Source organism: Vidua chalybeata, chromosome 6 (assembly GCF_026979565.1).
Source record: "Vidua chalybeata isolate OUT-0048 chromosome 6, bVidCha1 merged haplotype, whole genome shotgun sequence".
Taxonomy (NCBI): domain Eukaryota; kingdom Metazoa; phylum Chordata; class Aves; order Passeriformes; family Viduidae; genus Vidua; species Vidua chalybeata.
Window position 1 is genome coordinate 15,784,000 of NC_071535.1, and position 277,349 is coordinate 16,061,348.

The following is a 277,349-nucleotide window of genomic DNA, read 5'->3' on the forward strand; positions in this document are numbered from 1 at the left end:
TACACAGATGACATGGGGGACCAACACCACAGATTGGAGGCAGGAAGTACATCTTAGTTTTCAACTCAAAATGTGACATTTATCCTCAGAGAGACTCCAACATATTGTCTTGCATGTTCTTGCACTGCATCTGTGCAGGCAATGAACTGTGGGACAGAAATTCCAGAGTGTTTGAACAAAGCTTTGTGAAGTTATTTCTAGTCTAGCTCTGAAACTGTTTAGCACTGTCCACAACACAGGGCTGATGCTATTCAAGTGCCTCATATCAAAGATGATATCCTCATCACAGGGTCAAGACGACAAAAGCCCAAACAGATACTGGAATACAAGAGCTCAGTTCAATAGGCAAAAGTCAGCAAAAATCTTCTAGTGCTTACCCCTGTGAAACTTCTACCATAAAGTCTGGAATACTGAAGAAAAGAATACTAATCCATGATGGTTTTGTAATAGCTTCACTAAGTTTGACCAAAAAAAGAAAGAGTCTGTGCACTCCAAGTTGTCTAAACAACAACAACAAAAAGTACCCCCCAAAAAAAAACCCCAAAAAAATCACCCAAAAACCACCACCAACAAAAAAACCAACCAAAAAAAACCCCAAAACCAAATTTTAAAAATCCCAAACAAAAAGCCACCAACCCCGCCAAAACCAAACCAAACAACCCCATAAACAAACAAACCAACCAAATACACACATGCACACACACACACACAAAGGGAAACCAAAAGAGAAAAGGAAGTAAGAATAGATACAAAGCTCTAAGGCATTTATACCATTAATAATGTTCCCCCAAAATATCACAATATACTGAAATATCCAAAGATTCAGCGTTTTAGAAGTGTTTAAATGAAAAAACTGGATGTGTGTAGAAAATGAGTGTGCAAAGGTCCTTCACTTGATCTCCATCCATACCAATCAGCTCCCTCTGGGGTTCAAAAGTGGCTTTAGTACCAGAACTGAAAAGAATTAGACAAAACGCAACAAATGTGAAAGAGGGCAGACACAACTTAGAATAAATGCTTTCTTTTATTATTCAGTTTATCCAAACATTTCAGTTTTCTCTGCAAAATATGAATCAGAGCAGCGATAGGGTCATTTGTCCACTGTAACATTTCCATAGGAGCCAGCGTGACAGACTTCATGCACGGGACCTAATGCTGTGTGTTCAAGCCACATGAAAACTGAACCACATCCTTGAGAGCAAGGGTAACAAATTGCTTGCACTCATCTTTGCATTACTCAGCTGCGAGCACCACAAAAACCCCAAGAAATTTCTTAAGGAAAGAAAGTGACCTCGTGTGATTGTCTATTGATAATTCATGATCACAGAATGCCACAATCCAACAACAGAACTTCTACAGTAGGTTTGGTATTTTGGGTTTTACTATAAATATTTGATGAGGTTTGTTTATTAGTATATTTGGTGAGTGTTTAGACATGAGACATTTTTAATGTTTTGATAGATTTCATATAGAAATAGTTTTAATTAAGTACCCAAAGCTTTAGAAAATAAATGTTTCAGTAAGATCTGATTAAGACATGTACTAATGAGAGAGGTATAAGAAAATGCAGTTAAAACATACAAATTTCAAGTGCAAAAAGAAATACCATTACTTCTCAACAGTTTAAACCTTCCTTCTCAAAAACCATCTCTCTTTCTCTAATAAAGCTAAAATTCCAGCCTTTAAATAGGCAGCCCCACTATTCAGTTGGTAGGAAAGATACATCTATTGCACTAGAAGTACAAAGCTAAGAAGGATGCATAATATTTTATTCTTAAACTTATTTACAAAAATATATTGCACCAATCCATTTTCCTTTTTCCAGTTAATGTTAAGGAAAAGCCTATTATGTACAAAGTTAAAAACAGAAGTGCAAAACCAGACTGAAAGAAACCAGAAAGTTGTTTATTTAAAATGCTAAATATAGTTCATTACCTGACCATAGCCCACATCCAGTATGACCTACAAGAATTTGTACAGGATATATCTGCAATTTCAGAATTCCTTGCATTTCTCTGCAGAACAGGCCTTATCTTTCACAGAGGGTCTACATAAAATGAAAAGGCTAATCAGAGCTTAGCTTAACAGCTTCATTTCTCCAGACAAGTGATGCTCTTTTAGGTAAATTGAAAAAGCTACATAGTATTACACATTTACTTGAAAGGTAGTGATAAATCAGGCATGATGGTTTTCTTCCTTCTGAAACACCACGAGGAAAAGTTTGCTGATGTTCCAAGACTGATAATTCAAAGGCATTGAATTAGTAGTCCACACTACATTAGCACAGCATATGGCCCTGTCTCAGTCTACCTGCCACTGGGACTGTCATGATGCATTTCTGGGGTGTAGGTAAGGAGAACAATCATAACCCAGAGATGAAGCAAGGCCTGGGAAAAGAAAAGAAATAAATTTAGCACTGACAATCAACATCCAAAGCAGCAGTAAACAGGAAAGCTCTCAATGAGAGCTGATAGAACTTGCTTTGTAGAAATATTTTGATTAAAATATTTTTCTATTAATCAGATATTTCTAAAAAAATAATTGGCATTTGAACATTGAAATGCTACATCAGATTCTGAAGAAGGTATTTACAGAAAATTGAAGACTTGACACAAACAACAAAATAAAGCAGCCTGCTTTCCTACAGATTTATGTTGTCTGGTTTCTCTTTTCCTCCATGCCACAGTGACTTCAGCTGTTCCCTCTGATATCCAGTCCCCAGCCAGCACTCTGTGTGACATGCCTCAAGTGACTGGTAAGCCACTACTCCTGTGCCAACTGGCTGACACCAGACTGTAAACCAGCCAAGCTCTGATTTCCTTCTCCTTAACACAGTCACTGATTTCAGGCACTTTTATGAATTCTGTAGGAATGTTAATTCCCATTCAAATTTGGCTGAAATTATCCAATTAAAATAGAAGCTGCCTGGAGTGCAAAAAGGAATATATAACCCACATTTATTTTTAAAATATCTTTAAAAACTCAGGTTATAGTAGTCATGGTCAAGGTTTGAGCTGAAAAGGGGTAACTGCCACTGACTGCCCAGATCTTATACAGCCACCATCAAGTTTCCCTTCAGACTGCAGCCTAGGCAGCAGAAGTCTTCGGTGTTTTTTACAAAGCCTGCTTTTCTACAGGACCCTGCAGCTGACAGGCACCTGCCCTCCAGTGGATAAACGGAGATATTTCACTTCTAGCAACTGCCAGCCTGACAGTTTTGCCCGATGTGGGTGAGCAATTTTCTACTATTTGTTTAAGTCTACCAAGAAAAACTTGTCTTGCTACTTTTTCAGCTACTAGAGAAGAGTGATCATTAGCCACTGAAAAAACACCAAAGTGAACAGTCAAATATTAAAAAACCTCTAAAAAATGTCATCTTCCTAAATGCAATGCACACAGGTGTGACAGGTTAACCTTGGCAACTGGTCACTATTATTCCATATTTTACTACTAGAATCTACTTTCACAGGCCTTTAAATGGTAGTTGCATAAGTGTCTTTAAGACTGCTATACTAAGAATTTCTGGGAAAAAACTGAAAACTGCCAAGCAACATGACTCCAAAATGCTGTTATAAAAGTATTATTTGGTCCAAAACCCAAAAACTTTCCAAAAACCCACATTGAGTTGTTAATTATAGCCTTTTGAGCATCAATCTTGCCATTTATGACATACTGGTATATAAACTGGCTACAGAAATCTTGCATTGCAGAAAGCTGACTCACCATGTAAATGATTACAAAGACTCTTGCTATGGGATATCGCCTCAGAAAGATTCCCAGCCGAATGCTACACAGGTAGCAAGAGAAAACAAAACACACAATTTAACACTGAGTAATAAATTCCTGTTCCTCTCTTCCCAGTCACCACAAACTCAAACATCATGGCTTTGTTTCTGTCTTGAATTTTCTCAAATACACACAAGGCTTTGTTGTCTTGAATTTTACTTCATGAACTCAAAACATTAAGTGGGGTGAGAAAATTCAGACCATAAAATGTACCCTCCTAATTTTTTCCCAATCACAGAAATCCTGTCACACTGAAATTCAAGTACCATGGAAGCACAAAGGACTTTCTATCAAGGTATCTTGCTTTCTAAGGACTAAGAAGTATTACCAAATTTTATTTTCTGTTGGTGTTTGTTTCAGGTTTTGTAGCAGAACTTTGCTGTGAATACTGTTAATTCACCTAACTCCTGAGAAAGGGACCAAAGCAAATTTATTGCTGGATCCAGAATGATTTTAATTTATTAATTCCTCAAACAGATTATCTTCCAAGGTAATCTGCTGCATTGGTTTAGAAGGCAGAATCTTGCCTTCATCAGGACTGAAAGAGTACAGATGATACTCCCCCATTAATACACTCTTACAGTTTATCACAGACACAGTCAAAACCTCTGAAAGTAAAAAATGTAGAAGATGGTAATGAATTTGATTAGGTATTTTTTCATAACTCATCTTGCACCAAAATATGTAAGAGTTTTGTTTAAATAATTGACAATAATTTGCAAAAGCTTAAGAATATTAATGCCATAGGAAAGCACAAGTGAAGTGAGTCAATACTCAGTAAATCATACCATACTTTAGCTACATTATTTTAAAATTTTCCCTTCATAGAAAGGAGCAATATGCACCAAAGTGTGTCACTCTACCACTGTGAAAGGATGACAGTGATTACAGACGTGTTCCCTGGGACACTCTTACCTGAACTGATCTATAGTACTGGCAGCCTTGCGCACTCTCCCGTACATTCCTGCCACGCTGGTATCCGCGTCACCGAACAGGACAGGGACACTACGCAGACGAGCCCCTGGTCGATGGGAAAAAGTGCAAAACAAATTGATAGTATCTAACAAATAAATATATACATAATATACAAATAGTGATCAATATGATTATAGTGTCATCACTTCTTGATGAATTTGATGAAACTATTGATTCAAAACTTGCAGTCAAGTCAAACTTTTCTACAACCTAGTATATTTTTTAAATTTATTAGTTTACTAAATGGGTATCTCAATATTCAATTCCCTCATGTCACAATAACTATTATTAGGTGTATAAAAAAGATGGGCTTGATACTGGCACAGTTTCTCAAATATTTTTTACTCTCAGTGAAACTGCGATTAGCATTTCTGACACTAACTTGTACATTCAACAATTTTTTACTTTATTTACATTTTTACTATGTATCAACTTCATTAAAAAAAGATTTTATAAAGTTACTTTTGTGTAACTAAACTTCAGCTTTCTGAAGTTACTTACAAACAACTCTTTGCTTTGATAAGCAGAGAAAAAGTCTGGACTGTTATTTCATACCTCTTGGTGACTGTCCCTTGCTTTTAAAGTTACTGAACACATATACAAAATTACAAACTTTGACTCTGAAAAGTAACATCTCAACACATTGGATCAACTGCTTGGGGTGTCCCAGAAATACAGAGGGACAAATGAACCTCATCAGAACCATCATATTTTAACCTGCTTTTCAAGAAAAACAGAAAGCAATGAAGGAAGAAATTCATTTCAACTGGATCAATTCTCAAAAGGAAGTATTCCATTCTTACTCTTCTCCCAAACCCTTTTTGCAAGAAAATACTTAAATTCTGTTTCTAATATTCAGTTTAAACCCCAAAATACAAGTTTATTTGCACTTGTGACAGAAGTATTCCAACAGTGCCATAGTATTGAGAATTGAAGACTAAATTTGCTTTATTAAATTTACTGAAGTAATCTGCTCACAAAAAGGAGCTTCTAGTTAAATATTTTTATGATAGTGGCTGCTGTAGAGAAGGGGTCTAGAATAAGTGACCTATTTTCAGCATTTATTTTTCCTTAGAAGCTCAGACTTTCAGGGAAAGGCATTAGGAAACAAAAAAGCCTGGACTGCAGAAAGACAAGAGTTTTAAGTATTGTATTTCCTTATTTACCTTCAGCACCATCAATGCCTGCCATATTAATGGAAGGTCCATTAGCACTTGTGCCTTGGATAGCCTTCAGCTGTTGCTCGAGCCGTTCCAGTTGGTACACAAGTGAATTTTTCTCTGTGCTCAGGCTCTCTAACATGGTTTGCTTCTGAATTAGTGTTTCTGTCAGCTGATGAAGCCGATTTTCTAATTCTGTCTGACTACTACTGCTTAGAGTCTTGTTTGTGAGCTAAAAAAGCAAAGAAAAAAATCATTCTAAATTCAAACTCTGACCAACTGACACATTACAGAGCTCTGTAATAACCTAAGCTTTCAAGAACCAAGTTACTCCACAGCAGAATTTTTACAGGATAATGCCATCAAAACAATCACTGATGGGTGCAATCAAGAGGAAACCTATTCAACAGTTGTTAACTGTTTACATTACATAAGAAACTCTTTGTAAAAATGTATCTATCTGTTTTCCTCCTAGAATCATATGAAAGTTTCTGTACAAGTCTAAATTTGATCACAACTTCGATGCTATGCCTCAGAGAGAAGTTTAAACAGCAATCAATAGCAAGTTAATCCAGCCTAGCTACCATACTTTCAACCTAGTGAGTATGTAAAAATGTTTTCACACAAGGAAGGAAAAACTCAGTACAAATGGGGAGAATCTGATGCCATTTTACAGGAAAACATGAATGAAATTGTGAGAATGCAGGATATGTTGCACAAGAACTGAGAAGCACCAAGGCAGAAAACATGATTGTACAAGCAAATAGAAACTGCAAGGCCAGCAAATGGCTCATGCATTTGACATGGACAATGTCACTTAATTTGCAGAAAGTATTTAAAGCAAATGGGAATCACCAGATCTGCCATATAGGTCATGTATTCATTCACTACAGTCTTGGACCTCAGCCACCTTGTGGCATCATATTCCACAAAGATGTAGCTTCATTAAGGAAAAAAACAGAGTCAACAGGAATTACAGATATGCAAAATACAAACTAGGTGCCTGCAACCAGGCAGAGGCAGGTGCAGGTAGTCCTGAAGTTCAGCACTACCAGAAAATTCATCTGCCAACATGCCCAAGAAATCTTAATCACATCACAACCATTTCCAAATCCTGACATTGTAACTGCTCAGCTGACCACACCTGACTCCAGACTACCAATTTCTCCATAAACAGCTTACTTTTCACTATGCTAAGGTAACTTAACAGAACAAGGACTATGCCTTCAGGCTGCCCAAGGAGACTGTAGGGGCTCACAAGTATCTGGAGGCTCCACAAGGGATTAGATTGATACAAGGGAAACAGGTCCATCAACACAGCAGAAGAACTTAGTAAAGACTTAAACACTAACAACCCTGATTCAGCTGCTGGTGTTGAGCAGGTACACAGGAGTGAAGGAAGTGGCCAAGCTCACACGGTGGCCCCTACTGCCACTGGCCAAGATAGAACAGTGGGCCAGATGGATCACTGAGTCTGCAGGATATAACTTAGGTTCTTTGAACAGTTACAAGGATCTTGGCAGAATTCATAATGACCTAATCAAACTCCAATGAGTGTTTTTAGTCTGCAAAGAGAAGAACATTGATCCAACACCCCCACCAGGTCTAGTTGGACAGTGGTTGATTTTCCCCCCTTTATATAAAAGCACATACAACTATAAAATAGGCTATTTACATGGTTTCCTTCTTGTATTCCCTACTCTCAAAACTCTACTCTTTATTGAAAACAAGTAGCTCACTAACAGAATGCTTACAGGACTTTTCAGGATAGTTTAGTCAAACGAGTAATTTGTATCACTGTTTTCATAACTGAAGGGGATAAAATTATTTTCTATACACACCTGATTTCTGAGCTTCTGAATTTCTTCCTCTCTGTCTTTTATTCTGCTTTGCAAAGTATTCTTTGTTCTATACAGTTCTTCTTCAGTATAATGGAGTTCCTATAAAATTAATCACAATTACACATAAAAGATTTTATACATATGTATTGAGACAAACTCTAGTTATCTAGAGTTTAACAACAGAACACAAGAAAGTAATATGCTGCAATCAAATACAAACTGAAATATTATCTTAGTTACATGTCTGTCTAGGACTGAGGGTATGGGGATAGAGAGAGTTGAGTATCAAGACACAACCTACAAGGCTAATTAAATTCTTTTGTGGAGACTGCCCTAATATCAATATATCAATATCAATATATATAAATATCAATATAAATATCAATCCAGACTCATTTACTCAATTACACACAATTTCATTGGGACCAAGATTTTATCTTCCTTATTACACTTTTCACCATTTGTTGTAGCGCTATCTTACAACTATGTCAATAATGTAACAATTACAAAATACTTAGAGGGTATCTGTATTCCTAAAATAAACTCATTAATTCAAAATTAATTCACCATTCTTTAAACACGTTTGAAAACCCTTTGCATAGCTATCTATAATTCTGTATGACAAACATCTTCTTCTAAAATTTAGGATAAATTAACATAGTAGAGGTGAAAGGAGAAGGAGTATTAGTAAAAAAACAATTACTGAAGAGCAAATCTAACTGTAAGTTTTGTTACTCTCATGATTTAGTAGCTATTTTAGCTCCCACTTACAGACCTGTCAAGCTTATCTTTTCAATTAAGACAAGCTTCAAATCACTATGAGTTCAGCTGTCAGTTGCTACAGAAAACAGATAAACCTGTTCTCCCTTTGAAGCATCTGATGTACAAAAAAAATAACACCTCTACTGATTTTTCCATCTTCAATTTCAGAAACCTTATGACAATAGTTAAAGCAATGCCCAGACAGAACTGACCATGATTATATTAAGTATCAACACAAGCAATTATGTTAAAAGCACATGTAAATGGGTGTCATCAAAAGGAAGACTTCAGTTTCTGCAATAACTGATTTTTTTTTAATTCACCTCATTCTTTCTATTGACTTAAAGCATATTCCTCAGAAGGGCAGGAGTAACAAAATACAATCTACCATCTGCTTTGACACAATAAACATCAGCTACCCATCAAGAGCAGACCTCGACTTCTTCCTTTTGATTAGTTCAAGCTGTGAGCATCCCATTAAAATGTAATTTCTGAAAGGATAGATAATCCTATAAGATAAATTGCTCCTAGCAGATACAGAGAACTCGTGCTTTCTTCGTTATTAATTCTCTTTACATGAGCTTTTTCTTACAAGGAAAATTTTTAATATGCAAAGTATTTGTCCAATTCCTACTGCATAATAAGTTTGTTCACATGAAATACAAGTTTGCCTTTTTTCCCCCACTCTTTATAGCACAAAACTGCTTAAATCAAGGCGGAATTTGCTCAAAAAGATGACACAATCTGACAGAATTCATTAACATAATTTTATCAGCAATTTGTCTACTAGAGCAGTTTAGAAGTAATGACAATTAGATTCAGAACTGAGTAACAAATGGATTAAATAAATTACCTCTAAATTGGTACTACAATGACATTTTACAAGCTACAACTTATGTATTAACTGAGCACAGCAAGTTTCACAATAGCCACTTTCAGTATTAGGGTTTTTTGATATAAAAAAAATGTTACACTTGTTACTATATCCCTGTTGTTTGATTGTTTCCTTGCTGAATAAAACTCAAGATCCTGATCAATTCTGTGCACTCCCTTAGGGTCCAGGATCTCTGTTCATCAGCAGTATCCAGAAGGCCCTAACCATTGCTTAGTCTTGGTTGCACTTCCCTTGACCTCATCGAGTACTAGACAAAAAATTAATCAAACACTGCCCAAGTATCCAAATATTCTCTTATTAAGCCAAATGCTTTGCTGGTGACACTGCATGGGGCCTAAAAAGAGATCCAGCTTTCAAGAATTCCTTACCTGTTTTTGCCGTTCTAGTTCAGCTTCTGCCTCTTGCTTGGCCATTTTATGTGCTGATATCTGCTCTTGCAGGTCTTGAATCTGCTCTCTCACTGACTCAGCTTCGCTCACCTGCTGTGTCTCCATATCCTGAAATGAACACAAATATAACCATTTCACTAACATTCAGATGTTTCTGCACATCTGTCCTAGGTAACAGCAAAAAAGTAGTATATACAGTATTTCTTCACAGGAAAAGGAAAGTGTGGGTGTATTGGATAAATTACACTTGGTCATTTTATATGGAATATTTTTAGTAACACAGTAATAAAATAAATGCATTTTGTGAACAGGAAAAGCCTCTACTTCTTCCTTTCTATTGTGTACAGGCTAAAACTGTGTAAAATGGGCTTGCATGCAGCTGCTGTGTTGAACCCATTATGCCAGCAGATTAGCATGGATGACTTGGATTGCAGTGCTTCAAGCATTAGTAGCTCATGCAGAAAAGAATATAGGTGATGGCTAGAGAATTCACTATGATTGTAAGGAAAGAAATGCTTCCCTCAAAAGGAGTACACAGTAGTGAGGGAAGAGAGAAGTAAGGTAATAAATAATAGAAACAACAGACCCATAGCATACAAGAGAACAGTCCTTTGTTGTAGCTAACTGCAAATATAGGTGTACATAGGCACAGCTACCTGCAGCTCTGTTCTCATCTGTTGTATTTGCCCCATTAGTTTTTGTATTTCTTCTCTCTGAGTGTCTCGCTCATGTCTCAGTTCCTCCAGTTCCACTGTGCTTGCTGTATTGCTATCCAGGCCTTCAATACCAGAGCCTTCTTTTAAGCTGTTTATCAACTTTTCCTTAGACTGAAAAAAAGGTCAATATATTATTTATAGCAGTATTGAACAAGTCCTCAACTAAAATATGTTATAATGACTGGTTTCTCTGTTCTTTTATCCAGTAATGACCCTACACATTTGAAAATGAAAATGCTTCCATATTGATAATTTTTCTGATTTTCTGTATGCCATAAGACTAATTTAACTGAAAGCCTGTGTTATGTGTGGAAGAGTACAGCTTTGTTCTTTACAAGTGCCTGGAATGTTAAACTTGTCATGGATAACAATTTTGGCCCTCTTGGTACTGATATAGACAAGATGCACACCAACAAACACTATAGACAAAACTGACCCCCTTTTTCTCCTGCCAACAAAATCAAGAACCAAATGCGGTGATAACTCTTCCAGGAAAGAGGATAAATCATTTTATTCAGAGTCAGCCTAGTGTTACCTTGGCATTGACTTGTGATTTTCGTATTTACCAAGATGATTTAAAACCTGTCCTTGAACATTTGGCTAAATTAACTGTTTTAAAGAGATCTCCATCTTCAACATCATGCTAACATTTAGAAACAAGACTCAAACCAACCACATCTGGACATTTACATAGTACAGAACTCAGCACAAAATACTTGATTTTGCCACTGTTCATACCATGTCAATCATAAGCAACCTTTCAGGACATGGAAAAATATTCTCTGGTTACATGTTAAGTATCCATTCTATGCTATGCTTCAGCCCCGAGCAGAACAGAGCAATATTCTTGGATCAAGAATACTGGATATGGAACAAATTGTAGGTTTCATCTGTTGTAGTTTCATCTAACTATCTGGACTCTTGGATGCAAAACATGCCGACAGATGATGCACAATAAGTACAATGGTTCCCTTGGATTTTTTTTTCATGTTCAGGACCTGAACTACCATTTCAATTCCATAACTTCATCTATAAACTTAAGTTTACAAAAGGCAGACTGGTAGCTGTTCTATATATGTATCATTATAGATCTGTCCCAGAACACATTACAGGTCACATGAAAAAAAATACCAAAAGTTAGATTATTTGAAGCCTAACACCTTAAAACAGTTAAAGCATACAAATCACACTGTATTTCTTCACAACAGTGCTTACTTGGAGAATGCGAGTAGCTTTCTGTTTATAGTCTGTCAGTTCCTGTTTTGCAGATTCTAGGTGGCTTTTAGTTATTTTGACTTGCTGCTGAAGCTCATCAGCTCGCCTCTTTTCATCTAAATACTTCCTCTCTGCTACAGTTATCCCTTCTGCCAGGTTCTGACGTTCTGCTTCCACTTTACTTAGACGAGCCGCAAACTCATTCTATTAGTAATAAAGAAACAATACTTTGTGTTTAAACACAGTCTCAACTTTAACCTAGGAAGGAAAAGAGAAAGTTTAAAAGCAACTACACAGAGCACACCACTTCTAACTTAAAGACTCATTACTGCTACGTGTAAAGAAACTCTGCTTGCTTAAGCAAGTGGTAAATAATCCAAGTAAGAATAGGCTTTTCTTTCCCTCACCACAAACAGTGAGGGAATAACAATCTTCCTATTATTCTAATTTATTTAGCAAACAAAAAGCAAGCTTGCCCCTCAAAAATTATCAATTGTAATATGACATATTTTGAAGTACTGTAAAAAAAATCAAAACAGACTCTTAAAGATTTTCAGAGATGTTATTCTACATAGCAAAGGCCAAATTAAGTATAGAACACATTCTTTATCAATAATGTACTCGCACCTTTACCACAGAAGCGATCCTTCATCTTAAGATCTCACAGAAAAATTGTGTAACAATATGTTGTGTAACAACATACTAAAGAAAACAAAACTGATTACCAATTTACTTTTCAAACGTGTATTAACATTAAAGTTAGCATTAAAAAAAAACCAGTAAAATTTATCAACATTAATCCTCAAAAACTTTTACTCATGAAGCTTTCAAAATAACATATAAGAAATAAATTAGCATCTCAAGGGTATTTAGTGCAGCAGACAGCACACCCTTCCAAGCAATTAGTACCCTGAACAGGAACTGAAGTCAAAGGGAGGAGAGAGCACATGGAACCTCATGGATCTGATCTCAAAAGCAGACTCTTGAAGTCTTCCTTACTCTTCATGTCTAACCTGCATTTGTTTGTAACTTTCTTGCTCTCGCTTGAGTGCAGAGTCTGCGTCACGCAGCCTCTCCTGAAGAGTTTGAAGGGCTTGATTTTGTAAACTGCTTCCTTCACTGTGGTCTTGTATTATCCTGAAATAGAGACATACATTTATTGCAAAAGAAGCAAGCTAGTGTGATTTTTCGTGTAGAAATAAAACCTCCCAGCTTCCAGACCAGCTTTGAAAATTTGCCCAGTAGATTACTGCATATAGATTACAGGTGTGAGGACTGGAGTTAATGACTCACACTTCTCCTCCCTGGCCTATATTCTAGAGTATCCATATCCCAGCAGTGAGATAAGTTCAGGAAAATCTGTATATTTGTGGATAAGCAAGTCTATTTTTCAAGAAAAAAAATTCTTGGGACCTTCAGCTTCACGCCTCTGACACAAACAAGTACTTTACATAAAATGGATTTCAATCAGATGCCAACAGATGCCCTATTTAATTGTCCTGTTCCCACTGCCAACTATGATAGAGCAGTTTCATTGCAAACTTTAATCCTTGTATTTCAAATCTTTCCTCATTAGTTTATTTTTTATTCTTGAAGACACTAAATTATCTACCTTGATTTTTTCAAACTTATTACTATTTTCATAATTCCAAAGTATGAAATTAAGAAGTACCGTGATTTTTCACTCTGCAGTGCTTCCAAAGCTTCTGTCCGAGCACTTAAGAGCTGATCAGCTTCTTGCAACCGTACTTTCAGCACAGCTAGCTGTGAATCTTTGGCACCAACAGCTTCTGTCAGATCATCCACCCGAGCCTGAAGGTCTCTAACCATCCTGTCACTCTTGGAATGGTCAACATTCCACTTCTCCACCTTCTCCCGGGATTTGTTCAGTTCTACAAAATAAGAAGTTGCTTTGAAATTTACAGAAGTAGATATTGCAAGGTCTTGTAAGCAGACAGGATGCAACTATCTAAATTCTTAAATAAAAAAAGATTAAATACAACCAAGCTGAACTAAAACTGAAAATGTATAAGCTACCAGGAAGTAACAAATGCCAGATTGGCTGTCAAAGCGCAACCCAGAAAATTTTGGAGGTGATCTCAAAATAGACATTTCCTTCTGAGTCACACTGTAGATGACAGATTTCACCTGCCCCATCCCCTGCAATGGCATACTGTCAAATATCCCTGTGTCAAGAGAAATGTTTGCATAAAGCATCTAGTTTAATTCCAGTTTGAGTTTATTGTCACATAAAAAACAATAGAAAAATACAACAGTTGTGAATAATGCCTGAATACTTAGAAGCTTCTGTTTTAAATCTAACATCACACATTAAACTTCACTGGATATTAAAATTATCTGGCTTATGCAGTTAGTGAAAAAAAATGTGGCACCTCAATTTTATGCCTAACAGCAGGAGTTTGCCTTCTGTTTTATTGTTTAATTTGTACTCACATTTTTTACATTTGTCATTTCACTTGGCTTTGAAAAAGCCAGTGATGTCATATTAAAAACACTAATTTTATATTTTTACTGTCAGTTTCTAGGCATCAGAGACTACAGTCTACCACAGCCAGAAAGCAGTCAGTTTGAAGTATTCAAAAGAAATTTGCTCATTTAAATATACGTATTTTGCAAAAGCCATTAAAATACAGGAAAAGTATTTTAAACATAGTATTTCCTGCCAGTGTTTTATTAAGATGTAAGCTTTGTAACTAACTTGAACACATCGCTTTAATCAACGTTGGTTGTATCTTTGTAGTTGAACAAGCCTTTTAATTTCTCCCATCTCATTACATGGAAAGTCATACATGCAAATGTACCTGGAGAGTTTTTATTATAAATACACAGAGCATTGTTTCCTAGTTCACTAGTGCTTTAGTAATGTTATCGCTGAAGTACCTTCTTGTGTTTCTTTGGATCTCTGTATTAATGAAGCCACTTCTTGATTTAAAGATTGAACTTCATTTCGCAGCAGCTGGTTCTCCAGGCGAAGATTGGACAGCTCATGTGACTTGGAATCATCATTAGCTGAAAGGCTGGGGTTGGTTACTGCACTTAGTGATGAATCCTTCAGGCCATTCCCTTGTGCTCCCAGGCCGGAGTCTGAACTGTCTGGAGTTTCTGCGCAGAGAGACACAACTTAGAACAAATGCCTATGTTTGTAAACTACCTTTCTATAAACAGTAGTTCCATGTTCTGCATCAATGGTTAAGGAAAAACAATGACAATAAAACAAAATAGTTCATGCTGTAATGGAATATGGAGCTGCTTCTCAAAAGTGATTGTACAAAACAGGCCTATTTACATGCATCATGCAGTGTTTCTGTTAATACTGCAAGACAAGACATAATAGAAGCTATAAAATTTCCCATTACATAAATGGCAACTTTAGGATTTCAAACATTAACACTCTGTTTATGACTTTGCTGCTCAGAGAAGTCCTCAGAAGCTGAAGAGTAACAGAAAACACTAAATATACATGGCAACTAACTGCAGGAGCTTTTAGTACAAACTCATTCTGGTTTCCATTCAGATTTTGCCAATGCCAAATTTGTTTTAAAAGAGAGAACAATAAAGGAACTCCTACTGGTATTCTGAACAAGTCCCCTGGAGGGAAGGAAGAACCAACAGCCTTTTCCCATCATGCACACACACATCTTTGATTAATGCTGAGAAAGCTACAAATCCACTGTAAGAGTCTTGATTCCAGCATGCAGGTAGTTGGAAGCTTTGCAGCAATGTTAAGATAAAATGACATAGCAAGCAATGAACAAACAAACAGGCAATCCAAACACGTTACTGCTGAATATTTACTTCCCCTTGTGATCATTAACCAAGCTGCTTCACTTTTCTTACCGCTGCAACAGCCCCTAACACCCCAAGCCCAGGGAATTAATTCTGAGCAACACCACACCCACAAGTAGCAGCAGTGACAGAAGATTTCTTCCACATTTTCTCAAGCTTTTTTCCAATTAAAGGGACCCTAAGAAGTGTCATTATCTTTCCTTTGATTTACTTACACAGTTTCCAACTTATGAAATAATTTAGGCTCATTTCTCTGTCTGGAAAACTCAATAGATTAATTAAGCTAATGAAGCAAGAAATGAGCCACTTACAGCACAGATTAAATTATAACCATGGCAATATACAAAGTATAATGTTAATTGGTTTTGTCTATAGCTAATACATCATAAGCTACTTCAACAGATTCTGTGCTGAATATTTAAATGACACAGACATATCTGTACAATGAACTTTTGAAAACAGTGTGTTCACGTCCTGTATTGTAACTCTTCCTTATTTAGCAGCTCCACAATGCAAACTCTGCTCAAAAATCCTCAGAAGAAAATTCAACAAGCCACACAGAAACAAATGTTTCTTAAGTACCAATCAGCAAGGCTGCAGAGTCAGGTCTAACATATCTGTATTACTTATTATTAGTAGTAAATCTTACTGAAAAGTCATGGACTCAGAAATAGAAAAATATTCAGGTGTTTGGAAATTATCCCTTTTTATGTCTAAAGCTTTTTCAGCATACTTAATGTAGTAAGTAAAAAACTGGCATTTACAATACTTCACATGCTTAAAGTACTAAACAAATAAAGTATTCTAACTACATTATTAATAACAGAACCACTTGCTTCAATTTTCTAAAATAAACAACAGCAAAGTAGCACAGCAACAAGGATGGAGTACAGACTGGACAGTCTGGTAGAGAACAGAAGTCCTTGACACTTCCCAGCCACATTTTCCTTTGTGTGTTTGACTTGAGCCCAGCCCCAGCTTTTGACTGTCTGGCCTGGAGGCTCACTCAGGCCTCTGGATTAAGCAGTCATGATGTCATGAACTACTTCTGGCAAAACCAGAGGCTTTATCTCTCTGGCTCTCTCATGCCTGTGGCTCTACACCAGCTTGTCTGCATCCAGCTTCCTGCAGGACAAGCATGTCTGCCAGCTCACCCATCCTGCATGGTGGAACAGGGAACACCTCACCCCACCCCAGGTGCTGCACTGGGCAACAGCCAGCACCATTTCTGCGTGGGTGAAAGTCACTCCCCCTCCCACGTGGCAACAGCAGCCACGGGCCCCAGTGAGCAAACAAAAACAGCAGCACCTGTGCTTCTACATGGGGACACAGGGGGCTGATGCAAGGTTAGAGCACAGCTCAGAGGGGTCAGGCTGAGCAGTAGCAACAAGGCAGGTCCAGAGCACAAAGGATTTAGGTATTCACTATGTTGTCTGTCAAACCAGCATAATATCTAGTATTGCCCCAGCGATGCAAAAACCTGCAAGGCCCTGCTGCACCTCACCCATCTGACATGCTACCACCATTAAGCGTTTCATGAAGCGACATGAAGTTTCATGTGTTACCTAGCCTTACCCTAGACATACTTGGGTTTTAAATATCTCTAGGTTCAATACTATTTAACTACCATTGCCTTGGCTCCTGATGGAATTATCTTCGGAAGTTTTTGCACTCTGTGTACTGGTAGACACAGAACTAATGCTTGAAGTCCGAGAGTGATTCTGAAGAACAGGTGCCTTGCTCTTCTCCTTTTTAGAATCTATCCTTCCATTAGGTTCTTTCTCTGAACTGTTGAGAAAATCAAACAGCAACTCATCATCAGGTTCTGACTTTTTTCTTCTCACAAAATGCGAGGCAGCTCTGGATGTGGAAGCATTTTCTATTGGAGAAGCTGCCTCTGAGGACGTCCTACGTGCTGTTTTGACATTTGCTGTTCCTGCCAGGATTGTGGCCTTTTGGTGTTTAATATTTTCAGCTGCTGAGGAGATGTAGGCTGCTTTAGATGAGGTCTGGTATTTCAGTTCTCCAGTATGCTGGTGCATTTCAGAATACTCATTGGCAGAGTCCAAGTTCTTATTATCATAAACTGCACTGCTTGATGTGTCTTTTTTGCTCAGAGCTGATGCAGCTCCTTGATCAACTCTGTTGAGTAGATCCTCTGCCTTTCCAGCGAGATCAGCAAGCCAAGACATGATGAGTGTCTGTTGATGAACTCTGTACAATTAGAATTTCAGGACCATATACTGTGAAAGACAGAAGGATTACAAATTAGATTGCTGCTGCTAAGGCAAGATGTATTGTTTATCTAAACTGGTGTGTTAAGCTATTAGTGCTGTAGTTATTGTAATAGTTTTCTTCTGCTTATTGGGTATTTTGCTGTTTTGGTAACTAAGGGAAATAAACCAAACCAGTTTCTGAAGAAAACAGACAAAACCTCGGTTTTTAAATCAAGGTTATTAAAATCAGACCACTGCATCAGTTTCTCGTATCTCCAGCTGATACAGAGCATCACAAAGAGAAAACAACTGTGCCTTAGACGTTTAGCCTGCAAATTCTCAACCCGGCTCAGGCCAGGATCTTCTCCCCCACAAACTCTGCAGCCCGCTGCGTCTCCCGTGACAGCAACACGGCGGACAGGTGCGTGCCTTCACCTGCACCGCGGGCCTGCGACACCACAGCGGCGGCGTGTGCCTCTACCCCAGCTCCGGGATGGCAACGTTCAGAGTGGCCTCTGCCCCCCACCCCCAGCACCGCATGCCCGCCGCCCTCTCCAGGCCCGGCCCCACTCAGGAGCGGCGGGGGCCTCAGCACGGCCCGGCACGGCCTCACCTCCTGCAAGCGCGGGGGACGCCCCGGCCCGGGGGAGCCGTGAGGGGCTGGCGGTCAGCGCAGGCCGGGCCGGGCCGGGAACCTCAGCCCCAGCGCTTCCGGCAGACGTGGCCGCCTTTCCGGGGGCGCCGTGCGCAGGCGCAGGGGAGCCGCCCCGCCCCCGGCGCGCTCGGGCTCCGCCCCCGGCGCGTTCGGGCCCCGCCCCCGGCGCGTTCGGGCCCCGCCCCCGGCGCGCTCGGGCCCCGCCCCCGGCGCGTTCGGGCCCCGCCCCCGGCGCGCTCGGGCCCCGCCCCCGGCGCGCTCGGGCCCCGCCCCCGGCGCGCTCGGGCCCCGCCCCTCCCGCCGGGCGCCCCCTGGCGGTGCTTTCAGTAACGTTGAGGTGAGACTCGCCCGGAACTGGGAATGCCGCAGGATCGCAGGATTAGCTGTGTCGGAAACGAGCTCAAAGATCAGCGAGCCCAGCTGTTGGCCCAGCACTGCCAAACCCACCAATAAAACCACATTCCCAAGTGCTGCGCACTTCTGACTGTCACGTCCTTCCCTGTCATCTGTGACTCAGTGTCTGCGACCTGCAGTACTTGAACCATTTCAAGATTTATGGCTATTATCCCTCTTCTTCAAATGCTTATTCTTAGGAAGGATAGCTGTTAAAGTATACATAAACTACACTTAAGATACACTTAAAGCACTACATAAGGTTTTGTTATTGTTCATCCTCTCATCTCCCTTTATTTATTTCCTCAACCTTCCATACCAACATATTACAACTAACCACTACAATTCACAGAGTTTCTACTCATGCCTGAAGTATCAGCAAGAATGTGAATGAGGACAACACTTACACCTCCTGTCACTTCAGATTCTCCTCTGTCGAGGATCTGTTGTCCTCCTGATTATAATGCTGAATGCACGGCTGGTGACTTACATCCATGTTTCCCAGAGCCCCAGTCGTTATCTTGTCAGATCACATCTTACAAGTATTCTCTGGTTAAATTCACTGCTAGGCTGTTATCAAGTTATATGAATGTTGTTAACTGGTTTACAGAAGTTTCCTTACATCTTATCATGGTAATCCTCTTCCAATGGGGAACGCACAGTGTTTGGAAAGATTATGAAGAGTTCCTCTGTAGGTCAAAGGCTTCAAAATGTTTGTCTACAGATATGAATTATCAATTATCATTGGGCATCCTTAGGACTTAAGCCCAAGCAGGAGACATCAGCCCTGCTGCCTATTCAGAACATACTCATGGCACTAGTACTGGCACGAGTTAATAGAAAATCTATCCTGCCTCATTGCAGATTAAGCAACACATTGGAAATAATAGTAATAAACCAAATGAATTCACAACCTTCAACTTTTACATCACGTCAATCAGCTGCACATAAGCATCATTTTAATTAATGTGAATGTATCACCTTCTCAGGCACTTAGAAAAGGAGAGTTTTTTAAGAGATTTTATTAATTACAAGTGTATACTTGCTTTACTTAACTTGTTCAGCCCTCAAAACACATTACCAATCCCTTCAATGGAAAATTCACATATGATTGTGGATGTTTGAATAGAAACATTGGATAGAAACAAAGCATATTTAAATCCAGAAAATGACCTGTTGCATGACTGCATCTAGCAAGCCCTTCTCTGCATTAGACTCTGAAAACCTGTTTAGGAAATACACACACAGCAGAAATGCAAAACCAGCAAGAGGAATTCAATTCACATTTTAACATGTCCCATTCCACTCTAGAGCCATTGCATGGTCTTAATTTGACTGAATCATCTTACAGATGTAAACTAGTTTAGCTAAGTAAATGGTTGGACAGAAGTGCCTTTTATTCAAGATTACATAGGCAGACTCCTAGGATCACATCTGAACTGCCCACAGCCTAAGAATTTCCAGTTCTTGCAGAGGACATCATTATATACCTTGAAGTAAATTGCATGGCAACTCTCTTTCCCTGTTCACACAAAATCTTTAAAACAGGGATCCTCTATTGATAAAGGGATTGGCTAAGAGTGGGGGAAAACAAATCCTTTAAGTCCTGTATAGATTTTATATTGAATTGTTCAGTTATAGAATCATTGCATAGAACAAATCATACTTTATGTGTAACCCGGGAAACATTTATTCCCTCTGAATGCTCTGATAAAACGTGGTAACTCCACTACATTTCCCCCCCTATTTAGTGTCTCACATGTGGTGAGTAATCTCTGCAACTGCCTGATTTCTAGAAGACATAAAGGTTACAGCAACACTATTAAAATTTTTTCTATTTACATTTTCACAATCACTGGTAGTCTCCAAAATTAATGTTTCCATTTATAAAATTAGGAAAAAAATTAGCAGAAAGTTTTCTGGCTGAGGCCCTGAATAAATAGAGATATCTCTTTCCTTGGTGCTTCTTTAAGATCTGTATTTTTATTCCCATAACTGATGTTCTCAAGTTTTGCAAGGTAGGGAGGAAGATAGAAGAAGGAAAGAGAACTTGCTGCTTGTTCCACTGACCTATTTATAAAGTCCCTTAGGTCTGCTGTATCAACAGTTACTTCTAAGAGTGCTGTGGCTGCCAGGCTGTGTGGTGAGAATATTTAATTCTGTCACAAGGGGCATATAATTTCATTAACTACCACTGAAAACTTTACAGGTGTCTTTTCAGTTTGCAGGTGCCCTCCCCAGGGTCCAGGCCCTGATCTGAGATGCTACACATCTTGCTGCATAGTTTGACAAGTTCTGCCTGCAATTCCCTGTCTGCAAGCACAAAAAGGGAAAGACTCACATCTAGCTGCAAAAAATTAGACTTTCTGTACAAAGCCTTTAGATCCCTGTTCAGACTCAAAGTAGAAGTAATTTTAAGCTATAATTTACAGACATTATTTTTGCCTATTATAGCTCTCATTGTAAGGAAATTCAAATAACAAAGCTGGAAAATATCTGCCCAAATAACTATAACACAGCAAGATTAACTTACTCCCTCAAAACTCATTACAAGAAAACATTTGGGGCTTTAGGTTTGATTTTTTTTAATTCAAAAAAGAGGCAGGCTCTGCAGTTGAAAAAAAAATTTAATTACTATTTCCCACTTTGAGCTGATTCACAGGTTCTTCATTGTTCATTAAGGTAAATTTTTAGGTAGAAGAGGCAAAACAGATACATAATCACATGACTTGTACTAGGTTAATCTCTTCTCTAAGTATACTGAAATAGAACATTAGTGGTTAACTTCTGTAAAAGACTGCTGAAAACCATAAAAATTGCAAAAAATACAGCAACAAAAATAAATAAATAAATAAAGATAGGTCATGTAATCCTCAATCAGCCTTCTTTTTCACGTGCCATGATATATTAATACACAACTACATATCTGCTCTAAGGGCTTTGATTCATGCAGTATATTGGAGGCACGCCAAATATCAAGGATTGCAAAATAAGGTGATGGTCACTGGATGAGCTGCAACTTAAGCTTTTATTTTGTTCTCTGTGGATGTGACAGCCTGGTCAGAGAGCAAGAAAACTAGATAATTTTTTCCAGAATCGGTTTGTGAGACTTTAGGGAGTTGAAGATAAACAATGATACCTTATTATCATAATATCATTATCAATGATACCTTATTATCATAAACAACCTGCAGGTGTTGTTTTCTTACTTTCTGCTTTCCTGATTTTCTCAAAGATTGTTTATAAGAAAGATGTTTTGTTAATTAACCAATCAGGTGAAATGTACTGATTAATTGACCAACCAGGTCTATCTGTATCAGAACAATGCATAAAAAGAGAATTGAAAGTAAAGCTGCTGTGCTGTGCAAACCAACCTTCTGGTGAGCCTGTGTTGTTTCTTACCCAACAGTGACAATTCCCAGCATCCACTGTGTGGCCTCGTGCCATTTGTCACTTGAGTGCACCCCTGAATAGAATGGTATGAACTCGCCTGCAAGTTCATGCTGCTGTCTATGACCTTGCCTGACTGTGTGTGAGCACAGAAATCAGGTCCTGGCCAAAAAGCTCCTGTGAAACTGCTCTGTGCTGGCTGCTGTCCCTACGTGCACCCCGAGGTAAAGGAGGGTCCCCAGCCTCCTCCTTCAGCTGCCTGGCACAGCCTCACCCACACTCCCAGGGCAGCCTACCTCTGCCCATGCAGCTCACACACCCTGAGGCAGCTGCTGTTACTATTTCCACATTCCAGGGGGGAATTGAGGTATAGTGAGGAGGAACTAAAGGTGAAATCCTCCTCTGTGCCTGAACAGAGCAGAGCAGGTTTGGTCTGGTCAAAATGTACAAACTCTGGGGATGGATCGTGCTCAGTGCTAATGAATGGGTAAGAATTTTAATCACCAGCCTCCAATGCACTTCTGGGATCTGAAGGTATGGAACTTGTCCAGATGGGACTGGCCTCTCACAAACAAGGCGAAAAGTCACAGCCCTGATTTGAACATAATAATTTTCTTGGTTAGAAAGGCCAGTCAAAGCACAAATCCCGCTCTTAAAGTGGTCAGCTGCAACTAGTGAGGGAAGGTACACTAACAGGAGAGAAGGTCTTTCTCAGCTCACACTCTCCTTAGAATTTTTACTCAGGGACTTCCAAAGCCAAAGGGAATATCTGCAGGCCTAAAAAGCCTTCAAAGATATTTTTTCTTTTTAATTATTTAACAATTAATAGAACTTTTCAAAGCATACAGGTGCAAAAGCATCTCAGATAGAGAATTTGTAAACAGAGGCACAATTCTGTTTTCTTTTGCTGGACCCTTCACACACATATGCATTCTTTCAATCTTTCTGTTGTAACTGCTTGTATTTTCTTTTGTTGCTCCCATTTCTTTATTTTCCTGTAATAAATCACAGTGACACTTTTTCTGCAGTGTCCTCACTACCTTATTTTCTTCCTCTATAGAAAAAATTACAGAATTAGCATATTACACTTCCAAGGAAACAAAACCAGCCCTCCTAGACACTGCCAGAATTATCAAAATTAGGACATCAAAAGTGTCTAGTGAGTTAAAAAAATAGCAACTTAAGGAATACTAAGTCCAGAGAGTAAAATACCATTTAATGATTCAGGTTTTTTGTTTTTTGTTTTGTTTTTATTCTGTCATATGCCTTTCTTCATGCATTCTCATGACCTCAAGGTACTCAGAATAAGTCTTTGAAAGGGTAGAGGTTTACCTCTAACAAGAAGATGCAATCTGATACAAAGAATGGAAGACCAGCTCATGGTGTGAGTGCTAGGTGAAAGACACTGGGCCAGTTTGGCAACTTCCTGGCTTAATTGTGAATTACATGGATTAATCCTGGGGTTGCAAATGTATAGATTGCCAGGGCAAGCTTGACCATAAAATGAAGGAAGAGTATTTTAACCAACAGAGAGAGAAAAGAGCTTTATTCCTGATAGTGGCAATGGGTAATAAAACTGTTTAGAATCCAAGTGCAGATATCCACAGTGATACTGCAAACTTATCATATATTTAGACATTAATTACATGCAGGAAAAAAATCATAATCAAGAGGATGCATGCAGTGAAATTTAGGAAATATGCCAGTCAGTTATGAGGATACCCACAACTGTCTGCAATGAACTAAATAGACAGTAGAACTCAACTTCAGAGAATCCTGTTCTGGCTGTCCTGTTTATAATTGGCTTTTTCTCCTCTACAGTTTTCAGTGGATATTCTGCAGGTATGAAAATGCTGATGAACAAGATTTGCAATAAATAACACCATTAAGCCTACTGCTGCCCATTATCTTATTTCACAATTTTTAAAATACATCCCCCATTGCATAGTCACACAGGTTATTTGGAAGCCACTCCCAGTAAGAATGTGTTTGTACTATTTTAACCTTTAGATTCTTCCCCTTTTCCTCCTCCCTGCTTGTTTTCTCTAGTACACACTGTCATTCCTCTTGAATTTCCTGATTAGAGTGATATTTGAGGACATCACCTCACACCTAATTTATCCTACACCAAACTTTTGTTTTTTCCATGCAACTTCCTTGACTACACTTCACTACAAACATAAGAGAGTGTCATCTGCAGAGAAGGTGCACAAGGTTAGAAGTTACTTTCATTTTTTTCTGTAGGTTGAAAATAGAAACCTAACCTAAGTGCATTCAGCTTTTCTGATGAGTCTTTTCTCAGCTCTCCACGCAAGCTTGTGTTCAAGGAAGCATTTCTTCATTTGCAACTAACACTGTTTTGCATGTAGTGACCACACAGTCTTGCATTTAAACTTTCTGGAATACTTACTCAGACTTCCCCAGATAGAAATATAAAACTGTTACATGCAGACAGTTCCTGGATGAGGATGTCTCTAAACTCTGTCCTCAGTGTATGTGTCTGTATAGGTTCCTACTCCCCCGTTCACAGAGTAAATCTCAGCTTCTCCTTCCCCAGCAGAGTTCTGCCTGGAGAAACAAACTAATAGAAATATTACATTTCCTGAGACGTTGTTGTCTTTTCCCATAAAGCCCATAGGAGAAAGAAAAAACAAAAAAAATAACTTATTTTGAAAGAAACAATGTTTTCTCTGGTGCTGTCTCAAGTCTTCCCTTCTACTTGTCCACCTGCTTTCAAGAAAAATGTAGGAACCCACTACAATGAACATGGTCAAATATAGTTAAAACTGTCAGAACAGTTGAAGAAATCATGTACAAAACTGTAAGGATAAGATTTTCCCTCATTCATTATCAAAATGTATGTCTATTTATTCCCCAAGTGAAGTAAGTGAACTAAATTTCTAAATCCCTCTTCTTTCCAGACTTGTTGAACCTTAGTTTATCTTCATGATGACATGCCTGATATTATCTTTTTCTTTCTTTTCTTTCTTTCTTTCTTTCTTCTTTCTTTTCTTTCTTTCCTTTCTTTCTTTCTTTCTTTCTTTCTTTCTTTCTTTCTTTCTTTCTTTCTTTCTTTCTTTCTTTCTTTCTTTCTTTCTTCTTTCTTTCTTTCTTTCTTTCTTTCTTTCTTTCTTTCTTTCTTTCTTTCTTTCTTTCTTTCTTTTCTTTCTTTTCTTTCTTTTCTTTCTTTTCTTTCTTTTCTTTCTTTTCTTTTCTTTCTTTCTTTCTTTCTTTCTTTCTTTCTTTCTTTCTTTCTTTCTTTCTTTCTTTCTTCTTTCTTTCTTTCTTTCTTTCTTTCTTTCTTTCTTTCTTTTTCTTTTTCTGTCACTCTAAGTAAGTCTCTTCTGATTTTCGCCCCAAAATAAAGATGAACATTGCTTTTTCCTTTAATAATTTGATAGCTAAGATCACTCCATTGTTAGTCTATTAATTTTGCTGTAATGAGAATCTTCCCTAGTTTCAAACACACAGAATAACCATGTCTGATGTTTGCCTTACAAGGTAGTTAGTCATGCATCAGTGCTAAACTGACAAATCTAATCTCATTGCTTGTGAAGATGTGGAAAGACCAGGCTCAGCACACTTTTTCATTTATCATAAACTCTTCCACTCTTCACCTTAAATATTAGCTTTTTCTTCCTAGCATTTCTTATTTTGTTTTGCTATTAATTATCAAGTTAGTGCAACTACAAAGAATAAGCATTTGTTAAAATGTTTAAAATAGACTAAGGAAGCTTAAAAGGTACATGCCCTAAATATGATCAATTTATGATGCCAGCCCATTCTCTCCCAGATAAAATATGTCCTTGACTCATTTAAAAAAAAGCTTGATCTATTCAGCTGCTCTTAAAGGAAAGTGTAGGTGCAGTCCAGAATGGCTTCCTGTACATTTTCTGAAGTATCTGTTCTGCTAAATTAAAAGCAAAATCAACTTTGCAGTTCAAATTTTGTCAGCTATTAAGTTAGTGGCATGGAACCATAAATATCTGTGTTAAGACACCTCCAGAGCTGTGCCAAAAACCTGGAAAATCACTTTTAGGGAAACCTGTGTGTTACCAGAACTATTACTGCAATGCCAGCACTGCCAGTCCAGCCTGGTGTTAGCAATGCTGGATGTAGGAGTTATAATCCTCTCAGAGTGCTCTTAGCAAAACAGAATCAGGGCTAAACTACCCACCCTTACTGCATGGCAGCCTTCTGGTTTGTAGGGAAGCTATTAAGAAAGAAACTATGTTATCTGCAGTTTTGAAGTTTCACATTCACATTGGGTCTTCTTTTTTTGGTTTTTTTGATACTTATTTAGTAAACATGTTCAGAATTTGGTTAGCATCTTAGGTACTATTTGTAGTGTGTGGCTTTGGTGGGTTGCTGGAACTGCCTTCCACAGAGTTAAAGTTTTGTTATGAGACATAAGGGTGGTGGTTACTTTTGCTTTTCAGCACTGTCAGAGCCAGAGCAAATTGTTTCATAGCATCATAGAATGGTTCAGGCTGGAAGGGAACAAAGATTATCTTGTTCCAGTCCCCCTGCTGTGCTAGACCAGGTTACTCAAAGTCCCATCCAACCAGCCTTGAACATTTCCAGGGATCCAAAACTTCTCTCGACTGTCTGTTCCAGGGCTTCCCCACCCTCACAGCAAAGCATTTCTTTCTAATACCTAACCTAAACCTTCCCTCTTTCAGTTTAAAGCCATTTTCCCTTGTCCTATCACTACACATCCTTGTAAAAAGTCTGTCTCCCTGCTCTCTTGCAGCCCCATTTAAGTACTGGAAGGCTGCTATAAGCTCTGCAAAGAACCTTCTCTTCTGCAGGCTGAATAGCATTTCATTTCAATTTCATAAATCCATCACGGTCTTACCTACTTACATGCTCTTCTCTTTTGAAAAAGATGATATGTACATTTGTTTGCACAGTCATAGTCCATTTCCTCTCTTCCATGATAGCAGCAGTTACAAGGATCATGCTGGATTCCTGTTGCAGGTGATGTAGCTGCTTCTGGTTGAGCCTCACAAGTGTACCTTAGCAACCGCTCTGCTTACATCAGCCCATATACCCAGCTACACCTTTCATATTCTTCCCTTAGACAAACTTCCCTCTCAATCCAGGACAGCTTCCTAAATTTCTACCACAATCAAAGAAATAATTGAATTCAGTAGTAAAAATCTGTGTATTACTCAAGTGTCTTTAGTACCTGCCCGGTGCATTTCAACTGAGATTTAGGATTCTTGTAGCAGTCTGCCCATCTATCTCACAAAAAGGAACATCCTGCTGGTGTTTATTAATGCAGAAGTTATAGATAAGTTATTTGGCAATGTATTAGGTTTCTCAGAAGTGACAGCTGACACAAGGTGTACTTACCTCATGTAGCCTGGCTATGAGAAACACCTTTGGACTTGGATGATGGGTCAGCAATGCTTTTAAGTGATACTAGATACCTTTTAGAGCAGGAAGAAAATAAAACATAAGCATAACCCACTTGGCCACTAGGTTGGAATTACATGAGGTGAAACTAAGATTCCTGGCTTGTTTTTTTTTTCTTGCTGGATCATCAGCATGATGATCCTTGTCAGTTCAAAAAGGTGACTCCTGAATGACCCGAATTCTAAAGCTAGACTGTGTCAGGAGCCATGTCAGGTCACTGGGCACGCCAGCTCCAGAGAAGTATTGATGATTAACCTGAAATGTCCTTTTACATTTATGATCATAAGCAAAGCTGAGTCGGTGCAGACAGTGCAAATGGCAGAGTCAGAGCAAAACTATGACTTTCTGCAGACATTAAAAAACAGTCAGTTGGCCACAAAATGCAAAGTTAGTTGTTGGGTTTTTTTTTTACAGATATGCAAGTGTTTTTTATAGCACGCAATGAGGAAGCTGGTGTGCTTCTTTGTACATGATTTACTAGGCGAAGAAACATGCGCCTCTACTTTTCACAAAGGATCTTCGCATCTCCTTCTCTCATTAAAAGCGGAGAGGGAGGTCAGTGCGCAGCCCCCGCCCCTCTGCACCGCGCCTGCCCACGCCCGGCAGCCGGCAGCGGGCAGCCAGCGCTGCCGGCCATCCTTGGACCATGTGAGCCCGTTCGTCTTCTTCCGTCGTTTCACGGATTCCCTCTGGCACATTGCTCTGCCTTCCCGGTCTGGGACTCCTGCCTCCATCCTGCCCCGAAGGCACGGGACAGTTCCAGCGGGAAGGCGCAGCCGGCGCGGCCCCGCTCGTGTCCTGTGGACAACCCGCGCAAACGTCACGGCCCCGGCGGCTCCCGGCGGCTCCCGGCGGCTCCCAGCGGCTCCCGGCGGCTCCCGCCGCGCGGCCCCGGCCAACGCGAGAGGAGCTTCCCGGGACTCCTGGGACACGCGGGACCGCGCGACTCATCCCGCAGCCGCGGAACTACAAGTCCCAAAAAGCTTTGCGCGCAGGGCCCGCGCCCGCCTGAGCCAGCGGGACGGCGGGCTTGCTGGGGCTCGTAGTGTGGCCGGGGGGATGTCCGGCCCCGCCCCCGCCCGGCCGCGATTGGCCGGGCCCGGGCCCGCCCCCCGCGCGCCGCGGTCGCCTGGCTCCGCACGGCGCTCGCCGCAATCGCAGCGGCCGCGGCGGCGACTCCGCTCCACGACGTGGTGAGCGCGGCGGGGCTGCGCTGTCCGGGGGCTCCGGCCGGGGGGGAGGACGCGGGGTACGCCTGAGCGAAGGGGGCCGTGAGCAGGAGACGGCCCGCTCCGCTCCGCTGCTCGGCCGCTGAGGCAGAGGCGGGGGAGCGGCCCCGCCGCCTCCCAGGGGATCGGCAGAGGGTGCCGGCTTCCTTCCCGGGCTCCGGGCGCTGCCGAGCCCCCGGCGCTTCGCCCGGCGCCCCGTCTGGCCCTGGGAATGGCACGCCTGGCCTGGGAACTGTGTTTGATCCCTCCGTGCTGGAAGAGAGACAGGAATCAGAGCGGCTCCCTCCGAGGGGCACTGCCCAGGGCTGGCAGAGGAGGGAGATGGGGGAGGAAGCAGCGGCAGCAGCTTAGATTTGATCACCAGTAATACATTTTTAACGGGAGAAAAGGATGGAGTAACTATTGACGGGATTTCTGCCGAGAGCTGGGGATGCCTGAAAGGCGCTGCGCTGTGGCTGGTTATTTATAGCTGCTAGACAGCCGTGCCGTAGCATGAGGTTCTGCTTGGAGGTAGTAGCACCACTACTTCCCAGGTAGGATGGAACAACACTGTGTTGGATGTCTGTATTTGGGAGTTAACATAAATATTGTAGCCAAGATCCGAAATGCTAAGATAAATCATAATAGAAGATATGTGGAGTGCAGGAATCTGGTAATACCACACTGGAATTTCTGCGTAATAACTTCTCCAGAATTTCATTCTCTCTGTGGTCCCATTTCCATGTTTGCTGAGCAGGCATTCTTACCCTTACCTGACTTACTCTTTCACCCTTCTACCCCCTATAACAAAATTGTTACTCATGCAGCGTTGCAGTATCTGTGTTTTCTTTTCAGAATGTGATGGCAGAGGCTTTGTACATCTGCAGACAGATAAGAAAGTAAATAGCAGAAGCAGTTTTATTGAAGCCTTAAGGTTTGCCAGTTTTGAATCTGGGTTTTTTGAAATGTGTAGAGAAAAAAAAATCTCCTAAACCAGGTGTATTAGCTTATCACCATTCTAGGAATGATTTTGGGTTTTTTTTACCCTCAGGTAAATTGTACCATCTGTGCTGCCGAGAAAAGTAAACCTACAAACAGGAGAATGAACTTTATTTGTAATTAATTACTTTTAAATACATTTATTTAACATCAAGACTCATTGTGAGTTAACTAAAAAATCATGGGCTTTTACAGTAAAAGTGGCTTACACATCTTCAGCAACTAAACAGAAATATTTTACTACAAGTTTTAATCATACTAAGCCAGTTTGTAGAATGGTTGCTAACAGACTTTGTAAGGAAATGTTTTGCAAGAGGGGCAATAATCTCCTTCAAAATGTACCGTATTAGAATTTATAGTGATAAAGATTTTTTTCTTTTCTTTCACAAGTGCAGAAAGAAAATCAGATTAATTGTGCAGGGGCCTAATCACAGGTTTAGGTGCTTCTGTTTATGTAGCAGCCAGCACAGCATGTGGGTGGAACATTGCTGACAGAACTGTGGACATCAGTTTCCTGTGAGGAAGAATGTCACATATTTTCTGGAAATCAGCATGTAAGTGGCAGGCAATATGCAAGCACTCTGTGGAGAAAGGAACTGTGGCTTGATTTGGGAATCTGAAAGGCTAGTAGTTATGAGAAGTAAGCTGTTAAGAAAGACTTCATAGAAGAGCTTTAATGGTCATCTGATCAGGCTAAGGCTGTTATTTTTCAGCAAGGTTACTGTTAGTGTACTTCTCATGCAAGTATATAGAGATATGCTTTCTGTTTATATAGCTCTTGGAGACTGTGCTTAAGGTATGTGGAGTGCAAGCTACTGAAGTGTCAATATTACTTTAAAATCTAGTGGAAAATACTTTGATCAACTCAAAGCCCTTTCTTTAGAGTGCTATCCTGTTCTAAGAGTACTGATCTTAAAGGACTGTTTCCAAAAGGAAAGTTGTGAGCTCAGGGAACAGGCAGTTGACTGGAAAAATTGTTCCAGCAGCAGCCAGCCATTTCCATATGTGGTCTTTCTTAAGCATCCCTCTCATATCAAGTCAGAGATAGATGCTAGCTATCTAGTGGGAAGTGGTCAAAGAACCTCTGTCAGGACAGACTGGTTTTAAGAGTGATTTGTTCTGCAAGAGCCACCCAATTCTGGATGTGCTTCTTCCACAGATTGTGCAAACTGTGCAGCAGCCTTACCTGCATGTATACGTGGTGGTCTGATGCTGAACCCACTGCATTGATGGGCTTTATCCTGGCATGGTCTCCAGGCAAAGTTAATTAACTCTTCTGTCAGAAAGGCTAGGCAGAGCTGATCAAATCTTATGAGATTTTTGGATCAACCAAAGCTCCAAGATGATCTTGTAGCGAGTTTTTAGTTTTTCCACACAGTGTTCATCTGCATGTGATGTAGGATTGATTGCATGTGACAGATCTTCAGAGAAAGGCTTTTTCTGTACCTGTGATAAGCTGGTCAGCTGAGCTACTTTCTCTTAATATGACTTGAAGACAAAGCATGTGATGGGGAGCTTTCTCTTCTCAACTGTAGGTCAAGAACTCATACAACACAACCCTGAACACAGCCTTTTAAATTTCCCACTTGCACTCAGAGGCTTTCTTTAAAACAAGTAGAAATATGTGTGTGCTGTGAGTGTATTTGTTTGATCATTATTTGTTTGTACTTTGTTGGGTTTGGTTTGGGTTTTTTGTTAAGCAGTACTTTGAAACAGATGGTGAAGACCCATTCCCACTGCACATGTTTAAACCTATTTTAAGTGCTGCTTAGAGAACTTCAGGGAGCTGAGCATTTACTAGTTATGGTATACTGGTCCATTGTGGTATGTCTGGGTTTTTTTTATTTCTCCCTTCTTTCTGGTGTTAATTTCATTTAATTATAGTATAGGAAAAGACAGATAAGAGAGATTATATGTCATTAATTTGTGTCAAAGAGGAGGTTCTTTTCTATTCTACATAGTCCATGACAAAATATGTATGATTTGCTAGTACAGTGCAATGTTTCTTGGTGTTCATATTTTTTCCTGGGTGTTCTGCATCAGTCACAACATCTGTCTCAGCAGAGAAGAGAAATGTGAAGACCTAGGTACCCTTGTACTATGTGGAATCCCTCATGGAGGGACTGCCTGAGGGGCTGGTAGCTGAAGTCTTCTGATCTGGCACGGGGATTTTCTGTGCTGGGGCTGTTTGCAGGCAGAGTGCAGTGCTGGTGTGTGCTACATCTGTGGTGTGTGTGTGTGGCACAGCACAGGCCTGCTCACAGGTTCTGGCTGGGGTCCTGAGAACTGTGGTTGATCCTTAGTGTAGTCAGGAGTGTGAACTCACCAGGAAAGACAATCCCAACAAACTGTGTCCAGTTGCCTCGTATATCAGTAACTGATAGTGGCAGGAACTGTTTCCATGTGATGGATGTCTGTGTGCCAGGACCTCCCTTCAAATTAGCCATCATGTTACAAGACCCGGTGAACAGGTGGCACCAATACAGTTTCTGTTGATATGCCCTGGATTCTGATGATTGCTATCTCAAAGAGCTAAGCATCATGTGAAAGGATCTCCAGCAATTGTTTAGACCATTAACTTACTTTTTTTTCCTTTTTTTTTTTCATGTAAATATAATACATGTTATAGTTAATGTTATGAGACAGACACTGAGCTCTGAGGGATCTGTGTGCAGAAAATTTAACTCAATATTCTAGTAAGTCAAACTCAGTTAAGATTTATAAGCAGATTGTCTAAACAATCCTGATTTTCTTTTCTTGCCTAATATTTCAGGAGTTAGATATACCTGAGATTGAATATTAGAAATGAACAGGCTCATTGGCCTATGGCCTATGGTGGCACCTTACAAAAGTTCTGTACAGGTTGGTTTGAATCTTAGCCAGGCTGTAGGCAATGTAATAGGCAGGTTTTATGGATGTTGTACACACAGTGCATCTTCAGCACAGTATGTTATTTGTCTTATCATCTGAAGAAGTGACAAGATAGATCAGGCAGAGTTGCCATACAAAGCCACATTCCTTGGCAATAATGACAAAACTTTACAATTCCAGCTCAACATGGGAGAGTATAACCATCTAATAAAAAATCTGCTTATTCCTTCATATCTGCTTGAGTGCTGAAGAAGCTAATAAGTCAACAAACCCTAAATTGTTAAGTTACTGTGTATTATTCTTGGTCCAAGTGTTACAGGCAGTGACAGGAGTGGCTTCTTCCTGAAAGATAAGTTTTTGGAAGAAGCAGTTTCGTAACAGTTAGTGTTTGGTTCTGTTTAGACTGTCAAGACTTCCTTACTTTGTGCTAACACCACTAAAAAGGATAAAAAAACCCCAACATTTCAATATATATATAAAGTATAATATATGCATATATATTTTTTTCATACTACGGCCTGCAAGACTAAATCTTAGTGACCAGTGAACCCATGCTATGGGTTAGGTTAGTAGTCTTCTCTGAGCACAGCTGCTTTGGAGAGAATCTGGCTGCTTCTCTGTTCCAGCCTCATTTGAGTGGCTGCAGATGCGTGGTTTTGACTGGGGTACTGAGGCTGACTTAGATAGTTTACTTGGTTTAGTGGTAGTTTTGACATTTTGCCTTGTGACTGTGTTGAATGGCTTGGGGGTTTCCAGCTTTTATTCCACAGAAAGCCATGATAAAGTAGACTACTCTGCCTCTTACTACAACACCTCTTCCATACCTAGCAGCAATGATTAACTTCCAGGATCTAATTTTTTGTGAGTAGGCAGATGTAAAATCCCATCTCCCAGTGCATGAGGAAATGTGTAATCTTTATGCATGTGCCAGGAGCATGCAATTCTTCAGGGGAGTTTGCTTTTAGAGTTCACATCAGATGCAGCAGACCTGAAACTATGACCAATAAATGGAACTTGCCTGTCCCCCCAACCCCAATTCAAAAAGCAGACCTTAAACCTGTGATTGGATATGGCCAGATAGTTTGCTTGTAAAGTAAATGCTTTATCAGACATTCAGGGTGTTCAGGACATTCACTAGCAAGGACCCTACTTCTAGTCCTCTCAAGAAAGTAGAAAGAGCCATTTCTGCATGGGCTACAACCTCCCCTCTGCTCTGCTTTTTTAAATTTGTCATTCACAGGCTCAGATGCATTTTTTCTCACTGTGCACCTTGTGCAAACACTTAACCATTGAGGAAAGGGGGCAAAAATGCTGCTCTTTCATGTGGTGCTGGTTCACATTTGCTCTCCACTAGCGTAAAAGGTTGCACAAATAGTATGAGGCTCTCACAGCCTGCACTTCCCCCCAGCCCCAGCCCCCCATCCTGTGCAGAACAGTGGCACGGCCTCTTTCCACCCTCTTTGGTATTGTGGGCAGAGAGAGCTTTTGTGACACTCTGACCTTCCAACTCTCCAGCACTTTTCCATGTCTTAAGTGTCCTACATCACCTGGGATTTGACTCAGTAATAATGGGCTAATTGCCAGTGAGTGGAAACCAGGGAATGACATAAGCAGAGACCAAAAGAATTGTTTTAATCTTTCTGAAAGAGTTTTGTCTGTGAAGTACTCGATAGTGAAGCTTGCTTTGTATTTGAGACTTACTCATTGCCAGCTATTATAGAGCAAAACAACCAGAGGGAGCTGAACAACTTGGTTGTCCTATTCAGAATTGCTTTCAGTCAGATTTAAAGCTGACAAAAAGCTATTGTAACTAATAGCAGCTTGGTGCTAAAGGAAGATATGACCAGAAATTGTACTGTGGGTTAAATGGTCTGTAAAACAAACAGAAAAACCCCACAAGCAAGAAAAGCTTCTAGTTGGGATACTGCTGATGTGTGTTCTGCATTTTTTTATTGGCTGATGTCCTCTCATTTACTTGTCTCAAAATTCTTCATTAGGAGAATTTTCTCCCATTTGTGGAGAAATAAAGAAGAGAGATGATACTGAAAACAGTTTTGCTGCTAGGCTGTGCTCTGGGCATCAGCACATTCCCCATGGAAGAACCTGAAGATGGAGGCAAGCACTGGGTGGTGATTGTTGCAGGTTCGAATGGCTGGTACAACTATCGCCACCAGGTAAGGACCACTGTTCCACATGTTGATGCTGTCCATGCTCTAGAAAATGCCAGCTCCCAGACTTGCAGGAAGGTGATAGCTGCCTATCTATCATCTAGATTAGTTTAGACCTCTCTCATTTGAGCAAGTGCTTCTAGAGTCCCAGGTGTGTGTGAAGTTTTCAAACAAACAGCAGCAAGATTCACTCAGAACCTGCTCTTAGTTATTTTTGTTACCACCCCAAGAATTCCCTTCCACTGCTCCACTGCTCCTTTTTACTATGTGATTTTTTTTTTTTTTTTTTTTTTTTTTTTTTTTTTGCATACAACTTTTTCCAGCCTCTAACCTCTTGAAAAAGCTGTCGTTACAGGAGGAGAAGTATTCTTCCTCTAATCACACTTCTGCATCCTGGGAGACCTGTGCCTTTTAGGGTAAATACTTTATTACTAACTAGGCTAGAGGATCTAACCCCAACTTGCAGTTGATATCTAAAGGTAAACCTCATTTTAAGACACGTGTGTGTTTCTTTCCATTTCTTCCCTCTTTTCATTATGCTCTGAGAAGCTTCCTTTTTTTTGAGTTAAAAAATCTCAGAAGTCTGCAAATGCATTATTATGTTTTGAGGAGTGGAGGACATGTGGAAGGGTGTTTTTTTGTTTTTTTTTTTTTTAACCTGAACCAGTTTGCTGACTGTGTTCAACAGCAAGGCCTCAGAATTATGTTGGCACAACAAAGATATGGTGCACCAGGGTGCAGGGAGCAAAGTGGATGGCAGAAACAGGAGGAAAGGGAACTGGAACTCCTGAGTCTAACACTGCTGGGAAAGTCAGTGTGTTGTGAAATTGTGGGCTGAGTGTGGGTGTCACTATGGACAGGATTAAATCCAAGTGACTTAACTCTGATTAAATTCAAGATTTATAATCAGCAGTCAGGAAACTTATGCAGCACTTTTCCCTTGGGGAATTGCTGGACAATCCCTTAAACAGATTAATCTATGTAAATACTATCTTTGCTCTAAATTTGCAGCTTGGGTTTTCCTGGAGAACAGGATTAATTTAATTCTGATTTGTGTGTACATTTATATATTTCTAAATGCTAGAAAAATAGTTTATAATACTATTGTTGTTTAAATACTAGTGTACAAAATCAACATTTTTAAAACTGAGTTGTATGAAATGTACTGGTTGAATTGCTGAATGCTGGAACTTGTAAAGTATATATTATTTTTAATGTTACTGCCTGTAAAATGTAGAGATGCTTCATCCTCTTGGTTGATTGAGGAACAAATGAGCCTTCTGTGTGTTGGGCACCCTGGGTTTTGTGTATGCTTCTTCTCCTTCTCAGCTCACAATCAGTTTGTAACTTCCATCACAGTGATGAGCGTAAAACTAAATGAATCAGACTGACAATCTTGTTGCATCTGAAGAACAACCTTTCACTGGCAAGTGGTAGCTCAACACTTTGACAAACAGGTTTTAGGGACTTTCCTTACACTGTAGATATCACCTGATAATCATAGTTGGAATATTACGGCCTTAATATAAACAATTTCTATTTTAAATTAAATATTAAAGAAGAGTTTTAAAGTTGAAATTGGGAAACAGTGATGAAAATACTACTGCTGTACTTGATTACTGCCTGTCTTGGAGTGTCTAAATTTAATTACTGAGTTGTGCTCTTTTTGTTGCTATTGCTGTATAACCAGTCTAGCTGGCTCCCTTCCATTCTAGGAGGAGTTAATACCACAACATTAATTCTTTAAATAAAACTACAGTTTTGAATCTGTGGCTCATGAGAATTCCTTTTCTCAATTGCCTGGGCACAGTTTTTAATCTGTCTGTCAATGAGCCTGCAATAGCAAGTGTATCTGCCAGGTAAAATAAGGTTATGAAGAACACAAGATCCACACTTACATATTTGTGTCCAACAGTGAGTGAATCTTTGGAACATGCCAGTTTCACAGAAGCCTATTAACTTTTGAGTGTGGTCATCCTTTGCAGATAGTTACGAAATAATTCCTTTTCAATGTTAGAAAAATGAGAACAGGATTTCTTCAAACACCTTAATTTTGAAGATAATGTCAACTAGCAATGCGCAGTATCTGCCATGTGGGATTGTTCTGAATTTAAATACTAGGAATCTCTGTATTTTAAACTGCAACTTGCTTCAGGTATTAACATTTGGAAATAAGAAAATTAGAACACCAGTAAGTATCCTATTAAAGTTACAAAAGCAGCATTGTACAAGGGTCTGTATGAAGGATCCTTCAGAATGAGGCGGGGTTCTTACTTCCCTGTCCTGAGCAAGATGCTGTGCATCTTAACTTGTTATGAACAAGCTCAATTCCTGCAAGATGCAGCACAGTAGCAACTTGTGCTGTTCTGCCTAGTGGCCTTTTATGGCCAATCTTAAGGGCCTGGTGGGAGTGAGCATGCATGGTAGCAGTGACATGTGGTGAGACAGACCCAGCAGTTAGTCATGGGAAATCCTCTCATTTGTGCCATCAAGTGTCATCCACACAAGGGTGCCTAGGGTATTAAAAAATTGGAGAAATTTGTTCCCAGTAAAACAAGCAGAAGGATAGACTTTTAGGAGAGTTATTCAGAGAAGGAAAGAAGCTACAGAAGTCTGAGGAGTTCTAACAGATTTTTGAAAATATTATGCAGACTGATCACCATGTCTTTGTGTTTTAGTGTTCCCTACCTTCCAGAGGTGGAAGCAAAAACATTTTAAGTAATTAAATTATTTGCCCAAGTCACTTACAGTGGAACCAGGAATAGGACTTGGTCTTTGACGTCTATGCTTCAGAACACATAGTGAACACACATGGAAACTCATGGTATTGTTCAGTAGAATCATGCCTGTACTATAAGAAATCAAAGCAGCGCTCCAGAATTGCACGTTTGTGTAATTTTTTGCTTTCCAAGGGAGAAACTGCAGAGGAAAAGACATTGTACTCTAATTCAGTTCACTTCTGCCATCAACCTTCTTCCCCAGAACTTCTCTAATCTAGCCTGTGTACAAGTGGATTTGTAGATGTGTTCCAGTAAGTAGTTATTCAATGTGGCTTTTTTTATTACCGGACTCGTTGCTATTCCCTACATGCAACTAAGCACTCATAATGTCCCTTTGTAATTTGAGAAGTCAGCAGACACATCTCTGGGTTTCAGTTGCTCAGTTCAGCTGTCCAGAGTACAGTTAATACATGATGTTGCATGTTTATATTACATTTTTATTTTGTGAGCTCCAGTTGTTTTGCATGCTGCCTGCTTCAACAGGGTCCAAACATACTGTATTGTCTGCCACTGTAATTATCTGGTGGTAATGCGTTCATCTAACTGAGCAACCACAAAAGCAGAAGAAATAGATTACATATTCAAAAATATCTCATTTCATTCATGAAATGCTGTACAGACCCGAGGAATAATAAGTTTGTGAAGACTTTGCAGACCCAGGAAACACTGAGTTTGCACCTGTAATGTCAAGGAATCTGAAACTCTGCCTAAGACTGGTTATTAAGATGTCAGTGGACAGGATCCACTATCAGTACAAATCAAGGATAGAAAAGATAAGGAATAAAACCACCATTTGCACTTAATATGAGCAAGAGTCACACCTTGCAGGCAGTTGCTTCCACTGTGATGGCTGAACTGGGACTTCTTCCTAATCAGGATGACCTAAACTTGTCTTACACATTTATCTCATCCAGTTCCTAAAATAAAATCTAAGTGTTTTGTGTAGTATAGAGCCCAGTTTGATAGGCTTACTGTCATTGCAGGGCAAGCTTGTATATTGCTTTATGCTTGTGGCTTCTCAGTTCTTTGGTGTTTTTATTCTTATTTTAGTGGTTTTGATTAGAGTTGCTTGGGCTGTGGAAGGGCTATCAATATGCTCCTCTCTGCTCCTCAGCAGTTATTCTGGCTTCTCTGTAGCAGCTTTTCTATTATGAGACAGGCTGCTGTTCAAGAGTACTCCCCCTGTTTCTAGGGAAAGTGGCTCAGCTCTCTGCTGCACAAAAAGCTGGATAAAATACCTCTGGAAAGCTTAGTGGCATATGTGAGCAATATACAGTACTAAATGCTTTTGACAGATTTAGAGAATGACTCAACAAACTAGTTCTCATTAGAAGAAGTAGTCTGGCTCTTCTGTGAGATGAACATACCAGCTAACTCAAATCTAAAGCTGACTTTACGTCAGATCAGAAAGAGACAGACTCATGCTTCCTGGATACTAAACCCCACATAGTCTGTGGAAAAGCCTGATGTGAAACAAGAGTCTTACTAAAGATGGAGTGCATCCTCAAGGGAAATGCCAGACTGAAAAAGTGTGGCAAAATTAAAATAATCTGAATTTGTATACATGGGTCTCTTTTCAGTTGTTGTTTTTAGTCTTACGCTTACTGAGCTTTGTGGGTCAGAGACTGTATTTATTCAGGGTTCTAGACACTACCAGCCAGAGCAGTATCTTATTCCAGGACAATCTTAAATTCTCCTGTCTTGTAGGTAACAGACACTAAGGTTGCCTTGGCCATGTGGCTTCAATTAATGTTTCCTCACTGAGCTTACAACATTTAAACTGAACTCTCAGGAAACCTTTCCTAAATTCTTGATAGAGTTATATCTTTGGGCAGATTCACTGATGTATATTTAAGCAAAGGAGTAAGACATGGCTGACATTTCTGACATATTCTTCTACTTTGTTTATATATTAGAGTTCATTCTTGTTTTGGCTGTGACATTTCAGCACAGCTGTAGTGGGAATTGTGCTGCTTTAAGGTAAAGCTGACAGTTCCTTTCAGCCACGAACCTAGCAGTCATAAGACAAGAAGTAACCAATTTCATACATGTCCAAGCTTTCCCTTTAGGAGCTATTTATGCAAGCTTGTGTCATAAACAACTTGATTTTTCCAAAAATCCCCCCAGGCAGTTGCTTAAAAGCTGTGTTGTTCAAATGTGTAAACAGCTGTATGGCAGAGGAAAATAGGGGTGCCAGGAAAACAGGGTAGTTCACTCTCTGCCCCCCCTTTCAAAATCTAGGAGTTAATTATTTTAGCAGTTCTTCCATCAGAATTTGCTGATGTAGTGAAGGGTTTAGACTAACCAGGGGGTGAAAGGTCTAAACCATGCCCTTAACAGTGTCCATTTTGGAGCTACCCTTAAGGCCAGTTGTGCAGCAGAAGCTGTACAGCTGCACCTTTTCCTGTGCTGTGTGGGGCAGCTGCTGCCCAAATCACAGTCACAGAAACATGATTTAGTGACAATTTATCCAGTAAATGTTTGTAGCACACATTTCACATGTTAAACCATCAAGAATAATACAAATAAGAGATCTGAAACAAGTGAACAGCTGTCTCTTCTAGAGTGGTTTACAGGTGCAGATATGCCAAAAATATTTCAGAGGGTCAAATAGCAGTATTTGAGAGGCAGTTACACATCAACAGGAAATATTCTAGATTCACATACACCTCCCTACTTTAACTGCAAACATTTTACTCTGGTTTTGTAGAGATTTATGGGGTTTTTATGTATACACAGGAACCAATCATGAGCAATATCAAAGGTGACTAATTAGGTCAGCTAAGTCTATGCAATAAACCCTAACTGTTTACTCATAAGTGTCCTACTTTAGTCAACAGAGTTTTAGCAGGAAAACATGTTTTTGCTGCTCTAGTCTTTGCTGGTGATATCAGTATGCTACCAGCAGGTACAGTTCCCTTAGCAAAAGCCTTAAAAGGCTGGGACAACCCCCACAACAGGCATAAGTTGAGATTGAAGGGAATTGACTACATTGATCTGTCTTCCTTTACAGTAGGGATTTTGCTAATGACTACTGTTTGCTAAGACAGGACATACTGAGCAAACAGTGAATGAACCAGAAGGAAGGAGAGGCAACCAAAAAAAAGCTGATAATATGCATTTACAAAGTTTAACCTATTTTGGGTACTTGGCATCATTTGAAGGACCTCCAAAGTCCCTACTGGCCAGCCACATGTCTGTGGGAGCACAGACGCTTGCTGATTGAATATGGTGGTACTGTATCACTGCATGCCTGAGCATTTCCCTATGTTGCCAGCCTGTAAAGGTTCCTGTCAGCATCATAGAGCTGTGTGATATTTTGGGAGTGAGAAGGGATCTATGATCTACTCATCAATCAGTGTAGAGAAGCTGTGATTAGTGCTTTCTTCTACTTCTGCTTGGGTTGCTTGTGAAAATCAAATATGTTCTTGGTCAAACCTGTGCTCTTCTGTTTCATATTATATGCAATATCTTCCTAACTCTGTCTAACCTCAATGTTTTGACTTGTTGAGGCAGCAGCTGGTACAATGACATACAAGGAAATGGAAAACTAACTGGGAGATTGTCTGGGATAGGTGGAAGAGAACCTAGGCTGCTGACCTGTGAAGTAGGAAATAGAACTGCTTTAGTAAGAACAGTTTAGCATTTAGGGTTAGTCACATAAAGAGATTTTATTGTTGGAGAGTTCATTAGCATTGAATGTACCTCACTCTTCACGGAAACTTGTACAACTATCTTCTCTTTTCAGTTATATTTGCACTTAGAAGACGAAGGATTGTAAAGTTACAGTATTTTACAGTGTCCTTTTGGTTAAACTAATGAAAATCACTAGTACTCCTAAGTAATCTGAACAGACGTTGGTCCACTTAAACAACATCAATTTGGTTTCCAAATTAGCAAATTAGATTAGTTCAACACAAGTAAGCTTTAAAGCTTGCTTCTTGCCTGCATTTGGAGTCTGCATTTTTTAGATGAGATCTCTTCCATTAATCCTGCACAACTTTTCCTAACATGTGGTGGGTTCTAGTTCTCAAGTTTAGGAATGATTGTTAATGTCTCATTAGGGTACTCAGGGACTGTAAGTTTTAAAGAAGATAATAATTTGGGCTGGGATTACTAAGAAATTAGCATTCTGATAGAGGTCTGCATTTACTTACATATCACTTTAATGGGTGTTGTTATTTCTGCATCATGGGAAGATGGTTCTGTAAAGAAAATGTGCTTATTCATATCCTGTACACATCAGCAAAAGAGCCTGAATAGAAATTCTGCAATTCTGTTTTCCACTGAAATCTGATGTGCCCTGAATTAGTTGCTCTGCAGAGTAAGAAATACATAATTAAAATATTCCATAAACCAAATTCTCATCTCATAGTAAAGTAAGATTTAATAAAATCTTTGCATAGATGAGATTAGTAAACAATACTTGCTTAAGTGAAGGACAGCCTTCAATGCTTAGTCATGCAGGCTTGGTACAGAACTAAGGGAAATTGGTGGAAATCCAGCTCTTTTTGTCCGCTTGGCACACTTTGGATTTATCTGTCATTGCATAAGGTTTTTATTTTGATTTTCTCACACAATGCAGAATATTGCTGAGAGCTTCATGTTAAATTTGTTACCTGTACCAAGTCTGAAGTAACTTCTGGTTTCTGTTTAAATAAGAAATCAAAATAGGTAATGAGGGAGAGGTATTAATCATAGTCTCTACTATTAATGCAACTGCTTCTAATTAGAGAAGGGCAATGAGCTCTGGTTTAACCTGTGCATTTCAGCTCTCTAGCAACCCTCAGTCTCTTATATTGGAATGAAGTTTGTTTTGGTCAATAGCCTGCTCTTAGGTCTCAAAAGCTATTTTGCTCCTGGTATCAAAGGTAAAATTTCTGTTAAAACTAGTAATGAAAATTTGCTTAATTTCAGGCAGATGTGTGCCATGCGTACCAGATTGTACACCGAAATGGAATTCCAGATGAGCAGATCATTGTCATGATGTATGATGACATTGCTGATAATGAGGAGTAAGTGATGAATGTACACTGGTCACAAACTATATGGTTACTACAAACATGCCATGGTCACCAGTGTGTTTTGAGTTTGTAGTAGTTTTGAAAGAAAAGCCCTTAAAACCACCTGTGATATTCATAGAGACATCAGCCATTAGCACAAGAATTCTCCTTTGAAATGTGCTCATGAGCTTTCTAAGCCTTATTCCACAGCTCAGCATCAGCTGTGGCACTGAGGACTGCAGAGCTCTGTTATGAGATTAAGGGATCTTAACTCCCAGGCATAACAGTGTGCAGCAGATAAATAACCTAAACTCATGAGGGGAGGTCTGTGTATGAATTCCAGGGCTTTTTTGGGAGGATATTATCAGATTGATTCCCAGCATGTACATTCAATGAATATGAGTACAGGTCCCATTCTGTGTGACTGTCTAGAGCATATAATTTCTTTGTGCATGGCACAGTTGATTTATACAGCCTCCAATTCTGAAAAAATTTCCCCCAAAATCAGCAGACATTAGAGGCACAGCAGCACTGGGAGCAAAGTGTTAAGGGGAATAAAGGCAAGACTGCAACGAGAGAGATGATAGAGACCATCCACCTACATCCTCAGGTTAATTTACATGAGCTGAGGTAGAATACTTGGATGTACTCTGAGGGTAAGGACACCTGAGACAAACATATGTAACTGACTGAAGTGCAAAGCCCTTTATATTCTGAAATCACTTAATGACATATGGTGCAAGTTCCTGTACTCTCAGGCGAGCTGGCTCCTTGTTCTATGGTCATTGCATGGCATGTGGCTAATTATTCCTATTTATGTTCCATTAACCTTTCAGAAATCCAACTAAAGGCATTGTCATCAATAGACCTAATGGCTCAGATGTGTATGCTGGAGTGCCCAAGGACTATACAAAGGAGGTAGGAACAAAACCCCTTTCCCTGGGGAAGGTTCAGCATTATCCAATGTCTGAATAAATTCTTTCACCCTGTAGCTTACACTCCATAATGCACATCATATAAAGCATCAAGTTTATTCACCTGCATGGTTTGGCATGAAGTTTGGTGTTCATAAGATGAATATAGACAATAGATTCTTTGAAGTGAAGCACTGGTCATGAAAGTGAGCCTTTACATTGTTTCCATGCTGACACATGAAATAAAAGAAAGAAGGGTCTTGGATTGTAAATGTTGTAACTCCATCTGAGAAACAGCTATGCAAAACTAATTGTTTCATTAAATCAGTACAGTAATCCAGTCACTCAGTGATTTCATGATTCAGCAGCCAAGTGAGTCATTAGATAAAGATGTATTGAAAAGGATGGCCAGCTAAATTTGTCATCCATGCATGGATTCTAACTTTAAAAAGCTATCTTTCTAAATGAAGGTTTTGTTGGTTTTATGATCCGATCTAACTTTAATCTTCTCAAATCCTTAGGACGTTACTCCTAAGAATTTTCTTGCGGTTCTCAGAGGAGATGAGGAAGCTGTGAAGGGGGTGGGATCAGGAAAAGTATTGAAAAGGTAAGAGAAGTTTAATTTAGAAAATAATTGCATATGTAGTTGTAAATTGTCACTGATTTGAACAAAAGAGTAGGGTAAATTAGAGCAACTTGAGAATCCAGCAAAATTATTGATGGCAATTCCAGGTCCTTCACATTACAAATATAGTGGTTCTAGTTTCTTAAACTATGCATCACAAGAAAGCAACTGCTGATATTTGACTGGTTAAGGTATAAAAGTTCTAGAGGGTAGTATTAACTGTATTAAGTGTTATTTAGACTACTTCTTTTGCAAGAACAGCAATTCTAAGAGAGTGTGGCTAAACTTTGGAAACCTCTGGAAAGGGTTTTCTAAAACTTGTTTTAATGTACAAGAACAGTTTTATTGATCAGCTGAAGACTTATGTCAGACTCAGGCCAGACTTAGCAGTGAGTGGCAGAGGGACAGAGAGAGCCTAACCAGCTCATCAGCTGGAAGAATTGCATGTCTAATCCCAGCCTTGGTCTTTGTAGCACATGTACAGTTATACATAATTCTGTTCCTAATGAAGTGGAATTATGGTTTATAATTAATGAATAAAAATCTTTGTGACTGAAAAAGTAATACGAGCAATTAAACCTGTAAGTGATGTATTATGCTTAAATTATTTGTAAACTAAGCTACACAAATGATTTTAAGTTTGGCAGTACTCTAATATATGAAGAATAATAATGATAGATTGCCTAAGTGGAATGTAAGATTTAAAATTAATGTCAGGTTATAAAGGCTTATATAATTTAGATGATTCAAGAATGTAGTTAATATATTTCAGGGCCAAATAAGAAGTCTTCTTGGAAGGATACCTGATGTCAGTTATTGATCTTGCTTCTACAGAGTTTGAAATACGAAAGTATGATGCCTCCTTACTAAGTTGTACTATATTTCTGACTATTGGTTAAGAGCTATATAATACTATGTTTTTCTACATACAGGAATTACTGTAAAACCTTTAAGAATTTAAATTAGATCATTTGGAAGGACTAGCCTTGTTAAAGAAAAACTGTGAAGTCTTTCTTCATCTGACAGTTGATTTTAGAGGCATAGTAATGAAACAGAAGTGAAGAATCCCACCCTGGCACTGAAGAGAACAATAAAAAAGAAGGAGCAGGACAACAGTCAAATAAGTTACTGCTCTGAATTGTTTAAACTTCATCCTTAAAAGCTGAGGTTGAAAATGATATGTACAGTACATATAGGCAAAACATTAATAAATTACTGCACATTACCAGATTGTACTCTTCTAGTATCTGGAATGAGTCTAGAGGTGACTATGAAGCAATTTTTGTTTAAAAAAATGTACGTCTGAACACACCCACCTGTGAAAACTTGATGTTCCCATTCAAATAAGGGAGTAGCTATGCAGAGGGCCAAAGTCTCTTAATGTACTCAGGAAGACAACTTGAAACTACAAATAAAAGTCTTAATTGTTTGCATTCCACCTTGTTCAAATTTTTTGCATTTAGGATCAAGAGCAGGAAGCCAAAAAGTAACGCCAACCCTTCTTTATTAGGCTCTGTTTGATTTTTCAAGTGGCTTGACTTTTGGTATTGGGTGGGACAAGAACTCAATTATCCTTTCCCTGAGAGGCTTCCAGATGGGCTTTCAGGTGGTCCCCCTAACCAGTAGGTTACTGGCCAAACAGAAGGCTGGACAATGTTCCCTTGAGCTGCTGCAGTTGCCCCTGTTTGCTGTGAGGAAAGAACAAAAGCAAGTAAAGATTTCTAGACTCCGGAACAGAGGAGGGGCTGGACACTCCTTCTGATCTTTTTACACACTTTCTATTTAATTGTCCCTGAATACAGTTTAAAAGGAAAATTCCTTTGCAGATCTGGCTGTTAGGCCAAGACCTTTCTGTCACCCAAACATGATGTGTTTGATTTAGAGGGGAATCAGACTGTACAGCAAACTGTTCTACACAGATGTGAGGGTGTCAAAGCCTGTGAGTGCTCAGTGCTCAACTGATTGCAGAGCCATGGATGCAAATGCCAGTCTGGCCTCATGGGTGCCTGTGTACATGCCTCAGTTCTTCATGGAGCTGTAGGCTGACACTGCTTGGTGAGCTGTGTGGCTGATTATGGCCATAGTAATCCTTACACATACCTAAGGGTCTTAGAAAAGGGGTTTTTATGATTTATCCCTGTGTTACTGGTGCCTTGGTATAATTTAGTTATTAAAGCATTCCTTTTTTACCAGACTTCTACAAATGCCTACAGTATAACCAATTCTTCACACAGCCATTAAAAACCAATTGTGTTTCCACCATACCCTACACAACAGGCCCTGTCTCACAATCAGTTTACAGTTTGGAACATGAAGTGTGATTGCCATATTCTCCATGTTTGAGGGACTAGTGTATATCTTTGTTTTTGTTCCTTTTGTGGACACTCATCTCCTCTAATAAGGATCCAAACTAATATGCTTGGGAGAAAAAAATACTACCAAGAGGAGGAGGTGCTTCAGCTCTATTATTTTCAGATATTGACATGTCTTGACACTGAGAAGCAGATGATTGTTGCTGTATTGAAGATTAGGTTGGAGTAGTTAAAAAGACTTAGTTTGCAATTTTTTCATTACAGTGGTCCCAAGGATCATGTGTTTGTTTATTTCACTGACCATGGAGCTCCAGGACTTCTGGCTTTTCCTGATGATGATGTAAGTATTTTGGGAATAACACAAACCCCATCATTTTAGTGACATACTAAAATAATAACTAATAAATGTAAAACATGAGACTATTTAGTGCACTGCTCTATTGAGGGAAGAGGCCAAGAAAGAGCATTATTCTTCTCATGAATGTATTTTGGATTTTTTCCAGTTAGAATCTCTTAACATTCAGTTTGAAACTTAAGTTCTGTCTGTTTCACACAGGTGTGACTTGGCTTTCTGGTGCACTATACTTATCCTCTGGAACCATTATTCATCTTTTCCAGAGTGCTAAGTGCTAGAATGTTATATTTCAGAAGGGCAAAGGCATGGATAAATTTATTGGGAAAATAGTGTACATATTCACAACACTTAGTATTTATTCTTAAGTGAATTGTGTGTCTGTTGAACATAAGTGGTTTTAATACAAGCCTTCTTATTTTACAGCTTCATGTGAAAGACTTGAATAAGACTATTTGGTACATGTATCATCACAAGAAATACCGGAAGGTAAACAAGCATACCAGAAATTCTGAAATTAAAAGAGCAGCTGGCATGGAAGAAATATGTTTTTATTTTGAGAGTTGGCTCAAAATAGGAAGAATCCGTTACATGCAGTTAAATTTGCATTAGGATTTTGTAGTTAAAAGGATTGATCTGCTCCAAATTTTCTGTAAATGGTTTACTTGTTTTTGCAGTCAATGTTCATATGTAGTGTAACTGCTGTTTGCTAAAGCTGCATATTCTGGCTAGAAAAGCAACATCTGTAACTGCTGCACCCCCATAATTTATACCTGACTCTTTCTTCCTGTGCTTTGTTCACTTCAGACTTCACTATTATTACAGGAAGTTTGTATATACCTCATGTTTTTATTACAGTTACTTATTTAGTTTAAAAGACTGTACTTCTTGTCAGAAAATTCTGTGAATTTATTTCATCACATATGCTAACAGCAGAAAACTTACTGTTTTTGAACATTTTACTGGTGCTTTTTTAAAGCAGCTCTTTGTGGCAATGTCTGCTATGGCTGGCTGTGTTTAGGAACACACAGCTGGCATCAGTTCCAGAGGTACTACATTCAGTACTAACATGTTGCTGTGCCTATAGAGTGACTGTGTATTTGATCTGTGCTTGTACAATAGCCAGTAGATCCCTGTGGATTCTGTAGAAATGAATAACACCTTTTCATTATTATTCTTTCCTCTTTCTACAGAGTTTAATTCCTGAAAATAAAAAAATATCTTTTGTTTTGTAGCATTATGCATAGCTTTTGTTCCAGGAATAGCAGTACAGGCCAACTAGCTACAGCTAAAAAGTGCCAAACAAGTTTTCTCCATTTCCTCATGGAATTTCTTAAGGTATCTGATTTCTTTTTTTTTTATTTTATAGATGGTGTTCTACATTGAAGCATGTGAGTCTGGATCTATGATGAATCATTTGGCTGATAATATTAATGGTGAGCAATCAGTTAACTTACTGGACTTAAATATCACAACTTGTCACAGACCTAAGCAAGTACTGACTGTGACAAGAACAGGTTCAAGGCATGTTTATGTAGAATTTTAGTGGGCACAGGAAAGTGATACTTTCCATTTACAGGAAGTTCCTTTTAGCAGAGTCTTACAAAAGACTGAAAAGGCTTTCAGTTTCTTGGAAATGAGAAGTTGAAAAAGTATTTCTTTTCAGGAACCAGGTGGCTGCCCTGGTTATACAGACATTTCTCAGCCTCAGCACTGCTAATAGATGTGAAGTTCCTGCTCTCAGTTTCAATGAGTAGCAAAGCAGTTGTGTGACACCACTGCCATGTGCTTTTGCTGCACATTTGCACAACAGCCCAGGACATAAAACTCAGATTTTTCAGGGCTTCCAGGATCTGTGCTGCAGAGCTGGAAGCTCAGCCTTGATTGGGGTGAGGAATCACAACCTTTTGAAACAGCTGTTCCATATCAGGGAGAGAAGTGCTTGCTGCTGTGGTTTTGAAAATGTGATTGCAGAGAAGACCAGCCATGTTCCTGTCCATGCCATCCTGGGTGTTTGGCCCTGGGTATGCTGCCTGACACCTACCAAGATTTCTTACAAACAGTTTTTCTTTTTTACAGGAAGTTTCATGTTGACGATTGTCCCAGACAAATGCTTAGTATTTTTTGTAGTTTATTTTATCAGAAATTTCCAGTCTGAGGACTCTGGTTTTACAAACGGCTCTGCCACAGAACTTGAAATGTATTAGAGTACAAAGTTGTCTTTGGCAGCTTTCACTGATACGCTAAGAAGTTTAACTGGTTACTTAGTAAGCATTTTGAAGGATGCTAAGAGGAGCATTTTACTGCACAGATAAGATTCAAGATTTTTTTACTTTTGAGCTTTAGGTACATTCTGATTAGAAACAACACGATAGCTCTATAAAATCATGTGGAACACTTTCACTTTAAAATATGGATTTTCCTTCAGTTACACAACTATGCTATGTATTAACTTTGGCAAAAAGCCAAAATTGCTTTTGCCTTAATACCTGTCAAATTGTGTTTACAGTATCTGTTGTCTTAGAGGTGACTTACTGGGAACACTGTACTTGGGACAGATGTAGGTTTACTTTACTTTTGTCTCAGTGTAGAGCATTATCCAACAAAATATATTACTTAGAAGGTGACATTATGTGGATATAAAGATGATTTTTATGGGAGTCACTTCAAGTTTGGAGAAAAGTTCTCATTATTGTAATATAGAAAATGCATGTATAGATAATTGTTAGTGCACAATGCTCTCAGGCAGTTCTTGAATAGTAGATTTTTCCTTCAGGTATTTTTCCTTCAGGCACCCCAGACCACATTTGGCAATAAAGAAGAAGCACAGAGGGTGACTGAACAGAATGACTGAACTTCCTGCTATTTAGAAGTAAATGATTGAAAGGCAAAATACTTAGACAAATATATTGTGTGCAGCTAAGTATTAAATCATGGAGGGGCGAGGGGAGATTAAAAAAAAAAAAAAAGATAAAAATCCCCTTACTGTTTGTTTTACAGTTTATGCAACAACAGCTGCTAATCCCAAGGAGTCATCTTATGCATGTTACTATGATGATGAAAGACAGACTTATCTTGGGGACTGGTACAGTGTGAATTGGATGGAAGATTCAGATATGGTCAGTTACTTAAACAAATTTTCTTCATTTCATGTATGAAAAAGATCACTAGGATATTTAAACATAGCTCTTTTACAAGGTCTGTGAAAATATTTGGCTTTATGTGAAAATAAAATCAACAAATTAAGTTGGTAAAAAATATATACTACTCAGAACCATATGTGTAATCTTGTTTAGGCCACTGAATTTATTTCCAATACCAACTTTCAGAAATATTATTGTCTTTTGTTATTTATAAGATAAAAAATATCTAACTTCTAGTTCCAAATTCACATAATCTTTATTTGCTAATCTGAGACCGCATCTCCAAACATGTTAAACGAATTGGGCAGTTCAGTAAGTTGTAGGGCTGCTTAAATATGGAGCTGTGGCTAACCCACTTGTTAGTATAATGGAAAATAGTTTTAATGAAACAAATATGGGATTTGTATGCTAGTCCACTCCCTTCTTGCCCATTTGCTGGGAGATGAGATTACTAAAAGCAATATGGGAAAATGCTGTCAAATCTTCTTTTCAGTTTTTACTTCTATGTCTTTCAAAGGTTGTATAGCTCTTACCCTATACATCCTTCTACTCACTGGCAGCTAAGACCCTTTGCAGCTTCCCTTGCATTTTTAGAATAGCCGAGTTTAACTATCTTTGACCTCATGGAACTTCCTTCATGCAGGAGGATCTAAGAAAAGAAACACTCCACAAGCAGTTTCAGCTGGTGAAGAAACGCACCAACACCAGCCATGTGATGCAGTATGGAAACAGAGTATGTATTTGACAGGGCTTTCTGCTCAAATATATCTTCCAGCCTTTCTTACCCTATACTTTCATGCCTTAAACCAAACAAATCCAAGTAAAAAACAGCTGTAAACTGGAAGGGTTGATTTAGTCGTTTTTAGACATGAGCTATTTCTCTTAGAAGACCTCTTAGCATTTAAGAGGTGATGATCCTGATACTGGTTTTGCATATGCTTTAATCCAAGAAATCAGGATACAAGTTGTCCTCCAAGCTCTGCCAGTGATTTGACACTCAGTAAAGTATAAGAAAGGTATTTACCACTTCCCAGCATATTATGAACATTAGTGAAATGTTAAAAAATACAATGGTCCCTCAAATGGGAAGAGCTAAGAGGTGATACAGCATTTACAATAGTACCATTATGCAACAGATTAAATACTTGTTAAAAAAATGTGCAGTTATGTAACCTGGTAGCCTTTTTCCCCCCAGTGAGTTTTGGAAATAAAAGTTCCCTGATTTTTGGCAGCGTTTACCTCACTGTATTAAAAACTCAACATATGCATACACACAGACACACACACCTACAACCCTGTGATCTCCTTTATTTTCTCTAATAAAACAAGTTTAGAGAGTTAGGTTTGCATGGCAAAGACAGAACTACTATTGAGGGTTATTGACAGTTCCCATCTGCTTACTTTTTATCCTTCAGAGCATCTCCTCCATGAAGGTGATGCAGTTTCAGGGCATGGGGAAGAAAGCTATGCCCATTTTTCTGCCACCTGTGGAAAACTATGACCTGACACCTAGTCCTGATGTGCCCTTTGCAATCATGAAACGAAAGCTGATGGCTACCAATGACATTTCTGAGGCTAAGAAGATTGCTGCACAGATGAAAGCGTACCTGGAGGTAAGAAAATCTCATCAGGCCAGATTAATTTCTATCCTAAGCAATGGCAGGGGGAAAATCCCTGAAAGTCAAAAAAATTACTCTTTGGACTGGTAACCTCTAGCTGATGGTTTATTCTTCCTTTAAAATTCAGTAGTGATTATCTAGCCAAAAGGTAAGCAAATGCAAAAGTCAATCTCAGCCTTTTTTGACAGGAAATTCCTCATCTGCATCCATGGGGATTCTTGTGGGGAAGACTTAATCTTTGCTGTTAGAGAAACTCAGGTGTCAGTAGAACTGAAACATCCCAAACCAAATAGCTCCTGCAGAATGGAAGTCAGGATTGGTGTAGGTGGTGCCTTCTTTCCCTGGTAAACAGTGGAAGGACAGTAAGTAATTTTGGGTTCCAGGAATCTTGATTTTCTGTCAGTTTTCATTTGAGTGTGAAGAGACAAGTGCAAGAGACTATGCTAAAAATAAATGGCAAAATTTGGTTCCCTAAAGAGCCTAAAAGTTAAAGGAGGATTAAAGAAAGGGAAATTTCATTCAAAGTCTTTAAATTAGATTTAGAAAAAGCATGTTTTAAGTTCCTTTTGGTTTATATACAGGTGAAAGAATTCATCCAAGAATCCATGCAGAAGATAGTCACCATAGTAACAGGATCAACAGAACAGACCAAGCAGATTCTGTCAGACAGACTGACCATCAGCAATTATGACTGTTACCAGTCAGCAGTGAACCACTTCAAAGCTCATTGCTTCAACTGGCACTTACCTGTGGTAAGTCACTCATTGGATATAACCTGATAAACAGGCCACAAAAACTAGCACAGTCATAGGCACATCTGCAAAAATCAGCTTTTATTTAAAAGCTACCTTGGGGCAGTCATACAGATGAGATTTGGAGGAAGGGTAAGTAATGCTTTTGGAAACAATTTTTACTACACCTTAAGTAAGCAAGAAGTTTACTAAAAAAAACCCAAAAATAATATGTAATTTTTACTAGTTAGTGCTGTTGCTTCCATCGGTTCCCTCTCCAGAAATCCCAATGTTAAAAAAGTCATGTTGTATTTCTGCTTGAAACATCTCTGCTGACAAAACAGAAACACAACCACCACCACTATGAATTCATAATCTTGGTGCATTCAGATTTCTGTATTATGATGTAGTATTATGCATAATTTCTTGCAGTAGCCTCACTGCTATTTCCATCATCTTACTGAATTCTTGAGAACCACTTTTTAGTTTAGGGGCTTTGTTACTGTTTGCTCTTCCTGGGATGCCAGTTGAGGATTCAAGTCCTGTTGTCAGACTTCAGGTTAGAATAAGAAAGTCCTGATGTCAGGCAATATCTTGCTTCTTCAGTGGATTTTTTGGTTTTGTTCTGTGGGATTTTATGTAATGGATTAGTCTTGAGTACGAGGTCAATGTGCAGCACAGCTGAATTTGCCTAAGTTCAAAGAAGTTGAATTACTGAATTGCCTGAAGTTCAAAGAGCAAAGTGTGGAAAAAAAAAGATCCATTTAGCCCAGTACTAGATCATCAGTTGAACACCTTGGATATTATAGCATCTCTAAATTATTTCCACCATTTAGTCTGGATAAACAATACCTGCTTTTCATCACAGAAATGGTTAACAGCGTTTGTTTATTTCAGTATGAGTATGCACTGAGACAGCTGTATGCCTTGGTCAACCTGTGTGAAGGAGGATACCCCATTGACAGGTAATGAGGTTCCCAGATATGCCCTGTAGTTTTAACTGTGGCTAGAAGAACAAAAGCTAATAGGCAGATAAAGCTTAATCCTAAAAGCTTCTTGCTTGTTCTGTTCTTGCTATCATTTTGTCAGTAAATTACTCTAAATTTAGAAATGTTTATTTTGACAAACATCATTATTTGTTCCCTCCCACTCATAATGATCCATGTCCCCACAATCCTTTAATTTCCATACTGAGCCTCAGGGAAAATGACAGCCAGTCAGAGGATCCCACTGCACCACATCAAACAAAACAGCATGACTGGTGCAAGGGCGTTGCCCTGTAGCTGCTGCATGAGCTTACACTGAAGCCAGGTAGGGAACTGCTGTGTTTTCTGTGCCACCCCCTCAGCTGCTGGCTCAAAACACCACAGCACTGCTGGGTTCTGGTGATGAAAGGGAATATGGTGCTATGTCCTTCATGTGTGGGGTAGGAAAGCAGGGAAGTAATGGTCCAGGCTGACTCCTGTGGTGGTGCAGTAGAGCCAAGGGCAGCATGGTGTTGGAATTCTGTCTTAGGAATTTGTGGTAGAGGTTGGGATCCCAGCTTGTGAGTCATGCAAGAGAAAAGGGAGAGAAGAAAGCAGAAGGGTAGGGAATGTGAGGATGGTCTGGTAGTTCAGAGAATGTGTACATGCAACTCAGGAGGTGAAGAACTGCTGCCCCCACTCCTGGTGGTAGCCCACTGCAGTCAGTTTGGGAAATAGTTTGAGAGCAGAGTACCTGAAAAGTTACTCATCATTATTGTTCTCTGTTGCAGAATATTCCTGGCCATGAATCGGGTGTGCCTTGGGTACTGATGGAAACAACAGTCCTGAATGTAACCCTTACTACAAGTGATAACTTTTCATAGCTGTCATAATCCAGACTTTATGTGCATGCAACCTGGAGAGAGTCAGACACTGTACTGGAACTGTGCTGAAAGCTGAGGCACCAGACCATGAGCAGTGCAGCACTTGCCAGTGCTCTCCCCTGCATCCCCACCTGCTGACAGCCTGCTGCTTTGAGAGAAGCATTTTGGCAGACCACCTGGAGCTTTCAAGATGGATAATTTTTTTCAAAGCACAATGGTCTTAGAATCTCTGGATGAACACCACAAGCCACCTGTGTGATTGCTAAATCCATCCTAAATCTAAACATTGAGTCATTAATTCTGGATTTTTTTTTAATACTCTTGCTTAATCTTAACTTTTTAAAAAAGTTAATGAATTCCATTACAGTTACTAATTTGCAGATTGGTTGAAGAGTGAAGAAACCAAAGGTTGTTCTTTAACTCCTTAAAAGTTTAAAGAAATTAGTTGCATTTGGGAGCTATTTGATGTGGACAGCACAGTTAAATGTTGAACAGTAAAAATCTTTGTGAGTAGAAAGCACTGTTTCCCAAAGAAAAACAGAAATATCTAATGCTGTAAATTTAGCACCAGTATGCTGTAATTAATTGTGTATACTCACAAACCTGTGGGAAGTCATATTGACAGGAATTGCCTGTCAATAAAAATAAAGTTGACAGTTTCATCCACCCACAGTGCAATAGTGTTGGACATGTTGTGTCTTGAAAATGGAAGAGAGCTAATTAATTCTATGACATGCATTACAACGTTAACCTGTCCCTGTAAGACTTTGATAAGGCAGGTACTCTCAAAAACAGCCGCACAAGCAAACCAACAAAACCCAAAACAAATCCCAAAACTCCAGCCTAAAAGCAACAACAAAGCATGTAAAGCTCCAGATCACACTTGAAGGTTCCTTTCCTTAGGGGTGACTCAGTAAAGGACAGGCATGGCAAAATTAGAGGTTGTGAGATGATTCACAAAAGTTTCAGGTTGTCCACACCTTGTTACACGTGGAGACTGGATACAGAAATATTTCAGAGTTATTTTCAGTGTGCTAAAATACGCAAAATCACCTCATCTCCATGTGAAAAGAATGAAGTCTGGCAGAACTGAAGAGAGAGTTCTGGGTAGCTCCACACAGAGGAAAGGGGTTGTAGAGGTGTAACTGCTAGTTTTATATAAAGAAGAGCTAGGTAAAGCCAGGAGGAGCATGAACAGCTTCATGAACACTGTCTGCTGAGAGAGAGATTGATCCCAGAGCACAGCTAGTGTCAGGATGAATGGAAAAGGTGGAAGCCTGTGGAATTAGGCTTTACTGAATTAATAGATAAAAGTTTGCACCTTGGGAGTTGTTGAAAGTTTGGATATGTGCTGCTTTTGAGTTGCTGCTTGTTCCTTCTCAGCTGTAAAGCTGGGGTTTTTTTTTTAGCAGAAATCTAAAAATAAGAGTATGAAATTCATGACTGCCTGAATGTGTTGCAGTTGGCTCCCTGATGGCAGGAGGAAGGGCTGGCCCCACAGACAGCTCTTAGTCATTCTGACTGCTATCACAAAAGAAAGCATACCAAGAGCTCCCAAACACTTTGAAAGAACAGGAGAAATTACTCTTTCAAAGCCCTGTTTGAACGTATACATTCAGTTTGCTGTTTTACTCATCTTTGTTTTTAGAGTTGTTCTCTGCCCTACAAATCCAGGCTGTTTCTCAAGCACTTAGCATCATCAATTCATAGGTTTAACTTTTTTTGCACCCTTTATAGGCCTATCTTTTCTGCTGAAGTATTCAGAAGAGGCTTTTGTTCTTCTGGATTTTCACATCTAGAATGCAGAAGTTAAAAGAGGCTTCCATGTTCCTCATAGATACTGTCACTCGATGACCAAGACTCTCCAGCCATAGTACATAGACCTCAAAAAGTAATTACCAAATGAGAAATCAGCTGCTAGCACGTTTTTATTTTCACACATCACTGACACCGTGGTGGCACTTGTTATCATCATGTGCCCTGGCCCTCCTGCAGACCGTTGTATCTCTGAGGATGCAAAGCTGAAATGTGAGAGGGATTTTGTTCTCTTTTCCTCTTGCAAGTGATTTCTATTGCATCACCATCTTAAATGGCATATTCCCTCCCTCAGGTATGTGGCAAACTGAAAGACAGACAGTGAAGATGTCATGTCTGAGATGGAGCAGGTTCTCATGCATGCTCTGAATTTTCAGTTTGTATCCAGAGACCCATTTTGTTTTCAGTCACTCGGGGAACAGCCCTGCAGCAGAAAAAAACAGTAACCTTCACTGCTTCACTGATCAATACGTTTGTTTTAAGGCCTCCAAGTAGCATCACACAGACTTAGTACCTGCACGGCAGGCTGTTTATTTTGTGATGGTAATAGAATCTAATGAGAAAATAATTTTAGGATTGTGCAAGGTCAGTCTTATGCCAGAGTATCCTGTGGTGAGTTGGGCAAGTACAGACACCCTCACTCTTCCTGCAGGCATGCAGTTGCTCAGCCTATCATTCCTAGGATGTTGGGATGCTGGAATGCAAAATACGGAAAACTGTCAGGCTTCTAGCAAATTGTCACCACCAGTCAAAACAGGGCAAAGTTGAGGCTGTGTTATTTACAAAAACAGCAGAAGAGTTGTGTATATCCGTAGCCCCAGGGAAGCGTGTTGTGCACTGCAGCCAAAGTTTCCTGTCCTCCTCCTCCTTGTTGCTAGGAATGGAGTCCAAGGCCCTTTTCTGACCTGTGTGCCAAATCTGCTGTGTGTTTCTACCCAGCATCCTGCTGCACAGGAGTTCACTGCCTTTCCTTGGAGAGGACCTGGAGGGCAGGTCCATGATCAGCCTCCACAGTACACTGTGTGCCGGCTACTCCTGTATAATGCAAATTTAGATGGACCCGCTGTGTTCAGAGCACCAGTAACCACCCTCCCTTCCTTACCAGTGATAAAGCAGAAAGCAGTTCACCTGAGTTGGAGATAATGCACTTTTTTAGATATTACAGTAAGCTGTGTTATAGCTCTCTTCAAGCCAATTTGCATCTTGTCTCATCAGCAAAGTTGAAGTTAAGCGCTGAGCACCTGTGGCCATCTCAGGGCAGAAGGCTGAAGGCCTCTCATTCTTGGGCTCAGCCTCTGCCTGTGAGAACAGGGGTGGGGGGGCAGCAGAGGAAAAGGAAACTTAAGCTGAAGTGCTGACTTAAAGCAGCATTTTGTGCCAAGAGCTCAGGCAATTCTGAATCAGAAGCTGTTTCCATCCTAGAGGCACAGCACCCCAAAATATGTGGAAGACAACAAAACTTCTACAATTTTGTAAGCCTTGCACCACAGGCAGAGCTGGCCAGTATCCCACACTAGCAGCACCCATCCAAGGAGGGGTGCTGGTGGGGCAGGCAGGGCCTGCATAGCAGCTGGATAGGAGGAAAACATTTTCACAGTACAAGGTGTTAAAATGCTGGACAAGGGCCCCAGGAAAGGCTGCATGACCCTGGAGACTGCAGCACTGAAAGGATGAGGCTCTGAACAATCTTGGGAGACAGCCCTGTTTGAACAGGGATAGGACTGGTGACCTCCAGGGGTCCCTGCCAGCCTCAATCACTCCACAAGCCCATAGTAAAAAGCCAGTCTCGTGCCAGGTTTCAAAGTACAGTTGGTGATTGGAACATGAAGAGGCCCAAAAGCTCCAGAATTCAGCACAGAAACTGTCTTTGATCTCAATGGCTTTTATTTTAGGATTAACTTGACCTGCCAGGGTCATTATTTCGGTGAATTATTGACAAATTGTGTCACTGGGTGCAAACTGGTGCTAAATCAGCTCTGTGCATGTAGTGGCCACACTGGCTGGTTGTTTCCGTGCAGAAGTTGCTGGGTTCAGCCGGTCTCCCTGATCCTCTCTCTCACACTGGGATCCATTCCTTGTGAGTCAATGAGTGATCATTGCACAACATTTCTCTGCAAATGAGTGTTTGAAGAGACCTTGGCTGGATTGCACAACCCTACTTGGTCAATACCTCCTGGAACATTCCTGTCTGCTGAGAGCTCACATGAGGGCTGGCACATGAGTCACAGTGTGACCATCTTGACTAACCAGGGGAGGCCACAGATCACCAGGCTGGGCTGCTTCCTCTTCGCCTGGGCTGCAGCACGAGGAAACCCTGGAATCCAATTAACAAAATCCCATGGAACCTTTAAAAATGCCCATTTCATTCCCACATTTTACTTCTTTTTCTCACACCATCTGAAATGTCAGATACCTGTCCAAAGCAGTGCAGGATCCTGGGCACCAAGGTCCAGAGGAAGGGACATGCTGAACTGCTCCAGCAATATCCATGCTGGAGAATCAACGCTTTGCTAGGGTCACCAAAACAACAGCATGTTTGTTCCAGGCTGTTTCTTGAGACCCTGGTGCAGGCAGAGCCTGAGTGCCATCACTGAGCTGTGAGCTTGGAGGGTCATCCAAAATACCATCATATGGGTCATCTCCCAGCTTATGTTCCCTGACAAGGGACAGCTGTGGCCATGTCACCCTTGTATTTCAGAGATGTATGTTTAATGAAATGTTGCTGGTGGTTTATATGATGGGACCGAACAAGCCAGTTGCCCCACAGCCCCTGAGCACGCTCCGCTCTGCAATGAGTCCTAGCACAGGGATTTCCTTCCAGGCAGCTCACAGCCAGGCACAGTAATTTGCATTACTACCAATAATCTCTGGGTTTGGGAGAGCCATGGCAGCTCTTGCAAATCAAATCAGAGCTTTGCAGTAGTTATGCCAGAGGAAAATGTTGCATGTACAATTTGAGAAAAGCCCACATAAATTCAAAGGTTCAAGGCACTCCTTGCATTTCAAAAACTGGAATCTGCAGGTCTGATTTTGGGTCTAGACATTAACAAATTTAGGTCTGAGCCCATTCAGATTGCAATGATTTAGCACTCTTTCCACAAGCTCCACTGACCAGCTCTATCCTATACTTCTCCTTAGCCCCAAGGTCCAGCTGGTGACTCTGATGTCCCAGAACACTGTGACGTGCTGGAGTGCTTCACTTCATCAATCAGTTGCTTGACCTTGGCTGGTGCAAAGTCCAGTTGCTCTGCAGAAATATCAGTCCTAACTTCTTTCCTTCCATGTTTCTACTTCAACCTCTTACCCATCAGATTACTTTTAGGCTCATTGACTGTGAATGTTATAATATAATAATAACCTGATCAGACCAAGGATCAGGGGAGCATCAAGGGAGGTCCCAGTCCTCCTCTGGGCATCCAGCATATCCCTGGCAATGGAGATATGTTGGGGGACAAGCTGAGGGCAGGAGAGCTGGAGACCACTCCTACTCCAGCATCACTGGGGCAGGGGCTGACAGCCCTGGCAGGCTGAAGTGAGGTCCTGGACCATGGGCAGGGTGGGGGGGGCACTGGGAAGGCACTGGAGACAGCCACACCTGTGTGAATGCCCTCAGGGCCCTGAGAGCAGCATCACCTCCCAGATCTGGAAACTTGTGTCTCATCTTCAGCCCCAGCATCCCTAGTGCCACCCTGAGAGCAGCCCAGGCTCCCAGCAGGAGGGTGATGGCAGCATGAGGGAGGGCTTCAGCTCTGGCATCCTGCAGACGTGCTGCCCAGAGGCAAGGCAGAGGTGCCAACAGCTGCGCATAGCAGAAATAACCATGTCAGCTGTGCTGTCACGCACTGCAAGCTCTGCACATGATATCCTCAAAACCAAGATTGCTGTTATTCACTGTTCCTCATTCTTGGTTGTTGTCCATTCCCAACAAGATGTGCACACAGCCCATGCTGGCAGATGCACAGCACTGGTTTGCTATCTGTATGCAGATTTGGCTACAGCTGGGGCACGTAGACATGGACATTTATTTCAAGCGCCAGAGACTGAGAGAGGGACCAGCTTTATGCAATACCCTTTTATCCTTGGAGCTTCAGGAATAAGGCAGACACCTTGGGCAACTTGGCCCAAGGTGCCCTAAATCTCTTTTCAATGTTATTGGGAGGAAACAATAGCAAGTCTGAGTAAAACACCTTTTTGTAATCAGAGCTTTGCTAGGCCTGATTCCAAGTTGGTGGAGCTGCAGTGGAGGTTACTGACTTCCTGCATGCAGACAACCCAGTATTTTGTGTTTGCAGTGAGAATCTTGCCTGTGTGAAGGCACCCAGAAGACATGGACCTGTCTAGCAATTAAGGCTCCTGTTTCCATTATCTAATCCTGAAAAATTGTTTTCAAATTCAACGAAATGCACTTTTGCATTAATTCAATATATTCTGTGGGAATTTGTTTGTTCAGGGAAATTTAAATCTCCAATGACTGAATGACTAAAAGCACATGTAGAAAGGAGAATTAGAAAGTTCTGTCTGCAACAGCCTGAATTTATTAAAGTAATAACCTTGTGGGAATTACAGCTAGGATAACACTTGTGAAAATGACAGCCATGTAAAAAGGGATTGGTATTTAATTGGAACTCCTTTTGACTTTCAAATTTTAATCTGGTTTGATACACTGGGAAAATTATTAAGTTCTTTACAAAGACTTATTTAAAAATAATTGCACCATATCACACATTGTAATAAATATACAATTAACCAGACACTATCAAACAACCAACATGAATAAAACTGCTGTACATTTAAAACTGATGGAGACTTTGAATTTTTAAGAAAAATACATTGATGAAAATGCCTATGCTACCTGATTTGAGTGACAGATGGAAGGCAAAAACATATTCTTAGTGAAAGTACAGGTCATCTTGCACTGTTTGTATTATGTGGATTTCAAAGGCAAAGACTTGTTGTTGACAGCAAGACAGAGATGGAGTTCTTCTACAGGTGGCACCCCTATGCCACTGAATACATGAGACAAGACCCAGTTTATTCAAACTGGGTGAACAGATACCATAAAGCACACAGTCTTACCTCCAAACAGATTGAGGTGTGTGTAGGCCTTTCAAGGGCCTTGTGCACAGATGTGATTCACACCTGCCATTGTTTATTATAAAGTAAATGTCCCCCTTTTTGCAAGATCTCTGGATTTTCTCTACTGTTCATTTACATTCTGCAGTGTTGGCTGGTTGCAGCTGAGAGGTTCTGAGGCTTGATACTTCAAGTTTTCCAGAGGATGAACGTTCTCCTGAGTGCTCCTTTTACTTCTGCAAATGACCTCTACCGAGAAATGCCGTGTGTTCAGACACCATCTACAATTAGCCCATCTACCCTATGTTGAAGGCCACACTCCAGAGAACTTCCAAGGTCTGTGGATACCAGAGAGTCTCACAAGGTAAATTATCCAGCTCTTCCAGGATGACAGCAAAGACAGAAAAAAAACCAGCATGGCCCTTAGGAAAAGTCTGACTCTTTGACAATTGGAACTGGTGGGGTTTTATGATCAATTGGTTTATAAATAAAATGGAAATCTTTCTTGGTTTCACTCTTCAGAAGGGAGGCTTTGATATGATGTGGAAGGGCATCTTTGTCCAGCTGCAGCCACTGGTCATCAACATAAACAAAGAGTCCATAGTCCTTGGGATGGGACACTTCAAACTTGTCGGCACACTGCTGGCTCAGCTGCTCAGCTGTGGTGTCGCGACGGGAAGCAAGTGTCCTTGATTGACCACTAATTTCCAGAAAGGAGATACAAATGAAATCCTGAAGAGAAACATGAGCAGAGACATTGCAGTTAACACAGTAACCTAGGACTGAAGGAGGAAGAATTCGGTCACAAAGCTCTAGCTGCCTAGAGCTCCCAAATATCCTCCAGTCATTCTCCAATGTCCTAGTTATTCTCTCCTTTCTTTCCTCTGTCAGGCTCTGAATCAGAAAATACTTAAATAATCATTTTACCAAATAATTAGCACCATAAAGACACTAAAGTTAAAGTGGCTTTTTTTCTGATTTTATTGAATATCCTTAGAGAATGATCTGCAATGGTTCATTCTCCCATCTTTTTACAGCTCCTGCAGGAAGTTTGCAAAGAAGTGACAGACAAGAAAAACAAACCACAAATGTCAGAGATCTGGCCTGAAAACCCCCTGTTTCACAGAACTGGGATAGGGCTAGCAGTGTGGTGGCCTTGCAACTTCACAATCACCCAAACAGCATCTTGAGAGTGTGTCCTCTGAACTTCCTTCCATCACTAAGGAAATAGCAGAAGTTATGCTGAGAAGGCTGATTTACTTGTACCCTGTTTCAGGCAGTAACAGCTGTTGTGACAGCTTTCATCTTGCTAAACACATAAGGAACAGACTCTACAGAGATTTTGGTCACAGTGGAACCTGTGTGTTTGATTTGCATCTGTGAACTTCAAAATAAATCCCAACCATTTTGTTCAGAAAATAATGAGATTCCCTAGCAGAAAGGGAATTTCCAAATGCGTGGACTATAGGCTTCCAAACTACATTTAAGGAGTATCACTGCAGTGGATTAAGGCAGGCAGAAGAATGGACAGAGGCCTGCTGAACATATCAGCAAGTGGTTTAGCTCTGCCAGAATGGGCTTTCATATTTCTTATACTACCCCTCATTCAAAGGGGTGGAAAATGGCCCTTCAGCTGCTGGAGGTGGTGGGAATCTTCTGGGGAAACATGTCATTTGCTTGCTCAGCTATTATACTCCATGCTAGGTACTTCTATGAGCTACTGCCAGAGCAGCACTCAGGGCTGGATGGATATTTGCTGTATCTCATACACCATTCACAGTTTCTGAGATCATCAGGGACTGGCTTGACTGCAATATGGGAAACCTCTTCAACTCCATGCTTTCACATGGACTACTCTCCCCCACAGGAGACTTTCCCCTGGCTTTTCCCTCAGCGTGCACAGTTTTCCATTCTGCACTGTGAAAGCGCTGCAGAACGTGCTACGTGGCCTTTGCTGCCCCCCTGTGGGTGACAATTTGATCACAGCACATGGGGCTGGCAGGGTATCCTGCCTGCCTGGACCAGCCTCACCACGGCTGGAGGCCCAGAGCACTCATCTGTCCTGGGACCCTCTCCCACTGGTGCACAGGGAGATATTTGCCAGGCCATGCACAGCATGGGCTTCAAAACTAACCCAACCTTGATGGGTCTTTCCTGCTGCCAGATGGGCTCTGGAAGATGCTTGACTGACTGGCTCTTGGGATGTCTCAGACCCTCCTACAGCTTTATGCCATCTAGAAGCAGCCCTGTGTAGCCTGCTCACATCCTAGTTTAGCCCGTGACTTCCCCAGGCATTAAGGGCAAAGATTAAGAGGGGCTTCTGAGTCCCCACCACAGCTCCCATATGCAAAGGCTTCTAGCACATCTCCTTTGAGAATGAACAAAAAAATCACTTTGCAGTCATATTTAAAACTACAATATTATAAGGGTACTTCAAGATTTCAAAATTTATTTCATAAGTAATATGTGTTTCAAATGTGGTGTGTTTTTTAAGATCTGGAAACCTTGCCCCAGATGTACTCTTCTTTTTTAATAGTGATTTCAATTAATTTAATTTTAAAATAATTACCATACTAAAGATTTCTAAGTATGGAGAAAGCATGCAGGCTTTCCCCCTAGGATATAATGCTGGCTACCTGCACTGACGAGCGGGAAGCCCGGGCCTTGTTCAGCGTTCTCCGTCGCTCCCAGCGGTGGATGGAGTCCTGGACCTCCACGCTCAGCTGCCGTGTCACAGTGATTTTGTCATAGTTCTTGATATGCTCCAGAACCCCGTAGGTGGTGGTTAAATAATAGGAGCCTGCAAAAGGTGAAAGTCTTGTATGAACATCACACCTTCATGGGCCATTTTGTCCCGCTCCCAGCCTGCCTGCCAGTGCCCACAGAGGGCAGCTGTCTGACCCTTGCACTGCCTGTGCCACGCTGGAGGGAGTGCGGGGTCACTGGTGTTAACCGAGCGAAGGACACCCTGTGACCAGCATCCTCCAGCCCCTCCTGCTCCACAGCAGTGTTGCTGCCCACACTGCTGGGGCTGTAGATGTCCTGGGGGAGAACACAGGCTGAAAGGAAAGAGCTATAAAAACTGCTTTCACAAACAAGCCCTAGCCACAAACGTTTATTCTTTGGGCCACGGCCATCTTTTTGTTGTGCTTGATAGGGCCCATGCAACAGGTCTGTAACATGGGCTCCTGAGCAGACCCCACAATGCAGGGAAATAGAAATAATTGTAGATTGCTCCAGGAGAGGCACAAACCCCAGCTCCAGCTACACTACTTGCATGTTTGGATTTTGGGGCTCCTGTGGGCTCAACACTGTTGAGGGATGTATCAGACCTGCAGGAACAAGTCATCCTCTGTTCCTCCATTGTCTCTTGACTACACAGGCATTCCAGGCGTTCATCTGTAGTTCCTGGACTGTTCAGGGCTGCGGGATAAATCTCGGTAACGCAGAGAAACAGGGCGAAGTGGCAAAAGCCCCTTTCCCTCGGAACGCCGTGGCTGCTGTGGCGCTGTTTGCAGCAGGAAATAAATAACCAACTGCAGCCACAGGGCGGCAGCTGGGCCCTGACAAAACCCGGCTGCAGCCACAGAGGCGCAGGTGAGCCCTGACACGGACAGAGACGCTGCTCTGCCCGCAGGGCAGCCCCGAGGCCGGGCTGATGCAGGGCCGGTTCCCAGCTCCGCCCTCAGCTGGGAACGGAAGGCCCGGGCCCGGGCAGGGCAGGGTCAGCCCGCGGAGCTGCAGAGCAGCTCAGCAGGCAGAGTGCCCTACTCCGGCCCCGGCACCCGGTGCCTGGCAAACGGGGACAGCCAACAAGTGTTTTGGAGGAGTTTCAGCCCAATCGCAGTGACTCTAGATGGCACTCGCACATCGCCCATCCCTCCGCAGCCCGCTGGCTCCTCAGGCGCTGCTGAGCCCATGGTCGGCGCGGCTGGCTGCTCCAGGGAGGCAAAGACAGCACTTGATTTAAGAGCAGTATTTTTAGAGTACCATGAAAGCTTTCTGTAGGAGAGGAGAGACCAAGACACTGCCATTTGACTTCTGTACTCTGGTGGATCGATGAGGGGTGTCCTACAGTTTCGAAGGTTTTTGCCCAAAACACTCATTTTTCTGTACTGTCTCCCACAAAGAGTTGTTGAGAATAGACTAAGAAGCCTAAAAGTGCCACTTTTCTTCTCTTAAATACGGTTACTGCCCTCCTTTTTCTGTCATTCAATATTTCTCCTCTTCTGCTGAGTCAGAGGTAGCTGTGATGGGACTGGGAACAGGGTGTATCCCTTCCCTCAGAACCCTGGCAGGAAGAGCTCTGAGTCCCCCACAACAGGAATTAATCACTTTTTTATTTTTAATAATTAAGTTTTTGCCCACTTCCAATTTCTTTATTTCCATCCAGTTGTTCCCTACAATCTGTCCTTGACTTTGCCCCAGCATTCAGCATCACCGTTGCTATTAAATGAATTCAAAGGGTATTTTTCATTTGGAGGCAAAATGGAAGTGATTTTGTATATTGATTTATGCAATTTCACATTTTTTTTCACTTCTGCTTTACTTCTTTCCCTTTAATTTCTGTACCTGAACACCTTTTGCTATTCAACTTCGAAAGGCCTAACTCAAGTTAATGTTTGCCAGTTCTACATTTTGCAGTCTCAGAGCTGTCTTCACTGAGATGTTCTCTTTTTCCCCCCATTCCTCATATTTGCAGTTACTTCCACTGTCCTTTCTGATGTGATTATTCAGTCAGTTTGATTTGGAACTCCCTCACAAAATTTTCCCTTTTCTGGAGTGCACATTTCACAAAGTCTTTGCATTTTTGATCTAAGAGAACTTCCAGCCAGCTTTGCTTTTGATATCCTGAGCTCCCCAACCCAGATGACTTCAGTAGCCAGCCTGGCAGTGTGCCCCTTTGGAATGTAGAACCTGTGTGCAGAGTAGTCACCCAAAGCAGCTTGGTTATGTCCACAAAATGCTGTGATTCAGCTAACATTTTTTTTCTGCTAAGAATTCTTTTCAGCAGAAAAACTAACCTGTGCAGAAATACCTTACTAATGTACTGTATTGCTACTAATCATCCTATTAGTACTTACTTTTGTCCCACTCTGCACTGTGCTGGGATGACATGCTTACTTTCAGACTTATATCCTCATTTAATACAAATAAAATTAGTCTGCTGTTGTTCATCCAGGACTCCTTTCTAGAACCTCAGTACTTAGCAAAGCAAAGTCTAAAATAAACCCCATTTAATTGGTGATTTATTTAGTGACTATTTGGTGATAAATGATCTATGTTCCTAATTCAGAGTGTGTAATTTTCACTTGGGAAGCGTGTGCTTTCCAAGCTATATTTAAGAAACTAGAGGCCCACAGTTCCCTGGGGTATTTATCTTTCTGATAATAGAGGTCTTTAGTTACTTCCAAACTCAATATTTCTCTCTAACCTAACTTTATTTTCTCTGTCTCACTATGATGCTCAGTCAGAGAACATTGTCAGAAGGTTCACTCAAATTTAGGAGTAGAGTGACCACGAGAATATAGCTCTCAGGCATACAGTGCAGTTTAAAAATGTGCTCTTTTGTCACTGAAATAAATAAAAGTATCTGCGCAATTTTTTGCAGCAGCTGTTTAATTTTAGCAAAAAACTTTCCAGCTTTTCAGCCTGTGGGCCAAGGAACACAAGATGTCTCTGTTTAGGTTGCTAATCCAGCACCTCAGTTATCATTTATGATGAGTGCCTGCCTTTCTAGCTTGTGTCTTAAGGCACTGCACTGCTAAAAGGAGTTAAAGTGTTTAGCAATAATTTTAGAGGTTCAGATTTGAAGATTGGCCAAAGTGTTATCCACAAAATCTAGCCAGAGCCCTGCTGCCCTACTTTCACAAACACTGAAGTGAGACAAATGATGATTTCCAAAGTGAATATCTCATGAGCAAACACTGTACTCTTACCTTCTCCTAGCTGCAGAGCAGGGTCCATGAGCTCCATCATGTACTCCACATTCAGAAGGACTTCGGTCAAGTTGCTGCGGGCCAGCACATACATGAGCACAGGGAGGAAGTCATCTGCACCATAGGGCTTCCCTGAGCAAAGAGAAACACAGCATGGTCCCAATAACACCACAAAATCCCACACCACTGTTCCCACCACTGTGGGAACAACACTGTTCCCACAACAGTGTCAGATTCTCACACAGTGAGTCCTTTGCAGACTTCAGCTTACGTTACCTGAAGAGTTATAGCTCAAAAGCCCCAGCAAAGAAAAAATGCTGAAAACAGAAATTTAGTTCACTTAGAAAGCAAGTAAACTTGCTTTGAACCCAAAATAAGATCTTGAAAATTAACTGGAGAAAGATAAACTTAACTTAATTGATCACAAACCACTGGCAATTTTTGAAGAGTGCCAAGGCTTCCAGCTGGTCCCTCTGATTTGATACTGACATCAAGACTGCAGTTCAGGTTGGCAATATTAGTAGGGAAGTTGTCTACATTAATTAGGGGTATTTATTCTCTTAGGCTTACTCTATGTATGATACCAAAAAACAGAAAATAGAATTTGAGAGAGTGGTTTTAGGACTGGGGACTTCCGTGTTTATGTCCCTTCAGAAGGCAAAACATCACACACTACATGATCCTAATTAAAACAGTCTCCCAAGAGCTAGGATCCAAGAGGAATCATCTTTCTAACTATGCGGTCTAGCTAAGAAAACAGAAAGATTTTCACATTGGACTTTAACCTAGTTTTTTAAATTGATGTGCAGCAGATATTCAATATTTCCTGTGCTTAAAACATTCATATCAACTAAGTTTACAAAGTGAACTAACATACAGTCTGTAAGACCTCTTTGGGATCTCTGAGGACAAAAAAAAGCATGCTAACAGTCATAATTATAAATAATTATTATTTAAACTAGAATCCAATCTGAGGCTTCCCTAAGTAAACCACAAAGAACACAAGGATAACTTTTTCATTTGAAAGATACTTTCACTTTCAACCAACATGTCATAAAGTCATCATGGAAAACCCACAATAGCAAGTTTCTTACCAGACCAACATTCAGAATTGGCCATTCCTCTTAACCTACTCCACTTTCATTCTGAATGTCTTTCCTCAGACTGTGGGGAGTTTTTTCTCACCTGTGCACAACTTGGGATATGTTGATTTCATGGACTATGTGTGTCTCACCTGAGAGCTACTTGTCTCACCTCAAGGAATCAAAGCTACCCTTGATGTAGTTTTGGTGAAATACACTCAAGCCATTTTTGGCCCATAGCACACATGCTCTTCCATGGTAGGGCATACATTCCTATTTCTCAAATGTTCCCACTGACTTATTTCAAATATTTGCCATGAGTCAGATTTCTTTTTTTGTCATTCAGAGCTGACGCAGATTCTCCACTGGCAAAGAAAGATATTTTTCTGAAGCCTCAAATAAACATGAGCTTAGCCCCTGATTTAAAAAAAACCCGAAGTGTGGCTTTGAAATAAAATCAGTAATACATCTAGTGAACAGAGAGTTGATCCATTTAAAACAAAGAGTTAGAGAATGAGAGATCATCAGGGCTGTAATTCAGTCTGTTTCTAACAGAGCCCATACACGCCACAACATAGACTATTTATTTAATGAAAGCTGGATTAATGCTTTCAGTTTTGATTGCTTTGTTATGGCTGCCTTTAGTTAAAAGACACAGCCTTAGGTCTTCAACGAAACTATAAATGGACTTGATTGTTCCGTTAACATCTGGATGGACATATTTTTGTCTGTTGTTCCCTTGGCTTATGTCTCTGTGAAAGCTTTAGCTCTGTGAAGGGTCATACATTACCTTAATACAAGCAGCTTAGTATTACAGGCTGTTTAATATTTTCCAGGGTAGGGAAAAAAAAAAAAAAGATGACAAAACTGAGACATGAAAATGTAACAGAAAAACTTCACAGCAAAAAGCCCTATTCTCCTTTTGCTCCAAGTACACCAGGGGCCAACAGAGTTAGTTCTAATTCAGACTAGCATAAAGTTTGGTATACAAAATACCAAAGATTTGTTAGGCTCATTTTCCCCTTCATTAAAAACTTTTTCTTTGTGATCTAGTAGTTACAGACCAGCATGGACAGAATGATTCTAGTTTCCTGAAGGCCAAGGGATTTCCAGTACATCACCAATAGCAGAATTTCCCCTACTACTTTTCTTTCATGACTAATTCATGTCATGTCTGATAGGGCATCAAATAAAGTTGCTGCTTCACAGTATAAATTCCTATTCACTGAAAAAAAAACCCAACAAACCTGGGTTGTTTGTTTGTTTGTTGGTTGTTCGGTTGGTTGTTTGGTTGCTGTTTTTTTACATGTCACCAACACAGATCATGAACAGAGAACAGACTGACCAACTAATGCAGAATGGAAACAGCAGCTTGGAACTAAACAATTCCATGTCCCCATTCATCAACTCCTGGTGGCTACAGAAGTGAAAGTTAGAGGAAAATTCTCAAGAATGCCTACAGAATCTCTCTGTTTCTTTTTTGTTGTCTGAGCAGTGGTTGTACAATTATGCATAGAGACAATTCTTCTTCATGCTGTTTATCTCATTTCTATAAGCTGATTTAGCTGCTCTGCCCTGCAGTCCTTGGTATAAACTCTTCTCAACTTTAAGACTTCACAGAAATATTATTGAACTCACAGCTGTTTATATGCCTTAAATATGAAAGTCTGATCTACAGTTTCTTTTTGAGTAATAAATGCTGAGCAGGGATGTCTGACTGAAATAATGGAAAGAACACATGTTCCATATGCTGTATGCTCACAACCTGTGTAAATTACTAGACACCACCTTAATCCACCTGTGGCTGTATAACACCCAATTTTAAATACCCATGTCTGTAGCAAAAGCTGAAGTCAGCAGGAGCAGAATGTGTCAACAAAGGAAAAGCAAAACTAATCACCAGTGATCTAGCTCTGACTCCATTTGGTGTTATTTTGTGTTGCCACAAACCTCCAGTGTGGCCAAGGGCAGGTCAGGCATGGTCTATTGCACCTTGTAGGCATCTCAACAGCATCTCTGCACTGACTGCACACACAGCCAAGGAGAAGTGCCTGAGAGGGCAGGACTCTGATTCTCCCCTGTTCTTCTGGCCCCTCCAGGTACAGGGACTAGCTTTGACATGTGCAGCCGTCAGTCCAAGCATGGCCCTGAGGTGCTCCGTATCTCAGTCCATCCATGGGGAAGATAGGTGCTGTCAGCAACTCAAATATGACCAGAAACAGGAGTCTACAAAGATAGATGAAATAATGCCTATGAACCAAGACACTTGAGAGGTTGCTTCAGCACTGTATAACCCCCATGCTTCCTGTGCCATGAAAGGCACCAGGGCACTAACCAGTGTCCATCTGGGAGCTGCAGTAGAGGTATTCTCTGCAGGCTGCTGCCTCCTCAGCTCTACTTTCAAGCTGGGCCTGAGCCAAATCCCTAAACCTGTATGCTTGCTCCATCTGTGGTCTCTCACAGAGGGGAATTTTTGCAGCTGACAGAGTTAAATTTTGCTCTGACCCTGCCACTGCTCTCAGTGATAGTGAGACTGAGTTTGCCTATTCAAGGTGGTGGTGTCCTACTCCAGATACAACTTGCTTGCTTTATTTCCCCTTCTTCTCTGTGGGGTCAGGAAACATTTATTTCATAAATATCTCTAAGAAGCTTAAAATAAGCCTTCTCTTCTGCCACAAACTCATCCTATTATGTTTATAGCAAAGCAAATACAACGTCAGCTCCTGGCTGGGATGCAGCACTTGAATAGATGAGTATTAATTAAATACATGATTTAAAGCAACTGGAATTCTGCCCAAGCCTCCATAAAGAAATTACAGCCTATTTTAACACATTCATGCATTTCTTTTCTCTCTGTGTATATCCTGAAAACCAGCAGATAGGGGTGATGCCTTGCACCTTGCTCTAATATTTTACAAACACTAGCTGGATGTCTAGGAGCAGATCTCCACAAAATTTGAATTTTAGCCTCAAGTTGAAGGTGGGAAACCTGAGGTGCAGGAGAGCTAACTGGGATTTGTTCAAGATCATAAGAAAAGATTGTGACTTTTCCTCTATACAGTAGCATTTTGCTGTCTCTTGTCTATCCCATATTACTTTCATGAAGGTTTAATTTGTGATATAGTGAAGTAAGTGAGTTAATAGATGCAGACAGCATGAATTCACTTCAAAAATGTATGGTTTAGAGATCAGAGGAATTTGCTCCCCATGAAAAATTTGAACTGGCTCTTTGATTCAAATGTAGAAATTGTGCTAGATGGCAGAAACCCCAAAATCTGTAGTCCATCAGTCTTTGTTAAAAGTATCTTAAATACTAATATCCTCTTCCAAAAGATATCAAAGTAAACCTGTTATGTATAGGTTTATTTTCCTTCTCAGAAGTGAGATATGATAATAAGCAGTGTAATGGGATTGTTCTGACAGCTTTAGGAGCTTCTAGCATGGGCTTTTCACTGGCTGCTGAGGTATTGGAGTCCAGTTTCCTTTCTACAAGCTCAGCTATCCCACTAAAGACACAGCTTTGCTTTTGCCAACTGCAGAACCTTATAGGAGTGCATCAGGGCAGCTAATATCTGGCTGCTCAGTTCTGTAGGGGTGATAAACTTCATTCCAAAAGCTAAGGAAGAGAAATATTCCAATGGAACATGTCCTAATTATCTTCTTTTTCCAAAAGCAGACTATGCACATTATCCATGTAAAACTATGCAATAGAAATCATTAAATCAGATGTTTTGGTCACCTAGCCAATTCCATAACTAGTACAAACTATAGTTTTGAACTATATAGTCCAGCTACCTGTGCAGTTTAAAGATAGTACAAAAATGAAACTTCATAATCTTAGGTAGTTCACAAGTTAGAAATGTTGCAGTAAGAAAATTGTATCTCCATTCTTCTTGAATCTCCTCTGAAAGCATTCTGCCCATCTTTCAAACTTCTAGTCTAAACTTAGAGTTTTTCCATCCCTGAACTTCCTCACTCATAGACTGACTAAATTTGGCCTGTTTGTCTCACAGACTGTCTCCATAAATGAATGCCTATTGCTGCTTTGTTTTTCCATCAGTTGTCTTCCACAGTGGCAGCTCCCAGAGGCAGCACAAGGCTGGGTGACCCAGGCTCACCACTGCCAATACACACCACATGTATTGCAGATTTGCAGTTTCTCACTCTACAGATGTCACTTGTGTTTTTGATGAAAAACAGAGATTCTCATTCTACTCATATCACACAATATACCTTTAATCTTTTGTCTGAGTAAAGGTATTTCTGAAAGACACATAAGGATTTTTTTTCTGAATAACATTACTGTGTTTCTACATAAATTGGCTATGTGCCCAGCTGTACCTGTGCATATTGTAGCATGCCTTCCAAATATAAGAGCTGCATGATTCCTGCCTCTTACTTTTTCTAGTGCTAAAAAATTATGCCAGCCATTTTGTGGAGCGTGGGTTTCCAAAGTATATTTTTTAAATGCATTTTATTCTTACTAACCATTTCTAGTATTTTTAGCAGGCAGGTTATTACAGGTTATTACATATTTTCAGATTGTCACTTATATTCTTGGAGGCATATGTTTCAGTTATTTAAGTTTGCATAGAAGTTGGAAAAGCTCAGTGAGACACCTCAATACTGAAGTAATTGTGCCTTTGGTGAGGATTCACTTAGTAATATCACTGCCTACATAGTACATATGAGCATCTGAACCAGGGCCCCTTAATTTCTTTTATAGCCCATAATGAATTAACCAATATTGCCACTGGAGTTTGCCTTGAGTCATCTCGCTCTAAAGCAGAAACCTATATGCAGCCAGATGAATCATCTGGACTCCATGGACTGACTCCACAATGCATGTGATGGGAAGCTGGGCATGATACCCTTCTGTGGCCACCTACAGCGAGATGCAGCCAGAGATTGGTGCTACTTCAACTCTATCATGGAGCTGTACTCAGTGGTCTCTTGAGACAAAGGTGTATGACTAAGACTATGAAGTTGCCTCCCTGATTCCTTGTGATGAATCACTTCCAAAAGCTGATCGCCTTCAACTTGAGGAAGAAATGCTAGTTTAGGATCTGACCCATTCAGTTCTTAGTCTTAAGTATCAGGGATTTCAACCAGAGCCAATTTATCAGGCAGATTTTGTCATGTAATATGAATTGTAATCAAACCAAAGATCTCCTCCTTTCTTAAAATATCTTGATATACACGGAGTCAGTGAAGGCAGACTTTAAAGTTTCATGACTCTTTCAGCAGGGCAAAGATGGGTACCACCACAGGTACAGATGTTCCTGAGTATGCCTGTCCTTAGTTCTAAAGGAAATTTAGTAACTCTTGGGACATCCTGGCCAAACCTGGAGTGCTGTACCTGGGTCTCAAAATGTTAAAAAACTTGTATTTTCATATGTGTCTGAAAAGAAAAGCTGCTTGATTAGGTGATGTTTGCATTTTGCTTTGAGAAATGAAACCATATTCTTAGGTCAGCTCATCCTATGGCCAGACTAAAGTGAATAAAACCTGGTCTGAGCTGACAAATTGCAAATTAAGCCAGACACACAAGTAGTTTCCATGTTATTGAGCAGGTAATGTTTCTGACAGAGGTAGACTGATTTTGGTCCTGTAGCAGAGGGAATTATTATTTTTGTGTTTCACCTGCTCTGATCTTGGAAAAGGAGGGACCTTTCTAATTTAGCAGTTAGGAAAAGGAGCAAAAAGGAGAAGAAGCTATTGCACAGGAAGCTGAGCATGGCCTCTGCTCTTCCTGTGTGAAGAACACTGTGCTGCCTCATGGCTGGCTGAAAGCAAAAGGGGCCCTGTGCTGTTGCTCTTGAGATGGGCAGAGAGCAGAAGGAGAATTCCTACCTGCTGAAATATGCTCTGAGGACCCCACAGCATGCTCTTCTGCATGCCACCTGCTGGAATTCCCTGTCAGAAAATTGTTTCAGGTTGCTGAGAACTTGTCTTTGCCACTGGAAAATGAAAGTGATCTGGGTTCAGTTCATTTTGTGGAAGAGGTTTCACACATTTCTCTTCTAAGTGGGTCTACAGGGCACTTCACTCAATTTCTCTCTGTTTTCCTGGAGTTAGATACAGCATTCTTCTCCCTTAGCTTCTTTTTCAGGTCTGAATTCACTGGGGTACAGTTCCATAATTCCAGGCCAGTTTTCTTCAGGCCAAGCTCTGATATGCATCACTGATCATGTATAAAGGAGAGGGAACTCGATATAAGGGAGAGGGAACTGGATGCACAGGGGTGAAATCAGCTTCCAACCTACACCCTGCTGGAAGTAGCACTCAGGATGGGAAAACAGCTAAACTGGCCGAAATGCACTGCTTTGGTTAGCGTAGTGAACCACGATGAAACCATCTGATTTCATGAATGTCAATATTTTAAACATGTAGGGGTTTTTGAATTATTTCCCTGACCCCTCATTTCTGTTACAGTAAGTGACAAAACAGTATTTCCTTCAACAGAGAAATTCCAGCCCTGAGCTAAGGTGTGATGTATACATAACATACCACCAGCATCAGAAGGAGACCATGGGGGTTTTAATGAGGCTTGCAAGTCCTTGATCTAAACCAAATTTATTCTCAAACTTCACACAACTGTTTTAACAAAGTCACAGCAAATTCCCCTACATATGTCCAAATCTCATAATACCTGAAGACAGTTGAGAGGTCCTTTCCACCCTGCAGCTAAGGCTCAGCCCTAGGGTGGTTTCTTGCTCTGCTGTTAATGTGTCTAGACTGGTCGCTGAACCTTACTGCTTACTATCCAAGAGATCACCTTGAGGTGAGGCTCAGCAGGGGCATAACAATCCCTGTATGAATGCTCCAAGGCTGTTGCCAGTACAAAATAAAGCAGAACAGCTTAAAGCACCTTTGGTTACTGTGAGTTCTTGAACAACCTCAGGTTACTGCAAATTAATACCTGGCTTCTCTCCAAATTCAGGCATGGCTGGTCATCAGCTCACAGTATATAAAAAAAGCTCTTAAACTGGCAAGGCAGATTGCTGGAGGAAGGGACTTGCTGGCCTATCTGCAAAGATGCATCCTGTCTGCAGGCCAAGGGTTTAATTTCTGCATTAGTGGTTGGCCTGAGGCCCAGTGTTGTGTTTATACTCAGAGCACGTACTGCCTCGCACAGAAGTGGCTTTTAGAATTTACTGGAGCATCAGGAATTAGTAACAAACTAGCATTCTGTATCTCCTCCTCAGTTTAGGCAAAACTCTGTAAAGGCCAAATCAAGAGCCTTTTACCAAAGACCCATTCCTAGAATTTACCATTATTCTGCTGCAAGCTGGGACAGAGCCCTGAGCATATTCAGAGAGCTGTGTGAAGACCTGTGCAAAAAGGATATTATCCATAAAACACACACTTACATGTAACTTGTTTTTGAAGTTACAGAGCTTAAAGTTAACCAGGTAACATACCAGTTATTAGTGCAGAGAACATCACTAACCATTCCATTCTGAACACAACCTGTGAATGTCTGATACCAAACACATCAACCATCACTGCTACCTCCAGTGTGAATATTGCCATGCCAGCTGTATCATAAATGCTGTTCCTCTGATACATGGAGAAAGACCCATGGTGGATACCATTGCAATAGGAGTCCTGTACCTGGATTTCCCTGAGCCATGGAGTCATAGATGAGTTTGCAGGTCTTCAGCAAGATGGCAATTTTCTTTTCTGGAGAGTAGGTCTTGTGCATGGTTGTGAATTTGTGAAGGATCTTTTCCAGGACAGCAGTTTCAGGCACACTGGTCGTGACACCCAGGTCAGTGGTAGTTGTGTTTTGTATCACAAGTTGGTTCTCTTTCAGCTGCTGTAAAGATCCATCTTTGTTGTGTATTTCTTTTAAGGAAGAATTAATTGCTTCCTTTAGAGGTTTCAGGACACATTTGTACAAAGCTGTCTCAGCAATCACTTCTGCATAGAGAAGGGAGAACACAAAAACATAATACATAAGCAATACAGTACTACAGGTGCAAATAAAAGTCCTAAGGAAGCGTGTGGTTTGTTATTCAAGCACTACTACATAGCTGTGAGAAGGGAACAGAAATTACATGCCAGAAAGTAAACATTTCATTACCAACACTATCTAGAAGTCCTGGATGGGCTTGAAATGAACATCAGTGTGTGGTCTCTGTCACTGGAGTTGTAGGAGACCTCCTGCTACCAGTAGTCCCTGCTCTCTTTTCCTGACTCCTGGCTGACCAGCATGGCATTGCCAGGCAGCAGGAAAGCCATCTCTGGGGAGAGAAGAGGAATCTCACCTAACTGTAATTCTTTTTCACAGCCCTGCCCTTACAGATGACCAGATGCAATTCATCTCCTGTCCGTTCTGACTTCTCCTTCTGGCTTGTTTGAGATACTCACTTTGGGATGAAATTAATTGCACCCTCAAAGCACCCCTTTCTTTCCTCAAAGCAGCTGCAGCCACCAGCTCAGAGACGGACACCAATATCTGGTCAGAAGTTTCTCATTGTTACTGCCCAAGGGACTCTAAATTACTGATTTTTTAAGACATCTCTTATGCCACCTGTGGAGGAGGAAATAGTATGAGTGGGTTGAGAATTTGCTTAATATTTGGCTGAAGATGAAAGGAAGCTTAAGAGACGGTGAGGAAGTCTGTTGTCTGACTCCTAGAAACCAGAGGCAGAACTAGAGGGACTGCAAGAGATTTTCTTGTTGCACTGAGGCAAAAAGGTCATCAGCAAAAGAGTTCATCTGCTAAAGCAGTGAGGAATGAACCAGAGAGCAGTAATATTTATGTATTCCAAATGCAACTATTTTAAAGAATCCAGAGAATCAATCAGCCTGAAGCAGGGCAAATTCAAGTGGTAAATTCCCCAGTGGGAATCCCTTTCCTCCACAGAAGAAGACAGTCCTGTCAAGGTTGACTGGGCTACAACATCCTGTTAAAGAACTGTCAGTGAACATGGTTAGATGCAGGATCAGATCCAGGCATGTCTGTGGGAAGGTGGTGGGATCCTTGCACACATACAGCTCCACCAAGCAGAACAAGGACATTTCTTTCTTCCCCCATTAACTTTCACTGATCAAGATTCAAGACAGACTTCTCTGTGCTTCCCCCACACTCCCCACCTTGAAGAAAGAGGTTATTAGGACAAAGATTGAAGGTATTACACAAGGTGCATGAGAAGTGAAACTGCAGGTTCCCTCTCCTAGCTATGGCAGGGGCTGGCTGCAGGTCTGTTCTGCTGGGGATCTGCAGGATCATGTGAAGCCTTTGCTGAGGGAGAAGGAAATCAGCAGAACCTGCTGAGACTGACAGTGGACAGCCTTTTACTCCTGGCTCACCACTTAGCTGAGTCCCACCTAATACTGGAACTGCAGGATCTCCTGGAATCCCTGATGACTCCTGTGGTTCACTCCATATTCTGGGTCTTCCAACTCCCAGCTTGTTTTAAGCCAACTTAAGAATCCACAAATAGCTCTGCATTAGTTCTCAGGTCCTCAAGAAACAGTTTTAAGCATTCAAAGGAGCATGTGTGCATGTGCATCCATGCTTTTACTGGCTGTACAGCTTTCAGTGGGATGAAAATCCTACAGCTCTTTTTATATTCCCTCATGGATGTACATTAAACAGACCAGTCCAATCCTTAGCAAGGAGAGAAGCAGCATGTTATTCCCTCACAGGATATGAATGAGAAGCAATGAAGCACCTGTAAACAGTTTCAAATAATATTTTTTTCTCCCCAAAGGCAAATAATACCTATGGCAAAGAGGTGAACGCTTCATTTTGGAGCTCGCAGTAGTCTTGCAACAGACATTTCTTCTGTACCTCTGAGCTCTGAGGAGCACAAAGATGAATCAAGTGATGCCTCCAACCTGCCACTCAAAATCATCCTAGTCTTGTCCCTCCCTGTGAGACAGCGATTGACCTCTAAGCTGTAAGGCATATGCAGGGAGTTCTCCATCCCTGTAGCAGAGCAGTGGATGTGGAAGGCCACGGGAATGCAGCTGTGAAGGGGAAAGTTTGCCTTTTGTGTTTCCAGTGTATTCAGCTCTGTGTGTGCAAACCTACGTGTATACATAAACATACACACACACACACACATATATATATATGCACACATACATGTATGTCTCTCATACACACACTGCTTAAACTCTTCCTTTTAAAACATTCATAAAGGGATTTTTCTCCTCATTGCTCTCCAGGTTTTAGAGCTGTTCCTCCAAGTACTGGCAACCACAAAGCAGACTTCATTTCATGCTGCTCAGGTTTTAGGAGATGGTTTATAATTCTGTAAAGCAGAGCCTGTGACTGCATAATTCTTTCTCCCTCCTCACCTTCCCAAACAATGCCCAAGGGTGAATAAACCACAGTTACCTACCTAACTTTTCCTCAGTGTAGGAGGCTGGGTCTATCAGAGATTTCAACTCGGTGCTCTGTACTAAGTAACTCTTCAGCTGCGTCATCATCAGCCGGATCTCTTGTAGCATCTCTGTGCTGGAGCTCTGCTTTGCCATCATCTCTAAACTGTACACTCTGTAGTCCCGCACCAAGTTGCCAAAGTATGACTCCTTGTCCTGTGCCAGCTCCACTATCTTCTTCTGCAGCTTCCTGTCACTAGACAAAAAGACCGTGAAGACGTTGGACAGGTTCACCAAGGACAGCCTGTTTTTGGCCTTGGCCAAGATCACAGAGCGTGTCTTTTTACCAGATGAACTACTCAGCATCTCCAGGTCATCCTCTGTGCTGCTGGTGGAGTAGGAGTCTGGCTCAGATGTTGATGTCTGAGCCATGGTGCTGCCTCCCAGGTCCTCCAGGGACAAGCGTGACCCTTCCAGTTCAGCTGAGCTGATAGATTTGTGGCCATGTCCCGGTTCAGTCTTGGTGTGTGCACAAGTGGAACCACCCGTCACTGTAGCTGGGCTGCCCTTGCACACAGCCTGCCCCGTGGCCACGGCCATCTCTGCCGCTGTTCTTTGCTTCGGCTGGCAGGAGCTGGGGATCCTTGGTGCCTGGGAAAGTCTCTTCCTTCTTGGTGGTGGGATAGGAGGTGACTTTCCTTTCTCAGTGGCATTGCTTTGTATCTTAGGCATGTCCTCCTTCTTCTCTGCAGGTTCAGGCTTTGTCTCCTGAAACTGTGATACAGCCCTTTTGGGAACCTCCCCAGGCATTTCTACAGCCTTTTTGCACAGCAGTGTTTTATCTCTGCTCCCTGCACTTGTATCTTGGTTTTCTTCTGTCCCTTCCCCTTTCAGCATTTCACAATTTTCAGGATTACCCACACAGCTCTCCTCTGAGGTCCTTTCACTCAGCCGCCTCCGCGGGGGAGCAGAGGGCTGGGAGCCCTTCTTGGGGCTCACTGCCGAGGGCTCATTGGCCGAACAGCTCTGCTTCCTTTCTTCTTTATCGTCACTGCCTTCAATTTTCATTTCCTCGAAGCTCTTTCCTAGTGGCTTAATAAGAAGCTTGTTTTCTTCACAGGCAGTCATGGGGTCCTGTGGGAGCTTCAGGGAAGATTTCTGTATGAGAGCATGAGAAGGTGGAGGGGGAGGAGGCCGTCGAGGAGACCTCTTTTCAGTAATCATGGTGGCAGGGGGGAGTTCAATGCTCCCAGAGTGGCCTTCAGGAGAAGGTATATCTGGAGGACAAGGATTACTGCACTCTTCTATAAAAATAGGATTCACAAACCACAGCCTGTCATTTCCTATTGACAGCTCAATTTCACATGAGCAGTGGTTTGTGCTATTTGCAAAACACTCGGTAGGTCTTAAACTGTCTGCCGGACCAGTGCTGAAAGCAGAGTCTTTTGCAGGGTGGGATAAGTCCTGTCTTCTGTGGTTTAAATAGGAATCCCAGAAATCTGTCACAAAAAAAAAAAAAAAAAAAAAAAAGACAAAAAGAAAAATGAAAAAAAATCTGAGAGAATTTTAGCTGCTAATGTTATGTAGAAAATCTACTTATTGTTAAAAGAAATGGTACACAAATTTCAATGTCAAACTTTCAAACATCTGCCCAAAACAGTGTGAAGAAAGAGTTACCTGTTTTATGCATATAACATTATTCAAGCCAGAGGATAAGCTCAGAAGCTTCACCAGAATTCTCTCCCCTGCCAATTTTAGGACACTTACCTAGTGAAAGTTGTTAATGCTCTTCAGCATTTTCAGTACGAGCAGGAAGGTACAAGTAACAAATACAAATTATTGTGAAAAGGGATCTTTGCTTGTTCAGTGATCACTGCCCTCCAAATGCAAATAGCTGTGGATGCCCCAGGAGAGGATGCAAAGACCCCAGGCAAACTGCGTCTTGCTCACAACAGTGAGGTGCAGGTCCAACATGCACCAGGAGACAGCAGCTGAACATGACTCTACCATGCAGCAAGCTCATGTGGCAGTCTGTTCTACAGAGGGTCTGATCCTGCCTGGCAGGATTCTGTCCAGACTGGAAATACATGATTTTAAACACCTCCCCCTGATTAGTATTATCATTAAAGTCTATAGTTCTGGATGACTGTTATCTATAGCCATGGCCACTCTGCTTTGCACCTTGCCTGGAGACTGTCTGCCTGCAGGTGTCAGAGAGAAAAGATGATGCAAAAGACTCTACACAGGAAGGATGTATGATGAAGGACTAACGAATAGTTAACTACTTCAGTGCCTTCAACTATGACTGAAAAAGAAAGATGATATTTCACATACAAGCAGTCATTTCTGTCAGAAATCTCTTATTATAATTTGTCTTTTAATAACTGTTTTTAAAAAATTACAAAGCATTGGTACATTTTTTTGAACAGATTCAGTATCACATCCAACTTTTTTCCTTTTCTCTGAAGCTGGGGTTTCAAACCTGTCTTACAGGTCTGATTGCTTTCAATCAATATTAAAGCTGCTGATCCAGAATTCACTACTGGAAGCATCAGGAAACAGGATCCAGCAAACTTCATATGTTCTGACCAAGGAAAAGGGTATAAACCTCTGAGGGTATTCACTGGGTGAGAACTGTATAGATGCCCATAGATTTAGGGATAAGGGAAAGGTGGGAAATCCTGGAAACACAAGGATGCAGACAACTAAGTAACTATTTCAGTATGCTTGGTCCCTAAACACAGAGCTGACACTGATGGCACATTATTCTGTCTGGCTTTCAGGGGACACAATGGGGCTGCCACACAATGTCTGAACCCTGCCTGGTGCTTGGTGTCAGGAGTGTCTCCCTGCTAAAACCTCACATGCTGGGCCCAAGAGAGGATGAATGGGGCTGCACACATGCAGGATGATCCTTGATGCTGAGCATGGGGTACAGCTCTCAGGTCAAGACGTGATCTAAAAGACAGTCTATTCCCATCAGGATAAAATTGCCTATTTATCTTCTCACAGCCTAGGCTAGTGCCCATGGCAAATTCAACTTTGTAAGCATGTCAGCATGTTACCTTAGGGTGACGGACATTAGAACAGCTTTATTCTCTGATTTCTTGCTGTGAGAGGGAGGAGAAGAAGCTTAAAATAATAGTGTTGCTAGGAACAACTGCACTCTTAACAACAGAATTTGGGAGAAGCCATGCAGATGCAACTGCACATACTAACACCATGCTGCAAACCCCCTCACAGCTGAGACTGGCTGGGGTACCATTTTCCTTAAGCTCTCCAGATCTCAGTATCAGCAAATGCAGGGCAGAGGAAGTTGTTTTAAGTCAGAATATAATGCTGTGAAGTGTCATGGGCTGAGGAAATGGTGAGTAAACCAATCTACAGAGGGGAAGTTGATATTTTTTCTCAGTAGTGGTCAGGATAAGGCACTGTGATGAAAATGTAAAGCTCCACTCAGGCTGGGAAGGAACAGATTATGTGGTTCTACCAAGTAACACAGCTGCTTCCGAGCAGGCATTTCCCAGCACAGCCACACTGTCTCACACTGCAGAGAAGGCCATTTGATCATTTCCCATTGCTGTCCTGGATGTTCCCTTATCTTGCAGTCTGGGAGGGATAATTAAGCAGTTCTTGGAGTCCTTGGCATGTCTGTGATGCTATGTGCTCTTTGTGCAGTGCAATCATGCTAATTCTCCTCCTAAAAGATCTTCTGTACCAGTGAGGTCAGGACTAGAGGGCCTGCAGTACATCCTCTGTGACAACGTACAGAACAGCCAGAACCTTTGTGGAACAATTCAGTTTGCAGATAGACATCTTACTTCTATCCCCTTGAAACACATATTACTTTGAAATAAATACAAAGCAACTTATGAGAGTTTCAGATAATGCTTTGTTTCCTTTGGAAGTGCCACTTTGGGCAGCATGTGATAGTTTGTGTTCCCAATTTTATTCACAAAATTTTGTTCCAGGAAGCAATAAACAGCATCTGTCAGTAGCTGAGCCTGTTTGACTCCACTAAAACAGCATGGCACCCAGGAAGACTGCACACAACAGCAGGTTTTCTTCTGTTTTCAGACACTTGATTGGTATGAAATACACCATGACAAATAAATTTCCAAGCCTCACTACTTTTATGACCACCAGTACAGGAAAGAAGGAAAAAGACTACAACCACTATTGTTTTGGTGCTTGTGCTTTAACAGATCTCTTCTTTCAGAAGTTGCTGGAAACTCTTGCCTGAATCAAGATAGCCTCTGCTGGCTCAAATTAGACTGAAGGTTGCAAATTCATGATACACTTCCTTCATTTTGATCCAAATTTTTAGACTTGTTATAAAAAATTAAGTGTGTAACTTGTTATCTTAAGCTGAAAAGTACCTTTTTATCAGCAATAAGTGCTGGCTGGACTTCCATATAAACAGATGCTTTGACAAATTGGAACATAATCAAAATAGAGGATGCTGAAAGTATTAGAGGCAAATCTGTTGGTGAAATTCAGCAAAGCCACCTGAACTGAAACCAGTGGGGTTTACCCATGCCTTCTAGGAGGTATGATGCAGAAGACCCAAAAATACTGAGAATGCTCTAATAAATATCTCTAAATGAGCTAACTCTTCAATTTTCTCCATTGTTTGGTTGTTTTCAATACCTGAAGGAAAACTGGAAACCAAGAAGTATGAAAGTGGCTTACTGAAGTAGCTGTCTCAAGTGGAGTGTGTTAAATGAAAAGGAATAGAAAGGAAATCTCCTTTAGTTAACAGAATTGCTTTTCCTAGCTGTAACTTTATACATCTCATCTAAAATTTGCGTGTTTGGTGCTGTCACTAAAAATAATGTTCCTTTTGCATGTGATTTGTGTGAGGTGAGAGAACATATTGGGACGATACATATTTCTCTATCAACTAGAAATCCTGCAGGAGCAAGCAAAAATATCAAAATTCAAAAATATCACACTTTCATCATCATTGCCCCCACACATCAGAAGGAGAAGTTGCAAAGGTGTTTTCCACATAGCTCAGACACCAGCCACTTCCAGCGTGTAGAAGTTATCCCGAGAGACCGTGCTGCACTTCAGCTTTCCCAGACTGTAAGGACCACGCCCTGGACAGAAATCCAGGTGGAGATTTATGGCCAAAGGGGCAAGTGCCCTTTTTGTCAGCATCTTGCTATGAACATAAAGTTCATAAACATTTTCCTCTTGCATTCAGACCTCTTTAGCTATTCTGAAGACAATAGTACATCTGTCTTCCAGTTGCATTACGTCTGTGCAAGGCACTATTGTTCTCACAAGTCCAAGTGAAAATCTGACTGCTTTGAGGGACTTACCTATCCCCAGACTAGAGATAATTTCAAGGTCTTGAAAGCTACTGGCTTCTAATATTGCTTGTGGCAGCTTCAGGGTAAAGGGCAGCAAATCCCTGTAGAAATAAACACAATGAAAAAACAGCAAAAGGATAAACCCCACAATTGTTAGGAACTCCAGACTTCACTTGGTCTCAGTGATTGGATTGGCTCACAATTTCAGCCATGTTCAGCGAAGTCATGGCTGGTAAGGAATTATGGACATTGTGCCAGCCTGGGTTGCTCTGATTTCACAAAAGATCACCAGCTTCTGTGGTGATGCTTCATGCCATATCACTGACTTAATCACTGTGTCTTGGCTCTGTCCTCTGAAAAGAGCAGAAATGCCTCTTACTTCAGGGGAGGCCACAAAAGTTGAGAAATATCTTCCCATTAAAACTGAGGTGCTGCAAATTGTAATTATTTTTAATAGAAAAGCCAATCTTTTTCATGTGGAAATGATTTGAAGTCCTTTTTCTTTCTGTTTACCCTTCTCTCACTACTCTGCTTCCTCTTTTAAAAATCTCTGTAAGTGTAGGCATGGGTACACAGCAAGGCACAGAGGGATTGGGAAAGGAAAGCCCTGTCTGGGGAAAGGTAACCCCTGGGTGAAGGGACAGACAGTGAGGAAATGCTGCATGACACTGAGAAAACATATATCCCTTTAACTCTCTACTCTCAGACTTCTGAGTACTTGGTTTCTGGAAAGATGCTGTATTTCTATTGAAAAAAAGATAAGAGTTTCTCAGAGGAAGCTGTCTGGGTTTCACTAAAACACACCCTAAGTCTCAAGCCATTTAACAGAGCCCTTGCTCTGGCAGTGAGCTGTTCAGGTTTGCCTCTTGCCCAGTGACAATTTGCTAACCCCATTCTTGCCTCAATTCCCATTCTAACAAGGACTAGAAAAGCCAGTCCCTAAATGATAGCAAGGAATGGTGCAGGATCATCTTACACATAAAAAGCTCTACAAAATGTTCTACATTACACAAGGAATTGTTATAGAAAAACTGGCCTTGTGAGTAGGAGGTCTCTGCTAAACAAATGCACACCTCAAAAAAGCACATAACTGCAGACCTATCTGTTGACAGATGAATGCAGGGGGCCTATTTCTGACCTTTTTAACCTTACTGATGTTTTGTGTTCTCCATGGGTTCTCTGTGTACTGCTGAGCATTCTGTTGTCGCTCACGTAAACTGATGTGATCCCTGGCTTATTATTTTTTCATGGCAGATATGAGGTTTAGAAGAGGAAGAGGGTCCATGTACCTTCTGCTTTCTTTGTTATTTTATATGTATGAATAGTTCCTTTCTTTTTCTTTTTTTTTTTTTTTTTTAATATATTAAGATCAGGAAATATTAGGACATTGCCCTAATAGAAAAAAAAAATCTGATTTTATTAATGGGGCAGAAGCTTGCAGACCAGCCACCAAGTCATCTGTTACCTACAGGCAGGTAATATACCCAGGCCAAATTTTTTTTGAGATGAGCCTGTCAGCCCTGAAAAGCTGTTTCCAGCTATTCATAGACAATTTACTACATCCCTGTTCTCAGAGCTCTACATTCACCATCACAGAGAGCTCCTATGAACTGCCAGTAAATGGTAGGTCAGTGTCTTTTTATTACCCGCTTCTCTCAGAAAATTATTCCCTTTTTATCTTGTCTTTTGACAGTAGCCTGGAAAATCACATGAACCATCTGAATGTGTATTTGACACTCAGAAATAACATCTATAACAGGAGCTGAACTGATGCCTTGTGAAGGCTGACCTAGAACAGAGGCTAGACAGAGTTAAATAATAAAGTAGGGATTTATTAAAAGGCCTCAATGGATACACCTTGGGCAGCCCAAGAGCCCAACCAGGGCTATGCCCAAGATGAACCCAAAATGGTCACAAAATGGACATGGTCATAAGGCCTCTCACTTTTAAAAGTTTATTGGAGTTAATTTCCAGTTACAGCTTTAGGTTATGAAGTCCCATTCCTCTTGTTTTTCTCTCTTCAGTCCATGTTACTTATGTTCTTGGGCCTGAAATTTGGGTTGGTTGTCCATGGGTCCCCAGCTAGAGAAGGAATTATTTTGTCTCCCTACACTGAAGAGAGTTTACCATTCCTTAACATGAAGCTCAGAACTACACACTAAAGCAGTACAGAATTTAAAAAATATAAAAGCTAAAACCTAAGGCATGAAATAGAATAACTTTCTTTTCTTTCTTTCTTTCTTTTTCTTTCTTTCTTTCTTTCTTTCTTTCTTTCTTTCTTTCTTTCTTTCTTTCTTTCTTTCTTTCTTTCTTTCTTTCTTTCTTTCTTTCTTTCTTTCTTTCTTTCTTTCTTTCTTTCTTTCTTTCTTTCTTTCTTTTCTTTCTTTCTTTTCTTTTCTTTTCTTTTCTTTTCTTTTCTTTTCTTTTCTTTTCTTTTCTTTTCTTTTCTTTTCTTTTCTTTTCTTTTCTTTTCTTTTCTTTTCTTTTCTTTTCTTTTCTTTTCTTTTCTTTTCTTTTCCCATGAGCCTTTTTGCAGGAAAGCAGAAGTGAGCATATTTTCTTTGTCACCAACCACTTACTAGAAATGCCCGATTCTATTTTGCATTTGGGCTGTTCTTTGCTTTAGTGGGAAAGAAATCTTTATAAGGGTCCAGGGGTTAACTTATGTCCATTCTATAGGGTCTATAAACATCCAGGTAGCTAAATGTCTGTTAACTGATCAGGGTGAGGTGGAGCATGGTTTCCTCTGTGCAGGCAGGAGTTGTAGCTCAGTAGTGCTGAACTCAGCTGGCTGCAGGAGCAGCCCTCAGAATGGTGGGGGACTGGCTGGATAAGCTGTAGCACACTGTATCCTACCCCAGACAGACTGTTCCTACTGTGTGACCTAATCAAGTGACTGGTGTGACTGCCTTGTAAACATATCCTGAAGCTGCTTTCTCCTCTTAAAAGGAAATAACTACTTTTAAGAGTTGTGTAAGCTTATATAGAGGAAGTCAAAAGTCTACAAACAACTCACAACCAGGCCTGCTGCAGTAGGGATGGGGTAAGTAGGTGGAGGTATTGCTGCAGTGTGCTAAGCACAAGGACACAGATTAGAGAAGGCTGCAGACATCATCAGCTGCAGCTCAAACCTTGCACTAGTGAAAATGACATTACAGGTCTTTTCCATCTCTGTACCCATTATTCTTGGTTCTTCTGTGCTGAGCAAACAAACACTTCGTTTTCATTTCAAATTTTAGCTAAGAAAATATATTGCTTCAGGACTACTTTCCTTGACAGATTCCCCATAGGTGATGAAGTGCTTTGAGTCGCCAAGAGACAACAGTCCATTAGTAGGTTTGCTAAGTTGCTACCAGGTGTGTGTGGGGGTGTGTGTGTGTGTGTGCATGCTTAAAGCTTTAAATAAATATTTATCTCGGGCCCCTTCTTCCTCCCTGCCCTCCTAGCCTCAGTTCTGTGCCTCTGTTCTTTGTGGAAGCAGCCCTATGGACAAAGCTTCCAGCTGCAGAGGTAGCTGTGCTTGTGGGGTGATCTGGCCCCATTGTAGAGATAAGTATCTGAAATACCTTCAAGTCTGGCAGGCTGGAGGGTAGCAGAGGAAACAGAGGGGTCTGTGCTGGGACTGGGGACTGGGGAAGGACAGACCAGAGGGAAGGGCAAAATGACTGTGCCATGGAAGCAATGAATCCAACTCACCTGCTGACACAGTAGAAGGCAACCAATTTGAAAACATCTTCAAATACAAGGACAGATCCTTCCAGGTACAGGACTGGTGAAAAACAGAAAAGAAAATCAGCAGCTGATTTCTTTGAGCTATATGATTAAAAAAAAAAAAAAAACAACCAAACAGGTAGGTTTGGCTATCACATCTTGTGTTCTGTGACAGTCCAGTAACTGCATGGACTAATATGACAAAGTGTAAAGAACTGCCTTCAGGTGGCCAAATGCAACAAGATTCTTCATGGAGACACTAGAGAAGAAATAGCTCAGCTTGGCTTTCTGAAAAGTTAGCTCAAGATATCCAAATGTTGTGACACTAACGGAAACAATGGGTTGAAAGAAACCTCCCAGCTCACTTCCAAAGGGATCATTACAAGCCCATCTGTCTCTAAGGGTGTGCATATCTGCAATACATACAGGGTTGACCTTGCAACTCTCCATGCTGGAATCTGGTTTGGTCTGGATGGACAAAGTGCTTTGAAGAAAAAAAACCTAGGAGTTACTGTTTCATTACTGTGTGTGTGGGCTCTGACCTGGGTCACACAGGCAGTGTGAGCGCAGCCTATTTGTATCTCTTCCGTCTTCTCCCTCCCATGGTGTTATTCAGTGACTGCACTCCCCAGATACAATCCACCAAAATACAATCCACCATATTGCAGAGTTTTTAAGATGACCTTTCTTAAAGACATGCATTTGGGCATTGTGTAGCCCAAATCTCACATGTTACTACAGAGCTTTTGGCTTTTAAACTAGAAAAAATTCATTGACCAGTGGAGAAAGTTTCACCGACAGGCAGAGATAACCCAAGGCAGAGATAAAGACCTGGATCTGCAGGAGAGATGTGTCCACCTTTGCTTCAGCCTCACAGTCTCACAAACTCTATGCCTGTTTGCACACATCACAACCCCACTACATTGACAAGGGTAAGGAAATCTGCAGTGGATTCTCAGAAATGCCCATTTACTGGTGGGAAAGAACTATCTCAAAGCTGCACTCCAGAGCTGTCACAGGAGCATGCCAGGAGTCCCTGGGGAACAGCACCAGCTCCCACCCCCATGGCACTGCCCACAGACACTGTGCATCTTCCTTCACTCTGTTCTAGGCCACAGGTCAGAGCTGTGGACTCAAAGCTCAGCTACTGTGATTCAGCTTCCTCAGTCAGGCATGATTCACAGCCCTGTGAGTTGTCTCCAGCCCCTTGCCCTGCCTGCCTGGTGGTTGGTCTCCTTCAAAGAAGGGCCTCCAGCACCTGCAGGAAGGAGAGATCCTCCTGGCTCTCCTCTCCTCTCCCTCACCTCTGCCCTGGCTCTTGTTTTCCAGCCAGCAGATAATCCCCCTGCAAGGAAATGCTCAAGATTGTCTCCTGTTCAGGTTCATATCTCATTCCTCAAACCAGACATTTCCTTCTTTTACTTCTCCCTTTGTTCTAGCCCAGGCCCAGCAGGTTGTTATTTTGGGCTGAATACTCCAATGTAGGCATTTTTTATAGAGACAAAGACCATGTAATTCTCAACAGTCATTCCTAGCATCAGTTTATGTTGGATCAGCATGAACAGTTTAACCTCAGTGTATGCACCCATACCAGACTGCAATGTGGAATCTAAAACACACTTCAAGCAAAACAATCCCTTTCCCTCACTTTTTTCTCACAACTGGAAAAATCATATTTGGCAATTTATTTTTTTTTCCATAATAAGAATCATATTTCAGTCAGGGATTTTCATTGAACACCTACCATGAACAATTTCTGTAGTTTGAAATCCATCTGCTTTGCAGGTCTGACACAGGAAACAAAAATAAAGACAAAACCCAGTCCTGTTCTGGAGAATGAACCAAAACCCAAGAGTATGAATTTGCTCGAATCTCCAGCTATTAAATAAAGCCCTTTGTAGAGATGATGGCTTTAAGGGAGCTTTTTTTCTGTCAAGAGCTACATGCTCAGTTTGGCACTATGGGTTGCAGGTATCCATAACAGAGCAGGCTGCACCTGTACATGCTCACATATATGAGCAAATTGCTTGGACTGGGACTACTGATTGTTTCTGTGCCAGGAAGCTCTGCCACTTGGGAGCTTGTATGTTAGACAAAAAAATATTAGTCCAAGTGCCTCTGTGTCAGGAGTTTCCACATATAAGTGCTGTGCCACTGCATAGCTACTTCTCCTCACATACATAGTTAAATTGCATAAAACACCACATATGACCAGGAATTATACTGCTAAGGAAGACTAGGTACAAAAAGCTGCTGAAGCTCAAGGACAGATGTTTTCTGCAGGTGGTATATATAAATAGGACTGTCCCTGCTCTGGGAGGTCACAGAAGGTAACAAAACCAAGCATATTTCTCAGCAGGCTGTAATTCATCATACAGAGACCCACAGCTCTCCTGGGACATTTTTGGGCAGCCTGCAAACAAGTAAGAACAGATGGAAGAACAGTAAGAATAGTGCTTTAGATGTGTCATTACTCGAGGTACTAAGACCATCAGGACCAATACTCAGCCCAAAATTTATTCTGGGCAGTGGCCATGTCAAGCAGCCTGCACAGGGTTGCCATGGCTACTTGGATCTGCTCTCAGCACAGCACCCATGGGGAAATTCTGCCTTGCAAACTCCTGTGGGAGCATCTTCCTTGGGAGAAAATATAACACTTTTCTCTTAAACTATTTTTTTTTCTAGACACCTGCTGACACCAGCAGACATCACTGCAATGCTTTTCTTTTGGATGGCAGATGATGGGTATGATACAGGAACTTGTCTTGTGGCAATGGTTGCCATTCACCTGTGGAGACCATTATGTGCATCCTGCTGCATGTTTCTAATTCTTGGAAAGACACAGAAAATAGCAATCTTGAACAGCTAAAAGGGCTCTGCTGACTGTTTGGGACAATATTGCTGTCCCTCAAAGCCATTGCTGCCTTCAAGGCATCCTACTCTGAGAAGACAATCAGGAAGAGGTGATTTTCTCTGGCTGTGGGTGTGTTGTGGGTAGCTGGGGACATTTCATTGACATGAGAACTGCTGCTTAGGGAGGGATCGTGATGCTGCCATTTATAGGAACTCATGACTTTTGCAGAATCTACAAGCAGACATCTGCCACACTGCTGTAATCCTGATGAAAAGGGCAGAGAAAAAAATTCACCTTTCTCGGGCTTGTAAAACTAGATCCAGGACACCTTAAGAGCAAGGAAATATCTACATCTCACCATAGCAGTGCCTGAATGTCAAGAATATGATCAAAAGCAAGAGAAAAAATAGGCTGGGTTCTGTGAGCCAAACATATTGCCACTGCTTATTGAGTTTTACCTGATATTTAGAAGCCCATTGAAAAATGTCACCTTCAGGAAATAAAAGGGGAAATGTATAGATCAGTGGGCAATTTTGAGTAGTCTGAAACAAAGAGATAAGAATTAATTGAATTTTTCTTATGGGTGACAGAAGCATTTGCAACATGAATTAGTGGTTCATTGGTGACTATACTCTGCTTTTGTGTCCTTTGGAAACTCAGTAAATGAACAGAACTTGGCCAGGTTATGAACCGTTATATATATTTATGATTGTCTCATCTTCCTCTTTCAAACACCAGCATGGTCTGAAGAGTGTCATCTTTAGGCACTGACTCGAATCTGTATTCATATTCCCTTTACTCTTTGGATCTTCCCATCATTTCTCCATCCAGATGCAAATGTCTTTGAGTCACACTGTCCCTGAGCATTCTGCCTTCCTTTCCTCTCTGATTTTTTCCCCACAGAATTGTGTTTGCTAGTTCCATTGTTCTGGTTACATGGACAAACCAAGCCAATTTCCGTTTTATTGCTTACACAGGCTCATGGGACTCAATTACTTCAGCTTCTTCTCTAGTGGCACTGTTAGTGCTATCCACTTGGTTTTTCATTTGTTTTTGGTATCTGTGTAGTCCTTCAGAGACATCTGAATTCAAAGACACAAATTCCTTATTCTGCAGCAGTTATGTCGACAGAGGACTACTGAGAAAACAACCATCCTCAGAAGTCCTGCCTGGATGTGCTTAGATGTTCTCATTCTTCCAGATTCTGGGAAACTGTGAGATTTATCATTATGGCTGTGATTCCAGTTTTCTATTTCTATTTTCAGATTATAAATCCAGAGTCTCCTAACAAGAGTTGTTTTTCTCCTTTGATATAAGTCTCTGCTTTGATACCACAGTTGCCACAACCTTTGCAATAAGCAGCACAGCCAGCTTTGCTGCTGTTCTGCTACCCTCAGTGAGTAAACCTTGCTATGAGGATGGGATCACTCCAAGGCAGAGGCTACCAAAATTCTTACTCCCAGACACTGACAGTTCAGGTTAGCAGGTTAGCAGTTTCCTGCCACTGGGGAAGAAGCCCTGGGTATTTCAGTGGAGTGTTGCAGTGACTGCTATAGCCCCAAAGCTGAAGCTGTTTTGTCTCTCACAATCCACTGTGCTTGTCCTACCTGCTGTGCTTTGCAGAAATGTGTGAGAGTGTGATGTAATTCCTTCAGGTTACTGTTTCAGTTCCCCAGTTCTGACCCTTATTCATGCAATTGGCTTGTGGTGGTTTTAAGAGAAAGATCCTCAGCTGGATGGTTCTAAAGAAGGGAAATTTAGACTTCATTGGCAGAAGTCCTTAGTGTGTTTAAGGTACCTTTCTGCAACATCTCTGTTGGAAAGTTCCTAGTATCTGTCTCTAGCATTGTTTCTTATGTTATTTCTTGATGACCTTGTGGATGGCAGTATATGGCCTTCTAATGCTGTGTTTTTCTAAAACACTGACACTGTTTATCTTTTTTATTTTTTCTTCTGTTTTTCTTTTTTTCTTCTCAAGGCCTTTTTATTTATTCTGTAATCTGATGCCTCTGCTTCTTCCACATGATTTCAAAGCTGTAGTTTCAGGTTTGGTTGCACAATTCTAGACTGTCCTAGTCAATCTATGTCTGTTTTGTCTTTCTTGTCTTTTCTAGTGTGCTTTACTTAACTGCCAGTTGTTTCTGGGTTTTTTTCCTCATCAAGTAAGGGCTGAAACTTTACCCATTTGAACTTCTGCCTGAGTCTCCCGTTGTGCATCCAACTCCTCAATTTTCAAAAGATTTCAATTTTGTGGCTTCCTACAGAGTTTATTCTTTCTGGCTATGATGAAAAAAAGTCACTGCTCATGGCAGTTCCTGGGAAATTGGAACTAATGAATTATGAAAGTGATAAAGTGTTAATGAGCTTGGTTGTAGAGTATAAGAGAAATCTATTTTTAAACTATGCCCTTCACTAAATATAATTATGTTGTGCTGAACAAAGTGTTATTAAAGAAGATGTAAATCACAGGCTTTTCTACTCTTCTCAGGCTGGAGCTGAGTAGAAGGGACACTTGGTAGAGATGACAGTTCCCCTCTACCCTGTGTGCATGTTCTGCTGCTAAGATAAGGAGCTGTCCTCACACCTAACAGCCACAGGGTTCTGACCACTCACTATACTTTGGCTCATCCACATTCACCCAAGCAGATGGGCAGCACCTTGGTGTCCACTGAGATTTAATGCCTTTAGTTCAGTTTAAAATCCTGGTACTGCCTGGTCCCGTTGTCTCTGCTGCAGGGGCTCAAGCAGGAACGTGTTACAGGCATTTTGCTGCTCTGTTTCCTCCTCATTGTGATCAGTGTTTCAGCAGGGGATGAGAGGGTGCCTCTCACAGGTACTTCAAGCACAGCCAACTCAGCTAAAAAAAAATGTCACAGCTCTCAGTGCTTTCCTTAAAGGTATCCATGTGGATAACACTGCCAGCTATTTCAGGGATTAAGAGCAGAGCACATGCTGGAGAGTGGCTGTTCAGTTTCAAAGCTCTTGTCTTACTTGTTAGGTCCTCAACCCCATATCTCCTTTCCAGGGATGGAATAATGTGGAAATTCCAGTGTTTCTTCAGCCAGAGGAGATCCAGGACTTCTTCCAAGGGGAATTCCCAGGACCAGATGTCAATATGAGGTACAGCTGAAGTTCTAGATGTAGCCACAGAGGGTCTGTTTTTGCATGAATAAGAGAGGAAACATGGCCTTTCTGAAATACTGAGGGCTGAGGAGACCTCAGTAGGAGCGGGGGAGTAGGATAACATATTCAATCAATGTGGACCCTGCACTAAGCAGCTGAGCAAGAGTTGGGATCATTGCTGGAGAAGTCACATTTTTGCAGGTCATTCAGAATCCGCTCGTACATTACAATGGCAGTAAAAGATTTTTGCTGCCCAGCTGCCCATTAAAACTGTCAGGGCTGAGGCCCACAGCTGACAAGACAAACTCAATATAGATGCTTGTAAGTTACTCTCAAAAGGCAAATTTCTTTGGTAAAACTTTGTGAAGCAAACGAAGCATTCAGATATATAAAGGGTCTCCCCTGTGCCTCATGTAACAGGAAACAGTGCTATCATTTGAAATTCTGGGGATTTAGTTCTTAGCAACTAGTCATACGGATAAATCTTGAGAATCAATCCGTATGTAAAAAATGTATGCTATCATACAGATGTATTTTATTTAAAAATGTTTTTCTCCATTTACTTTGGAGAAAAGTTTCTTTCTCTGGCTCTGAGATACATTGTGAAGTACCACAGTGCTGAGGTTAATCATACAGAAAAGGGATGTTTGCCGAGTGTTTTGAGGGAAGACATTCAGTATTCAGAATCACATTCTGAAAGAGAGACTTGCAGGAGAAAAGTCTTTACAAGCAAGACAATTTCCAAGGGTGAGTGATGAAAGGGAATAACCCACTTTGAAATGGCAGAGGTCAATAGGGTGGACAAAAAAAGGGAAAAAATACACTTCTGCTTCCTAGAGCTGCAAATTCCACCTAGTTGACAACCTGGTGAAAACAGCTCTTTTGATTCCTGCTTCTGAGTGGGATAGATTGCACTGTCACTGACTGTGAGGGTCCTACTCAAGGGTCAAAGACTGAGGTCCTTGATGCCCTCATTTCACTTCAAACAGTATCTTATTTTCCTCATTTACAAATCTAAAGTCATGTTTACTAAGCTCTATAAGATCTTTAGATAGCACTGTCCAAGGATAAAAACTATCATTTGTTTCAGTTTAGCCTCTGAGACAAGGGCACTTGTATTATGGGTACTGATTTAGAGTAGCTGTTTGAGAGCCAGTAAGCTTTTTGGGTTGTGTTCAAGGAAATAAGCAGAGCAGGGTAAGACAATATTATCCCAGAACAGCACGCATAGTCTCTAGCTCTGATTACACACAGATTTTGCATTATGCGTCTCGGGACTGAAAAATAAGGGGAAAAAAAAAAGCCAAAGTAAGGATTAACAAAGCTAACAAGACCCTGAGGGCTTCTTTCCAAAAGGCTTCCTCTACAATCCCATCAGTTTAAAGCCTAGAGTAAAAATAAAAGTATTTGTGTGGAGAGATGAGAGGTAACTGTTCAGGATGAGAGTTTAAAAAAAAAATAGAATAAAACTACCCACTATAAGCAACCAGAATATTTCCAAAACAACTTGTAAATCACAGAGAAGCCTGGCACAGTTCAATCTTGAAAAAGCAGCCGCATAAGTATTTAATGTTTTAAAAAAAGCAGTGTGTCAAAGTGATGTGGGACTCAGCTGACATGAGAAGGACTTGGTGAGGCTTTCTGCTTTCCTTGTGCACGTCTGCATTTAGGAGAGAAATGATGGACTTGCACAACAGGTTACAAGTGTCCTCATGCCGTGTTTTACAATATCCCCTAGGCCTGTGGTCACTGTTCTTGCCAAACCAAAATTCTGGGCTCTTAGTTGAGAGTAGTCTCCTGAAGGGGAACTCCTTGACTCTAACCCACTTTTCAGGGTTAATAGTGGTGTGGATAATGGAGAACTCATCCTTGACAGCCAGACTGATCTTGGGAAGATGTCTAGGTTAGACAACCTTAGGGGACTAGAAATCATGCAGTGTCTTATCTCGAATCAAACCACAGACAGCAGACTAGACAAAGATAATGTCTCCTATGTCCTCATTACAGCCCACACAGAGGTGGCCTTTGGTCTGGTACTGCCTGTGGAGGCAGATGAGTTCCAGCAGAAAGCAGCAGCAGAACAGCACTCCCAGAGCTGAAGGTCAGGGCTGGGGCAGAGCTGCCCAGTTATCCCATGCCATGGAGCAGACTTGCTCAGTGGGAGGTTTTTCATGCCAAGAAGCTGTGTAGGTGATAGCAGACTTTTCTTGTTAATGAGAAACATGCATAAACAGGGGAAGTAAGCCCATGCAGAGCCCTGGGTGATGCAGGCAGATTGTTATCTGTGTCTGAGAGAGCCTAACCTGAAGATAACTAGGGTAGCTCTACATCTTATAGGCAGCAACAGGAACTCTGTTAAGCAACATTTGTCAGTCTACTCTCCTTAATGGCAAGGTGTCTGCCCAGAGGCCTTCTTAAATGCAATTAAACTCCTTAAAATGTGAACCTGAAAGTTAACTACATATTCAGCTTTTCCAGTCTCCCCTGCTAAAAATACACACGCTTTTACTCATCAGTTTGCTAATCCTTGAAAAAAAAAAGTAGTCTTGGACAAGTTTTGCTGCTGCAATGTATGATTTGCTTAATTGAGATGGAATCAGCCAATTTTGGGGAAAGAAGGGAAGAGGGATGTTCTGTCCCAGGGGTGTTGATAACTTGTTATTTTTTCCAGCACATTTCTTCTTTTTTCAGACTTGTCAGGCTCAAAGCTGACAACAGATTCTTGCTTTGCCTCAATCACACGCTCCATCATGCAACAATAAAGGAAAACATTCCTCTTAAGCAAATTGGAAAAATTGACTCTCCACACTACAGCAGCTGAACTGCCTGTCAGGCTGTACAAAAAGCATACAAAAGGAGTCTGAATAGCTGTGTTGATACCTCAGTGCTGGACACTGTCAAGAGCTCAGCAAGCAAAAGGTCTCTCTGCAGCCCAGTAAATACAATGCTGGCCAGGATGGGCTTGCTCAGGGCTGGTGATGCACAGCTGACCAAGCCCCTTCAGCAACCTGTGCTTCAGCCCTCAGCCTGTAAAATCGGTGCCTTCCTTTGGAAAAGTCAGCTGAATTCATCTTGGCAGGGAAGGGAAAGGCCAGCTCCTCCTCCTGCTGGCAGCAATGCTCTGCCTTGGGCAGGCTGGCTGCTATGGGGCAATTTGGCCACAGTTTTGCACCCACTTCCCACCCTCCCCGACAGTGCTTTTGCCCTGCCTGCAGCCTCCTCTCCTGGCACCATAAAGCAGCTCTGATGGGCTTCTGCCTCTGTGGCCAGCCTAGAGCACATTGGAGGCTCACACAATTATTCAGGACTACAGGATGTGACCCCATCCTTGGTCACCTGCTGCCCTTTTCCAACTTGTTCTCAGACCTCTCTCTCCAGTCTGTCACCAACCCTTCCCAGAGTTACCCGGAGCCCCTCAGCCCTTTACCACTTTTTTATCTCCATTCCAGACTTTATGCCACATAACCCAGCACATGGTAACACCTCTAAGGAAGCATTGCTCCACCACACTGTCCTGCTTTCACACCCCCACATCCACAGTGCTCACTCCCTCCCAGCCAGAACCTGCGTGAGGCAGAGAAAGACAGGGACCAGAGGGGCTGGAGGGCAGTGACATGAGGAATGGCAAGAGCCCTTCTTGTGGCAGCACAGAGCTACAGCCTGAACTCACATAAAACCTGACTCTTTCTCCTCAGGAGAGGGCCCTTTTCCACCTACTTAATTGTACTCATGGGCCTGCAGTACTACTTCAGTAATGTCATATTCTGTAGTGAACTTGAAGATGCTGAATGACCTTCCTGACTGGTAGACAAGTCTCCAGGGCAGTTCATGAAGCAGCTGCCAAATCAGTCCTCTCTTTGCTTTATCACTGAATGCCAGAATGGTTCATCAAAAAAACCCACACACAACCCAAAACCCAAAAAAAGCACCACCTTGATCTTTTCACTCTGTAATGTCAGGTTCAGCCTCTCATCTATTGAGAGGAAATCAAAGCTATAAATAGTCCTACCCTGCTTTTATGCCTTATTTTACAGAATTAAGAATTCTTCTTTCCAGTACTGAATGCTGCAGGGCTTCCACTGAAGGAAGCCAACTGTTTTGTTTAAAGTGACCATTTAAAAAATGGTTCCATTACAGAGATAACAGAAGTAACAAAATATACTTTCTGATGGACCCTTCTGCCTGCAGTCTGATGAGCCAGAGATTGTTTTGAGAGGTTTGACTTAGGAAGGGTGGAATGTATATTTACTCCTTGGACTGTGCCATGCCAACTGAAAATTCCCTTCAATATCTGTGCAACAACAGTCTAGGAGCATTGCAGTGCTCCTAATGGCACATGAGGAAGTCTATTTCAGCCTGCAGCAAGCTCAGCTCTCCAATATGCCTAGGGGCATATAAGTGCCTCTGTGGGGCATTACTGGGCCTTTGCAAGTACATTTAAGTACCTGAGAGGAGTTGACTGCAAATCTGCACTGATTAAATAACTGAGCACATTCTATCTTTCTCTATACACAAAGGGAGAAGGAGCTGAAGAAAGGAAGGTTATGGGTTTTGGGAGATCACAGGTGACATACTAGTACAGAAAATATTTGTTTTACTTTTTTTTCCCACCACTATCCCTCTGTGAATCTTAGCAGGATTTCTTCAAGAACCTGGGCCTTAGAGAATGGGAAGTGCTTCTGCTGCTCTACTGAGACATCTCTTCTGAGAGCTGCTGTTTGCCCTTCAGCTTGCCCACAGCCTGGCTCAGTATCACTTCTGGGATCCCTCAGGCTGGCAGGGACAGTAGGAGATCTCTAGCCCAAAATCCTGCTAAATCCAGGACCATGAGGTCAAGCCAAGTCACTCAAGGCTTCATCCAGCCCAAAACACCTCCCACAAAAATCTGCAAGTGCTACCAAAATAAATGTCTTCATCTTAGAAGTCAGGCCAGGTATACCAGCACATACACCAGTTTATTCCCTTTAGCTATGAAGTGAAGGATCCCATCTTTCTGACCTCAGTCTGTACTGCAGATTTCTATCTCCATCTTCATTCTAGTTCAGCAGGGATCCAAAATAAATGCAATTAAAATTAATTTTTTAAATAGCAGATTGTCTTCTTATAGGTTGTTTTCCTTAATCTTCTGTTTTCTGAGTATTACCAACATTGTAAGGTTTTTCTCTGCATTTGTGATGGTTATTTTTCTTTCTGGAAAAAAAAAAAATTCTGCCTATCTTCACTCTACTTCCTGATTCCAGGAGACAGAGTGTTAGCAAAAAGACTTGCAAAACCGAGGAAGCTATTGCAAGAGCTGTCAACACTTCCACAAAAATATTCATATCACAAAGTTCATCTGCACAACTGGCCCCTCGCACTGAAGGAGTTAAATTGTGTATGAATAGCTTGCAGTAACCAAGCTATCCTCCTATTTTTTCCCATGACCTCATTTGTGCAGAACTACAATGTAGTTCATGTGGGAAAATACCACCTGACCATACTGTGACATGTTAGCAGCAAGTACTTTAGTCTCTGAGTTTGTTAATCCAGCCTCAGCATTATGTATTTAAATAAACATTAACAAAATTAAACGGGGAAATCTGCCATAAATGACCATATTTGGCCATGTTAGCTGGGTGCCAGAGGAGTGCAATAGGCCAGTCTATTGTCAGCATCTGGAGGTGCTTGAGCCAACAGAGAGCATCTGCTGAGTTGCTCCTACTCTGCCTCCTGTTCCCTGCCCTGTGAGTGTGTCCTCCCACAGCACTGGGGCACGCTGACCCATGCAGGCACACGCAGGAATTTGTCTCCTTCATGCCTGAGCTCTGCCATCATGCCAGGCATGCCCACAGCCCTCACCTCAGGCTGGCTGGGATGTACAGACCAGGGCTTTCAGCAGCTTTGCTTAGAGCTAAGCCTGCAAAGATGAGCAATGTCCCTCCCCCTGTTGCTCTAATGCCCCTCTGTAAACCTGCTGCTGCCTGATTACTGTTGTTTAATTTCCATCTGTTACTGTTACAGGACAGTCAGAATGACTGCACATGTCCTTTTTATCTGTGCAAATGGCATTAGTCTATAATAAAAAACTGTGGAGTTTTTTCACAAGTGCTTGGGAAGGAGGAATGGCAGTGTTGAAGTGACTGAAGTGACTTTGTAATAATTGGCAAATTTGACTTTGAGAATCAAGCTTGCTTTCATATCTTTAGACTGCATCTATTTGGGATCACTAAGCCAAGAAAGTATATTGCAAAATCTTAGCCCTTCAGTAATCTTTTCCTGTTGGTTTCACATTTCCTAACATCCAACATGGAAAGGAACACCTTTGTTCATCTGAATTTCCATTTGGCCTCCCCAGCAAGGCCTGCCTTCCTGCTTCCTCTATATCTGGTGTAACTCTTCTTTCTGTCCTGATAGAATTTGCTGGCAGATGTTCACTGGTGGATGCACAAAGTGGTCAGAGCCTCACCAACCTTCATGGCAAGCAGGTAAAAGCAGTTAGAGAATTAACCAGGCAGGTTAAACTGCTGCTGTGTGTTTTACTTGAGTTGTAATCCTTTCCTAAATTCCTCCTGTCTCAAGCATTTCATACCAAACTCCAGTCTGCACTTCCTGAGCTCAGTCTCACTTTAAGAAATGTCAAATAAGGTGACCAGGGCAGACATTGGATTTCTTTATCAGCATCCTTTTTTGCTACCAGGCTTGCAGTTTTGCAGCAACACTCAGTGATTGCTCTTAAACTGCTTTGGAGTGCAGTAATTGCCTGCACCTTTTCTGTCAAGGTATATTGTAGGTCCTTACCACAAGCTCATACCACATAGCCTGGAGTACAGCTGCTGTCCATAAACCAGAAATTGAGCTACTGTGTCCAATGGCACCGTGTCTCATCCTTCAAAGGAGATATTAATCACGTTCTGGACATTTTTGTATTACTTGGAGATAATTTATTTCGGTTTTCCTGTTTGATTTTGCTAAGGTTATTTCAAGACCTCTGTTACATTCCAGCTTATTCAGAGCTGGTCTGCAGAGAAGCTTGGAGGGTCAGAGCACAGAGAACTTTAAGTCTCATAATTTTCCTCTAATAAATGAAATAGCTGCAATAAAGTCAAGGCTTCACTACAAACCCCTCCTTCAGCTGTGCACTCATTGATTTTTGGGGGGCTCAACCCAGCCTTGGCCCCATGTGTTGTAAAAGATGCTTCTGAACAATTGTGTCTGGTGGCAGATTGTCCCCCACAGGTACAGCTTAAAAGAGGAAGGACAGCAGCTCCACAACATGGGCTCATGTGGACTGCCTCCAAAAATACCTCACCTCCAAGTGAGCTAAGCCATTGCAGCAATGGGGGAGGCAGGAGCAGGGTTACAGGAGATGGGCAGCTGTGTCAGGATCAGACCAGCCTCAAAGCTCTTATGACATGAACTTGAGGAGTTCAAGATGGACTTAGCAAATACATTTCATTGTTATTTCTATTTTCAAAAATCTAATAATATGAGCAATATGTTCTTTATTCTGTGAAATTGCAGATACTTCTCTTTAGTGCCATTTTGCTTACTTGGAAAGAATCACATCCTTTTTTCTTGGTACAGAAGAGCTTGGAAAACAATTACTACACATCCCACACCAAAGCATATATAAAAGATTCCTGAGAAGTATGTGATCAATTCATGTGTTTTGTGAAGTCAAATTATCTTCAGATATTATTCACAAAATTTCCCAGAAAAAAAGAAACTGTTAACCTCAGTTTATGGTGATAGAGCATTCCTCTATTAAAGGACTTTACTCCTGTGCAGGTGCCTTCATGACTCTTTGTGAAAGTAAAAGCTACTGTCACTACCTGCACTACATGGTCTGTGGCACTCAGATGCTTCTTCCAAGCTCTCAGTATACAGTACTTCAGAAATGCACATGTACTTTAAACTTCTGATTCTTCCTTTTTTAATACCACTGCAATGGAGCTGAGGTCAGCAGGATGACTTCTGAAGGTATATCCATGAAAAGGAGGGGGAATTAGGGCCTGAGGTTGCCACCAGTTTGCTGAGAAGAGCCAAGGGCAGGAGTCAGCTGAGGAAGAGGTGAGGCTGGGGCTTCATCTCAGAATGAAGCAGAAGTAAGGGGTAACTCTCAGAACAGAAAGTGCAAAAAGTAGTCAAGATTTTGGCAATACTGCATCTCTAAATGGTAGAAATTTTGTAACAAGCTTTAGCTCTGGGAGATTTCCACATCTTTGAGTAAGAAGTAAGGGATCCTTCAGGCCAAGGGCAAAACCACAGAGATCCAAGGCTTTGAAACTTGACAGGTTTCTCAGCTTCTGATGAACCACATGGTACCTGGTATCAGCTGTTTGTCCTCTTCTATACCACTGATACCACTGGGATTTAGCCTTCCTGTCTCTGGAAGAATGACAACCAAAAAGAACCAGAAGAAAAATTTTCCTGTTCTCTCTAAGGGCTACTTCACAGGAGAGGTGAAAATTTCCCCCCCAAAAAAGGGAAAGAGGTTTCATTTCTTTATTCTCTTACCTTGTGGGTTCTTTGGGGGTTTCCATTTAAAAAGAGAAATCACTGTTTAAATACAGTCTTCTCATCAGAAAACTATACTTCCCTAAATCACCAAATATCAACAGAGTTTCTATGAGGAAAAGAAATAGTAAAACAATGAACCACTCTTATTTGGCGGTGCAATGCCAAGAAGATTCTGAAGGGGTTTTTTTGTACTTCATTGAATGGCCATCTCTATATGGAACACAGGGGCTGGGCAACAACCTCTGTACTGTCACCAGATGACACAAGCAAAAACGACACACCACAGCCTTGGTCACGATGAAGAGACTAATTTATTTTCTCTGACTCCAATCTTTTATAGTTCTCAAAAGATGCCAGTGGATTGGAGGGTGAACGTGCCACCTCTCCAACGACACTGGACAAACTACCTGTACATCAAATTTCTCCGCCTCTATGAAAGAATGCAAAACAATAGGTTGTTTACAGAAAGTTGTGTGAGAAAGTTATCTACAAGAATGTAAACTCAGAAGGCTTTAGAAAACTCTTGATAACCAGGGCGACACTGTACCATCATCATGATACCAGGGAAAGCCTCCTCAGATCCTGACTGAAAAGTAGGATGGAATGAGAATGGCTCTACAAACAGCCAGGGACAAGAAGCAGCTGGCAAGGTTATTCAAAATAGTAATCTGGTTGCAACTTGAATTTTGCTAGGTTGCAACTTGAATTTTAACTGAAGGAAGGCTCTCCATAAAATCAAAACTCTATATGTCAAGGCAAATTCAGATTTCAGTTTACATCTGAATGCATTAACTGTGTGGAGTCTAATGAATTGAAGTGAGATAACGAGGAGAATTTGTAGCCGCTCTTCAGACGCTTTAGGAGGAGCCAGCTCTCCAAAAGGGACAAACAGCTCTCCCTGGAGCATGTCACACAGATCACTGCTAATGTGTCAGCTCAGAAAGGAAAGAGATTTTCTGAAGTTAAAGAATAGATGTTTGGAAAAACCCTGCCAGTCCACAGTGGCCATCAGGTTATTCAGCTGGGGTGTTTTACATATTTTCAGGAGTGTAACACCCAACTTCCAACTTACTTGCATTCCTCAGCAAGAGAGTATCTCTGGGGGTGCTCAGAGGTCTCCTACCCTGACACTTACAGAATACCAGAGATGAGTGAAGGGCACATCATCAAGCTCAGGCAATCCAGATATACCAGCTTACTTGTCAAGGAAGCTCAGGTTCTAAATTCTTTTAAAGCATTTAGATATATTTTAATTTTATTATCTGAAAATAGTTTAGAAGGCAGTGTAGTAATGCAGTTCAAAAGCTAAAGAATTAATTAATTTCCTAAGGTATTAGATTACTCTGTGACACAGAAGATTTACCATCTCCCCTTGTACTAGGTACAGTCCTTTGGCTTTATTAACATGAATTCATTCAATTTCTTTTAAACTTAAAATCCAGGGTAATTACCCTAAATGAGAAAGGAAGCAAAAGAGAGACCACTTCTGTACCTAGTGTGCTCTTGTCAACACAGTGCAGGATGGAGAACTGAGAGGCTTTCTACCAATTGACATGCAACACTGACAGAACTCAAGCTAAAACTAATGTGAATATGCACCATAGGAATGCATGAGCCTCATGGCTGCTGGGATTGCTGCATGTGATGGCAGCTCTCCTGCTTTACGAATGAGAGCTGAATTCTGATTACCCTCCTCCACTTACTTTGCAACTTGTATGAAAGTGGTGAAAACTGATTTAATTCTTGCTTCTACCAGGAAGCTTTCCTCCCAATACATCCTCTGCATTAAGGTAGTGATAAATTAGGAAATGCAAGCAAGTTGGGAAAGCATGGCAGCAAAGTCTCTCTAGAGAGGTTAGCTCAGTGACATTTTTATACTACATTTTACTTTGCCTGTCCTAAAAGAAATATGATTTTATGGCACTGGACATGAGTGAAGAAGTAACACTTCTATAAATGACATATTTTAGGATGACATGATTTGATTTTTTAAATTTTTATCCAGAGGAAAGCTTGAATCATCAAAAACCGATTCCCCACCATGAAAAATCTAAGTCCTAGGTCAAGTTCAAATAGCTAAATAAAGAAAAGGTTTCTCTACCCTGCAGCTAACCTTTGCCCTTGTATTCTTAATTGAACACCTGAAGTTGTGGCAAAAGGTTTGCTGTTCCTGCCCTCACACAGGAGCACTGAACTCTGAATATTTCTGCAGCTGGGTGCTCCCACGAGCAGGGAGATGAGAGAGAAAGCTTCTCAGGGGGATGCAGCAGCCAGACAGGGAGCTGCACCCTGTGCAGGAGCAGTGCTGTGACAGATTGTGGTCTGGCCTTGAGATTAGAACGGTTTAAGAGATTCAGTTGTACCTCTGGCTTTAAAGTCTATTTACAATGCAGAGGTATGTGAAGAGATATAGGAGAAGGAAAAACTATTTGAGCAACTGTAAAAGTTCATTTGAACAAGGGGAAAGTGATGTTGCACACTGATCTGCAGAAACACAAGGTTTTTAGTAAAGAATAAAACAGTTTCACTGGGGACCTGGCTTTGGGACAGAGCTCAGTGGCAGAGGATTTAAGTGTGTTCAGATAAATAAATAGTGTGAAGTTATTTTTATGAACTCTTTTGAGTGCTTGTTTCTATGACTATCCTAAACTCACGTATTTCCAAATATTCCTTTGAAAGTGGAAATCATGTGCCTCATACATCCATTTACACAGAGGGCTGGATTCAATGTGGCTGACTTTGAACTGGGTTCATTTTCACTTGCTTGTGGCAGACTTGGCTATCCAGCTGGGAATAGCACCGATACCAGCAGCCACCTGCTTCCCTGGTTGGCTTTGAAAACAGTTTGGGAGTGACTTGTTGTTCAGTGTAAATGTACGAGGTGCATGAAAAGGCAACATAGCAGATGTCAGATGACTGGTGACCCCAAATTCAGTGCCTTAAATAGAGAGAGTCAGTGAGTTAACCAGGCTTAATCTGCCAATGCTTTTCACTTTCCTCAAGACTTCCAGCTGGTGAAAGGCAGCTCCTCTCACTTGATCAAAGCACTGGCCTCCTCATCTGGAGGTGCTTTATTTCCCTATTGTGAGTCTGTAAATGATAACAGAAGGTGCAGAACCACAGGGGAGCTGGGGTAAAGCATCTGCAGGAAATATTAACTGAATTACATCATAAAAGCAAGATCTGCTGCCAGTCACAAGAGGAACCTTTTCAGTGCAAGTGAGATTACATAAATATTGGTGATCACAAGAGGACGCAGTACCTTAACCAGAGCAAGACCAGAAAATGTAAAGACCTTACTTGATTTTTCTTCTTTAATGTTGTACTCCAGCACACCAGGAGCCTCGTTCTGCATTGGCAGGCGGACTGCAAGGACCATGTTGCTCACATTACCCTCTTTCCTAACTAAGAATATCTGAAAAAGGAGAACAGAATCAAGAGCTCAGCTACATTATGTGAGCTTCTAAACTTTATTTTAGGTCATTGTCAATGTAGATTTTATCAGTTCAATCCACCTTTAAATAGCCTTATTTTAGCTTCATTCCACTTAGCTAAGCTTTATACAACAAAAATTCAGACCTGTGAAGGGACTCACAAAGTTTCTATGCATCACTGATGTCCCACTTATGCCTAAAGCAAACTATTTCACTAACTGAAGATTTAAAACTGCACTCACAATTTGTTAAGTGATGGTCCTCACACAGTGCCCTAAATCACAGATAAGTCACCCTAGAATGTCCCAGTCCAGGTCTAAAGCAAGGGAGTCACTTGTACATTTAGTTGGTAAGGATTTGAGAGTCCATGAGAGGAACATAAGGCCAAAGGTTCTGGTGGCCACAGTGTCCATGGCAGAGCTTTTTATGGGACTATAAGATCATTCAGCCTGGCAGGTAACCTGAGTGAATCCTTCTCCAATGCCCTGGGTGAAGCCATGAGGCCAGACCAAGTTTCTCAGGGATTTGTCTGTACAAGTCTGGAGAACGTCCAAAGCTGGAGACTGCACAGCCCTCTTGGCAATCTGTCCCACCACTTACTGTCCTCACAGGGACAAAATGCTTCCCTGCACCCAATCTGGACCCCTCTGGTTTCAATGTACACTGTTGCCTCACGTCTTCCCACCCTGCAGTGCTGAGCACAGCCTGGCTTCATCTTCTCCATGACCTCCCTGCAGGTACCAGGGGTTGCTGTGTGGTCCCCTGAAGGTGTCTTCTGGCTGAACAAGCCCTGGTTCCACAGCCTCTCCTCAGTGGGTCTGTGCCCAACTCGCTGGCCACCATCCCTACAGGCCTTTTCCCACAGAGCTGCTCCACCAAGCAAAAGGAAAAATGCCTCATTCTTTGTATTGTGTGAGATCCTAAGTGTGTTTCTAATTAAAGCTCATTGTCAGGGATATTTTTAGCTTGTATTTTGAAGGTGCAGATACAAAGACAAAATAATCTTCACCTTCATCTGTTCTTTGACAGTAAGCTTAGGCAGAAAGGAGTCAAATTTTTAAAAAACTGCATTAAAAAATCAAGCTAATTTTGTAGCCTGGATATTAATATTAGAAAGAGAAGTGTGAGTTGATAAAATAATTAATCAACTGTAATGTATGGAAATCTAGCAAAAACCCATTAACTTCTTGGGCAGAGGAATTTTTAAAAAGCTTGTCTAGAAGCAGGGACCTTTCCCTGCATGAGTCCCAGCCATAAGGGCGTCTCCAGTCACTTTGAAGCACCCATGCTGAACACACAGCTTTGGGGTTGCTTCACAACAGGATGTGTGAACACAGTACTGACAACTTGGCCTCTGAGTTCATGAGAAATGGAGCCCCAGGAGCTCAGTTCCACCATCAGGGCAGAGAAAATGCAAATAACTGCACAGGTGTGTGCCCTAAACAGGCTGATTTCTAGTGCAGGGCAGTCCCCACCTTCTGTTGCAGTGTCTGCAGGTAGGGGGCAGGTAGTACCTGCAGGGACAGGCTCGCCCTTGCCCGGGTCCTACCACCCACATGGCAGTGCTGTCCCTCCAACCACGACTGCCAGACAGCACCAGCTTATATTGCTACATCTGAAATTTAATCTAAGCAACCAGGGAAATGAAACCTGGAAATGAATCACTTCTTTTTTCCTGATCGGCACGCCTGGTTGCCATGGATCCAGAGACTAAAATTGGACTCTGGCTGTTCAGAGAAGTAGGAGATGGGTTTTCTGAGCTGTACTTAGCCCTGAGTACTGTACTTCCACTGGGTCAGGGCGGTATTGAAATCAGTCTCTTCTATTTTCACCACAGGTGGGAATGGTGCTGCCCAGTTTCAGGTGGGCTCCCAGAGGGCAGGAGGAACAGAGGCAGGATGTTTCCCCAAAGCCACTCAGAGGTGGGGAACTCCCTGCCTGCAGGGAAGGGACAATGCCTGAGGAGGCCTGGGGCCATACATGGCTACATCACAGACAGTCACGCACATCTCCACTTACAGACAGGGCAGAAAAACAACGAGAATTACTTAATCTAATTGAGAAATCTGATTCAGGGTGAGGTGCACTGCACAGCCCAGGCTGCTCAGGTGAATCCCACTGGAAGGTGTCACTCAGCTGTGCCAGCATTTAGCCCTGGGATAGAGTGACTTGGCCAAGGGACAGGTCCAAACCTCCTCAGCGCAGCTGAGCCCTGACATCAGCTCAGGTCGTTTACACCTGCCCTTCCCAAAGGATTCAGCCAGGACATCTACAGCCCGCTATGCCTTCACCTCTCAGACCTCTCAGGAAAGGGGAGCAGCTCCCTTTGGCACAGAGCAGTTTTCCTAAAGCAAGCTCTAAGCTTTGCACAAGTGTATAATTCTCTAATACTCCGTTTATGCAAACCAGATATTGATTGTTGCAATAAAAATTACTCCCAGCAGCTCCCTGAATCGAAGGTCCTTTTCTTCACAGATTTTTTTTCATTGCTCCAGATCAGGATAATCACCATACTTGTAGGTATGGTGGTGGATGGGAAGCCATCTCCCTTAATCTACATGGTAAGCAAATAAAACCAGAGATAATATTCCTTGTTTTCCCAAAGCTAATATATCTGTTTTGTGCTGTTGAGAGAGGTAAAGCATCAAATGGTAATGGAAACAGAGAACAGCCTGTTAAATACTTTTGCTTCCACATAAAAAAAAAGCACTGCTCTCCTAACCAAGGACAGGAAATGTGGTTGTCTGAACTGAAATTGCTTTGGACTTACCCCTGCTGTTTCCTTGCCAAGGATCGCCCCAGCCCTTTCCTGGCTCATGTTCAGCTGAAGCCAGACAGGACATGTCTTGATGAGTTTGTCAAGGATGCTGATCCCTGGATGCTGGAGGCAATTTTGCACAGCATTGGCCTGACAAAGATGTGTCTCTTTCCTCTCTTCACTGGTATCTCCAACAGGGCTGAAACACAGCAAGGGAGTCGCTGGTAAGCAGAGCTGCAAACAGAAAACTGGGGGGAGTAAGGACTGTAAGTGCAAACACAGACATCAAAGGATGTAAGGACTGTAAGTGCAAAGACTTAGGCATCAGGAATGCTCCTTGAGGGGCATCAAAGCACAGGCACGTTGCTCTGACAGCAGGCTGGCAGGGTGCTTTGTGCTGAGCTCTGCTGGTTTCGGCTCACCCGTCGATGCTGCCGAAGTACAGGTGCCCACAGACACAGGTAAGGGAGGCACAGCGGTGGCCAGGGCCACGGAGTGTTGAGCATGCCTGTCCCCTGGATGCCACCCTCCAGCTGAAGGGTCTGAGAGATGTTTCATGGCTTCAAAAGGAGTGATGCAGAAGAGGAGTGCTCACAGTCTAATGGCAGACTGGTGTTAAATAGTGGCTTCGAGCTATGGTGCTGATTTGATGAAGTCAATTTATACATGTGCTTAGCTCTGCAGGCAGTGGAAACACTTGTGCTGAAAAGTCTGGTCACAAGAGCTCTGCTGGATAAGACCATGGACTCATGGGAATATGGGCTTGTCATTCATTTGATGAATTGATTTTACATTTTAAGAAAATGTAGGAGAACATACACAAAATGTGTTTTGCTGCTCTAATTTCCTGCTTAGAGGTCAGAACTAAAAATAGGACTCTCATTTTTTATTTGGTCTTACTTCAAATATTTTTCCTTTTCCTTTTATTTTTAAAGATACAGATCTTAAGGTACTACATTTCAAATAAGGTCAGTCTTAAACTTCTAAAAGAGAGTAATTTCAAAGGCCTACCCTAACACAGCAAGTCTGTCCCAAAAGTCAGTTTGTGTAAAAATAGCCTTTCAAATCCCAAAAGCAACACAGAGATTTTATTTTTAGCAGTTTTTTTTCTTTTTCAACCCTTCACAGACAGCTTTCTCAGAAAATACAGGTGCCTCTGTAATTCAGGTTGTAGATTAAGGGTATTATTTCACAGAATCTTGATTTTAATCAATCCTTTTTTAAGACCATAGTCAAGACAGTAGGAATGAGAGAACTGTGCTTTAAAAAAAAGCAAATTGAAATAAGTGAAACTCTCTCTTGTGATAAAAGCCCAGCTTGGCACATAGGTGAGGGAATTTCTTTTAGGTGTAACAGCATGTGATTTTAATCAATATCATCTGAACATATTGAGAAAAACAATGGAATACAGCTTTTGGAAGTTACCCTGAATCATCTTTTGGGGTTTTTAACAAAAAAAGTTTGATCTTCTTTAAAAGATGAAACAACCAAAAAAGCCTTGTAACCATGTGAACGGAAAACGTGTTGGATAGCGATATTCATACTCCATTGTGGGAAAGAAGTAATGAATTGAAGGGAAAGAAAGTTGACATATAATGAAATGTTCCATAACAGCAAAAATTACTTCCCTAATTAGTCACAAAGACATGAACCTGATCACATCTGAATGATGGGTGAAGCTTCAATCAAAAGGAGGTCAGTGCTGATAATGTCCTGCTGTGTCACCAAAAGGTGACGTGTCGGCCTTAGCTCCTGTAGTGAGGAACTTTGTTACCATTAATTATGTAAGGTGGGGCCAGCAAAGCACTGATGCTCAGGAATCCCATTGCCTGGAGGGAAATGAGGGTTATCAACAAAGTCAGGAAAGTAACACAAACCAGCTTGGACGTGCTGAGCATCAGGCACACAGTGACCCTGGCGCAGGGCTCCCCACAGGGGGTGCAGGCATCCATCCCTCTGCTCCCTCCCACAGGCACAACCTGTGAGAGCCCTGCTCACAGCACCAGCTGCAGTTTGGCAACAAGAACAGACTGCTGAGGAAAAATAACACAACTGACCTTCCAATACATGTGCCTGCATGTAAGGTCTAAATTTTGGAGAATGGATAGAAAATTGAAAATAATTCCAAACTCAGACATACAAGATGAAAAAGTAAAAGACTGAAAGTGCTTGCCCTAATAGAAAATCTCATTATTCGAATTTGTGGAGTCTTTCAGCGCAGCAAATTTAGGGAAGTGGATAAAGATTTTCTTTTTTTTTTGGCAGAACAGGCAGTCCAATATTTTGTGGGCCCTCAGGGATGAGGTATTCTCTCAAAAGCCAGACCAGCCTGGAAGGAGCTAAGCAGGCTCTTGTACCTGTAGCGAGGGAGGAAAGCACAGATGAGTGAAAGGGGAGACTGTGGCAAAAGGAGAGGCAGGAAGAGTCATTAAGGGGATCATATGGAATCAGGGGAATGTTTGGTGAGACGTTTCCTGTGAGTGAGTTATAAGAGATGGATAAATTCCCAAAAGAAGAGGAAGAGGATTGCATTGCCCAAATCGCTTAAAATGCTGGCTTTGGAGCAGTAGCACACACTTTATTGAATCAAATCTGTACTGGCTAAGGAAAGGGAGTGAATGACCTCCCAGACCTTTCTCAGCTGTCATGCTCTGACCCATGACACACCAGTTGACGCAGTTATGGCACCGTCGCTTGACTTCTGTCCTGGGCACAGCTGTCACAAAGATTTGGATGGGGCTGTGGGAATGCTTAATCCAGCAATTTAATCTGGCTCTGTGGTAGCTCTGTGGCTGCACAGAGAGGAGGGAGCCCAGGCAGCTCCTGGGTTCTTGCTGTGCTGCCAGCTGAAAGAATTTCCAGGGCCACCATGGTAAGCAGCTGGCCTTTCTGGTTTGGTCACTCAGAATTCATGCATCAGATGATTTCTAAAGCCTCACTTTTCAAAAATAACATAAAACTCTGTTCTTGTCCCACAGTCCTGCAAAACTCTTAGGCTGATAGAGGCAGGTGCTCATTTTGCTAGGTGTGACATGAAGCTGAAAAGCTGTCCTTAGAGCTGCCTGCTTTCCTTTTATTGAGTTCTTACTGCAAAATTCTTTTAAATCTTGCAGTGGTTCTAGGCTAAATTGGATTCAGTTGGGAAGCAGGGAGCTGTGTGCTGCATACTGATTGGCAGCACAGGCTAATTAATTGCACAGTGATTACATTCACACACCTGCCCCGGGCTTGCAGAAGGTATCAGGTTGCTTGTTGGAGGCAATAATAATGACAATGGTGGTTTGAATTATTGCACAGTGACTGTACACTGCAATAATGACCACCATGACTCACTGCTTTAAAATCCAGGAGCCACACTTGCCAATTGAATATTCCCAGAAGTCAGCAGACCAGCAAGGGGATATAATCCACTGAATTTTGTGCCAGTGAAAGCCTCTGCAAGGGGTTTCACAAATATTGTCACAACAAACCTGCTGATACTGAGGTCACTCTGAATTTCCCTGAGGCAGCTGGGACACACAGCAATTGTGTGAAACAGCAGCAGGGACTGCCAGATTAATTCTTCACTCCTGCACATTTGCTCTGAGAAGAGACATAATATATTTTTAAAATTAAATTTTAAATTGTAAATCAAATGCTCTGTAGTGCACTGATAAGTAATGACGTAGTGCCTTAGTATTGTTTAAACAGACCAGATTTAAGAATTAGGAGCTAGTCTTTTGTTATTATGTTTTATTGCTTTTGCTTCTCCCTCTGAAAATGAGAAGACATCAAGAAAGTGCAAGAGCAGGGGTTTGCTGTGCTGTCCTCAAGGAGAGAGTTACAATGGTATATTTATATTTTATTTTTATTTTTATTTTTTTTTTTATTTTTATTTTTATTTTTATTTTTTTTATAGCAGAGCAGGAACCACAGGTCTTAAAATGTGTGCAAGCTGGCTTGATACTGAGGGAGAAATACAGACACTCAGTCACAAACTCCATGTGCCAGGTGATAGAGCAACTTTTTGCACCAGACCTACCTGGTACCTGAAGGGATACCATTTGGGATAAGCCAGCTTGTGACTGAAGCTGACATGTGGAAACCCTTCAAGCCCAATGGTTATAAGGATCACTTGAAGCAGGAGGAAAAGATAGAATCTGCTGAAGCCAACAGAGCAGTCCTGATGGAAATTGATAGGCAGCGCTGTTAATTCCTGTGGTTAAAAGAGACAGTTGGGAGCATGGAGCTTCATGGAGATGGGTGAGATGACAGTGCTGAGATGGGTGAGACTGACAGAAGACTCACAGGGCTGGTTTACATCCTGTGTCACAACAACCCAGCTGCACTCAGCTGCAGGGCTCTGTGCCACTGGCAATAGAGGCAGAGCTCTGTATCCTTTTTTTTCATGGTCACCTTCTTTCCTTACAGGAATAAGAGTTTCATGAACAGCAACTAAAGCACAAGGTTTCAACCATTGCAAGAAACAGAGCTGCCTAGGCTTTCTTTGGTTTGGTGTCACTTCTGATTAGACAGGTGTTGAGGAATACATTGAATGGAGGGAGCTTGTTGTCCATACTGCACAGACTTACTAAAAAATCTTTGTTCAGACACATGTGAATTCATGTGCTGTTACTTTCAGTTCTCTGAGAGAAATTATGCAGTGCCACAGCTAGAGGACATCAAGCTTCATTTTGCTTCCATCCTAGAAATGGCCAATTTTTGATACTATCTACTTACTCTAAGTAAGTCCCAGCCCATCTTTGATCACTTCATCAGTTCAGATCAAATTAATCTGAGATGGAGGAGAAGGATTGATTTACCCTCTAGACTTGCCTTTGGTCACCTTGCTGGGTTCTTCTTTCTACCAACAGGTGGTGGAAGTGAGACCCTGAACCCAACCTAGCTGCAGGAAGAGCTCCAACATCTTTGAAATTCTGGCGTTGTTTCATCATAAAACAGAGTATTAGGAAGATGGGAAGGCAGCAAAGTGCTATATTGAAAAGCCCATAGCACAAAAGCTAATTTTGTACACCAAACATGAACCCCGACTTGCAGAAAATTCAGGTTTTAATAACTGCTTTTTTGTAACAGAGCCAAGGGATCTTACAAAAGTCAAACCAACAAACTGAAATAAAATACCCAACAACAAAAAACCCAAAAGTAGAAAGAGAAGTCCTTGAGATCTTCAGGGATCACACTCAGGTAATTGTCACCCTCTAGTAAGATATAAACAAATTTCTTGTTGTCTGACAGGCAGAAAGAGGGGGAAAAGAAGTAGAATGTAAAGCAAGCCATGGGATCTTCCTGCATTGCAAGGTTCTTGGATGTACAGAAAAACTGGGTCATGGAAATTATGTGAGAAGCTTGGCATGTCCCATGAGGCAGGCTTGCCTGCCCCGTGTCCTCCCTACCTTGCAGAATGCTTGTGTTACTGGTCCACCCTGGTGATAAGTTTATAGCTCAGGAAGTTGTGCTTCTCAGCCTGTGGTCTGTGGAAAGCCTGTGGTTGGCAGAGCACTTCCTCCTGCTCACTGGTCCCCTTGTTCCTCCTCTACTGAATTGTCCACCCTTCCACCCTTTGGTCTTTGGTCTACAGTTGATGCTCTGCATGTCCAGGAGTTTTGGCTCAGCCTGGGAAGGACCAAGCTTAATAGCCAATGCAGCAGCTGTTCCAGATGCCAAAAGGTAAGACAAACCAAGGGTCTCCTAAATATCCTGACACCTCACAGCTCAGCAAAACTCTCTGTCTCCCACCTACTCCACTTTCTGTTACAGACACCGTCAATTTCAGCAGTGAATTTTGCACTCTGCAATTGAAGTCTCACTTCAAGCAAGCTCTTCTGTACCTGCCAGGGATTCCCAAATGCCCACTTCTGTGAAGGCTAGCAGGTTTGCATGCATCTGGGCCCTGTTTGCTCATGTTCATCTAAGTTTGCCAAAGAGGAGCAAGCCATTGCCCTGTTCAGGAGCTCCATTAAAGGCACAGAGGAATCAGGTGATCAGGTGTGGGACAGCTCACCTACTCTTAAACCACTCACCAGTGAATCCCAGCAGAAGAAGTTACAAAAATGAACAAGTTCTATTACACTTCAAGGGCAAAAAGGTGTCATGGTCACTTGTGCAGGTAGAAGAGCTCTAAATCGTGTGTCAATTTATTAAGTAACAAGTAGCCACGGAGTTTTCTGTTCACATGTGACACCAGACTGGTGTCTTATATACTCCGTGGCTCGGCTTGAAGGTCTGATGGGTCAGGAGCACACTGGAGGAACTGTGTGGACATGCACTGCTGCCTGTAGAGCTCAGCAAGGATAGCTGGGCTGGCTTGAAGGAGCTGAGCCTCAGGAGCAGGCTCTGCACAAACACATGGAGCCCCCTGGCAGAATGACCGAGCTCTGCTAAGCCCTGGTGCCCTGGCTACTGCCATCGCCAGGTTTAAAGCTAACACATGGATTTTCCTCATTACTTCCATAATGCAGGCAAAGGACGTGACTGCAGCTTATCTGCATTTGAACTCTGCAGAGCCTTGCCCCCACTGAAATGTGAGGAGTCAGGTCAGCTCTGCAGAAGCCTTGCTGGAGCTGCTGATGTTGTGAGGGACACGTAACCACTGTCCCTCATCACAGCACCAACCTAGTGCTCAGGACCAGGTGGTTCTCAGGGCAGGAGCAGCAGGGCCAAGTAACTCAGGAACAGAGAAGTTGGGGTGCCTGCAGTGCTTCCCATGAACCCTCCAATGCTTCTTCCTCCTAAATTAATCAAGCTTAATTGTGAGTGCTTATAGAGAAGCAGCAGCAATATCCCTGTCAGACCCTCTTGTTTGACCTTGTCAACAATCTTTCAGCAAAGAGTTCTCTCAAGGGGTGGGGAGCTGTAACTAAATGTTTATTAAGTTCCCAGCGTCTCTGTGTTTCCTAGGTTCATTAGGTCTGCCCCTCTATTTAAATACACAAAGTCATGTATACTATAAAGAACTGCATAAATATGCATAAAACCCCAAACAAAGTACAAGCTAATTCTAATTACTGATAGTTCCCAGGTCAGCTCTGCAAACAAACAAGGCTTCTCACACACACTCACAGCCATGGCATGGACAAAAACAACATAAAAAAAAAAAATCCAAAAATTTCCTGAAGGAAGAGCCCTTCTTTCAAAGATTCCCCTGCTTTTTTTCCCCTTTCAGTCTAGCCATTTCCTGCATTTATTAACACCAATGGAATATGCTGCTTGTGGCCCCACACTGGGCTGGGGCTATTCTATCTTATTGGTGTAATATGTCTTGGCTGGTATTCACAAACTGTACTGCTGCCTTTATGTAACTTTGCATATTTGTTTTTTGCAAATTTATTTTGTATTTATTTTACATATATATTTTGCAGTCAACAATTTGTCTCGCAAACATCAGCTGTATTTCTCTTTTTACTCAGTCAAAACGTACTTTGTCAAGTCAAAACCACTTTGCAGGTTTTATTAGCTTACCATTAACAGTCAGTTAATGGTAAGTTGTTCTCCCCCACATTTACAATCAGAGATATTCAGGGCATTTGTCCTTTGCCTATTTCAAACCCAAATTATTCTCTTAGGAATGTCAGCGTATCAGCAAAGCTGAAGATTTTTCTTTGTGTGTGGGCAAGGAAGGATCATTTATATTTCTGCAAGGCCCTTTCAGTGCAAAGAGAAGAGAGCTGCTGAAACACCAGCCAAGGCAGGGTCAGAGTGGCTAGAGAACAGGCATTTTCCTCAACAAAAAACTGCAAACATATTTGCTGGATAATGCAACTTCTCTGGAAAGGCTTGTGCAGTGCAGAAACCAGAAGCAAATGTTGTGAAGAAGGGAAACAACTTCCTAGGCTTTAAGACCATAAGGAAACCCCAGACCTCCCTCACCCTCCCATGTCAGTGCTCGAGAGGGGCCCAGCTGAGCCATGACCTGGAGAGAAAGGCTTATTCTCTGTATTCCAAAAACACCTGAAGCGTTGGAAGCACAGAGCACCCCTGCTTTCACTGCAGGGTCAAGGTGATGGGCAGAGGTTTTGCCCCTTGCCAGCTCATCTGGACAGGAAGGAAGATGGGAATGGAAACCCAGGGAATGCTTTTCTATATTGTAATCACCTAACAAAGAGGGGAAAAGGAAACGGAAAATAAGGGGGAGGGACAAATTTCCAATTCAAACTTCATTAAGAATAGAGTGCAGTTTAGCTTTCATAAAGCCGTTCTGTTTCAAACCCTGTATATTAAAAATTATTTGAAATCTGCATAATGTCTTAGAGCCAAAAACCTGGGCAAAATATTTAGAGAAACATCAGGCTAGTGATAAAAAGCTATGGCCTTGCTCACCCTGTGAGGTGATTGAGTGTAGGTATGAGGCACACAAGATATGAGGCTAACCACACAAACTTGCATAACACTGAGCAATTTTCCTCTGCACTAAGAAATATCTGCAAATGCTTATCTCAGTCATAATTTGCAACTAGAAATGGTTGTTTTGCCAAGGGAAATAAATCCACTGGATTTTCATTCCGCACTATCTGAAGGAGCAGAGCACAGGACTTCTGAGGTCTCTCCTCTCATAAGGCACCACACAAAGTGGGTTGCTTACACACAAATATTCATGTTTTGGGTAAGATTTCCTTCCAGTGTCAGTGTGAATGGATTTCAATATGCCACTGCATTTCTTAGTGAAAAAAACAAATATCTAAATCTGTGAACCTATCCTTTCTCTGTTCTCCTTAAGCCTTACTCCAGCAATTTCATATGCCTCTTTAATTTTGATTAGGCATTAAAGAAATGGGTTTATTTCTCGCTTTATTACCTGATGGGATCCCTGCCTGCATTTACACTGTGGCAAAGTTAGAGATCTGCCTTCCTGAGGGAAGGAGAGGAAGAAGAAAAGGGCCCGTTTGGGTATTTCAGGGATATGGAAAGGTGGTGAAAGGACAAGATCTCTCACCACCTTCTAGTGGTGAACACCTCCAGAACACCTGGAAACAACTCAGAGTGGGAGAGATGTTCTAGTTTGCTAAGTTGTGCAACCTGTCTTGTGGGTGGGCATGGCCTTTGTCCTCCTGTGCTGGTGGGACAGCCTGGGACCAAAGGGCTGGTTAGTGGAGCAGTGTCAGAAACTGCTAAAATGTCCCTGCAGTGACTGGCAGCTCAGCATGTGACTACAGATTCTGCCAAGCAGCAAGACTAAACTTTCAGCTCCCCCAGACTCCACCAAACCACTGCTGGGACTTCAAGCTTGTTCATTTAATTGTGTTTATGGTCGCTGCGTCGCCAGGGCTAAAATGTAGGTAAGTCATGAGCCACAGGCTTTGTGTTCATAGACCACAAGATAGTTTAAGACAATCCACAACATGGCAGTCTTGGTCATGTCCTGCCCAAAGCTTCTGTGCTGCAGCCACCCCTACCTCCAGGCTGCTATTGCTTGTCTGACACTGGGGCACTCTGACTCAGGGGGCCCGAGGGGAAGAAAGGTTAGTGCTGGACACAGCTCTCTGGCCTGGCTCCCTGCTCAGCTTGGTGAGGCAAGAACAAATGTAAGACTTGGATTCAGCCCACTGGCACCAGTCACCCTGAATTATTCCCTGGAACTGCTGCTTCTCCAGTAAGACCAGAGATCACCACGGGTGCATGGGTTGCTAAATGGACACAACAACTAAACACCTAAAGTTAGGCAGGGTAAATCCAGACTAGATCTAGACAGCTAGCTCTAGCAGCAAAGGGAGACAGCAGAATGCCAGGCCAAGGGACTAAGCCCATCACCTATCCCTGTCTCAGGCTGCTGTTCACAGTGCCCCTCCTGCAATCTCTACTGGTTTTCCAGCACTGAGGACCCTGCTGGGAGGGTAACAGCTGTTTTCCCTTTTGGCTGGAAAAGTTATCAGTGAGATCCAGACTAAAATTAACTACTTTCTAATCCTAAGAAAGGATTAGAATGGGAGTTCAGGACACAATTACACAAAAATGTTCTGTATTATATTTTTGTCCTACAGACAGAAAGGAAAGTTGGCCAAAGCCAAGCTCTTTCCTGTCTGTTGACTCAGCAGAAGAAGCTTTGAGCTTTGCCTGGTTTCTTGTTTTGTGGAGGGTATCAGGAGTGACAAATTCCTTGAAGAGAACTTAAGGGGGGCAAAAAAGGAAAGAGAGAAGAGAAAGATTCTTGGCAGGCAAGATGAAAGGTTGGGCTGGGTCCCAGTCTGTCATTTAGCCAAATATGTGTGACAACTTTTTTTTTGCCTAGAAGTCTGCTAGCAATTTGGAGAACAGTGATGCAGGTAGCCAGCAGTGCTGTCCGTCTCCAGACTCTGCTATTTGTTGGTCTCTCTCTGTTTCCTTGGTGCATTTTTCCAAGCAGCAGAAAAATTAATCCAGTCCACAAGGGGCTGCAGCTGCTTTCTGTTCTGCCCAACAGCTGCTTTTACAAGAGAGAGACTTCAAAAGACTGGCTTTCTCTGGAGGGCCATGGGAGGGATGTACATGAGCTGTGTGGATTCCCTGTATTTGGCAATTTCCCATCCAGAAGGTTGTCTGTATTCAGTTGCTTTCAACAAAGCACTTGAAATTCCCCAACAATTCATTAGCCTTGCAAAAGCAAAGAGAACATATTAATTAACATGGTCAGGAGATAATTTCAAGCAGTAAGACAGGTCTTCCAAACCCTACCAGGAGCAGTGCTGATACACAGACCTCGAGTCACCTATAGTAAATCCCACCTAGAGTAAATCCCACCTAGAGTAAATCCCAGCAGCCACACCTCTTGCAGGATCATTCTCAGAGCCAGGATTCCAGGCCTGCCTCAGGGAACAACTCACAGGGTGGGGTTTTGTGCTCCTCCTCATCCAGGGCAATGGAGAGTGCTGCAGGAAGAGTACCACTTCCACACCCTCCCATACCCCTTTTGCTTCAGCTGTAGAGGCTGTGTAAACACTGAGGAAGCTGGTTTAGCTCCATAAGCCAGCCACCAAGGAGAAAAGGCTCTTTGAAAAATGGATTCTGCTCCTAGCATCAACCCAAACTTAAAGGATGGTCTGAGGAAGGCCAGAGTTTCACTGCTTAACAAAGATCCAGGGGATTGGGCTATGACATATGTGACTAGAATAATATCAGCTCCATGAATTCGTGCCTCATTTTCCCTTCCTATAATAACAGTATCTGTCTTTAGCTGGTTGTTGGGAGGCTTAATATCCATGAAACACCCAGAGATTCTTTCATAAAGACAAGGACTTTATATTAATCACACAATATGATTACAGTTACTGAAAGCACTTTGTTCCTTTTAAAGGTACCGGTAATTCAGAAAGCAGAAATCCTTTACACAGACACAAATACATTCTCTGTTTAGCAAAAAGCTAATAGAAAGTCTGGGAAAGGCACACACATAGGCATGCATGTATCCATCTATTTGAAAAGAGCTGCATTCCACAGGACTCCCTGGTTTGTGTGTATCTAACAGAATATCTATTTAGGAAAATGTGACTAGCACAGCCAGCTATGCAGTGCTCACATCTGCTAATCCTTTACTGCTCAAGTAATCATCTTCACTTGCAAAAAGATTTATACCACTTTGGGTGCAGGCGGAGAGGAGCTAAGCACTTCAAAACTCTTGCAACTGATTATCTTGAGAGAAGCACTGCCTTCATGGTCCCCTTCAGCAGGGTAGAGGCATCTCATTTCTGGAGGTAGGTAGGATTACTTTAGATAGTTTAGACAGGTACAGAATGGACAGAGGAAAGGCTTGTGGCTACAATATTTACCATACTGGGTGATGCTTGTAGCTCTATTTCATTTGCACAGGTTAAACAGCACTGCTCCCTCGACCACAGCTGCTTCACAGGGCCGTGTTACCAGGTATTTTCACAGACACATTTCCCCCTCCCTCCCCCACAAGCTTCACAATTAAAGGACACCAGCTGAAAGCTTGCCTTGCCTTTCCAAGATACAACCACCTGACAGCCTGGGATGGATTCTGAACTCAGCCAGCTCCAGCTCTGGAGAGTTACTCCAGACTGACACCAGAGCATGGCTCCAACTAAGCCCTGTGCATCTGTGTGGTTTAGGAATTCCCCTTGCCAGGATGGGGGGAAGGGAATGGCACTTGTGTTCCTGCATTGTATGAGCAGATCAGGGTTGCCAAACAGAGTGGTGGAGAGAGAATGGGGTGCCAAGAAAATACAGCACAGACACAAGCAACCCTGTGTAACAGCCCTGCCCTCCACAGCAGATGGGGTGCAACCACTGCACAAGGACAGCTCTCCTCTCCCTTGCGTACCACAGGCAGCCCTCTCTGGCTGGGAAGCAGAGAAATAATTTGACAGATTTTGACCCTGTGCAACTTTTTTGGTGGATAGCTCTCCGTGGATGCCTGCCTGCCTGTTCAGTTGTCTTCTCACCTTTGTGCAGTTAGGTCAGTGTCAGAGCCAGGGTGTGCCTAGCACCCTTACATCTCCCACTTTGCAGTATAGACACATCCCAGCTCATAACAATGAATTCCAAAGGACTCCACTGCTGGCTCTCCTGGAAAAGCTGTGCACCCTCATTCTAGTGGTGTGTAACCAGGACAGGACTGAGTCATATATAGGACCCTCAGGCATTTTGCTCCTCAAGTTCATGGGTGGCCCCCAGTAAGTTCACCCCACAAGTGCCATACAGTGTCCTCTGTGGCCCATGGCCAGTACTTCTGGTAACCTGACCTAGCTTTGAACAAGTTCTACAGCTCAGAGAACACAGTCAGGAACCCAGGCCATGCTTACCAGGGCTGTGTGGGCACTGCCTCCTCTCATTCAGCAAATTCTAGAGAAGAAAGCACCTTCACTAAACCTTTCATGTATCTGTGCCTACATTTTAAAAATACATTTCTTCATACAGGCAGACAGGCATGCATGATTTTGTCTAGCCCCTACCTGGCTCCAGATGAGGATTTACTCTGGAGATTCTGCTTCATTGCTCATCATGAAACACCTACCCAGCACCACAGAAAAAAACTAATCTCAAAATTTGGATTAGGAAGAAATGTAGGACATAGACTGAATTGCAGACCACTGCAGACCAATGCCTGCTTTGAGATCCAAGAATTGCAACTTCATTGCCCTTGTAGCATGATTTTGCATTAACTGCTTCCACTGGTTCTTGAAGTTCTTCTGGTTCTTCTTAAACTCTCTTCTGCATTCTCCTTCCATTCTGGTTTTCTCAGTTTTGGTCTAGAGAAATCTGAAAGTCTTCTTTGGTAGTATGAATACTTTAAAACTATTTTTTTTTAAATGATGATCAAACATTTCAGCTTTGTAACTATTTCTGCTTTTATTCCTCAGAAGGAATTAAAGGCTTCAGGTCAGCAAAATTATCTGTGATTCAGCTACTGCTCTGAACACTGGGACTGCCAAGAGCAGGTCCATCCCAGCACATCCCATCTCCTGTGACTTTAGGAGCACCCAGAACTGATGACAGTATAGCAAGAGGCATCATAGCCTCTCTTTGGTCTTCTACAGAACATGTGCTAAACATGCTTTTCACTGGTTCCTTCTAATCCTAAATCTAATTAGAAAGATAATAATTGAAGCCTCAGGTTTTAGCTTTTATATTTTTCAGATTCTGTGCTGCTTTAGTGCATGGGTCTGGGCTTCATATTAGCGGATAGTTAGCTCTCTTCACAGAGTAGGCAGACAAAACAATTCCTTCTCTAGCTGGGGACCTAAGGACAACCAATCCAGATCTCAGGCCCAAGAGCATAAATAACATGGACTGAAGAGAGAAAAACAAGAAGGATGAGACTTCATAACCTTAAGCTGTAATTGGACAATTAACTCCAATATGCAAATGGACCAAAACTTACAAAAGTGTGAGACCCTGTGACCAGTTGTCCATTTTATGACCATTTTGGGCTCACCTGGGGTGTAGCCCTGGCTGGGCTCTTGTGCTGCCTAAGGTGGATCTACTGAGGTCTCCTAATAAATACCTACTTTATTCGTAAGCTCCGTCTAGTCTCTGTTCTAGGTCAGCCTTCACAAGGCATCATAATGACATATTAAATACCTAAATTCATTTTCATTAATCTGTAATTCTTCACAAAGGGCAACTGAAACAATCACAAACATACAGACACCCTTCCCTACACAGGGGGAATGCATCTTGATATAGTTGGAAAAGTGTGATAAACTTCTGGGGCACCAAGGGCTTTTGATGACTATATCATCAGTCTACCCACAGATCCATCTGCACTAGAATTTGTCCATTCATTCCAAGCAGCTGCCTGTTCATTCTAATTACCTTCCATAATGCTATTTATTTCTATTCCCAAATGCAAAAACTTTCTCCCTTCAAAATTATAAAGGTTGAAGGTCTGTGATGGACAATATTTTGTCCAATTTTCACTAAGGCACTTTGGTTTCTGTGCTCTATATCAATTGACTCAGACAAGCATCTAAAATTCTCCAGCTTTTTTCTTCCTAATGGATTTGTTTTAGGTATTTTCTTTAATATCTATTATTCAGGTAATTTTGGAGATTTTTCTGAGTCTCACAATCCTGTCTCAGATAAACCACCTATATTTACTAAGTGAAAATATAATCCTACTCTCATTTGGAAATATGCTATAAAATAGATAATCTCTAAAGTACCTGGACTATGTACACATGGTTTGATAAGGTATGGAGCCAAACCAAATTTGTGCCAAGCAAATGGTCTCCAGGACCCACTGCTTTACATGAATACCTGTGCACACAGAGCAAGGGAGATGTGTGCACCTTACGTGCACATTTTTCATCCTGTTGCCTCTAGGTCGTAAAGCCAACAATACAAACCAGCACGTAGCCATTTAGGACAGGAAGTGAAAAACTATATTTAGCTGAACCTGCAATAGAAAGTAGATGATCAGAATATTGCTTACATTTGTGCCTCCATTCCTGTGAGGACTGGTATAAGACTCTGCAGTGCTGAGAGGTTCCTGCTCAGGGACAATACTCCCAGTGTGGTCTGTCCTCTAGGAAGCAAAGGGTTCTCTGCTACCACCAGTACCACTACACAACGTGTTCCAAGCATCCACTAAGTTTGGCAAGGACTCATGTACTGGAAGTGCTGAAAAAACCATGTAACGAGTCAGTGTGGTTGTAAACATGCTTTTCAGTTAAATGAATTTCAGGAGATTTTTGTCTCCTCCCTACCAAATTCAGGTAGCTTTGGAGAGCACTTCCTTTTTTGTATCTTTACAGTGATATCCCAGTCTTGGTGCAATGCATCTTCAGCACAGATATTTCCCTCCTGAAAGCATCATCCCCCTCAACTGGAAAGTGTATCCCTTATGAGAGCTTGACAGATAGCAGGGATTTAATAACACTGATTTGTTTCCAGTTGCCTGAACTGTCCCTTCCCCATTTTAACACCACATCTCACAGGTTCTGGTGGGAGTACTTTTCTATGAGGAGTACTTTACAAGACTTCCTGAGGCAAACAGGACCTTTTCCACTGATTCAAATAATTTGAGATTTAGTTCTTTACAAATGATGGCTCTTGAGTTTTAAATATTTTTTTTCTCAGTTCAAACCTGAACCTGGTAAAAGTTGGCGTAAGATTTATTTATTGCACTGCAGAGACGTATGTGTAGCCTGGGTAGAAGAATCCCTTGATAACAAAGCTCTTGTGACCAGCTAATAACACCAAGGTCATGGGTTTGGTCCCTGTATGGGCTATTCACTCAAGAGTTGGACTCAGTGATCCTTGTGGGATCACAGAATATTCTGTGATTCTGTGAAAACTCCCATTCCAGCAGAAGTCATGGTTTTCATAGCATGCTTCATAGGTTCTGTGGTCTGCTCTACACAGGAGATCAGACTAGACAATCAAAACATTCCCTTCTGAAGCTAAAATCTGTGAATTTATGAGAGTGGTTCAGTTTACAGATTCCTCCAGTGCTTGACCTCTTTATGTCTACATTCATCATATGAAATCTGTCAACTGTGATGTGGGTTTTGTGCCAAAAAAGACATGTCACCATAAGATGCACAATCATTACCTCATTAGGTAATCTGGTGTCCCGGAAATGAGATCCACTGTAACCCATCCCAGCTACCTGAAACAGCCATTTTCTCAAAGGTGGATTCAGTATTTGCACATCCCATCTCTGTCTCAGCTCCTGCCTGCTCTACTCATCATATCCTCCATACATTTGCCAGATGTTGGAGTGAAGGAATATATCTATACATGAAACCATGGTCACCATGGTCAAGCAGCTCACATTTCTCCAGATGTTTTGTGATCTCACCACTTATTAATGTTCCTAGGAGTTAGCCTGACTCTAGGTGAGAATTAATGGTTAAATTTCCCTGCTTCTCTCCCATAGCATTTTGGAAGAATTTGATTAGATTGATTTCTATCCAGCCCCTAGCTGCACTTCTCCCTCATTCCTCTCTGAGTGGCTACTAATTCTGGAGGCAGATTTCTCCCCAGTGTCTTTCTGACATTTGACAGATATAAATCAGCAAAACTTGTTTATGGCTTTACTATGTGCAGAATAAACCCTAGTCCTCACTAGGAATGAATGCATGGATATTTCCAAGTTGCTGGGGTACTTCCATGACAGTTTGCACTGCCAACATTTCTGTGCATGTGAGTAAGCTTTCCCTTTTAACTAATGTTAAAACTGTGGTGAACAGAGGGGCAGTCTCAGGAATTTCTCATGCAATTTTGGTGCACAGAATTTTAAAATCGGGTCTAGGTTCTCCATCAACATTTTGCCTTAGGTTACCATTTCTTTTGAAAGCTATGAACTCCAAATACTTTGTGTAATTTGTGCCTAATTCAGTGTAACCATAACAGGAAATCAGCTAAACACAACTTAGAAATGTTTCTAATTCTGTAATGTGTTGGAAGCCACAATGTATGCATGTTAAAATGTAATTTCGAGGATCTTCAGCAATATTATAGCATGTAAACAGAAAGAGTTAAAATGGATTTTAACATACCCAAGTTCCTCTTTATGAGTGGAAGATAGATTGGAAATAAAGACAATCAGTTAATAAAATAAAAGATCATTCTGTTAAATTGTTCAGATGCTCAAAAAACCTGTGAAGAATGCATGCAGCATGCCCATTGATGCTTCAGTATTCCTCCAACCACTTGATTTACAGTCCTGACCTAGGGTGTGCAGCTTGTTTACTTTGTCCTGCAACTCTAGACAGAAAACAAACCTTTGCAAGTATATGGCTCCTTTCAGACATCTCAGAAAGAGATAAACAAATATCTTCCACTCTATCATGCTTAACATCTTAACTGTCACAAATGCAGGGAATATCTGCAAAGTACAAATAGTAAGTTCCTCTTGCCAGTCTACAGGGATTGGATAATTTCATTTTTTCCTGATGGCTGTGTGATCTTTGTCCCTCAATGTTTAACATTACATGGAACTGAGGAATTATACCTTGAAACGGGAGTGGCATTGTTTCACTTAATGCAAACAATTGAACAAGGCAAAAGCAGTGACAACTGCAATGCAGGGTTCTGCCTCCATCCCCCCACTCCATGTGTGTATTTGGGAACAGTGCTACAGTAAAACCATCACACAGTGGCCTGTCAGCAGCAATTTTCCTGTTTGACTGAGTGGGCTCTAAGTAGGGCAGCACCCTCAGCAACTGGAACTGCAAGTATCCCATATCTATCCACCCATCCACAGAGCTGCTTCTACTGGATCCATCTCAGAAATATCTAAAACCTTTATTCACGAAAAATAGGCTGTGTTAGACAGATAAGGAAAAGTCTCAGTATCTGGTATTATTATGGTTTTCCAAGGGGGAAGGGGGGAGTGTGTGACTGACAGATTCAGCAGCTATGTAATTTTCCCTTGCTTGTTTAAAACAGGAAACAGAAATGCCCAGCTTCAGCATGGGCTTTGTGATACAACCAAGCCTTGGGAGCATTCCAGCCTTATCCTGGAATCCCAGTAGCTTGCTGACTGTCCTTTGTGTCAAAACCCATTTTCTCTCCCACTGTTTTCCTGGGATTTGGTCCTGCAAGGTGCAGTGTTTCAGCCAGAAGCAAGGGAAGCCTGTAGTCCTTTTCTGACAGAAAGTACACTTGAAGTCTCCTGGGAGCATGGGGACAGGGTTTGTGTACACCTCAGTGTGCAAGCACTGAAGTGACCATCAGCTCATAAGGACGAGCCCTTATCCACTTCTGCATTTGAGCAGAAACAAAGCAAGCCTCCCAGAAAAGCTTTGTCACATTTCCAAAACCAAAGAAGTCCCTTTTTCTGTCCTTTGCCCCAAACTGTAGATTTGGATTCATCCTTCTTCCTTAAGTAGTTAAGGTTCAAGCTAAATAAAGCTGTTGCAGTTTGCTTTTAGCTGGAACATGTCAGTTAAAGGAAATACTGTAAATTACAACACAGTCATGCCACACCATTGTGACTGTGTAACTAGTAACTCAGCAGTCAGCTCACAAATGCAGCTCTTTGTTAAGTAGGAAAAGGAAAGCAACAGTTATTAAAAATGAACAGTCACTAAAGATTCAGGACTTACCCTGAGTCATCCCTGGCTCCCCTCTCTCCTGCTGATGTTTTCATCATTACAGCAAACTTTAAGTCACTTTCTGTATCACAGTGGCTTGAGAGTTCCTCGGTGAGAAAAGCAATTTCTTCCCATCGCTGAGCAGAACTTCCACATCCTCAGGTTTTGTACTGAAGATGGTATTTCAAGGGCATGAGGGGGAAGATGTTTAAAACCAGCTTCGGGCTCAGTAGTATCAGAAGGCAGAGGACTAAACAAGCACTGAAATGAAAGCAAACTACCAAGAAGATCCGATTTTAGCCTCTCTTATTTCTACTTCCTGTATTTATATGAACGGGGGATTTCAGGAAGAGGCAGTCTTTGGTGGTCAAGGGTGTGTGTGTGTGAGAGAGTGTGTGTGTGTTATAAAGCCATATTTAGTAGTGCAAGCAGGTTAACCTTATTAGAAAGAAGGGTCTGAGACTTTCAACTGATTTGTTTCTCTAACCTAAGTAAGTTTCAGTGGAAAAAATTTTACAGACTACAGGTATATCAGGAGGCAACAGAGCACAGTGAACTTTGTAAAGGATTTTGTAAGGCAGCAAAGCAGTAAGTCTCCGTCTGCAAATTCCTGAAGCATGTGTATTTCTACTGCTTGAGTAACTGGAACCAGATGGAGCTTGGAAACCTTTATATTTACACAGGACCTGAGAAAACGAAATGTCTAACGCTGGCAGAGGACAGCTTCTCAAAAACATTCCCAGTTAAAGCAAAAGCTAATGATAAGGTTGTGTGACTGCTGGCAGATGAATAGCTCTCCACGCTGGGAAGCTCCCGTCGGGCTCAGTGCACGTTTGACCTGCCCTTACTGGAGTGATCGAGGGTTTGCTGTGCGGGAAACCCGACCCAACACACAGCAGCTGTGGAGGCTGGGGGCTGACAGATGTGCTGGCAGACAGGGCTGGTGGCACTCCTGTTTGGCAGCCCCGTGGCTCCAGAAATATTTGATGTTAGGAGAATACATAATGGAAAAAAATAAGGCAGAAGTAGAAAGGAGAGGTGGAGAAAAGCAATTGCACGGAATGGAGTGGGAGACAAAAGTAATTTTTTGCCCCCTTTATCTTTAGAAGGAATTTCTCAGCCTTCTGAAAATAGACAGTGCCACACAGTCCACAGCAGAAATGCAAATGCCAGGGAGCTGTCAGTGTATTGGCAAGAGGGAAACTAGACCTCAGTGTAGAACACAGAGCCAATTCTGCTGGCACCGAGCTAGAGAGTCAGGGAGACTTCTACCATCACCAAGACACACCTTCGATGTAACACAAGAAAAAAAATTTCCCTTTTTTTTTTTAAATAAAGGCTGTAACTTCAGTTCACATTAGGAAATTTATCTTCTAGCTTTTACAAGGATTTATCTTAGAAACTCTATTATCTTAGAAACAGCCTTACTGAAAGACTGCATGATGGAAAATTCACCACCGTTCCAACTAAGGCATGTTAGTGCTTAATTGCTGACATTATTTAAATTCACACCTGATTTTTTGCCTTATCTAATTTTAAATTTTCAATCATTCTTCTAATGCTCTTTTCTACTATATTAAGGAACTCCTTGCCCCAACTCCTGGAGTAATTTTCAGGCAACAACAAACTCATTAATGAAAAATTTAGTCCTCTTAGACAAACTGGTTGGCTGAGATTCACTCATCCCTTACTGCAGACTTGTCAGATCTCAGCTCTGAATCCTTCTGTGAGTTCTGGGCTCAAGAGGTCTAAGAAAAAAAATGATCTTCTAGATTTATTCACCAGCTGGGCACCTTTGAAATGCACCTCAGGTATTGGCATGAGAACAATCTCCTACATGCATCACACAAATTCAATTCCACCCCAGTTTCCACTTCCCTTCCTTGCAATTCAGCAGGGACCAGGCCCACTCAGCATTTGCCCTTGCTCTGCTGGAAAAAAAGGTTTTCTTACGCAAAAAATGCAAAGTTGTGCTGTTTGCATGGACCTGCTCACACAGAGAAAACTGTTCACACAAATAGGCAGCCACCCTAGGCAAAGACTTAAGATTTTGCAAATGCAGAACACAACAGAGATAGAAAATTCCAATTATATTTCTAGGGAAGAAGAAAAAAAATTACTAGAACAATTAAAAAGGTCCAGGAAAAACTGGCAAAAAATACAGAATACAAAATTCCAGTATTTTGGTGCTATCTCAGTTTCATGTGATTTGAGTGAAATCTTTCATGCTATTTCCAATGTAAAGAATGCAGTTTCAGAAGTTTGAAGTTTTGAAATTTGTTTTGTTAAAGATATTGACCAAATTTAAAAGTCCCATATTTTCTGCAAAATACTCAGTATTTCTGTAAAATACTTAAAATATGATAAAGACAAATTTTATTCAAGTTTTACTAGGTGTCTTTTTGAGCTAGAGATTTGACAGGTTTAGTATGTGACAATGTGTTCTAGAATCAGGCTTTGGAAGGAAACAATTACAAAAAAGCTAAATGACAAAATAACATCCAGTTACTTCAGATTTACATTCCTCTGTTATAAATCCAAGCCAAATGGGAGGAATTCATTTCTCTTCTAGGACTGATTCACCCTTTCCATCTTAAGCCACAGCATCCTGCAGCCCTTTTTTGTAGTTTCATGCAGCTGGGTTGGAAAGGTTTAAAAATGGCTTATGGGGGAAGCCATTAAGTACAATGAGCACTTGAGCTACAGTAAAAGGCTTTCAGAATATGCCCAGATTACACCACAGTTCTGCTCTCCATACAGGAGGGAGCGGCTGCATCAGTAACATGGCCTGTGATAGAAGCCCTTAGGAACTGTCATGCCTATTGTGTCACTAATCCTTAGATTATGTGCCTTTTATAGAGCCTATTACATAACAGATCATGATGGGTCACAGTGTCAAGGATGGAAGGATTAAATGAAGAGGCACTTTTCACATTCAGATTCTGATTTTTAAAAGTTAATTCTGTGTAAAAGAAGGAATCTTTTTCTGTCCCCAGCTTAGAAAAAATTTAGCCTAGCATACACTAAAGAATGAAATCTTTTTCAAAATTCAGACAATGCAGAATATCCTTTTCCTCCATTCCTGTAAGACTTTTCTGTAGATGCACAAAAAGCCCACAGTGGCTAATGCCAGGTTTATACAGGAGTAGGGATTCCAGTCTCATGCACAGTGCTTAAGAAAAAGATCGAGCTTTGTTTTAACTTGCATCTCCTGGTAGTGAACTGCCTAGGAGTATTCATGAGAAGACTCTTGTCTAATGGAACTGTTAACACACCAGGCCATGAGATGAGGTAAACTCTTAGCTCCTCTTTTTCCAAGAACTGCATTTAGAGCTTTTCCTAAGCCCAGCACAGACTGCACCACAGACTATATACATCATACTGGGAGTCTCCACACACCCTGAGATGGACTACAGGCATGCTGGAAATGGGAAATCAAGTATTTCCAGAGCCTCGGGAACTGGGAAAGGAAAATAGTACTGTGTGGCCTTTGGACCTTATTTCCAGCCTCTCATCAGCATGCAGTACTCAGTGTGAACCTGCTGGACACCAATATATCACTGGATGAGGCAGCCAAAATGCTCTTGAGCAGGGTTTTTTCTGAGGTTGCCAGAACTGCTTCTGGTCCAGTGCCTCAGTACAGCAAACTGTGTTCTCAGCACACTGAGTTCTCGGTTTTCTAGTCCCAAAAGAGCAAACCGTGTGTTTCAGAATTGCTGCAAATCAAACTGATACACTTAACTCACTCCAAATAATGGCTTGATCCAGGCAGTACTTCCTAGAATACACAGAATGTGGGGCCTTCTGTCACTCAGTTCAGCAGGGTCCAGATTTCACCAGAAAGCTAACATGTGCAGGCACACATCCTATTTGGGTCCTGAAATTTTAGATTTTCAACAATATATATGAGAATGTTTCACATCTACTAATCATCTGAGAAAAAAAGCAGCAAACACTCTTGTTTATATAATTTATTGATAGTGTACATATTTTTATATAGTGCATTATAATACTGACTGCTATAATCTTTATAAATGCTGAGTTAACTATTTTTTAAAATTCTCACAACAAAAATAATCATATATCATGCCAACATTTTGTAACAAATTATCACATTAAATCCATTTGGATTTCATGACGTTTATCTGTACAATGGACCCCATATCACAGAGCATTCACAGTGCATAAGGTCACAGTCATTGAAAAAATAAGTAACATGAGAGATTTCTGTTATGTACAGTTTACAAACCCATCCCTTTCTGTTTTCAAAGTAAGCAGTTCTAGAAAGTTTTCATAATATTTAAAGAGGTATTGCACCTCTGAAGGGTGCACTGCAAATGCCTGCAAGTATGAAACACAGGTTTTTAAAAGATTCAGAAGTTATTTTAGTGACCATAAATTATTTCAAAGAATTTCTTGCAATGGAGGAGATACCGTGAGCCAAATTCTACGCTCAGTTCCACTGATACTAATTTGTGCCAACTACCAGGACACTAAGGAACACTGGCACCACTCCCAAGAACGTGAAGGCAAGAATTTGGTCATAACTTTGCTGCAGTAACAGCCATTTGAAACACAGGTGTTGCTGGGGAAGCAGATTTACAAATTTTCTTTGCATACATAACTGGTACATGAATAAAGGCTATAACCTTTCTGCAAAAAAACTCTGAAAGGAAGCATCTCAGTTGTTTCTAATCTTTCTAGAGATTATATCTGTCTGGTTTTCTCATGTTCTGATACCTTTAGAATTTGTTACCATGCCTAGTGCTACAAACCAATCTTTTTATTTGTCGTTCAAGTTTATCAAGACCATCTCAGTGATAGGACAGCAATGACTGCCTACATTCTTTGTGCAAGTGAAAAACAGAATTAAATTCCAACTGGCAAATCTTCTAAGAAAATATCCAAATGGCATTAATTTCCCATAATTATTCATTTCTTTCAGACAGTGCACTGTATGGGAGCAAGCAGAACCATGTGATGGACAAATTGCCACAAGCACTACACATCTTGGCCTGTGGAGAAGCAGCCACACACATCTCACATGTCAGGAGAGGCAAGTACAGAACTTCACAGACTTCTCTGGGGAAAAACCATCAGGATCTCACATGTGGGAAAATATGAGAAAAGTGCTAAGTTATTCAAAAGGAGGCTTTTAAACATGTACACGGTAGGTCAGAAAGTGGAATGCACACATCAATTGAATGACATTCCCTTCTTCAGCAGGACATTGATCATTTGCATACAGACTTTTCCAAATGGTTCAACAGAATAACAACAGGTTTGGTACAGAATTGCTGGAACTAAACACTGTCATTTACTGTGTAACCATCACATAAATCTCACCATCTAACAAAATGAAAAATGTGGCATTCAGACTCATGGAACTAGAAAGAAAATTGTGCAGCAAATGGATGAGCTGCAGAGATTTTCTTCTGAATGTTTAAACACAAATAACAGAGAGATCTGAAGCTTGCAATGACAGAACATTATGCTCCAAGGTGATGTACTTCAATTAGGAAGATTCTTTGGTTTCACCTGGCTATCAGAGTTACTTTAATGTCTGTTTCATATTACATAACGTCTGAGCTTTCCTTGGCATGAATAATCAGACAGTAGTTCTACAGCTTAAAGAACTCTACCAAAACCAACTAACAGTGGGACACAGGTAAATGGCATTAAAATTGCAAGAAATCCAAGAAAGGAAGACAACAAAACTCATGAGGCGTTTGTGCACCTAGAGCAAACACATAATAGAAACAAGTGTAATTAAAGCAGAGTCACAAGGGAAATCAAAGACAGAATAGAATCTTCTCTATAATTGCTACGTATTAGATCAGTAAAGACCTTCGCCATTTGTTTACATGTTGACAGAAAGCTTACAAATATAATCTAAACCCAGAAGCTATCTTTGTTTGATACAGCTGCAGCAAGCATATAAAAACAAAATAAAATTGGCACACCAAAGACTGAGCCAGGAGAAAGATGGTTGACTATGCTGTAACTGTTGGGAAGACTTCAGGTGTTCTTCCAGGCTTTCTAGACTTCAGCCCAGAGAGAAGCCCTTCGACCATCAAAGAGACATTGGGATAACCATACCTGGAGCTTCTTAGATTTAGACATGCAGATCCTGAGCTTGAAATCTTTACTCAAGCAATACTTCATAATGTAGTACAATTGTTATGGTAGATAAATGGAATCAAACACTGCTGAACACAATGGAAACACTCCCGGTTCCTTGCTACAGACAGGATTACACTCCATGGGTCTATGTGCTGTGCTACTCCAGGGGAACTGCAGCTCAGAAAAGCTGCTAAAAGCCCTCCTTGGCCAGCTGTAACTCAGTTTTGATCCTGCTCATACACAAGGGCAAATGCACAGTTGAGAAGTCTGAGACAAGGAACAAGTTCTCTTATTTACAAGGGTGGAAATCTAAAGTGGTATCAGCAGAGCAGAAGTCCACAGATTTTGGTCAAACTTTTTAATGTGAGGAAGAAATAAAATCTTTAGACTACAAAAGCAATAGAACACAGAAAGAACTGACTATGATAAGAAACCCAGAAACCATGCTCCACTGTCATCTTAGGACAAAATCCAGCAAGGCACTTGGATAGATGCTTAGCTTTAAAGCAGAATCAAAGCCATTGAAGTTAAGCTTTGCTGGATATGGGATATCTTTTTCTCAGTTGTGTTACTTTTCAGTGTTAGTATGCTGGCAAATTTCAGATCACACTAACAGTTTTCTCTCTCACATACACCAGCTTTCTTTTCACTCTTGAGCTGAACATTAACTTACAGAACATTGTGACATACATTCCAAACTCAGCCAGCTAACTTTTACAATGGTTAATGAACAAAATGTCTGCAAAATTTTATAGATACAATCTGAACAGCTGCAATATAGAACTGTGCTAACAGCAGAGAGCCAAGCACAAATCACTTCTTTTCTTGACTAGAAAATGGCAACATTTTTAATGGTTTCCTGACCACACAAGCTAATGTTTTTATTTTCTTTTTCTTTTTCTTTTTCTTTTTTTTGTATACATGTGAAAGGCACTAGTCTGCTATTACTCGGCAATAGCCTCCTGAATTAGTGATACATTCTGACGTGGGTTTATCTGCAATACAACAATTTGTCAATCAGATATTTCTTGGATCATTCAGTTTACCTGCATGGCTTAATGTATAACTATTTATTTTAGCATATGGACAAGGACTACTTAGGAACTTCTTAAAGTACTTCATATGATTATGTGTCATCAAAGCCCTGACACAGCATCTCATAATTCTTTGGCAAACAATACATCCTTGGTCATGCGGTGGTGTCAAAGGAGAATCCTACTAATGTTATCTATAATGATAACCATGGCATGATACATGACCCATAGCAGTAGATGCAGATGAGAACACCCCATGAAATGCAGCATTAGAATTCAATATAAATTTTCTTGAAGTGAGTTTATGCTTCAGGGAGAGCTGTAGATGACAGGAACCAGCCACACATTGTAAGGGTTGTTCTGGATTCTGAGACTTTTTCTGCTAAAATACAACACTGGTTTTCTGGAGCAGGTGATATTCAGATTAGGCAGAGTAATTTTAAATGATGTGTGAAGGACTTACGGAATTAGCAAACAAAATTCATTTATATTTGGGCAGATGGTCAGCTGCTACGGAAAAAAAAATGGTGCCCATACTCTTCTAAAATTTCCTGGCTCAGAAATATGAAGGTACAATATAGTTTTCTAGATCTGGCACTATAAACTTTGATGCCCTCATCCCTATCAACCCAGCTGATTACTATGCATTCAAAACCAGATTTTGGAACTACTCTTCTACTATGTAAAGACAAATAAGCTACCTGAACTGTGCATAGGAGAGCAAATATTTGCTTGAAGACAGTTCTCCAAGGCCATAAAAACAGAATATAGGAAAAACCCAATTACTTGGCCTCTCTCTCTGCTCCTTTCAGTCCCATATCTAAGTCATCATCAGATTTTCAGCAGTAAACTGTTCTCCTGAAAGACAGCAGGGGAGAGAGGAATACTAGGGAGTGATATTCCTACAGTGGTGCAGCAGTATGCTGCATTTTCAAAGCCTTTCTGCAACAGAAGACTCCAAGATGAACATGAATTCCATCTCCTCAACTTTATACTGCACCAAAAACGTCATGAATGCCTGGAAATGGGGTCATTGGCATACTTGAGATAAAAGGTGTTTACTGCCATTCTAGACTATTTAATAAAGCATTTTAGTAATGCTGTAATTGTGTCAATCTTTAGTTCTTAGCTTAACGACATGACCATTTAATTAAGGTAAGAAACCCTAAATGGATACTAATACTGACATTTGTAACAAAATGTAAAGCAAATAACAAATGTGTCGCTCTTTTTCTCCTTAGAATCACACTGAATGGACCCAATTCTTAAAAAAAAACCACCAGCAGCAGCATACACTCTTTAATTTATTCTAAAATAATTTAAAAATAATTCTAGTTGTAAACTCATTGCCTGGTGTAAACAGTATTCTGCATGTCAGCTGGTGAAACATAATTATTTGTCATATATGTCAAAAGAAGGAACTATCTGAGTAAGTGCTTATTTGCTAAGTTTTTATAGTATATTCTCATTGACACAATTTTTTATATTTAGTTGTAATGGAAAATACTAATACATTTAAAAACACATCAACTGTTAGTTGATAGGTTTGGTTTGGTTTATAAACATTAAAAAATTTTAAAAATCTATGTATAAAGGTAACTGTGCTTCTTTAGAAACTTTATGTGATCATTCACATACAGCTTCAAAATATTTTTAAAGTTTAGTAGCAATTCAAAATATGCTGTCTCAGTGATTTACAATTATATCACTGCTAAATTGTGGAATGTTACCCGCTATGTTAATACTCTGGGCTGGATCTTGCTGTCAATTTTATCCAGAGTAACTCCTTATATCAGATTTATGCTGGTGGAAAGGATATCAAAACTTGGTTTCTACTCAGGGTTAAAAAGAAGTATATAATGCCTCAAAATTTGCATGCAATCAAATCAAGGACCATATTCTCTTGACAGACTTGCTTTTTTCAGGGTGACTCTTATCTGCACTGCTCCGTGTCAGACATTCATCTTCATTAAGCTTCTGAGAATAAGAAAAAATGGTGAAGAATACACCAGCTTCTTGACTGATGTAAAAAGCTTCTTCCTCTCACCAATCAAACTGAATCAAACCAAATCATAATCAAGGTGGGTTTTGTAGTCAGAAAGTCTGGATTATGTTCAGCTACTACTCCCAGTTGTTAACAATAACTGATAGTTACTGAGCACCCAGTTATATTTTATTTCTTTAGCTTCTTCTAAATGTACACAATGGGCTTACAATGGCCAATGCAAAGTTTTTTGTTTTTTTTTTTTGTGGTGTAATATTCCACAAATGTCAGTTTATATCTATGTATACAGCATTCCTCATTAACAATAAAACATATTTTTCAAGTATGAATTTCTGCATGTAAATTCTCTTCTTCAGTATGCAGTTACTCTGACTTCTGGTGTGCATCAACACAAGTGATACAACATACAACCATTTCCTCTTCTTTCTCTGCCACATTGTTCATTGAACAGAGTGATAAATATCCAACATTGCCATCAAAAACTGTCAGTGCAGTTTCTCTATAAGCAGAGCACTTGAAGGGGGAAATGATCCTCAACAGTGCATGACATGAAATGTGCCTTGGACTTTCTGGTCCTGTAGTTTAAATATTCTGACTGAGCCAAGCAAGGTTCTGAACTTGCCTCTTATCCTTCCATGGAAAGTAAATGTCAAAACCAAAAGAACTATAAAGATTTTTCTCCCATCCTCTTGCTAACCCTGATGGTGGTGGTTGATTGTCTGCAGAAGGAGAAAGAAAACCACAACAGAATGCCCAGAAATGGGTCCTTTTAGAGTTCTGTGTAAGATCCATGTAGCTTTATGACGGAGCAGCAATATCCAAAGATGAGGAAAATGCTTTGGTTGCCTTCAGCTAGCATGTGAAAAGAAAGGTATGCTTTCCTTCCTTATAGGTAAAAGTGCTTGTTAGCTGATTAAGCAGGAATGACACTCAAATTATTGATGGAAAGAAGGTAGAAATGTGAAATGCCTCCTGTCATTTACAGCATGTGTCATCAGAAGAATTTCAGTGTCTCTCCTTGTTGTGGTTTAAAGTTCTTCTCGGCACATAGGGAAGTTGACAAAAGTGAAGACATTGAACTCTATCATTATAGATAAACACAGGAAAATAGCATAAAGAAGCAACACGTAGATGCCTAACTTCCTGTCAAGTTTCCACTTATTTACATGGATTCCAAACACCTGCAAGCAAACAGAGAGTCAGTTAATAAAGTTCTGAAGGAGACTTTTGGAAACAACCGTTATAAGCTAAAAATGAGTCTTTTGAATTAGAGGTCTTGCAGGAAGACAAAAATATATTCTCAATATTTTATAGATCAGAAAGGCAACATACCTTGTTGACTCGGTTCTTTGTGTCAGTTGTCCTACGACTGTTTTACGAAATATTCAATGAACTAAACTAAATTAATGTTCCTCCCTCAAGTGTTCCTCTGCAAATCCTTTATATCCCAGTAGTGCACCAGCACCTAACGCCCATTCTTTCAACAGCTTCAAAAGAGGTGCTCTACTTGATTATTTGCTGAGCTCCAGAACTTAGGGGTTACAAGTTACAGGTAGCAAAGCAACAAAGTCCTCATGAAGGCATCTATTTTCCATGGCGCTCAGTGCCTCTGAATTATTATTTATTTTGCTCAAAACTTTCCTCTTAGTTTGCGGTAGGAGGGTCTGTGCAAATCAGGGTACTCAGCAGAACAAAATGCCTCAAACTCAGGTGATCTGGCTTCTGCTATGAAAAGACCCTTTTCAGAAAAGCAGAGAGGGCTAGCACAGTAATTCCTCTGCATAATCCTCCCACTTTTTCCCCAATGTGCTGATTAACAATATGCATGCAGCAACACCAGATACAAACGTGTACAGAACACCGGTGCTGTTTCACAGGCACTGTGCAGTATGGCAGGCGGGGGATAAGAAATGAACAGAACACATTCTCACACCTTATAGATCAGATACATTAGGAAGTTAGCAGCAGAGTGAACAGCCCTGGCCATTCTATCACTTAGGTCATGCACAGGTGATGTGAAGCTTTCTAAGGCTTAGTCATGCAACAGTGTGAAATCTCCAGTGGTAACCACCTCCTCTACAAAGCCTCCACAGGCAATCAAGTGAAAGATGTTAGTATAAGTGGATATTTTTATACCTTTTTGATTCCTTATACCTGATTTGATTCTTCCTACAGAGCGTTCCCTGGGAGTCAAGCAGGAACAGACCTTAAGTACCAGCAAAACTGACTTTTCAAACAGAATTATTGTTTCACTTTAAGAAGTCCTGTGTTACAGGGGTGTCTTATGCTGAGTCACATTTAGCATGTCTCTTCCAAGTCCTGGAGTTCAGTCCTCACAGACTAGTCTTCACTAAGGGCTTAGGCTACAGCACTTGATTTTTGGATGGTTTTGGAAATCAGAGACAAGGGCAAAGGTGATGAAGCACAAAAGGTATTGTCTCAGCCTAGAGGTAGGCTGGGGGTATGGACACAGGACCACAGAAGTACTATTGGATTCAAAAATTTCAACATTGACACTGAAATCCATGGGACCTACACATATCCAGCATCTCATGCACCAAATGCCAGACTGCAGTCCTCACTGAGGACAATGGTAGCTCTTCCACTCATGGTATTGCTAGAAGAAATCAATGCTAAGTATTTCTATTTTATCCTTCTGTAACATGTAAATATGTAACAAGTATTTTCAAATTGAAATACTTGTAGATGCTCCAATACTTACAGTAAGTGCCACTGATCCTAGCAAAAGTGCAACTGAATAAACCAATCCTTTGCTGTTTATTTTAACCTGTGGAAATCAGAAAATACTTTTAAAATGCTGACCATATAACTGTGCTTTGGAGATCAAGAATCAATTTACTGATTTAAAGTCCACCTTCTGCTTTGAACAGTGCCTTACATATTTTAAACTATGCAAATCTGTAACAGATGTATCCTAATGAAGAACGGGAAGATTAAGGAATCAAACCGAATGTAAAGTAATCCCATCTCCATTAAAAAAAGAAGTGAGCATTTATAATGGATTTTATGAAAAAAATCCTCAGAAGGGAGAGATATGCTGTTATTCTGGTCTTACAAAAATGCTAAGGTAAATGGAGACAGGTTTACTGGAAATTGTGTAGCAAGAAAACGACAGAGCCATGAACCATCCATGGAATAGTTTTCTGCTACACAGTGTAAGGTACTCCAGTTGACAAACTGGAAATTAATTTCAGCTTGGGGAAGAAGAATTGCTTTCTTAACTGGGTCCCTTGGCAAAGCAATAACACCTTATTTAGCAACTAATAACATGATCAACAGGTTGGTTTTAAATCTATTCTATTTGCATGCTTTCTTTTCAGGATTTTTTAAAAACAGAATAAAAGTGCAAATTAAATATTTGCCAAGTATACATACAGTTGATCCATAATCGATCGCCATGGTCTGCAAACCCCATGGAACACCAAGTCCCACCAGAATGTCAAAGACATTGCTCCCAACTGTATTGGATACTGCCATGTCACCAAGGCCTGCAGAGGAAAAAAAAAACCAAAAAAAACTACTCTTTGTTAAAATCAAAGTATATGGCCATTACTCTGTGCACTGGAGGAAACTAAAGGGGAATGATCTGCATTGATCCAATTCCCCTGGAATCCCAGAGTATCTGAGGTAGGGAGACAATTTCCATAACACTGGCCTGACTTCTGAAAAAAATGTGCAAAAATTGCTCATTCCAATTACACCTTCCTTGTGCCTTTCAAAACATTTATAGGGTGTGTGGGAGCCATGCAGCACCTGAGGTCTATGTCAAAGTCTTTCTCTAGGTAGTCTGCAGCCACAGGGAACCTGAAGATTATGTACAAGATTTAGTATGTGGATATGTGACCTTTACCTCATGTGAATGAAAAGAGATCCTGAAAATAACCAACCAGATGATAGTCAAAGATATTATGCACTTCCGTGGGGCTTAATCACTAATAATTTCACTTCAAGAACAGTAAAATACTAAGGAAATGAAAAGAAAGGTAAATGGTGGTAAAGTACCTATTTACTTAGGTAAATTTATTAGAAGTATCTACTTCTAATGCTCACCACTGGCTGGCATCTCATTCTGCATCAGTGTCAGTGGATACAAGGAAGGCAAAATTCTTTCTGTCCCTGCTAACTTCCCTTAGACCTGACTGCCCTAACGATTGAATCACTTCCACTAAGTGAATACTGGAAAGGAAGGAACTGAAAAGGAAGAGGAGCTCTGACATAAATGGGACATGTCCCAAATATAGTTTCAGAGCAAACAGAGTGGGGACAGACAGTATCATACCATAAATACATGATCTGTAAGGTAATGCTTTGGATCCAATGATGGTAGTGTCCATCTATACCTGTCTGCATTCTGTCAGTGAACAACTCTCTTGAATTCAAGCAGTGCAGAGTCCCTGTACTGTCTTTAAGGGCATTGGGCCCCTTTTTGTCAATCTAGTGCTTACATTAATTTTCAGAGCAAACAATCTTTGCAGTATTTTTGTCTAGTACAACAGAAGAACTGTTAATTTAAAAATGTAATATTTTCCTCGTTCTTGAAAAAAACTGTTCACTTAAATGAATACATATGCAAAATTAAATTAGTGGGAAGGTGGTTCCATAATAATTCTGAAGACTTTGTTGTACTGTTTTTGTGAGAATATTTTGCAGACAACAAATAATGAAACATGGAAAATTACATACTTTAAATATATAACACTTTTCAAGCAAGCAACATTTAACAGCACTACTCCTATCTCAGATTACAAGGGTGGGGCTTTTGAGTACTTAATTTATCATTGAAAAGCCCTTGTTGTTTGCCCAATGATGTCTGCTGGAGATGTCATTATCTGAGTAAAAAAAAAAAAAAAAAGGCTATGGGAACTGAAATAGTGGAAAAGAATAAAATTAGGTCTTTTTCTTAGTCTACTGCTGGGCAGAGGATCACACTGTCAGCTCTAATGCTTTTCAACAACAGAAAGGGATGCTGCTACCAGGATTTTACAAATAAAAAAAAAAAAGAAACATAACAAAACTTAAACAAAATTTAAAGATAAATAAGAAAGCCTTTGACAATTTCAAATGGACAGCTGAGGAGGATGTAGATGTCAGTAATCCAAAACTCTTTCCAGAGCAGCTCTTCATATGTTCCAGTGGGAAAGAGATCTGCATTTGAATGAGAACTCTGCCTGGAGCAACAACTCTTCTGCCAGATCCTCTCAAATCACTTCACTCCCTTGGATTTGAGAGGTCTTCTAGAAATCAGTGCAAGTTTTACATGGAGAAGTGCTGGTCAGTATATATTCTTCAAAGTAGTTTTTAATAGCCGATATTCTAGTTTTGTCTATGACTTTTTTCTTTTTACCCTGACTGATACATACCATGCATGGGACATCTGAGGTTGAATTACCTTCTAGAATGCTACAATGCCCCATCCCAATAAGCAAAAGATATTTTTTTGGTTCACAACAATTAGCAAACTGTTTTGGCTTTTAATGAGGTTCTGAAACAGTAAAAATTAAAATAAAATTATAAAATTGCATTGACAATTTGTGTCTATGAAGGAAGCAAATCACAGAACACATACGTAACATTGCAGTTATGCTTCAGCAGACACAGTACCTTGTCTTGCTACTATTAAACTGGCCATGCAGTCTGGGACACTTGTTCCTGCAGCCAGGAAAGTAATGCCCATGATCACATCTGGTATCCCAAGGGTGTATCCAATCACAGTCACCTGAATAAGGAGGAAGGTAGATCAGCTTATCATATTTGGAAAATCTCCTCATTCCAATACAGTTGTGGCATACACTTAACTTTGATTTCTGGTGTGGACTCTAACAGGAATAGACTTGGAATACTTATCCATTTCTGCAAATTAAATACTTGTGGAATAACCAGCCTAAAACCAACCCTGTACAAAGGAAAAGTACTTTGGGTCTTATTATTCAACATTCTATGGACAAAAATCTCCATTTCCTGTTGTACTAACATGACATACTGCTGTTTAAAGGAGATACAGTAAAATCTGTGGGTTTGGGTTTTTTTGGTCTCCACAAATGGCAAGATTCTCATTGGTTCTATTCTCAAAAGGACTGCAACCAATATTATATTGTAATAAAGTGGCAGAGATATAAAGAACTTATTATAACCTAACACATGAAGAAGGAACTAGTTTCTTGTGTGACTTCTCATATAATCCCGAAGTGAGCACGTCTGGTTATACTGTCCCCTGATACTCCAGATGCAGCTTGAAAAGAGCTTAAGGAATCACTGAAGATTGCAGCAGAGCTCTTAGAAAGGACAAGGAACTGTATTTAGCTGGAACATCCAAAGAGGGCTGAAAAAACATCAAGAAAAGGCAGCTGAAAAGGAAACAGGCTCGTGAGAGTGAGAAGACTGAACCAGGGACAGACAGTTGTTTCCCCGCTGAGACTGCTAAGGATGAAAGTCTTCTAGGCTATAAGTTGTTTTCTTGAAATAGTTTGCCAGTCTATCACATGAGGAAATTTGGACCCTACACTTAAGAAAAGGTGTATTTTAGGAACTCTACTGACAAACCTTATCTTCAAGGGCTAGCAGAGGCCCAGGAATAGAAGTTAGCATGATTCTCTTGCTGAGACTGGTACCAAGGTACTATGGCCCAGCTGCCTCTGAAAGCAGTATGGGCTGCACCCGTAATGAGCACTTCTCTCATTTGTGAAGGGAATATCTATATATGGAACCAAGGTATAGAGTATGACCTTCCAAAGGACATATAATACGATACAAATGTGTGGCTTTGGCTGGCAAATGAATTTCTTAGACACAGTCTTTGTTGGAGGATTATTTTACAATGAAAAATTCTATAGAAAGTTGCAAAAAGTATACAGAAAACACAATTTTTCATGAGAGGAAACATAAAGTGGTTTTCAAATGCCTGACAGGCATTTGAGGGAAGTAGAGATGTTCTCCACTACCTTCCTGTACTGTATTGTGCCCTATACAGTAAAGACCCAATTATTTCTGCAGAAAAAAAAGGCAGCAAAAAGCTAAATTTATAATAATTATTGCATGAGCTGAAGAGAGTGCACTACAATTACATGCCTTTCTTTGACAAATGCACAGAAGATTTTTACATACTATGAGATGCACATTTCACTCAGTATGAAGTCCTGCTACATACACTTACCATCCACACCATGAAGTAGGAGAACAAGGCAATCCAGAGAGTGGACAAGATGAATGTCATCATAAAGCACTTCTCCCAGCGTGGCTTGCTGCAGTTTGGAATTGTGGTAAACAGCAAGAATATCAATGGCCATGTCAAAAGCCATTTAATTTTGTTCATTTTTCCATCTGCAGGACAAAGGAAAGAAACAGTTGAGCTTTCCCATCACTATCCCAGGCTCAGTTACACCTCTTTGAGCAGAGCAGATGATCCCAGAAGGATGTTTACAATCGTGCATGACAGCTCATTTTCCAGGGTACCTTTCAACTATACTTGGCCTTGTCACTTTCAGCCAAGTTCTGCATGCTCATCCAGGATCTTCTTATAGTTACGTCTGCCAAGATCTATGAAAATCCATGGAAGAATTACAATGATTTAAAATCACAGCTGATATTAAAAGCAAAATTAAGTCAAGTTTGCTGCTCTTTTAAATGTATTACTACTAATCCGGAATTGAAAAAACCCCAACAACAAAACCAACCAACCAAAAAATCCCCCCCCTCTCATCTTAATAGAAGCATCGAAATCCAAGTGGTGAAATAACTTGTACATTCTGTACAGCAACAGAAAACAGAAGCACAAGACCCAACCTATGAACATGGCAATTTTTTTACATGCTTTATTCTAACTTGGGCAGAAGTTTAAATAAAGCAATACTTAGAAGATCTAGATATGTTAAGTCTCTCTATCTGCATATAACACCACTTTGAAATGGTAAAAGAAAACTTCTGGGAAATGAAACAAGGGAGTGACCTCCCTTGTACAGCTCTCCAAAATTAGCTGGCGAGAAATACCCAAGAACTGTCATCGCTGAAGACTGGTACACACCTTGTCATTTGTTTACAATTTACAGTATTGCAAATGTAATCTCAATACATAAAACAGAATTATTTTATAACTGGGCCATAAGAAAATGGGGTATTATTTATACGGTTCATGAGGCATCCTTCAAGCAAGATGACAAATTTGTCTATCAGGCTAAGTGAGAGTATCACAACCAACATTGTGGCCATTTTGGCTTGGGCTTTCTTTACATTGTGTTTCCATCCAAGTAGGGGTTTCCATCATTAACTCATGATGCTCTATTGCGGCCTGAAGTCCCGGGGGTCCGTCGGCCCCCCGGGCAGCAGCCACCGTAGGTGTCCCGGATAGCGCTGTGCTGATGAGGCACAGCCTGCCTGGGCCCCCCGGCTAGCTCTGAGCCGCTGGCTCCTTTAGCGAGCACTTGTGGAGTGATTTCAGCTCTCAGTGATTTCAGCTCTCAGTGATTTCAGCTCTGTGCTCACAAAGTGCCTCGGCAGACGCAGGGATGGAGAGAGGTGAAGGCTGTGTGGAGTTCTGCAGAGATGTCTTTATTGGCAGCTTCTGCAAAGGGTTCCAGTGACAGCTCTTCCACTGAACAGGGCAGAGGTGAGGGTTTAAGTAGGCTACTGGGGGATTGGAAATCCTCCAATGGCTGGGGTTGAGGAGAATACGACCTATAGCCTTACAGAGAGATAACAGGGGTCTGAGTGCGGAAGAGGGGCAGCTCTGGTCCACTCATCATGACTCTGCATTTCTTATCTTAGGCTAGTGACCACCATGGAGGCCTTTCAGGGCCTCTGACTGCTACAATGCTATGCTTGAGATCTACTAAAATATGCTGTTTTGAATAAAATAATTGATTACATTGAAGGAAATAATCGGGTACATCTTCCAGCAAAATTATCTAGCTACATTATAAAGAACAGTTACTAAACAGCTCCTATCAATTTCACCAGTACTTTTCTTTCAGCAAAGACTTTGGGATTTAAGATGTGTTTAACAGGAATTTTTGTTAGTGATTTTAATTGGATTGAACTCAGTCATCTTAATCGATGTGCACCAGGATGCAATGAAATTTCATATTTAACATTTAAAAATTAGTAATACTTTTATAATTTATGAGGCTACTTACTTGTCTAATTTACTTGTTGAGTCCAAATGTCTTTATTAATTTACTTTTGTATATATTCTAGAGCTATATTTTCTTGCTTGAGTCATGAAACAGCTTTCTAACTTGAGATTTCCTTGTGAATTTTGAGATGTCATCAACTCACCAGGAATCTTAGACTCAGCTTTGCTCTTTAGTCCCATTTATAGCTTCTGGCTGTGGAATTTCTAATGCATAAAACTACTGAAGTGTCCAGGGTCATTTCTAATTCTAGACTTTTACATGTCACTGAGGATCTATTACAGATTTTACAGGAAAGACCTTTTTCTCTCTGCTTACGTATACTTCTGCACAAATGTTTTTTAAAACAATTATCTTTTACCTGTTCTGTCCAGGAAATTATACTTCTTGGCTCACTTCTCTCTTTAATTGTTAACAAGGCTGTAAATATTCTACGAAACATACTATGGTAGTTTATACCTCCTCCTGCTTAATTTGTTACAGTTTGGATTACTAAAAGACTCCTAGATAGTTAATTTTTACTCTGTGTACTGAAGTTGCTAAGCTTGGTTCATAGTCCAACAAGTCAGCATGGCCTAGGCCAGTAATATCCTCAGCACATAACCCCAAGTGCAGGGTCAGTGGATGACTGATTGAAAAAATTGTGGATCCAATTCTGATCTGTGTGGGTATAATATGACTGACTTTAGTGCTGCTACACACAGGCAGTACCATTTCTCTTTTCAGTAACAAATAAAAGAAACAGAATTGCCTTAAGGACAAATACAGCCTCTGCTGGGGAATACATCTTGTCTGGGATCCTGTTTAGTATCCTAAATTACTCAAACAAATGCTTAACTGAGAATGCATAGTGCCATACCACTGGCACAGCTATGTTTGCTCATTTCCAAGAAAACCTAATTACTAGTGGGGGAGGGCTTGCCTTTCCATTATCTTTGCTGAGTTTGAATGGATGTGTGTCAGATTAAAATTCCTGGCTCTATTAGTGGTGATGTTTTACCCACACAACGTCTTGAGTTGAAACTGCTTAGCTAGATGGTTTGTGGGAGTGACATTTGCATTCATTACATGGCAACAGGCTTGAGACGTTGGGGAAGAGCAGTGTGTAATTCTGGGGTTTGCTGGGTTAACAAAAGAAGTCGAGTGGCCATTTGCAGTTAGCCTGGAATAGGTCTGAACCACCACGGCCAAAGCAGCTTACTTGACACATTCTACGTGGTCTTCTGTTTTGTGTTTTAGTTTTCTAGCTTTTATAAACTTTAATATAAAGCCTTAAATATATCTGGCCTTGGTTTTACCTCAGGCCTTTTCATTCAGCTCCTACTATTGTGGGTCATGGAACTTGTGTGGCACATAGAGCTAAAGAAGTCTACTCTTATACTGTAACTCGGCAGCTTTCAAGTATATTTAGCAGCAACCTCAATGAAGTGAGACATTATTTTCTCAGGATGACTTTATTAATTTCACCTGGCTTAGATGAATGCACAATCAATACACAGATAGAAGATGCAAAGTTTTTTTTTGTTTTTAGTTCTTTTGAAACTACTTTTGCTGTTCTGTTGTTTTGGTTTTGACCACCCACTCTAAAATAATAAAAAGATTTAATGATAAAGATGTTACAGTGAAGTATGCTTATAGCTCATAACAAATTGTTTTACAACTGTTGAGTAGCTCCCTAGTACATCTGCAAGGAAGAAAATTATCATTCCCATTTAGGCCATTGTTCAGTACACAGCTGTTCTGTCCCATTGCAAGACCCCAGTACAGTCATTTTAACAGTGGTACCACCCACTCCTGTGAGCCCTGGGTTTAAAGGCTCCTGCAGCAACCTTCACAATAATGAAAGAATATTGCTTTATTACAGAAAGCAACATTGGTCTACATTCTGTCCACAACACTCTGCAGTAAAACAAGAAGATGAGGGTTTTTTTGCAAGGAGTTGTTTTCACTACTTCATACATCCATTTTTTTCTGTTTCCACAGATATTTGGAAGCCAAGCATGCCAAATATTTCAGAGAGGTATCATTACAAAAGAGCTTGATTACAATGTTTCTGAAAATGAAGTGGCAGCTCTACAACAAAGAGCTCTGCTAATTTTCAACACATTCCTGAGCTAGTCATCTTTCCAGCTGTTATGCTTACAATAATTACTTTCACATACAGAGAAGTGTATCCTGATGAACAAAGCCAGCAACACATATCACAGCACTGAGAAGAAACAAGTATTTCCTTAAGGAGCTAAACAAAGCACTTCTTACAGAAAAAATAGAGTCCTATTTGCAACACTCTCACAGAACTGAGCTGAGCTCAATATAAAAGTGTGAAATGACATTTGTGTTTACCTTTAGATCAGAAGTGTATTCTTGAAGTAAATGCACTGATTGACCCCACTTAGTGTTTTCTGGTTTGCAATTTTAGTCTGCAACATGGAGCAGCCTTGAATCACATCAGTAACATTCCCTTGGTACAAAGCTGAACCAGAGGCACAAAATTAAAAGTGCTCCAAGTAATGATGAGCATTTTATCTACGGGACCAAGCTAGAGTTAGTCTGAAACAGATCTTCTAAAGGCACATAGTGCAGACAGCCCATATATCCTAGTAAATAAGCTGCATAGAAAACACTTTTTCAAGTTTAAACAGATTGGAGTCTGTAACTACACCATCAAGAATCACATCTAAGTTATTGTAGTTAGTTAAATTTGACAGCTTTTCCACTTAGTTTTCCCTTTAAAAGCGTGTCAGCCAAGCACAGATCTCACTCCATACATTAGTTACTTCAGAACATGCCTAAACCTTCCCAAGTGAAAGAAGCATTTCCTTACACAAAGCAATGACCAGTTGACTGATCTAAAAAATTATAACATCCCTGAAAGGCATGAATCTAATTGGCACACAGGAGCCTCATAACTGTATGTTTGTGAATTCATATAAATATCTTAAGGTAACTTGAAAACTGGGAAAGGTATTCTCTAACTGAAATGAGAAAGGCTTCCTGAAGTTTACTATCCATTGCTATTTTTCCAGGGATTTTTTGTTGATGGTAAACTTAGAGTAAAAATGAGGCACATCTAGGCTCTCCTGAAAGAATATTGCTGCAAACATTTTTCATGCTTCACTTACTAATTTTTAAAGTTTTTTAATTCCTTATTTATATTTTTAAATATCTCTATCATTTTTTATTTGGGAAGGACAAAACTCAACCAACCAAACAAAAAAAACCCAACTTGTTTTTTCTCCAATTAAAAATTATTTCCCAAACACCTGTTCCCTTGGTTCTAATTAAGCTTTGTATTTACAAAGATGAATTTACACCCACATATTATTATCAATATCAAGTCAATTCTTAACCCAAAAATGTTTAAAAGTAACACATATGCCTCTACACTAGGAACTTTGTAATAACCCATACAGCAAGTAAATTTCTGTTAGAAAATGCTGTTCATCAGAGTTCAGACTGATTGGAAAACTTCAATATAATTAAATTAGACAATCTGAAAACTTAATTATTTTCTAGTCATTTTCAGTATCCAAAACACAACAGAGAAATACAAATTTTTCTCCCATGTATGGTACACAATGTAGAAAAAAATGAAACAGATACAACAAACTAGATCTATTGTGAATTTTCCATCAGAATTATTTTCCACAGAAAAATGTCTGGTGCAAAATAATAAAAAAATTGTTAGAAAGTGGCTTTCAATTTTTAATTAGAAAAATTAACATTGCAGCTGACTCTCCACCTTCTTGGAAAATTCTTAGTGATTTCAGCTCTGCAAATTACCCTATAAATTGTGGAGGCAAGAAATTCTCTGTGTGAACACACTAGAAAAAGGCTATGCAGTGTGTAAAACAGTATCCAAAGAGGCTTAGTCTCTATCATCCTTCCAAGTGGGCAGCAGGCATAATAAAATATTTTTATTACAGTTCTCCTAAAACAGACCTTTGGAAACTTTTTTTCCTTTGGAAAATACCAAGGTTTTACTTCTCATCCTCATCCAAAACAGACTATTTTTCAACCTACTGATACTCTTCTCGGAAGTTTCATTTTCCAGAATACAAGTTCCAAATTCCAGACCGTGAAATCTGTCCAAAACAACTCAGATTTCTATTTTCAGCCTGTGCCTTTACCACGCTTTAAATCTTTGGATTTATGCCAATAATCTTCTCTTAAATACACATTTTTGGTACAGAGAAAACTGGTCTACAAAAAAGAATTTGCTGCAGTACACAGAAACGAGCTTTACTCTCAGAGTTACAATAGGTTTACACAAGACAACATTCAAGAAAAGTAAGATGTAAATGAACAAAGGTACTCCCCATATCTTGTTAGACTTGGCTGGATTGTGGCCTGGTTTATTCTGTATGTTTTAACCTTGCTGTCTAACAAAGATCTACAGCCTCCTGAGTGTTCAAGTGAGGTGCTCTGGGTTTGTCCACCGTGTTTCCAGTGAAGGAAGACATCAAGTGAAGTGAGTAGGAGCCAGGTTCAAAGTAAGCAAAAGGTTCTTCACAAAATCATGAAGCTCCTTCTCCAAGGATGTTGTGGGTGTTAAATGTTTGCAAAGATTCAATGACAATTAGACATTAACATTAGGTTAATGAAGAAGAAACGTACTAAGGAACTTTAGATCAAAATTTTACATCCAGACCAGGAAGTTCCTTAAGGAGAAAACAGCTGAACAGTAACTTGTCCTGTCTCACTCTTCCCCAGGCTTCTTCATAAAATTGTGGCTGGAGTCAGAATATTGAGATAAACGTTTGCTTTGACCAAGTACAAACATTTTACATGGTTTTAGTAGATACCGTTCTTTTTTTTTTTTTTGCTTCTATCCTACACGTTATCTTTGTATTTTGGATCCAAACAAAAATGGATAGGATTGCTAATCTCCTTTATTGACATCTTATTTTAGCTCAAGGAATTATTATTCCTGTTTTAGCTAACACCATCATGACTTATATAAAGCATCCATGCTCCAAATCTGTAAGAGAAGTAGTTCTTCATTCCTGTGAAATGATCAGGAGCTGAGATCACAGAGTATTTTAAAGGGTGCTGAACATGTGACAATGGAAGGGATTTAAGCATCCATTAAGAGCTGCACAGAAGTGCTTTTCTGAGTCTGGGCTCTAAAAGACCACTGAGCTATGCAAGGGCTTTAACACACCATTTTGTTGTCAACATATGCCTGTCCAGTTTTGTCCTATTTTATTCTGATCTGTGAGGTGTTTTTTTTAAAGTTTAAGACTGTTTTCAAACAACTGCAGAGTACTCAAATTGTAAAGCTTCAAATGAGCTTTTCTCTTGGGAGATAATCATCAAAATCTGAAGGTTAGTTCAAGAAAGACATTCCTCTTTTAAAGAGAATGCGTTTTTCCCACACAGAAACCAAAGACAAAGGCTGTTTGAATGATATCATATGCAGCTCCCACAAAAACTGTATGTTGTCTCCTTTTTCAGGATGGGCCTGAACCACACCCACACCTGGGAGCAAATCTCTCTGGACAAAGGGGATATATGCTGAAACAGCTTGAGGCTGTTTTCATGTAACAACTATATTCTCTGTTTCTGCTTGCTAAAGCCCTACACTTATTGCTGAACACTCCTCTTGACAGAGGATAAAAAAAGAACAAAATGCAAAAGATGCATTTTGAGATGACAAATAATAACTGTGAATCACTCAGAGATTAAACTTTATACTTCACTTACTTCTGTTTCAGAAAAAAACCCCAAAGTTGTTCTTGCAAAAGTATCTAGAATATGTGATTTGAAGAAAGAAAGTAAAATCCCAAATTAAGCTAAAAAAGGTGACCATAAAAGAGCACAAAAAAAGGGGTTGGGCCAACTCACAGCCATTGCAGTTGCAGCTCCTAAAATACAAGAGAGGATTTTTTACCTAGGACACCACAACCAATTGAATTGAAAAATCGTATTGAAAACTGAAAGCCTATTCTTCAGAGAACATTTTCTAGTACTGAAAAAATACATGAACTTCTGATCTTTAGAAAATGTATGTGCCTTATTCCCAGACTGAAAATAAATCAAAGAAAACCAGAGGGGATTCTTGGAAACTCTCTGCAAACTACCTTTTCCCTGAAGCCAGTTTTAAATGTCTGGATTTTTCTAGGCTACTGATTGTGCCACGGTACTTAAACAACAACAAAGCATGATGCGGGGTCCTCATATTTTCACCAAACTTATTAAAGGGGTGGTTTTGAAAGCATAATGAAAGAATTCTCAGTGAGAATATATGAGTTGAGCAATGAGAATCCAACCAATGGATAATCAGCTCCAGACAACAGGAGTGACAATACCTGAAGGTAATGATGAGGATTTTATGCAATCGCTTATTCACTTTTACATAACCGTCTTGAGCTCATGTTGAACGTTTGCTCCATTCAGTATGAATTGAATCACCAGTGGTTCCACTCTGGCCCGTTAAACGTCACTTTATCTTTAAAGTCTTTCTCAAAAATGCAGAAAAAATGCATTTAAAGAAGACCAGTGGCATAATTAATAACTCCCTCTTTAGTTCAAAGCATTTTGTCTATTGTGAATGTCACACACTTAAGAAGCTCTAATCTGAAATTTTTATTCATAAAAAAGCTGCCTGGAAAGTAAGAAGAAATGCATGATTGCACTACCCTAATCAAAACTTGTATCCAAAAACTTGTTAAAAACCATCTCAGTTTAGAAGTCCCGTTTGCCAACACATGCAAGGGTGGTCAAGGTTTTGAACAGAGTACTCATGGAAGCAGTGGAATCACTGTCAATGGCAGCACAGACGTGGTGCTCAGTAACTTGGTTAGTGCTGGGTTAACACCTGCACTCAGTAATCTCAGAGGTTTTTTCCAACTTTAATGATTCCAGGATTCAATGATGTTTAGATGGTTTGGGGAGATATTTTTCCTTTTTAGAAGTAGTTTATTATTACTATTCTGTTGTTATTATTACTATTATTATTATTACTACTACTCTTGTCATTAACGTGCTTATGTGCACAAGCATATTGCTGACTTGGATCCTGTTAGTTTACCACACAATAAAAATATTTTTTTCACTATCTCATGAATGAACAGAAGCTCATCTAATGGGTCTATCTTCAGTGATTTAGTTTGCTTCCATTCCTCATTCCAATCCATAACTACTGACTGAAAAAAGCTCCTGTGGGAGCACACTAACACAGGAAAACATACATTATCATCTAGTCTTCACACAGTATGCTTCAATGTGTGTTCAATCACAAACATCTCTTCTAAAATGACAGTAACTGAAGAAATGGGATTGCTAAGAAATTAGATATAACATGGAAAATGCTTCTTTTTCACTGGATGTGGCATTTATCCATGCCAAGCAATACTTAAGTTAAACAGTAATTATGTGACAGACTACATGTCTGTAAGGGCTGATCTAATCTCTGCTGTGTAATCTCCAAAGCATTTGGGCAGGAGTCAAACTGCAATATGCCAAGTGCACCAGTATGAAGTTGGTTATACATAGCCCTTTACACCAAAGAATTTAAAAAAAATTTCAAAAGGTAAATACTATTGCATACAGCTATTCTAACAGTTTTAAACACTCTTTCTCTCCCTCCTTTTTGTCCAAGAAGCCTCCCCCACTACAGTAATTAAAACAATTTCTTATATATTTATACACCAAAGTGCTTCTGGCTTTAGCTCAGTCATTGTTCATAGTTCAGTCAAGTCATTGTTAACTGCTGACTTCAAAATTACTTGTAGTGCAGTGCTCATCAGGTCATTATGACATGTTTCAATATAAACTTCCTTTTCCTGTTTTCCCTTCACCTATGGCAAATCAGCACTTCTACCATGGCTGTCCATGATGACTGGAAAACACTTTCCTAAGATCTGCTTTTAGCCACCAAGCTTCCACCCCAGTTTTACTGTCAGCAAATCCATCCTTCAGACAGTCAAACCAATTTCTTTCCTCCTCTCTCTCCACATATGTTGTCTTTCTTACAACTCAGCGTTTGGCATTTAAATTATCTTCTTTTACAGTACTATAAATATCTAGAAAGTAGTAGTGCCTTACCTGGCACTGAAAATGGAGTTAGACTGTCCTGTTCATTTTCCTCCTCTTGGTTCCCCACAGGGATGTTTCCATTTTCAATATTCTCTTGTCTCCTGTTCTGAAGTGCTTTGCTTGAGCCATTGGCAGATTGGATTAACCGCTGGCGCTGCAGTGTCAAAATACAAAACTGCCATAGTTCAGGAAGTATTTACTTTGTGATATCTGAGTTTTGCTCTCTGTCCAGCCCCAGTCACATGAGCCATGAAGTTTCTCCTCAAAGCTTTCCTTTCAGTCAATAACAAACCTGTCAGTGGCCTACCTGTCTTCAGCAGGCATCAGGCTTCACCAGGTTAACCATCCACTTCAAAATTACTGGCAGGAGTCTTTCAAGCCATGATGGAGAATGTTGTAACATTTGTTGTTCCACCCATGTTTGAACCAATGTGGTATTCTAAAGCACTTCTCACTCAACAGCTCCCACTCATACCAGCAATAGCACCATAATTAAATGGTAACACTCAAGACACCTCTGCACAATTAGAGTTGGCTTATGAATGACTCATTATCCAGGAGCTCCCCTTCTCAGATTCAACTCTTCTCTTCTCCCTCCTTCTCAACTCCATTCACTGAGGTAAATTTGAAATTCCTATTTTTAATTTCAAAAGCAAGACTAATCCTTGTTGCCCTTGTCCAAGTACATGAAGCTCATAATTGGCCCTGCAGACATGTATAAGAATTGCTGCAGTTCCAACACACAGTAAAACAATCACAAGGACAGGTTTTAAACATCAGTATATATACCCACTCATGCACTGGAGAATGTTAGATGCAACAGTAAGTTCTTATGTTTATAAAAAAATAATTATTTTAATTCATTAGATGAGGTAACACAGGGTTGATAAGTGTTCTCTTTTCCTGACAAACTATCAACTCCTAAAAAGTGCTCTGAAATGCCTTGAAAAATAAAGTAACTGCACAGACTGCAAAAAAAATTTCTGAAAGCAGTATCAACATACTCTAGTGAAAAATAGAGAAAAATCCTATCTGAATAGTTTGCAAAACCTGTGAATATATAAGTGAGAATACATAAGACCATACATCCAAAATGCTCAAGTTTAAAGAATGTTTTTTGCAGATGTTTAAAGGGCCAAGTATCAGCTTCCTACCCACACAGCCATTAAGATTTTTTCTCTGATCAATGAATTGACTTCAAGGATTACCGAGTCAACTGTTGCCATGTGCCCGGTCTGATCTTCTACCCCTGACCATAACACCTTTCACAATTTTACTGTCAAACTGAATTTTTTGTTACAAATATGTTAATGGTGCTTGCTTTTATTATGGAATTCATAAGGCTGGCTAAACACATGACCTGTCTTATGATGTTGAAATCTATTTACTTGCCAGAGTAAATACCTCTCATATTTGATACTGTGGGAGCAAACTATAAAATCCTGCTTTCATAAAACCCAGGGTAGGTAGGCTAAAGATTTCACCCCTAGTGCTTCAGCAAGTTCAGAAGAGCCACACTTGGCAAGCCCTGCCACTTCAGCTGCAGGGCATGGAACAAGCAATATACACTTGTGACAATGTATCAAATAAGAGATAACTGAAACTGTCCAGGGCAAATTCCCCTCATGAAAATATTTTGGGCCATTTTTATTTTGAGTTGAGGACTACAGTGAATACTAAATAGGTAGGCAAATCTCTGAAGGAATCCTGAAGTGTTAATAATACAAGAGTAGTTTTAAAAATTTTTGGTTGCCTTGTCCATTATCCTTTTTTAACCTAACCACTTTTGTAATAATCAAAACCAATTATCCTGCTATAGATATAATCTAAATGTGCACATATGCACACACACACTGAAGTAAACATCTTCTGTCAGGGAGATAAGGTAGTCCCTCCTTTTTGACTGCCCTCCCATTAAAACGGGCAACATCAGCTGGGAATCAATCTTCAAATCTGTTCTCATATAGCTGCTTGAGAAAGACATAGTTCTCTCCCAGCCGTAGGAACATGGGAGAATCTAAATTCCAGGATCACTATGAGCACAGCTCTTTGGTACCCCCTCTGCCTCATGGTCATTTTCTGTTTTCCTAATGAACGTACCTCATTAATGATGAGTCGGCTTGCCATCCGCATTCTGGTGCGTGGTCCAAACTTATTTGTGATCATAATCCGTAATCCAGCTTCAGGGAACCGGTATTTGGGAGGACTGGAGCAGATTATCTCATCCACCATCACAACACTGTTTTTGCCATACTGCTGTGACCCCTTCACTAATGATCACAATGGACAGAGTTAGCAGTGCAATTGACCCTACCATGCGTCCCACCATCCAGAGTCAGGTCTTTTCAGGCTCAGGTGGGGGAAACATTTATCTGAATGACAGAATTTATGAGTGACTTTCCTTTAATATTTCTGCAGCCTGGTGAATCTCCTCATCAGTTGTGCACTGTGTTTAGATCACATGCTGGAAAGGGATTTCATTCTACTAAGGCAGCCACCAAGCCACTGTCAGATTAGTGGGAGCAGTTTTTCCCCAACTGTTCATGCTGTAGTACCAGTTTTCTTTGCTTATGTCCCACTAGAATTTTGTACCCTTTCTCTAGAACTTTTTGCACAGTGGCAGTGTAGAAAGCACTCCTGAAACCTCTAAAGCTATTCCATTGGATCAAGGTGCTGCACATGCAGAAGGCCCTAATGTTGTGCTCACTCCTTCTGGAAATCTTCACTTTACCTTCACAGAATATTACCAGTATCTCTCACATGAAAACATTTGAAATGATGACAAGAATTGTCAAGAACATATCTATGGTTCTAACTAACTAGCAAAGTAAGCCTTTGTTAATATAAAGGAACCCATACCAGGTTTAAGATTACAAAGTTAACAAAGTTCTACCACGTTAAGAACATGCAGAGACAAAATTTTATTGGGAATCAACACAAGTACAGGCAAGGACTTTAGGAGCTCACCAACAAACCAATATTCTCACAAATGCTACAGACTACACATAGCAAGCAGAGCAAGGCTCAGCAGACAGGAGACATACCCATGTGGTGTTAGAAAGCAGGGCAGGAAATACATACATGACCATAATAAATATTAATTATTACATATAATAATATGTACAGAAAAAAAAACTCTTTGCTGCTTGTTTTCTGCTTTGCTTAGCTTGGCCTCCCCCTCTCCCTCCCATTTTGCATTGTTACTTACATTAGGAAGAGGAGGAGAATTTAGGAGGTAGAAGTGAAAGATTAGTGCATGGTTCCAGTCAGGAAGCAAAGGAAATCTAAGAAAACATTCAACTCAAACAATGGAATTTAAATGGACCTGTTCCTAACACACAGAAGCTTATTATGTTACTCTTTTGCATTGTTACAGTGTTGAATATTTTTGTTTTTCAGGAAGACTGGATCCATGCATGCATCTAAGTCACATCATGCAATAAAGGCTTTGCTGTCTCAAGCATCTTCTAGCATATTTGCAGTTGAAGAAATACATTCTCCATAATGATTCAACAAGAAAAACCAGCAAGCCTGTAAGTCACCAATAAACATCTGTAACTTGTACCCTTCCAAGCATTTGAGTGCCTTGCCTTGTTGCACTAAAACGGGTTCAGTGAGCACACTGGGGTCACCTGAAGCGTCATAAATATAAGATCTCTGGTTTCACAAAGAGATGTGCCCTACTCAAAGAATCCACTCTAGAATCGTGCTTGCAGCTTAAGATCTCTAATACAGAATAGAACTAGTAGTAATTTTACATCTGCTAAATGTAAAGGAGCAATTATCCTCCTCTATTCCAACATCTAAACCAAATTAACCTCGCTGAGTACTGTGCCTGATGATGCAAATAAAGGGCACATCCACTCCAGTGACTCTCGGAGTGTAGCAGCTTTTCTGTGCAGGAATAGGCAGACAGGTTTCCTAGGAATCAGTCCTCACAATCAGGACTCAACTACATAAACTTAACATTTGCTTTAGTAAAGAAAAATAAATATTTGACAGCAATGGTAGCAAGAACAAAAAGACCCCAGTTTCATCAGATTAACTGCTCCCAAGTGAGTTCCTCCAGAGAATTAACCAAAATGCTTCATCTTACAGTGACATGAAAAACATTGGAGCACTGAAGTTACTCTGAAACTGTTTCTTAGAGCCCTATGAAGACAGTGAGCAAATATTCAGCTTTGATAAAAGTACCATAATTAAAAATTCAGCACTGCTGTAGAATACCTCATACTAAATATATATTTAAGTACTGAAGCTATTCTTACTGTGGCACATTACTCAAATTATTTTCATTATTTTCAGTTTGACTTCCTGTGCCTGTAAAAAAACCCCACATATCTTAGCCCCATGTAGTATGGACTCCACCTAAAAGTTGTTTTAAGAAATGTGAAAAGGAGAAAAGTCTTTTGTGCTTCTACTTTGTGATAATCCTTAAAAAAAAACTCTACTGAGAACAGCTTTTTTTTCCAACAAACTTACTGCTCACCATCAAAGGTTCATCAGCAACAACCCTGTCAAAATCAACAGAAAGCTTCTCGATGACTTTAGCTCTGAAACCCAATCCCTCAGAAACCCGCTTCTGTCCATATTTCTGGTTTCAGGCAGGGGTCAAACCATGCCACCTGGTGGAAATTTGGGTCAACACAATAAAAGCCAAGGGTAATACACATTTGTACTTTGAAAATTGGAGCACTATTCACAAAGTGTATCTAGTTTGCCTTTACCTGTGTGTGCAAAACTCACCCTTGAAATGAAATTTTTCTTATGGTGAAAATCTCTCCTTTTTCTTTCTGAAATTTGAGTGATGCAAGGTTTTATATTGTACCACAGGAAGCTCTTGAAAGTCATGAAACTTGCAAACATAAAAGATCTTTACAGTGTTACACCTTTTACCTGCACCCTGAGCAATAGACTATCCTTGCTAGAAACAAAGTTCCTCACCCAAAGAAACTGTTCCTTTATGGGAAGTAATCAGGCTTTCCTCCTGTGGAAAATCAGATTAAGGTCACTACACCTTAGTGAAGCCAAGGGAGGTTTTTTAGTGGATCCTAAAACGGCTAACCAGTGCAAGCCAGAGGCCAGCCCCAGTTCTCTCCTTGCTATTAGCAGTGCTCCTTTTGAAAGCTGCTGCTGGGGAAAATGCAGCTCAGCTTATGAAGCCAGCATGTGCCAGCTGAGAGGGAGTCACTGATGGGTCATGGCATATTTTGAGGAGGGAAGAAGCTAGAGGCAGCCATGTGACAATTTTCTAGGACAGCATCTTGACACATAAAGCAGTCAGGCTAACACTGCCATCCTCCCCTCCCACTGCTCACTCAAATCCTTAATCTCTTCTTTCTGTACTTTCTCAGGCATGTTTGCCCGTGACAGTATCTACACTCTGGCTCTTTGAAAAATTGTCCCTCCAATGCAGCAGGCATTTGTGTAATGGGTGCTGGAGAAGGCAAAGGGAATCTGAGTGAAACTGCAGTATCAGTGCATCTTTGAGGCAAAATCAGAAAAAAAAACTGATGTGGACAATTGCTAGTGGAGCTTTGTTGCTTCTTTTCTACATGTTCTTCACAAGCATTCTGTAATCTACACATTTCCTTGAAAAGGGAATAGAGGGACAGGCAAGCAGTCTGTGCTATTGTCTCTTTTACCACAAGGGCTAGAGAGGAGAGCCTGCTGGGAGATGACATCAGAATACAACAAATCCCTCAGAAGTAAAATCCACTAATATCTGTGGTGTTTAACTGGATTACCCTTTTCCCATGTCTCCACTTGAATACAAGAAGCATCTGTAGAACCTTGCATAGACACAAATCCACATGCGAGTGACAGACCTCACTATATCAGAGGCAATGCTCCCAAAAGTTCATTATAAAATGAGATGAAAGTATTTCAAAGTCACCATCATTTAATTATGCTATAATGTCCTATGAGAAATAATTTTAAATTAGTATTGTCTAAACACCTTATCAAAGACCAGAGCAGCAGTGTAGTGTCACTGAATAAACCTATACCTACAGGTATAGCTACCTATATCTACCTTAAAGAAATCCCAGCCTAAACACTAAAAGCAGAAAAGAGTGGGATTGTCTGAGTCTGTTCTAAATTCCTGTTTGGTATTATTTGTTATTACATGGGGCTCTTTCAAATGCTACTGACATTGCTGATGAGCTCAGCCTCCTAGAATGGGAGATGTGTGCAAAGAACAAAGTGAGGAGACCTCACTTGTTAACAGCAACCCAACTGCTCACTAAATTACATGGTTTGTGCTTTGAAAGTGGAAGGATTTTGCTCTATAGAGAAAAGGTAAAATGGAAGAGAAGATAAAAAAATAAAAACAGGCTTAGAAAACAAGCCAAAAATACCCAGGTACTTTTGCTTACTTTCAGTACCAAAAGCTGGATATCATCTTCTTTCCTTTATGACAAAAACACAAATAGCAAAGAACCTGCATTTTTTGAATTTTTATGTGTATGGTGATGTATACAGACTATTTAGGCATGTGAAAACCAGTCTTCTGAGGATCTGAACTCAACATGTAACCCCTCTTGCCCACTGATCTGCCCATGTCATTTCCTTCCACATCCACATCCTAACTTCTCATTCCAAACTAATTTTTGAAGTGAAAATTGCTTTCTTCTTGGTAATAAAAGTGTATTTCTTTCACAATGTTGTAGCTCATCACTGAACAGGAGATAAAAAGGGAACAAAATTGCCAATGTGCAAAGCAGCTTGTTTTCAGAATAGAGGAAAAAATCCTTTTTTTTTTTTTAATGTGGCAATCTGACTGCTGAATTATCAAGTTAACCCTGCTTACAATTGAATAATGACATTGTTTTGATCTGCATAAAAGAAATAAAAAGGATATCCAACTACTCTTTTTGTCAACTACTCTTTTTCCAAGTCCTGTCTGCTCAGCCTTACCTTTCCATAGTAATGGAATGGATGGGTCATCACAACTAGAGGCATAACATTTATTACCATCTTCCAGCTCATTGTTGACTGTGTCACCATTTCCAACATTCTTGCTTTTAAGGGTGAAGAAATTTTGCATCTTCACATTGTACCTGAAAGTGCAAAGAAAAGGTCTCTAAAAAGGTTGGATTTTTGCATTTTCTTGGCAAACTTTAAACCATCTGAGAACAACTTATGCAGGCGAGCAGGAAAGCCTGGATGCTTGTTCTCTGACAATTAATAAGAAGTGAAGAGAAACGACTGTCCAACTCAGTGGCAAGCTGATAGGAAAGCAAGGACTGCACCTATCTCTCATGACATACAGCGGACTGCAAAAAGGCACTAGAGCAGATTTAGTGAAGGCAAACACTGGAGCTGTTGATTTTGGAGCCAGGACACTCACTATAGAGCAGCTTCTTTCCTCCTGCATCAGCTCACAATTCACCTCACTGTTTCTTACAGTACTGTGTTCCCTGTGAGAGGGTTCTTGAGCATTTCTGGGACTGCTGACCATGCCCTTCTAAAGACAGAATATATCTATTTTAACACTAGGGTGGGATATAAGAGGGCTGTCAATGAGCTCTGCTGAGACTTGATGTAGGAGAAAAGGGAGTTCCAACAGGGTGATTTGTGAGGGGAAGGCACCAAGGGATACAAGTCTAAGCAACTTGCAATAGAAGGGTGGACTCACAGACACAGTAACAGTCAGACCTCTGACTCTCCTGTCAGAGGCAGTGACATAACAGAAGAAGACACCAGTAAACAACTAAGATGAGATGGTCTGAAGATAAATACATGCTTAGCACTCTATCTAGTGTTATTGGACCTCGTTCTCCAGGGAGTATAAAATATGTGTAAGAGCTGACATGATGTGTGTTTATAATCCAGAGCGGCCTGCAATCTTTTCATATACCTTTGTATAAATGACATTTTTCTCAACTTTTTCTGAAAGCTACTTTACCTCTGTGCACTATAGAAAAGGATGCATGAAAGTATTTGCTGCTGATTAGGCACAAACATAGAATTAAAGTGGTTAAGCATAAAACCCAACAGATCTAACATGACTGTTGTATTGCCCTCAGGGAGGAAGGCCAAGGACAGAACAAGACCAAAAGAATGATGGTCAGTTAACATCTAAAGGGTACAGCGAGGAGAAGTACTTACTTCATGATAAGTATGTAGAATGAATACATAATGATGAGTACAAGGCTTTCCCACCTCAGAAAGACAGAAAGAAGTGTTAGAAGGCCATTCAAACAGCTGTATGCTTTACAAGTTTTATGTAGGAGTGTGCCTTAAACATCTGGTACAAGTCACATTTGTGCACACAGGACTCACATCATTAAGATTAGATGGTGTCTCAGCAGAATGAGAGGGGAAGCAGACTCAAATTTCAATAAACATGCAAATAAAATGCAATGCATTTATTTCAGAAATGTGCTATAAAGACTGAAATCACAGCTACCCTCTAAGGATCACAACACCAAGGCCTTTAGCAATTCAGTGCTGAAGCACTGGCCAGGCACTTTGAGAGCACTGTTAGAAGGTGCCTGTGATCTTCCTCTAGGATTCACGCTGGAGTGTTCATTGGAACACCTGGCATCCCCATAAATGTTAACAGTCAGAATCTGAGCAGAAGAGTTTTGGTTACCCTCTCTGCACATGGGAATCTTCAGGTCTTACACAGAGCCTATGTACTTCCTTAATCTTTCCTGGTTCTTAAATTTCCTTTTAGTTTTCTGTGACCATCATAAAAACTATGCCCAAACAAAATACATAGGTTTTCAATCCAGCTCATATTCTCAGTATGTAGAATGAAAGTCAATTACACTACAACTCTATTTACTGGTGAGCCTCATGGCAAATACAGGACTGCATGGAATAATTTATACAACTTACCATTCTATTTTCTCATCATATATGAACTAGAAGAAGGAAAAAAAGAAACATAAATTTCTCTGATCTATCTCAAAAAACTGTCAAATTTCTTCAGCAAGTATCAGCCACATCCATACAGATCTACTCAAGTTTTGACCCTTTCTAACCAGAACTTCCACTGTATGGATTGTGCCCCTCACAAAACACAAACCTTGTGAACAAGGCCTACCAGTGGCCATTTTAAGAACTATCAAGGAAAATGGTGCAAGCATGTGAAAGACAGGCAGATATGTACTCATGTACCCATATGCTATGCTGTGCAAATGACAGCAAAGTCATTTATTCCAAAAAAAACTTAACTCTTGAGTCCTTTTAACAGCTAGACTGGTTGTAGCAGAACAGGCAGCCATTTTACTTCTCCTCTTGGGTCAAGTGGTTATCCACATTTTATTCAACCCTGTGTAACCACTGTTAGTGAATACACAGCTAGTGATCCACTTGTATTACAAAACACAGACTAATGGATTCTTCCCTGCCTTGCCACCAGACACGTTAAATGTGTTCATTCAGGAACTACTACACTGCTCTAGATGAACAAAGTGGTATCTCACCTGTGCTCTACATGGAAAAACTTACCCAGAATTGGAAATAAAATTACTGTGTAGAAGCAAGAAACAGCCACCTTCTCAATTTAAAATAGATGTGTAGCTCAAAATTTTTCACCTTCACAACAAGCAATCTCCTAGGTCTGAGGAGAGTGCTATCTACACTGTGTAACAGTATCCTACTAGCCTGCAGAACTTTACAAACCCTAGGAACAAAATGAATGGACACTGATGGACATGGTGGGCACATATTCCATGGGGCTGTATGAAATTTTCATATTTATACAACACTGTGGAGCTCAGCTCTCATTTCCAGATGCCACTAGAACTAGCTAGGAAAATAATTGTTTGCCAGTGTGTATCAAAAGGGAGCAGGCTGGTCCTCCAAAAATTCAAGCACTGAAACACAGTAACTGATAAGAGAGCTACTTACCACAATAAGTACGATCACAGATATTGTGTAGTATACAGAATCCCGGAACACTGCCCACTGGGTGAGACAAACCACCTGAAAAGCACCACATCTTCAGTCAACAAAAATACAGGATTTCAAAAACAGACAAGCAAAAAAGCCCCTGTCTTAAAATAACTTAGGTGTGTAAGCAGAGTAATTATTATTATTAGCAACAATTCTGAAACCAAACCCATTTTTATGCTGCCATGAAGATGTATCAGTCTGTTAGACAATGGATCTATAACAAGCATCAGTACTAAAATTCATCTAGAAATTTCCATTATTGAAATACATTTCTTACTAATGATACTTGATTTGGTTATAATTTCAATTGTAAAGTAAAATTCATTGTACTGCAGCAAACCAATTGTTCCTCATTCCTTTTATTTGTGGACCTATTTGACTTACTACCTGAAAAGATATGATAAACAGTTAACCATCTATTGAGTAAATGGAGCAAGTCTCATGCTTGTGCCCCAGATTCTTTGACTGTCATCAGTACCAGGAAGGATCAGCAGATGCCAATGATCAGTTCAATGTAAACACATTATTGTATGAAGAGGAACCAGTTTCCTCTGTATGCTACATGTTCAGAGTGCTGACACTGCAGCTGAACTTTTTGGAAACATTCACTATTTGCAAAGCATTTGTAACTTCTTTCCAATCTTTGAAGTTTTTCACAATGTCATTTTTGTCCGTGATTTTGTCTTTTTTTTTTAATATATGCTCATGGAAACCCCTAAATTGTAAGCAATTGAACTATGTAAAGACAAGTATCTTACTAACCTGTCCTGCAAACAGTCCACAGACACCAACAATGCAGAGAATGTTGAAAACTGCTGAACCAACAATGGTCCCAACTCCTACATCTCCATGAGTGATAAATACACCTGCAGAGGGAGTAAAACATACATAACTAACTGTCATTTAATTTTAGGTCACTCAGAGCATATACTATTTGTGAAGTAGAGACTGTTTCAGAGATTAACCAAACCATGTTTCGTAATTAAGGCTCACTTCTCTGTTTAATAATTTGTGCTTTTAGTCTAGCTAGCAGCTCCCCAGCTGCGGCATAGAACCTCTACATATATAATTTTAGTAAATGATTTCTTAACTAGTTAGTTCAAGAGTTTCACAGCTTAGTTTTTAGCTATATCACATCCCTCAACCTGCTGGTCACACTGCTTCTGCTGCAGCCCAGGATATCGTTGGTTTTCTGGGCTGCAAGTGCACACTGGTTTGCACAGTGACAGATCATGATGAGCTCATCATCCAACACCCCCAAGTCTTTCTCCTCAGGGCTGCTCTTAATCTATTTCCAAATATATCAAATTACTTCTCAAAGGACTTCAATAAATCTCTTCTTTTGCACCCTGTGTTCAGAATCAGACATTCTTCTCTGTGTTTTGAGAGAAGACTCACAGTTTCATGAGATATTTTGAGTAGTTAATGATACCATGAACCACAGACAAGCTGACAGCTGCAATTGCTGATTATAAATTGCCAGAAGGATGGGTACCTGTGCTTGATCTGCTGCTGATTTTTTAACAGCAGATCTCAAAAAAGCTTGTGTGTGGGCTCCGTACCTATAACAGATGCAAACAGCTCTGGAGTGGAGCTCCCTGCTGCCATGAATGTGGCTCCAGCAACATCTTCACTCAAATGTAGTTTCTAGAAGAAAACAATTGGTAATTTGAGCACTACTACTGTAGTTACGTTGTGGAGTTCTACGGTTACATATGTAAATGAATAGCCAATTGTGGCTTACATGGAGCGGATTAAAGAAAAGTATCTCTGGAGATTGAAAAGGATTGTAAACATCTCAAATTGTTTTCATTAATTTACTTCTGTAACTCTAAACACAGTCATTCAATTCCCCTACTCTCAGGGCTTCTAAAATTCAAAAATGAAAATCTGTAACAGAAAAATACAACCTTTGTGAATAAGTCCTATGAACAGCAGGCTTGATTCTGGCTTCACTTTTCAACTGTGTTAATCAAAAGTGAGTCCGCTGACACAGATAAAATTAGTCCAGTTAGACACAGAGAGGGCTGTGTATGGTAGAGAGATCTATTTTTATGATGGTGTCTCTTAAGCTCTAATAGGATATAGTTAACTTAGAGTTCTCAGACTAGCAACAACACGTGCAGGTCCACAAGTGGGTTGCATCACTTTAGCAGTCTGAAGATCTTTCCCTTGAACTATAAACACAGTTTTATGGAGGAGTTTTTTCCTTTTGGAGAGTCTCTAGGAACATCTTTAGTATACTATTTTTCTTTCAAGGATAGAAAAGTAACTAGTGACAAAAGGAGAAGTAAAAAATCCTGTATTTTCCAAGCAGTTTGCCTGAAAACATCTTAAGCTGATAACAATGGCATCCTACACACCTTGACAAAACATAAACACAAATATGATCTACTACCAGTCATACTGCTGCGGGAGCTCAAACCTAAGTGTGCTGTCTGAACTCTTGGTAGCTGTTTAAATGTTCAGTAGAATGTGAGATAAAATGTAAATATTTTATGAAGGATCAGTAACCAGTAATTGGTACAACCAATTGGTATAACTTAAATATAGTATCTAATGTGCATGCTGAATATTGAACATCTGGAAAGGGAAAGAAAATATCCCAACTGCGTATTTAATTACTCCCTTATTATTCTATTAGTTCTTTTACTGATGAGTGTAAGCTTACAACTCTGAGTAACACCAACAGGTATTTAGTACCTTTAGCAACAGGAAAAGAGACTTTTAAACTAGCTACAAAAAACACCCAAAAAAAAATCCCAGGAGTTTTTCAGAAAATGATCACTCTTATTTTTGTTTAAAAGCAAAGGAGATTTTCATTTCATGTTTAAAATGACGTTAAAATCTACATTTGTATTATGTATTTATTTTGTTCACCAAAATCATACTCACCACAACATTTACATGCCATGTATTAATTCTACTCTGTCACAATCAACTCAATTAGAATCCTAAATGTAATTTTGTAAAGTCTTCTCAAAAATTAAAGGCGTTACTTTTTTTTTTTCGCATATAAAATCTGAATTCTGAGTCCATATCCAAGGTACATACTTTTCTCAAGGATTTTCTCTTTTTTCCATTTTATGCTAGGACCAGATATACTTCCTTTCTCCTGACACGGTGGTAGATGTGCAATAAGATTTGCATAGCTACCACATTAATTTTTCCATCTATGATATTTTTCCACAGGTTACTTTTCAAAAAAGCAGCACAATAATAAATCCAACTCATCCATAACCAATACCTCTCCTAGTTACATGCTTCAGGTATTTAAGAGTGGGCTTTGTCATCCGATCTCATTAAATCTTTGATTTTTTTTGCTTGAGTGTGGCCAGAGAAACAAGTATGCGCAGACCACTGGTTCACTTTTTTGATGGAAAATAATATCTCTAAATAATATTCTCTAAATAAATTTCTAGAAGAGTAATAATGTTAATTAACATACCTCACAAATTTTCTCTAAGGATGGAACAAAGAAGTCATCACATACTATGGCCAAAGCGTAAAACATATAAAGAGCCTGTAAAGAAAATAAATTCAGGGAATACTTCAGATTTTTCCTGTATATGAAAAGAGGAAAAAAGGTAATGCTACCTTTATTCAAACTGTCAGAAATACATTGCTTCACTTTTTATTTAATTCCAAATAAAAATCTCCCTGTTGATAAATTTATGACATAAAACCAGATTTTTGAATGTAAGATCTAATTTGGAATGTTTGTCAGACCCTAAAATGTGAAAGGTACTACACAAACAGAACAGGATGTCACAACAGATTTCATACAATGAAAAGTAACAGGTAAAGCTACAAAGTTATGTAGTCATCCTCTCTATTTTTAACTAATTATCAGACCAAGTAATTAAATAGAAAATAAAACCAGGCTGATTAACAATATTCAGGAAATATTTACACCTGGAAATAAGTGGACTCTGGCCATGGATCACTGCACCAAAACACCTAGAAATGATCCTGGTTCCCTGCATACATGTGATTCTCCCACTGTTTTATGCAGCTTTATGTGCTGTGCCCATGCAGTGGGCTTAATCCTGCTGGTGTCCATCAAACAGAACTCCTTTATACTTTACTTTCCCTGAGCTGGGAATGACAAACTGGAGCCTGCAGGCCTCACTTTCTTTGTTTTTAATGCAATAAAAAAAATCCCACATGATATTTTCTATATTTCTTCAGGGTTGGTTTGGGGTTTTTTAAATTATAATTGCATCTATTGCATAGAGGCACAAAAGAAAAGAAAAGAGACTCAAGGAACTTCCACATCATGCTTGATGTCATCAATGAAGGAATCCCAAACTCTGACTATAAAACATGAAATAAAAGTCATGTGATCCATTCTGCCAGGATTTTATCTCCAAGAGGATGAATGAATAGGTTCTGCAAATTCAGACTTGCATCCTTTTCTTAAATCACGGAGTCACAGAATCATTTAGGTTGGAAAAGACCCTTAAGATCATCAAGTTCAACTGTTAATCCAACAATACCAAGTCCACCACTATACCATGTCCCCAAGGTGTTACCTTTTAAGGAACTGTACTCATATTAGAAATACTCAAATCAAAGTATTAAAAACTTGTTGATATATACAGAACTCTACTTAGTAAGGTCACTATGATAATTAATAGCTTATTAAAAATAAAAATAGAATTAGTTAACATAAAAGGAAAACAAAAATAAGGCACAGTACAGAAAAACTTACAGCAATGATATGAAGCAGAATTCCTCCTTGCTGTCGTTCTTTATTTGTAAATATATCTTCAGGAAACTCATTAATGGCTGAAAGAAAAACATACTTTAAAAAAAAAAAATGTACACAGCATGTATAAGCAAAAGAATGAAAAATAGGGAAGCATCTGCAGAAACATATGACCAAACATAAGTGCCTCTTCTGATGTATTATATTACAGCTTGCCATTTCAGAATTTCTTTAGTGCTCTGTAGTTTTGAGACACTGTGTAATCACAGTTGACACTCTTACAGGAACACAATACAGGATAATTCACAACTACAGGTCAAGATGCAGGAATCTGCAATGCTTTAATCTATTTTATATGTTGTATAAACATTTTAAGCTGCCAACAGAAGCATATATGCATGTAACAGCCAAGTAGGTTCCTTGTAGTAATACACTGCTATATATAGTAATATAGCAATATCTACTATAATAAAATACCATTCCCTTCATGAGAGTAGAATACCTTCTGGAATAATATTGAAATACTATCAACTTTAAGAACTTATTGTCAGTTACATTAGCTGACAAAAGCAAAATTTTTCAGAGAAGTTATTCCCTACCACATGAAATAATGTATGATAAAAAATTAGTAAGCACACAATGCATGTGTTTTTTAATAAATTCTGCCTATTAAAAACTAATATTATCTGAAGTGATTAGTAAAAAAAAATGCATTAAGGAAACTTCCTTAATGGAAGGGAAATGGGAGAAAAGACCCAGATCTACAGCTGCTTACACAATATGGTTGTTCTTACATCACTGGTTGAAATACCATGCCCACACGGATGTATTCAGGACACACACACTGTTTACACTGCAACCCCCATTTTGTCCTCTGTGTCCTCCATTCAAGCTGTGCCTGTGAGAACACATATAGGACAGCAAAGAACAGAGCCTTGGCCTGAGTCTCTAGCAATGATAACAGCACCCTGCACATGAGGCAGACCTTTTCACATAACTGGATGCAAAGGAGTGCAGCTCTCATCACAGGTGTTTGTGCCACAAGTGCCATCCCCTTACTGCCACCACATGGCAGAAGGAATATATCCCTGTTCCCTATCTTGGCAAACTGATGTGTCATCTGGGAAGCTATTACCTACTTGGTAATCTCATTCAGATGACTGTATAATGTTTCACAGTGCAATGTTAAAATGGATAAGTTAGTATAAATCAAAGTTTTGAGAAGCATGAATACAAATCACCATTTTTCTAATCTTTCTAAGGTGACTTTACTTCTCTGAAGTTAATACCAAATAGGGAATCAGAAGTCCCGAGGACATCACAGGTAAGAGCCAGAAAATAAAAACGAGTGTAGGCAACCAATCACAAAACAAAAGCAAAGCAGCTTCACTACAAACTGCCTTGCTTCATAGACAGTGATAACAGTATAATCTGGTGATAACAGCATTAGTAATAAATAACTACTTGTAATAAACACCTGCTTGTCTCACAGAGGTAATATTACATGGACTAACACAAAGACAGCTTTTCTCAAAGATATTGCTCCTCTCTACGAAGAACTCATGGTGTGCAGTTTTTCTCACAACGAGACAATTCAAAATCTCCTATAAAAGTCAGGGAAATTAAACAAAGCTCTGGAGCTTGGTAGGCAAGATTTCTTCCTTAATGAAGTGGACACCTACCAGTGAGTTCCAAGGTACAGTATAGAGTTTTACTGTATAAACATTTGCTGTCTTTACAGCTTTATTATCCAAATAATCACAGGTTTGGTCTAACAATCATCTATAAATTCTGTATACCTTATCTACATGCACTGTTCTTTATTTACTAGCTGTATCATGGCTTTAGTATTTTAAACTATTTGTTTTTCTTACCTACTGCTGTGATAACCTGGTTTCTCAGGAAAAAGCTGTTTGGATTCCCTTGGGTCCTATTTTAGGCCTGGGAATTCACAACACTTAACTAAAGGGGGCAGTGGCATTCCCTCCTCTGTATAAGCTGACAGAGGGAATATGACATGATCAGAGTTTGAGAGAGCAGTCTCAGATTGCCCTCGCGGTACAATCTGATGCGTGTGCACAGCAAGGCACTGCTCAGCTTCACGGAGAGATATTTTCTCATGTATGGGAGATGAGTTATCTGTCTGCCTGAGTGGGAGCTACATCTCCTTGGTTTCTACTGAAAAGAGACAGAACAGATGGGAGAAGGAGATGAAATGAAGAGCAGTACATCTAATGGGGCTAACCTTTGCCAAAAAAAAAGGAGGGGAACATACACCCATAATTTTAAAACCACATAGAAATACAGAAATATTTATCCTGCTGGTACTGTTGCAAACTCATGGGTCCTGCAGCTCATCTTATCCAGCACAGATCTCAGGAGGAAGGGAGGACACCAAGAAAGCCAAGTCTATATTGAAATTGCCATCAATCTGTAGCTTGTTCCCTCTCTCCAATCCTTAAATGAGTGGGGAAACAAAAGCACCTTATCCAGTTACGACTTGGAGGGGACGCCACCGCCTTTTTCTCTGAGTCATGGACATAAAAAAATCCTTGATTATGGCATGACAGAAAGCATGATTCACCTTTGATAAAAAGCTCTGGCTGAGCTGTCTGTGGCTAAAGAGCTATACAAGGCATGCAAAGAGCATGGCTCAGAACAGAACACAAGAGCAGCTGCACAGCATAAGCTGCCTGCTTGGCTCCGGAGCAAAGAGCTGGCACGAAGCAGCTGGGGCAACCCCGGCATGCTGGCGACACCTGCCCTGACGTAGGCTGTTAGCAGATTAATTCTGGGTACCCTGAGAGCATTGTTCCCACATGCCCTACCCATACTCTGACAGGCAGGCTGCCAATGGAGTGAAGTTTCAGAATCCCCTAAGCCTGACAACCATCTCAACAACCACGTGGATCTGTGGTTTTATAACCTGCCTTGACATGTGATTTCTTCACCTTATTAGCAGTTGATTTACTCACAACAAACATGCCAAGTCTTAACACCTGCTCAGTGTTAAAGCCTGCTACATCTCTTAAGGTTTCTCCTGACAGGGAAAATGAATCTGTAGATTTTTGAAGGCTGTGTCAAATCAGCTCTGCCTTTGCAGGAAGGGGGTTACACATGGTGTACACAAAAGCTCAATGCCCATTTTAACGCTTACATCTTGCTCCTCTGTCCCTTCAGGCCCTGTTATAGCCACAGATTGCAATGCCTACCCTTTCACCCTGGCACTCAGGGACTGCTGATCATCAGACTCACCCAGAACAGATGTGTAAGGGGCTGAAGGATAGACAGAAGACAGAATTACATACTTCCACTTTTACCCCTTCAATAATCATATTCGCAAGCCAGCTTGAATACTTAAAGTTTTGTCATTTGTTTAAGCACTGCAAACAGCTTTAGGCACCTCTGCATTGAAGTATATTTCTGCTTGTGTGCAATTCCCTTCCCACATTCCAGATCCTCATTTTCCCAAGGCTTGGTGTTGTGTCCCTACACATGTACTGGTGCCTCAGTGACAGTGAACAAACTCATCACTGTGTGCAGAAGTGAACTTCTTTGTACCTGTCAAACAAATGCAAGCATCATTACCTGGTGTCAGCAGCAAGATGTCAACAGTTTGTGTGACAAGAGTTGAACTTGACACAGACTTCATGGTACTGCAAATAGTACTACTTTAGAATTCTGTACTCATCTGCTGCAAGATTTGATTGAAAGCCAGAAAATCATCATTTCTTCCAATATCTCCCTGAATGCAAGGGTTCTATATCAGCTGAGTTGCAATGAATAGAGTAAGTATGTCTTAGAACTACTCTTGCTTTTAGAACATTTGTGACTTTAGCCCACACAGGTCTTCAAAATCAGTGCACTGGGAAGATTTTTACAGAAAGATAGTTAGCACCTTTGAAAGCATCCTCCCATATTCTCTTTATGAATGTCAAAAGGGTCAGACCCCTGTCATGTTTCACCTATTACTTCAGGGGCTGAAGTGGTACAGTCTCAGAAGGACAACAATGACCTCAGTACATGTAGGTAGTCTCAGGGAACAACATAATACACTCAGCCAATCTTCTTGCACAATCTGTGCACTGCAAATATTGTGCCAGTAATTGTGTACTTGAGAAAAGAATAGTAAGTAGCTTTTGCTCATAGGAAACTATTGACTTTAGTGATGCAATGTAGTATTAATACCAGAAACAAAGTCAAACCCAAAGATCTTACCTTCACAGTGAAACTAGTTTACTCAAATATAAAATGTGTCATGTGAAAGTCCTTCTTTTTAGTAATACTTCCTAAGTTAGATGTAATGGATTTGAATAGTCATGAGAAAATCATAAATATGCCATAGTACATTAAAGGTATATTTCTTTTCACAAGCTAACAGGCCCTTAACTCTAAATTGTTGGTGAAGAAAAACAGTACACTCAGCAAGCGCATTTAAACATGAAAGCTGGTAACATACAAATCTTAAAAGGACCACTGAAGAAATAAAGAACAGTTCACTGATCGTGTCAGACGTCCTCTGGAAAAAGTAGGAATTATCAAGCATTAAGCTCCTATACCCATTAGACAGCTGTTTACAGTTTTCTGCAGCAGGATGACTTGTGGATTTTCCCTTTTTTTTTTTGCTGCATACTAACCTAGGCAGCGGTCTTACAGCAAATCAGGAATGGGTCAGTCATAGAAATGCACATGTTTATTTGAAAAATTCTGCAAGGATGCTTCTGTAGAGATAACTCTTTAGTAAACTTGCCTCATGGATTATACTAGCTGAGCAACAATAAGGCAACAAAAACAATAATCCAAATGAAGTGGAATGAAATTATCTGAAACACCACCCAACTTCTTCAAGAGGCATTTGTGCATCCATATAAAACTGTGTGATGCCAAAGATCAAGCTTTCTATTTGCAGGCAAAGTACCATCTGGCAGGAGGCACACTAAGCATACTCCTCCATACCCCTCACCTCATAAACAGTAGAATTATGAGCAAATTTTATCTCTCTGATATATTAATCCAATTTACATTGCTCAACCAAAAGAGGACTCCCAAGTGCGATCATATATGCAATGGAAAAATGGCAGCTTATGAAGCAAATAACTAACTCAACTCTCAACCATGAAATCCATTTCATATATGATTGTAAAGAATGGTATTATTTATGAAATAGCCATGAAAATTCTCTTTCCATCAGCATGAAGTTATGAAAATATCTATACAAAACTGGATTAGCCACAATAAAAAGTAGACTACTTTATTAAATCCTAGACTTACACTGAGTTTCTTCTCTCTTTTATAAAAAAAAAGAGAAGTATTTTCAGTCATTATGTCAATGTCAAACAATGAAAAAACATTAAGAATTATCTATTAGCCAAAAAATTAAAAGGCATGATGAGATTCCAGTTCCTGATCTAGGGGACTCAGTGAGGACACAAGAATACACAAGTACTGCAATACGAGGACGCATCCACATACCAGAGAGCAGCATTGCATGTATTAACCTTTGTGTTACTCAAAAAAAAAAACCCAAAAAAACAATTCTAAAAGTTTCCCAAGGTTTGGAATCATGTTTTGCTTGTTTTTTTCTCCCTTGCCTCCAGACCATTCACATAATTTCTGAACTGTTCTACTATCTTCTCTTATTAGGACACCAGTTTTCCACTAAGCATGAGTGTATTCTTCAAAATGCCACCTATGGACCCCAACCCTTTTATTTCACACATCAGATTCCTAAACCAGGGTACCAAGAAATTTTTCACCTTCTCCCCTTTTTCACTTCCTGACTCATACTCTGTTTACACTACTCTGAGCCAAGGCTGACAAAGCAGTTCAAACACTGCCAGGGTCCCGCACTGGTGCAGCTTTTTCAGATATGACATGTCATTTCCAGGCTCTGGGAGAGTAATTCTGGTTCTCAGCAGTGAATAAACACCATGGAATAATGTGAACAGTTTAAATTGTACTACCTCTTGACTGTCCTATGAATTAACTACAGACATCAGTTACCTGTAAATAATTGTGTCTTCTACATGGAATTTGCCTCTACATGGAATTTCCCACTCTGAGCTTCATACACTTGAGACTCCGTCTCCACCTTTCTCTCATTTTTTTGCTTCCTGAAAATCTCTAGTTTCTGTGGTCTACAGCATCTTGTTTCATTTGAAGGTGAGAGCTCTTTGGCTGTGCTGGGTTTTGGACTCAGTTTGGCTGTGTCCTTTTTAAATACAGATAAGTAGTGATGTCCCTGGCAAGATCACTACCTTTTGGAAAAAGGACAGTGACTGGATTAACAATCAATACTGTGACTCACATAAAAAGGACAGTTATTAAAAGGTCAGGCAACTTTTCAGCCCTACAGAAAAGAATCATTCCTTATGTTTTTCACAGGCAAGCCTTCCAGCTGCAAACAAGGTGGAGAATCAAACATTTCACTACGAGGTTTTGTTATTCTCAGCTCAAGCTCAAAGAGGTCTTGTTTAGAATTTTTTTACTCCCAGTCAGACTCAAAAATCTCTTCCAGAACTAAAGGATGGAAAGTATTTATGCTAATTGTTCAGCCTAATCACTTATAAACTCAGTTTATTCATCTTACAATAACAGCAAGAAGAGGTTGTTTTGTCTGACATGTCAATAACATCTTCAAGGGGATTTCACTGCAGGTCTATTCATAAACTGTACTGCCAGGGGAAAAATGACAATCTGATTTCTGTAACAATGGGCTTTGAAATCAACCAGACAAGTTGTAGCACTTCACTGAAAAGATTATGAAAAGTGTAACGTAATTCTAAGACACTGTGGACTAGTGACCTCTTTTGAAATGACCCACTCCATTTGGCACAAAAGGACACTTTTACACATAGTGGGTATTAACTCCACAGTTAAAATATTTTTTAAAATATTTTTACCGAGTATGCACTGGAGCTGCTCTTACATGTACTATTGTATTATGCCTAATGAACAGCAGAGAGCAGACCACTATCCCTTCCTTGGTTCCCAAAATTACTCTGTCAGCAGGCAGTATACAAGGAACAACCACCACAGAAGCTGCGCCCTTGGCAGATTTCCTCACACTACAAAATTTCATAGCAGGGAGAAAATCTTCCTTGTGCTGCTTGAATATGCAAGCAAGAGGGATCAGTTAAGTGAATTTGGTCCAAGGTAGAAATCTTCTCTTCTGAACATCTGAAGACCTCATTATTAGTCCATTCCAATATTATTCCATTGATGCTACATGAACAATGGGATCAAAACTGCCCTTCAAAAAGTAAAAGCTGGCTACCACAGCAGAGCTAATAAGAAAGACAATTACATTTAAGAGCGGATATAAATGAAGTGACAGGAAATAACATCTTTCTTTACAAAGGATCACTGATCCTGTTCCATGAACACCTCTGCTTGCAAAATGACTACAAAAGTACTTTTCTGTACAACCAAGTTCCTTCTACCTGGCCTTCTTCAGTGAGTAAAATCGGGTGATTGCTACCTCCTTACACATGTTGGAGACAGACTCAAATAACACAGAATATGGTCTATTACCTGCCAGGTACACCCTCAGTAGCAGTGACAACCACATCCAAATGGCAAAACCACTGGCAAAATTGACTGGATCCAAGTCAGACCACAGATTAAGTTTGAACTGCTAGTGGCCAGAAAAGCTATCAGGTTACTTGAAAACTGAACAGATCACATGTGGAAAACACTGAGAAGGAAGAATTAAGCAACCACAAGAGCTGCCACAGCAGCTATCATTCAGAACAGAAGTGCACTTTAAATTAAACTGTGCTATTGTGCCTTCAGTACAGTGAATGCATAATAATAAGCTTTTGAATCCCTTCTACTTCAGTAAAAGCTTCAGCATGGCTCATTTAAAAGCAGCTGTATTGGCACACACCATTCTTTTCCCCCAAATGCATAGGAAAGGAAACAAAATTTAATACGTAAAATATACCCATCCAAGCAGCAATTTTAACCATCTAGAAAAATGGTGATATTCTTCAAGTTGAAATAGCACAAAAACTACACATGGCTAAGATTCTACCAGGCTAAGATTAAGTTAAATAAATTGCCTTTTTAGAATCAAATGGGCATGAGATAGCAGAGCAACAGCAGACTTTAAGTCAGGCCTACTAAGACCAGAGAAAGGCATACAATGAAGTCAGGTATGGGTATTGTTTAAACTTTTCTTAATTAGAAGCTTCTCTTTCTAGATATAAAAGAAAAATTATGGAAGGCAGTTGTAAAAAGACCTAACTCAAACATTTATTCCATCCCTGCCAATTTAGGTTTGTTTCCAACAGTGAGTTTTCCTGTACTTTATCCAAAAAACTCCTTTAACCAGGAGGGAACTGGTAAAATTCAAAGATGCTGCAATAAGGCAGAGGCCTTAAGTCCTCTTTGGTGACCTTACTGAGGCCAGAATATCCAAGAGTGTTCAGTACAGGCAAGCCAACATTTTCATGGAATTCAGACAGCCTATCCAGCCCTTAAAAAAATCAGGCCATTGATGCTGCAAGCTGTGAACTGCTGGTTACTTCTCCAAATTTTGCTTTTCTTTTGGAAAGAAGTTGAATTTTTGAAAATTATTTTAAGTTGCACCATTTAAGCTCTCAAAAAAACCCCTCCAACAGTGTTAAAAACCTCTGGATGAAGTCAGGCTTTAAAGTCAAGCATTCAGTATAATTTTTGGTTCCATGTACCCCTTGGTGCTTTGAAAGAATCATTTTCATATGGAAATCAGAAGCACAATAGTTTTTCCATGTGAGCCACGCTTATGTGGTATAGCCAAGTCTCATTACTTCTTTGTAAAACATATAATATTTGGTTTTTAACTTTTTCTGAAGCCATGGTCCTGAAATCATGTAATTATGTAAGAACATCAGCTTTCACTTAAAACAAAAAAATCTGCCTCTAGCCTTTGTGTTTGTAGAAGAGGTAACAAGCCCAAAAACCTAAAAGATTTACAAAACCCAGAAGACAAACAAAAAAGACACCCAGACTTGTTGTTTGTCTTTTAAACAAACATCACATTTTTCTGGGGCCAGGTTTACACTTTTTGAGCACATGGGATTAATAGCATTACTTCTCAGTTCATATGTTTTAGCTCAAAGTCACAAACACATGAGAGTTCCAGTATGCAGTTTCTGCTCAATAATAAAAAAAGACATCAGCACATTTCTTATGTCACAGACGAACAATCTACTTCACCTTTTCCACAAAGGAAATCCCATCCAAGGCAACGAAGACTCAACCCTCCAGCTCCTATGTCACAATGTGTTTACTGCATAAATAATTTTTCAAATGGCAGATTTGCACAGTCCTCCCCAGACAACATCCCTTGGAGCACTTGCTCATTAGTCTAAAAACTCAGTAAGAAGCAGTAAACAGTAATGCACTACTTCAAGAACAATTTCTTCTAACTTCTAGCCTCTACTACATGCTTCAATACCCTCATATTTGATATGAAATCTGGTAAGTAAAAAACAGCTTCTTAGAAAATCTGGAGACTTCCATATACTAGTACTGCCTACTAAGCAGCACTGGAGATTTCAGGGAGGAAAAATGATTTATCTCCTAAATGCATAATAATTATTCCAGAATAAAATTCATCTTGATGTAGTATAGAGGCAAACAGCAGGAGAGTCCACTGTAAGATAAATATTACAATAACTTCACAATCCAAAATTACAGTCCTTCTCACGCTATCCTCAATCACACAGAATTCTATTCCATGGCTATTTAGTATGTGTAAATAAATGTTGCAATAAAGCTTATACCAATTCACAGAAAGAAGGAGAGACAAACTCTACTTAGAGCAATACTACACAAAGGGGAATACAAGGCCAAAAGCCACTGAAGTAAAATGAGAAAAAGGAAGAAAATAAGGGGGAAACGGGTACATCAGTTTAGTAATGTCACAGCCCAATCATGAAAAATCTGTACAGGCTTTTTTCAGACCTTAGAAGTTAAGTGTAGAAGAAAGTACAGTTAAACACAATGCACATCTCTCTTTAATCCAGCCAGCTCAGATACCACTAACAGAGGAACTACTGTCACATCAGCTTCAGCTCATATGGCACAAGCCCAGCTGGAAGCCTGGATATATAGGTCATAGCTGGAGCTCCTGCTTCACTGCTGCTGGTTCTACAAATAGCTCCCTTGAACTCAGGTATTTCTCCATTTCTGCACAAATTCTCCAGCTGCGTGTCTGGAGTGTTGCTTTGTAAAACCAGGCATCCCACAGCCGCTATCCTGCGCGCATGTACTGCGTGCATGTGCTTCTCATGCCCAAGCAGCCATCAGCAGTGCACACAATTTAAACAGTGCTAGCAGTTTTAATTTCTTTGCAAATGCCACTGCCTGACAAGCAGATTGATGAGTTCTCTCCACCTTATTCTGCACTGATTTACTACTCAGTCTGCATACAGATTATGAGGTACCATTCTGCAGAAAATCCCAAACCAACACATCCAAAATATATTTGTACCTGATGGATGCTTGCAAAAGGCTTAGCAGGCACCAAATTATATTGTCCAGCCTTGAGGAGCAAGAAAGGTACATCTACCTGGACTATCAGAAAGGCACCATGGGAAACAATCACTGTCTATAAATACCACTGAGGTAACTACAAAAATAAAGACAGGAAATTATGGAGTCTCAGAACATGGTAGGAAAAGAATCAGCATCTGAAAGCTAAGGAAGGCAGAAAAAAACCTCAGTGAAGTATATGCACTAAATTCTCAACAAGAGGAGCAATAGGAAAATTACATACTTAACTAATCATACCAAACAGTAGCACATATTTAGGCCCTATATTATAGAGCACTTTCTGAAACAATATACATGACATTAAAAAAACCTCTAAGAACAATATATAAAATTTTCTTAAGAAACATCAGACCAAGATGGTGCCCACAAAATACATGTAGGAATTGCTCATTCAAAGGATGTTTTTGAGTCTGGTCTAAATGAGGCAAGACTCCTGTGTTACCCACATCACGCTCTGCAGTGCCATTCAAGGAACCTAAACATACAGCTGCAAAACATACAGACTGCTTTCACTTCTGCTCATGTAGGAACAACACTGCACTACTCTTCTGTCTTAAAATAATCTTGTATCATCTTCATCTCATTACATCACGTGGTTCAGAAACTAGTTTTGCTCTTTTAGAACTAGTTTAGGTGAATTGAAGAGGAAATCCCACCTTCCTAACATATATTAGAAATACACAGAATATATATATATATATATTCTGATCATATTCTCTCTATATGTATCTATTTAGATTTTCCTCAAACAGTTAGGATAAAAAAACCCATAATACACAAATAAGGTGGTTCCTTGTATTCCTGCTGTGCACCAGAAAACAGAGACAGTCATAAAAAGAAATCTGATAGAATATGGCTGCAGAAGCAGAAGTTGGCTGAAAGAGTGGTCAGAAAATGAAGAAATGTGGACTAGGACAGTGAGTACTTAAAGACAGCAGAGCCTCACCACAAACTTCATCTGCTTTCACCTGATGTAAGGCAAGCAGAACTTTAGACTGCTGATCTGATCAATTATATCTCATCTGCCCAGAGAGCCAGACCTAACATTTAAAAACTTCTTTATATGCCCGTTTTGGAATACTAAATCTATTAACTTAGGACAGCAAGATGACTGACCTGTTTGTGTATTTCAATTTCCCTGGAATCAAGGGTTTGCAAACACCAAAGGATGTTACTAGATGAGTACCATTTTTCTAGTCTTCTGTTCTGTGAAAATGCTTCTTCTGCTACTTAAAAAACAACAAATACTGGGCATAAAATCTTGCACCTGGTCTGTGAAACAGTAAGGTGATAAACCATTCTTGCTTAATAATGGATTATGCCTTTTAAACTCCTTAACTTGAGCATGGCAGTGCTTTGCTTCCAGCTGGCTAGTCTGTCAGAAAGCACTAGTTACTGCTTACTTCAGCACCTCTCATCAGCCACTAACACAATCACTGCAGTCATTCAATCACTGAGTGAAGCCCTTGCGTTATTTTCCAGCACAGTTTCTCTCATCGATGTTAAACTAATTTGAGACAGATCATTCAAATTCATCTTGCAGTGAAGACACAAGGTGAATGATAGAACATGATTTCCCCAACTGCATGGTGTGATTAATGCCACAGTGGGAATGATATGTACCAGTTTGATTTCCAGCAGTTCTTCCATCCACTAGAAAAAACTCTTCCCATTCTTGCAGTGAAAGCATATATTGTGGTTTAATACAAGACTGGGCAGCTAACCAAGTAACAGCTTGTTTTTATCAGTTTGGTTTTTTTCTTCCTAAATTTAACAGTTGGGAGACTTTGAAATGTGTCTGCAGATGAATCAACAGCTTAAATGGTTCAATGAGCAAAATAATTGTATGGATTTTTTTTTGGTCAACGTGGGTTTTTTAACATATTTGCACTTTGCAGACATAAATTAGAGTAAAACTCATTTCAATTTTGGTTCCCTTTAACTCTCATTTCTTAACCACATTTTTGCTGAAAAGCTAGTACTGAAATTAAGAAGCATAGCTCTATAGAAGTTAATGGAGCTCTGCTGATTTACATCAGTTTGAGATTCCAGCCCACATATTTTGCTTTAATTAGAAAGGTTCAGAAGCATAAACAGTGCAAACATTGTAAGTGCAAGATGTTGCTCTCAAGTTTGACTTTAGAACTAGACAAAAGAATCCTGAAGTAGAAAAACTGTTTGGATTATACATTTCAAAAAAGAAAAAGTTTTTATGGTGCATCATAACAACTACATGGCACAAATCAAGGACTTAGATTCCGTAATTGGCTGAGTGCTCTATCTGAGTAAGGTTATCAGCATAAATCTAGCCCACCAGTTACTGAAGTTCCTATTAATATTGGTCTCATTTGAATTAAAATTCTTCTTTTTAGAGACAGGCACTTATTAAAACTACTCTGATAAAGTTTCTGTGAAAACATATATTTACCTTTGCAGATTATTTCACTTATTTCACTTAAGACAGTTCTAGCTGTAACTAAACAGTAAAACTACATTCTGTTAGATGACAGCACTATTTACACTGAGAAATAATTATATATTATACCAATGATATATTACATATAAACCACTGGTAGGCAAAAAAAAATTCTAAATATTGAGAACCATATGTTGACAATTTAGCCACTATACTCAATGGCACCGGTTCCCTTTTTCCAATGGATTCACACCATTAACAGTTGATGCAGTTACACCACCAGCACAGACTGTAGAATAAAGCTGAGCTAGTACACAGGCCATCATGTTTGAAGCCATAAAGCTTCCTACACAACTGAGGGGGGGAAAGCACTGAGACATCAGTGTCAGTCTGGGCTCCTTATTCCAGCCTTTAACCTAGGCATGGTGGGCACTGTGCTCTGCTACCTGCATGGTGAAGCAGTAGCAGCCCTGGAATGCTCCAAATTACTCAGTCACTAACAAAATGTGATGCTCCACCCAAGGCAGATGTCTCATAGAAAGCAACTGGAACATGTCCCCTTCAGGAAGCAGGGATAACACCTGAGTGTTAGAGAATTTCAGCCACACCCAGTAACACACAGTGACAGCAGCCCAAGCTAGGCCTAACCCCTTCTACTCAAGGGATGCTGCAGCACTTAGGAAAATGATTGCCAGACTGAAATAAGCTCCATCATTTGTGGAAGTATTTGGAACACAGGAGACCATCAGAGGACTCAGATGTTAAGTGGTGTTTCACACTGGAAGAGGCCTGCCGTGGTTTTTGGGTGTGACACACCACACTTAAGACTGGGCTGTGAATGATAAAAATGTAAGGAAATTGCACATTCTGACACGGACAGTGATAACTGTAAACATTTACAAATACCACCAATGTTAGTAATGACAGAAAAGGCTGCAGCTGAGGATGAATGATGGGGTACTGTCCACAGGGCTCCTCTGCCACCTCATCGAGCAGGAAGAAATTTGGTTGAAGGCCTGAAGAAGGCACAGCTTCCAAGGAAAGGAGGGTGGCACAGCTGTGCCAGCAGCCTGAGGTGTCAGTGGCAGCTGGAAGAAGCTGAGAAGCAGGTGGCAATTGCCTAAAATTAACATGTAAAGAGGGAACACTGTACCATGAATAACTGACATGAACAATCAAAAGATGAATAGAACCTCTCCCTAATAATAAATGCAGCCACATAAAGGCATTAGAACATTGAACAGCCTTCCAAATAAAGCACTGGTATTGAGAGCAAGAGTGCTGTAGGAAAACTAGATATAGGATACAAAACAATATTAATGCCTACAGAAAAAAAAATCCAAAAAACCCCACAAAGTCACAATTCTCCACATATTTGATACACAATCATACATTTATTTTCCCAAACAAAATAACCCAAGCAACAAAAATAACAAAAATTAAAAAAAACCCAAAAATTAAAAAAAAAAAACAAAATAACCCAGCAACAAAACCCAAAACAAACCAAAAATAAAACAAAAACAAACAAACAAACAAAAAAAACCCAAAAAGCAAAACCAAAAAAACCCAAATAAACAAAAAAACCAAACCCAAAAAACCACCCCACTGGCATAGCTCTGGGTTAAGGGACAAAAGAGGGAAGTGTTTAGAGGAGATTCCAAAGGTTGGTTTATATGCATTTGGCTTCAATGTCAGCTGCACTTTAGGTGAGCCTTTAAACACTACCATACAGACATGCTAGAGACATGAAAGTGAGATCACAGCCCTGTATATATTAATCCATAAATAATCAAAGTAATAGCCTAATTTTGCAAAGAACTTCTCACTATTCAAGTCCAACAAAGAAGAGCTGCTAAGCAGTATACACAAAAGTCATCTTATCATTATGGATAAGAAAAGCTGAAGTAATGGATTATCTTCACAGCATTCTTAAAATTCATTATTCCAAATACACTATTTGTAAAACTTATGTACACAGCAACATAACAAAGCACAATAGTTAATGTCATAAAACCAAAAACAAATCACAGAGAACACTATACAGGATTAAGAGTTTATTGATAAAGTAATTGCTGTAAGAGTAAAAGGTTTTAACAAAAAAAAAAAAAAAAAAAAAAAAAAAAAAAAAAAAAAAGCATGTAAGAACCACAGAATTACAAAATATTCTGAGTTGGAAGAGACCCACAAGGATCACCAAGTCCAGCTCCTGGCCCTGCACGGGACCATACTCAAGAGTCACACCATGTGCCTGAGAGTGCTGTCCAAACTCTTCTTGAACTCTGTCAGGCTGGTGCTGTGACCACTGCCCTGGGGGGCCTGTTCCGTGCCCCCTTTCTCTGATATCCAAGCTAAACTGCCCCTGACACAACTTCAGGCCATTCCCTCAGTCCTGTCTGTCACTGGGCACCACACAGAGGAGATCAATGTCTGCTCCTCCTTTTCCCCTCACAGGAACTTTTAACTGCAGTGGGGTCTCCCCTCAGTCTCCCCCAGGCTGAACGGACCAAGTGACCTCAGCCCCTCCTCACACGGCTTCCCCTCAAGGCCCTTCACCATCCTTGTGGCCTCCTTTGGACACTCTCTAACAGTTTAATGTCTTCCTTATATTGCGGCACCCAGAACTGCCCCCAGCCCTGGAGGTGAGGCTGCCCCAGTGCAGAGCAGAGCAGGACAATGCCCTCCCTCGCCTGGCTGCTGATGCTGGGCCTGATGCACCCCGGGACATGGGTGGCCCTCCTGACTCATGTCCAGCTTGCCATCAACCCCCAGGTCCCTTTCCACAGCGCTTGCTCTCCAGCATCTCGTTCTTCCATCTGTACATACATCCAGGGCTTTCAAAGAAGAAGAAATCAAAGACTTTTTATGAACCCACAAAGAACAAAGAAAGAGAAGACTGGAACAAGTGCAGAACATACAGAGAGAAGTATAGAAAACTAGATGAGGAGTGGGAAAATTACACAAAACATGCACAGTAAGGAATAATTACTAAGAGGCAAAATGCCGTTTTTGACTAAACATTCAGGGATGTGCTAATGAGACACAAGGACATCCAGGAAGAAAAGCCTAAAGATCTGAGAACAGAAAAATGTGTGAGAATCAGGCACAGATACACACACTTGGAAATTAACCATCAAAGAAGTGATGATTGAAACCAGCAGAGATGAAGATGTTATAAAGAAGGCAACAGAAGGAAAAAACATTAATTATGCCAAAAGAAAAATAAAAAGAAGGGCAAGTAAACTATGAGTAAAGCATAAGATATCCAACAGAGCATGACACCAAAGAAGATAAATGAAAGGAGTAAGCAGAGTGAAAATAGTATCAGCAGAAATACACAGAAAGATCAAGAACTGTCCCAGTGATCTCGCTAAAGACACACAAAGAAATCACAATTACTCCACGTATTTCACTAGGAGTGAACCTATGGAAACCACAGACATTAAAAACATTTTAACCAAAACACCAACCCTGTAACTCCCATCAAAGAACCCACAAAAATAACTAACATGTAAGGAGTCTGATTGAGCACTATCAGTCAGGTAAAACTTGCAGTTCAGCTCAGATGATCAGAAATACTTCAATAATTTCTAACAGTGATTTCTAAAACACAGTAAATTATACCCAGCAGTATTTAAGCCCACTTATTTTCAAAGTGGCTTTTCCATGAAACATGACCGCACATTTTGTCCCAACTCATCATTTTTCCTTAGACTTCAGAATCTTTTCTCTGCCAAAATCTAAATTACTTTTAGACTTTTGAGCAGTATTAATTAATAAACTGTAGCAGTTAGGCTACTATTCTGTCCGCAACTCAGGCAATACCTTGACATATTTTGAATGTCAAATAGTCAAAATGGTTTGAACAAACCATTTCAATTCAGGTCATTCAGGTCACCCATTTCACCATCTCACCATTTTGTCACTTTTGATGACGGAGATGCAAAGAGGTTTCACAACTGAAGACTTGGTAAATAGTAGTGTCTACATTAAAGGACAGGCTACAAAAATACCTTCCTTGTTATTAAACATGTCAGTAAGAGTAAGGAGTACACTTTCAAGACATCTACTGACATGCAGGAGATTAGATAATTTAGACATTTGTTAGTTGGGCTTGCTATAACTTTAATTTTTGTAAAAGCTCAGTTAACACTATCAAACAGATATGTGCTCGCTGTGTTTTTCTAGTTTTGCTAAATGTGTCTATAACACTTATATGTGTGCATTATTTAGGTGATTTTGATGAAAATATTTCAGACTGCAGAGGTACCAAACATAAGTCTCAAGATTTTTCCACTTAAACAAAAATTCAGGAAAGGAAAAAACCCCACTCCAATGTAAGTATATGCTGTGCAGAGTCACAAAATAGCCACTGTGATCTCAGAGAAAATATTATTAGACAATGTTACATTTCATGCTTCAAAGGTTTACACTCTATCAATTTCAAGACTATCTGATCCTATTAGCATCTGCCTTCTCACCAGCAAAAAGAATCACTGAATTGCAGAGGCAGAAACAATACTGCTTTTAATCAGGTGGATTGAAGCAGACTGACTACACCAAGTGAAAAATGGAGCTGGATGAAGGGGAAGCATGCTCTTCTACCTGGGCTTCTCTGAATTGCATAGCCAAGTAAAACAGCATGTTAGCTCAGGTTTGAATCACCTGTGCTACCACATCCAAGTAATCCCCTACTTGATATATTAATATACTTTCCCTCTCCCATTCAACCATATAAATTATATAACCCTACTGCAGAGTGCAAAATAACTTGCATTCTAGCTTCTATTAAAACATAAAGAAGTAAAATAAGGGGGTGCCAGAGAATACTACAAGACTGTGCTGTGTTGAATGACAAATACTCCTGATCAACTCCAGATCACAATGAGAAAGAAAGAACACATCATTAAAGGTAGGGTGATCATTTTTAAAGACTTTCTTTGAGAAAGAAAGAACACATCATTAAAGGTAGGGTGAACATTTTTAAATACCACTTCCAAAGTTCTAATTATTAGAAATCTCGCAATTATGTTTACAATGAAACAGCCACTAAGCTCTGTTTTAACTCCATTATAAAACTTCAGGGTGGGGGGTGTGTGTGGTTGTTTTGCAGAAGGTACTGAGGGTGTTTTAAGATCTGATTCTCCTATATGAGTCTTTGTTCCACTTCTGTCCCAAAAAACAAAGTCTAGATGACCCAAAACTTGACTTCCAGCCCTGTATTTCTGTGACTGGAGGTGTGGAAGATTTATCTGGCTAATTAACTCAAATGCAGGTGCCACAGATGAAGTCTGAGCATCATGACTATAGATGCCTTTCTCTGGGTAATTATCCAACCTGACCATTTGCTGTCAATTCTTGAGCTCTCAGCTTCACATTTCCATCTTGCCACTCTTTCTTACCTCAGCCTCCCACTCTCTTTGCACCAAACTTGCTCTCAGCCCTTTGTTATTTGCACTTCTAATCCACAGCCCTTCTGTCTCTCCAGCCCTTGCAGGACCTTCTTTCTTCTCAATCACTTTCCTAATTTTTTATTTTAGAACCTAATCTTGGAAGCCACCTTAAAACATGGTTAAACTTGCTTCTCTAGTAAGGATAGACATTAATGCATGATATTAAGCCAAAGTCTGGGGCTGTGCTTTGGGTTGAAAGCCGGGGCAGGGCACAGGAATAAATATCTCTCTAGGTATCCTGTTGGACATCTTGTAAACTTATAGATCCCTAGAAGAAAAAAATCATCAGAGAACAACATTCAGGTTGCTTTTAATTTACTTTACATATTTGAAAGTGGTTATGAAATACAGCTGTAAGAAAGCATAAAGAGACTGTATTTGGGGGTTGGTTTAGGGCTTTTAATTTCAACAGATTGTTGGCCAGAGCAAGGCTATATAACATTTTCCTATATATTCTTCCTAGTCTTTTCAATATACAGGTCTCTTTTATACTACAATATAGCCCCATATATCTAATAATTCCCCCTTCACCTCCTACTTCCACCTTTTAAAAATTCTCAAAACAATAATCTTAAGTCTCGTCACAAGAGGATACAGAAGAACTGAGATTAACAGCTTTTGTCCCCTACAATGAAAAAAAAAAAAAAATTAGGAAGCCACAAGCATGATTCTTGCTATTAAAAAAATTGCAGGACAAAAGAGGAGAACCTAGTAGCAAAAGAATGAAGATGCAAGTTTTCAAAAATAACTGGAGGATTTAGTCATACTTTGACTTTATTCAAATTCTGTATCCAAATCCTTTATTAGATTTTTTAAATTTCATCTGGGAAGTTGAGATTCCATGATCTTAGAGGTAAAATGTCTAAAATCCTAATTTCCATGTGCACTATAATGCAGGACACAACACTGTGGATCTAACAAAAAATTCCATTAAGACCTACTTTGAAAGTTTTCAAATAACTATTCTAACGTGCCAATTATCTCAGAATACAATTGAAAATGTAATGTAAAACAGAATAAATATCTCCAGCTAAGAAGCTGCGATACTGACAGTCTAAGAGTTCAGCTCCCAGTATTGTACATAAAGAACCAGAATCTCTGATACAAAAATCAAGGTTCAAGATTCATCCCTTACTACTTCTACCATTCTCTTTTGAGAGAAACTGGAATAAAAAATAAAGTGCCAATATCCAGTTTATCTTCCAAAGGAAGCATTACCTCGCTAGGAATAAGAACTGCAAAGCTTATGTATTACAGCACCACCTGGTGTGGATTGCCATGGATACAGATTTTAAGCAGACAAAACCTACCAGGTCATTTAATTTACGTGTCAACCAGCACAGAATATGTCACTATAACATACATTTTGTGCTTTTAATTCTGTTTATCACTTGTTCTGGAAGACATAATTCATATCTAATCAGATTTCTGAGCAGTATTTCATGTAGAGTAGCAAATAAAATTCCAGTCACAAGACCGATAGTTCAGTTTTAATTAACAAATAAGCTGTTCATAAACTCCATGACTTCCCACTTAATGGTGACTGTCTAGCATGCAAGACAACATGCCACTGTCTTCTTAGAAATATAACTTGATTAAGTGTTGCAAGCAGAAAAATGTGAAATCTCAATGTGAAAATGTAAGGTGGATTAGCAAAGATCAAGATACAAAGCAGCATGACCCCTCAAATCCTATGAGAGAAGATCTTTCTATCAGGTGATGAAGGGCATTCTGCTGAGATTACACAGAGGATTACACAGCACACTTAATTGCATTGTGCTTACCTGTTTACATGCTTAGCTGCCTGGCAAGTCATAAAAGATAAATTAATACTTTAGTTATTCTATCAAATTAGGATAGACAACCTTAGCAAAGAAGGTCAGGAACACACTAAAATGTCTTAAGTATTTGGTACACAGGCACCCAATGCATTGCTCTATAAAGTATTCCATTTCCCCTTAGCTTTCTCTGCTAAAAAAGAAAAGTTAGTGTATGACACACATAATCCAAAAAGCAAAAGGCCTTATTTATGTCTTCTGTTGTCATAAATGACAAAGTGCATGAAATTAAATAGAATGTGAACTGCTATAGCTTAGCAGAAAACCTGTCCCAAAAGCTTCTCTTCCATTAACTAGACAAGTCTCTTGTTAAAGACGAGAAGTGAGTTGGTGTGCTCAGCTACATCAATTCTCTTTGTCCTGCACATATTTGGGTGCTTATGTTTATTTTTTGTCCAAGGCTACTGGTAGGGAGATGCATCTCTGGCTAGGCACAGAGCAAGCTGGCATCTGCCTAGTCAAACAAAAGTGCCAAAATTTAGTACAGAACACAAATCTTATTTATTCTTGCCAAATATTGGTGTCTAAATGTTCTGTAAAATTGATTCTCCTGTACACAGTAATCCACTGTCCTCCATTCTGCAAAGGGAAGAGCATTCTTGACAACAAATACAACTTCCATGAATAAGCTGGTATATCTCACTAGAGATACAAACAAAAGAAACTGACACTGAAGGATGGACAGGATGGACACAGCTGCTTTCTAAAACACTCAACAGTAATACTATCGACAGTCTTGCTGTCATTGTCAAAAGCTTGAACAAAGACCAAGCAACTTGCAGACAGGCCTTTCTTTAGAACCAGAAGCTTGCTAAGTTTCTAATTACCTCTCAAATTCTGCCATACACTTTTGGTAATTTTTAAATTGATTCTTTTGTAATTGCAATGGCTTCAAAAGTCGCTTAAGTTAAATCCCTTCCATAGGTTCTGAGTCTGCATGCAAAAATCTTGTGCACATACATCACCCACTGTCCTATAAGATGACCCCCTAAAAATAGACTGAGCATAAACACTGTCACTCAAGCTGGAACAGTCTAAAGGTACCAGTAAATTTCCTTTAGAACATTTTGGAGATCTGTTACACAAAAAACACCACCTGCCAAGCTTTTCTGAAGTACAGAGGAGCGTGTTTCAAAGAAAGAAAAATCATGAATGTTAGTCACAAATACACACTATGCTCAAGTGGCAATTCAGAATTCATTCTGCTGTTTACTTACCCCCTTCATGTCTAATTTTATATCTATATAACTCATTAAAGTTTCCCTTGGGGCCAGTCTAGTCTTCCTTTCTTTGAGGTAGAAAGTATGTGTTGCCAGAACATCATCAACAGCCAGCAATTAAGTTAGTAAAAGAATATCAAGCAATTTTGAAAATAATTTTCAAAGAAACTACTCCCTCTGCAAGAAAATGAAGTGAGCAAAGTATCTGTAAATCCTTGTCAGTATATTGAAAAAACAATTACATCTATGCTTTTGATAAAGTAAGCTGACAAGAACCTTTCACCCCCTCTGTAAGATGCAATTTGCCTTGGAAATGTTTAATTTCTCTTTTGCTATACAAAGCAAACAAAGAAAAAAAGAGAAAATGAAAGATGAAGTGCTTTTGGACTTATACCAATATATATCATTATCCCAACCACAGTATAAATTTTCTAAATCTAAACTTACAGTTTATCAATCAAAAATACCATAAAAATAACTCAAGAATGCTTTTTCACCAAGAATAGTACAAACTGCCTGAAAAGTGGTTAAAATTACAAACTCCATTCTCCTTATCTATCAATAGAATACAAACATTAACCTAAAAACATCAAGTACGTGCAAAATAGGTTTATAGAAGTTTCGTGGTTCTTGGGAACTGCACAGAAGGTGTTCAGCTTGCTGTGATATAATGTTTTGCCTGCTGATTTAAAGTCATCTATATGAAACACCTTGGTCACTCTTAGCACACAGGGATCTTGGAAAAATGTCTTCCAGCTTAGCCATCACTACTTTTCATGTTAGAAAGGAGAAAGTAATCCATTTAGTTTCATATAAGAATTACATGCTTCATTTGTGGGCAGTCCTGCTTCAGAAAGGCTGAAGTGTTTTTTTAAAAAAACTAATAATCTCAACTGCAGTCACATGTCCAAGAATCTGAAGACTCACAGTCTTCAAAAAGGAAGAGACAGAGTGCCCATTTCCTCAGTTATCTTAAATTTAGTTTTAGTGTATTTATATCAACTTTTAGTGTATTTTATATCAACTTATCAAACACATGCAAAAATCAGTGAGGTGATATGCTAGTGTAAGTTTCTATAACAGCAAATGCTTTTTGTTTTTGGTCCCTTTACCAATTACTTTCAGAGACCTGTACATTTTGGAGCCAGAAAGGACCTTTCTAATCAGGTATCCTAATCTTCAATCTAGCCTACAGCAGGATAGGCTATGCCAAGAAACCCCACAAAATCATTTTTTTATTAATCCACTGGGGATTTAAAGACAGTACATTACATTGCTAAGTAATCTATTCTGAATCTGGATTATGCTCATTGTTAAATCATTCATTTGCTTTTTACTGTGAAATTATCATAGACTTCATGGTAATTTCCAGATGAAAGAGCCAGTTTTTCAAAGACTTCAGGACAGTTATACTCATTTCTATCAAGTCAGGATCTCATATCCCAGGGTATAGTTCTGCATCATTGCTGCTTAAGACATGATGATATATAAAATTACAGGATTTTCAACAACTTATCAAATAAATTATTTCCAATTTCTTATAAGCATATGCTCATTCAGGCATTCAGTTCTGGAAAAAAAGGAAAAAAGAGATATTGAGCTATTTTGGTCAGGTATGGGTGTTCTTGTGCTCCTGAGTCACAGAAGGAGATACAAGCTTATCTACACAAATAATTGTAAAAAGCAAGTCCTATTCCTGCTCTTGGAGGCCAGTGTAGTATATCTGCATGCTATAGATACAAACAATGATTGCATTTTAGTGCTACAAAATCTTATTACACTAGAATAATTTAGTTCCAGACCCATGCTTAAACATCACTGCACAAACATAAAGCAATTACCAAATGCAGCAAATTAATTCACTTGTTTTTTAGGCAAGATAACAATTACCTAGGTCTTATATACGTGAAGCAGATAATTCTATCTGCATTCTTCTTTGTTATTTCAGAAGGGAAATTGCCAGGTTCATATGCCCATACACTCTACACAGAGAAACACCTGTTCTGTGAAAGCAGCATCCCACACATCTTTACAGAACACCCTCAGATCCTCAGCTGGACAACTGCTTCTGATTTGCAGTTCAGATAAGGAGAGTAACCACAGTGAAATGGGTGCAGTGACTAGGACTGGAAAGAGTCCATGGCTTGCAGCTTCCCCTGACAGGGAGTGCTGCTGCTGCCATGTGAGCCCTGTCTGAGATGCTGAATGCCAGATGCACCACTCAGGTGTCACAACTGCAAAACAGTTTATACTGCACTGAATCCATATTGTGAAAACAAAGAAAATAGCTGGATCCAAAAAACTTCTACAATCAGAGTCATCTCAGGCTGGTGTGATAATGGCACATTTTAAAAGATCCTAGTTTTAATAAAATGTCAAATTCTGCCATCAAACACATAAATAATTTTAATAAGGAAAATGTAGGTTATATTGTACATCATTAACAAACTTTATATATTGAGAACAAGAATATTTCAGGAGTGAGGATTTCAATGTCAAGAGAAAAAAATGAATCTGAATTAGCTAATAGTAGCTAATTACTGTCCAATTACTAGTATTCATATGAATCAAACACATGCCCATGTAACAGGTGACTGCTGTGTTTACATGTTTTAGCTGATTTCTGTGTCTGAAAATAGGTGCTGAGAACCGTGCTGAAGTTGCAAGCATGAATGGTAACAAGCCCAGGAGTAGAAGAGGAATGAATCTTGGGAACAAAAGAAAGGAAAAAATTTGGCAATAACGTGGAACTGGTCAGATTCAGCAACTCATTACTTGTATCTGCATTAGTAGGGATATGAAAAGAGAGTGAAGAAAGACTTTGGGGGTGGGGAGGGAGAAGAACCACCACAGATTCACTGAAAAATGTGCCTTCCAAACACACTTACTGGCATGCTTACCTTCCCCATGCCCCACTTCTTATTGTTACCTAATAATAATAATTTAGAAGATGTGTTTGGCTGCAAGCCATGTGAGGTGAAGCAATAAGCTGTCTCTCTCCTGATGTCTCACAAAAGGTGACAGCCTTAGTGAGCAAAAGCAAAGTTTCCAACACTGTTGGAGAAGAGATAACTTAGGAGCAGCTTCATTTTGATGACAGTCAAGAAGCAACTCAAAAAGAAAGATATGAGAGTCACTGCCATAAATGGCAGTGAAGCAGTGAAGGGAAAAAAGAATACCAGTGACAGACACCTGAGGGATCCCTAAGGATGACAGCCGTAACAAATTACTTTAGAAAAAAACATGAATTAACACCACTTCAAAACAAGCAAAAATGTCATTTACATGTTGTGAGAAGGCCCTTTAGTATATGCTCTTAAAAGGGCAATAGGTGTAGAGATCCTCCTCTTCATTCCTCATGCACAAACACTCTTCCCAGTCTTCAGCTAGATGGCTGGATGTACAGGAATTCTCTTTAAGTCATTCCAGAGAGTTCAGTGAGAAATAGGCACTACTGTAAAGAGACCACACTGAGAAGTACTTATGGGCCAGAGTGAGAAATATATAAACTTGAAGACCTACCAGAACATCTAAACTAGATACCCATAGATTTAAAAGAGTTTAGAGAGTTGAGCATATATGCAGCACTGAAGTCCAGGTTATTCTAGAGATTAAAAATACTTCTAATTGCAGAGAGAACATGTATCAAGTAGACCAGCAGATACTTCTTATTGTTGCAGTACCAGCATTCTACTAACAAAAAAGACTAAGCTGTTTCTTTAAACAAAATGTTTATTTTGTGGACATACCTCCATTACTACATACAACCAAAGAGTGAGAGCCACAGCATGGCCAACAGTGGTAAAGCTAGTAACAAGACAACAAAATAAATCTGTAATGTTCCTTAATTACAAAGTGAGTTTCATCTTAAAACCTCAACAGCACTACCACCATTGTCCTAAGGTGTGAGGCATGAAAAAAAAATCCACATCAAACCCTGGCTGAAAGGAGAGTAGATTAGCCTTCCTAGGTGGTGCTGCACTACTGATGTAAATCCACACGGAATTAAAAAACTCCACCAAGTTTCAGGTGGTGCCAAAGCTGAAGGAAGAAGTTCCTGTCTTGTATGTGCTCTGTCACTCCATTTTTTCCTTTTTTCTCCCTACCATCCAAGCTGTGTATGACCTCTATTTGAGATACCCTCAAATAAGGATAGCTCTTAACCTAGAACTTTACCTCAGCTGCCTTACAGCTCAACAAAGGTAAAAGTAAATGGGAGTAACAAGTCATAAACAAGAGATCAAAGGTTAGGACTTCTTCAGTCAGTTTTATCACTAGAGCCAGCATCTTGCAGAAGGAGCTTTAAGATTTCACCTGCCTCCAGACAATTCCTACCACGCTGCAATGCTCCAGAAGCAGCAGCCTAAGTGCACTACTCTTGCCTGAGGCCAAGCTCTGACAGATTGCCTGTACTGGCATATGGGAAGCTGTATAAATGCCCTTACTCACCCATACACACACAAATGCTATAGAAATAAAAGTAGGCTCTGCTGTAGATCTCCATATGTTCTTTTATGAGGTTAGATGGATTTTCTTCTCTTATTCAGTTCTGTCATATCTCATGTGTGAGGTGTAACTGTGTAATGGATGTGTGACATCCATGCATGTGTACGCAATTAATGTGCATTTCAGTAATTGGGAACTCCATTTGCTTTCACTACCAGCACTTCTGCTGCATATATGACCAGAAAGCACAATATGAACAGAATCAAAATACCCCCTTTATAAGCTGGAAAATATTATGTTGAGAACAAAATTTCACCTAAGTGCTTTAACAATCTAAGACAGCACATCTAATAATCTGTAGTAGTAACAAACAGCAGGCGTAACTATCTTGCTTGCAGTACAGCAGGTACACTGTTTCAAGAGACATTTGGAAAATGTCACAATTACAATAAGGTTTTGATCAAAATGTACTCCCCAATTTCTTCTCTTTTAGCATGTGTTCACAGATTACTCAATTTTCTGACAAATACTTATTTAATACTTTTGCTTAACAGAAAGATCACTGAGAAAAACAAAAATACTGATGGGGTGATCCCTAAAAAGGATAAGGTACAAACTCTTCCAACTTTTTTTTTTTTCTTTCTGCAAGCTCCAAATGTTTGATTTATTTTCTGCTGACCAGTTCTGCAGATGCTACATGATCTGTAGAAGGACTTATCCAGGGGACCTGGGGGAATAGCTGGAATGAAATCAATAGTTCATGCAAGAAGAAACATCCAGCTTTGGCTGTAAACTCAGAAGAAATGAAGTGATGACATGATGTTCACTCCTTAAGATTAAAAGCACTGTTCTATGCTAATCTTAAGCATAATTCAATATATGCATGAAATATCTAATATTCACAAGATAGACTGCTTGTTTAAGAAGAAACAACATCTTTCTTTTCAAGGGTACTGGTTCACCTTTCATTGGTTTGGAAAAGAGCATCCCTCTCCCACAGTACCAGCAGTTCAAATATAAACTAAATTTTATCCAAGGACTCTGTTTAGAGCACTTCAATCTTCTACCTTCAGCAGACCCTGTTAACAACATACTTAAATGCTCTCCTGAATTAGGGCCGTAATTTAATTATCTATTGCATGAAATCAAGCTGGCAGATGATTTTGAAATATTTCCTTGAAACATCCACAGATGTAGATTTATATAATTAAGCTCTTTTAGATTATTTAATGAGATTGCAAAAATGCACTAATAGTAATTCATCACTTGGAAGCTTGTGCTGTTGGACTTACGGTTACTAAGCCTACCTGCTTAGTAGAACATGAAGACAGGAAAATACATATTTGTGGAAAAAATACCACCTTCTAAACATTTTACTTATGGGCAATTTTGCTTTAATATCTAGAATAAACAAAACCAGAGTAGGATGCAGCGTACTACACAGGCTTTATTTGTATCCACATGGAATGATATCTATTACCCACTAGCAGACCCAAATACTGCAAACACTAACAAAATGTTCACATGACAAAACACAACTCCATATTCTGCTCCTGCTTAGATCACTCACCACACATGGACATTTTTGCGATAGCAGGCATGTGACATACACCGCAGGATGTCCCAGCTGGGCAAATCAGCCCTATGGGATTTTAGACAATTATGACAGAACACAGAATCATAGAAACCTGGCTGAAGTGAACCTGAAGGATCACCTGGTCCAACCTTTTTTTGGCAAAAGCACAGTCCAAATAAGATATTCCATCATCCTGTCCAGACAAATCTTAAGTGTCCAACATTTGGGAATTCACCACTTCCCTGGGAAGATTCCAGTGGCTGATTGTTCTCAATGTGAAATATATTCCTCTTGCATCCAATTAGCATCTCCTCAGGGGTAACCTTTACTCATTACTCTCATCTTTTCCACATGACTCCTTGTAAAAAGTGAGTCTCCTGGAATCATCTTTCCAGCCACCCTTTAAATACTGGTGATAAGGTCTTCCCTAAGTCTTCTTTTCTCAAGGCTGAACCAACTGAGTTCTCTGCTCCTTTTCTCATATGGCCAGCTTCCCAGTCCCTCGATCACCTCTGTGGCCTTTTTCTCGACCCTTTGCAGCCTGTGCACAGCATTTTTTATAGCTGAGATCAAAACAGAACAAACTATTCCAGGTGTTACCTGATAATTGCTGAGTAGAGTGGGACAGTGACATCTTTATCTGTGTTGCTGTGTTGCTGATGCCCTTGTTGATGAAAACCAGCATCCTGTTGCCTTTACTTTTCCACAGCAGTGCACTGTTCACTCATACAGATCTTGTTCACCAGGATCCCCAGGTGCCATTCCACAGAGCTACTTGCCAGTTGGTTAGATCCCAACCTGTGCTGCACTCCTGGAAGATGTTTTCTCAGGTGCAAAAACCTAACACTTGTCCTTGTAGCACCTCCTAAGGTTCTTGTTAGCCCACGCTTCCAGCCTATCCAAGTCATCCTGCAGGGTTGCTCTCCTTTCTCATGTATCCACTTCCCCACTGTTGGTATCATCAGCCATCTTCACCAGGGTGCACTTGATCCCATCTTCCAGATCACTTATGAAGATACTAAAGTGTTGTCCCCAGTATCCCAGGGGGACCTCACTTGGGACAGGCTGCTAGTTTGAAAAGAAGCTACTTATCCCAACCCTGCTGCTGCCTGCCAGCCAGTTCCCCACCCACCACATGGAGCCCTTCTCTAGAGCCCAACACACCAGCTTCTCTAGGGGGAGGCAGTGGGAAACCACAGTGAGAGCCTTGGAGAAATCCAGGTAGATAATGCCTGCCACGAGCCCCACATCAGCCAAGATTACTACTTTGTCATGGAAGATGATAAGAGTTTGTCAAGCACAATTTGCCCTTGGTGAATCCATGCTGTCTTTTCCCAATTGTGTGCTTCATTGGACTTGACAGCCTCCAGGAGGATTCATTCCACAATTTTCCCAAGAACTGAAGTAAGACTGATGTATCTACAATTTCCTGGATCCTCTTTTAAGGCCTTCTTGTAGATAGGGGGTGACCTTCGCCTTTTACCAGTTTTCTGGGATGTCCCCTGATCTCCACAACTTCTCAAAGATTATGGAGAGTGGCCTCACAATGACATCAGCTAATTCCCTTAACATCCTCAGGCAGACATTGTCAGGGCCCATCGATTTGTAGGGGTGAAGCAATACGCCTTGCTCTTGCAATCTTGTCTCTCAGAGTTCAAAATACTGAGTTCTTTCCCTAAGAAATCCATATTTAACAAGAGCTTCAAGGCATGCAATTTACATACAAGTGTCCAAAATCATAGCAGTAACGCTGACCACTGAGTGTCTGAAAAGGACAGGCTGGGTTGCTTTCCAAAGGTAAGAGGACATAATGGAAATGCTCTCCTATAGCAGAGGAACATGGCTATAAGCACTGCTGTTGAGTGTATCTACTCAGGTACTGCATGTTTCCTTTTTAGTAATTTGGCTGCTCAGATGAATTTCTCCTTCCTGTGCTACAGTGCACCCATCTGACTGAGAGGAGATGGACTTGTTTATCACAGAGGAAAGAACAGAGAACATGCTAGGACTATAAAGAAAGGAAACTAAGTATTTCAGCTTTTATGTTCAACAAACACATACACTTACGTTAAAAAAACCCACATTAATATTTGTTTTCTAGTCAAATATACTGCATCAGAACATCCATACTACTGAACAGACAGAACCATGCCAGTATTGATACATGGGTCTGGGAGGTGAGGGACATTGCCTCAAAAGGGATAAGATAAATAACTGAACATGAGTGGGGAGCTGTAAGTGTAGAGGGAGAGAGGCACAAATGGCACTACGTCAATTTCTTGTGATGGACCAATTTCCTTAGATTTCCCATAAAAACACTCTCTCAACTCTAGTTAAATAGATCCACACTAAAGTAAGTGCCCCAAGTTGATTACAGTTCACATTCTTTGGATGGAAGAAGCATTACTATGTGTGCCTAAAAATTATGACATCTAATTACTACCTATTCAGCTGAAAAATACTTTGCAAGTGAAACCAGTAAGTGATGAAGCATGCAGAAAGCTGGCAGTCCACACAGGAGCTAGTGGTAATGTACAATGAAAATATGACTGGTAACTATTTAAATACATAATTCAAAAACATATAGTATGAATAAGATACATAATGCTGCTATTGACAGATCATGTGTGCATGCTCAGAAGAACAAGAAATCACTACAATAACCACTCAAAGGTACACTGGTTATAGGATAACCAGTAGGATGATGGATAGTACAGTGTCTAAGGCACAGTCAGCTTCTGTAGACTTGGCCTTCTGAAGAACTGAGTTTTTCAGTGCACGTTTCAATCACAAGTGAAGAGAACTGAGCTGCAGCCTGGGGCAGTGAGCAGCAGCACTGGTGGCTGGGCTGCCTGACTAAAGGAACCTGCATGACAGATTTGGTGATGAGTGGCATTTGAGGAGGGAGTAAGCAATGCCTGCTTGGTGAGAAAAGTAGATTTGGAGCACTTTATATTAAGAATGCTTAGAAGATGAATTGCCACTCTGGAAGAGCAAGGAGAGAACAAGAGTCCTAAAATATTTCTAGTGTCCAATATGAGATTCAAATCCTGGCAGAAAGCATCAACTGCCATTTTTAAATCACATTTTCCATATGCAGACAGTGACAGTACGCACAATATCCTAAATTCTTACTTCCTAAACTTCCTTCCTCTACTATATGTATATGTAATCAATAAGAAATTAATAAAGGAAATATCCAGGTATATGACACATCACTTGTCACTTCCTGTTATGAGACAGACTAGTGATTGCTGCAGCAACAAATGTCAAAGTCACATATACACAAATTCTTCTAAAAACATAGAAGAGTCTCTTGAAGACAGCAACTCACAAAAATAAATCAAAGCAAAATGAAAAGTCATGGACAAAATATAAAGGAGTACAATGCAACAGCAAATTAAGAAAGTAGTTGGTCACATTTCTTTCTACCATCTTAGCTCAGCCATTACCAATATGTACTTAGAACTGTGTCTCTGAAGATTGAATTTCATTCACATAACACATAACACACAAAGGATGCTTGTTTTAGAACAGAAAAGTAAGACTCCAAATTCATCTATCAGTGTACAAGAATTATGGGATGCTTGTCTCCACTGAGGATAAGTATGGTAGTCTACATGACCATCAGTCTCAATTTTAAACAGTTAATGTCACTTGCAAGCTACTCTTACCATAAACAACCAACATAATATGCACTACATGGAACCAAATTTTTAATGGGAAATGTTCACTACTGTCTAGAGAGCCAAATATTAACAGGTAAAGAAAAAATTCAACAACACTGTCATCACTATTTCTGAACACGGGCATATTATTTAAAATTTGCAGCTAAAATAACTATAGCATAAGATGTGGTATGTAATTTGAAAGGTCTGTAATTTAGTCATTAAGTATTTTCAGGGAGGAGTTACATCAAATGCAATGTTCTATTTGACAAACAATTTAAGTGTATCTTGGGTATAACATAACTGCCTAGTATCAAACCTTCTGTGGTTATGACTGTCTTTCTGTTGTAGTATTCTGCAGCTTCCATTACTATAGGAAGTTTTCATGTCTAAAGCATGAAACTTCATTGTGCATTTGTAAGCCTTTTAGTCTAAGTCCACAAATGAGGCCCGAAACATAGAGAATTAGATGAGCACGACCAAATTTTGGGCTAAACCAGGATTAATACAGAACATGAGTAAAGAAAGAAATGATCCAGAAAGTTTGCATTAGCAGATACCTGTCCCTGGAGGAAGCACAAATACAGCACCTCCCTATTTATCTTGCAGGTTCCCTAGGCACTTTCAGCTGCACAGAGCTGCTACCTTCATATGGGGAAAGAGACAACTACATTCCATCTGAGCAACACTACACTCCAGCAGCAAGGTGAAACAGCACTGAAACCTTCCAAAGCCTCCAGAGAGACTACATCTCTTAGGTGTATTCAAAGCACTCCTCACACCTCAGGAAGACTGAATTCAGCACAAGCCACTATGGCTAATTTTAAATCCTTCCGCTTCCAGACTAGTTCCCTCACATCCCACTGGTCACTAACTCAAGGAAGTATCACCTCTCCTAAAAAAATCCAAAAGATACAGACTGTAACTATGTCAACTACAGTCCTAAAGTTGATTCATACAGCAGAACACTTTTGCATCTTTGCACATTTACTAATAAGTCTGTCCAAAATGAGTGAGAAAGTGTTGCTAGCAAGGCAAAACTGCTCCACACTTCCGAGCCTGCCCCACAAGAACTGCTAACTTTTGAACATGAGTTTTCTCCGACAGTCAGAGACTTTTGCTCTCTGCTGCTTTACTGTCCCTCATCTGTTCCTTGTGTCTACTGTGAAAGATTCTGTAGTGAGGGCAACTCATCCCCTTGCCAAAAGCTCCTTTTGTGTTCAAAACTCCTCACCAACTTTAGTGGACACACTGCAGGTATAATTCTGGTTTGGAGGCCTACATCATTTCAGAAAGAAAACACAGTTCTTCTAAAACACGGCAGAAAGTTTTATTTAACTTTTCCCCTACTGCTGAAGTGCCAAGATATCCAGGTACCTAAGGATGCACTTGGTGAGATTGCCAAAGACTTCTAACTCCAGCTGAAACCCAGAGAATTAAGCACATTTACTCCAAAGACTTCACAGAGAATCTGTCTATACCTAAGTATTGAGGTCCTGAAAACCCCACTCTACATCCCATTTCCCTTTCCTGTTCAAGGGAATTTTTCTTACTTACTTTTATGAGAATAGAATCTATTAGTTTTCAGTAATATACCCAGTTATTTCACTGTCAGGGATACAATTTCTATGGACAGGGGTACAACTCACACTACAAGAACATTTGGCTTTATTACACTGCCAGTATCTGTTCAATAGCTTTGGATGCAAAGAAATAGGTAAAGAAATTGAGCTTTAAGGATGACACAGTGCTTTTAGACCACATAGAACACTTTTTAACATCATCTGGCACTTTTCCACAGGCCAAGGACAACAAACAGCCTCAAACGCAGAGATTTACAGTTTCTGTTTTACCACCCAAAGTCATCTAACAAGCAAGATTCAAGGTACTTCTGAGCACTAGACAGCACAGTAAGATCAGTTTCCATCATCTGAGAGGGAAACACGTCTAGCAATGGTTACTTTGCTTTCCACCAGAAAAATCAGTTTCACTGTGATCTTTTCAGACGTATAACCCATGAATTTTAAGTTGGTTGTAATATTCCACAGAAATGAAATCTAGCATCTTCCATCTGTACAGATTTAAACACTCTTCTAGAACAGCAACTGTAATAGTTTTGAAATGTCCTTTCCCTTGGTTCTCTTCCTTCCTCCTCCTTATCTATACACTAACAGGTTTGATGACACAGGGATATTTCAGTATTTAACAATGAAATTGAGCATGTCAATGTTTTCTCTATATAATTAATGGAGAAAATATAAACACCTGACAGTAATTATGATTTTGTCTGACTTAATATCAGAGCAGCTTCACTATCTAAAATTCCGAATAACCTTCACAGACTGCTATGTAGTCCTATTGTGAAAGAAAAATGATTTCACAGAAAATTATGAGAAAACTTTATTTTTTTTCTCTTTATAAGGCACATTACTAACATGAATCGAGAATAATGTCTGAGAATGCCAAAATAAAGGATATTTCTCCCAGTGGAATTAAGATTTTAATACTTTGCCTTTGATCTGAATTACACAGTATTCTTTAAATCCAAGAGCACAAAATTCCAGACTTCTGTAAATAACCTGAAGCCTGCTAGCACAAATCTGCCAACTAACAAATCCCTCTTCATCTCTCCAAAGGCTGCATTTTTAAAGGTCATTAGATGGTCAGCTCACACGCTAGATTTACAGGCCATGTAAATAAAATAGACAAAAAACATATAAAATCTCCATTCCCCATTTTGAGTAGCAGTGCCTCTTAAGAGCGTATCATCCCTCGTGAAAATCAGAGAACCTGAGTGCAGGTAATATTCACAGACAATAACAGCAAGATCCTAACTTTTACCCTGGATAAGGCAGCCCAGTGCTGAATTTGCTGTGTTTGTAGGGGTCCTACTGACGTGAACAATGGCTTAGGTAGAGCACAACGCCAAAATATTCCTCTATAGAAGAAAAAAAAACCAACAAACCCAAAAGCCTTGATTTCTGCTTGAGTCTAAGGCCCTGTTTTGTCTGAAACATGAATGATCCTAATGGATACTCAAGGCATTGGAAAGGTCTCACTTCACAAGATCAAGAACTTCAGGTCAATTACAAGTTCAGTGTTAAAGTTCTGCATAAATGCTGTACTATATCTGAATATTGGCTCAAGTGAGCCAAGTGAAATCATGAATTAGATCCACCTTACTTAAAAATCTGCCCTTCAAACCAAAATTAATGCACTGTAGTATGGAGTGTTGTAACAAACTTGCAGTTCCAGACAGCTTTGTCCTGAAGCAGAAGTGGTCCCTCCAGCTACTGCTCTGTGTGTGCCAGTACCTCAACCCCAACACTCCACTCCACAGCTTTTGTTTTCAAAAAGTAGATCAAGAAAATATAAACTGAACCAAAAAAATAACCAAACATCTAAAGTAAATAAATACAAACATCTGAGCCCATACATACATTCAGATTAACTTTGCAAGATTGGACTGTTCCCAAAATATTGAAGTATGACCACGTTTGCATGGGTCATTTCACTTCAGCTCTGCCTCCAGCCTGTCCTCAACGCTATGTGGGAGGGTTACACTAATCAGCTTTTTCTGAAGTTTAAATTGCAGCATCACATCATCACAGCTGTTACACAACATCAAGAAATAGGAGCTTGTGCTGATTTATGAAAGCCAACCTGGTGCTATTTTCAAGCCTCTGAATTAGCAGATATTTTCCCCCATGAAATTATTCAACATTATCAAGTTAAATATTTTAGTTAAGAACTAATAAATACAGTGATGCATGATGTTCTAAGAAGCCAGAGCTATTTTACAGTTAGCATAAACTTACTAGCAATTAATACCTTACAACACTAGGATTTTTCTCACAGCTTTAATTATGTGTTTGTAACTTCATTTATTGGAGAGTGAACGTTTTTCCAAAAGGGAGAAAAAGTACACTACCTGCCCAAGTTTGTTTTAAACAAAATCAGATTATCCAAATTATCCTCTCGTAAAGCATACACTATATAGCTCAACAGCCAGTAAAGCCAAATTCCAAATTTCTATTCTTGGATTTTGTTACTTTGCAGCTGTAAAGGTCTCTGGCACTCACAGCAGCATCTGAAGGAACACCTATGGCATTTAAGCCTTTTACATTCTTTGAAAATCCTTCAGATAACAGATTTTTTCTCTGAAGGAAAAATAGGGGAGAAAAAACCAAAAGAGAGAGAAAATTAAGTCAAAGATGTATCTAGTCAAAGCACACACGTATTCACATATCAATCTTCAGGAAGAATCAAAACATAGTGTAACTCTTGTTAATCTCATAATTGCAAGAGGCTTTTACCCACGGCTGTTAAATAATACGATCCAAATGCCTCTTCAAGATTAAGTATATAAAGTCACTGTGCAACTAAAATAGCAAGACACCAGAGGGTATGCTACACCATTTGCATAAAGAAGAGAAAGATTACTATTGTTTCCTTAATACTGAAGAACATTTACTAGCAGAATATAAATGCATTCTTTGGGAGCACAATGACTGTAACTTTGATTTTTTTACTCCTGTAAATGCCTAATCTGATTACATTACTTTAAAACAAGCAATTTTTATATGAGAAAGCCCTTTGCTTTTCTCATATAAAAGATCCATTTTACAGACAGAAAAGAAGGAAAGGTATTTTTGCAGAGGAAAAAAAGAAATAATCAGAGCAATGAACTGAATAATCTGAGGGCAAGAAACAGGTGCCTCACTGACAAGCTACATCATATTTACACTTATTCTAAATCAGAATTTATGTTGTGGCACCTAAGTAGTAGCAAATCTACCATTGGGAAATCCAAGATCATCTGCTTTCCATGTTCAGAGCCCAATCTAAATAGGTAATATTTGTAGAAGGAATAGAGGTCAAGGTTCCCTGCTAGTGTTGAATTATATTTTTGCTCCCTGGGGAATAAAAAAAAAATAAAAAAGTATTTTTTTCTGGAGTGAAGGAATATAGGGTAAAGTTCCACAGAAATTCACATCTGCAGGCACGGCTAGAATTGAGGATTTTCTGGTCCCCGTAACACAATGAAACATTGGATCTCAATCTCTTACAGTAAAGACTGGTGTATAAGGTTATTATGCAGCTCTGTACATTTCATGTCAATGCACAGACCTACTGATTCTACAGCTACTGTAATAAAATTGTAATTAAAACAAGAGATTTACAAAATATCTATTACTTACAAAATGAGATGCAAGATTGTGTTGCAAAAAAACTCTAATTAAGGCAAACAAAAAACCACTTAGTGACTGATCTTAGTCTTCTATACAAAACAGATGATAATCTGGTTTTTTATAACAATGCTCAAGATCTCAGTTTGGGGTGATGTCTGTAGGCACCCCAGAATCAGGACATAGCACCCTATTACAGTCTGAGCCCAGTGAGATGTCACAAGTCTGAGCACAGACAGGCACACAGCCAGTATTGTCCAACACAGCCATTTCCCCTGTACACTTTGGATACAGGAGGTTCTCATCTCTTCCACAAGTTATCAGAGGTGCAGCCTCTCACAGCTGAAAACCCTTTGGAGGATGGAATTAACCCAGAGAGCTGAGCCCCTGGCAGGAAGTATCCTCAGAGGTTCCTCAGAGCTGTACTGCAGGGCTCAATTCACAGTCCAGCCTGGAGTCAGCAATGCAGCACGACCAAAATATTTGGAATTGGTCACTGAATGGAAGGGAAGAATTTGAGCTGTGAAGATTACCTTTTTATTTGTAAGAAGCATAGAGTACACACATCATTATTCCCATCCCACCTGTAATTTCATCCCAGAATAATAGTAATGCTAGTGGCATTTGTGTAGTATTCAATCCAGCAACAGGTAGAATGAGGGAGAAAATATCTAATTTTGAAATTCTTCAACAAAACCAAAAGGTTCTGCAAATAATTTCATGTACTCCACCAAATCTGAAAAATTTCAAAAGCCACTGAGCTTATCTAGAAACTTCTATAGTACTTTTTAAGAGCCAGAAAAGCTTACATGATATGGTCAACTATCCTTTTTCAATGTAACATCTTTCTTACATGTGCAAATTGGTTTTGTACCTGTATCTAAGGAGCAACTGGTGAAACTGAATAAAAAGAATTTCACAAGTAGTTATTTAGCAGAGACTTAATCATTCTTTAGCCAGTCTGCATTTTTTTCTTTAAAGCAAATTAGAGCCCAGAGTGCAAAATGGGTATTGTGACTTGTTTCCAGCTGTAAGCAACCTAAGCAATTTGAGGTTTTGCTACCTCCTAGACTACATGAAATATAATATTATTTTGACTGTCAATCCCCACCTAAGACAATAGAAAAATAAAACTGAGTTGGGTGACCAAGTTTGGTGTGTTCAGAAGATAACAGTGAACCAAGCTGACTAATTTCCCATTACCAGTCTGCTGTCTTGCAGAGAAAGCAGCCCAGCTCCAACCTTTAATTACCTAAGTAGTACTTACTAAACTTAGTTGCCCTAAATATCCACAGATTAAAGCAGTTCTGGAGATGATCCCAGATAGTCTTTCCAAGTAAGAACTCTCTCATAACGTGCTCTTACTAAACAATCCTGTACAACCAAATAACTATAAAGTAGTAAACACATAAGGTATTGAAAAACACAATTGATTAACTGATTATCTTCAAATCTAAAGTACATATTCTGCACTCAAAAGTCAATTGGACTAAAGAAACCCTCCCCTCACCCTCCATGAAAAAAAAAATTTCAAAGAGCGTTGAGTCAGGCACAAGCACAGGTTTGTTCACACACGAGAAAACACTGCTGACCATTTTCTTTCCTTTTTCAGCCTGCAAGCAGCAAGAGGTCCTCATTTTACTCCTGTTGGTGTTTTACACAGTCCCTCTCACACAGCAGTCCCAAAACACATTCCCCAGTGGTAGAAACATCCACAGAGACCTGCAACCTCCCTAGCCACAATTTTTTATCTCCATTCTCTGTGGAGAGCAGTTGGCCCAAAGATGGGTCAGCCAGGAATGTACTCACCCTCTTCTATGGAGCAACTAAAAAGATCTATACATTCCAAGACTTCTTCTCCCTCTATGTGGAAAACATGAACAAATCACAAGTGCTCTGTAGCGCAGCACTGAGCTGCCAGTTTTACCTAGTTGGTAATGCTAAATCTAATGCTTTACTTACTGTGAAAATTTGCATCTTTCATTTTAATAAGCACAATAAAAGAGTCAAATCATGAGCTGATCAGGAAGGAGTGATCAGCTGATGGTGATATTGAGCTCCAGGCTCAATGAACTTAATATGGCTACAATTTATGATTATGTGGGAGGGAAATGGAGCTACTGACCTTCTCTGCTGACTTTGGGTAAGTCACTTTACCTTTTTTCAGTCTTCTTTTCCTTGTTCATTTTCATTAGGCACTCTTAGGGACGACCACTGCATCTCATAACAAGGACAGACAACACTATAGCTCTACAGGGATCTCCCACCCTCAACTAGCAAAACATCACTGACACAGGACTAATTAATATGCTAGCTTTGACTTCTTCTCTGTCTAGCCAATCCTGGCTGGCCAGTTTCTCAGAGCACCACAGTACTCATGGCTCCTGAAGTGAGATTCAAGAAAGGAGAGAGTGATAATATTCCAGATAAGTTTCTTTCACCTTTTGCTCTGGAAGTGTCTGCATAAAAATAACAAGAAAAGGTAAATGGACATTGGAAACATCTGAAAGTGTCAGTGCAGGTAAAGGAAGCAGACAAAGGATAGCAGCAACAAAGAAGAGCAAGACTGGCAATAGGCAACAGAAGGTAAGAAAAAGCCTTACAGTTTTAGGCAACAGCAGTCAAAGATCCTATGGAGGGATTTAAAAACACATAACACAATCAAGTAAAGAATGCAACCTTCACAAAGGCATGAAAAGTAAAGGGAGAAAGTTCTTATCAAAGAACTAAACCAGAAATAACATTGCAACATCCAGCACTAAATCTGTAGGGCAGAGCCTCAGCTGCTGTAAACTGTCATGGTTGTATTGATGGTAGAGTTAAGGGAGCACAGATATGCTCCCTGAGGCTCCAAACAACTGCCTCTCTCAAAGAGTCAGTTTTGGTCTAGGAGCTCACAAAACTCAAAGCACAAGCTGATTCACAGTAAATGGGGGAGTCAGTAATAAATCTGTTCTCCACATTTCAGTCAATTTAAACTTCTAAACATAAATTTCATTCAAAAATTTCATTCCAGAAGCTTAAGTGTTTCCCACCATCTGTGAATATCTTACATCTTGCTATTAAAAGGTTTAAATACCTTTGAATAGCAATAGATTCAATTATATTTCCCTCAACCCACTAAACAACTGAATGTGTCATATGCAGGGGAAAAGTAATTCATCAGGTTTAGGCAATTTCCAAGAATTTTCCAACAAGCATGCATGAAACTGAACAGGCAAAGTCTAAATTATCATCTTCTTGCTTGCAGGAAGGCACATTTACCACTGTTCCTCACTATGGGTAGATAATGTCACCCTCAGCATCGTTAATGTAGCAACTGTTATTAACATTAAACCCTTAATCTCATGTTGAAAAAAAAAATAAACAATTGGCTGAAAACATACACATGGTAACCTGCATTCCATGTGAATTGTTTGCTCTGCTATACTTCAATTTACCAGTAGAGTTCCAGCAGGAATTAATCTGACTCAGTTTCTAAGGCTATTACAATTTCTACTAGGATGTCTTCAATGTCTGTCAACTTCAAAGAATAAAGAAAACCACCACTCTTTACTGCCTGAAAGTCTTGCCTCCCTGTAGAACAGAATTGATGCCAGTTGAATTGTCTGCAGGTTCATACAGTATTTTCAGCCTGCTAGGTGGACAACCACATCTATACTGTAAAATGGCATTGGCATAACAAATACAAAACAAATACATATAATAAAATTTTGTAACTTCACAAAAAAAATTATAAAGGTTCTAATCAGAAATATTAGCAGAACAAAGTTTAAAACTAATTTACTGTAATTTCTTGCCCAACCAAAACCAAACCTCTCTCTACATTTTGATTTTTCACTCTGTTTTATCACTTTCTCTGCTTACTACTTCCCAGGGCCTACCTCTTTGCCTTGCAATTCCCAAGATTCTCCTGTGGCTCACCATCCAAATTCAGTCTCCCTTAATCACCTGTGTCTTTCATCTATCCTCCAACTCCAGGATGCCTGACAGGATAATCTCAGTCTTTCTGCCACACAGTTACAACCCCCAAATTTCTCTACCCCTCTTGAAGCTTCTGGTGACAATCTTCTGTCTCCAGGTGCTTTTCACACTCTACTTCCCTGCAGCTCAGTTCTGCACTTGTTGAGTTTTGTCTGAATCCTCCTTGGACACTGGTGGTCCAAGTGAGACTGATGAAACACCGAGTGCACAGAGATGCAGAAATGAATCCAGAATTTTAGCATCCATCAAGAAACCCAGAATCTCATAAAGACTGCGCCAGGCCAACCCCTGCAGTATGGATTAATGCTCACAGGCTGATTTACAAGGCCTTTTCAAGCCACTTCCTACAACAGCAAAGTCGGGTCTGGGAGCAGCTGCACGTCATACAAGGCAGGACAGCAGTGCTTTCAGTCTCAGCTGCAGTACAAGCTGACATAGAAATCAAAATTGCCATGGACAAGGATAGGTACATTTAAACACAGCTTTTATATCAACAGCACCATTTTCTAAGTCAAAAATGGAGCACATATCTACAAAATGGTCTAACTCCCCAGTCATACCAGAGAAGAACATATCCAAATACACACACATTATCCCCCACTAAAGGTGAGTCAGTCAGCAATACCATGGAGAGCTGCATGTCCAAGTCTTATTAACTTTGATTTTGAAATCTCTAATTCGGGATTTCAAATATGTCCTGAGTGAAATGTAATTCATTTGATTTCCACACCATATCATAGGACAACTCAGGCTGGATGGAACTTCAGAAGGACCAAACACCATTTTTCCAGGAGCCTAACTCAAAACCGAGGTGTCTGGATTTGATTCTGTCACATATTTCCTCTTTGACCTCAGGGCAATAATTTACACAGCTGCTCTCTGCCTGAGTTGTCTGCAGTTACAGAAAAAGAAATGTTGCACTATTACTACATTAACATCTGAGGAATGCTTAGGTAATGTGGTTTGAAATACAGGCAAATCAGATATCTGAATACTAGAGCTGGGCTAATACAGGAAACTTGAGATCTCAGTCTAGCACTCTAGAGCATTCAACCTGGTTGTTTCAAGTATGAACCTGTGCCCACAGACATTACATTTAGTTCTGAAGTGGCTACATTTTAAAAATTCGGATTTTTGTTTCAGGCCTGCTTTTTGGTTCCAAAGCAAAGACTTAGCTTGTGAAAGTCCTTACCCACAGTGTGCTTCAACTGGACCCAAGCCAACTGTAAATAAATCTGAGTCATATGAAATAAAGATTATATTAAGTAGTATTTTACTAGGTTTAATAATATACAATAATGTAAGAAAATACTATTTAATATATTTAATTTTCCTTTGTTTACTACACCTCTACATGGCATTTTAGCCAGACCTTAATTTACTGTGTGTTAAACTGCTTCCAGCAAACTTGACACCTAAACCTGGCAAAATGGATAAATTACCCTGGAGTTCATTTTCGGTTCTCAGCTCTCCAGGGGATGCTGCTGGCAGGTTGAGTCAAAGCACAGAGAGATGTTTGTGTCATTTTGTTCTAGTATTTTGGATGCCAGTTTTAATACGCTGCTAGAAAATGAACAGCTCAGAAAGGGGGATGATTATTTTTCAAATTCTATGTTTAGTCAAAGCACATTTCCTGCACTGGTTCACAAAAAAGCCCCAGAAACAAACAAAACAATAAACAAACAAACCAACCAACAAAAAAACCCAACACAAAGAATACCCCCACACACTTTTCCCAACTAACTTCAAGTACACCTACCTGCATAACCATTTAATAGTCACCCTCAAAAGCCATGCAAAGGTGTCAGAAGTTTAATCTCAACCTAGGTGTGAATTCTGATTTAGGAGACTTGGCAGTCAAATAAGAAAAACCTGTGATAACATGTTTGTCATTTGCCATCAACTACCCCACTAAAAGTGGTTTTAAACTGTCACACATCTATTTTCCCCAGAATCAGAAGCCATACAAATGAGATCACAGTCAATAAAGTTTACTACTCAGCATCTACAGGTACAAGAGGGAGTCTGGAATCACTGGGTGAGGGTGAATAACCCAAAGTAAACCCAAAACAAATAAAACCCCATCAGCATATGACAAGTAGCTACAGAAAGAAGCTACATGCCAGCTAATTAATAAGTCTTTCAACTGCATAACTAAATACACATTCACAAGACACTGAACTGATAGGTTATGCAAATACTGTATGAATAAAGCAACTAAGAATTTTTTTCTTAAACCTTTCTTCATTTTCATTTCCTTTTAGACCAACATGAAAATAGAATGTTTATGGCTGATAGCTTTCCTGGTCTTTGAGGGCATAACACACTGGACTAACAAAAAATTTTAAATCCATATGCATGCACTATGCACGCACATGTCAATAAATCTATCATACTACAATAGTTGCACATACTCTATGCATTAAGGCAGAGAGGAAGTCTGACTAATATGCATGTGGGGAATATTTGCAAATAACAGAACACAATAACTGTCTCTAGTATCTCAATGAGACTGTGGTCATTCTGTGCTCAGAATTGTATGAATGCATAGTAAGACCACAGTCAGGTCATGCTAAGCTTACTAATTTAGGCTGTTCATGAAACTAAGGTTTACAGTGAAAATATTAATACCACATCCTTAAAAGTGGAGGTCTGAGGCATTTATCCCTGCTACAAAATGGAAGTTTAATCTAAGGAAGATCATGAGCACATTGTTTAAAGGAAATACATATTACCACATCATTTAAAGAAAACTTACATCAGCACAAAATTACATATTCCACCAGCCTTTATTAGGCTAAGTTTATGATCTTATACATTAAGGTGTCAATAAGGATTAAGGAAAAAAAGGATACATCAATATAGCATATTAAGAATTATGCATTTAAATAAGCACTGTGTTTGTTAAATACAACTAATGGAAATCAATAGTTCCTATAGTGTCTTTACTACAAGTGTACAAGAAATAACATTTTCTGCGCCTTTGGAAAATTGCTTGGAAGAGTCAGTCCTGTCTTCTCTAGTCATCATTGATTTTTGTAGAAAAAAATACCAGGCTCTTGTTCTCTCTATGGTATGCTAACCAAACTGTCTAAGACTTCTATAGTTTCTCTACAATGCATGACATCTTACATGAGTCCCCAAGGTTTTAACTAACAGTGTAAAATATACACAGACTTAATGACTTTGATCCTGACTCAGAACTCATTTATACACATGCTACTGTCACTTTACTGTAGAGGACTGATTCTTTCTCTCTTGCTGCAGCTACAACAAAGCATTGCTATAACGTGCCTTTTAATGCTAAACTAAACATGTAGAATGGCTCAGGAAGAAATGCTAACCCTGCATTTTCCCCAGCCCACAATTCATCTTTACCCACTAATAGCAATGGAAGGAACACACTTGAACATATTTAAAATCCGTGTAGCTGATGAACTGTCCATGGTTGACAAACCACAGGCAAGAAAACCCCACTGCCTTTTGGCTTCAAGGCCGCTCCCTAACTAGTGTCAGAAGACAATGGAAATATATTCCCATTTCTAATTCACAGGAAAAAAAAATTCTACCCATATACAGAGATTACTTGAAAATATTCACAACAGCAAAGAGTCTGGATCAGTTGTTTAACAGCCTGACATGCCCCAGTGGAGGCACGTGGTAAGAAACATCATGACACCCAGTCACCCCACCTTGTACGTGCCCTGGAAATGTTACTTGGAGTTCTGGAGGACATGGAGTCATAGGAACATTTTGAAACAAGAGGCAAGCCATTGGAGCAGAGAAGCTACAAATCAGACTTTCTGGGCAGATGGCACTGCAAGCTAGCAAGCTGATGGCAGATGGAAGTGAGAGCTTGGATACAGCAAAAAAATCGGTTGCAAACTAATGAGGTATGTTAAGATGCTAGAGACAACTACTCTTTTCTGATCTCTCTGCTTTAAGTGAGGGTCAGGTCAACTCCTCCTCCCACAGAAATCTACCCAGAGCCATGAAGAAAAGGTAGTTTGGTTTCTTTCCAAAAGGAAGCCATGCAGAGAGTTACTGAATACCAAATAAATATAAGATTCATAATTCAAAAATCCCAGGCTCTCATGAAATTTCTGAAGTCCAGAGCCTTCTACATACAATCTATAAGCCCTCCAGCCTCCAGGACAATAAAAAGACCAATATCTTATCAAAGCAGAGAAGCTTTCAACAATGGGGAAGTTCAAAGCCAGGAATGATCTTTAATAGAAAAATGTTACAGAACACGTTAACTGTGGTGAGGATTTGGTCTCAGTCCAGACGAGAATCAAGGCTGGCTTGGTGCTCCCAAGGCTCTACCTCCTTCCTGCAGCTGACCTACAGTTCCCTTGCTGCTAAGGGATAGAGACAATCTATAACCCTTCATGACTGCAGAATATTACTATCAGAAAAAATGTAGAGCACCTCTTAAGATATTCACCTCTTCTGATGATCATTCCTCTGATACAAAAACTCCAACTTTTCTTCTCCAGTTACATACACACACACATATATTTTCTTGTTCTCTTTCAAATTCCCCTGGTTCTTTTTTAAAGCAGCATTGCTGAGACTTAAGCATTTTTCCTCATCTGATAAAATGCCTCAGAAACATTATCACTGTTTCCAGAAGATACAAAATTATCTACTTCAGCAAATGAGACTAATCTGAAACAGTGAGCTATGTGAGCTTCTAGAAGATAGCAGCTCTCACAAGCTTCTAACATTACTTCTAGAAGCTTATGGAGTTTTTATCCATATAAAATATGGATATATTAGAAAGGGTGAGCCTTTCTTGCCAGTGTCATGAAGTGCAGGAATCTCATGGTTTTATAAACTTCTACAGCTGCCATTTCTAACAATTGGGATTTTTATTTTTTTCACTTACATGTAAGTAGGAAAATTGAGTGAAGTGGTAAATATATTAACTTCATTGAAAGCCTTTGGAAAAAGGGAGGTAAAGCTGAAGACTTGTGTGGGATGCTAATGAAATGGGAGCACAGCAATAACACAAGGGATTAACAGGCTCTCAGCAAGAACCTGCATTTCTCAAGGTACTATGAAATTCCTGTATCCTAAACATACATATAAAACCATCCACATAACAAAAGAAAACTGCAGTATACCATACACACAGCCATGCATTTGTACAACCCCTCACGCTTAGAGCAGACACAGAAATTACATAGATGAGAGTAAGTACATCTCATAAAGGAGCCCACAGGGAACCGTGTATTCATATTCCAGCTGAAAATCCACACTCTCACCAATCTTCTGTGCAATCTCTGCCAAGTCTCTTGACCTTTCCTGGGACTCCTCTCTCTGTAGTCATGTGATTACACAAGCTACATTCCCACAGACATGAGCTATATTACTTGCTACTATTTGATAGGTGTTCCATCATTGCTACCTTCTCGTTACCTGACAAATCTCAATCCCTGGCTACCAGACAAGAATGAAAAAAATAAATAGAAAAAAAGCAAGTCAACATCCCATACACTGAAAAACAAAACAACAAAAAACAAAGCCAACAAAGAAATCTACAGAAGCAATAACAATAATGGGCTCTTATGGTCTCACTCCTGCCCCACAAACACCGACTTCTGCTATGTTCAGATGTTCCCTTTATTTGCAGCTTACATCTAGTCACTCCTACAGCATCTCAATTCCCCCTTCAGCTGCAGAAGATACACAGGGATAAGCAGTGCATAACTCCAGAATAACAGGAAGTGATTAAAAATGCTACAACTGCAATCCTGTGAAAGATTTGATCTGTAAATCTGTGTTCTAACTGAAGAAACACTTTTTAAAAGAAAGGCTACTACCATTACTGTGACTAGAAATTATTAATTTAATGCAAGTTTTGTGATATTTTTCTTAAACTTCAGCATCCTGAGGCATATTTGGGCCTCCCTTGTGTCCATCTCTTGTGGTTAAGGAGAAAAGTGCACCTCAGAGACCTGAATTTCAGAAATTTCATCAAAATTACCCAGCTGTATTTATCTATTCCAATTGTTCTTAAATTCTAATCTTATGACTTTAGAAGAATGGAGGAAGCTGGACTATCTGTTTTAAACATGTGCAGAAGTCAGTATTGCTTCTGAAATTCCAATTCACATGCAAGCATGTTTTTGCCTTGGTCGTTTTATCATATCATTGTGAAAAAGTTCTCATTCACGCTAAATAGAAGTCTCCACCAGGACTTTGACAGATGTCTTTCTGATCTAGCTTCTATAATTTTGTGGCCTCCATTGCCTTGACTCCAAGTGTGCTGGCAAGTATGTGCTCAGACATGATCACATTGATGCATCCACATATATGGAGGAAAATGGAAGAGGAGTGGGAAAGATTAGTATTTTCTGATTATTCATCAAGAATCATTATGTGTTTCCAAAAGGTCATTTTTGCATTCTTTCTTGTTTATTAACTACTTTGACAGACAGATCAAGAGCATCATAATGTTACAGATAAAGAACACAGAAAACTGACCCACAAAGTTCTTAACAAAAGCATGGGGGAAGCTCTTGGACATCAAGAGGATACAGTTACAACTTTTGGATGCACATACTTTGAGCTATGTTCTTCCATTCCTCTCTCAGGAGTGTGTAAGCACACTCCTGTGCTTACACACAGGAGTGATCCTCAATCTATAGAACTGGCACCTCAGTATCACAACAAACACGTAAGTGAGGGCAGGAACACTGCTCCAAACTCTTCTAGTTCCTGGGGCTGACAGCAGCCCAGAACTCATGCTGACACTGTTGGCGAGAAGGCACGCACTCCATTGCTACCACAGAGTTTGTCTAAGAGTCACATTAAAAGAAAAAAAAATCTGAACTTTAAATTAACTTGGCTAGTGCCATTGGCAAAATGTCTCATCTCCCACACACCATAAACTACAGAGAGGCAAGGAGAGAGAAAGGAAATACACACTGGAAAGACAGATGGGAAGATGAAAGCATTGTGGACTAACACTGATATTAAAATGCATCATCTATTCCTGCCCTCAATCAATTCTTTTTGCTTGGCCAAGATAGACATCCTGAAGTAAAATGGATTCCAGGGTTTCCAGATCACTTACCTCATCAACCCCCTCCACACAACATAAATTCCTACTCTGAATACAAAGTTTATCACTAAACTAGCAAACCATGATTAACTGTGTAACAGTAATGAACATAAATCACTGAGCTCAGATGTCATCTAAAACACTGCATATTTAGCTATCCGTAGTTTTAAGAGGCGCGCACCTCTCGTGACTTGTACAATATACACACATCAACTGGACAGAAATGAATAATCACCGCAGGAACAAAGCTACAGAAATTGAATTGTCAGCACTAGCCTCACAATGACCCTAAACATGCCTTTATCTGAACATTACCTTTTGCCTTTGATACATACAATCATGTCATTATGTAACACAATAAACCTTATTTCTACACAGAATAGTCCTGGTTTGTTGGGGTTTTTGAAGTTTAACACTGATGGTCACACATCACTGCAGCTTGGTCATGACAAAACTACCCAATACATCTCAAGAGTTTATAGGACATTACAAAGTTTTCCCATCTTACCTGGATCTGTACAGTTCTTCTCTTCATGTGTCCCATTAGGTGATGCCATCAACCTTCTATTCCTCCATATTCCTGATATGCTTCTGTCTGCAACAGCTGATTCTTGGCCTATATTAAATAAAAATACATTATGCCCATTAGCACCAATTTTTTCCTGCATCATCCCAGCTGGACTACACGTGCCCACTAAGAAGGAGCATGGACAGACCATCAGAATGACAACAGGGCAAAATCCAAGGTGTGACTGAAGCACATGCCAACAGACATGTGCTAGGTGCTCCTAGCTCCAAAGGGTGCAACCAGGCACCATATCCGAGATGCTGGCATGTTCTGGCTATCGGAGCTATCAGAACACTTGGCTGTGACCCACAGCAGGAAAATATTCTGCAGCAAGGAAATGCTGAAGCCTGTACCTGTGAAAGTCAACACTTGCAGCTCCTATAGATGAAACCAGCCCAGCTATGCTGACATGAGCAAAAATCACACTTCCATTTAGTCATCTGTACTTACACATATTATATTACTGCTTTCATGAAAAAATAAAAATGCATATGGATATGTTCCAGTTACATTTTAGTTTATTCTGAATTTTTCAGTCTTGGGTGTGCTTAATAATATCAAACCATTCATAACTCGTCAAAGAAAATAGAAATTACAATGAATTCTCCTAAGTCTTAAAAAATCAAAACTTTTTTAGAAGTCAATGGAGCTTCTGCCAAAATGCATACTCCAGAAGCATTCTCAACAAAACCTGTTAAATAGACAGACTACAGGAGCACTTGAGAGATCATGTGCCGTATGAAATTATAATAATCAAAGAAAGAATAGAACCCCTTAGTTAAATCAGTTCCACCTCAATCTTATCCATTTCAAATGAACACATTGTAATAACAAAAATTCTTCCTTGGCCAATTTTAGAGTTCATACTGTCATCATGTAATGCCTGTGTTTTCTTAGTGACTCCTGGAAAAAAGAAATCTTGTTCAGAAGTTAGTTTTTACAGAGTAAAATATTCTGAGCCACAATGATAAGAAACATAGACAACAGATGGTCAGTGTTTATGGATAATATGTACTGGAAATTAGCCAGCTGAAAAAAAAAACCTACCTGATGCAGCATACTATCAAAAATTAGGTTATGAGGGATTTAGTTGATAACCCAGGAGATTAAAAACTTTCATTAGTCATGACATTTTTCATGAAAAGCTAAAAAAGTTGTGGAGAACAGCAACTGCAACAAAAAAAAATCCCTCAAGCTATGCAAACATATTCATACCCCCATTACTTGTTTCCAAGTTGAAAGTTTTAAGATGAGCAATATGCTAATATGGTCTAGGACACTGAATTCTTATATGGATGGCTTGTTGCCATCCTAGATACAGCTCAAACAAGCCAGGCAATAATTTGAGCACAAGAGCATTACAAACTATGACAAGTTCTAGCAGATTTTTCTTCCCTAAAGCACACACTTGAACTTCAGCTTTAATTTAAGCAGATGACCCATCCTAACTGTGCTGAAATCTGAGTTTCAGCATTTCATTAAATGTAGATGCTTAGTGATGGGCTTAGTCAATTTTGTTCCTAAATCTTCAAGGACTGTTGGCAGCCCTACCGAGAGACTCAAGTGCTGTCCCAGGAACCTTAGTTTTTGTATTTGAGGGATGTGAAGCATATTTCAGGATGAGGGCCTGAAGCTGCATACAGCCCAAACCATGCCAGCAGGCAGAGGAACGAATAGGAATTAAATAGTTAATTATAAATGCATCAGTTTACCAATACAGCACATACGCAAATGATGCAAAAGACTCTGTTATAATACTCTCTCTATAAAACGTAAGATTAGCACCATTCCTAGCCTAAAATTCAGAATTTTCTGTCAAATCTATATTGTAACGGGGGAGAAGTGTTGGGGGTGCGTGTGAGATTGAGAAAAGAAGCAGCTATAGCTGATGGAGATTTACAACCTAAGGACAAAACGAAAGGCAGCCCGAAGTTGCAGAGGGGACCACGGGCGGCTGGAGAGAACTCCACTCTGATGTAACAGCAGGGGGGAAACTCCTTCAGGGCCGTTCGCAGGCACAGAGCTGCCCTGTGATGCCCCGTCGGCTCCCGACCCGAGGGGCGCGGCGGGCTCGGCGCCGGGGAGCCCCCGGACGAGCAGGCGCCAGCGGCGCAGCTTCCTCCTCTCCCCGGGCAGCTTCTCCCTCTCCCCGGGCAGCTTCCCCCTGTCCCCGGGCTGCAGCCACGCATCCGCCCGGCGCGGGGATTTCTCCCGAGGAAGCCGCTCCGCCCGGCCGCCGGGGCATTTCCACAGGGAGACCCCAAACGGGAACAGCCAGCGTCGCTTGACCCCGCCAAAGCCCGGCAGCCCCGGGGCGGCTGCAGCCCCCGGGCCGCTCCGGCCGCCCGCCCGGCCTGCCGGGGTCCGCCGGTCCCGCCGCCGCTGCCACTCACCCACTCTGGAGAGCAGGCTGGACATGCACCAGGCGAAGAAGAGGATGGCGCAGATGAAGCCCAGCTGCTGCAGCAGCATCTCCCGCCTCTTGCGAACTTTCCTCAGCATAAGCAGCATGGTCTTCGGAGGGGCGAGCGGCGTCTCCTCCAGCTCCATCGGAGCGAGCGCGGGCGCCGAGGGGACGGCCAGCGGGTCGGTGGGAAGCGGGGATCACTCCCGGCGGCTTCCCGCGGACGGCTCCATTTCGGTCGGGCTGCAGCGCGAAGAGAAGCCGATACCCAGGCCCTCAGGTCGGCGGCGGCGCAGCGGAGGGAGAGGCAGGTGGCGGCGGGCGGGGAGGCGTTGGCAGCCCGGAGCGGGGGGAGGCGTCGCGCTCAGGGGCCGGGCTGAGCCCCGCGCCCCATGGCCGGCGGCGGAGGAAGCGGCGCGGCGGCGCCCCGCGCTCCTCGGGCAGCGGCCGCCCCACAGCGCGCCGCGGGCTGCGAGTCAGCGCCGAGGCACGGACGCATCCATGCGGCTCCCTGCCCGCCCGGCCAACTTTGAAGTTTATCCCTTTCCTCCCTCCCTCCCCCGCCGCCAGCCGTAGGCGGCAGGTGGGCGACTCAGCCGCCGCGGTGACAGCAGCTGCCGGCGGGCTCTCAGCGGGTGCCGGGCGGGCTCTCAGCCCTGGCGGGCGGCTCGGCCCCTTCTCCCCGCCCCTCTCCCGCAACTTTCTGGGTGCTCCTCCGGCACCCATAGCAACGCGCATGTTCCCTCCCCCACCGCCGGGCCGGGGGGACGGAATTAACTGGTGAAATTAATCCTTTCTCCTACCCGGCGCAGGAATGCCCGGCTCTCGGTGTCGCGCTTGGCGTCCCTGCGCGGAGGGGAGCGGGCAGCGGTAGGTGCCGCGGTGCAGAGGTGCGGGCCGGGGCCGGGGCCGGGTCAGGCGATGGGCTGCAGCGCGCTGGAACGCGAGCAGCGCCCCGCGGCTGGCGAGGAGCACCGATGGCTCGGGGCTCTTCCACCTGTCTCAAGAGATGCCTTTCAAAATGGGCTTCCATGGGGAGAATGGAGCTTCTGCGCGCAGTTTGCGCTGCGACGAACGCGGGATGTTTAGGATGACAAATTAATGACCCATTTTGTGAAGTGGTGATTAGTTCTAGACTGTGCCACCGCGATTTCATTTTTTTTTAAAACTAAAATTTTATGTTTACATTAATTAAGTGGTTACTGTTAGCCAACGAGTTGTGGGAACTTCCTCCTACAGCGCACGTATCGGTTCTGTATTCCTCCCAGAAACACATGAGGAAGCACATGTAGACAAAATGGGATTAACTCATCTGATCTTCCTTTTGATACAGCATTTGGTTTGTGACAGAAGGCCTTTCAGGTGGTTCCCTCTGGATCATTGTCTATATTCTTCAGAAACGACAACACATATCTGGCATTGTTTGTCATGGTTTCATAATTATAATACAAATAGACCACGTAAACAAATAATCACAAATAAAATATCACAAATTATCCATTGTTTTCCCATTGTTCAAATGTGTTTTCGGGTTTTGCTTGTGAATTCTATCCACTATAGTGAGATGCAGAGGCACAGTGCTCAGGATGCTCTGGTACACACTGCATGTGAAATTGCTCTGGATTCATGCTGAAGACATCCAATTGTCTCAAGTGCAAAAGGCATTACTCAAGCTGGAGAGCCAAAGAGGAGCAGTGGTGTTGGCACTGTTGCTGCTTTACATGCACGTAGCTACAGAAACTTATGTTCTTTAACTCTCCAAGCTCCATGGGCACCGAGGCTCTGGTGGGCTTTTGACTTTCTGATTTACATTAAAGCAGGAAAACACGTCAGAAGAATGGCACTGAGATATGCTCCAGTCTTCTCTCTTGCATTCCCTTTATAGCTGCTGAGAGAGAAACAGTAACTGTGAGAGCTCTTGCCTACTACACAAAAAGGTAATAGAGAAGATTGCAAATCAGGTTATGTCTCTTGATTTCTCTCCGTGGCCAGACAGGAAATCTCAAAGTTGAACCCAGAACAATGAAAGCTATCCCCAACTGAAAGAATTTACTGACTAATTAGACACAGAGGCAATGGAAGCTGGATAAAGGCAACAGAAGGTCTTTAGATCAGCACCTTTATAGTGGACTTGTTTTTTTCATTGAAGATCTTTAAGCTCCACTGAAGGTATTGGTTGGCCATGTCAGTAGAGATGCCACTTTATACCCTGTCAGCTGTTGTAATAGATGGGAGCTAATTCTTCACGTGGCTTTCCATCACCTCTTTTCTGGGACTAAAGCCTCCCCATCCACTCAAAGTAGCAAGGCAAATACTAGTCTGCCATCCCCTTTGTGCATGTTTAATGAGAGTTGCAGTGCTGACAAGACTGTAGTTTTCTGTATGAAGATTTTATCTAGCAATAGAAGGATGGTGGCACTGAAGGAGATTGCAGAGATTTGTTTGGTTTTCAGTAAAATAAGTTTATAATCTGCTTATAATAATAGAATCATTGAGATTGTAAAAGGACTGTAAAATCATCAGTTCTAACCTCTAACCCAGCAATGACACACTCACCACTAAACCATGTACCCAAGTACCACATCTACACATTTTTTGAACACTTCCAGGGTTTGTGATTCCACCACTTCCCAGGGCAGCTTGTTCCAATGCCTGACCATTCTTCACTTATAAGGGCTTCAAAGAAGCTGTTCTAATGGTTGAGTCTCTTCCCACAACTGATGAAAGTTGCTTGTGATTTTTATGTTTACTGTGTTTATTTACTTACTTACTCTTTACACTGAAGATATTTCCAAAGCCATGGCACCCCTGATCTGAAGAGGTACTGATATTACGACATGCAATGTCAAATTTGCAACAACTGAGCTAAATTTGTGTCTGGAGTTGAGGCTGTCATTCACAGATATTCCATATTTGTGTCAATGTGTTGTTTACCATTGTTAGAAGTCCTGAGTTTCACATGTGAGGGATTTTCATTAATTCTGTCAGATCCTATGAACATCACATGGATCAAACCAAAGCACATGGTTAGTAACAGGAATGCAGTTACAATATTGCCTGTTTTGACACAGAACTTTTTCCTTTTCTTGGCTGTTAGAAAGTTGTCTGGTTTAAAGTTAACAGTTAGTGACTATACAAATCCTGTGGCCTTTCCTGTGAACCACTGAAAACAAGAAACAAGGACCAAAACTGTGAGGAGTGCCTTTGTGAATTCCTTACAGAGGAGAAATCTGCTGCCATGAAAGCAGTTCTCAATGTGATCGTACGTGTCTCTCCCTTTCCTGTGTACACAAATAAGGCAGATCAAAGTTCAGACAGTACTAATCTCCTAATCATACAAGCTTCTGATTAGCATTTTTAATCAGTCTGGTGATCACAGGGCAGCCTCAAAGTTGTTCTTGAATACTAAACTTTCAGAACAGAATTCCAAAGCACTTTTATTTTGCTGAGGGTTTTTTGAGAAATGTGTCAGGTAACTGTGTAGAATGTCTCAAAGGGAAAAGGTGCACTGCAGAATTCAGCTCCAGTTGCCTCTCACCAGGAGGGTCTCTTTGAGTACATTTGAGCCATTCACATGGAGGCTGTTACTGGAACAATGTCCAGTACTGGAACTTTCATCTGATTTAAGACATCCATGCTGTGTATGAGGGTATAATGATACATTGTTGGGGAGCAAAAAAAGAAGCAAATATTTTCTGCATAGGGTGACATTAGAGAAATTTGCATTTATTTTTTAAATCTTAAATTATTGCTGTCTCTTACTGCAAGAACAACTGTATATAAATTCAGTGAAGCCTTCCATTAATAGTCTCAAAAAAAAAAAAAGAGCAAGACACACATGGTTTTCTGAGTGATGCTTTCACAGTGAGTGGTTTGGTGATACTTCAGATGCTCTGTTTCCAGTATAATCAGAATAAAATGTTTTCCAGACTAGGTCTAGGATTGCTGAAAGAATTACATTTTGAAAATTAAAGGTATTTAAGAAACATTGTCAAAACAAAGTGTAGAGGAAGAAAATATTAAATAGCACTTGCCTTTAAGACAAACACAAGAAACAAATCTTCTTTCTTATTGCTGTGTTTATCATTGTGATGATTTAACTTTTGTGTATGTCCCACGCCAAAATGTCTCACTAGAAGCACATACTAATGTTAGTTTCATTTAGCACTGCCAAATGTGCTTGTTTTTCATCTCAAGCACAATTAGTTATCTTGAACTGAGGAACAGCCAAAAAGCTTTGAATTAGGGAAGTGTCTCACAGGAGATCCATGAAAGCAGCTCATCTGAGAAGAAAATATTGATGCTGCTGACAGTTGAAGGAGAAGTATGTTTGGATTAATTTTCTATGGCACCCCCTAAAAGGAGCAGAAAAAGCAGCAGCATGGCACAGTTACTGGAAGATGAGGCCCTGTTAGTTGGCCATGAAGACTGTTCCAGCACAGAAGAGCTGGGAAGCTCTGGATGATTAGAAGGTGATTGTTTGTGACAGGTACCCAACCAGCCCTTTCTGGAGGAGCCTTTTCTGACTGATACAACTGGCATCCCAGCATCGACCCCTCTGTCCCATCTGCAAGGTCAAGAGGTAATATCAAAGAAAAGCCAACAATGTTTCCTTAAAAAAGGACCCAAAAGTCTCCCATAAGCCATAAAAATTTAACTGAGAAGAAAGGCATTGTTGAGAAAAGAGATTGGGATCCTGCCTTTGCTAGTTGGCCCAGGTGGTTCATATAAGGGAAGCACGGAGAGAACCTTAGCTTGGCACTGTCCATAATCACCTGACTGTCAAGGAAACAGCAATCCTGTTTTTTTTTAGGACCAAGTCCCTGGCAAAGGAGAGCACACAAATATGACTTTACAATATAAGCTTGGAGAAAGCAAATCAATATCTAAGTTTTGAACTGTAACTCCAGGCACCCCACCTCCTTAGGTGTATATATATATCCAGATGGTTCTTTAAGCACTGGTGAAAAGTGCTTTGCTGAACCATACTTGAAATATAGAAAGCAGATCCATTGTTGGCATCAGCACTGTGGGTTCAGCCAGAGCTTCTGTGATGGGTAAACCCAGGACTGGGACCACTGTATTACAGAGAAGCTCCAGCTGTAGTACTCAGGACTCATCCATGTGCTGAGATCCTCCATGTCTTTCTATGCATTCTCAGATTTTTGTCTCCTACTTCTAGTAGACAGTTGCCACTTGTGTTATCACATAGTACTTTAGCATGCTTCAGAGGCAGAAGTATTCCTTAATAAAGTGTTATTTCTGTAGTTTAACTCAGACCTTTGTTTTGCTTTCAAGGCTGCAAATAACTGAACTGTGAGCTGAAATTTAAATGCTATGAAGAAGTCAGTCTCACATTGTAACATGGAACCACATTTTCCTTTCACTTACCCAACTCCTCCCTTGTGTTTTATGTCATGCAGTTTTCCTACTGCTGTTTTCTCTTTAATAATCTTGGGTAATACTACTTTGTATTTCTGATGAGCATCTGTGGTTACACCTCACATTCAACACTTATCTAGGACCCACACACTCACGAAGACCCTACTTGGAAGTTTAACAGTATGCAGGGATGCTACAAGCAGGAGTTTTTCATATCCATGCCATGGTCAACTTCACATAAGCACAGGAAGGAGGTCAAGCTGATGCTTATAATCTTCCTGCCATACAGTAAGTGCAAATGGTATCAACCAGATCTATACAATCGATGTGATCTTTAAAGTACAAGAAAATAAGATCAGCTGACTCTTTATCTCCCACATGTGCTGTTAACACATTTTAGTTTAGGTACATCAGCTCTCTTCATTTCTCCAAGCCCACCAAAATGTCTTCTTGCAGGACAGAAGGAGAGACATTATGCATATCAGTGGTATTCAGTGTGTCCTTCTGCTCATAAGGTTTCAATCAACATCTAGCTAAAAAAGGGATTTTGTTAGAAAAACCTCAGTATTTGCGCCCTTAAATCAATATTATCTAAGCCCTCCAAATTCATCACAGCATCTATGTTTAAAGCCCTCTAGATTTCTCAGGGATATAGGCATCTGATTAAATCCTTGTCAGATTTGAAGAACTCATGCACGTGCATAAAGCCATACTGAAATGGGGGTTAAGTTGCAGGGACTGTTACAAAGCACATGCTCCCCACACACATACTGTCTTTCTCAGTTTCTCAAGTTTGCTGTCTGCAGTGAATTCCACTGTCAATTAACTTTAGTATGTTTTCATTTTGCCACTGGTTTTCTATTCCTCTCTGCTCTCACAGTCACTTTCTCTTCTGCCTATTTCTCTGCTTCCCTTATGCTTTCCCTCTGCTCTCACAATCACTTTCTCTTCTGCCTATTTCTCTGCTTCCCTTATGCTTTCCCTCTGTTTGCTACACGACTTTGTTCCCCACTTCTTGATTTTCTAGGCCCAGTGCAAATTTTTCATTTCTTCCTCTCTCTGCAAACAGAAGTCTTTTCTCTTCTTCAAATCTACACATGGGTTCAAGCTTAGTATTGATTCTAAGCCCTGTTCCCAGAGGAGTGGGGAAGTTTGACTGTGCTTACCCTTAACTGTGAGGAATGAGGTTAGCTGACATCATGCTGAACACAAGGGACTGGGGCTAATCACAGCACTTTTTTCCATCACTATACAACACATTTGTTTGCTCTTCATAGTCTCATTTCACTCCCAGATAGAGAAACTAAATTCAGCTCCATAAAATGCTCTCTTTTTTTTTTCTTTTTTGAAAGTTTTATATGTCTGAAATAAGTGAAATTCAAAACAGCTACTGAGGAGACATCTTCACACACCTCAGTGAAACGCACTTTTGTACAGCTTTCATACCTACTGGGAATTCTTTCCAAAACCCTTTTCTAGTCCCTCAGAATGAGAAGGATCATTAACTAAGCAAAAATTGATTCATTACAGAGAGAAAAATTTTCAACAGCTATGTGTTGTTAGTCCAAACCACAGGCTGCTGTGATCTTATGAATACACAGGAGGAAGCATCCTGTGTATTTGGAGAATTCTCTCACCAATAAAAAGCCTCAGGTGGTGTCAGTGATTGAAAGCCCGAAGGCCAAAGAGGTCCAGTGAAATTCCTATTGGGGTAGCTGGGAGAGATGTGACAGGGCAGCTCCTTTCCCTCATTAGATTAGAATGAGAAGAGCAAGTACTCATCCTTAGTGACTATGGAAAAAAACAGCTGGAAACTCCAAAAGCTGTATGAGTGCAGGGACGTGTGTCCTGACAACTGATGTCCTCGAAACAGTGATACTGGAAAGGTGAGAACTGTCTTTATTCGGTGACTTGTAGAACACATGCTTGAAGGAACCTGGAAAGGTCATCTTGTTAATTCCCTTTTCCTAAGGCAACACCAATTCTCCCTAATGTTGAGTGGGCTTGTTCTGAAACTTAATACCCATTTTTATACTGAAATTGCTGTTTGACTGCCTATCAAAACTTTTAAAATAAAATTATGGTGAAAAATGCTAAGAAAATTTACACCTCCTACTTTGGCTGGCATCTTTTTTTAACGCTGCTAGTGAGCAGAGCTTGGGTAGTTCTGGGAATTTTCTTCCTCATATGACCACAGATTTTCAAAAACAAAGGTTTATTCTGTTAAAAACCTCTAATATTAAAGCTAAAAGGAATTGTATCTGCCAAAGTGAAGGAGAAGAATATTCTTACCATTTATTTCTGTAAAGTTAGTAGAAATCAGGTTCTTTTATAGGCAGTAGGACGAAAACAACCTTGTCTTAGGAAAATAAATTCAGCGTATAAAATCATGTAAAATGATAGTCTAGAGGGAATGCCAGTCAGAGAAATCAAGTGAGTGGGAATAGTGCTCAATGGAGTGTTTTGTATGAGGAATTCAGGGCGTTTATTTCATTGTTGTTTCATGCTGTCTCTCGTGGAAAAGATAAGAAAGGGGGGTTAATTTGCTCCCCATTATGTTCAGACAAGAGAGGAGAGAATTGAGAAGATCGGTATGAAATTCAGGTTCAGAACAGGAAGGAGAAAAGTTTTTGTCTAAAGCGTTTAAGGGAAGAAAGGGAGAGCTTTGGTACTCAAGAACAGGAGATGGTTCTAAGCCAGTGGGCTGGGCACAGTTGTCAGTGGGAGCAGGCAGAGGGAACCTGAATCAAAGTGGATCAGAAAGGTGAGTGAAACAAACTAGACTGGGGAAATGTGCACCACTATGTCTGCTTTGAAGCTCCAGTCTTGTACTGTGAATTTGAAAAGGGTTGATGTAGCAGGAGACATCACTGTAGCTGCAGCACATTAAGAATCCTCCATAGAAGTTCCCTTTAAGTTTACAAAAATGGCCACATCTGCAGCACAGCCCCCTCCAAAGCCAGATAACTGATGTTTGTTACCATTAGTGAAAAGACACGGTCAAAGCAAATGTTGGTGTATTTTCAAACATTGGCAGGAACAATTTTTACAGTTATTTCCATGTTAGCTTCTGAACAGATTTTACAGCAAAATACCGAGAAAATTTGCAGTTATTGCCAATTTTAACAAGAAATGTTTATCACTGGCAAATAATAAATACAGCACTCCTGTAAATTATTTTTTTTGCTGTTCCTAACTCCTTGCAGAGTTTAGCAGCAGGATCTTTTAGCCAGGCTTGGTCATAAGTGTGCTCAGCTGCCTCTCAGCATCAGGATAGCCCAGGTTCAGGACAATTCCTAAGAGCTGGCTGCTGTTTTCAACTTGTAGTAGGAGAACAATAAAGGTAGCACTACTCCATAGTCCAATTTACTAGCAGATATTGTGGGTGTCACCTGCCTGTAATGTCTGACTCACTCCACCATTTTTCTGTTGTTTGCATTTAATATTTAAACACTCTGATATTCCAGCCACTTTACGTTTCATCTCCTCAGAAAGAAGCAATGTTTCAGAGGTGTTACCATGGAAACAATGGAGTGAGGAAGGAGCTAAACATAAAAGTAAGTCATCTATCAGTAAAACCAGAGACATGCTTTGGGGTAACTTGAAATTATAAAATGGATAATTAATTGGGCTCTTGCTGAGCATCTGTTTGTCCTTATTGCTTTCTTCTAAGTGAGAACAGTTCACCTTTTTGTATGTGACAAGAAAATAAAACTTCCCCATACAAACTTTTCAGTAGCTGAAGTCCTTTCTGACACAAGAGATAATACCATCCTTTGGAGATGACCACTGGAGTTACTTTATCAGCAAGGTGAGGCAGTTCAAATGATATTGTTAAGGGTCAGCAACACCAGGTTCCTCGAACAAATCAAAACTCCGTCCTGATAGCAGTGTGAGCATTGGAGGGTTGTGATACAAGATGCTTGTGAAGTTTAATCAGACCATGGGAAAAACAACATTAGCGTTACTGGAAGTGAAAATGCAGCCAGATATGTCAAGACCCTTCCAATTATGCAAATGAATACACAGAGCGGTTCTGCTCAGAGGTGGGTATTAAATTATACTTGTGGATTAATATAAAAGCATACCTTTGTCCATCTGTCAATATATATTCTGAAATACCATAATTACCTTTCCCAAGCATGGGAAGGAACAACTCGTGGCTTTTGCCTATGCTCACATCATAAAACCTTTCCCTGTGACTTTACTCAGCCTTAGCTATACTGAGCTATGTGTTGCCTGTAGTGAAGGTTACAAAGGAAAATTCTATGTTTCAACTGTGTTCTGGGCAAGAAAACTCAAATAAACCTTTGTAATGAATATCATATTCACTTCAGGTATCAGCAAATTGACCACAGAAACACTTAATAGATTTAAATATTCCATACAAAATGTTCTGTTCAGAACAGGTTCTGAAACAAAGCATTGGAGACTTGAGTTTTATTTGCTCTTTATAGCCTTTTAAACCATGTTTAAGACCATCAAATTTTCATTTGTGGGCAAATGAAGTGTCCTGGGAGATGTCTAAACCTCTTCCTAGTGCTAGAAAATGTCTTGACGATTAAAAGAATAACCATTCCTACCTTCAGTGGCCACTGCACTTTTATAATTGCAGGCTGTAGAGTGGGATGCACCTCTAGCAAACCACCAGCTCTGGTTTGACTTGCACACTGAGCACCTGTGTAGTAGCGACCAGGGTGGCCTAAAGGACCCACTCCAGAGCTGCCTTCCCCAGGAAAGGTGCCAAAACATGCTCAAAATGTCACCTTTGGTGTTGCCTGGGACCAACTGAGGTTTTTACTGACTTTCAGTTCTTCCAAGGTCCTGCTCCTCAAAACAATGGTTTTCTTCTTCATAGGGATCCACAAGGAGATGGAAGTGTTACTGGTGGACTTTGTTACAGTATTTTCTGTTCAGGTAAACACCTGCTGCTGCACATTAGGAAAACTTTGAGGTGAAGGAGAACAGACCCGATCCTACAAGCCTGAAACACTGATTTGACCGTGCAGTATTGAGAGCACCTTTCTCCTGGAGGGTCGCACAGAGGGCCAGATGGTAAATGAGATCTCCACACAGCCCACAGCCTCAGTCAGCTGTGAGGGGGTTATGGGGGAACTGCTCTACTGAGGCTTGGAACACCAGACCTTGCTACCGGCAAACCCCGAGGAACAGATCCTACCCATACCCAGCTGGCTCGGAGGCACAGGAAAGCAATCAGCCAGGCCATTGGCAGAGCCACTGGCTGGCAGAGCACCATGGCATCAGACAGGTTGTAATGGTCATCATAAAATACATTCACACCACAGCTTTTGAAACAAACAAGAAAAAAATTATACATTTATTTCTATGCATACACATCTTCAATAACAATATAAAAATACAGCAGAATAAATGTTTATCTGGAGAAAAGTGATCTGCTGTCCCTTTCACAATCATTTTAAAAACTTGAATTTAGCTTTGGGACTGATGGTGTCTCACAGAATTGGTTATGCTGTTGGCATTGACTGTGAAAAAGAAAAGATAGGTGGGGTGGTGTTTTATGCAATATTTTGTTCTTGCTGTTGGAAATCTATTGTAATTTTCCTGCCCAAGCTATCAAGATGGTTGATAAGCTGGAAATAAATCAGATCATTGAGGTGAATGTTTCACAGCAAGCTATTGTGTAACTGAACTGTTTTCCTATGTCAGCCTTCCAAACTCTAATAAATTAATTTTTTTTAGAAAGGCAAGAATTCTGGAAGATTTAACTAGCCTGAAAATTTGTTTTCAGTTTTTTAAGTTAACCCTAATTAATGAATTTTTAATTATATGCTGAGCAAACCCACAAAATCTCCAGATGCTGAGCCAAGAAAACCAAGTGAAAGTGCACAACTTTGTTTTAGTTGTTTTTGTCCCCCCAGAAGAGATCAGAAACTTCAAAAGCCAGGCTGCCTCCTGCTTTCCTTTTGCTCCATGCCTGGCACAGCCTACTCTGCCATGTGCCATGGCTGTGTGAGCTGCCACGGCAGACATCCTGTAATGCCACTTGTTGCAGGCGGGAATGCAGCAAGGCGCAGAGTTCAGGATTTGCGCTGCTGCGCCATTTGTGGTGGTAAGGAAGCCAATAAGCACAAACACCACTCTTTCCCCAGTGATGGACCTGGACTAAGTGCTAGGAAAAATCATTCTTCCAGCTCATTGTCAAAACTCTGAGCAAACCAGTCATCAAGAAAAAAATATACTTAAAAGTCACACGCACAAAATAAAAATCATGATCAGGGCCTGATACTTTTTCCACATTTGAAGAGGCAGGTGAACCAATTCATGTGAGTAGAGTTACATGAAATCCAGACTATTTTGCTGTCCCTGAGACAGTGCCCCTGACTCAGGGCTTTGTGGAGGGGATCACACTGAGTTACCTGTGACTAACAGACACCGAACATTTGCATGCTCACCAGTGATTTTCAAATGCTAACTTACAACAGGTAAGTATTCTAACTACTATTTTTCTTACTTACAGGCTGTTGAAAAAGCCTCAACCAGAAATCATTGCAACAGAATCCAAACCACTGAAAATCTTTTCCTTGCCTTGATAGAATATCTGGCTAGAATGAATAGTCATGATTCCTCTGTTGAACTCAAGGGTACTAAGCACCCTCACACTTTTTAAAATTTAATGCTATTTAGCAAGTAAAATATTTTACAGTCTCAGACTTCACTGAGAAGCATACTTTGAGGCAGGGAGAGAAAATGTTTTAGATCTAGCTCAGCAGTACTTTTAAACTTCTCAGTCATATCTCTTTGCTACCTGAGGAATGTTAAAGAAGTGAAATCAAATGTCTGTCAGATTTTAGGTGATGTGCAATATTTATTCTGAAGGCTCAGGCAGCTTCTTTCACTCTTGAATTATTTACAACATGCACATAGTGTCATGTCTCAATAGATCACTCTATAACTTCATTAAGGAAAATGAGAGCAATTGCACATTTTATATATGTATGTGTGTGTGTATGTAAAGGCTTAGTAAGAAGCAGTATTAATGATCATCCATACACACAAAGGACTAAATAATTTATTGAAGACAGAGAGAGGCTTTGCTGATGAAAACAAATAAAAAAGCCAGCTAGTCCACCATGTATCTTGGGCACCAATTAGTACTGGAGGTTGCAAAACAAGGTTGAAGAGATTGAGTCTCAAAAAGAAGACTTGTTTTAATGCCAGATAGCTGGAGACTAGTTTAAATGCTGATATTTGGAGGAGTTTGATCTGTCAGTACATTTTGTTTGTTTATGAAAAAGAAAGTATGAAGAAACCATTTTACCTTCTCTATCATCTTATTTCCTTTTGCTGGGCTAGGCCAGTTGTGCTAAAAAAAAAAGAAAAACAAAGAATAGCCTCAAGGCAGATGTATTAGTCTCTGCATCAGTATCAGTTTCTCTGTTTCTCCAAAAGTGATTTCACAGTAGGAATTCCAGTAGGAATTAAAACACTTTCCTACAAAAGACAAATAGAGAACGAGAGCTATGTGCTACAGAATACAGATGGGACTCAGTCCCTAACTAGGCTGATAATTTTCTTTGTCCCATACCATTATGTATACACAACCATAAAACCATAAAAAGCTCTCATTAACAACAAAACACTGAAACTTTGAATAGCTCCCAACCTTATCGTACAAAATTTTTGAAGAACATAAAATCTGAGGATTCACTTGTCAGTTAGTCAACTATTACAGCTCGCAGCATTCAAACTGTTTTTGTATTGTATAATGCACTAATTGTTTTGATCAGGACCCTAACAAAGTTATGACTAAAACAGGCCACAGAACTTGAATAAGAACCTAGTGAAATCAATGCCATTTTTTTTAATAGGAATCAGATCTTTTCCTTACACCATAGTGAGCCATAGAAAATAGATGACCATGCAGAAAATAATAAGAATAATAAATGAATTCTGCCCAACCATCATTATTCAACTATTCCTTATAGTCATTCCAGCAATAGCTGCTTTGGATCAATTTGGAAACTGCTGTCTCAGGACAAGCTAAGAGAGATGAAAGGAAGGACTCTGCAAACCTCAGCTGATGTTAACAACTGTGATGGATCCAGGCTTCTGCAATTACTATCTGATTAGATAAACTTGTGTGCAGGGCAACAGAAAAAAATCAAAGATAATATTCCTCACTAAGCCTTCCCAAAGCATTTTTTAGGCTTGTATAACAAGAGTACTTCAGGGAAGTAGAAATTAAGGAAACCTTTACGTAGAGCCCTGAGAACATGCTTCTGGGTAATAACCCAGTATTGAAGTTTGACATTTTATTTGGAGAAACCCCAGCAAAACCAATAGACTGTGCATGGAGAGAAATTGCAGAGCTTTGTTCTCTTTGTATATCTGAGGAGTTCCCAGATAAAGAGTTTTTTCATGTCTTCATAAGAAGATACTGCATGTTTATACAATGGGTTTCCCTATGCACCTCTGAAATGCTTGTTTCATACTCTTATCTAAGAAAGCAAAAGTTTAATAAAGGTAATATTTCAGAAACAAAGAAACAGAAATCACATTGAGATAAGCTTAGCTACAAAGGTACCAGAACAACTGCTACAGAGCTTACACAGTAGGGATTGAAAGTCATGTAATCCTGGCAAAGTTAAATGGAAAAAGGTGCTTAAACCAGTGATATCACTGCAGCCACTATTGTGAATGATTTACAAAATGAATTGAATTTTTTAATGCAAAAAAAAAAAAGAAAAAAGAATGATAAAGAATGAACTAGGACACATATAACATGAGTCTGTATTTTAGAAGGAGCCTTAAAGGAAATTTAGCAATTCCCCTGAAAACTGGACCCCATTTATAGGATATGCCACTAAGTCAGCAACTATGATGCATGTGGGGACACGACTTTCCCAGTTATGTATATATAAACAGCAAGAGAGAAGGAATTCTCTTTGGAAGGCACATCAGTTTCTGTTTCTCCATTCCAACAAGAATTATTAAAAGAGTAAGATATATTTTAAAACCCTAGAAAATAATCGGCATGCACCAGTATGCTCAACAGTGCAGAAAACACTTGACAATTTTCTAATTACCAGGGCATGCCTTACAGGTTAACCTTTTGTATTCATATGCTGACTTATCAGGCAGTAGGTAGGTCCATGGAAATATGGGTTGTATGAGTACAAAGTGAGAACAGTGTACCATCTGTCTATCTAATACTATCCATGCGGCAAGCACATCACTATTTTAAGCCTCAAACTTCTCAGTACCGAGGAGGCAAAAGACAAGTGTTGCCATTACATTGTAGTTATATTTATGATGTGTGTACATGTTGCCTGAGACTGAAAATTCAAGATTAACAACCAGAAATATTTGGAGAGTTATCACAGTACCGGCACATTTGACTTTTCACTACACCAGATGATACTTCATTGTCCCAGAAAGAGCTCAATTGTTACATAAAGCTGGCATATTTACAAAATGTAAAATACAGAAAAAATATTTTCTATGTCTATGAAGATTGAGTTAAAGAAGGAACATCAGTAAGAATAGCCCAGTGGCTAAATGTCATCTGCATAAGAAGCCAGAAAGCAACCCCTATCAGTTGTCACCAAACCCTATGCTGGGTTGCTAAGAGCATCCAGTTCTCAAAAGATAGAGAAGGAACATCTCCCCACACTGAAATCAAGAATGGCATTCACTAGAATGTAAACAGAAAAACTAAATCTGAGAGTCGTGTCTATGAAAGGAGTTAATCAATTCATATAGTGATCATTCCATGAATGTGCATCATGAGGCATATTCTGTACTCATATATATGTGTATCTGCTATGAAAAAAGTGAGGAGTTAACTAAGCCCTGACTTCCCTTAGCAACAGAGAATGTTTTCCTCTTAGTTTAGAACAGTAGCTCTTTCATGCTTTATTACCAGGTAGTTTTCCAGAGAAGTTACTTGTGGCAAGAGTGCATGTCTCCAGGAAATGCAGGACATCCCTGGCAGTTGTTCCTGCCACCGCAGTTCAGGTTTGAGTGCTCCATACAACAGCTGTTGTTAGATCTGTCTTTTCTAGCAATTGATGCTCAAATCTCAAGATTTGAATATTTTACCATCTTTTATCATTGTGATTTTGCCTCATGCTTGTAATGACTCTACATGTTCATGTCCCCATGAAATAAGTCTGCCCTTTTTGCCCCAAAACAGTTAGATCCTTATATGACCTCACAGTACTCAGAGTTCTTGAGTTTGCTGATTGGTGAGTGTCTCTCTTCCATTCTTGTGAGCTGGAATAGCGCTGGTACTGCAATCCCAGTTGCAGTATCAGACATTGGGAAAGGTAACTTTTACCAAGAACTATTCCAAATATTCTATCTGAGAACAACTTACTGCCCATTTTCTTTGCTTTTTGCAGACCTCTTTTAAACTCATAGCAAATTTAACTGTCGGTTGATCTTTGCACATTCTTGGAGGTTTTTTTTTTTTTTTTTCTGATTCATCTTATGCAATTAAAGATGCCTTAATATTTTGTCAGATATCCATAACTAGCTTGTTAGATCTCTGCATGGGTCTGTGCTCATCTTATTTCAGTTAAGAACTGCCCTCTTTTTCCAGATACTGTTGTATCAATGTACCTGGAAAATTAATAATCTCATTTTCTAAGTATCAGTGTTTGGATGATTTGCAGGTATTTGAAATAATGACCTGGTGTGAAGAGTCATCTGTATTTGTACAGATGTTGTGCTTGTCTCACTGGTTCATTGATGTTTCACAAGAAAGAGGTGTCTGTATTGTTTGCATAGTTTATTTTCTGTTGCTGCCTTTTTATACTAGAAGGCTACTTCTAGATAAGGCAATAGCTGTCTGTCTGCTCACCTGTCGTTCTCTTTCTTGTAATGCAGAGCAGATTTGCAGTTTACCAAAAATATTTTGGGTTCCCCATGGCAGCACTGAAGGGCTTTGAATTTCTCCCCATCCTCAGATTTTCGAATCTAAGTCCTTCCATATTCTTACAGTCCTTACATTATTGCAGGACACCCTCCATTGTGTCAAGGGTGTTTTTATTCTGTTGGCAATAGAGAACCTGATGTCTACATCTTTCTGCTGAGATCACATGAGATTCTGAGCATTCCTAAGAGATTGCTTTTACTTGATTTTGAAGTGAAAGCTGCCATCTTTATTCAAAATCTATCATTCTTGGTTCTCTCTATTACATGACTCACTTTGCTGGATGATCCAGTTTCTCCTCCTGATCACAAAGGAACTGTGCACTCTCTTTTGATGTTACAGTACTTGTGTATCCTTGTCTGACCTCTGCGGTTAAGGCCAGTCAGATGCTTGAAAACTATTTAGCTTCTATCATGTCATAGACATAACCAATCTCACATGTAAATTTGCTGCTTTTTGTTTTTTTATAGTGCTATTTATTTTTCATTTTATTTATTTGCAAACTCTGCAACAGTTGTTGCATGTGACCAAAATAAAAATCATTTTCCATTCTCCATCATGCACCATCGTATCTTCATGTTTTTCTTTATATACAGTTTGTTGCCTCTGCCATTTGCATTTGCACAAGTATTGGTGTATTTTCTATGCTTTTCATGAGCAAACTAATTACATGAGTCTCTTCACCACCTATATCCTGCATTTGCAGAAGAATGTGTTTGCATGTGCATGTCTGTGGCTGTCAGTAGTTAATGTCAGCTCCTTGAACAGGCTTAGTAAAGCACATTTGTCTTTTCTATAATTTCTGACACTTTCACCTCTTTAGAAATGACAGCACAGGAGCTGACTGTTTTGTGATATACTTATTGTTTTAATTTATTGTTTTTCCAGATCTTTTCTCACAAAGAAATCTTTTATTTATGACATCTTTTTAAAGATTAAATGATTTTTAAAGCATCACTGGGATTTTATAGTTTGTTTTGTTTCGATGCTCCTGCTAACACACGTAGCTGTTTTTACCAGTTGCAGCTGATGATGTGGCTGAGTTTACTCTGATTTAGATTATATCTATAGACAAGTGCTACTAAACTGATCCTCCCTTAAGTCCAGCATTGCAAGGATAGGAAATGAACAGTGTTGCTATAAAAATGTTTCTTTGATTTTATTTCTTTTCTTCTTTTCCTGTATGTTATTTAGTATTATGACAGACAGACATCCCACACCATGCACCAGGCCAGTCCTTTCTCCAGTTACTTTGTCCACTCATCTAGCACTTCCAGAAAGTAGAATTCCTTGAGCTTTGAAGTATAATCATTCAACAGCTTCACCTATATGGAGTAATGTCTATTGAAACTCTGCTCAGTACTCTGCTCAGTTCTAAACTTCCTGCATGACCCTTAAGGGTTCACTCATCTTGTCTGTCCAAGATGACTAAATATTTAATTGTTGCATTTATGTCAGAAAGGACTGGTCTGTAGCAATACAAATGCACAGGGACCATTATGAGGTCAATAAAGTTTGCAGCAGAAAAGTCACCAGTATCTTGCCCCTCAAGCTGAAATAGACCCATTGCAGGACAGGAAAAAAATCTTCCCATTTTTTCCCCTTCTTCCTCCTCAAGGTTACAAATACATCAAGGCAGTTTTGCTCCCTATTATGTTAAAGATATTTTCAAAACAATCCTTATAAAACTTCAGTCATGCTACAATGTAGATATATATAAGAATGTTCCATACATATGGGATTGTGCTGGCACATTTTGTGCTGGCTGATGATGCCAACATGAGCATTGCAGCCCTTCCCTTCCTCTTCAGTAAAAACACTTCTTCCTTGAACTGTAACCACTCAGAAGTAATGACATGATAATAACCTCTCTGTAAACAAGGTATGAGCTCCTGTCATAGCAAGATCAATGAAGAATGGCCAAGACAGGTGATGCTGTAAAGGTTTGGTCCAGAATCCAGGTTTACACATGGACTGCCATCCCAAAACAGAATGAAAAGGATAAAGAGTCACCTATAGCTAAAAGTACCAGACCAGGTTTTGTGGGATGATGAGCTGCTTATCTGTATTTTAGGCTTAGTTTTATATGAAAGAGCTTGAATTGGCCATTGGCCAATTCAAAGAATTTTCCCCTGGCCAGTATTCATTTTCAGTGTTTAAGCCTAAGCAATGCACAGACATCTTGAGCAAAACCATGCACCAATTTGTCCTTGCAAGTCTTTTCAAGTACCAGCAGGGATAAACAATGTACAAGAACTTTCCAAGCAGCCAAATACACAAGGAGTTCTCTTCCCCCCGGCAGCTTTACAAACCTAAACTAACTTAAATCTAGTGGAAAATTGACAGGTTTTAGACACTTGTGTGGGATTTGCAGCAATCTCAGAAAAATCACAACCTGACGGGATGAGGATCAACCCATACTCAGTCAGCTGGATAATCATGGCCCACATGGAAAGTCATTTCATTAAGCAGGCAAGTAGAACTCAGAAGAATTTTTTTTTTCTCAGAAGGGAAACCAATTCTGTTTTATATAACATTTTTTTAAATAGGCAAGAGAAGTTGAAAGGCGCTGAAAATGTAGTTTTGGGTGACATCTAGCTTGTAGGTCACATTTCATTTTAAAGCGAGTAGCAAACACAATCCTGTCTCCAGATGGTGTTAACAGTGTTAACCAGACCCATAATTCTCTGTCCTGTTACCTTTAGATTGCCTAAATTCAATCAGGATTTGTGCTCATATTCACACTCTTATCAAGTTGATTTACTAGATATGAGTTAAATTACCTCCAAGTTTGTATCCAAAGATTTGCTAGCCCTCAGCCATTAGAGAGAGAAAGCTACCACCCAAATGAAAGGTCGGGTTAGCAGCACTCTACAGAAGCACACTGCACAGGTGAAGGATACATGACATTTGTTTGTTCAGTGACACAACAATGACATCAATATTGCTTAAAATGCTGGCCTCTACATCTGGGTATTTGGCTCAGGGATCACATAAGACAGTTAAATTGGACTGAGAAGAGATGAGGAGTTTTTAGACAGAAGAACAAGAGCCAGGTGGCAGGTAAATGGGACTCTGTCAGAACTGCAGAATGATGAGACCTTTAACTGTTCAGATGCCCACCAAGAAGCCAAATGAGTACATCAGAGAGATAATGCACATGGACAGTAGGGTCACTGTTAGAATAAGAGCTACAAAATAAAGAGCATGTCACCTTTTCTGAAAGATTTATATTCATGTGGCTCTCTGTAATGGTAATTTGTTACTGACAATAGCTCTTTCATATGTTCCAGACAGTTGTTTCACTGAGACCATCAGCAGTAAAGAATCTTTGTCCTTCATTAACTTCTCATGCAAGCATTAATTATCCCACAGATTCTAGTAATAATAGGCTTATGAAACTGATGTTTGAATGTACCAATAACCTCTCCAGTGAGCTGTCCCATCCATCAGCAAATCCAGCAAAGTAACTGGGAAGGGAATATAATACTTAGGGACTTTCTACAAAGACCCCTTTTCCTCCTTTCAGGACAGTTGGAAAATGGAATGAGGAAACCTGTTTTCATTTTCCAGGCTCGTCTTTTCCTTCAGTGGCTTCTAATCGCTATGAAACTTAGTTTTTCATGTCGCTGATATTTGGTGTATACTGCTATGCAGTTCTATTGAAACAGCACCAAGCACAGAAGGTGCTGTTCCCTCATGCCTGTTTCTGTTACTTCTGTTCATCTGTAGTAAGACTGTGCTGGAACCTTTGGTGTTGGGCACTGTTAAACACCAACCATCAAAGCTGCCTGCCCCTAGGAGCCAGAACAAGACAGCTGGAGAGACACACCCAGAGAGCAGAGAACAGGGACCACTGAAGCAGCAGGAGTTAGTATGACAAGCACTGATTCTAGCAGATGAGCAGACCCAACTCCTAGCCTGATTACTGATGGTCCTGATCCTTGGAAAGTGCTCTGTATGTGTGGATGCTGCATGTACAAGATGGTCACTGAGCCTGCTGGAGCCCTGTGCAGACACTGTGGTTTTCCCACAGGGAGCACCTTCCAAGGTCAAGTTGTGTGAATGCATAAAAATGCAGAAAATCTCCCCAGTCTCCCCATGGCCTTTAAGTAGCACATTGTCATGTAGCTAAAGGAGATACTTCCTTGGGTTGGGAGAGTGCTAAGGGTGCTTATTTTGTGTGATTGCACCCTTGGGTAGGCCCTCAGGCCCTAAGCCAGCCCCCCTGCAGTAGGAAAACCTACCAGCATGCATGTTCTAGAAAGTGAAGTCCAGCAGGGTGTTCAGCAAATTGTTCCTCCCCACATGTGGGTATTATAGTGGCTGTCAGATGCCATAAGCTTGAAAGAGCAGCACCTTACGCTCTGAACCGTGGATTAACGTGCAGTCCTTTATGCCAGCTCTCCTATTTCTAAAACTCTCATGATGACATGAGTTAAAAATACCTGAAGCACCAGGGCCTGTCTAATTTTCTATGTGAGAAGCGAGTTCTCTGTCAGCACCACATAACAGTGAAACCTGCATTGTACTTACTTCAGTGTGCTTCCTGGCCTTCTGTGATACAGACACTAATGAACTGTAACCTGGGAAACCACTGCAAGTCTCTTGGCTTAATGCATGTGAGATGTTTGGCTAGATTAAGGTGTCTTTCAGAATGGAAACTGAAGAGATCTTCAGCCCCCACAACTTCATGGTCTTCAAGGCTGTTTCTTTAGAGTAGCGAAGTTCCTTGAAACTCCAGAACCTAGTTTTGGTGGGGTTTTCCTTCTACCTGCAATGAAGCAATAGCAGGTGTCTGGAAGTCACCAAAGTAACTTGTGAAAGGAAGATTGTATTTTCTAGATTTGGGTAAATAATACTTTGCACTTTGATAACAGAATAATGAAGAGGTTTCTAAGCACTGTACATGTATCAGTTAAATCTCTTACCATCCAATTAACACTACCCTTGTCTTATACAGGTAGCTGAATGACAAGGACTGGATTTGGCCTAAAACTAAGAGTCCTCAACCTCTTCTGGCCATCTGTCCATAAAAATGCTGCTCTCCCTCACCTGTGCCTGCCTTTCACTTACATGCAAATCTGTCAGTCTGATAGCTGCTTATACACATGTGATATCTAACACAGTCAACAGGGCTACCATCTGTCCCATCATCTCTCCTTTTTTTTTTTTTCCAGCTCACCTGAGAAACACTGCTAGCCTTTCACCCCTGCCATTCTGTGTCTTATCTTCTGTCTCCATGGCCAAGAGACATGTCAGTCTGACAGGTTGTTTTTACCAGTATCCCCGATATAGATTTGTCTCATTCAAAATTCTTCCAGAAAATTATTTTCCTGTGATGCTATTTGGATCCTTCACTTTTTCCTCTCCTTGAATGGCATGAATGTCTCTTCTTTCTCATCTTTTCACTCCCAGCTCTTCAAGCCTCTACCTCTGTCTAGCTCTTGTCTTCTAGTCATTCTCACAGAGATTAAAATACACTTCTAAACAGACTGTGGCAGGAGCTCCATTTGGAGCAACTCATTTGGAGCCCTAAAACATGTCTTCTTTCTTTACCTTGCCCTCACAAAACATGAGTGTCAATGAAGTTCCATAGATGTGCTTATGTGCACCCTCAAACATTTCTTAAAATCTCTTTAGCCATGATGTCACCAAAATGTTACCAGCTAGCCAGGCTGCTGGTAGCTGGAGCAACCCTGCCTCTAAAGTGAGCATAATGTCTCCACTGGATCCCACATATTCCTATTAAGCTGTCTGCACCTTGCTGGGTTGTATCTTATTCTTAGATGGCAGGCTTGGGGTTAGAGGCAGAAATTGCCTTTTTGCTCTCTGTTTGCAGAGTACCTACCACCCTGGGAACTGAGCCCATCATTCCTGATTCTTTGACATTAAGGTGGCGAATAAGAAATTACAGTCACAAAATTGTCACAGGCACCACTGACAACAGAGCAGCAGCATCCTGTTTCCCCTGCTTGCTGTTCATGCCTCACTATTCACTGGAGTACCTCTGTGATTCTGCACCTGCACACGTGCAGCCACTGGAGCAGTAGGATTTGTCACTATCTCAAAGTCTCCTGCAAATTAGATGAGTAAGATCACATGGCTTTTTGCCAACCAAATAGTTGTAAGCTCTTCATTTACAAGAAGCTTTCACTTGAACTTAGCCGCCACAATCCAATTTGCTCAATTTCAGTAAGGTTTAAATTGTTCTCCCTGCTCTTTCTACACTAGCAGCCCCAGAACAGTATGTTAACAAGATATAGATAACACATCTGGGAGAGATTTTCAATTGGATGTGTTAAAATCTTCCCTTTTTGCCCCTAAAAATGTCCTAGCAAGAGAAAATTACTGTTTTCAGACACGTGTTCCTGTCATATTTCTCAGCAACCAAGCTAAGCTGATTTGCAGCCTTGCTGCACTCTACTTTCAGGTTACTGAGGACTTGATTTATAAACATACCAAAAGCTAGCATGCTCAAAAAATAGAATATGCTTTAGGATTCAGCATAGTTAAAGCAGAACATTAAGGTGAAAAAGGAAAGAGCTGATCATATTTGGAGTGGAGTGTAACAGCATACTTGAAAGAAAGTAAGTCACCTAAATGTTGTATAAGAGGAGATCACTTGGATTTAGTGAAGATGAGGGGACAGGGGGAGAGGCAGAACTGAGAGTTAACTGGTTGTGTATGGGATAGGAAAAAGAAGTGCATTTTTCCAGCTTGAAGGATGTGCCATAGTTGTTTAATGGCCTCTCAAGCCTAAGCAGACTCAACAGTTGATGAATATTTTCTTTTGATGTTTCTTCATGTAGGGCACTGGCCATGATAAACCTCTTAAATTTCAAGGGCTATTTTTATGGCCTCTGTATGATTGGAGTAACCTCACTTAAAGGATTACAGGGGTTACTTCATGTCTTTGTAGCCAAATGCATTCTGGTAAAGATGAGATTGATCTGAAGTCAGCTGTTATCTTTAGCTTTGATTGTTAATCATTCCCAAGGCCTTTGTTCTTTGATTGTCACTAGGGAATCCTAAGTGTAGGGCATGTTACCTAGTACCTGGCTTATCAGCAAATGTGCATCATCAATTACAAGAAATATATCCCTGATATTGTTAGGAAAAGTATTTGAAAGTAAATTTAAAATAATAGTATTCACCTTATGACCTCCACAATATTTTGCTGTTTTGACTTTAGTGTTTGCAACCATTTTATAGCTGAGGTATTTAAAAGGGAAGGCAGGTAGTGCTCTCTTTTTAAAAGGGATGAATGCTCTCTAAGTATTCATCTACAAGAATTCACAGCCTAGACTTAAGCATTTAGACAAACTAAAGTCAAATTAACAGTTTGATATATTTGTGAGGTTATTCAGTGCCACTCTATAGTAGAAATTATGCATACTTTCATATTAAAGAGCATGATCCAGCTGATCATGACGAACGTCAGAAAACACCATAGTGATTGATTACAATCTTGCAGTGATTGATTAATCTTAATAGAGCTTCTCAATGAAAAATACAACTATACAGAGTGTGCTTTGAAAAGTACAGTCCAAGTACTGTGGTGATTAAACATTTCATAGAGTAAAGAATGGCTTGGTGCCTGTGTACAGCTCTGGTCTCTCTGAGACTGCCTCACAGCACCTTCTTGTACCTGGGCCTGCCTGCTCACCTGCTGCCTGAGAGTCACCTCTTGCTGAATTGCTTCACACTGTTTACTTTTGAAGAAAGATGCAAGATCCCCAGTGCTGTTTTCATGTTGCCCAAGCCAAAGGGTGTATTCACAGAAAGTTGTGGGTGGTGAAGGAGGAACATGAATGATGTGAAAGCTGGCACCCAGATAGGTTTATCTGCCACATCTATTTTTAGAAATTCTTCCTGTGGGTCCTTGTTTTAATCCCAAAGGTCTCAGAGAAAGGATTCCTTTCAATACACTCTAGCTCAAGCTATTTGATTGCAGAAAAGAATTGCACCAAGAAATTTTTCTCATATATTACATTAGCTAGAGCAAAGACATTCAGTATTAAATTTTAGTGACAAGGTCATCCTCTACCTTACAGTCTGTAACAGGGAAAGATCACAGAATCACAGAATGACTGAGGTTGGAAGGCACCTCTGAAGGTCCTCTAATCCAACCCTCTGCTCAAGGAGGGTCAGCTAAAGCAAGTTTCCAAGGACTGAATCCAGAGAACTCTTTAGTATCTCCAAGGATGGAGACTCCACAGTATCTCTGGCCAACCTGTGCCAGTATTCAGTCATCCTCACATGGAAAAGTATCTTCTGATGTTCAGAAGGAACCTTCTGCATTTCAGTTTGTGCCCATCTGCCTTTGGTGGACACAGTGCTCCAGGTATGGCCTCACCAGTGCTGAGCAGAAGGCCAGGATCAACTTCCTCAATGTGCCAGCAAGGCTTTGCCTAATGGGTCCCAGGATACCATTAGTCCTTCTTTCCAAGGGCACATTGCTGGCTCCTGTTCAACTTAGCAGATCCACCAGATTGCCCAGGTCCTTTTCTTCCAAGCTGCTTTCCAGCTGGGGGGTCCCCAGGGTGCAGGATTTTGCTCTTCTTGTTGAACTTGAAGATGTTCCTGTCAGCCTATTTTTCCAGCCTGTCAAGGTTCCTTTGGATGACAGCATAACTTCTGTTATATCAGCCACTCTTCCCAGTTTGCTGAGGGTATACTCTGCTCTATCATCTATTAATAAAAAAGTCAAATGGGACTGGAGGAATCCTGCTTTCCATCTTGAGGATAGCGCTAATGCCAGCACCAGTCATTGCCTTCTTCCCTGGCATTCCATATCAGTGGCACAATTTGAAAAGTAAGTTAAGTTGTTAACACCAAGAGCTTGGAGATAACTGGAGCTTTATGTTTTAAAGAATAGGAGGAATTCCAGAAATGTAGCTCTGGTATGTGAAAGCTGTAGGAAGTAAATGGACTAAGTAATATATACCAACTTATTGCTTCATTTTGGACTGGACAGTGGTAAGTGAAAAAGTAAGAAATTTGTATGTTCCACATTGGATACCAAGAGCTGGGTAAGTTCTGCTTAAAAGTGAATAAAATTCTGCATCCCTGCTGTTTACCCTCATCTCCAGGAAAGTCTCCAAGGTGTAATTATTCAAGCCTTTCTCATGTGAGCTGAACAGATTGAAAGCTGCTCAAGTTCCCAGAGAGGGAAAAGCAGGCACATGCCCACAATGCAATGAGACAGGACAAGGATGGAACGGGGCAGGGACCAAGGCAGTGACAGCAGGCACAGGCTCATAGCCACAGAGATCTGGCTATACCCCCTTCATTTAGTCAAAGCATTTCCTCTGCTTCTTACTAGACTTATTATTGATTGCTTTTTAACAAAGTTATTGCTTTGATCTTAGGCTCAATACAAAGGAAATAAAATAGCAAAACAGTTACTATGAGAAAAAATAAAAGATTGGGGCAGTATGAAAATGTACAGGTTTCTTTCTCCTTTTGTTTAATTAGGAGTTGTGTTTCAAACAGAGGTTCCTACACAAACAGTACACTGAGAGTAAATAAGATAGTAATTGTATCTATTTAGATAATGAATTTAAATCATCCTAACTCTGCACTTTCCAGGTACTCAAGCTGTGTTTACAAGGTGTCATTGAAGAGCAGAGAGTGAGGGCTCCTGGTTTCCTGTTGTTACCAGTATGAGAACCAACAATCCCCAAGCTCAGTTCAAAACCATTAGCTCTGCTTGGTTAGGCAGGACTTGGGCACAGCTCTGCACCCTCATGGCCTTTCTCTGCCTCTTATTCACCACACCTTCTCCATGGTAGCCACATTGGAGTTCTCTGCTGCAGGTTTCCATCAGTTATTTGGGGTAAAAGCATTTCCTAGTGTGGTGAGAACAAAATCTCTGACATCTAAGAACACTATCTAAGAACTAATGCTTAAATCAGAAGAAGATTTAATACCATCCTTTTAAGATATAAGTAGAATTAGAAAGAAGTTTATGCACACATATGTAAGGAGTACATGGTTAGGCAAGGTGAACAGCATTGTCACAGGCTTAATGTTTCAGAGGAATTTCCAGTCTCTAGAGGCTCCACTCTGCCATTTGATATATAATTACCATTAAAGCCTAAGGCAGCAAACAACATCCACAAGCTTCATGTGGATGTGCTGAAGAAATTTTCAATCTACTGAAATTTTCAGACCAATAACAGAAGTTTTCAACCAAGCCAGAGATGGGGAGGATGGAAGAGAAATGTTGCTATCACTTGAATCGAATTTGTGTTTCTACAAGATAGCTATAACTCTTACTTTCTCAGTATCAACTAAAAATGCAGTGGCTCTAAGTTACCTTCAAGGAAGGTACAGCCAAACAAAATAAATATAAGCAAAGTATTTCAGCTGTGAAGTTTCAATTCCAGTTTATTTCTGTCTTTCAAAATAATTCAACTAAAACAAAAGTTTACTTCACCAAGTTAACGTTACAGAGGTTTTGGTTTTCTCTGAAATTTGAAGAGATCAGAACTTTGAGCTAACAATCCGGAAGAGGGGCATTTGCTTATGTAGGAGTAAGTGTGCCTGATCAGAGTCAAGCAAAAAAGCACAATGACCTCAGAACAGGCATACAGGCATCAGGACAGTTTAGGATGTAGAAATATGACTAGATTCATTGGAGAAAATTTGCTGAATTCTTCAGTACTGTGCATTCCAGTGAGACAGACTGAAGCCATACTCAAAACCTGAGAATAAAGTTTTCAATAAGATGTAGTACTGCTGAGAAAGCATGACAGCAGAGATGGACCAACTGCTTGGGCCTATCTGATCTGTCACCAGTGACTGAAAAGTAATGTTGTATTTTGCATTGTTTTTTACCCAATCTCTCTAAGTTTATAGGTACAAAGGGCCATTCCTGCTGAAAGTACAGAGAACTCAAAACTTTAAAATATATTCTATGACATTTTCTAGTATCTGAATAATTGATAATTTCTAAAAAGACAATTTGAAACATTAATCTGAAGAGGCCATAAGTAGCACCTGGGACTCTGATTATTTTGTCCAGAAGCATTTCCAGCAGTGCTAGCTGCTTTTCTGTCCAGCTCTTCATGACTCGGAGAAACTCACAGAAAATAGACCCTTATTATTCCACCTAATGCTCTACAATTAACAACTAAACCAGGCTAAGGAACTTGGAACTAAGGCATGAAGAAGTTAAAAAAATCAGCCAAAACCCCCAAACAAGCCTTTCAGGTAGAACATGACCATATCCTCACCAGACTTGGCTTTGCATCTGATCAAAGATAAAACTGGGATCTTAACAGCCCACACTGTAGAGCTTCACAGAAACCCATGATTTATACCTTCAAAGGGGTACTGCTGGGCTTGTCTGACTGGAGAGCAAAGCAGCCACATGTGGCTACTCTGCAGGAAGAACTTGTCCCGTTTAACCCTTCCACATACAATACAGCCTTTTCCCAGACAAAGTGCTTCTCTATATGCGATTGAGAGTAAATGCTATAATACATTGAGCTAATTAAGTAGAGGTATTTCCCACTGTAGCCATGGTAAAAGTAGTTTATTAGCATATTTTGTCTCCAGGGGAAATTTAGACTGATAGTTCAGAGGTATTTTTTTACAAGAGGGTGGTCACACACTGAAACAGACTTCCTGCCTCCAGTCAGTGTGTTTAAGAAGCATTTGGACAGTTCCATTATTAACATGCCATCAAGTGGTCAAACAGTTGGACAAGATGATCATTGTAGTTCCCTTCTGTCAGGAACAATTGAAACCATTCTATTCTATTTTCCAGGAATGATGGTAATACAAGAAAAATCTGCCTTTTCTCCATGAAAAAACAATTAATCAGATAGTGCCCAGAGTATTGAAATGCAGCAAGGTTAGCAGAACCTTATTGGGATTATGAAGAGCACGAGCCTCTTGACTTTTTAAGTCAAGGGGTGTTTGGATTAGCAGAGGAAGAGAGGACTCAAGGGAATGCTAAGCACACTGTTAAGTCTCTGAAGAAGTTTGCCTCAGATTTGTTTAGCTCAGACATGCAGTCTCCAACCTGTCCCTGTGCAACATGCAAAGTTAGAAGGTACAACACACTAATGTTTCACCTTTCTGGAGACCTTTTTTAAAAATTAGGATCAATCACAAAGTAGACAAATTTGTTACTTAGACCTGAGAGCTAAATCCAAAGGGGACCTGAGTTTGTCAGAGCCAGAGAGGGCTCACAGATCTGGGTAGGGTCTTTGGGGCTCCCCAGGCAATGCCACAGGCCAGTAGAAAGGGGAACTGGCTTCACTGAAAATGGGCACACCAAGCAAAGGGCTGCTGAGCCAAGCCAACAGGGAAAGCCACCAAGGAGAACATGCAGCTGTGTCTGCTTACAAATGTCAGTGTGAGCCCACTTCTGAAATTGCTCGGGTCCAGAGAGAGAAACAGGTCCAGCTAACAGATAATTCCTAATCATTATTTTGGCTGATTTGGAGCAATTCTGTGATGCAAGCCTTCATGATCCATTTGAGCTCTGGAGACCTGCTGCATGCTAAAGATACTTTAGGAAATTCTAGTCCCTAGAAAACAGAATCCTTTTTCTTCAAATAGTTTCCATACACTACTGGCCCTCAAACTAAAGACTGACATCCTTGAATCCCCTAGAGACAAAAGGGAGTCAAACTCTGTGGTCCCTCGGAGCCTAATTCCTGCTCCTTGGGCTGTTTATACATTTCCTCCAATGACACATGCACATTAAACAATTTGTCAGGAGAGTCACCAGCACCAGCCTTTCAAATCAGTTCACCACTTACTCTTCCCTACCATCTCTGTTCCAGCCAACACTTAATCTTTTTTTTTTTTTTTCCCCAAATCACAGCTGTAATAGGGAAGGAAGAAAGCCAGAGTATTACACAGCCAAGAGGGCAGGGTGGTAAAAATTTGATTTCTTTTAAGAAGAGAAAGGGCTGAAAGTGTGTAATAGGCAAACACTCCACACAAGAGCAATCATTTTGGAAAAAAACAGGCTCTATATTTGTATTTTAAATATGCTTCAAGGATGCTACCTCTGGTGTGTTAGCCTTGGCTGATAGTCAAATTCCCATTCAGCTGCTCATTCTCCACCCTCACACACCCAATAGGATGGGGTAGAAAATAGGGGGAAAAAAACAGGAACAAGAAAGCTCATGTGTTGAGATAAAGACAGGGAGATCACTTAGCAGTGCCTGTATTTGGCAAAACAGATTCCACTCTGGGTAGGAGATGGAAGATGGGCACAAAAATTGTCAGGGGGCTGAGAGAGCTGGGATTGCTCAACCTGGAGAGACATTGTAGCAGCTTTTTATAAAGGGGCTTATACAAGAGATAGAGAAATGCTTTTTACCAGAGCCTGTAGCGACATGATGAGGGGCAACAGTTTTAAATTATAAGTGGTTAGATTTAGATTAGCAAGAAGACAAAAAATATCTGGTATGAAGGTGGTGAGACACTGGAACACGTTGCCTGGAGAAATTGTAGATGCCCCATTCCTGGAGGTGTTCAAGGCCAGTTTGGAAATGGCTTTAAGCAAACAGACCTAGTGGGAAGATGTCCCTGCCCTACATGACTCTGTAGATAGAGTGCTTAGTCATCAGTGAATATTTGTCTAAATGCAATAAAACTTCAGGCAGTGGCAGGCAGTGGATTTGCTATCCCAGCAAAGGTTAGAGCAGAAGTTCTTGCAGGTGAGGCTCAAAAATGGTGGCAGAACTGTGTTGGGAAGAGTAGCTGAGTTTTGCTTAGCCTCATGTAGTGCATCTCACTGTGGGGGAAGCACCCATCAAACTCCCTACTCCTGCCCAGGGCCTCCACACCGAGAAGATGCAGTGCTGGACCAGGAGGCTTTGGTACCATGTTTGAGCTACAGAAAGACCATGTGTGCATTCCATGCATAACCCCAATGTCCTGTGGAAACCTCTGCCTCTCACAGTCCTTTCTGGCTTTTTTCTGAGAGTTTGGAAAGCTTTGTGGCTATTAGCAAAACCTAGAGAGGAAGGTTGCAAATGTGCAAAAGCCTAACTAAAAATGAAACTTAATCTTTCTTTGTGGGTGAAATGAAAAACTGTTACTTTCTATGGTCCTGGAGGATGCATTTCAGAAAAGATCTACATTGTCCTAAAGGCTTGCAAATAAATTGCTCTGTTTCAGGTTTTATTATAGTCCTGAGGGTCAGTAGGAAGCTACTAAAATATTTGAGTAATGATGATTAAAACTAGTAAGTGAACCTAGAGGAATTCAGAGTCAAAATGAACACCACATAAATATTACTTTCAATTTCATAAAACAAGCAAAAGAAGAACACTGGCTTCTGCTGGGACATTATGGTTCAGAGGGAGTGAACTACTGATGCATCTACACAGAGAAGAATGCTGGACACACCAGTGCCCTGCTGAGCCTGCCACTGGATTGCAGAATCAGTATCAGAGGATACTCAGCACAGGAATACAGGTGTCATTGAGGCTATCTCCTACAGCCCTTCCCACTGGGATCCCTTTAAAGGAATGCCACGCACAAGGAGAAGGGGAGGACAAGCAGGCCATTGCAAAACAAGAACTGAGAAAATGCTTGCTCAGCCTGTGGGCAAACAACCATATCCCCTAGTTATAATCTGGTTCTCCTCATCAGTGGATCTTTTCTGCAAACATGATCACCCACTGTCCTACACTGGAGACAAGGATAAGGAGTTCAAAAAGTTAAATTGGTTAAGAAGGACCTTTAGGGCTGCCCAGCAGTATTAGCATGCAGTGAGCTGCTAGCTCTGCATTCATTAGTTGGTAACACTCTTCATAATTTCCAGCTGTTAGAGCCTATGGCTAGTGGCTTACTGAAAATTCCAGGCTCATGCCTCCTAGTGAGCCTTGGGAAATGCAGCCATTGGGGCTTGGTACAGGCTGTGATCTACAAATGTCACATCTGGCTTACTTGTAAAACCTGTCACCTCAGATTTGCTGTTAACACACTGCAGACACATACACCCAACTCTTGACTGTATTACCAGGTACACCACAGCTTAGTGCCTGAGCCTGACTTCAGTAGCTCTTTTTGAAACACTGAAAGTTTGAAGCACTACACTATTTTGTCCCTTCTGCTTTTATTGCACCATTTATATCTATGTTCTAAAAATAACAATAGAAAACAGTAATCACTTGTTTCTACTCAGCAACTGCAGTTATAAGGAGCACAAACCACAGAATTTAGAGGACATGTCTGACCAAAAAGTACTTCCCATTTTCTATTTCTGAGGGGAAAAAGCCTTGCAGACTTGCATGAAGGAAAACTATCAGAAATAGCTGTTTGTTTTTTGGGGTTGTTTTTCTTATTCTGACAGATTCTGATATCTGATAGATAAATTCACATCTATTATCAAGTTCATTCACTCTGGCTTTGTTCTAGTGATCACAGTCAGACCTCAGAGAGGTGTCAAATGTGCAGAAGTTCCCAGTGGGCACAACATCTGCATTTAACTCTGGTATCAAATAGCCTTGTGAAGAAAAAGGGAAAAAAGCAAAACAGGCTTAGTGAGTCAACTTTCCCCAGAAGACCCAGCCCAAAGGGGAGAGTCATTCATCCATGTGTAGTTATCCACCTGATTTCAGGGTGTGCTTTATTTACTAGGATTTAAAGATCTTTTAGAAACCTAAAATACAACACATAAATAATGTGACTTTTGCCCTAGACTATAGGCTGGAGACCTGAACAAACAGCACAGATAAATCCCAACAGACAGAGGTTATTTCAACCTTCTTTTCAGGGGAACACTTTTTGGCTGCACTATCAGCTTCAATAAATCCCAAAATGACATTACTTTTGGCCCAAAAAAGAGCCTTTTGCCAGTGCCTCTCTGTTGCAGATCTCTTCCCCATTTTTCCTGAACACCAGGAATGCAGGTCTTACAGTCAGCACTCCTGTCATTTGCCCTTCCCCCACAGAGGTGCCTGGCTCCAGACCTCCAGCCTCTCTGCCTAAATAACAACAGGACCAAGACTGGGGCCAAGTGAATCACAGTGGCTCAGAGAATCATAGCACAGTTTAGGTTGGAAGGGACCTTAAAGATGATCTCATTCCATCTCTGCTGCTGTGGGCCACATCTTTCACTAGACCAGGTTGCTCAAAGCCCCATCTAACCTGGCCTTAAATGCTTTCAGGGATGGGGCATCCACAGCTTCTCTGGACAACCTGTTCCAGGGCCTCAACACTCTCATAATAAAGAATTTCTTCCTAATATCTAATCCAAACCTACCCCCCTCCAGTTTGAAGACATTCCCCCCCTGTCCTGTTGCTACGTACCCTTATAAAAAGTCTCTCTCCACCTTTCTTGAGCCCCATTAGGTACTGGAAGGTGCCTTCTCTTCTCCAGGCTGAACAACCCTGATTCTCTCAGCTTCTCTGCACAGGAGAAGTGTTTCAGCCTCCTGCTCATCTTTGCATCCACACTGCATAGGCCAGATCATAAACGTCTTCTGCAGCTCTGTGTCCTCAAGAATTGGGACAGGGGATGGTGTTTAATTCAAAAGGCCTGAAATAACATGACTTAAACATATTATGTGATTTCAGCAGAGTGATAATTTTATAGCAAGTGCAAATGAAGTATCTGTGCCATGCAGCAAGGCATAAGGGCATTACAGGAGTGCTGGAGGAAGCAAGGCTTGCTGGAGATGTCAGGGGACAGAGGAGGGGTCAGACACTGCACAGTATTTTCCATCCTGCCTGTGAGGGATGGTCTCTGGAGCATCATCTCCCTTAGCCATGCCAACTCTCAACTGGCATAGCCCAGCCACAGACAGCAGTAACCTGCCAGCTAAGTGACATGGATAATTACTGTCCAGTGCTTAAGCTCACTACCAGATGTTGGTGTATTTAGCTATGTGGACACAGAGTCTTATACCCAAACACCCTCCCAGAAAAGGACTGTATGTCAGCAAAAGAGGGACTAACTCTACAAGTGCAGATAACCTTTTAACCCCAAGAGCCCAGTCTTACAGATATTTTTGCCCCTTCTCCCTCCCTCCCTCAACTTCCTATCAGCAAAAAGTGAATAATAGCAAATCAGGGATGAAGCAATCAATTCACTGCAGTCCACAGAGCATGGAGAGACAATAAGCACTAGGAAAAAGCTTGTCCAGAAAACACCAGTTCTGCTTTCAGAGGGGACTCAAAGAGCACACAGGAAATCCTGCTGCAAGCCCTACTGTGAATAACAAGAGCAGCCTCCAACACGAGACTGGGCCTTGTGCTCTGTGATGCTGTTTTTAACTCCACTCCAGATGGACAAAGGGCAAGGGGCAGTAACCTGGATTCATCCCACCACACTTCTGTATTCAGACATGTAACTTAAGCCACACAGCTTAGGAGCTCTGCCACCCCTGGATTCTACTGCCAACAGAGAGAAGTGAGATACAATTTTGTAAGATCCCCCTAAAACCTCAGTTAGGTTAGTTGCCTTCTGTGTAGAAGGATGAATCTACAAGTTGATTTTGCAGAAATTATCCCATCAAAACGTTTTTCTGACAAGGACCATAGCTGAATTAAGCAGAGCCAGCAGCATGCTGTACATAAATGTACCAGTGGATATGGCTCTGTAAAGAAATGAGGCCACAGAAAGGCTGTTTCAAAAAATTTTAAAAACTGCTCAGATTTTTTTTCCAGGCAAAATTTAAAGATAATCAGAGAAAAGGAAGTGAAAGTTTCTTATACAATCCCATTTTTTGTAATTTGAGAAACTATTAGAGATTTTAGGCAAATATGGCATTTACAAAACCCAGCACTGTTTCCTTGATTAAAAAAAAAGTTACTGAATAGCTTTTGCAAAAAGTGTTGAGCAGTCCTTTACTTAGGACCACAAAGCAGAGCTAAGTAGGTTGCTCTGTTGCAGGTTGGCACAGATTCCTTCACCTGATGTCGCCTATAAAAAGACCAAAAGAGGGTACTGGTATTAACAGAGAATAATACATGTGGATGTTCCCTGTTACCTTTTTGATACTGTTCATACAAAAAGGTTTCTAGAAAACAACAGACATCTTTTCAGATGCCATCTCCACTGAACTGGGGCACTGAGGAGCTAATGGCTGTGAGACAGATCAGGGAGGCAGAGCAGCACTTTGCATGTGAAGGCTTTTTACATTTTTATTTTTCTCCAAATGTTCTCAACAGATCTGTGATGGATTAAAAAAATGATTTACCACAAGATGATGTGGGAAGAAGAGTAAAACACTTACTTCAATTATCATAAACAAGCCATCATTTGCTAGGAAAAATATCTAGCTACTAAATTTGTTTTGAAATATATGTAAATGTCTTCAGAGAGTTTGTTTGAGTATCTGTTCATCTATTCAAAGATCAGCTGCAGAAAATGCCCTTGTTTAAGATCAGCGATGCAAGACCTTCATCTCCAGCAACATCACAACTCAACAAAGACAGGATTGTTTGTTGAGATTCCATAAGCTAAATGTGTCCTTTCACTCTAAGTCACATAATACAAACATTACATAGCTCACTAAAGAGAGAAGCTGACCTTATGGCTCTCTTACTGACTTCCCCTGGACTAGATTAAGGCTGTCAAAATAGAGCCCATGTACAGCTCCAAGAACACAAGGATGCCACAAACGCGTCCCAAGAAGCAGGTACATATTGTCTCTGCATGGAGAAATAAATCTTCAGGCAGTGTTGAGAAGACAAGACAAACTGTGTGTGCTGTTAATACCCAGGGTACAAGCCCTGCAGAGAGAAATTGCCTGCAGAAGGGCCCTGGGGAGATCTAACCAGGTAAACGTGCTGCCAAGCCAAGTCAGGGGCTGCTTTGAGAGCAGGAGAACATCAGCTCCCTGGGAATCACAGTGCTGTGCTGGGCTCTCTGTGCAGGTTGGGCTCCTGTTCCGAGTACAAGGCAGCCTGACGCCCGGGCTCTGGTTTCCATCCCCCAGGCAGCCTGCTTGCCTTTGGAGAGGCAGCACTCACAGCACCAGCTATATACAGCACAGGAGATGTGCTCTGGTTACATGCAAAGCTGCCACACTCCAGCAACAACCAAGTAAAAAATATTCAGTGAAAAAGCAGCAACTTTCAGAAACACTGGAGGAAGAAGGTCATTTGCAGCATAACTACAATCTACATTTCACTTGGTTTGAGGCAGCAGAGCAGCTGCAGTGCTGATTACAAAGACTGAGGCTGGCCTGAAATTTTATTCCAAAACTTATTCAACAGAGAGTTGAACATATATTTTATATGAAAGATTTATATGATCTAAAGAGAAACTAGAGCTTGTTTCAGCCAAATGAAACTCATTTTCTGAGTACTCTTTTTTAAAAAAAAATTCTTTTGGAAAGCAAGAATATTTATATATTTGGCTAAGGTGAGTTTCCTGGAGTTCATTTGCTAAGAATGGAAAAAAATCTCACTGATGTTTATGAATTTTATTTTTAATTAGAATTTTCCATGTAGAAAAAAGAAGATTTCACCATATCTAAGTTGGCATTCACTTACCCAGCAGCCTTCTGGTTCCTGTTCTCCCCAGTATAACCCTACTTTCTTTTCACATCCACAGCTCTAGTTGTCACATAAAATTGTAGAGCGTAAAGACCAGTAAGAGACTTAAGTGGGGGCTTTCCTCTGAGAAGCCATGTGTGACCAAAAGGAATACTGCAAATAACAAGAATAGTGGGAAAAGAAGGAAAAGTACTTGCTTTGGTCCACATTTCTTACATGCCTCCCTGTTACCAAGAATCACCACGCTGAACTTTCCTAGGCCATGTATCTTCTTGCAGCTAGAAACACTGCAGCTCCCCAGGTTCCTGGTGCATACATCTAACTTCCATTTCTATAATTACCATTTTCAGGATCTGTGAAGGCATTCTGGCACAGCTTCAGCTTTCAAAAGTGTAAGTACAGGGAACACTTCAAGTCTTTTTCAAGGATTCAAACAGTGAAAACTATATTAAATAGAAAGGATTTAAAATTCTGCAGCAGTTGAAAATACACAGGAAGTTAAAAAGTGCCAATGGGGCTAAATATTAATCAGATGACAAAACACATGTACAGTAGTTTACCTAATTTGAAAAAACATACTCTGATCTTGTAAATACAATATAACATACAGCATGACCTCTTATGTTTCCTTTGGCTGAGCAAAGAGATAGCTTTTGAAACACTACACAGATCTCATGATCTTTCAAGTGGTCATTCTTTCAGCAGCATCTGCAGTACCACATCCTGACTGAAGTCAGGTCCCCAGGGACATGCTCTTCCTTGCTCTTTCTTCAGAAAAGCATCTTCCATCTGATACTAAACCGTAAAAGGAAAGGCGAACACTCTCTCAGTGACACTGGTAAAGAGGAAAAACACTTGCTCATGACCTGGGTCTTGAAAAATTAAACCAGATGAATCCTACAAGACAAGTCCTCTCCCTTGGGAACAGAGTGAAACATGCAGGGTTAAAGGCTGCTCCTACTTCAAGCAGCTTGAGTTAGACCCATAGTATTGTAGACTACCCTTGGGCAGAAATATTGAGGAGGGATAAAGCTCTAAAGCACAGCATCAGAGCGGTAACATTTGGTACTACCTTCCCCACAGAATTCATTACACAAGGTCCAAGAAAAATCTCAGCCCTGAACATATTAATGATCATTTTTTCAACAATATTTTATTATCCTGATTTTCCAAAGGCTGCATATATTTCAGTTGTGGCTTTCTGTATCATGGAGCGGAGTAAAAAGCAAGGCTATCTTTTTCCACCACTTACAAGATACCTATATCTTTGAATGTGCTTTCATTTAATTCTCATAAATAGCACTACTAGAAGAATTACCTAGCTTACTATTGGGAAGGTGCTGTATCAGACTGCAAAGTGTTATTAAACCCACCATTAGGTGGACAACAGTGGGATGAAACTCATCAGTTCCCAATTCACAGCGGCAGAACATCAAATGGAAACCAGCCAGCAAAGATGAAAGCCCATTTAGGGTGATGAGGTTCCAGTTAAAGGATATTGAGGCTCAGCAATGATACGACCTGAAAAGATTTATGCAGCCTCTCAGCACATAACTGAAAAAGGTACATAGCATGCAGGGACTAGAAGGAGCTTTGGGGTGCTAAAATAAATTTCCTTCACTTGATCATGTGAGAATCCGGAGACCATCCTGTGACTTAAAAGCTATGACACAGCATTCATCACTGAAAAACAGCAAAAAATAAAGTAACAAAAATCTGACTGAATCTGAAAGTAATGAAAGAAAGTACATTCAAAAGTAATTGCTCATATGTCAGAGGGCACACACACACACACACACACACACACACGCATACACACACACACAGAGGACAGCCTTGGAATAGCAAAGGTGAAAAAACCAAAATTGCAAATTGCTATTTATCCCCTAGATTATAGTTTCTCATTTACAAATATTATTGATATATATTTTGGCAGCTCATCAGTATAATAGATTTCAAAGGGGAGACAGCAAGTGCCTGTCAGTTCAGCCAGAGCTCACTAACAAGGCAGCAGAGTCAGCAAGTGATACCATAGGAAGCTCACTTCAGCACTTTATGACAGCAATAGCAGTGCTGAGAGATTCCAGCAATTGATTTCCACAGCCACAAAATGAGAAATCCCTTGGAAGGTATCTACTGGGGACACTGCTCTAACCTTCCTTCCTTCCTTCTCTTTCTAATGGAGGAAAAAATAATGAAAAGAGTTTAAAAAAATCAAGCAGTTATAACTAGATCCAGAGTGGAGGCTGGTGATGAGAACCTGTCAACAGTGAAGAGATTAAAAGCATCTATTAAACAGAAGAGGAGGATAACAGAGAAGTAAAAAGAAGTTTAAGATGTGAAAATCTGCATGTCTCTATATTTATATAGATGATATTAGTAAGATCTAAAAGGAAAGAGTAGAAGTTGGAAAATCCTGCACACATTTCAGAATATGGCACATTCCCAAACATTATACTATGTGTGAGGTTTTGACACCTTCAGCATCTTCAGCAGGAAATAAATTTGCCAGAAGTAAATTTGCCATCACTGCTGAAGATCTAGTCAACTGACTAAGAGCAAATAACAGCTGGTTTTCTTATGAAACATTATATAAAACATTAACACATAGGTCTGCCATGTCAAATCCTCCCTTGGGGTACTTGGCCTCATGTGTAAGCCTAAAGCAGCTTTTGCTGGAAGCAAATGAAGCTAGCAAATCTATCCCACAACTACGTCCGAAAGCTAAAACACTAATAAGGCTCCGGCAGATGCTGCAATCAGCTACAGCAATCATCTGGCTGCTTGGCCCCTCTTCCACTCAGGATATGTTTTGGATGTAATGAATTTATGTGACTGGGAAAAGGTGGCAGGAAAAGTTCAGGTCACTTGTCTGCAGCAGCTCAAGTTTTCTGAGTCCTGCTGCAGTGGGGATTCAGCAAGTGGGGGAGTACTGGGATACCTCCCCTCAGGCACAGGTCTGGAGCTGACAGCAGGGGAAGAAGGAAAAGGGGCAGCAATCTCAGGTGCTCAGGTGGTGAGAACAGTGCAGTGAAAGAGAAGAAGGTGAGAGGAATATTCCAGCTCATTTCTTGGAGTAGAAGGGAAATATAGAGTATAAAGCCAGATATTGAGGGAGGGAGCAGCAATGTGGTTTCCACACACTCATAGGGAAACCATAATCCCAATCACCTCTGGAGGTACTGGGGAGGAGGGCACAGGTCCCTTCCAGGGAACACCTTTGTAGAGTCAGGGTAACCTGTCCAAGAAAACACATGCTAAGACTGTGGGGTCTCCAGTCATTCCTTTGAGAAGTAGGGGGGTCTTATCCCTATTCCTCCATTGCTACAATAGTGTTTATGCAAGGCCTCAAACACCAGCAGCAGAGGTAGAACAGAGCCTCACCCTCCCATCTGAAATCCCCATCTTAAACCACAACAGTCAGATTATTAACTTGTATGTTTTTCATCAACAGATCTCAAACCATCTATTCTCAGTTTACAGATACAGCCATGAATAGGTAAGAGACTTTCCTAAAGCCAGAGAGGAAGTGAGGAGACTGTGGATGAGCCCTGTTTGGGGACTGCCATGCTCCTTCCTCTTCCGCTGGGGAGGAGGCCACAACTCAAGAAAAGAATCCCCTCTCTCCCACTTCTGTTTTCAGGTCAGTTTGCATATCAGAAGTGACCAAATGTGGCAAGAGGAAGCCAAATTAAGCCTAAATTTGTTTTTATATCAATGATACACCTTTTGCAGTGAACTTATGCTATTGCTTTGCTGATTAAATATTTGAATGGAGAGGAACCAATTGGCAAGTGTCATGTGTTATTTGCAAGTGAATACACCAGATCTTTTCCTGCAGTGAGAAAACAAATAATCAGACCCCCAAATTCATGTACCTTCCCTTTAGCAAGAACCACATTGTGTTGTTACATCAGCAATTGAAATATGAGAGGGTGCTTGTGTTTGTACTCAGAGAAGTCATATACAGATTCCATCTGTTCAACATTTGGAGCAAATTTGCAGTGATTACTCAGGCTGAAAATTGCTTTGGAGTTTTGTCTGTTGTTGCTTGATTTGAAATAAATCAGCAGTGCAGTGCCTCACTTCTGAACACAGACACACATGTCAAAGTGACAGGATAGCAGACGAACTTTGGCTGTTCTGATTTGCAAGACATTCAGGTGCCGTTGACTCTCACATGGTGGTTTTCTCAAACATAGGCTTTGGAGAAATCCAGGAAGAACTAAAGCTGCTGCTGAGGTGAGGAATTAATATCCTGGAGCTTTGCCTCTGCAAACTAAGAGTCATTCCCCCTTGGACAAAGTCCAACCCATGTCATGGGTTCTGGGACAGAGCCATCAATAGCCAATGCCACATCCCAGAGTTGCAGCTGCACTGCTAAAAGCAGCTGCCCAGGAGTCTAATAGAGGTATCAGTTAAACTGAGGCACAGTTGATTCCCAGCTATTTGAACTCATCAGGTACAGACTTAGATCCAAGCTTTGAAGCAGCAGTCTCTTGCTAAACAGGACAGCCAAGACTCTGTATCTCAACAATATCAAGAAGAATTAAGAAATTTGGAGTTTCCTACAGTTTTGCTGATTGGGCTCTAAGTCAGAGCATTAGAGAGATGAATTTCAAACTCAATCCTTGATACGACCAAAGAGGAAACCACAAAACAGAAAAATTAATTTCAGTCATTCAAACGTAGTTGAATACGCTCAGCTGCAACTTCAGGGAAAAATCAAAAGAAGAATTTAGCTGATTGGATTTTGAACCAGAAACAACTCCCACTAAAGTGCCAGATGTTCAACAGCAGTCACAAATAATAAGGGTTAAGCCCTACATCACCATTATCCAATCCTTCAAGCTCCTTGGCTGATGGGAGGCCTGCCTAGCTTGTGAGATCAAGTGGAGCAAAGCAAAAGGACTGGCTACCCCAGCTAACAAATTAGTAGGATGAGAGAGTGAAAGCATGTGCTGCTCTGAGAATCAGGCTAACTATGTGGGTGGCAAAGAGATGGGAAATGGGTTGGAGGGAGTCAGTATGCATTACCAGCCCCTGATCCTCTGAAAAGCTTGTTGACAATGGTGCTGCAGCCAGAGAGCTTTGGAAGATGAACAGCTTGGCTGGTGGAAAAACCTGTTCTCTGGCCACCCACACCATGGAAACCAGCAAGCAGTTGGCTTCAGAGAGATAAAAGGTTATTTCTATGGATGAAACACACTCAACAATTAAGGGTAAAGTGGCAAAGTTAGGCATTGAGTGAGTCCTAGCTAACACCTGGTGACTGCAGCATGACTTGTGAGACACTGACACCATGACACCATCTGTTTATGATTTATGCTGAACAGACTGCATATAGAAACAGATGGGAGGTGTCAGGTCTGATCAGAATTGTTGTGCTGGTGATTCCACAGCACATTATATAGCTGACAGCCTTACTTTCCCACATACTTCTATAAAGAGCAAAGTGTTTATATTCATGTTACTCAGGGAATCATTCCTGCTGAATCTCCCACTGGACAGAATCCTGAACTTATACAGCTGGGACAGATCTTTATTATTGTATTAGATGTCACTTTGTCTTGTTCAATATTCCCAAAATAAGGTTCCAAAGTATCTTTTTCAGGCTAGTTCTCAAGGTAAAGTTGGAAACTTGCTGAGATTGCCTTCAAGTTTGCTATGAAGTGACTCTCAGGCCCTGCTGTTCTTTAGCACTGCCATCTCTGCTCTTTCTAGTCTTAGCTTTAGAAGGTTTCCTTTGTGCTTTGATGATTTCATGATGTTGTAAAAGTTGAGTTTTCATGACTGTGGAAAAAGATGATAAATGTAATTCAGATTCAAAATAACAGAAATCTCCATTGGAAAGTGACTCCTGGACTCTCTAATAATTTCCAACACTTGAACAGGTCAACCATGGCTTTGTTGAACTGGAGCTTGACAACCTCCAGCTTAAAAGACTTCACTCGGCAGCATGTTCAGAAGCCAAAATCCAAATATAAAAAACTTAAACTCCGTATTCTCCAAGACTGATTTATGATTTTAACACAAACACCTGGTAAGGATACCTCCAAGATGATTTCTCTAATATAGATAATACATCATAAAGCACATTTTCTGCATTATCACTGTCTGTGGACTTCCCTCAGTTATTAGTAAATTTGAATCAATAAATATTAGATCAAAATAGCAAGAAGAAAAAGAAACCACTACAGGTGAAGGCAACTGTTAAAAACTAAACTGATTCAAAACTTAAATTTTGTAGGAGTGCAGAAGCTTTCTAGTATTTCCAGTTAGCTGAACTCTCTCATATGGTTATGAGAGACTTTCCATCAGCATTCAGAAGAATTTTTTTTACCTGATTATCCAGAGGTGTTCTCTAAGCAATAGTGCATTCACAACTGATTTCAAATAATAGCAATATCAGTAATAATTAAATAAATAAATAAATAAATAAATAAATAAATAAATAAATAAATATCCTCTGAAATGACCAGGCTGCAAAACTACTGTGAGAAACAACACCAATGGGCAGTGTGGTGCCATGCATGTTCTGCCATTGCTTTGCCAGTTTCTGATCTGGGTACAAATGTCACTGAGTGATGTGGGGCAGAACATAAGTCCCCATGTCTACTCTCACACACAAGTCTGGGGCAGTCCTACCACAACCAGAGGCACTATACTTACAATAAATGGGCACAAGGGTAAGACAAGGCCTCTCATCTCACTTCCACTGATCACTGAGGATGTAAAATGGCTGTGGCTATGGCTATCAATATCTTAAACTCTAATGCACCTTTTTGCCAGTCAGAATAAAACAGCTTTCACTGATTCCAAGGGACTCGAGCCAATTGACATCAGCAGGGTACTGTTCACTATACTTCTAAGCATGAATGTATGTGCCAGACCCTCAAAGTACAGGTCAGTAATATGCCACAGATATGAATCATATAGCACAGAGAAAGCTGGTCACCTTTCCCTGGAAGCAAGGGATCCTGCCAATGCTGCTCCAGGGCACAGGACAACTGGTGTTTAGCTGCAGGTCCCACTGCTACTGTGAAAGCAGGCACCTGAGCTGCTGGCTAGCTGAGTGGCACCCAAGAATAAAAAGCAGCAGATGGCACAGCAAGTCGTTATAGAAACAAACCAAAAAACTTCTTTATTTCGTCCTCAAACTAATCAGGCTTTCAGAAACCATAGCAAAATGGAGCATTGCACCACTCTGAGCTGGCACATCCTGGATATTGTGCCTTGGGGCAGTGCTGCATTAGGAGCCACCAGTGCTGCACATACCAGCCACTGCACTTCCAGGACACCAGACAGAGGGATTGTTTTAGGGATTATTTGTAATTACTATATAGATAAGAAAGAGTGGATTAAGAAGCAGCCACAGTTAGGCTGAAGGAGTTTTCCACAATTTTCCTCAGGCCCTGAAGAAAAAATCCACTGTAAGTCCCACATATGTGGGACTGTGTGGCTTCTCACAGTCTGTCCTGCCTTACCTACCTGGCATTATCAGAACTGATCCCAAAAATCACCTGCCAGATCAATCACATTAACTTCCCAGGGCAAGATCCAATTTTGCACAGTAAAGTTGCAGAACCCAGCTGGCCTGAAGGCAGACAGATATGATAGAAGCATGGGGTCTGGCAAGGAAGACGCTCAATAAACTCTCTAGAAGCTGCTTCCTCATTAGTCAGCACAGTGACTGGTTTGCAGCTAGGGACAGAGCCACGGGAAGAAACTACAGGCAGAGACAGTTTCCCCACGTGTTTAGGGCAGAGGAGGGAGGCTGTGACCTTTGGAAAGATGCCCTCCCTCTGTCCTGCTTCTGTGCTTGGTGCTGCTGCTGGATTGATTCCCTTCTGCTCAGCCACAAGACTCCATGTGCTGGTGGGCTTAGAAAAGAGTCGTGTTCAGTGCTCTCGCTGGACAGAGCTGGGGGGGGTTATGGGGGATATGGTAGCACACCCAGCTTGTGGTTCAGGGAGCAAAGCAAGCTGCCCTTCCTCCAGCATCATTCAGTTCCCTCAGTTCAGCTTTACAGGGCCTATACACAGGCATATAGGCACAGCACAGTCCCTGGACCCCTAACACAAGGACAGCCAGCATTACACTGCAAGAACTTTGCCCAGCCTCATCTACACTTGTCAGGCATCTTGCAGGCAGGTCAGCAGAGTGGGAACCCGCCTAGGAAGGATTTCAGACTTGGCCAAGCATTTAAGGAGAGGGGGAAATGCTTTCATTTCTTAACTTTCCCTTAAAATAATGCGCACGATCTGTTCTGGGAACACCCACCCAGTGAAAATCCCTCTGGAGACTGCCTGCCAAAGCCTGTGAAAATCCCTTCTGGGAGCCGTGTCCGCTATTTCAGACACAGCCTGTTCATAGGAACATAAATCTGCTGTCCTCACTGATGCAGATTATTCGAGCTGGATTTAATGTGCCTAGGCACATCTTTCTTAACTTAGCTCAGATAACCACCTGCTACTTCACGTGCACTTGTTGCTCAGTACAGATCTCTAAGAGAGTCCCCCCTGCTGCTGACAGCTGCACTGGGCTGCACACTCACCTCCTCCCCACTACCTGGCACAGTCTCAGCATAACTGGTGCTAGGGAGGAAGACACTGATCTCTGCTCTGCCCAAATATTTTGCTTTGGGATTCTCTTCTACTGCAGCATTTTGCCACCTCATCAAATCTGGAGCAGAGAATACCTGGTGTTTAGGAAAGAAAGTAATAGAATATAGCACAACTCCCTAAAAGCATAACTGAGATGACACTTATGGAAACTTAACATCTCTAAAAAGTTCCCTATCTATATGATTTACAAGAGAACGTGTTTCTTTGCTGAACCTCTGACTGGAAGACCATATGGGAGCTGTTTTGCCACTAAAGTTTCATTTGGGGTTCAAAACCACTGAAGGAGGATTCTAAATTATATAGGTGATCTCTTTCCATTACAGTAATTCCTATAGTAAAGAAGGGAGGTGGGGAGAGCAGGAATAAATCACATATGTTAGCACTTCTGCTGGCAACTTGTTGGATTGTTTAAAATCAAAGGAATCCCCACATTTTTTGGGACATCAGAACACTGGCACACAGAGACCTTTTTAAGATTTGGCATAAGACAACACTGTTTTTACCCACAAGTACCTCGTGCTGCCAGCCACTCCAAACACACTCCCATCTCAACATGCTGCTGGCACCAACTCCACCTGCTGGAAACAACCTCAAGTCCCAGCTGGATTCAAGTTCTCTGAATGCAATTGTTATATTTGAGAACTTGATTCTGCTAACATCCATGGTGATTTCTCAGTATTAAAACCTCCAGAATCAACAAGTGCTTGGTGCTTTCACATCTTTCTGAATTAACTGATCAGAAGTTCATCCTCATTCTAATGCAAGGGTTTAACACTGTCCATGTTCTTTAGAATTCACTCCTTTATCCATGTATATCATAAAATTAAATGCAAGAAGCAAAGTTTATCCTGGGCTTTTTATGTTTTAGATAATTTACATGCAATCAATCCAAGCTGATTTAGTTTACCTAGTATGATATAAAGTAGATGAAATCATCACAATGAAAGATTATTTGTGTCTCTTAGCCAAGGCTCCTGGAACACATTACAAGCACTAAGCATCAGACTTCATGTTCACAGACCCCCGCAAGGGACAATCAGATACTCGCCAACATCTTATGCATACATTCTCAGAACAGAGGATTTCACATGGTTGGCCCAGTCCTGAATCCACTATTTATAAGGCTAGTGGGGAAACTACCCTCAGCTGCTGTTGCACTCAGTGTTAATTACCTTCACTGTTAATGCTTTGCTTTGTACCTCCTGTGTCATTTCATTTCCAAGAGATGATGGGCTTTTTATCATCCCTTCAGCTGCCAAGCAAAGCACACTCTATTAGTATAAGTGTCACAATGTGGATGTTTATCAGCTGAATAAATTATTGCTTAACCTTGCTTTTAAGCCAGCCATATTTTTATTACTCTTGCATTCCTATTTTCCAATTGATAAAGAAGAAAGAGGAATATAACTGGTACCTACACAAGGCAATAAAGTCAAGGATACCTTGCAGGATCTTGATACTCAAACCTCTGTCCCTGATGCTTTCCTCTAACTGACATTTCTGCTTTTCTCCTAATACTATTTATTCCCAGCATGTGCTGGGAAATCCAGGCATACAGATTGCCAGGTGGTAGAATACATGCATTATTAAAAGAGTATTTTAAAGAGCTAAAGATCTGTTCACTCAGATGAACTAATACAAATTCTGTGATTCAAGGGATAGGAAATTGTCATTATGAGTTTTACTGAATATTATGGTCAAGTCAAAATTAATTATTTGCAGAAAAGTTTGATTCATTTAATCTGGGAATCAGCAGTAACATCGGGATTTTTAAAAATCACCTGGTGTGCTAAATCCACAATTTTCTAGGTTTCCTACACATCTGGTGAAATCAAACACATTCAATTCTTGAAAATATCTGGTAAATACCTAACTTTATTTTTTTGTTCAGAACTTTTCAAAATAATTTAAATGAATACCCAGATATGCTCAGGTGTGCACAGATATCAACAGTCATGAACAGTCACAGAAAAGTTCATGTAATGTTGTATTAGTGAGTTTATGAGATTGTTGGCATTTTTCCCAGTAATTTGGTGATTTTATTATCCTAGTATGCTTGTTTTTTGAAATAGGCAGATTAAATTCATGCTTTGTGAAGATACATCAAAACACCTTCATTGGAATTCTGTATGATTCAAAGTTTTTCTCATGAGTATAAATCAGTGCAGTAGCCATGATGGTCTAATAACATCAGAGATAAAATTTGTTGGCAAAACCAGAATCTGTTATTATAAAAAAAAGTATTTATGAAAATATTTCTATTTTCAAAATATATCACCTAATCTAAAAAAAGAGTTGCTTTCTTTCCACCAAATTTTGAAAATGTCTTGAGTCATTTTTGTATCATTCAAATATCACAGATTTTTTTTTTTTGCAGTAGCAAAACAAAAAGGAAGTGGCAAACATAGTCCTCAGAACATTTTTACTTCTATTTACATCAAACATTGCCTTCAAAATTACATGGAAGTTCCTCTAATTTTATACTATTCTCAGTGTAAGTTTTCCTAGAAGACAGAGGCTGTAAACTTGACTCAATACGAGCAATGATTATCTACAGTTGCAGTGCTCTTTCATCAACAGAAAAGATGTCATCCATTTACTATGTGAGTGGAACAACATATTTAAAAAACAACATATTTAAAAAACAACAACAACAAAACCCATACAAACAAGCAAACAAAAAAAATTCCACCAAAAAAAAAAAAAAAAAAACTAACAGAAATCTTCTCAAGAAGAGCTTTAAAAAATAAATTTCCTTTTGATTTGTCTCTCACTTCTGGAAAGGCATTTAATCATTATCAAGGTGTGTCAAGTGATAATCTCAGATGTGGCAATCAAGTGCAGGCACAACTTTGATGCAACACCTCACATGCACAGCAAAACATCTTTCTGGAGTTTGTCCCAACAATTAAAATCTTCAGCGTTTTGCAGGAGTTGAACTGCAGTGTAAGCTCAGAAGGACACAAAGACTCAGCTGAAAATGCACTCGAGATCTTCAGTGAGCTTCCTCAGGTTTCACATCAAGTCAGGACAGTCCAGCCTATGGTTTTGGTGAGAGCACTGTACCAACACAGAGCCTCTATTACTGCTTCTGTCTCAGACTGGGCATGAAATAATGCTTCAGACTGACTGCTGGGACTACTCCCATCTATGGAGTCTTATCAATACTGAGAAAATGTTGACAACTTGATAATGAACCATTATCATTTGGGAAAAAAGAGAGAGAATTTGAAAGCAAACATCTGGTAAATAGAATTAAACATATTCTCTCATCACACATCAGACATGCTCAAATCACAGAGTATCTGCTTCATTTCTGCTGCTCAGCATACACATTTACTTCATGGATTACAAAACTTTTCTCTCCTTTGCAACTCTGCTCTCTCAGCAACTCTAATAACTGCTCCAAAATCACTTGCTTACCAGCCACTGCAATACTGCATCGTGAGCATGTAAAAATCCTAACATCCTATGGCACTGGATGCCTTCATATTTTTTAACCTCAAAATCCTTCCTCCTCCCTGCAGTGCTCACCTAGTGACTTTTGTTTACAACTCCAGCACCAATTCCTCCCCCTAAGTAGGCCAAGATCTTGAGCATTATGAGCTTCGTGACTGTGGAAATTCTGTCATTTTATTCATACCACACCTACTAAAACTAGTCTGCAACAATGTATGAGGACATAAGAATAGGCATTTGTTGAAAAGACTTTAAAGTATCTATTTTTGCACCTGAACATCACATCAAATTCTTTCATACAGGGAAGACTAGTCTTTGCAGTCCTCTTCTAAATTATGTTATCAACTTTATCTGCTAGTTACATAGAAGAGGGCTATGTAATTTTTCTAACAGCTGTTTTTTTGCCAAGCAATGTACTTGGTGAGTTTCGAGTTAGTTTATTTATGGAACTGTCATGAAGTATTCACTTTCTTCTTAAAGAAATCCTTAAAAATCCCTCAAACAAAAAACAAAGAACAGAAGGCAGAAAAATCTACTCCTTTTTGCCCTCCTTTTATTTCAGAGGTAACCTACCTGATAATAAGCTTCCATTAAATGTTAATAAAACAAAGGTTATGTAATTCACTATCTAGCAAGGACTAAGCAGGATAAATCCAGATACTAATGATGGTTTGTTTGGGATTAATGGTAAGCGTTGGATTAGTTGAGGGCTTCTTGGTATTTGCATTTCCCAGCTCACAACAAAAATTCCAACAGCAAAAGGCTAGTGCCACCTTTGGATGAAAATTCATATTAGATCCCTCAGTCAATCTGATTTTCTGTTCTATTCGATTAGATACTTTGTCGTGCTTTCAGAAAATTAAGTAAGATTTAATCAGAAAGTTGTTTTTTCCTTCTCTCTCAAACCCTTTTTTCCTTTTTTCTCCCACTCAACTCTGATTTTTAAGCGATAGAGAAAGAGTTCTTCCCTCTTCTCAGTGCTCAAACTCTTAGGAGTTTATTTTTGGAAATGTTTCAGACGGTCTATTAATTATCATGATATAATTGTCATTATTAAAGCCCATTTGTAAGGTATTTCCACAAAATTGTTAAGCATTTGAGGGAGACAAAAAAAAAAAAAAAAACCAGTGAAACTTTTAACCTAAGTTTAGGTAAAGGTTTACGTAACTTTGATTCTTATTTTGGTACTTCACACATTTCCAGACTTGTCCTTATTTTACCTTGCTTCAGATAGCCAGAAATATCCTCATCAGTCATAAGACCTGCAGCACCTCATTCATCTCACTAAGAAAGGACTTCTTCATTTTGAAAGGCTGTATCCAAGTGGTATACAGGCACTGGCTGAAATGGAGTTCACTGTCTTCACAGGGGACCATGCCCTGCTCTGTTCTGAGTTTGTGACTAGAACAGCATTACTTAACACCCCAGTGGCTTTGGCTACTGCTGAGCAGCGCTTGCACAACATCAAAGCTTTCTTGTCACTCTGGGGGTGGGCAAGGATTTGGGAGGGAACAGAGGCGGGACAGCTGACACAAACCAGCTGAAGGGATATTCCATACTGTGCATCTTCATGCTCAGAGATAAAAACCTTGGGGTAGGGGATGGAACATCTTCCAGCATAGCCACTGCTCAGAGTCTGGCTGGACATCAGTCTGGTCATGAAAGATAGTGAGAGCAGCACTTTCCCTCTACCCTCCTTCCTTCACTTTTGAACTGTCTTTACCTTGACCCAGTCATTTTCTTGCTTTTATTCTTCCTGTTGTATCCCCCACCCCACTGCAGGAGTTGTGAACAAGCAACTGTGTAGGTGCTTAACTGCTGGGTCAACCCACACCAGGATTTGTAAAACTTGTGTCTCCACAACAGGCACATGGGAACACCCAGCATCTTACTCCTTAAGGCAAAATAGTGTAGCATTACTGACAAACAAATCTACAGTCATCATTGGTACTAATAACAGTGGAGACAGTAAGCAAAAATCCCAGAGAGGCAAATGATACCATTTGCTAATTGGCTTTGGTTTTCCATCTGTGTGAGTTTTATAATTACATGTGAGCTTTATTTGATTGCAAGGGCTCTGCATTTATTTCTAATCGTAGTACTTTCCAGTCTTTATTCGATGATTCCCTGGAAACATTGTACTAAGAAAAGAAAGTGATCAACCAAAACCTTTACTTCCTATGTTCAGACATTCCTCTACAGCAAAATGAAACAGATACCATTTAATCTACCACACACACAGGCAAGTGACAACTTGAGAAAGACAGTCTGGAGCGAGTCAAATCAAAAGAAGGGACTTTTCTTGATGATTTCCCAGTGCAACCAATTAAGTCCACTCCCTGCACACCATGTGGCCTTGTTTTTCAATTTTTCATGATTTCTTTTTCCTTAACAATTCCCCTTATCCCCTTAGGGGTGAAAGGACAAGTGTTTGCTTTCAACTGAGGAAATGCTCTGAAATCAAGGCCCCTCTATCGCCATCCTACTTCTAAGGCTTCTGATTGCAAAGCTGAGCAAAATTTGGCCAGCCGACTTCTTCTGCTCTCTGCAAGTACCTCCTACACTTGAGGATAAAAGACAGGATCATCTGAAAAAAAGGTTCACATACCACACATCAACACATAACTGAAGTGATATCACTATTACCAGGTGAGTCCTAACACAACCATTATTGGAGAAAAGGCTCATGTTTCCAGTTTTTTCACATGCCCCTACCACTAACACCCAAGTGCCTCTACACCTCAATTACCACTTGAGTCAAGGTCAGGTGAATATAAGAATGGTGTAGGTCAGAAGATTCCTGAGCTCCTGACATGCTGGGAAGACATAAAGTGTACCTAAAAATCATATCTTGTATAACAGCATTTCTTATTCATGTTTTATTTAAGTGAAAGTCAGTCAAGTAAAGTGCACATGCAAATCTACTACTAACTCTTACTTCCTCCCATTTTTATCCAAATGAATTTAGTATATATCCTAAAGGGAACTCTGGAGCTCCCTGCTGTATATTTACGTCTGCTGTATATTTATGTCTGTGTATATTTATTAAAATGAAAATAAACCAAAGTAGATAAAACCTACCAAAGAGTAAATGCTGCTGTTTTCTCAGTTCAAGCTGTTTCTTGGCCCATCTGGCAGTCAAAGCCACCTTTAGGTTTCCATGAACCAAAGGCCATATGAAAAAGATTATATCCCAAGATAAAAACACACATCTCCAGACTGTGAGAACAAGATTAAACCATTTGACATGTATTTCATTCCTGTCCTGCTGACATAAAATGCAGCAGCAAGCAGGCCCTTTCTTTCAGGCCAATACAAGCCATTTACTACATCACTAACCCACCACACTCCTGCAGCCCCTGTCCAAGTTGCTTACATAGGGGCTGACATTCATTCAGACCTTGACCATACTCAGCTTTAACATCATGGTGGGATACACTCAGTAACTGAGAGCTGACCAATTTAGAATTCACAGAGTGTGGACCATGACTAGGTTTTACCTTTATGACTGCAGCCAACTAGTTTTAAAATCAGTTACCTCGTACCCAAGTCAGGATTTTAATACAGAACATAAATCCCAGCAGATGCTGGAAAAACACATCCAAAAAGCTGGGTAAATATTTGGCCAGAGGATCCAGCTTTCCAGGCTAGCTAGTTTAGAACAGCAGCTGCAGCAAGAGAAAAATAATTTGCAGATTCTCATGAAGCACTTCATCAGAGCATGTCGCTCACAAATAATAAGCAACTCTCCGCTAGACTTACAGTACCTCAAGCCTAAGCACATGATTCCAAAACAATGAGTTGTGACCATATCACACAATCTAAATTTCTGTATTACCTTGCTCACAAAGGCTGGCTCCATCCCCCCTAGCCAAGATGCTAACATAGGCAGAAGCCAATGTCAGCCACAGGCTGACCGTGAGTTTTGACCCTCTTTTCTTTCCCTGACCAGATGGGAGTCTTCCCTTTCTTCAGCAAGCAGCTAGAACTGATGTGACTGCTCTGATCTGAGAAAAGGTAAAGAAATTCTGCTCAGACCAGGGGTGTGGGGGGACACTGTAAGAGCCAGTGCCATCTCACCTTGCAGTCTCCCTGGGGCAGGTCTGGTCTAATCCACATTAACCTACACATTCCCTTAGCCACTACTCCAGGAAACTATTAGGCCCTTGTCCAACACATTTATAAGTGGCACAGCTGCCAAGGGTAGAACAATACCAAAGAGAAACGTCAGTATTGTGAAAGATATAAGGCATTGCAGATAAATGTACTCCAAAATTTAATAACATGGTAGGCAGTACAACTGTAAATAGTCAGTTAAGGAACACTGTAATAAAAATTTAGGGACACAGAAATACAAGTCAACTCCTTATGTGTGAGGCTGTAAGTACCTGGAGGCTGAAACAAAAAAAGACCATTCCCTTGCAATGCTAACAGAAATCCCATATTACCCAAAAGTCCAGCACTAACCCTGCCTTTCAGCGCTTTGTTGTATCAGCTTATGCAGCCATGCCCTCCCCATGTGCCTCCTCCAGAGCAGACAGTGCCTCAGTGCTCAGCTCAACAAGAGCAACAAGAAAGTCACGACTGACAGCATAAAGATGTTTGTTCCACATATGGTTGCAGCTCACACTTCATTAGTGCCTGTTCCTAAAAGACAAGTTTATCTGCTGCTTTGAAGTTAGCTGGCTCACGCCTGCCTAACCATATTGCAGGCAACACGACTAACCCAACAGCACTTTGGTTCCAAGAAATTCCATGTAATTTACTTATCTGGTGAAAAATCATACACTGGCAAAACCCTTTCAAAGGCAGTCATAGCAAATAGAATGGCTCATGAAGTCTGTAACATTGCTAATCGAGCACTAGTGGCTGACACCACTGGATGTTTACACAGCCTGGATCGCCAGGTCAGTGGGCCCAAAGGGACACTCTCATGGTGGGCAGTCACAGGCCTCCCACAGGCAGAACAGCCCAGGAATATCGGGTATTTTTCCCTACCATAACTTATTGCCAGTTAACACCAATTGTTGATTGCTCATTTGAGTGCTGGCAGGTGAGTGGAAAAGCATAAACACCCCATGAACATGTCTCCTGCCCCTTTCTAATCTCAGCTTCTCATGAGAAACTCTTAACAGACCAGTTACAGTCAGTCCATCCCACTGGCCAGCTGGGGCTGCATGGTAACAGTCCCACCTGCTGCTCTGTCCTTCTTACTGTTTTTCCATTGCCACTCCATGTCTTTATGTTTCCAGCTCAGTGTGCTCACTTAGGTGGGTCCCCACCCTGGTGTGAAGTGCCCACAGCCCCCATCCCTCAGAAGATCCCTCCTTTGGTGTGGGTCACCTTCCAAGAGCAGGACCCTCACAGTGTGGTGCCTCTGGCCCCTCGCAGCTGCCATTCCTGCTCAAAGGCATCAGCACTGCTGGCCACGGGCTGCCCATGCCCTGGGCTGCCCATTTTGGCTGGCAGCACCAAGGGGCAGGTGATGGCCCATGCCAGGCAGGGCAGCCCCACTGCCCACAGTTGCACACGGCTGTGCAGCGCCCAGCTGCTCTGCATCACACAGCTTAAAAGTGTTAGAGACAAACTAATAGGGGGGAAAAAAAAGGCAAAAGAAAAAAAGCAATCTCAGTCTACCCTTGCTCTTACAGCACTAGATAATTCAAAATATTGAAATAATATTAAAGTAGAACAGCACTAATACTTCAGCAGTCTTTGACATGAAATTGTGGAAAATCCTCTCATGATTTACTTTGGATTTATTTATCTGTTCTAGATTTGGGATATTTTTCCCCTGCAGATTTCCATTTCTTTCAGCATACATACCAACACTGGGCTGCTATTGCTATGCAAATTCTTGCATTCAGATTTCTTTTCATAGTAGCTTTTGTTTCAAAGGCTTGCATAACTTGCTAAGGAACTCGCGTTTTAAAAATATACATACTGAAAACAAATTAACATTTTCTGCAGAAGGTTTCAAATAACTGTACAAAGGGGAGCTAAAAAGGAAAAAATCAATTATCCTTTTAAGTGGGATATCAGAAGTGAGACTTTTAAAATGACTTGAAGGTTATAATGGATGAGTTTGTTCAGACACAGAATGCAATTTCAAACACAATGCCATTTCAGAAGGAAGTATCCTGTTTCCAATAATGTACTTTCCTGAAAAGGAACTTTATTTGGACCAGAGACACACAAACATCCTGCTTTTCCAAAGAAGCTTCCTTAATGCCCACAGTGAGCTGCATCATCCATGTCCTTTGGCCTTCAAAGCTCCAGCCTCAGACCACCCTGAGACACAAGATGTGCCCTGCAGCCACAAATGCAGACTTTGGGTTGTGACGGTGCAGCATGTTCTAGAGCACAGAACCTGGAACTGGGCAGGTGAACGTGGCAGCAAGACATCACACAAACACAGGGCCCACACACATGAGTTGGCTTTCTAGACAAAGGATTGGTCTTCACTAATACCAGCCATACCAGTTCTGATTTCTGGCCAGTTTATATCACAAACTTTGCCTTTTCTTCTTTTTTGGTTTGGTTGTTCAACCACCAAAATTACTTGCAGTTGCATTTATATTGGGAATTCTTTTCAAACACATGACAGGCACACAGAAAGTGTTTGCACTGAAATTCACTGCTTACTTTCATCTGACCATTGCAGGAGAATGTACTTTTCATCTCTGAACTGCAATGTGTTCTACCATGTTCTTTTAATAGTGTTTTAATAGTTAAATAATAGTTTTAATAGTTTCTTTTAATAGTTCTTTTAATAGTGTAGCTAGTAGTAACTAGCCAAGAGGATTCTAAAAGTAGTTATTTCTACAGCTTCTGGATATGATGAAAAGCACTTAAAAATATCTAGAACCCCCTTCACATTTTACCATTCAAGACTATTATCTTCAGGAATATAATATTCTGAAAAGACAGTTCTGCCCATCAAATTTCACTAAAAGTCATGGAAAATTAGACATGTTTTTTATTCCCAGAAGAATAGAACCAAGGAAAAAACTTCATGCTTCAAACAGTGACTGACAGTCTTTGTAACTTCTGCATATTTTTGTGACTGTATTATTGAGATGGTTATTCCATGAATTGCGTTAGTTTAATCAGACAGTAAAGAACAAGCAGCAATGCAGGGGCAGACAATTTCTATTCTATTCTATCTAATATCCCATTTATTGACTGAAGCATTCAAACTAAGGACAGCCTTGCCTCGTACAGGCATCCATGCCTCCCCAAAGAACAGCAACTCCTCTCTCAATGAACAGTCAGTACTCCACAAGTGTTACAAGATAACCCCCAAGCTTTCTGAGCTACTGAGACTCTACATCCTAATTTTGGCTTGATTTCAGAACTGCAACTGGCACAAGCTGAAAAGACTAGAAGAGCAAAGACAACAAAGCATTGAGTTTGTTTCTTAGAACAGTTCACAGAAAAAAACCAAAAAGCAGAGTTGCTGAGTGTCCCAAGTGAACCAATGAGGTGCCTGAAAGAGCCAGAATGTATGAAACTGTAAACTGGAGTAAAAAATTCAAGGATGCTGCTTTAATGTACTCTTCTCTTGAGCTTAGTGTCCCTAATTTAAAACAAACAAACAAAGGGCATTTCAGACAACCATCCATCCACTGTATCCATGGATAAACAGAGACTCCTAAGGGGAAGAAATGCACAGAGACCCCTGGAGCCATGGTGCAGAAACCCAGATGATACCAAGGGAAGGTCTTAGCTTCTCATGTGCTGTATCACATACTCCACTTTCCATAAGCAGCAAAGGAGCTCTAGGCTTCCAGTCACCTACATGATATACCTGGTGTTAGTATAAGAGTAAGTGCTCTTCTATCCACATACCACAGCAGATCATAGAGTAGAACATTCCTACCCATCCACCTAAGAGAAGAAAGCCCAGAGGAGGTAGTTATGCTAAAGGAGAGTATCAAAAACAGACATCACAAATAGGCTGAAGCTGACGATCCAGAAAGCAATTTTTAAGTATTTGCCATGGGAATATAATTAGACAGCCAAGTAGGAATCTGCCTGTCTTCCCCACTTCCATATTTCTCCCATGTCTTCCCTAAAGCATACCATTTTATCAGCATAGATAGATGCCCAATCAGATTAGATATCAGAGGTCCCTTGCTACTAAATTTCAGCTGCTTGCATAGCAACACAAGCTACTTACCAACTCCAGGGCTACAAATTTGCTGGACAATCGAAAAAAGAAACCTTGGGAATCAAAACAAAGCAGCTGACTTGACAATTTTCAAAATAATGTAAATAATGCTGTATTTCAGCAGTTTTCATCAATCACATGAAAGAAGCCAAAGTTTTGTACAATAAGTAGTGTGTGGCACTGCTAGGAAGGAGATTTTATACTTGTACATACATCAGTAGGCAGCAGACTTTCAAAGTGTAATACCCTATTCAGAGATTTCCCTGCATCTTCCCTTCATCAAGAGCCACAATACATAGAAGATGTGGCAGAGCACTTGCAATCAGAAATCAAGGCTTACAGAAGTATATGCTTAGGGAATTAGCACTGTTTTAAACACTATTTCAGAAAGCTCATGGAATTAAAAAAAAGGCAACATCATAATGAAAAGTCATTTAAAATGAGGAAGATTTTTCAGCATTGAGCAGCCCAATAAAAATTCTCTCTAGTTCTGGATTTTATACAATTACATTGCATATGATTGAACTATCTAAAGAATAATTAAGTAGCAGAATGCTATAATCAATATAGTGAAATAAAAAGCAGACGTAAATATCGGTTAGTCCAACAAGTTACACAAAGCTGTGTATTCAAAACCATACAGACCAGTGACAGTGGAGCACTGCATTTATTAAAACTTTATGAATAGACAAGAAATAAAGAGTCTTGTAACTTCTTGTTGTTGGTGTCAACCCAGTATCTGTTGATAAAGTGGAATTTTCCAAGAATACCCATTATTTACCTTTAGTGCTCTTTTGCATCTGTGTCATCGATACTAAGCCTCATTTCTGCTTTTCTCCCCACGAGACTGCACAAAAATTCCATTTGTAACCTGGTGCCCCTAACCCTGCCCTTAGCCATAACCTGAAGTATGAATCAAATAAATCACCCAGCACAGAACTTCAAGTTGCTTCATAAGCAACTTGCAGCCATCAAACCTAGACCTGCAGACTCTGCTGTGTGATCAATGAATTGAATTCTTTATGATGCTGCTCACAATCCTAACGTAATCTCATGCTGGGAAAAAACATACACCATTATCTTCTTCTGATGTGATAGGTTTGCAGAAGCTGAAAAATTAGCCACTAAAACTTTCTGAAGCTTAAACTCATGCTTAATTCTATGGGGAATAATTGGCAAGACATCCGTAACTCTCTCAAGCAAAGCAGAACACCATCTCCCTAGAAAAGTCATCACAGTTTTGGTTATTTCTCCTTCCTTCCACGTTGCCTAAAGCTCTTTCTTCACTCCATCCATACTGTATTTCCAAACCAAGAATACCAAGGCAGGTATATCCTTTCCCAGTCTCAAAGAAGTCCTCATCTTCGCAGAAAACATACTGCCCCCTGACTAGATGAGTTATTCTAGAAGCACTTCAGCACTGTTAGAGCCTATGTTCTGACAAGCAAAGGAAAATTCCATTCACACATCAAAAAATAACAAGAAGCTATTTGTTTCTTAGAAAACAATCAGCAGAACAGCCGAGTAAAGTTACCAGAAGCACTCAAGTGCTGTACTCTTACACATGTAACTATTGACTTGTATGTACAGCTCACACAATGCAGTCTCTACTGGTTTTGAGATCATGCACACATGCATTAGAAATACAATCTTCAATTTTGTGTTTAAATAATGTAAATTACCCATTTCATACATGAGCTTAAAGGCACATTTTTGATATGTAAACAGCAGCAAGGCTACTACTCAAATGTTCAAAATGTTCAGTCTTTCCAAGGGGCTCCTTGAACACAGAGCTATGATCTCCTTCACTGGATGTGCTAATACCTCCACACTAGTCCTCTTTCTTTTTTAAGATGGCTTTTTGCATCACGTTGTCAGCTATGACATAAAACTCATGTACATTAAAATTAAAAATTTTAAAATTAAGAAATTAAGACCATACATTGTAACTGGCCAAAGGCAGTGCACAATATTGCAGGAAATAAAATCAGCATATGTGATGGCATGACTTCATTACTTTTTCATAATAACTAGGTTATTCAAACAGTTAAACCAGACTACACAGAATGAATATTAGGTGCAGTTTTATAGGATGAGACTGTCATGCAGGCATTTTACAGCTATTCAGCTTGGAAGGTATGAACTATATACATGCTATCAAACTTCTTCCAGTTCAACATTTATTTTTCTTTTTGCATCTCCATAGCAGAACCAGAAGAATTTTCCATAAGGAAAAATATTAACTTCTTAATTAAGTTCTGTCTTTCCAATCAATGGAGCAGTAGCCTATGGGCTACTCAAATCACTTTTTAAAAATTCAAGAATTAAAAAAAAAAAAATGCCCAGAAGTAAATAAAATCATATTCCATACAACAAAAGTAGTATTTTGACACTCCTGGAAAAAAAAATCAGAAAATGAAAAGTCACACTGAATTTCTACAATAAACACAGTGTTAACTATTCAAGTCATTAGTACACAGAAACACAAAAGCTGTGCTGAAAAACTGTTACCATCGACTCCAAAAGGAAGCAGATTAGGATCATGGTTTGCAATATCAGAGTGTTTTTTGACTGCAACAGAAACTAAATTTAGACCCAGTTACATAAAAAATACTAATAGTCTTAACACTTTTAATCAGCATAAGAGGTTTAAAGATACACAAATGATTTAAAGTCTGTTGACTAGTTTTATACTGCTTTTGCAATATTGTGCATTAGTAAAATCAGGGAGATTATGAAAGAAATACTAAAGCATAATAAAATTACATAAAACATGAAAAGCAGGCTATGCAGAGTGACTCCAAACATTGATATTAATAGAAATTTTACTAGAGTATGTCAAAACCATGACTTATAACTTCTCCATAGATTCCTGCAGCATGGAGGTCAATCTAATCAGGTAATGCAACCCAAGCACCTGGTAGGTCCAGAAAATAGGTTGAATTCTTTATAAATGCAGTATTAACTTGTGTGAGCCTACAGAGGGCAAAGAATAAAACGCTTACTATCCTCATACTGTTGCAAACTGCTGATCCATGACTCGCACAACAGCACAAAGCAATCTGGCAGCCTTTCAAATGCCAAGTCTGGCACGGTGACGGGCAATATGCTCCACCAGCTGTGCAACTCCTTCAGGAGCTGCAACACGGCAGAAAAAGTAATTCCCTGATGATTTTCCAGAGAAATTCATTACTATGGCTTGCACAGCACCTGCCAATAATTTAGGAAGTACTGATTATATCATGCTCAGGGTTTTTTTCTCCATGAAAGTTAAACAAGTTCTCTGAAAACAACGGAAGATACAATATTGCCCTAACAGAAATAATTACTTGGATATGCTATACCTGTT

At 40.4% G+C, this 277,349-nt stretch overlaps 3 protein-coding genes across 6 annotated transcripts; 1 reads left to right on the forward strand and 2 right to left on the reverse strand.

The window, feature by feature from the left end:
- Nucleotides 1-1,005: 1,005 nt before the first annotated feature.
- GOLGA5 (golgin A5) lies at nucleotides 1,006-18,521 on the reverse strand. 3 transcript variants are annotated; one of them, XM_053946003.1, is made up of 13 exons: nucleotides 18,376-18,519; nucleotides 17,174-17,789; nucleotides 14,641-14,862; nucleotides 13,412-13,631; nucleotides 12,753-12,876; nucleotides 11,740-11,943; nucleotides 10,465-10,635; nucleotides 9,788-9,916; nucleotides 7,763-7,861; nucleotides 5,928-6,153; nucleotides 4,702-4,807; nucleotides 3,724-3,787; nucleotides 1,006-2,387 (listed from the first exon to the last, which is right to left on the reverse strand). In XM_053946003.1, the coding sequence occupies exons 2-13, from the start codon at nucleotides 17,736-17,738 to the stop codon at nucleotides 2,307-2,309; spliced, it is 2,211 nt and encodes a 736-aa protein (XP_053801978.1). In that variant the 5' UTR covers nucleotides 17,739-17,789; nucleotides 18,376-18,519; the 3' UTR covers nucleotides 1,006-2,306. The 3 variants fall into 3 exon arrangements, with proteins under 3 accessions (XP_053801978.1, XP_053801979.1, XP_053801980.1); XM_053946004.1 differs by lacking the exon at nucleotides 18,376-18,519 and adding an exon at nucleotides 18,198-18,268; XM_053946005.1 differs by lacking the exon at nucleotides 3,724-3,787 and having other exon boundaries at nucleotides 18,376-18,521.
- Nucleotides 18,522-28,727: 10,206 nt separating this feature from the next.
- Nucleotides 28,728-54,861, forward strand: LGMN (legumain). 2 transcript variants are annotated; one of them, XM_053946702.1, is made up of 15 exons: nucleotides 28,738-28,814; nucleotides 30,224-30,382; nucleotides 34,697-34,873; nucleotides 42,565-42,662; nucleotides 43,487-43,568; nucleotides 44,086-44,171; nucleotides 46,766-46,841; nucleotides 47,280-47,342; nucleotides 48,223-48,289; nucleotides 49,854-49,972; nucleotides 50,640-50,729; nucleotides 51,412-51,609; nucleotides 52,197-52,367; nucleotides 53,244-53,311; nucleotides 54,103-54,861. In XM_053946702.1, exons 3-15 carry the CDS (start codon nucleotides 34,736-34,738, stop codon nucleotides 54,140-54,142), a joined length of 1,296 nt encoding a protein of 431 aa, XP_053802677.1. In that variant the 5' UTR covers nucleotides 28,738-28,814; nucleotides 30,224-30,382; nucleotides 34,697-34,735; the 3' UTR covers nucleotides 54,143-54,861. The 2 variants fall into 2 exon arrangements, with proteins under 2 accessions (XP_053802676.1, XP_053802677.1); XM_053946701.1 differs by lacking the exon at nucleotides 30,224-30,382 and having other exon boundaries at nucleotides 28,728-28,814.
- Nucleotides 54,862-57,867: 3,006 nt separating this feature from the next.
- Nucleotides 57,868-218,178, reverse strand: LOC128789250 (ras and Rab interactor 3-like). Its single transcript, XM_053944989.1, has 27 exons — nucleotides 217,943-218,178; nucleotides 215,490-215,597; nucleotides 167,584-167,660; nucleotides 166,318-166,392; nucleotides 164,432-164,516; nucleotides 163,632-163,735; nucleotides 162,825-162,899; nucleotides 161,808-161,833; nucleotides 161,073-161,126; nucleotides 159,879-160,021; nucleotides 155,061-155,230; nucleotides 152,970-153,114; nucleotides 142,949-143,115; nucleotides 141,400-141,514; nucleotides 139,174-139,286; nucleotides 138,500-138,565; nucleotides 136,811-136,958; nucleotides 126,628-126,772; nucleotides 108,155-108,341; nucleotides 105,251-105,365; nucleotides 87,460-87,532; nucleotides 83,773-83,864; nucleotides 78,466-79,944; nucleotides 75,722-76,030; nucleotides 67,023-67,154; nucleotides 63,720-63,883; nucleotides 57,868-61,815 (listed from the first exon to the last, which is right to left on the reverse strand). Exons 1-27 carry the CDS (start codon nucleotides 218,097-218,099, stop codon nucleotides 61,507-61,509), a joined length of 4,833 nt encoding a protein of 1,610 aa, XP_053800964.1. The 5' UTR covers nucleotides 218,100-218,178; the 3' UTR covers nucleotides 57,868-61,506.
- Between the last annotated feature and the right edge of the window lie 59,171 nt (nucleotides 218,179-277,349).

Excerpts from the sequence above, each read along its gene's own strand:
- LOC128789250 (XM_053944989.1), bottom strand. The coding sequence starts at position 218,099 with ATGGAGCTGGAGGAGACGCCGCTCGCCCCTCCGAAGACCATGCTGCTT. Across the intron at positions 139,287-141,399 it reads TTTAATAGTAGCAAGACAAG|GCCTTGGTGACATGGCAGTA; the intron begins GTACTGTGTCTG and ends TTTCCTCTGCAG. Across the intron at positions 126,773-136,810 it reads CCCTATGTGCCGAGAAGAAC|GATGTGGAAGTTCTGCTCAG; the intron begins TTTAAACCACAA and ends ACAAAACCTGAG.
- GOLGA5 (XM_053946003.1), bottom strand. The coding sequence starts at position 17,738 with ATGTCTTGGCTTGCTGATCTCGCTGGAAAGGCAGAGGATCTACTCAAC. Across the intron at positions 11,944-12,752 it reads AAAGTTACAAACAAATGCAG|AATGAGTTTGCGGCTCGTCT; the intron begins GTTAGACATGAA and ends TATTACTAATAG. Across the intron at positions 2,388-3,723 it reads TCTTTGTAATCATTTACATG|GCCTTGCTTCATCTCTGGGT; the intron begins GTGAGTCAGCTT and ends TTCTTTTCCCAG.
- LGMN (XM_053946701.1), top strand. The coding sequence starts at position 34,736 with ATGATACTGAAAACAGTTTTGCTGCTAGGCTGTGCTCTGGGCATCAGC. Across the intron at positions 34,874-42,564 it reads GGTACAACTATCGCCACCAG|GCAGATGTGTGCCATGCGTA; the intron begins GTAAGGACCACT and ends GCTTAATTTCAG. Across the intron at positions 46,842-47,279 it reads TGGCTTTTCCTGATGATGAT|CTTCATGTGAAAGACTTGAA; the intron begins GTAAGTATTTTG and ends CTTATTTTACAG.